A 288,358-nucleotide genomic window follows, 5' to 3' on the forward strand; every position below is an offset into this window, starting at 1 on the left:
AATTTAATATATTGGTTACATATATGATGAAGAATATCAAGAATTTTAAATTTTTAAATTTTTTAAGATTAAGATGAGAATCTATTTTTATTAATAATTTTTGACATGTTTAGAGAACTTGCTAGTAGTTAATTCCTTAAAATAACTCAAATAGTAATTTAGTTATTTAAGAATACTTTAATTTATGTTACTACACTAATTTTTATTTAATACTACTTTAATTATTTCTAATCTTAAATTAAAAAAAAAAATTATATAATAAATAATTTCTGAACTATAATGACAAGTACATTGTCACTATGTGGCTCTTGTTATGAATATGCAAATTGTGGTTCACTATAGGCTAACCATTGCACTTCCTTTTGATACAAGTACTAGTTGTACTCCTTCCCAAAAAAAAGCCACAACTAAAGATGCCCGTCAAATTTATTTGGCTTGCGTGGTTTTTCTAGGAGTGGAAGTGAAGTAATGGTGTTGTTGTCTCCGTACGGATGTTTGGCAAAAGTATTTGCTTACGTGGATGGCAGTTAGTTAAACATTTACACCGACAGTAAACCATAACGTTGAATCAGGAAAAAAGTAAAAAAAAGGCGGCTATTAAAATTGCTATTTTCTCGGATTTAAACCCGCGCGCGAGGGTTAGCAACGAAAATCTTACATCAGGAAAGCTGGCTTTCATCCTCAGATCTTAAAATTTTCCTTACGAAACGCCTCAAGACACTGAATTCTGGTGTATATTCCACGAGGTGATGGATTCTTGTGACAATTTCTCACAAATTGGGGTCAAAATCTTAAAGTAGGAGGACTGTTTGGTTTTTCATTTTGAAAAACTATGGATAGATTTAGAAAACAGGAGGTGGTGGGGAGCCTTCTGGTGGAAGACTTCGGGCAAAAGGTAGACCTCACGCGAAGAATTAGAGAAGTTTTAACGAATTATCCAGAGGGCACGACTGTTCTCAAGGAGATAATTCAGAATGCGGATGATGCTGGGGCCACCAAAGTGTGCTTTTGTCTGGATCGTCGAACGCACGGGACGCAGTCTTTGCTGTGCGAGCAGCTCAAGGAATGGCAGGGGCCTGCGCTTATGGCGTATAATAATTCGCAGTTTACTGAGCAGGATTTCGTGAGCATTTCGAGGATTGGGGACAGTCAGAAACGAGGGCAAGCTTGGAAGACCGGCCGTTTCGGGTAGTTGTCTTGAGCTCAGTTTGGCTTTGCAAATGAAACGTTTTGTTTTACGATGTTTGTGACTTTGCTCGAATGCAGAACTTGCTTAATCAGTTTTCCGCAGGTTATGAAGTGTAGATAATATAATAATTGCGTATTGTTTGGATGCCAAAATTTCGTATGTTGAGATACCAAGCATCGGCTATTTGTAATGTTTTATTTGTTTTAAAATTTCAGAGAGAAAATAAGCAATCGTTACTCCTATTCAACGCGAAACTTTTTAAATTCTGAGTAAAGTCTATATTTTTGTTTGAAGAAAGTCATATAACTGTGAGCTGCTTGAAGGAATTATCTTTTTCAAAAGAAATTTGCATGATTGCAACTTGTTTAAATTTAAAACTTTTAATATATAGACCAGGAATGAAAATAAGCAGCAAAAGATCAGAAAATAAACAATAAGACACAGTATTTGTCTTAGTAAAATACTTCAACTTTAAGGGAAAAAAACCAACCACACAAAAAAAAAATTCTTAAATAATAGAGGTCTGAGTGCATTGCTTCTAACTGAATATTGAAAACTCAACTCATTACATATATCAGAATTGATTCAATAGACTATTAATAGTTGCCGTGCATAAAAACCCATCTTAGCAAGCATCCCATCACACAGTACAATGACATATTATATATACAATGCCAAGGCTTTTAAAAACGTAGCTTATCAAGACTTGAATTGAGAGACTCTTCATATTATAACTGGAAGTCTCTTCATTTTTCAAACGCATTCCTCTTCCTATTTCCAAACACATGCCTCTTCATTCCTCTTCCTATTTCCAAACACACGCCTCTTCATATCTCTAAACGCATGTCTCTTGATACTTCCAAACACATGCTTCTTCATATTTCTAAATGCATATCTCTTCATATTTCAAACACAAGTATATGAAAGAGCACCATCACAGGTAATCGAGATATCTCTTGCAGCTACAACCATCAACACCCCATCTTAGCAAAGGGGACATCTTTTCTAATATTTATGTCTTGGAGTCTATTAACATGACACCCATAGTGGCTACATCCATTTGCAAGGAAACAAAAATTTATCATGCTATCTCTCAATGTGATAGCATCATGGATTCAGTCAACATGATGTTCACCATGGCTACTCCCATGTGTGAAAACACAAACTCTCATCACGGCTTCACTCAATGTGATGTCATCGTGTAGTCTGCAATGTGATGTTCACCATGGCTACTCCCATGTGTGAAAACACAAACTCTAATCATGGATTCACTCAATGTGATGTTGTCATGGAGTTTGTCAAAACGATGTACAATATGGCTGCTCCCATTAGTGGAAAGAGCAACAAGGTCTTTCACTTTGAATTTCTCCATCGCAGAGAAAAATGTATTACAAGGGCTTTCACCTCAAATTTATCCCTTTCAGAGGAAAATGCATTACAAGGAATTTCACGTGACATTTCTCCCCCTTAGAGAAAAAATCATTAAGCTTATAATAAGAACAAGTGAATGTTGAGACTCCTCAACAGATACAACCTCTTAGTAAGGGCAACATTCTTGCAGCAATTAATTATCACAATAAATTACAATTGACTCCAATGTTTGACCAAACAATGAGCTTTTGAGGCTACATTGCTTCTTGAGCTTGCTGATCCTCTACAAAGGACTTGACACTCTCCCTCTGCCACACAAGCTCCCTCTGGATCTTATTGAGCCTAAAGAAGTCCTCCCTATTCAGCTCATCAAGCTTTCCCTTTATGTAATAAATATTCTCTAGTCTCGACTTCATTGCTAGGGCATTGACCCTTTGATAGGCAACCTTGAATTCTCAAAATTTAACTCTGTTTGAATCCCATTTCTTCCTTTTAGGAGAAACTGAATACAAAGACAATCTCTATAGTTTTTTTTTCTCTTTAATGAAATTTTGTGCCATTAACTCAGTCCCATGGTTGCAAACAATGTCCTCATGTTTTATCATTCTATAACTTTCATGACTTTCTTATGAGATGCATAAAGCTCTTACTTTCTTGAATTCCTTATGTAATCTCTCATCATCCTTTTTCTTCTTGATCTATTTTGGAAGCATTTTACAGAGATTAATAATAAACTCAACCTATGTCCCCAAGAGAAATATATAGACTAATGGTAGAAACATACATGATTCACTATTCCCCATTTTATTGCATAAGTTAACTACATAAAATTCATGATCAATATTCAAAGATACAAACATAAAATACTTATCGCTTTATTGTTGATCGGTTTAGCAATGCTCTTTTAGATTTCAATTTTCATATCCCTTACAGTTCAGTGGACCTGAATGCTACAATGAAAAATGTCCATATCTTATCTTGGGATGTTACAAGATTCAAGAAGAGTTGGCAGATTTCTGGATTTCCGGATGATTGATTGATAGATTAACAGAGGAACAAATGTGTTCCTTATAAAGAATTACAAGGACGTTGTTTCTAAAATAAACAATGTAGACTGAAGACGGAATTAGAAACAAAACTAGAGACAGGATAGGAAACATTCCTATCTGGACTGAAGAAAAAAGAGACAAGATAGGAAACATTCCTATCTAGACTGAAAGACAGACTACAGACAAGTAGTTGACTATTATAGAAAGTATAAGATATTATCTTAATACCCTCCCTGGATCTACAAAATGTTGAAACCAAGAAGCTTTGCTAGAAGAGTGCTATGACTCAAAATAAGTTGCATTTACAAAACTTCGTTTTTGTGGAAACGGTAAAACCCAGAATCTCACACAACCTTGCGTATTACAGACAACTTGAAATGATTTTTGAGGAGAAAATCAACAAACCCATGAAAAACAGAAACAAATTCAAAAGGCGAAAAATGCAGCTTCGCCTTGATCAGGACTCGGAGAAGTCGGAGGCTGCGTAACACCCAAAACAAGTTGATCGGTGTTTCGATATTCGAAGATTGCGATGATGCGCTGCTTCCAGGTTCCATAATTGCGACCATTGAATTTGGAATTATGTTCGAGCAGAATATTTGTCAGAGATGCCATGGCACGTTTTTCAATGAAAAATTGTGAAAATCTGTGAAGGCACATTCTTCGAGGCAAACATATGAAAGACCCAGAAGAATCAGAGAATGACCCAGAAGAGAGCTCGAAAAACTCTGAAGGAATTTGCTGTCGTTTTCTAGATCCGCTGGCTCGAAAATTGAGGCACAAAAATCGAGGCACCTAGAAAAAATGGACAACCTAGTTGAGCTCTCGAAAAACCCACCAAGAATTAGCAAACAAAATATTTTTTCGACCCCAAAAATTAGGGTTTCGGAAAAAAATGGCCCTAGCTGAAAAAAGCTTGAAAAAACTTCAGATTTCTTGATGAAAAATGGCAGATTTTTCTTCAAGGATCGATGTGCATGGACGAATGGGGCTAGAGTGTGCTGAACAAACACAGGCAGATCCGAGTTCGGGAATTTCTCTAGGCCGAAAACCCTAAGCAGGTTTTAGAGAAATTCAACAAAAATAATTTTGAAAAAATTTAAACAAATAATTTCACGAAGAAATTATAAATTTTTTTGAAAAAATTTAAGTAATAGCTCTGATACCATGTTACAAGATTCAAGAAGAGTTGGCAGATTAACGGATTTCCGAATGATTGATTGATAGATTAACAGAGGAAAAAATGTGTTCCTTATAAAGAATTACAAGGACGTTGTTTCTAAAAGAAACAACGTAGACTGAAGACGGAATTAGAAACAAAACTAGAGACAAGATAGGAAACATTCCTATCTGGATTGAAGAAAAAAGAGACAGGATAGGAAACATTCCTATCTAGACTGAAAGACAGACTACAGACAAGTAGTTGACTATTATAGAAAGTATAAGATATTATCTTAATATGGGAATCATAGGACATACATCGTATACAAATGTAGAATATAATTCATCGGGTGATACGTAGACCAAATAGATTTGTATACATCAACTAATTACGTGCAAACATCAACAATCACTCAGACTGCCTACTCAAGCATACCCAAAAGCTCATATTTTGTGACAACAATAATGAAGTGGTATGCAATCACCACCTATTAGCGTTGTTTTCCCATGAAAAATGTCTCTTTTAGAAACTTCCAAGCACCAATGAATGACAACAAATTCTTTCTCATGAGGTGCGAAAGGGAGGTGAATTCTCTTATTCCAATCGCTACCATGCACAATAGTTACACCTCCTTTTACCAATAAATTGAGATTACCCAAAATAGGAGTGGCTCTTTGACATTTCTTGGCCATTTTCAAAACTTGATGGCTAATATTACTTATTGCCGTTGCTTAACCTGGCTTTGATATCTTGTTAATGTTTTAGACCGAGAATTGAAATAAGCAGCAAAACATCAGAAAATAAACAATAAGACACAATATTTATCCCGAGGGAACCCTCCAACTTGGGGGGGGAAAACCCAACCACACCAAAAATATCATTTTTATTAAATGCTTCCAATTGAATACTGCAAACTCTTTAATTTGTTAAATATATTAGAATTGACTCAATGGACTATCTATAGTTGTATATAATAACCCAACTCAACAAGCATCTTATCACAAAAAGCAATGATATATTATATATGCAATGCCTAGGCTTTTTAAAAATGTAACTTCTCAAGACTTGAATGAGAGGACTCTTTGTATTATAATTGAAAGTTTCTTCATTTTCCAAATGCACGTCTCTTCATATTTCCAAATGCACGTCTCTTAATATTTCCAAATGCACATCTCTTCATATTTCCAAATGCAAGTATATGAAAGAGCACCATCTCAAGTAATCAGGATATTTCTTGTAGCTACAAATTGTTGATGTTTGGTAGCTTTAGTTGGATGAATCCATGAGACTAAACTAAATATATATATTTATATATATAGTAAAATAATCAATTGTTTTATTAATTAAATCATAATGAATAGACACTGGGACATGTCTCTCCATGGCTCGTCCGCAATATAAATGAGAGAGAGATTGCTGCCCTTGGGAAACACATACCAAAAACAACCAGTGTATTGACATTTGCAACGATCCTCAAAGTTGAACATGGTATCAAAGCTAGATTGCAAATGAATAAAATGGAAATGCAAATACACCTCACAACTTACTATTCCAAATAGAGAGTACGACAGACCGCGAATTGAAGGATTGAAAGAGAAACCACAATGGTGGTAACGTCGCATCAATGGCATAATGAAGACAAATATCTTGTTGAACAAGAGTAACGAGCATAGGATAACGTATGCCACCAAATTCTAAACTAGACACTTTGTATAGCTTTGGCAAGTGCAAGAAAATAATGCAATGTAAAGGCAATATCAGCCTATGATAAGGAAAATAGAAGATATAAAAATTATATCCAATGCCAATAAGAAATGATCACTTTAAGGAGAGAATAATATATAAAGGGATATGCAAGTGTCACCCTATCCTACTTGAGTCCCATATGATAATCGCACATTGGTCATGGAAGCGATCAAGCGAAAGGAGGAAAAAAAATTAGTAAAAGGAAGTTTTGGTCAAATTAAGAAACCCATATAGGACGAAAGTATGCCAATGATAAAAGATTACGATTAATCATAGTGATCTACATGGTAGATGTAAGGAAAGAAGAAAGAATAGACAAGGATTCCACATTGGATATGAGGGACCTCTAAAGAAAAAGGAGGAAGAATATAAAACAAAGGAGCTCAAACTAGCCATCTATCGTGTAGTAGAGACATCCAGGCCTAACACATTCCTTATACTTATTTAATTGGCAAAAGCATAATGGGCAGAGCAGTCAACAATTGCCAACATTAACATCCGTTCACTATCCTTACACTAGATAGGAGAAACTCCATGTAGGTGGCAGGGTTTAGAAGGTTCAACTTTGCATTAAAAGACATTATAAAAAATTGAGTGGAAACTGCAAAATGAATGGAAAGTGCACGAACATTAAATCATCTAGTCAAATTAAAAGGGTGCAGTATCACATATTAACAAATACATTGTAATAGTTTAGCAATATCACCGAAGATATTATGATAATAGATAGTTTCTATTATTGTCTATTACTTTTTTTATGGTTATCCATTTGTAATCTATTGTAAATATTCGAATGTTTCTAATATTTAGTTAGTTAATTGATAGCTAGAATATAATGTTTCTATTTTTTATGATTGTTTCCTAAGGAAACATTGTCTATTCATTTGTAAGGGTATAATTATAAAGGTGCCTATATTATAAGTATATATGGTGAGATTGAAAAGATAAGAAGATAATTATTAGCATTGGAAAGATAAGATTGGTGGTCTTAGGGAAAGTACAAAGATTATTGAAAGGAAATAATAAATAATAGATAACCACCCCTTAACTAAAGAACAAATGTGAATGAGACATAATTATAATAGAGGAGGGGAAAAGGTTTACCCAATTGACAATAAAATCTAAGGAAAATTCGTCACTTTGTCATAACATACTATTACTGTAAAGGGAGAATGAATGAGGACTTAGGAATATAGAAAAAGCAATTAATTTTGTAAAGGGAAATTGAGCTTAGTGGAAGAAGTTGTTGGAAGGATGCAACATTTGACAATTTTAGATAAGTTTTTTTTCAAGAACAACTTCTATATAATGTATTCCTAATATAGTAAAACTCTCTTATTTGTATATCTATACGTACTATAAGAGCTTCTTGCCTTGATTGATATCAGATTCAAAGGGAGTCTGAAATCCATGTGTGTGACTTAATGATTTTGATGGGCCTACCCCTTGTGTACATCATGAGGAAGTGATGACTTCCAAATGATTATCACTTGTAAAAGTTATTGGAGGGTGACAATCTTTCAATGACTTAATCTTCTATTATGATAGACATCTTATGATGGTTGAAACAGATCATGATAAATTATATCTTACACGGTGGATTAAGTTCCTTAAATAGACCATGGCCTTCTATTGTGAGAGACATCTTATGATGGCTGAAACAGAGCCTGATAGATTAAGTTCCTTAAACAGACCATGAATGTTCCTATGGTAAGTATCACTGAGGATACATGTGCACATACCTTATGAACATTTTTTGACTACTTGGTGAATGTCACACAACTTGATGTTTAGGAGGTCAATGCTCAAGAGTACTTGGTGAATATCATGCGACTTGATGTTTAGGAGGCCATTACTCAAGAGTACTTGGTGAATATCTTGCAACTCGACATTCAAGAGGCCATTACTCAAAGAGTACTTGGTGTCACATGACTTGACATTCAGGAGGCCATTACTCTTGATATCATGAGATGATATCTAGATGGTGGTTATCTTCTGATCAATGATATTCTTAAAACTTGTCATTTGATTTTACATTGAGGTAATATCTTGTGTTTATCCTCCCTAACTTAGACAGAGTGTTGATGTTTGGTAGCTTTAGTTGGATAAACTCATGAGACTACATAAAAGACACACACACACACATCTGTGTATGTGTGTGTAGTTAAATAATCAATTGTTATATTAATTAAATAATAATGATTAGACATGTCCCATGAAGGTGCTAGAGTTTGTAATTGTGATATAGATCTTTATCTTTGGGCATTACCTTATGGTCACCTTTAGATGAAAAGGACATTTATGATAAGTTGTCATATTAAATATGATGACATGTGTCATTCAACATGCGTTAAGGCATGGAAATACGAAGAGTTGTATTTGAAAATAAAGAGTTATTGAAGAGACCTTTGGTTAGAATGTGAAGTGTCTTTCTTTGTGTTATATATATCAATTCAAGAGAAAGGCATTGTACATTTTTGAATTTTATTATCATTAAAATGATCTTTTGTCGTGTGGTTGGGTTTTCCCTTCATTCTAGAAGAGTTTTCCCAAGATAATCTTGTGCGTTTCTTGTATATTTTGATTATTCATTATGGCTGTTTATCATTGAGTTCTGGGCTCAATCCAACATGGTATCAGAGTCAGATTAGATAACAACAATAAAAAAATCTATTTTTTTTCACTAGTCTGTGCATTTTGTAAGCAATCTATAAGTTTTGATAGATTCAATCTTTCATATTTGAATGATATTCTTCTTTTTTTCTCCATTGTGTTTGGTCTATTCCACAGAGAAAGAGACATGCATATCATATGTTTTAGTGTCTTGAACATGCTAAAGCTAATAGTTGTGTCGACAACTTATCTTGAGGTTTTGGAGGTCTCTATTAATGATTATTCTTGGTCATCTGTCTATAATTCGATTTTGTTGTGGTCGATGCATTCTCTTAGTGTTTGTGATCATGAAGGATTCTTTATGCCTCCCATTATTTATCAGACTGTGCTCAAGAAGTTGCATGCAGTCAAATCTGATTGGGTGTTATGTTTCTCTTCACACATGGTTTGAGTCTTATTATACAAAGAGCGGATGAGGAGGTTCTCAGAGTTGGATCCTGCAGTTTCCAAAACAACGATAACTTTGTCGTCTTTATGTGTTTGGAAGTCTCTAGCGATACAAAGTAGAGATATTTGTTTAGCTATTGCAACATCAAAGGGAGAGATGGACATTTCTTAGAGTGACTTTGATCGCCTTCTCTTCTTTGAAGTAGTACAGAAGACTATAGAGTTAACCTTTGTCATAAATTCTCTCGATGCAAACCAAGTGATCGGGAAAGGATACAACAATTTGTATAAGTTGATAATGATTGCACCCTCAAATTTCTCTTAGGTTTCCTCGTCGTTTCTTATATTGCCATTTCAATCTTTTATCGTCAATAATATTTAGTGACATCTTGTCCTGTTAAACAGTCAAGATCGTGCAAGCCATCATCCTTGTAATGGCAAAAGGATACGAAAAGTATTTTTACGTGTGTAGTGTCCCCTTCTCTGCACTAGGCCTTTCGAGCGCCTTGTTGGTCTATCTTTCCATCTAGATAGGCTAACGATTTTAACTTAGAGGATGCCAACCAGTCATAGGAACTTTTTGGTTTCATTTGGGAAAATTAAGTTTGGGGAGCTTTTCTATAGTTAAGTCACTTTATCTTATAAAGTGGATTTATAAAGTTACTTTATGACTTAAAAGTCATTTAATAACAAAAGTAACTTAAGTGACTAAAAGATGAAAAAGACTTGATCCCACATTGCTTAGTTGTTTGCGCTCTCCCTTGTATTGAGGTTATAAAAGCAATAGGCTTTCTTGGGATTGGCACCATGAAATATAATTTTGTTCAAAAATGACATTGGTTGCTTAAATGTGACTAGTTGCTCTTAAGGACGAGGCCCCTTGAGGTAGTTTGAGAAGTTGGACATTGCCCCAACATCTCATCGGAGACTTCATTCATATTCAGGCGTGGAGTTTGCATGGTGATACATTGTTACTGCTGGATCCGCACCTAGAAGTAAGTTTGTCTAATGAGTATATACAATGGTGAGTTTTCTGATACTAGTTGGAGTCTGCATGATCAATCTGCAGTGTGTGGGTAGTAAGTCACAACAGTTAACAACGTAGTTGTGAAGGTTGTACTGTCAGTGTGGGCATCAAATGCATCGGTGCCAACTAGAGTCATGGAGTTTAGAGGTGTCGGGCATCCCATTTCCTCACCACAGAGAGAGATAAAGGTGTTCTTCTGTCACATGGGGACTTTGATATGCTGCAGGTAACATACCAGGAGTCACGGGTGTGATAGGCTCTAGTAGCAGTCGCGGGAGCATTGGTGGTCTTGACAACGGGTCTTCAAGAGTTCCTATCCGCTGAAGAGAAGGCCCAGCAAGCTACTTCAGTAATTTGATCATTGCTGGCAAACAAGAACTTTGTGGCACGTACACAACCCAACTGCGGTCGTGTAGACAGCTAACCCATTCACGCAACATCAGGTTCTATTGTTTATTTTATCTTGCATTTTGTTTACATAAGATGATATGTCTATTGTTCAGAATTTGAATATGAGTTTATGACATCTCCAAGTATTTGTTATCACAAGCCTACTATTGGATGAAAAACACGAAGGAATCGAGAACATGGTTTAATGCATTTTGGAGTATGTTGTGATTTATGAGTATTCACATTGTTACATGTTGTCATTGTCTTATTGTGGAAAAGTTAAAACGCTAGGATAGGATTATTGTCATCCCTTCCCACATTATATTGAGTTTGATTAGTTCATGCTATTGCTCCTAGGTTTTGGATTATTACAACTTGGAATATGTTACAAGCTAGAGTTGCCGTTGCACCAAAAGATCGACTTATCAATGCTCGATACACCACTAGACTTATAGAACACAGGAGGCGGTTAAACCATGTCACGAATCCCAAAGGTGAACGTCGTCGATTAGTCCAACAATTCCCCCCTTAGCGTTACTCGAGGAGATTCGAACCTGTGACCAAGCTCTGATACCACTTGTTACAAGCTAGAGTTGTCGTTGCACCAAAAGATTGATCTACTAATGCCCGATACAACCACTAGACTTTTAGAACATAGGAGGCGGTTAAGCCATACTACGAATCCCAAAGGGAAACACTGTTGGCTGGTCCAACAGAATACCCTTTCATCGAAGTTTAGTAGAGGAGCAATTTTAAGAGGAACCGTTGGGTGCAAATTTTTCATTTGGAACACGAGACTTTGATTTGGAGAGAGAAAATTATGAACATAGTTTTTGAGAAGTATTTCGGGTGTAGTTTCGGTTTTTTTGGGAAGTATCAATTTTGATTCAAAATGGTCTTTTTAATCCTGTCAATGCCATCAATTCTTGGAGGGCAAAATTATTCAATATTATTGTTTTATTCTATTTTTATCCTCTAAAGATCTTCTGCATCACGTCTTTCAATCTCATAAAGACTGATTGTGCCTCGAGCATGAGAAGTGGAAATGACTCTTTTATTATTGTTGTTGGTTCAGGCTCTGAATATTTTAGTCAACCCAAACTCTATAACCATTGAGACAAACAATGCATAACATTTTACATACTTGACAAAATGGCTTTGTATTTAAAATGCTAAGATCTCTGAAGATGGTGATTGGCCATGATTTTTTAAGAGGAAGTTTGCGTAGGGACAATTCATACAAAAAAAATATTGGGATGCTAGAATTTGTTCTAGGGGCAACTTTGGCCTTTCTTGATTGCCTCTCTCGGTGGCCATCAACAAGTTTCGAGACTTGGTTTTGATGGTGTTTTACGAGTAAGATTGAGAAGACTTTTTTGATGTTGCTCTCATGTCATGTTTGGAGTTCGTTGATTCATCTTGTGAAGGCATTGTATCTCTTTTGCAAGGGAGACCATTCATATATGCTACGATCAATTTTATGGATGATTACTGGCTGTGCTTTACATGGAAAGTCAGAGGAGGCTATTGAGCTTTTCTTGCAGCTTGAGATTTCCGGCATGATTCCCAATGATATCACACTTTTTTGTGTTCTTTCTAGTTGTAGCCATGGAGGCCTAGTGGATGAAGGTCAATGTTACTTTGATTCTATGACTTGAGACTATTGCATTTCGCCAAGGCTGAAGCATTATTCTTTCATAGTTGATTGTCTTGGTCACTTTGAGCAGTTGGAGGAGGCAAACAAGTTCATCAAACAAATACCAATGGAGCTGATTGCATCTTTGTGGGGTGCCTTGCTTGGTGTGTACAGAATGCATGACAATATGGAGTTAGGTCAGTTAGTTGCAATTTTTTTAATCTAAAATAGTTAGTTATGGTGTACTGTCGATAGTGATCAGTTATGATTTACTACTGTTCATGGTCCTGGGCACTTCACCTTCGACTTTCATAATATTATTTCCTTTTTTCTTATTCAGTTATAATTTAGTGACATGGACGTTAGCTGGTAAGTCTCAACAACGCATATTCTTTATGTTGAGGTTCAATAGGTTGTGCTTATTTGGGCAAATATGAACGATCTCTTGAAATTGTCATCTCCTGTAAACGCCTCCTCTATAAAGTATGAAGAAAGTTATTATAGTTTGTTCATGATTGGGCATGCAGAGAACTAGACAATATACGTTGAATTGAGTCTTCTATGTCTCTAACTATAGTGGCAACATCAGGTGGTAAGGAACAATTGTAAAAGTCCTGTCATTCTAATCTAGCAAGCCGTTGTCGGTTGTAGTGATGATTTAGTTGTGAAAGAGTTGGGTTGCTCGAGCAATATATTGTTGTAGGCGTCTGTGTGCCACAAACAAAGAAATAAGATTTGGATTGCAATAACAAATGCTTCCGACATTTCCGAAAATTCAATAAAGGAGTCAAGGTTTCCATAATTTGGCTCCTTAACGACTACGCAAGAAGTTTTTGGAATGAAGTTGACCATTTTTGGAGGAGCTTCATTAGTTCTCTATAATCATTCTTGATTTTATTTCCGTTGTGTGAAGAATCTTCTTGTCATGGCACTACAACATGACACGAGTAAAAGCAGAATATCCTTGCGTGATTGGGAAAAATTATGGAGGAAAGAGATTCTCAGGTGGATGTCGTGACAATCAGAAGGAGAGAGATGCATTTATGCATTCAAAAGTTTAGGAAATTGGAACTAGCTAAGGGTGATAAAGATCCTTTAGATCCTCCACCTTGTTATCGCATGTTTGTTCAGATGAGGAGGAACTTGGATTAATGTTTCATGCTATATTTTTATTTTTAATATTTTACTTATTTTTTGAAGCATCACGAAAGTCCTTCTGGAAGCAACCAACAAAGTAATGTTTTCAAGTGCTATCCACAAATTTGATTGGTTTTTGACACTCTTGATAAACATTGCTTACTCTAATTTCTCATGCCATTTATAAGATAGATCATATTTTCTCTCATCAAGTAGGCATTTGTTCAACAGGGATGTTCTATGTTTGTCAACAGTTGTGATGAAGCTATATGATTATGACTGTTGTCCAATGTTTTCCCTCCAGACATGCAATATTTTTTATTGATAGTTTGGTTCCTTTCTTTTCTATAGGATATTCGATTTATATTTTGTATGTCGAGACTTCAGTTAAGGTTATCTATTGCGTATCCCTATCTATTGCGTATGCCTTATTGATTTATATGTTCGTATTCCTCTATTTTGAATTGATATTATGCATGAACTTGCAATTTGTATCTAGGTTTTTCCAGACATCTTCATGATTTGGAGAATTGGTTGATATAAATTATCTTTGTATTCAGTTTTGATGAAATTCTGAGGATGTGTGACAGTTTTATCTCATTAAGAAATATATATTGAGTCTAATGAGTTTTTGAGATATAATTTCTTACAGTTGAGGTAAATTCTGAGATTGTATTTTGTTTTGAGTATTATATTAGGTGTGTTCATTGATTCTGATTCCCCTATCATGTATATGCTGACTTGACATTGTGCAAAAGCCTGTGATTTGACTGGCAGGCTATTCTGGAAGATGCCTATTCTCATTTTCCTTTATGGCAACATCTTTATTGAGTAACAAATTTTGTTCAACAAGTTCTATAATTATCATATCAATGCTGGTCTGCACTTATTCAATTTTTGTTCATATTTTATGTGTGTTGAGATTAGACTTCAAAGAGATAAGTATTCTATGATTTTTACATATAACTGGAAATAGAGTATATCTTTGCATTGATTTCTATGATAAGTGGATCTTATGAGTTGTTATAAATCTCTCTTGGTTACAAGATGTAATGGGATGGTGAGGGATTGTGCAATGTTGTTTGCAGTCTTGATACTAAATTAGTGGCACATTATCTTCATTAAAAGAGGAAGGTCATATGTAGAGAGAGACTATTTTGCTTTAGAGGGAGGTTACGTGATAGAGGGAGATGTCCAACCCTTTGCAAGCTTATGTGACGGTAAAACACTTGGAATCAACTACCTTGTTGTGGTGATTAAAGTTGTCCCTGCTGAGAGGTAGTCTACGTTAAGAGAAAATCTCATTGATTAATGCATTCTTCTCTAAGAGAAGTTTGAAGTGAAAGCCCTTGTTCCAGCCTCTGCAAGTAGGAATGGTGGGAATGTATTCTTCTTTGGGAGAAGTTTGAGGTGAAAGCCCTCGTTCCATCCTTTGCGAGTAGGTATGGTGGACCAGCCTCTGCGAATAGGCATGGTGGAAATACATTCTTCTTTGGGAGAAGTTTGATGTGAAAGCTTTGGTTCTACCCTCTACGAGGAGGTATTGTAGACCATCCTCTGCAAGTAGGCATGGTGGAAGTCATGTGTGTGACTCCATGACTCTAATTTTATGTGCTTATGAATTAACTATGATGAATAATGTTATTTTGAGATAACACGTGTTATGAATCAGCTTTGGTTGGAGCTATGTGTGCTTGCCTTACTAAAGATCTCTCTCTTGCTAAGAGGGAGTGTTAAAGATTGTAGTTGCGATAGAGATCTTTATCTCTGATTTTATGAAATAGAAATGTGTTTGTTATAACCGTTATAGTCATCTTCAATTGAAAGAGACATTTGTGATAAAATTTAAGATAATATTGTATAAAAAGACATGAGCCATACATCATGCAAAGAGGAATTCGTATGGAAATTTGAAGTGTTGGATATTTGAAAATATGAAGGGTCTTGTATTTAGAACTTGAATAGACCTTGTGTAAAATGAAGAGTCTAGATTCTATCTTTTTATGTGATTGCTTGGTGTATTGTAAGACAATCAAGTGAAAGCTTTGTACTCAAACATTTTCATTATCAATAAAAGAGATCTTTTGTTGTGTGGCTGGGTTTTTCCCTTCATTTTGGAAGGGTTTTCCAAGAGTAATTTTGTGTGTCTCTTGTATCTATTTTGGCTATTCTTTATTGTTGTTTATCATGGATAGCGAGTTATCCATCCCAAATTAGATGCTAGTGTTGTGTGTGGAATTGTAGAGTAGGGATAAGAACAAAGCTTATGATTATGCCACCGTGCTTGTAGAGAAATTACATGTAGCATTAAAGCTCTTGAAGGGGAATAATCATATTATTTACTTTTGATGCTATTCCACCTTGATGCACACATTGCTGTAGAATGGTCTCAAAGTTTGCAATGAAGCTCTTAAGGTTACCCCTATCGCTAGAAAGAATGTTCTTCCTGTCCAACAACGGACTTATTGTTGGGATTGTTGAAGGAGATTGTGTTATATGTTCTGGCATTAATGTTTTGTCATTGATGTCAACATATTTCTTTTCCTGATGGGGTTGACAATTTATTCTGTGGTGAGATTGGATTGATGTGTTTTTTGTATTGATAATTAGATGGTGCACTATTACACATGGTGACATGGATGTCTATAGAGGATCATTGTTGGTTCATAGAGGTTGATGTTATGGTTTGAGTGACCTATAGTGAGTTGTTTAGAAACTGGCTATTATTCTTTTTTGATTATTTTGGTAATGCGAGTGTTAATAGTATTTGGATTTGTATGGATTGGTTATGCAATATTTTTTGTTGCTTACTTGGTGGAGTGTTTAAGACTTGGATGTGTCCTCAATTGGACGAGTTCATGATTTAGAGACATGCAAGCTATTTTTCATTGATGATAGAGATTGCTAAAAGATTTTCATGATGAATAATCCAAAGTTGACCGTGGTTTATGAGGCAAGGACATTGTTGCTATTGCGGTATATCATGATGCTTGTTTATGTTTCTTAATGGTGTCCTGTTCTTGATTTGGGATCGTGTTGAGCTATGTGATCAGATTCAGAGGATTTTATGAAGGGTTGTCATGTCCCCTTTTCAAATAATTAAAAATAATAATCTTTGCTAAGGCAGGCAGGCCCAAAAAGGTGAAGTTTCAGCAAAAGGGGATAATCTTTGGAAGCGAATGGACTAATAAATGAAAATTATTATTAAAATATGTTTTATTAACCCCTCTTGGACGTGAGTTAGGGTTATGCCCTCTTTTAAGGGGTTTGGAGGCATTTTGGGCTCATTCCAGAACTTGATTTTTGCTCATTTCTTTGTTATTCTTCAGAGGCTGCCAAACCTATGGAGAAGGAGACCCAAGAACGAGAGTTTGCAGGTTTCCAAGGAGATCCAAGAATTAGAGTTTGCAGGTTTCCAGGAAGGCTAAGGACGGGAGTTTGAAGCCATTCCATGTGCATGCTCATACAGAGTTTGTCTTTGTGCTGAACAGTGCAGATTTGTGAGTTTTCGGGTGTGTTTTTGGTATGAGTTTGGTGTTTTCAGTTGAGTATTTCATATCAGTTTGGGTTGCTGCTGTATTTCAGACTTTAAGATGTTAAAATAGAGCTGAATATATGTATTGGGACGTGATTAAACTTCTGAGATAGATTATTAGTGTTTTTGTGGTGTTTTCGGGCATTTTTGTGTTAATTTCGGGAGCCCAATGAGCATAGTTTTTGTCCTACATTTGTGAGCTGTTGTGTAAAGGCTATACAGATCTGGAAATGTCATTTTGTAGGTTGTTATGCTGCTGAAATTCCTGTAAAAATGTCCACTTTCAAATTTATTAATAATAGGTGAAGCTGTGAAGCTTTTGGCACTATTTCTGGCATACCCGATTTGGGGTTTCTTGAGAAATTTGGTGGATCTTTGTAATATTGGTTGTTTGGTTTTAAAAATTTGATTTGAGGCTTGAAATATCATGTAAAATCAGTAAAGGGACATTTCAGTGATATCAGAGCCATGATCTTGCCAGCCTGAGGGTTTGTAGAAGTTTGCATGTCAGTTTTGACAACTACCCAAATCTTGCATGTCAATTTTGACAACTACCTAGATCTTGCATGTCAGTTTTGACAACTACCTAGATCTTGCATGTCATAATTTATGGTTGCATGTTGCTTCTAATCAGTTGCATGTCAAAATCTATGGTTGCATGCTACTTCTAATCATTTGCATGTCAGTTCTTGGTGAATTTGGTGGTTGCATGTTGCTTCTAATCAGCTGCATGTCGAAATCTATGGTTGCATGCTACTTCTAATCAATTGCATGTTAGTTCTTGGTGAATTTGGTGGTTGCATGTTGCTTCTAATCAGCTGCATGTCAAAATTTATGGTTGCATGCAACTAAGTGAAAGAGAAAAGAGATATTTACAGCGAGAAAAGAATAAAGAAATTTTGATCAAACCTCCAGTTGAAAGTAAAAGTACAAAATCCAAGGAAGGGAAAAGTATGGCTGATTTAGATGAGATGGCAAAGAAATTCTTCCAAGACATCCAAAATACTCAAAAGCAAACAGTGGATAGTTTGGCAGAAACTAGAGAGGCTTTGCGAATATTGACAAAAAAACTACAAGGAGTTGCATCTATTAATGAGAAAGGGAGCATTTCAAAAGAGCTAAGAAATTTGAAATCCACACCATCTAAATCAACCAAAACTATTTTTTTGCCTGCAGATGAGCCACCAGTACCAAATCCAGCCATTAATCCTGTGGAAGAGGTTACAGGTAACTTGATTACATTAAGAGCTACTTACAATGGCTTAGATGATGACTTTCGTAGTTCGGTTCCTTTTAGAGAATATGTGGATATGATGAACACTTTGATGCCCAAGAAAGAGTACAAAAGGGAGCATGACATAAGTGGAAGAGAGCTCAAAAATAAAATAAGCAAGTTTATAGCACCTACTTTTGATGGAACAAATAAAATTTCAGCTAGAGCATGGCTACAAAAATTACAGACCTTCTTCACACTTAACCCCATGAAGGAGAGTGATGCTGTTCAAATTGCAAGTCTACACTTGGAAGATGCAGCCTATGATTGGTGGTATCATGGAATGACTACTCAAGGTCATGATCAGGTAACTACATTTGATGATTTTAGTCAAAGAGTGATAGATAGATTTGACCTCAAGGATGATGATTATGAGGATGTTGTTGTTAATGATGGTGAGATACCTGGTGGAGATGAGCAGACATTGAGCATTCATGACTTTTCTGAGAGAGAGTACCAGGCACAGTTAGATGCTTCATCACATGAGGTTGAGGCTAGTAGTACTTCACATGATTTATCCCGCTAGCTGAAGGTGAGTGAAGACAGTATTGTGACTACATTATCTCATCATGACAGGTATGTGGAGTTAGTTGGTATTGGTCATATTACTCAAGTGAGGATTTTGCTTGAGTTACCAGCTAATTCTAGTTTACAGATATGGACTCGAGATTGTTATATTGGCATTTGGGATTCAGTTGACTGTAAATCTTTAACACTTTTTGGTAGCAGTGATTGTTTGGGTGCTATCATGGATTTGATTAGCAGATTGCACGGTGTTGTCTTTTCTTGTGCCAGGAGCTTATCCGATGTTGGTATTAGTTTTTATACACCGGTGTTGGGCTTTGTTCATATATCTAATCGACCATACTTGCTGGAATGTGTTGATGATCTTTCATATTTGGCAGTATGTACAGACGAGTCCCAGGATCATATTGGCATTGATGACATCCAGGAGGATGCAGTGGGCAGTTTTGAAGACTTAGTTTCCTTGGGTACAGAGGAGTTGGACAGTAGTGCTATAGTTTTTGATACTCCGTATGTTGATATGAGCTTTAGAGTTGATTCACAGGATATGGATGGTAATACTCTAGAGACTAGTAACTTTGAGGATACTCCTTTAGACAATGCATCAGAGGAGGTTTGTAGGAGACAGTCAAGCCAGTGCCATCATGTGTCTAATTAGTTGAGAGTTAGTGACCGAGACATTGCTATCACTTGCCATCATTTCGATGTTGCTCGTCAGTTGTTATCAGTTTATGGATGGGGTTCTCTTACTAGTGATGAGCAGGGAGGCAGTTATCTTTCCTTGACAGAGTTCCACTCTTTATGGGAGGCTATCCAGATTTTGAGACAGGGTTATATGCAGTTGGTAGCTGATAGAGATTATCTTATGGAGTGGGGCAGTACAGCATACGATGCATTGTTGGCCAAAGAAGATGAGGTGAGTGAGCTTACTCAGCAGCTTGAGGTGACTTCTGAGATTCTTGAGAGTACACAGTTGGCTTTCAATTTCATTTGGCTAAGGTGACCATGGAGTTAGAGCAACTACAGTCTTTACTAGATTCTGTACAGTCACAAGCGGTGGTGTCTGATGATCCGAGGATGTCCATGGTCGAGATTGTCAAAGATAGTGGAGATGGGGATGCATCCATCCTTGATACTAACATTGGCATATCGGGTTTGTCCCCACTAGAGTTAGGTTCAGTTGAGTTGGGTGCTACAGCAGATTGTTGTGGTATGCCTGACATGGTGGTGACCTCTAGTACTAATGGCACGGAGACTAGAGATGTTGTATCAAAGACCATGTGTGATGTTGGTGAGCTGTCAGTTGGCATGGTTCCTGCTAGTAATACTACTCCCTTGGTGATGTCTTCAGAGGTAGTAGTCAGTTCCAACTTGGTTAGTGATCGATTGCAGTTAGTTACATCTGGATTGCAGTCTGAGCCACTGACTGAGATTGGCGCATTCTATCGGCATTACATTGTGAGGTATGCTCATCAATTTACCTTTGATGACCATGTTGATGAGATGATGATACAGAGATGTACTTTGGTTCCTAGTGCTTATCATCAGTTATGGGATAGTTTGACACCTTGGGATGAGAGTCGTGATGGGCATGACATGGTGATAGGTTCTACAGTTTACAGCTTGATAATACATGACTTAGAGCAGGAGTTTTGGAGTGATGCTTCAGCGGGTGTTGTTATTGATTTTAGTCCTTTGGCTATGACATCTCCTGACTTAGCTGGTGATCAGTCACAATGGGTTGTATCACTTGTTCATGGTGAGCTGTTGACTGAGGTTGGTTTTCTTTATCAACATTATATTGTAGGGTATGTACATCAGTTAGCATTTGATCCTTGTGTTGAGGAGTTGATGGTAGGAAAATTTGGTTTGGGTTCCAATTCTTGCTGTTTATCTTGTGATGGCTTTTCACCATCAAGGGTGCATGGTAGTTATGGTTATGAGACAGTGGTCGGTGATCTACAGAGTTGTGTTGACTGTAGGCATTATATAGTGTGTGGATTCTCCATACTTGGTACAGTTTCATTCGGGAGCATTCACCATTGTTGCAGAGTTGGATCGTATATTCTGTATAGGCCAGTGGAATGCATTGATGGTATTTACTGCGTTGGTAGTCCACTTTACTTGGGTTTTGATATTCTAAGAGTTTGTGTCTCGTGGGTTTCTGACTGTGGAAGTTGTGATTTTGGAGTTTGGTTGAGCTATAATTGTCAGTTTGATTATGGATTCCTCTTGGTCATATTGCAGAGGATATTGCAGGAGCCTGTGTTAATTGGTAGTAGTATAGTTCATGACTACATTTGGGATCCAGGTGGATTGATTGGTTTATTGTTCAGCCATTGCTTGAGGACAAGCAATGTTTGGGAGGGGAGGACTTGTCATGTCCCCTTTTCAAATAATTAAAAATAATAATCTTTGCTAAGGCAGGCAGGCCCAAAAAGGTGAAGTTTCAGCAAAAGGGGATAATCTTTGGAAGCGAATGGACTAATAAATGAAAATTATTATTAAAATATGTTTTATTAACCCCTCTTGGACGTGAGTTAGGGTTATGCCCTCTTTTAAGGGGTTTGGAGGCATTTTGGGCTCATTCCAGAACTTGATTTTTGCTCATTTCTTTGTTATTCTTCAGAGGCTGCCAAACCTGTGGAGAAGGAGACCCAAGAACGGGAGTTTGCAGGTTTCCAGGAAGGCTAAGGACGGGAGTTTGAAGCCATTCCATGTGCATGCTCATACAGAGTTGCCTTTGTGCTGAACAGTGCAGATTTGTGGGTTTTTGGGTGTGTTTTTGGTATGAGTTTGGTGTTTTCAGTTGAGTGTTTCATATCAGTTTGGGTTGCTGCTGTATTTTAGACTTTAAGATGTTAAAATAGAACTGAATATATGTATTGGGACGTGATTAAACTTCTGAGATAGATTATTAGTGTTTTTGTGGTGTTTCCGAGCATTTTTGTGTTAATTTCGGGAGCCCGATGAGCATAGTTTTTGTTCTACATTTGTGAGCTGTTGTGTAAAGGCTATATAGATATGAAAATGTCATTTTGTAGGTCGTTATGTTGCTGAAATTCCTGTAAAAATGTCCACTTTCAGATTTATTAATAATAGGTGAAGCTGTGAAGCTTTTGGCACTATTTCTGGCATACCCGATTTGGGGTTTCTTGAGAAATTTGGTGGATCTTTGTAATATTGGTTGTTTGGTTTTAAAAATTTGATTTGAGGCTTGAAATATCATGTAAAATCAGTAAAGGGACATTTCAAGGGTGTTGATGTATTTTTAACTGACTTGGTTAGATAGCGTGTTGCATTGGATCTTGAGCATGATTGATGGATTGTGGCATGCTGGAGATTATTTGTTTGGGTTCTAGCTATGTCCTAATCGACATATCTTGGATGACATTGATTATTGTAATTTATTATTATGATTAAGGCTGACGTAATTTATGTTGATGTATTTTATAAAAAGATGAAATCATTTTTTAATTGTAAGTGATGGAACATTTGATGAGTGTATGAGATGCAAAGATGTTTGAGCACGTTATATCAGTGATTAGAAGAAGACTCGTGAGTGGAATCTATTGAGATAAAAAGTTGATGTACTTGATTGGAGTTGTATTGGTATATTAGAGATGCTATCAGCTAGTTCATAATTTAGTGGATTGTTATCCTTTCTAGGGTTGTTGCCTTTTTGTAGCTGAGCACTGAGCTTTAGGCAATGAGCTTGAATGCAATTGCATTCCCATTGTACCTTTAATAGGGTTTATGTGCTAGTACATTATCTAGTGGTGTCGATCTTCAATGTGGTTTTTCTTCTAATAGGGTTTCGATGTAAAAGAATCTGGTGTTATGTGTTATGGTATTGTTGTGTTTATGCCTTATTGTTTATCTTTCAGGTCTAAGTTGTTATGGTGGCGAATGGTTAAATATATCAAGCTATATCACACTACTGATTTACCCCACCTCTTAGTTGTGAGTGTTGGCTTGTTATTCCTAACAATTGATATCAAAGCCTGGTCCTCTTTTGAAAGCTTGACCTCTTGAGATCTGTGATGGCAATTTTTAGGAAGGATAGTCCAAACTTTGATGGATCCAATCATGGATTACGAAAAGGAATAATGATTACTCATTTGATATGCATGGGAATGGAATATTGGGAAGTTACAAAGAAATATTACAAGTCTCCTATTGATCAATCTAAAGCTAGTTCCTATGAGAAGAAGGAATTTGCAAATAACATGAGAGCCATTAAAGCACTGTACAATGTCATATTAGATCCTAAATATACTAATGTCATGAAATAAAAAACTACTCATGAGATATTGGCAAAATTGGAATCATTGCATTTAGGAGATACTTATGTGAAGCAAGAGAATCTGCAAAGTTTGAAAGGAAAGCTTGAACCATTGACGATAAGCAAAGATGAGAATATCAATAGCTATGTGCAGAAGGTAATAGAGCTTGCTTGTGGAATCATATGCATTGTTGGAACCATGGATGAAGATGAAGTAGTCTCAAAGACACTGAGATCCTTGTCGCTTGCTTATGACAACAGAGTTGTTGCAATTGAAGAAATCACAAGTATATCTAATTTGAGTAGAGTTCATTGGTTGGTAAGTTATCTACTTTTGAAATGACTAGATCTGGTAACAACTTGCCTAAAGTAGAATCTGCATTTAAAGCTACTATTTCAAAGGATAAGAAAAAGTATGATTGTGGTGAAATTCTTCTAAGCATGGATCTAGATATGCTAAGGACTTGGAAGTAGCTGCATTAGTACTTGGTATACCTGCTAAAGTAGCACCATATGCGGATGAAGAAGTTGGTAGTGGGTGCTACAAAGCTTTTGCAAGACAACTCCTAGATGATGACATCCACAGAAAAGTTAGGACTGAATTTGGTTTCAGGAGCAAACCTTAGTCCTCTTGCAATTAAGAACAATATGATACGGGAGCTATCACATGGTGGTACCTCTATGGTCAATTGTTGAAGCATCTAAAACCTCTTGTGATCAAAATCCTCTCTCAAGTAAGTTTTATTTGTCTTTAGCTTTTTTTTACCACATGTATTCTAAAATTCTTTAAATTGGTTTTCATTTTTATGTTTTAGCCTAATAATTAATATTGCAATTGTCAACATTATCAGGTTTCAGTTCTTCTACTGCCGAAAGGAATTGGAGTACATACTCCTTTATCTACTTAGTAAAGCGTAACTGGTTGGGCTCTAAAAAAGTTGAAGACTTGGTTTTCATTCGTACCAACTTGTGTCTTTTGTCATGTAAGGAGGATCACTACAAGGATGGGGCAGCCAAAATTGGATGCAACGATTCAAGATCTTACCACAATCATGGATGATGATGTTGATAACATCATGGCACATGGTGTCTCTAGCACAAGTGGAACCGTTTTTGACTCAAATGATCTTGAACTTGCAACAATTGAAGGGGATGATGTTGAGTTTTTTGCAAATCCATATGGTACGAATTCAGATTGATAAACATTAAATGATGAACTATATTTTGATTTTGTAGTTGTGATGATTTGCCAGATTGCATTGGAATCATGAAATAGATGTATGTGATATTCATATCATTGAAATGGTTTATATTTTAAAATCTTATTGAGTATTTGAATATGTTTTGGTGAAGTTACAAGCTATAAAATGTTTTAATTTTGTATATTTCTTTCAGTTCTTTGCATATACATAGTATAATGGTATATATATATATACACATACACACACATACATCCATACACATCCGCCTCCCCACCACCACCCCCACCCCTCCAAAATAAAAATCGCACATAGTGAAGAGTGATCAATTTTGAGTTGTGCAAAACATATTGTCTCTATCATTACTCCGATTTTTTAAGGGATCATATATGGCAATTGGGATGGATCTACGCTTGGAGAGGTGTATGAATGCATCGATTCTATGCTTGATTAGATGAGGGTTATTGTGCAAGAGAAGGACCCCACTTTGGCATTCTACATGAGCACATTTAGCCAATCATTTAGTGCAGATGGGACATGCTGAAGACGCCCTTGCACATGGCTGCTTATGGATTAAATCCGAATTGGTACATGCTTAGGCCTAGTAGAGTTACATTGCTTTATGATGATGAGGTGAAGGCAGAATTGTTCAAGTGCATTTATAGGATGTATAATGATCATACGACTGGCCAAATTCACATTGAGTGGATGGAATTTGCTACTTTAAAGGGTTATTCAGATTCGACAAAGATGGATATAAGAACTATGGCACAAGAGGGCTCAATTTTGTGGTGGAACTGTCATGGAGTGCAGAGAGCTAAGATTAGCACATAGCCATTCTTTCGTCTGCTGTCTCAGGTTTCTCATTCTTCAACTGTAGAGAGGAATCAGTCTACTATAGCTTCATCTACTCTCTTAAGAGGAACAAACCTACCTCTAGAAGAGTAGAGAACCTAGAGGCTGCACTTAGTGCCTTGCGTATCATTAACCACAAGACACCTGTGTATAAGGAGATCCCAACAATATGATGGGATCTAGAGCCAGAGGAGCAACAGATATTGATGAAGATGCAGATCCAGGGACTTCAGATGCAGGGCTGGTTGATGTTTGTTTGATGGATCTTGACTGCGAGGAGTCTAGCAGTTCCAATGACGAGGAGTTTGCCTTGAGGGATGATTAAAAGCCTCTCTCAACTACATTTTGACATTTTCTACTAGTTTTTAAATCATGCTACTCATTGTAATCATCTTTATAATATTTTTGATATAATTTCTTTCCGTTTTTCACTTTGGTTTTGACTCCATAAGCCCTTGTAACAAACACTGGCCATACTGTCTTGTTTTACAACTTGAGCAAATACTCAATTAGCAAAAGAAGACTTCCTTCTCATGTATTTAAGTTTTATGTTTTAGTATTAGGCTTAAGATTATCTGCTCTCTTGTTCTTAGTGTCAAAGATCAAGGGCCAGGTTGCATGGGTACACGTACCCCCTAGGACGCTTACCCGCATAACCAAGTACCAGATACACTTTTCCAAGTATTGGGAGTATCATAGCTAAGGACCTTGATTAAGATTTCTGATTTTTGTTACAGTTTTTTGTTTGCATATCAGCTTGCTGTTTATTAACCTTAGTTCAATACATAATCAGTATGAAACTTTGATATAATACTGATTAACAGTAAACTTTATCACTGTTCAAGTCAGAAGTTTATCATTTGTAATATGAAACTTTGATATAATACTGATTAACAGTAAACTTTATCACTGTTCAAGTCAGAAGTTTATCATTTGTAATATGTCATTGTTACATGGTTTATGATCTTCTCGTTCATGTTTGAAGTCTTCCTTCTCTGGTATGTATCTAAACATTTAGCATATATTATTATTACAAACATATTGCAGGTCTGAAACTGAAAACAATGCATTGCATCTGCAAACTTTATCACTGTTCTTGTTTAGAAAAACCATTCTTATGACTCAATTTTTTCGAAATTTCTATAAATATTAAATTATATTAAAAAAGTTTGGTGTAACCAAGTACTCCTGTCCCTATTTTGAAAAATAGCCGTACCAGTATCTGTACCTAAAGTACTGCCGCCCCCATGCAAACTTGATCAAGGGATAAAACCAAATATGCTTGTAATTGGACATCCAATTGGTTTGCATGGTTGAGAGCTCATGTGTTAACGATATCCATTTGAAAAGGAATTGGGATGACAAGGATATTTGAAAGGTACACCCACCTAGGTTTAGTAAGGCCTAAAGTGCAGAGGATTTTGAACAAAGTGGTTGACTGATAAAATCTTGTCAGGTTGGCCACCGACCCGAGGGCTTGTAAATTGAAATTGGCTAATTCATAGAGCTAGGTTGGACAATTGGAACAACCAACAGTAGGTTTGTTGTAATGACCCCCTATTTTTCCCAATGAAAGAGACTTGCAAACTACTACGTGATATCAATTAAATTGCTTAATAATCAACCTGGCATTTTATCAAACACTTGACAAACATACAGCAATATATGCAAACCTGAAACTTCTTATGCACATTCAACTGCCTTATGGGCTGCGATAATTATTCAGGTTTGTATTCAACAATTACAATGCTTAGTAATGAAAATATGATAGAAGAAACCTGGAATTGAATGTTGCAGGTGTAATGGTAGCCTTCCAAACTTATAATCAGCAGGAAAAACAAGTAAACTTCATACCAACATTGTTTTTGCACTATAGCAGTACTATTCGTGGAACTGTGGCATTTTTACTATTCACACGGTACTGTAGCAAAACACTATTCACACGGCACTGTAGCAAAATCACCATTCACGCGGTACTGTAGCAAAACAATATTCATAAACTTGCACTTTCAAACCCCTGTAAAATCTTCATGTGAAAGCACCCAATGAAGCCCAATGTGTTTCCTGAATGAAAACACCATTAATCCTCCTGACTGTGTCTTCCAACAGCGAAGAGAATGCTAGCAAAGAGGGATTCCGTCCTCCAAGCCCAATAATCAAATCTCTACGAAATCCAACAACTTAACATTAATCTCATCCCAGCATATCTCCAAAAGCTCTCTCAGCTTCTATTTATCTATTTTCCCAAGAGGTCTAATCATCTCACAGGCAATGTGGGATATTAGAGAACACATTTTATTTTTAATATTAAATTTCCCATATTAAGTTGCCCATGTACTTTTAATGAAAGGGAACATTTAATAATTAAACACTTAACTTAAAGTCCCACTTTATAATATAAAGTTAAATATTTAATTTAACTTTATAACTTAAACTTAATCAAAATCGTATCAATTAAACTCGGATTGGCCTGAAACTGGACATGCCTAGGCCAAATATCCCCCAGATCCCTCCTGAGTCCTGGTTAGCCTACGGGACCATGAAGAAATAGGCTAACGAAAAAACATGAATTAACCTGTTAGAAAGGGGACATTACATTTGTTTTTTACAGGCAAGGCTTAGGTTTGAGTCTTACTAAAGACAGACCCATTCTATAAATTGCTTGACATCTTTACGGATTGGCCCTTTCAGATCCTTGTCAATTATACGTGCTTGGTCCTTTCTTTTCAGTAAGTGTACTTGGATAACTGTCCAGCAACCTTTCTATCAGTAAAATAAAAAGATGCAATGAAGAGGCACATTTGAAAACTTGATCTTAGATCAATTAAAAACCAACCACACTGCAAGATAGAATGAGAGGCATATCCCTTACAAAGATGCAAGGGAGAGTGAACAGAAAGAAGAAAATAAACTCCATGGTGTCAAGGGGTGCAACTCGAGAGGATAAATTCTTTGAAGGAAGTAGTTTTGGGGCAGAGTCAGGCGATTGGATGCTGGGTTGGGGAATATTTAGGATGATATAAGGCATCTCTAAGAAAGATGAGAAAACTAGGAAAAAGTAATGTTTCTGGCTTCTGTGCAAAACCAGAGGTTCTAGACAGGTGGTAGTTTCATTGAATGATTTCAAACATAGAAGTGGCTTTGTATTTGCCTGTTGATGACAGTGGCAATTTTGCCATGCAACACAAAACGGCACATGGTGTACCAATTTCCTTAATTCTTTTGAATTTTAAAGTTCTGTTTGATTCTGAAACATGAATAGACTGTTGAAGTGAGAATTAACAATGGGAAGACATTTAATTGGAATTAGAACCGGATTGACCAAGTTTGTAGTTCCATTAGACTCTGTTAGATTTCCAGAATAGTGAGGTGTTAGGAGAGTTTGCAAGATATTTTAGAGAGTGAAGAAATTAGATTAAGACTGTTTGTATGCCCAGGGGGTCGAAGATTTGTATTGCCATTGGAGATATTGATCAAATCACTAATCTGGCTCACCTTTTTCTGGAGTTTTCTCATGGAATTTACTATCTCCAGGGTAAATCTATATTGGCTTTATTTGTGTGAATGTTTACTCTCTTTTCCTTGCATTATCTGAGCTAATATTACATAGAGATTTCCAGTCGTCAATTTTCTTTATTAAGATGTTATGTGTAATCTCCATCATAATTTGTGGATCAGAGGCAGGTTTCAGATCAAAAGGTGAGCCCATAAATTCAACTGTAATACCCAAGCAAAGTGGAAGTTGCTGTTGTCAACATAGTTTCTTCATTGTCAAGAGTTATTTAAATCACGATCTTAATTTTGTTAAATGTAACCACAAATAGATGAAGCCTGCAAATTTGATTGAGGCCACGACTGTGCCTTTATAATTTGCCACAGTAGTTAGAGAGGAGAACCACCCCATCAGTTTAAACTAGTATGGATGCTATAAACAAACATTGTTTAGATTAGTATTTTGCAAAAGGTCAAAATAATTGTAAATGCCAAAGAGAGTTCGTTACAAAAAAGTGTTTGAGCTTATGTATGATGAGACAACTGTAGGGAGGAATATAATCAGCCTACGTGTGATCTTGGTTAAAGAGGTAATACTTTTGGCAATGTAAAAGAGTAGCATTGTGCCTTACTGGTCGATGAAGAAAGAGAATAAATTCCAGACCACCTGTTTTGCCTGTGACGTCAATCAAATTCTTTTGACATTTGTCATCCCAGTAGTTTAATGGGAGCTGATGTTTTCATAACCTCATCTTGGATCTTACCTATTTTTGTGATGGTCACAATTTGAACTTATATCTAGATCTTATTATTCTGAGCGATTTTGACTCCATTTACCAAATTTTATGTATGGTTGTCATATATGTGCAATTTTCAATTTTCTCTACATCCTTGATCGTAGACCTCTGCAGCTGGGCTCCCTAGAGTAAGCAGAGAATTATTTCTTGTTTTATTCTTTGATTAGATAGAGATTGTGATGTAATGGAAAGGTTGCATAGATATGTATGCATACTAGGAAATTCAGTATTTAAGTTACTTTTGGTATCTCTGATATAAAAATCATGTTATACTGACAGATATTTGAACTTTGGATTTCAGGGTTGGGTTTAATTCTGTATATCACTTGACAGACTTGCCATCTTTTGTGAGTGGCAAATATGTGGTATTCTTTGACCCACAGGGAAAATATCTTCCAAATATTTCAGCAGCGAACCCAGGGAAGCGCATTGACTATGTTAGCTCTGCAGCTCTTTCATTGTACAAAGACCAGTTCTCCTCATATTGCACTTTCGACTGTGATATGAGAAATTCCTATTCAGGAACCCTTTTTCGTTTTCCTTTAAGAAATATGGAACAAGCAGAGGTTAGTAAACTTTCACGTCAATCTTACTCTGAAGAAGATATTCTGGCATTGTTTACTCAGCTGTATACAGAAGCAGTCTTTGCAATGCTTTTTCTGAAAAATATAACAACATTAGAGATGTATGTATGGAATACCTCAGCAGAAACACCAGAACGAATGTATTCTTGTTACTTGGAATCGCCTAATTCAGAGGTGGTTTGGCATCGCCAGGCATTGCTTAGGCTGTCAAATTTAAACAAAAAAGTAGGAAGTGAATTAGACACTTTCTCATTGGATTTTGTAAGGCAAACTTTTGATGCTACCCAAAGTGAACAAATTGTTGACTCTTTCATGATCGTACAGTCAATGGCATCTTCATCTAGTAAGATTGGTGCTCTGGCCAATAATGCTGCAAAGGAACATGATTTGCATCTCTTACCGTGGGCATCTGTAGCTGCCTGTATTTCTGGTAATGTGAGCAAGGTAATTGTGTTTTTCCTTTCTTCTTAATGATCAAATATTATTAACATGGTGTCTAGCATTATACTTGTTATTATATACTACCTCATTTGTTAAGCTATAAAAAAAGTACAAACTTTTGCTACCAAATTACACTTCTGCCTCCCTTTTGGTAGTTGCGCATATATTTGTTAGTCACTGATGTGATGTATGCTGTAGGAGTAGATTATGAGAATTGTGGAAACACATGGTTGAAATGGTCTAAACTAATCATTCTTTAGAGTGAGTAGACAAACTAATTTAACAATTATTTTCGTTGTATTTGTTTGTTGGCATGCTACACCTGTTGTATAATTAGCATGTCTATTTTCACTACTGGTGATTGGTTTTACAGTAAAAAGTGGACCATATTTTGGATGTGAGATTCTATTTCTTGTGCAATTTTTGTTGTAATGTTGGAAGTCTGAAATTGTGGAATATTTTTGGTTCTTGTTGGTGTAATTAAATATTACTAATTACACTTTACTTACGTTTACTTAGGATAATACATTTTCATATTAGTTGTTATGTAGATGCATAGGAGTTTACACTTTATTTGAGCACATGTTGTCTCACACCTATCTTTGCACTTACGTTTACTTAGGATAATACATTTTCATATTAGTTGTCATGTAGATGTATAGGAGTTTGCACTTTATTTGAGCACATGTTGTCTCACACCTATCTTTGCATGATACACCTTTGTGTTCTTATCTTCTCATTTGTGCACATACTTTCATGCACAATGGAGGATAATCCACCTTTGGTGGACATGTGCTTAGTTGTTATGCTTATCAATTAAGTAGATCCTAGTGATCTTGCATTGCCTCTATATTCAGGCACATCTACATGTATTGTATCTCATTACCCATTATTATTGATCATCAATGAATCAAGTCGTTTGAGGATCATATCATTTTGTCTCTTTTGTGCTATCAATTGAGCTTCTAGATCTTGGCATTTTCATTCTTTGCCTTATGCAAATTCTTACATGATATCAAAGCCAAAGGGGCATTCATTGGTTAGCTATTGGAGGGTGTGATTTGTCTCACATTTTGGAGGGCCACAATTTAGATCCAGGTATTAGCAGTTGTTGGGAGTGTCTAGAGCAAGATTTGACCTCGACATTGCGTTCGGGTGGCTGTTGACAAGAATTTTGGCTATAAGCCTATATTTGGTAAAAGTCGAAATGGACGCTAATTTTATTTGCAAATCGGAGTTGGAAACCCAATTTGTCAAATTGGGTAATTATTTTTATTAAGAATTTTAATTTTGGGCATTTTTGTTTTTCGGATCTGCAATTTAGTTGGTTTGTGGACATATTACTTCTATTTGAAAAATATTTGGTTCTGCAAGACTCTTTTGTGAAACTTGTTAGAAGAACACACACAGTACATTGTGTGAGACAAAGTCCTGAGCTCGAGAATGAGACAAGTGCAAATCGAGCCGAGCTATCTCGTGATTGTCATCTTTCTTGGATCACAGCCACCCACATCCAACATTAATGCACAAGCACACACAAGTTCATCATGCCTCTGTTGCACAATGAGAGATTGGGTGAATGCATGTTGGATCTCCCTTTAAGTAAATGGCATCAAACATTGTAGACAATTGACTCCAAACTGAAGGCAACACATTGAGCGACATCAACATCAGTAGTGGCCTACTAAGCATGAGCCAACAAAGTCTTTGATTTGCGTGAACTCTGAGCACTGTCAATCCCGTGGCGATAGTGAGCTCAACACACAGATGTTTACCGTACTGGATTAATTAAGCAACGCACACAAGGAATTGATACGAACACCGAACAACAAATAGCAGAATTATTATTATTATTCGCATATGCCAACAGTACATCATGCTTTTCTCCTATGATAATGATAAGATCAATACAATGCTTCTCGAAGGGGTTATAAATACTTTCCGATGAACCTTCCCGAAGGTATCCGTCGGCCAGATACATCATGTCCGCTACAAACTATTCACCGTCGGCTACATAACAAGAACTTTCCCGAAGGGACCTGTCGGCCGATACACAATTTCCTTTCCGAAGGGACCCGTCGGCCGATACACAATTTCTACCGACGACATCATTCCCCCCAAAAAAGAAAAGTCGTCTCCTGACGACTACAAAACAAAACTCAAACAACTAATACAACAATATTGATCTGCCATATTACTTTCACATTCATCCCGTTGCATCTATAGCCTTTGTTAACACAATACTGACTCTTCAAGCTGACCTTGATAGCCACCTGTGCTGCTTTCTCTGCTTCCAACTCCTCGGTACCCTGAGCCAAGTGTCGCTGCACTGCCTCCAACTGGATGATCAACTCCTCCCGAGCTCTCTACGCATCCACCAAGACAGCCTCACAGCCAATACCTGCTCCCACTGCCTCTGGTACACAGAAGGTCCATGCCTGCAGCAACTTCAATTCTTCTCAACTGGTCAGACTCCCACGATTGATATCCGCAACGACTGGGGGTCCAGGGGGCAACACCCTCGGCGGGGTCGAGGGGCAGCGCCCCTCGCCGCCAACACCAATTTAGCACTTTGAAACCCACACAAAATTGCATGGAACACACCATTTCTGTCATTTTCTGCCGATTCTACACTCTTTTTGGCAATCGCTTTCAGAATTCCCAACGGTTTGATTCCATGTTGGTCTGCCGTGAGCAACTGAAATGTAGGTGGCCACAGCGTCGGCTTTCCCAACTTCTTCCAAGTATCCTCTGGTAAGACATTCACGCCGGACCCTTCGTCAACAATTGTCTCTGTCAAAACATTTCCCAAAATCCCCATCTCGACGACCGTCGGATGCTGTCCGGAGGTGAGTGCCAGCAGCATTAGGTCTGTTGTCATCACTTCCCTACTATTCCTTCCTGTGTCCTCCGGTGCTTTCGAAAACGGTGTATGATTCAGAATAGCCGTTCGTAATTGGGGCATTGTGAGAAGGAGGTCACTTATCTTGACTGGTATCTCCGTTTGTAAGATCTGTCGTACAATGTTTTGTTCTGCGAAGTTCCTTGCCAAGGTGCCAGTGATATCCTTCAACTGAGATGTCCCCGCCGACGATGCCTTTGCAATGTCCGCCTGCGCTTCTCCCACTTTTCTCTTTTCCTCCACTTGCCTCCGTGTAATTGCCAGAACCTCCTCTACATCCGTGCCAACAGTGATCAAGTTTACTCCAGCCTTTGGACACTTGGAATCTTCGTGATCACCGGGTCCGCACCATCTGCATAATAATTTCGGTGTGTTTGCCGCTGTACAATCCCGTGCAAAATGACCCCACAAATTACATGCTCGGCATTGAACGATCGGCCGTCCGTTTGCATCATACTGGGTTCGACTTCGGCTTCCATTATTATTGTTATTATTTTGCCCTCTGTTATTATTCTTGTATCCTCCGGATGTAGCACCGACAGTATTCGCGTTTCCGCTACTACCCGACGGGGAAGCCTCCTGTGTGAGAAACACCTGCGGAGATCCTCTTGTCTTCATGTTAAAGGGGCAGTCCTTTGTCGAGTGTCCCATGATCTGACAGATGTCACAGAATTGGTTCTTCGGACACGATCCTTTAGTATGACCGTCGTTTTTACATTCCGTGCACCACAATTCACTGCCTTTTGGCTCCTTCTGCATGTTGTAAAACTCCATCATTCGAACCATATCCTTCTGTAAGGCACGAACTTTTTTGTTACTACCTTCGTCGTCGCTACTATCATCTCCGGCAAGCTCGTCGTCATCAGAATCAGAGGAGCTAGTTTTCTTCTTCTTTGTCTTCTGCGCACTTTCAAGGTCGAGGGCTCTGTTGTAAGCATCGGCATATGATGACGGTGGCACAATTTTCATTTTCCTCCGCAGTTTCGAGCATAGGCCGTCCACAAACCACCTTTTTTGCAATCCGTCTGCTGGCTTGCTTTCCATTTTGTTTATTAAGTCTTTCAATCTCCTGGCGTAGACACGAACAGTTTCGTGCTTCCCTTGCTTGGTGTTGAAAATTTCCGCTACAATTTCATTATCATCCCGCAAGAGTTTAAATTCCGCCAAGAACTCCTTTTTAATGTTATCCTATGTATCCAGCTTCTGCGGATCCATATCCGAAAATCAATCAATCGCGACACCCCGTAGGGTTGTCGAAAATTGCCTGGCCCATTCGTCGGCATCTGTGATTCCATTTGCCCGCCAGATTGTCTCACATGTCTTACAATGTCGGAGGGGGTCGGCTGTACCATCGCCTTCAAATTTCGGTAATTTTTCTTTGGGTCCCGCCATAACTTTGGAGGTTTGCACTCCTACAGTGGTCGGCACTCCCACACCGGCAGTCTGGACTCCCACACTGGCAGTCTGTACTCCCACACCGGTGGACTGGTCTCCCACACCGGAGGTTTGCACTCCCACACCGGTGGTCTGCACTCCTACACTGGAGGTGTCGACAGCTGTGAACCTTGGTGAAGACGAAGGATCCTCCGAAATTGTTTCCCACGGAAGTCTATCCTGGACGAAGAGGTCACTCCACGCTTGTGCTCCGTCGGCACTGCGAGCCGTGCGAGTTGATGCTCTCCCGTCTGAATTTTCTTCCCTCGGCGAACACAAATTCAAGAACTCCTCCTGTGCTTCTTCCACCAATTCCACCCGCTGCCGAGTCTCCTCCAACAATTCCTTCGCACTTCGGTTTCCGTCGGCAATCCTCTGAAATCTTCGTCGGCGTTCGGCTTGCTGTGCTAGAATTAAATTCTCTTGCGCAATACGGATTCCATCTTTTCCCTTCGCCTTATTCCGATCCTTGTTAAGCTGATTTGGCATTAATCTTCATTCTGTTAGAATCTGAAAAGATTAATAACCCAGAAAACTAGTGCAAAGAGTAAATATCTAAACTATGAATGCAAATGATACAAAATCAAAATAGCATCATAGAGTTAGTCTCCAAGAGAGTAATGCAAATGCTTGAAGCAAAATAGCATTAAGAGGATGCAAAAATAAGAGTTGCAAATACAAGCCAGGTAGCATGCTTATATAGGCTAGGAAGAGGGAGGAGGTGTCAACACCAACCAATGAGGAGCAACCATCTATCGGACTAAAGATAGCAAAGTATCTTCCCAAGATAGCTAATGGATGCTCACATGTAGGAAGGTGACACCTCACAACCATTCACCTAATAAGACATGCTTTATTAACCTAAGCGAGATTATTAAAAAGTGTAGGAAAAACCTAGCAAAAAAGGAAAAATAAAAAACTACACTAACACATTCCTCCCACCTTCCAGATTCATAAGGCAACAGCGCCAAATGTTTACCGTACTGGATTAATTAAGCAACGCACACAAGGAATCGATACGAACATCGAACAACAAATAGCAGAACTATTATTATTATTTGCATATGCCAACAACAGACATCGCAATGATAAGAATAGTGGGGTCAAAACTTCTAATTCGAGTTGTGCATCCTCTTGTAAACGTGGGCCATTCTTGGTGACTTAAGAAGACAATCAGTTTGCATTGGAACGTAGACCAACACCTTGACAGAGCATTACACGTGCTTTTCTTCCATGCCTGATCTGATCCCCCTCAATGTACACATAACCACATTGATAATTGGTGGTGGCCTTCAGTCCACGCGAGCACTGTTAGCTCCCCACATTGGAGCCCGATTTGACTCACAGGGGCAATTGATTACACATTCCTAGCAGCAGTTGATCCAACTCGAGTGACTTGACATTTCTCTAATAGTCAAAATTTTCATCGTGCCAACTTTCTTCTACATGGATCTGCACAAACCATCAGTCCTCTGTCGAGCAGTTCAAGCATAATTCGAACCATTTGCCGACATCATGGTCACAGTCATGCATCATTGCTTGGTAGTTTTTTTTTTTTTTTTTTGCATATTTTCATGACGTTGAAGTTGATGTTCATGTAAGTGTCATTTGACAGTTTTTATTTTGCTGTGATGGGACCCAAGCCATCAATTTTAGCTCTAGAGATTATCGATGTCAGCAAACATTTGAATTGTTACTCTATAATGTCCCCTTTTTTTGGGACATTATAATTCTGTGTTGCCAGCTCACTTTGCCTAGGTTTCGGGGGTGAAAATATTCTTTACGGGGTTCTGTTCGAGATTTGGCCTAGATGTTTCTGGTTCCAGATCCATCAGAGCAGTTTTGGCAGGTTGTCCAGATGCTTACTAGTTTTAGTAAGTAATCAGAGCTCAGTATTTTCGGTACCTCAGTACTGGGTTGGAAGCGTCTCGCCAAGAGCTTTCCAATGAGCTATTGCACATGCTTATCAAAGTTCATTTGGTCAGTTATTTTAATGGCTAATGACTATATGGTTTACTGATTAAGTGATTGTTAAAGTTCATTTAACTTGTCACTTTATTTAAGAAGGTACTATGTTCACTTAAGTGACTAAAGTAGAAAAAAGGTGCTTTATCCCACATTGCTTAAAAGAGTGTGCATCACATTGGGAAAAGTGATAAAGGTAGAACAAGCTCCACATGGGAAGTCATGAAGAGGATAATATTTATAAGCAAATATTAATCTGGGAGCTGGAAACAGTGACTGGTTATCTCTTCAAGGATGCAAACCCTTGAAGAAGCTTTGGGAGGTTGGACGCAAACCTAGCCTTCCTACAGGTTTAATTTATATTTCCAATCTGACTGTTTTATTGTTTATAAGATTGGATCATTTGGATAGTTGCATGTTATTGTATTGCTGTTGTATAATACAGTAATGCATTTGGTGGTTATTTGTGTTAGTTCTTGGCTTATATATGTACTTTCTGAATATTGGAGAAATAAAACAAAGTTTTCTGAGTTTCCTTGTATGCAAATCTGCAGGTTACAAATCAGTTAAGGTTTTGGAATTTGTATCAAATATTGGTGTACTATTCGAATTTAAATTTGTAAGTATATATCACGGGTTTTTTGGTAAAATATCCGGAGAGGGATATTGTAGTGGTATCAGAGCCACAAGACCTGCCATCTTGTGGGAAATAACAAAATTTTTGCAGACCATTTTTAAAGACAGCTGGTGTATCTCCTGAAGCTTTGTATTCAAAGCTGCTTCATGTTTTGAAGTTTGTATATCAATATATTTGCTTTGAAAATGGGATCTGGATGAAGGTTTTTGGAAAGTTAATGTGGCCAAAGTTATCAGAGGCAATTGTTACAAATTGTCTTGCCAAGGTTGTACCTGATGAAATTTCTGATGTTACAGAGTTCCAGAAGATGGTTCAGAAGTAATGGTAATGAAGTTAAGAACATTTGTGCAGGCTAATAATTTATAGTTTCACATCCACATTCTCGCAGTTCAGAGATACAGTAGTTCCTGTTGAGTATGAGAGCTGCAGCCTGTACGTAGTGACCAAGAGAATAACATAGAGTGGAGTTCGAATATTCTGGCAGAAGGTCATAGTTGCAGCCCACCGATGGAGCTTTCCACGACGACGTCCATTACACACCGTATATACCTTGACGGTACTGGGAGTTTGCAGGAGTGATTGTCTTCACGGGTCGGGCGTGTAATGCCTTATTCACCAATCGTGGAGGGTGCTGATTCCGCTAACAATAGCTAGTGACTTGGACAAGCCATGACAACATTTGGAAGCTTGTTTCCCTCCACCCTCAACAGCAAGGAATTGTAACGCAACACAGGATTAAGGGTCACGATAGAGTACAAGCAGTTTGGTACAACCTAGTTGGCGGTTAAGCAGTTTGGTACAACCTAGTTGGCGGTTATTGTACAGTTGGGTATTACTGGTGTCTGGGGTGTATACGAGTTTCCTGGATTAGCATATAGGGATTTCGGCATCCATTCATCAGTATTGTGGAAGGAAAGCATGCTGTATTCAGAGTGGAAGAAGCAGCCGTCGTGTAAGATAGGTATTCCCGTGTGAAGAGAGATCAGCGAGCAAGGAAAAGACACGATACAGAGATATTGGGAGACAACTGACGGATCATGGCCATACATTCGCATTAAGTATTGGACGGGTTCTCTTCCAGCCACAACACCATTGGCAATCAGTCAAAGACCTCTTTCTTCAAGTTACAAGAACAATGGGTGGAGGCAAGCTGTTTGTGTCTAACGTCCAGTTCTTTTCCATAAATACGGATCTGTTAAAACTCCTCCTTTCCTTGTAACAAACAGTGGTAGTCATTTTGGGTTTTATATGTAAGCAACAAATTTATCACAGCAATTCTGAATTCTAATACTTAGTCTTCATAATGTCTGCTAGTGGTCTGGTACAACTCCACGTGTCTGCTCTTTGGTTTATTGTCTGAAATCGTACTGTGTGATTATTTTGCTACTTTCATTTGTGTTCTGTGGCGTTTTATAGGGAGACTATGATTGAAGTTTATAGGTGCATGCAAAGAGCACAGTCTGATATTGGAGAAGAAGTTGTTCATCATTTTACATTGCCACCAGAAGATAAAGTAGCATTGCAACTTGCTGAGTGGGTTGACAGTGTTTTCACAAGGGCATCGGTGGAAGATGCTGTGTCTCGTGTAGCAGAAGAAATGCTAAGTTCAAAAGGTGGCCTTGATATTGCAACATTCCGTTCTCATTTAGGAACTCTAGCTACAGTTCTTCTCTGCATTGATGTAGCTGTAACTTCAGCCAGGTCTACAAATATGGCAACGCAGTTATTGGGTTAGGCTCGAACATTACTATCTGAAATCTCTATAGGGTGCAGTCAAGAGAAGGAATTTTCACTGGTTGTTGTGGATTCTAAAATATCTTAGGACACACATCAAAACCGGATTCATGAATAGCAGAGAGCTGGACAGCAGTATATATGTCTTTTTAAAAATACTGGTTATCTCCCAACTGTTTGATGAAATCCATGTCAGCTTTAGTCAATATCTATTATCGAACCAAGCAGAGAACATTTCAGCAGGTACGACTTCAGCTGGAGACACTGCTAGGAGCGAAGTCACGTCTTGCACAAGATTACCTTGGAGGGTATATGTTCTCAAGTAACAAATTTCAAGTCCATTACAGAGATGAAGATGGTGAATCTACATCCCGAGAATTCAAGTTCATGTCCGTGATATTGGTTGTGCCGTTGAAGTCAGCTTGGTGGTCTAAAACTTGTTGATAGAGGTGTGCTAATTGGGTGTTATCTTAATATTTTCAGAGGCACTACCTTTCAAAGCAACAGTTGTATCAAAAGGGCGTTCTTGTGGCAGCAAAAACCAAAACAATGAGGGTCCTGAATCAAATGGACTTCCAACTCGATATTAAAACTGAAGTAAGGAGACTGTACAATGATTATAACAAATTCCTATCAAAGCTTCAAAAATAATTACCTTTCACTGATTATGTGGACCTTCAGCTAGAGCTGCAAAACAAGACAGATACGATAAGGAACAAATGCTATGATTTAGCTTGGGATCTCCTTGCAGAGGACAGTTACAAAAATTTGCATAAGGAAGATATCAATCAAATTGATAATAGCACTAAGAAAGAAGAGCAACCTTCGCATGATAATATGCAAAATACTAATGATGGTACAAGTTTACTAACGGGTAATTGGGAGACAAAAGTATCTTGTGGAGCTATTTACACTAGTCCTTCTGATGAGCATGTTGATGGCCCATATAGAAGAGTTGACCAACCCGCCAACATTGGCAACTCCCCATCCTATTTAGACATGGAAAACTTCAACATCTTATTTGGTGACATGGAAATTAGCTTGGATTAATTTTATGGTGATAATAGGCTGAAAATAATGTCAAATGGTGAGGAGGAGCAAATGGACTGCAATGTTGGCAGGATGGATGATATAGCACGCGTTGAGTTAGAGGACATATTTGAAAATGTTGTTCCCCTAGTTGATGAAAAATCAGAAAATTCTATGGAGAGCAGCCCACTTGTGTTTGAAAGAGATGGTCAATAACCATTATCGCTCGACTTATTGGATATGCTTTTGGTCAAAGAGGACAAGATTGTTTAAGTGTTGACAAGAATGGATGATTCTTCCAAATTGGTTGAGGATCTCATGCGGAAAATTGTGATAGAAGAGAGACATGGTAGTGTATGTGGTATCACAAGTCCTCTCTTACATGCTATTTTTGAAACTATGAAAATGATAAAAAATGATTACTTGCAATTATTAATGGATAGAGATCTAGCCATAAAATTTGGAAAGGACAAGGATAATGAGGTGGATGAGTTATGCCTCCAATTGAGCTTAACGCATTACTCCATCCACAAAGCTAAAAATCAAACAAGTGGGGCAGCCACTCATGAAGAAGATAACCGGGCTTCAAGGGCACAAGAAATCACGCAAATCATTGAAAGAATTCATAAAGTGGGTAGATGTGAAGGCAAACAATGTGATTCAATCATGTGTTCCTTGTTTGAGAGTTTCTATGATTAGCAAGTTGATGAGTCTGAAAATTCTGATTTTTATGACAACAACTGTACATCTTCACATGAGCACATGGTTAGTGATACAACAAGTGAGGATAATTCAAAGATTTCAATTAATGGTGAATCATCTTCTTACAAAAAATTAGACATAAGCGAGAGTACTTATGGTGGGGTAGGAAGTTCAGATTTATCCTTAGCGTTCTCTGAGGGATTTTTGAACTTACCAGAGATTTATCACCCAGCTCTTACGAGATGGCCACGGCCTACTTGTTGATTGGTGATTTTTCTTGTTGGTACATCCCAACTATTAGTGATTTGCTTGTGTATGTTAGTAGTATATTCGCTGATTCTGTTTGGCCTTCAGGGGTCAACGAGTTATTTGCAGATGAGTGGGGAGAGCATATTGTTGGTAAACAGTTTTGTTCTTCTTTAATTATGACTCTTGAATGCCCAAATTAGGAACAATATTTGATTACAAACAGTTGAAAAGCCGTTTATAAGTAGATTGGCTTTTCTCCTATGTTACCCGGGGACGCGTTTCCACCCCTAAACCTGAAGTTTCGGAAACGGGGACAGTTTCGGGGATGGGGGGACGATAGGGGACGTTTCCCAGACGTCCCCACTTGGAGAAGAAAACAGGAAACGCGTCCCCGAAACTTCGAAAACGGTCATCGAGTTTCCGAACCACGTTGATCGTTTCGGGGACTGTTTTTCCGTTTCCAAACGTCCCGGGGACTGCATAAAAGGTTTCCTATTAAAATTTGTTAAACTCAAAAAAACCATTAAAAAAATGATTTTCCAGTCATCTGCAGGCCCGGACATGTAGAAGTCAATTTTTTTATAAAATATATTATAAAATGAATGATTAGAGGCAACTATCATACCATCTTTGTTTTCATTTTGAAGCTTAGGATGATAGTGATAGTGACTTTGATATGGATGATTAGGGGCAGCTGCCATAGTATCTTTTGTTTTCATTTTGACTTTGATGTTTCGGACTTGGAGTGTTCTGTCTTGACATTATAATATTATATGATCATTGATACACTATAGTTGGTACTTCAAAAGTTTATAACTATAAAGTTTGAGTCTTTATCTATTCAATGTTTCCGTTTTATTGAGAGTTGATGTTTTTCATTCTCTTATTTGACTCATTTCATTATGTGCTAATGGTATCTTAAGTACTTAAATGATGATTGAAAATGATGCTATTTAGAATTTTTTACGATGATTTGATTAGATGCTGATTGCTATGCTCTATGATCATTGATGAATCATTATTTGATGAATGAAATTGATAATTTTAAACTATGTTGCTATGATAAATGTAGAATTGATGAATATATTTGAAAATTCAGATATATATATATAGCCGTCCCCTGTTTCAGTGAAAAAAACCGTCCCGGAAACCCGTTTCCCCGTCCCTCCCCTCGTCTCGAAAACTTGGCGTAACATAGCTTTTCTCTGAATTGATAGGTACACCTCCCTATGGTAGATTTGCAATGAATTGTGTTTTGTTTCTAAAACTAAATGGGGGTATGTTCTTAACTTGAGAACAGAAGAGGTAAACCAAGCCAGACCTAAATAGAATCTAACTCAAGAAAAAAGGATTTATGAAGAATTGATTAAGCTTATGAACTCACACATCTTATGAACTTAATTTGAATCTGAACTAGGGTTAGCTTAAAGGGAAAAATGCTTGGAAGATCTCTCTTTAAACATGCGGTGACACTAACTATCACATTCATTCGCTGTTTGAAAGCAAAGGAGCGAAACTTTGTTCTTTCCTTGCCTCAATCTAGACAAAAGAGAAAGCATAAAACTATAACTAACAGAAATGGAACAAAAACTAATTGATACAAAAATACTATTAATTGTCTTTGCAACATCAAGTATTTCACACCAAAAATTTGTCGACCTTGTATTAATCTTTCAATTTCATACATATACAATTTTGAAATGGCCGTTACAATGGAAGTTCAATCGGTTCATCCTCTCAAAAATGACAAATGGCAAGGCACCAATTTGTCATATTACAATAATTACATAAGAAAGCAAAAAAGGGGTGCAAAATGTAAATCACTTCAACTTCCCTTTTTCTGCTTTTGATCTATAGGCCTTAGCGGCAACTATGACTGGGATGAGTTCCTCAAGCTTAGGCACGTGTATGTTAGTGTATCTCAAGAGCCATTTGGAATGTTCTCTGGCCAACTCCTTCACAGCATTCAATTGATTTGGTAGCTCCTCCATGGCCATGTGTATGCACCCGCTAAGTGTCTGGAGTTTAGCAACTCTGTTTTGACTATTAGAAGATACACCAGACAGACTCTCCAAGAATTTGGAGAAGTTCTCCTTCATGACATTTATCCCGATGAGTGCTTTTCCTTGGCCACTAGTTTGTGAATCTGTATGTAGCTCCATCATGAGTTCGAATCCTCTGTCTTGGGTCTTCTTCATTTTATTCTTTGTTTCTTTAAGCACTTTCTTTGCCAACAAGATCATTTTTGTCTTGAACTACATGCTCTAAAGCCACTCGAACAGAGGTTTGTCTCCCTTTGGCAAGATTTTTGCTTCAACAGCTTCTTTTGCCTTCATCTGAATGATCATCTTCAAAAGGGAGATGCAATCATTGCACTTTGTCCTTTCTCCGACCATAGTATTGCTATTTGATAAGATGTTATCCTTTGCTATTTCCAACCTTAGGATAACATTACCAATTTGTTCTATAATAGCAGTTCCTTCTAATTTGAGCTTCTCAATCCATTCCTTACCAGTCTGGCCAAAATGTCTATCTTCCTGAAGTTGCAAGATGAGGGCCTGAACCTCAGCAGCAGTAGGATTTTTGGTTACTGATACTCTAGAGATAGCTGCCAATGGAGTAACCAACTGTTTGATGAACCTATTCAATTCTTCTATCTTAGCCTTCATTCTAGTCTTTGACAACTTCAGACTTTCTAATTGTCCTTCAATCACCTCATTGGTTGACTTCCACAAGCCAACTTTTGTATCATGCCTGGCCTCTCCAAGGTCCACTAAGTGCAGAGTAAAATAATAAGCAGTCATATCTTCAATCCTTCCTCCTTTGTTGGGCTTGGCTATCTCCATTGTCAGGTGCCTTGTTTCTAGATCTTGCCCAAGTATAGAGAAGGTTTTTTGCTTCTTTATCTTGGTCAATGCAGATCTAGAACGAACTGCAAGGGATACAGTGTCTTTGGCGGAAGTGCTTTCATCTTTCCTTTTCCTCTTTCTTTCCAGAGTATCCTCCAACCAGGAATCAATACCTATCACTTTGGAGGCCGTCCCAAGTGATTCTATACTAAACATCTTCTTCTTAGCTGGAGTGATTGTCACAGTAGTTGAAGAGAAGGGATTCTACGGATCTCGAGAAATGAGCTTAGAAGAGCTCTGGCCTTTATTTGCTTTTAGAGTTTTCTTCGTTGCCTCATCAGACTCAGTAGATTCATTACTACTGCTCTTTCCATCTCCTAAATCTACTATCTGTATTGTAGAGCCACTTGGTTGCAGAAGTGTAGCACTTGCTGGCAGAACGAGGCTATGATGAGGAGAGGGAACCAGAGTAGCACGGGGAGAAGGAGCTGGAGAAACATGAGGAGATGGAACTGGTGTGACATGGGGGGATGGAACTGGGGCGGTAGCACTATCCTTTGGCTCTTCTGTCTTCTTTTCTTCAGCACCAATTTGGGTTCCAATGACTTGGAGGGAACCATCATGACAAGTCTTGGCAATGGGAATGTTCTTGTCTGGAGGTTGATCACCTCCTCCTAAAGGTTGGGTTGGTCCTTGAATAGTAGCTATTGTTACGCCTGGCATAGCACTCTGGGAGGAAGAAGGCGTTGCAGCTGCTGGAGAGGCTTGAGTGGCTACACCTTTACTTCGGCTCCTCTTGGTCATCCATTCAACCCACTTCCCAATTCTCTTGATGATCCTGGCCATCATAATATCTAAATCCTCCTCAGCATCTTCATAAGGCTTTGAATTGATAGGAATGCCCCATAACTTAGTTAAATATGTATTACTCTACATATTTTGTCCATCGTTCTCCAATCCTTCTACATTGAAGTTGATACCATATGTTTTAATTTGCTCCACTGTGAGCTTGGCGAAAGCACGATCTCTGCTTTCAAGTTCATCTTTACAGTCCGCCCAATAGTCTTCAACAGTGGTAATGTGTTTGATCACACTTGCAATCTGCAACACATCCCTCGCATATCCATTCGGGTCAAACATAGGTCTCACAACCTCATATGCCTCCAATTTGTATTTCATCTCGAACACCTTGAGCATATTCTTTGCATCGGAGCGGGACTCACAACTGTAAACTCCAACTCTCATAGGGAATTTATACCCTTTCTTCTTCAAGCTTCCGCTTAGCACATTCACTTGCACCGCCTGCCCTACGATCTCGATTAGCATGATCATGTCATTCGGGTACCTGGGCAGCCTCAAGGGGAATCCATCGAAAGCTGCAAGACGCAAATATGAGAAGGATGAGAACTGGATAAAATAGTGTTCTCGAACTGAGTAATAGCCGCCATTGCTTCCGGGCTGAACCTCCTCTCCGGGCATCCTTGGAGCTCCTTGCAAATTCTCATTGTAAAAATGTCATTAATCTTGACATATTCTGCATAACTGTTCTGCAATTGCAAACATGGATAGAATTCATAACATTTCACATCATCAGGAAAGTTTTCTATTCTTGGAAGGCCCGACCACAACTGTAGAGATGCTAGCATATAAATCAGAAAGGAAGACATATAAAAGGTGTTTTAAAACTTCGCGACGCTAAGAGCTCTGGATAGATGCTCACTTACCTCATGGGCCCAATCAATATATTGCGTATCTGAATAGATAATTTGTACTAGACAGAAATACTGTTCAACAAAATTGAGAGCCTCTACCTCACCTTTCAATCTATGCAGGAGAACCAAAATGTCTACAATCTCAGGCTTGAGATCAGTACCAAATAGAGTTTGGGAACCTTACTCTTGGTGTCTTGCGGCTTTTGGAACTAGGATCGCATGATTTCTTTCCTCCACACCATCTTCTTCAAAGAGAACTCAAAGACTGCTCCTCCTACTGTCAATTCCGAAAACTCCTCCTGTTCTGGGACTCAGAGGCAATTCACCACAGTTTGCCTATCAATGGAGATTAGAACTGTATGATCAGGTAGCAGAATTTGTCTGGTATCCGGATTGTAGTGATTTATGCATTCATAAATCAATTCTGGAGCTTGGACTACCACCGGGAAACCAGCTGCCTCCATTAGCCCACTTCCTCGGAGCTTCTCGGTTATAGGATGAATTGGCTTTGACCTCAACCTCCTTTGGAAATCTTGCATATCATAAAAGCAGAGTTTGGTATCTGTGAAGTTCTGCAATGTGGACTTAATCCCATTTAGCTCATCAAATCCTGCAAATCTGGTTGCCATTCTGTTTGAGAAAGAAGTAAATTGAAACTTTGAATTTGGATGAGGCACAAAGGCCTGAATTCGCAAGCACAAGAAATTTGAAAACGTTGTGCAATTTAATAGCTTAACAGTTCAAGAAAAAGTGGTAGTTTGAAAATTTGTTATGTTTCCCTCTATATAGAAATCCTAATTCATCCATTAATCTTCAGGATCCGCCCCACACAAATGAGTTAAAGGATAAATCCGTTGAATCAGTAAATGCAGGAGCCTCTAACGGACATTTCGGTGTCTTTTCACTATTTCCGTTGGCCCAACGGTAACGTTCCTTCCTGTCATATTTACCTTGCCGTTTTCCATTTAGTTTCGGAGAATTAAGAATAGAGTACTTCATAAGGAAATATCCACCTAGTCGGATTCTGCCCAGTATACCTTTCCAAGAGCGGTTAGATTGTTTCCATTAACATCTTGAGATGCCTCGTGTGTAATTCGTGAGCCCAATCTGTTTAAAAAGTTGATTTCTTTATGAATGCAGAAAATCGCCCTCTTGGGTTGAAAACCCGCAGAGGAGAAGGCGGTTTCCATTTTTCCGCCTAGGCTTTATTTACACTTTACTTTTTGAGTTAACATTTCTTCTGGGTTCGAAAAATCTCGAAAGGACTACGAAAGTCAAAGGGGGCCCACTTCCTTGTCTTTTCCCTTCACAATTGGCTTTGGCGGAAAATAGACTACATGGGTCGAAAGCTCGCCCAGGAGAAGTCGTTTTTGGGTTTTCTGCTAAGGATGATTTTGAGCATCATGATGAATCCCAAATGTTTCCCAAGGCAGAAAACTGTAATGAAAATGTGAATTCTCTATAAAGCAACTCATTATCTTCTTACGTCAATGCGTAAGCCTCATTTGTTAATCTTTGTGTGAAATCACCTTCATGGGTTGAAAACCCGTCGAGGAGAAGGCGATTTTCAATTTTTCGGAAACTTCATTCTTTCACAGGAAAAACATGATAAGCCATGAACAAATTCAGCTTTGTGAATAACTTTACGAATTGCAAGAATCTCCATCGAATTAGGTACTAAGCTACCCATTGACTCATGATATCAATGAAAACCCAACCGGCCATAAAAATGTGGGAGAAGGGAAAGGTGGAAAATGAAGACTCTTTTCACCTAAAGGGAAAAAGTAGACCCAGACATACCTAAACCAAGCTAAGACACAAAAATCTCCACTTTTGCAAAATGGATACAAGGTGAAAGTGGGGCAACACATACATTGCCCTACATACCACATGAGGTGTCTATATTTCTTATTCAATAGTAAACTAGAGACAGTGTTAGCATTCATAATGTTGGTGATTCACCAACCACTCTTTCCTTTACCCAGGATTATGTTGATTGGGTAATCAAGAATCTAGGTGTTAATAGTATCTTACAACTGGTGGATTATGCTATGTTGTTACACATTCACAGGATTATGATCTGTGTGTTTCAGCCTTTTGACATGTCAGAGTTCCAGAGACTAGGACTACTCCCTTTTCACTAAAGTGATATGGAGGTGGAGTCGTATTGGCTGGATCTATCATTATTATCGTAGTTATTGCAGGAGTGGTACAGTGGTATAGATATCATAGGAGTGGGTCAGTGGTATCTCAGTGAAAGCATGAGTTCTCACTTGGGATCCAGGGGGAGCATCCCTATGCATTGCCTTTTATAGGGGAGCTAGGAGGAGAGTTTGGTCGTTATTATCTTGGGGTGGATATTGGTATATTGCCGAGCTCCCATCATCACTTGACAGTAGAGACTCGTAGGGTCAGGAGTGAGGCATTTATTTTGACTGAGGGTAATGGCACATAGGGCAGCAACAAATGGTAGTTGGTGTCCCTTTATGGTGAGACTTGGGATCCTGACATTCAGTTATTTGGCACATTGATTCCTATTGTACTGTTTCACCATTCTGAGTTTGGGAAGATGCATGCTGGGTACATCGGCTGAGGAGTAGAACCTCATTCTCGAGGTGAGTATGGGATCCTGGCATTTGGTTTTTGCAAGTATGAGCAGATTGCTTGAGGGCAAGCAATCTTTGAGAAGGGGGGCTTTGTAATGTCCCCTTTTTCTGGGACATTATAATTCTGTGTTACCAGCTCACTTCGCCCAAGGTTTAAGGGCGAAAAGATTCTTTATGGGGTTTAGTTCAAATTTGGCCTAGACATTTCCAGTTGTAGACCCATCAGAGCAGTTTTGGCATGTTGTCTAGATGCTTACTATTTTTAGTAAGTAATCTCTAGCTCAGTATTTTCGGTACTTTAGTGCTGGGTTGGAAGTGTCTTGCCGAGAGCTTTCGAATGAGCTATTGCACATGCTTATCGGAGTTCATTTGGTCAGTTATTTTAATGGCTGATGACTATATGGTTTACTGACTAAGTGACTATTAAAGTTCATTTAACTTGTCATTTTATTTAAAAAGGTACTATGTTCACTTAAGTGACTAAAGGAAAATAGAGGTGCTTTATCCCACATTGCTTAAAAGAGCATGCATCACATTGGGAAAAGTGATAAAGGTACAACAAGCTCCACATGGGAAGTCATCAAGACGATAATATTTATAAAAAAATATTAATTTGGGATCTAGAAATAGTGATTGGTTATCTTTTCAAGGACACAAACCCTTGAAGAAGCTTTGGGAGGTTGGACGCAAACCTAGCCTTCTTACAAGTTTAATTTATATTTCCAATCTGACTGTTTTACTGTTTATAAGATTGGATTATTTGGATAGTTGCATGTTATTGTATTGCTGTTGTATAATACAGTAATGCATTTGGTGGTTATTTGTGTTAATTCCTAGTTTATATATGTACTTTTTGAATATTACAGAAATAAAACAAAGTTTTTTGAGTTTCCTTGTATGCAAATCTACGGGTTACAAATCGGTTAAGGTTGTGGAATTTGTATCAAATATTGGTTTACTATTCAGATTTAAATCTGCAAGTATATATTATGGGTTTTTTGGAAAAATATTCGGAAAGGGATATTACATACCCCCCTCACCATATTCAGTTTCAGTTAGTTTCTGAATTCATAGATCTTGGTGACTGTACTTGCATAATACTGGTTTTTACAACTTCAGAAGCTTCGTTCGGGCTCATACAGACACATTTTCGATTACAATTTTTTTAAAAGTGCATAATGTTTTGTCTACTTTCTAGATTTGGTATCAGTTTGGAGCAATTATAAGTGGGTATCGTACTTTCAACATTTGGAACCCGATTTGACTCACAGGGGCAATTGATTACACATTCCTAGCAGTAATTGATCCGACCCGAGCGACTCAACATTTCTCTAATAGTCAAATTTTTCATCATGCCAACTTTCTTCCACGCGGATTTGCACAAACCATGAACCCTCTGTCGAGCACTTCAAGCATAATTCGAACCATTTGTTGACATTGTGGTCACAGTCACGCATCATTGCCTGGTAGTTTTCTAAAAAAGATTTTTTATTTTTTGCATATTTTCATGATGTTAAAGTTGATGTTGATGTAAGCATCATCTGACGGTTTTTATTTTGCTGTGACGGGACCCAAGCTGTTAATTTTAGCTTAAGAGATTACCGAAGTCAGCAGACATTTGAATTGTTACCCGCCTCACCATATTTAGTTTCAGTTTGATAGTCCAACTTTGGGAGCCCATAACTCACTCATTTAGACTCCAAATTGAGCAAATTTTTTTTTGATTTTTGGCCTAGATTTCCTGAAAGTTTTAGTTAGTTTCAGGATTTAGCAAACAAATTTTGCAGAGTTCACAGATCTTGGTGATTGTACCTGCATGATATTGGTTTTTAAAACTTCAGAGGTTTCATTCAGGTTCATACGAACACATTTTCAACTGTAATTTTTTTGAAAGTGCATAATTTTTTGTCTACTTTCCAGATATGGTGTCACTTTGGAGCAATTATAAGTGGACATCGTACTTTTGACATCTGGTCATTTTTGGCACTTGTAATTGATTGGATCCTTGAGTGATTTGGTGTTTTCTTTTGTTGAGTCTACTATAGCTTCATATTTTCTATTGTAATGATCTAGATTAGATGTTCACTTTGGTCCATTTTGACAAGTGGCAATTGTACTCCTAGTAAGTATAAATTGCCAAACCATCTATTTTGGTGGGGTTCTTTGATTTATTGGATTTTGACGATGCAGTGGTTTAGTTTCCTTTAGGAGAGAAGTCCATCATGTGTAAATTAAATGAATATACCAATCATCCTATAATTATATTCTTTAGTGGGGATAATTATGCATCATGGGCAAAGTGCATCATCATATATTGTAGATGGCAAAAAATATTGCCTAACCTTTATAGACTTATTCCTAAGCCAAAGTCTAAGAATAAAAAGTTGTCTTGGAAGCAAAGGAATTTGGATATCATGGTCTTGATTGTTTATACCATGGGTCCTTACTATTTCGAAGTCGTGTTTATTCTTGACGATATTAATTTCCCATGTACATTTTGGACCCATTTGTAATGTCCCCTTTCTAGCATTCATAGCATGATGTCGTTAGCCTATTTCCCCACAGTCCCGTAGGCTAACTAGGACATTAAAGGGGCTTAGAGGCCATTTGGCCTAGACAGTTTCAGTTGCAGGTCTTTCTGAGGGGTTCTGAGGCAACTTTGGGCATACTTACTATTTATAGTGAGTCATCTTGGACATGGCCGGACATTCAGTCACAGTGGTATGTCGATGGTAATTGTTTAAAATCGACAGAAAGACTTATTTATCATTGATAAGATTTGTTATGCATTGATAAAGCCATTTTATAAAGTTAAATTTAAATATTTAACTTTATTAATGCATAGACTATAGTTTGTGGGAAATATTTAAATTAAAAGAGTTCCCTTTATTTTTATAACACATTGGAGACATAAGGTACATAAAGGGAGTTATGTTTTATCCCACATTGAGAAAACGAAGGATTGAGCTCTTGTGAGAACACTATAAAAGAAATGAAAGAGCTTTTTTTTTGTATGCTTGGATGAAGATTAATGTTATGTTGTTGGATATCTGATTATCGGGCTTGGAGGACGAAATCCCTCTTTGCTAGCATTCTCTTCGCTGTTGGAAGACACAGTCAGGAGGATCAAGGGTGTTTTCACTTCAGGAAACACACTGGGTTTCATTTGGGGCGTCGCATAAAGAAATTTACAAGGGTTTGCGATGCAGATCTGAAGTTAGTTATTGCTATAGTGCTGCATGAACAGTATTTTGCTACAATCGGCATAAACAGTATTTTTCTACAGTACGGCGTGAACAGTGTTGGTATCAAGTTTACTTGTTTTTCCGGCTAATTAGAAGTTTGGAGGGCTGCCGACTACATCTGCAAAATACTACGGCAACTAATTCTAGGTTTCTTCTGTCAAATTTTGATACTTTGCATAATAATTGTTGAATACAAGTCTGAATAGTTGTTGCAGCCTTTAAGGCAGCTGTAAGTGCACATCTACATTGATTGAAAGAGTTTCCAGATTTTTCATATATTGTTGAATGTGTGCCAAGTGTTTGTGAAAATGTTATGATGTGTATTATGCATTTTAATGTCACTTCATAGTTGTTCGTAAATCTACTCATTGGAAAGCAATTTATTGAGGAAATCAGCTTTATGAGTTTGCATACAAAGTGTTTGACAATATTCTTTAAGTTAAATTTCTACAAGTCAAAGTTCAAATCAGGGGAGGATATTACAGTGGTATCAGAGCTATAAGTCCTGCCATCTTGTGGAGGTCTTATAGGAAATTTGGAACTGGCGGATAGAGGGGAAAGTGTTTGATGAAATGTCAAAACACTAAAATCAGAGCATTTATGTTTGAGCATGCGACAGGGGCCTTATAATTTCCGCAATACCAGAGCAAGACAAAGTAGGAGTTCAGACCTGCAAAGCAAACAGTCTAGTTCATCCGTACAGGGGGGTATAGAATCTAGTCATACAGACATAGCGGAGGTATTCTTTGATGAAGACAGCAATATGGGTGACCGAGATGACAGGAATACAAGATTAGGTGGAGGCGGGAATGCCGGTCCAGAGCCTGGAGAGGAAAGATTCTTACAATTATTAGAGACCTTGGTACAGGGTCAGCGAATAGCAGAACAAAGGGCACAGGACCAGAATCAGAGATTGGATCTTATGATGCAGATGATGGCTCGTCAAATGGGGTTGAATGCTAACATGGGTGGAGGAAACAATCAGAATGGAAATGATCAGGATGGGACACATAATGGAGATGAACAAGTTGGGAACAATTTCGGTCATGCACCCCAGCGAGCTAGGACAGTGAGTTCAAGGCCCATGATTCCTACATTTTCTCCTAGAGCTCCAGAGCAGCTCGTACCAGAGCCCCAAATTACTGATATACAGGACCAATTGAGGAGAGATTGGGAAGCCGGAGGGCCAGATTTTACTGCTGCAATTACCTTTAGGGAGTATATGGATGTGCGGATGAAACATATGCCACGTGGACATGACAGGAACCAGAGCTATGAGCTACGGAAGAAAGTAGGGAGACTTGAGTTACCATATTATGATGGCTCAGGAAAGTCTACAGCAAGAGCTTGGGTTCAAAAGCTTGACACATACTTTCAATTGAACCCTATGCCCGAGGAAGAAGCTATTAAGTACGCAGCAATTCATCTGGATGGATTAGCACACGAGTGGTGGCATCATGGTATGGTCACTATGGGACATGCACACATTACCTCATATGTGGAGTTTACAGAGAGGCTGATTGAACGTTTTGATAGGAAGGATCCAGAACTCCATTTCAAGGAGTTAGCTCAGCTTAAACAGTGGGGATCATTGGAAACATACATTTCAAAGTTTCAGAAATTTGCAGTGTCAGTAACAGATGTATCTGAACGGAGGATACTAGTTCTATTTATGGATGGGTTAGCTGATCCGTTGAGAGGGTGGATTAAAGCTCTCAACCCTCCCACTTTGCAGAAAGCCATTAAGAAAGCTCGTGACATGAATTCCTCTTCATCTTCAAAAAATAAATTCCAGGCAAAGAGTTTCCCTTCAAGGAAAGATAAGGACAGGAAACCTTTTCATAAAGAGGTTCAGCCAGCTAAGGAGGAAAGTAAGAGGTTGGACAATGAGACACTTAATGATCTCAGGAAGAAGAAGCTAAGCAGATGGAGTACTTTTCAGCCGAAGAGTCTGTAGATGGAGATTCAGAGCAGTCATCCGAATCATATGGAGATGATGATAGTTCTTCACAGGAGGAAGCACGCGGTGATAGCACGATAGCTCAGTTGTCAAGTATACAGGAGGCCGTCACTTTCAGAGTTAGGGGAACCTTGGATGGACAAAGAGTTGTGGCACTCATTGATACAGGGGCGACACATAACTTCATTGATGAGAAGTTTGTGACACGCAGAGGGCTACATACAGAGGAGCATAGGGGATTTAAGGTGATGGTTGCCGATGGCTTCAAAATTGAATGCACCAAGAAAATCTCCAACTTGCAGCTTCGTTTGGGAGATTATGACATGACAGGAGATTTCTTTGTGGTCAACATTGGTGATCAGGATATGGTGCTTGGGATGAACTGGATGAAGTCTCTGGCAGAGTTTACATTTAACCTTGAGAAAATGGAAATGAGGTTTGAGGCAAATGGTAAGAAGATAGTGCTCAGAGGTTTGTCAGATGGGAGACTTCGAGTGGTGTCACTCAAGCAGATGTAGAGTTTCTTTAGACATGATCAGGTGCAGTGGGCAGCAGAGTTTAGAGTAATGCCTGAAATGACAGAGCAGCATAAACAAGAGTATCCACCTGATGTACAAAAAATAATAACCAAACATACTAAGGTGTTTGGTGAGATACCTCCAGGGAGACCCCCGGATAGGGGAATCGAGCATGTTATTGAATTAGAGGAAGGGGCTAAGCCAGTTATCATCACACCTTACCGCCATCCGAAGAGATGTAAGGATGAAATAGAAAAGGCAATTAAGGAGTTGATTGACATGGGGCACATACGACCAAGCAAAAGTCCTTTCGCTTCTTCAGTAGTATTGGTGAAGAAGAAGGACGGTACAATGAGGATGTGCATTGATTATAGGGAGCTAAACAAGAAGACAATCAAGAACCGATACCCTATCCCGCGCATCGATGAGCTTATTGATGAATTGCATGGTGCATGCTACTTCTCCAAGATTGATTTGAGATCCGGCTACCATCAGATACGAGTTAGAGAGGTGGATGTGGAGAAGACAGCTTTTAGATGCCACTATGGACATTTTGAGTTCTTAGTCATGCCCTTTGGGTTGACAAATGCCCCTGCCACTTTCCAGTCCTGTATGAATAGAGTGTTCAAAGATCAGTTGAGGAAGTTTGTGTTGATATTTTTTGATGATATACTGATATACAGCCGTACTTGGGAGGAACATTTGAAGCATATTGATACAGTGCTCAGTATTCTAGAGAGGGAGTCATTATATGCCAAGATGAGTAAATGTGAGTTTGGGATGACAGAGTTGCTCTATCTAGGGCATATTATTAGTGCAGGAAGTGTTCGGGTTGACCCAGACAAGATCAGGGCCATTTTGGATTGGCCACCACCGAGGAACACTTCACAACTCAAGGGATTTCTCGGGCTTTGTGGGTTCTAACGCAGATTTGTGAAGGGATTTTCACAGATAGCAGCACCACTTACAGATTTGACACGGAAAGATAGTTCAAGTGGTCAGAGAGGGCTCAGGATTGTTTTGACAGGTTTAAGGAGCTGATGAGTACATGTCCTGTTTTAGCCATTCCAGATTTCACCAGGCCCTTTGAGCTGCAGTGTGATGCTTCGGGAGAGGGCATAGGAGCTGTTCTCATGCAAGACAAACATCCCATCGCATATGAGAGTAGAAAATTACGAGGTGTGGAGAGAACCTACAGCATCTACGACAAAGAGATGCTAGCAATCATGCACACGCTAGCTAAGTTCAGGCAGTACTTAGTGGGAAGCCGGTTCACAGTAAAAGAAGATCATAATAGCTTGAAACATTTCCTTAGACAGAAGGACCTTAATGACAGGCAACAGAAATGGGTGAGTAAATTACAGGCCTATGATTTCGACATAGCCTATGTCAAAGGGAAGAAAAATATTGTTGCAGATGCTTTATCTAGAAGGCCTCATTTGCTTGCTGTTGGGATAGTCATGGATGATTGGAGAGAGATGATCTTGGCAGAATATGCTAAGGATAGTTGGGCATCTAGCATTATTGAGGGAGCTATTCAAGATAGTCGATACACTGTCGTAAATGATCTGATCATCTACAAGGAAAGGATTTATTTAGTACCTGGGTCTGCTATGAAGCAACAGATTTTGAGGGCATTTCATGATTCACCAATGGCAGGACATCCCGGATTCTTTAAGACATATCGGCAGGTGAGAGAGCGCTTCACTTGGAAAGGACTCAAATCAGAGGTGCTTCAGTTTGTGAGGGAATGCCCTGTGTGTCAGTAGAACAAACAGGAACATTCTTTTCCGGGTGGTTTACTACAGCCCCTACCCATACCAGAGAAGAAGTGGGAGAGCATTTCCATGGATTTTATCACAGGCCTCCCCAAGGCACAGGGTCGGGATTGTATCTTTGTTGTGGTAGACAGATTGACGAAATTTGCACATTTCTTTGCAATTTCGTCTACATATTCAGCAGCACAAACAGCAGAACTATTTTTTTGAGAGGTATTCAGACTACATGGGATACCACGGAGCATAGTCAGTGACAGAGACAACAGATTTATGAGCCACTTTTGGCAGGAGTTGTTCAGGTTATGTGGAACAGAGCTCACTCCGAGTACCAGCTACCACCCCCAAACTGATGGGCAGATAGAGATAGTGAACAAATGGGTTGAGGGGTACCTTCGAAACTACATTTTAGGAGAGCAGAAGGCTTGGGTGAAGTGGCTACATCTAGGGGAGTACTGCTATAATACCTCTTTCCACATGTCTATTCAAATGTCCCCTTTTATGGCACTGTACGGGTATGATGCTCCTAATTTTTTGGATTTGTTATTTGGGGACAGCAGGGTGCCTAAGGCCAAGGATACTTTGCAGGAGTGTCAAGACATTATGTGATCCTTGAAGGAAAATTTGCAAAAAGCACAAAATCAGCAGAAGCAATACGCTGATCAGCACAGGGTTGAGAGGTCTTTTGAGGTGGGAGATATGGTGTACCTCATGTTACAGCCGTATAGACAGTCCTCTCTCAAGAAGAGTGGAGCAGAGAAATTGAAACCACGCTACTATGGACCGTTCAAAGTAATCAGGAGAGTGGGCGAAGTAGCTTATGAGTTGGAGTTGCTTGCAGACAGTAAAGTGCATAATGTGTTCCATGTGTCACGCCTTAAGAAGGCATTAGGTCACAATGTGGTGCCTTCAGTAGTATTGCCACCTCTTGATGATGAAGGAAAGCTTATCTTGGTTCCCGAGGCCATACTTGACTCCAGGGAGAGGGTGCTTCGCAGGAGGACTATCAGAGAGTATCTAGTGAAGTGGAGGAACCTACCTGTCGAGGATGCTACTTGGGAAAATGAGCAGATATTGCAGCATCCAGAGCTGAAATTACTTGAGGACAAGCAATTTTGGGAAGGGCGGACTGTAATGTCCCCTTTCTAGCATTCATAGCATGATGTTGTCGTTAGCCTATTTCCCCACAGTCCCGTAGGCTAACTAGGACATTAAAGGGGCTTAGAGGCCATTTGGCCTAGACAGTTTCAGTTGCAGGTCTTTCTGAGGGGTTCTGAGGCAACTTTGGGCATACTTACTATTTATAGTGAGTCATTTTGGACATGGCCAGACATTCAGTCACAGTGGTATGTCGATGGTAATTGTTTAAAATCGACAGAAAGACTTATTTATCATTGGTAAGATTTGTTATGCATTGATAAAGCCATTTTATAAAGTTAAATTTAAATATTTAACTTTATTAATGCACAAACTATAGTTTGTGGGAAATATTTAAATTAAAAGAGTTCCCTTTATTTTTATAACACATTGGAGACATAAGGTACATAAAGGGAGTTATGTTTTATCCCACATTGAGAAAACGAAGGATTGAGCTCTTGTGAGAACACTATAAAAGAAATGGAAGAGCTTTTTTTTTGTATGCTTGGATGAAGATTAATGTTATGTTGCTGGATATTTGATTATCGGGCTTGGAGGAAGGAATCCCTCTTTGCTACCATTCTCTTCGCTGTTGGAAGACACAGTCAGGAGGATCAAGGGTGTTTTCACTTCAGGAAATACATTGGGTTTCATTTGGGGCGTCGCATAAAGAAATTTACAAGGGTTTGAGATGCAGATCTGAAGTTAGTTATTGCTATAGTGCCGCATGAACAGTATTTTGCTACAGTCGGCATAAACAGTATTTTTCTACAGTACGGCGTGAATAGTGTTGGTATCAAGTTTACTTGTTTTTTCGGCTAATTAGAAGTTTGGAGGGCTGCCGACTACATCTGCAAAATACTACGGCAACTAATTCCAGGTTTGTTCTGTCAAATTTTGATACTTTGCATAATAATTGTTGAATACAAGTCTGAATAGTTGTTGCAGCCTTTAAGGCAGCTGTAAGTGCACATCTACATTTAAAAATCACTCTTTATCAGCAGATTGAAAGAGTTTCCAGATTTTTCATATATTGTTGAATGTGTGCCAAGTGTTTGTGAAAATGTTATGATGTGTATTATGCATTTTAATGTCACTTCATAGTTGTTCGTAAATCTACTCATTGGAAAGCAATTTATTGAGGAAATCAGCTTTATGAGTTTGCATACAAAGTGTTTGACAATATTCCTTAAGTTAAATTTCTACAAGTCAAAGTTCAAATCAGGGGAGGATATTACACCATTATTTGGGAACATTTTGGAGATCCTCATGTTCCTTCATTGCCAGAAGATCCAGCTACAGATTGTCTCCTTCCACTTGGTGATGAAGATAATATTCCCTATGATGAGCACACCTTATCAACAATGACAACTTGTGCCTGTATTGAGAGTCTTGATGATCTAAAGTCCCTAGTTACAACTCCTACTTCTCCAATTGAGATCACATCTAGTGTTGTTCTTGATGATGCTTGCATTCACACGACCATGGATTCAGGTGATTCAGTGCAATAGGACATACCTTGTTTTCCAGTTATAGCTCCTTTGGATGACTTCTTGATAGACATTGTAGGTTTATTTATGGAGTCCTACATTGAGGATTTGGGAGACATCATTGGTGATATACATCTTCTCTTTGTTGAGGATGATTCTTCTTCAGTAGTTGTGTGGGAACACTTTGACCCTCATCATTCTTCACTTGGTCATTCCTTTGAGTTTGACATGATTGTGGATCCTTTGATACAATCGTTGAAGGAGGTCTCTTTCACTTCAGAGAAGACATTTCAGTCTTAGGAGATTGGTATACGCGAGCCTCAAACTTCACTTGAGATGTCACATTGCATGGTTGATCATACTCGTGTTGGAGGTTTCTATTTAGTTTCCTGAGACATCCTACATTTTGAGGGTTCTTCCTATTGATTGGGGAGGATTCTTTGATACACCTCTGACACCATTTCTTCCTCAAGGGAGGAACATCATTCATTTTGTAACCTCTAATGGAGGAGCTAATTATTTGTTACTTTTCTTGATGATTGTCCTCGCAAAGTGTGGATTTGTACGCTAATTAGAAAATTAGAAATATTTAGCAAATTTAAAGTTTTCAAAGCTATTGTGGAGAATTGAATTGGGCACAAATAAAGTGTTTAAAAATAGATAATAGAGGAGAGTTTTACTCTTTGGAGTTTGATAGTTATTGTGCAGAAAATGGAATACAACATATTGAAGCTGTTCCATTCACTGTAAGAACCCTGACTAGAACTGAGCCAATATTAAACCACAAATTTCAAATTCATAGCATAGGATTTCTGTCAAACATTTGTATGAGTATAGCATTCTGAAATATTCACTTATCTTTCAAATTCATTTTACCAAACACTTTGCATCCGGTCTTCTGGCAATGAGAAAATCTCTGTTCTAAAGTTGAAATTGAACATTTTTCTGTTACAGAACAGCAGAAGAAACAATAGCAACAAGTGCTACAAGTCTACAAAATACCTCCTCACTCAGTAAACATCTGTTCTGAATTCTTATGGTTTATATGTTTAGATTTTCTTTCATAATACACCACGGTATATCGTGCACAATTGTAGTATGTAGAGGAATTTTAACAAACAATTTGCGTGCAGTCTGGTATGAAGGCTGTGGTGTATCAATGTTGGGCACTGTACTCGTTCAGCAGTAAAAGGACCGTTCTGATAAATCTCTGATGGTAATGGTTACCTGCAGATTTTACCACTATCTTGGACTTCCCACAATACCACAGCTATAATAATGTATCAGACAAATATGCAAGGAGATTTAATGAATTGGTTATATTAATTAACATCCCAACCACAATAATCCATCTCCGTGTGGAATGACACAAAGAACTATCAAGTAAATTGAATAGTATTAATCAAGGCAGTTCTGATATTAAGATTCAGAATTCATAGAATGGTAACAACACAAATAATGGTGCACCTGGTAATGCCGTTAATGACTTCAGAGTTCATCGTGCTTAAGCCTTGCACTTATACTAGATTGCTACTACCACCTTTCCTTCGATGTTGAAAATTATAGCTGGTCCGATTTCTGTGGAACTGGTTCACGTGGCAGCTGGGTCAATGGATGGGTCTCCTTCTGTCCCAGACTCCCGATATCCAGTATCAACACTTCTGCCACATACAACGCACTCAGGCCCGTCAACTCCTTGTCACTCCAGCAGACACTGTGGTTCCTTCTACGGCCTGTCCGACTTTCACATGGTTTGCCTGCGGTAAAAACATGTGTATGCTGTTCCTCCTACACCACGTTAGGATACCTGACTTTCACATGGTTTGCCTGCGGTAAAAACGTGTGTATGCTGTTCCTCCTACACCACGTTAGGATACCTGCTACTCTGTCATCCCAACTTGGCCACTGCTGAGAATAAACTGGCCGCTAGCTGTAATATCCCTTTCCGGATATTTTCCCAAAACCCTTGATATTAAAAGTGCAGATTTAAAACCGTACAGTAAACCAATACTTGATACAATTTTCAAAACTTTAATAGATTTATAAACAGCAGATTTCAATACAAGAAAACTCAAAAAAGTTTGTATATTTCCTCCAATATTCAGAAATAGATATATGCACCAGGAATTAATAGAACAATCCGCCCAAAATATGTTACTGTATTATACAACAGCAATGCAATAACATGTAACAATCCAAGTAATCCAATCTTATACGCAGAAATAACAGTCAGATTGGAAATATAAATAAAACTGAAACAAGGCTAGGTTTGCGTCCAACTTCCAAAGTTTCTTCAAGGGTTTGCGTCTTAGAAGAAATAACTAGCAATTGTTTCCAGCTCCTAGATTTAATATTTGTTTTGAATATTATAATCTTCATATATTATCTCAAGTGGAGCTTGTTGTACGTTTATTGCTTTTCTCAATGAGATGCACGCTCATTCAAGCAATGTGGGATAAAACAACTTTTTTGTCCTTTAGTCACTTAAGTGAACATAGTACCTTTTTAAAATAAAGTAACAAGTTAAATGAACTTTAATAGTCACTTAGTTAGTAAACCATATAGTCATCAGGCATTAAAATAACTGACCAAATGAACTCTGATGATCATGTGCAATAGCTCGTTGGAAAGCTCTCGGTGAGACGCTTCCAACCCAGCACTGAGGTACCGAAAATACTGAGCTTTGATTACTTACTAAAAATAGTAAGCATCTGGACAACCTGCCAAAATTGCTTTGACGGGTCTGTAACTGGAAATGTCTAGTTCATATCTCGAACTAAACCTTGTAAAGAACCTTCTTGCCGCCGAAACCTAGGCGAAGTGAGCTGGCCACACAGAATTAAAATGTCCCAGAAAAAAGGGACATTACACTAGTTGAACCCAGTTCGATACCTATGAAATCACAAATTCATAGCCTTGTGCCAATGCTTACTTGAATACTGTCCACCATACAAAATCTCATCTTCAATATGCTGCGTTTGGAAATGGATGAGTCTTTGACGAGTTGCTGGGGCTACGTCCAGCTCCTCCACTACTAAGGAGTTTCGTCTTTAAGGCAGTTAGTCACATTAAAGCAATCAATTCTCGTAACAATATGTTAATATCTTTTCATGGTTTCAATCCCAATGTAGCTCCACGCTTTTATAACCTCGATATGAGGGAAGACACAAACAACTAGGCAATGTGGGATTAAAAGCCAATTTCGTCTTGTAGTCACTTAAGTTACTCTATGACTTTATTAAAATATTTAAATAAATCACTTAATCACTTGAACTTTAATATCTCTTGAAATACTTGTCTGATTGCCATGCCGTTTGAAATAGGGATCTCTCCTCATAATTCCCCATATGATCAAATACACTTTCTAAAAATAGAAAGGGTCCATCTCTATTACTCTTGATTTACTATACATAGTATGGCAAATGGAGTGCAAATGATATCGAACGAAGACCAAATCCATAAATTCTTGAATTTTGGAGATGAATCAATCCTCAGAAGACCCTCTAACCATCCTCATTAGCCTACGAGGATCCAATATTAGGCTAATCCCTGAAATTTTGATGCTGGCAACAAATGGGGACGTTGCAGTCTTCAAGAAAAAGGGTAGTTGAGACTCGAGATGTGTAATAGAACCTTAGAGAGGGCTCGGAGTATGCTCTCTAATGCAAGCTTGGATAAGTAATTTTTGCCAGACGTAGTTACCATGACAGTATAGGATCAATTGAGGGCCTACATTTCAATTGAACTTCGACATTTCTGAGGAGAAATTATTAGGGAAACAAATTTCTTTCAGTCATCTATGAGTTGTTGGCTGCAAAGCATTTGCTCATGTCCCTAAGGAGAAGCGAAGGAAATTGGATCCTAACTCAAGATGTACATTTGTTAGCTATGGAGAGTAGTATAGTTTTCAACTATGGGATCCAACTGCCAAGGAAATCATTCGTAGTAGGGATGCTGTATAATGTTTTCTAGCCTGCAAGCACAAGCAACACAATCAAATGAATATGCACACTAATCAGATTTTTCAAATCGGAATTTACAGAGGCAGGCTGGAGTTAATCTGCAGCAGTCTCCACATGACACAGTTGGAGGAAGAAATAATATTATTTGTATCCCTCCTGTGACACATTTTGAAGGTGAATTTGATCTCTTGCGTCTCCCACACTGCACAACCATGTCACAGAAAGAACTCCAAAATCCACAGAGGAGTGAAGGTTACAAATTGATGAATTGTTGTCTCTCCTTGGTTTGCTTCAGTCTACACACCCTGAGTTGTCTTTACCTTATTTGGTACACACTGCTGCACACGAGAACTGTGGTAAATCACATAGTGTTGGTCTTGGTTATCCCACAGAACTCCCTTTCCACTCTTCATGTTTGTCACAGGTTGCAAATGAAGAATCTTTCATGCGGTCTACACATCCACTGCAAGTTTTTGGCGGGGATGGGATTCATCCTCTGCAATAGGGAGCTAGTGATCATGCTATGCTGGAGAATGCTCATACTACGTGGACTCCACTTGACATTAACTTGCCATGACTTGCCATTCAACAATTTATTCCTTCACACCCCCATACAGATTTGTCACATCCTAAATAGGGGCCCGAATCTTTAAATCACACATAAGGTGTGATGTGGATTCCACACCATTCTTCTTTTGTCAAACACTGCCACCCTCTCCCAAATTTTCTTAGAACGCTGGATACTTTGCAGCATTCAAATTCTGCTTTGAAACTTGGTAATGTTGTAGTGCTTGGTAATTTCGAAGAAGGTGGATTTGGTTTGTAGAGTGTAAATAATTTTGGTGGTAGAATTCAGAGGAATGATATTGGCAATTTGCTGGGGGTGAGTAATGATGGGGATATTGGAATTAATTATTCCAGTAATGTTGCAAATAAAAGTGTTTTGCGGCTAGTTAAAACACAATGCCAAACTCCTCTGTTGAGGAGTTCCACTTGGGAGCATTCTTCTTCAAAATTCAACAATTATTAGCTGTTGATCTCCTATCAATTAGAGCTAGCTAGACAATGCAAAGTGGATGGATGCAGTGCAAGATTAAATGGATTCTCTTATAGCCAATCATACCTGGGACTTGGTAAAGCTTCCACCTAATTGAAGAGCCTTGAAAAATTATTGCGTGTATTGTTTGGAAGAGGAAGATGAAGGCAAGAAATGCTATTGGCCCAGATTGTTAGTGAATGGGTATGATCGGTAAAAGGGGATAGACATTAATGAGATATTCTAACTGATTGTGAAGACGACTACTATGAGTGCGGTTTTGGGTTTGGCAGTGCTATATGATCTTGAGTTACAAGAATTTCATGTGAAGATTTCATTTCTTCTTGGCGGCATTAAAGAGGAATGCATTTGCAAGAGCCCAAAGGTTTTGAGAAACAAGGACAAGAGCACTTGTATTGCAGGTTGAAGAGAAGTTTGTATGGGCTCAAACAAGTGCTATCTAAAATTTGACTTCATGACTGAGCAACATTTTACATGCTGTTAATATGATTTATTTTTTTACGAGGTGATGGGGAACAGTGAATTTGTTCTATTGCCGCTCTATGTTAACGATATGCCAGTAACCGACTCTAGCATGAGAGTCTTTTGTGAATTGAAGCAGCGCTTAGCTCACAACTTTGCATTGAAGGTCTTAAGGGCTGCGGAGATGATTCTTGTTAGGACCATAATCCGGGACAGGCAGAAGGGAGAATAAGATTGTCACAAGAGAAGTATACTGACAAGGTTTTGGATAAATTCAACATGAAGAGTGCTAAGCCTGTGAGCAATCCACTTGTTAATGATTCCCGTTTGTCATTGGCAATGTGTCCCAAGACGCAAGAAAAACAAGAAGAAATGGAAGGTATCCCATAGTCATCAGTTGTTGGAAGTCTCATATGCCATGGTTTGCACTCTTCTTGACATTGTTCTTGTAGTGGGAGTAGTGAGCAGATTCATGAGCAATCCAGGTCAAACTCATTAACATGCAGTGAAGTGGATTTTACAGTATTTGAAAGGTACATCAGATTATATTTTGTGTTCTGGTGGTAAAGATGCTTCACTGCAAGGTTTCGTTGACTATGGCATGGCTTGTGACGTGAACAAACGAAGATCAACAACAGGTCATGTTTTCACATTTGCTGAAGCAGCTATCAGTTGGGTTTCCAGATTGGAGCAAGTTGTTGCACTCTCCACTATTGAGGCTATATATATTGCTCTCACTGAAGGTGTAAAGGAAATGATATGGTAACAGCGGTTGTGGGGTGAGTTGGGCTTCAGACATGTTTTCAATTTGTTTTTAAATAACAACAATGCCATTCATCTGGCTAAGGATGCTGCATTTCACAATCATACCAAACATACTGAGGTGTTGTATCAGTTCATCCAGAGAGTGCTTGAAGAGGGCAAGCTGCAAGTTGAAAAGATAGACACTAAGGTAAAACTTGTTGATTAATTGACGAAGATAGTACCAAGGAAGTAGTTCAAGATTTGCAGAACTCTCAACATTGTCAAGATGTGACAAGAGGGCTGAAGTGGGGTAACATCTCTGAGATTTGCAGCAGTGCTTGGGTTTCAATTCATAGATTGCTGGATATGAAGTCGAATGGTCACTTATTTTTCTCTCCAACTATTTGGCTCTTGACATTCTTCTTTGAAAGCTTATCATTAGATATAGATAATGTAATCATGTTAATTGTCACTGGTTCCAGAAACTGCTGCTGTATACATGTACAAAAATAGAGCTAGAAATAACAGAATTTCCCGGCTTCAAAATGGACATAGCCATATTTGTGAACCACTATATATCTGTGCTTTGGTGTCTCGTTTGATTCTGTTTCAGAGTTTTTTATCTGCTCTTATTTTTTCAACATGCAGGGCTGAGGACCTTAGAGGGTTGGGTTATATGAAGTCATTTTCTCCCAAAACCTTTTTACACACATATAGTTTATCCATGCATGTAATATGCTCCATGCTCCTATTCCAACTCCAAATTGTGAAGTATTATGGAAGAATTTAAGATTCCTTATAAAATAAAGCAAACATTTTGATGCCTGTCCCTCTTGTAAGCTGTCGGTATTAATTCAAAACTATCACATCATCTATGACACTCTTAATTGGTATCATATTCTCTTGACTTATGATAAGTTAATAGTTGGCTTTATTGAATTTGTTAATGGTAAAATATGTTTTCTCTAACTTTGCTTCTTATTGAATACTTTTTTTTGGTTATGAAGCCAAGTCGACTATGAATATTAAGATCAGTTTTCCTTGATTGACCATGTGAAGACTACCCTTGCCATCTATCCTTGTTTTGCCTTTTTAATGCACCATTAAATCTGAGTTAGGCAAAGTCCTTTGGATGCAATCTTGAGCTATGGTGTATGTTTCTGTTATTGCCCTTGTGCTGTTGTATGGTGGTGAATTGAGCATCACGAATGTTGATCAAGTATGCTTTTTAGAATATATTCCTGGAACAGATAAGTCTAGATGAAGGTGACACTTTTTATCGGTATCAAATCTTCCTCCTTGCAACAGGCATATGGCTGACTTAATTGAGTTTGATAACTATATTTCTGTTTTCTCTAACTTAGCTTCAAAGTTGTATTGATTTTATTATTAATAATTTGCTTATTTAAAGGATTACCTATAACCTTTGAAACCTTTCTCTAGGAAGTTTTTAGTAGTGACACTTTCGCGTTGGACATTGTTTTAGGTTATGAAGCCATGATCCGCTATGAATATCATGATTAGTTTTACTTTTTCTTGGTCATAGGATACGACAACTATCATCTATTCTTATTTCCTTTTGAGACATCATTGGTACCAGTTTGGCAGAGTCATTTAAAGTGAGTCTCCAAGTATACATGTTTGTTGTGTTTTCCTAGTGCCATTCTAGGTGTTAGATTGAGAATCATGTGTGTTGAATAGGTATGGTTTTGGTATATGTATTCCTTCAATATAATTTCAAACATGTTCATTCCTTTGAAAGAAGCTTGGAAATTGTTCCTTCACTAAAAGTATACTGTGCACGGATGCTTTGTCATGTCATTTTGAACACTCTTGTCCATTGAAAGGATGGTAATGAAGTTGCTTATTTAGTATCAATTTCTAATTATAAGCTGATTATGTTAATGCCCAAACTTCATTAGTGTTTTCTTATAGGTGCAAATTAAGGGAAATATTTAATTTTTTCTGATTAGGAATTGCCTTTGTCTACCAGGATCTCATCTGCAGGGATGGACGTGCATTTTGCTTTCTTCCTTTACCAGTTAGAACAGGTTTGCCGGTACATGTAAATGGCTACTTTGAACTTTCATCCAATAGACGTGATATTTGGTATGGATCTGATATGGACAGAGGTGGGAAGCTACGGTCAGATTGGAATGTATGCCTTTTAGAGGAGGTTGTGGCTCCAGCTTTTAGTGAGTTGCTGATGAAAGCTTCAAAATCACTTGGTCCAAGCGAGCAATATTATTCACTGTGGCCTTGTGGTCTCTTTGAAGAGCCATGGGAAACACTGGTGAAGCAAATTTACAGAAATATTCAGGAATTTCCATCTGTGTATTCGAAAGTTGAAGGTGGAAAGTGGATCGTGCCAGCTGCTGCATTCCTTCATGATGAAGGGTTTTCAAAGTCTAAGGAACTTGTTGATGCTCTTATATTCTTAGGAATGCCTGTAGTAGAACTACCTAAGCCAGTTGTAGACATGGTTTTCTCTTATTGTGCTACTCTGCCAAAGATGGTTTGCCCTGCTACTGTGCGGAACATGTTGCGGAGTCTGACAAGGAAATCTCTGTTAGATAGGGGACAGTGCTTCTTGTTGTTGGAATACTGCCTGGACGATCTAGTTGATGATGAAGTTGGATATATGGCATCAGGTTTATCTCTTATTCCCCTAGCCAGTGGTAGATATGGAGTTTTCGAGGAAGGCATAAAAGCTAGACCTTATTTCGTCTGCAGTGACTCTGAGCACAAGCTTTTGGAGAGTCTTACTGATTGGCTGGTTGACAAGAATATCCCTGTAAAATTACATAATAGGCTTTCAGATATTGCACGGGCCTCAAAGACAAATGTAACTTTTTTGAATAGTACACATCTTGTTCACCTTTTGTCTCAGATTCTTCCCACTGATTGGAGATACAAGGAGATAGTTGAGTGGATGCCAGAAACTGATGAAAACCATCCAACCCAGACCTGGCTCATGCTTTTGTGGTGCTATCTTAAAGACCACTGTGAAGACATTTCAAATTTCTTGGACTGGCCTATTTTACCAACAACAACAGGATGTCTTTATAGAGCTTCCAAGAACTCAAAAATGATTAATGGTCAATTACTAACTGATTCAATAAAAAACATTCTGATAAAAGTGGGGTGTCAGATACTTAACCCAGATTTTGAAGTTGAACATCGTCAGCTGTCACTTTATGTTCATGATGCAAGTGCTGTGGGTATTTTGGATGCCATTTTTGAGGTAGCTTTGAGGCAAGAATCACACCTGGCTATGCTTTTTGAAAATATCACTGCCAATGAAAGGCGTGAACTCTGTAGATATTTCCTCAATCCCAAGTGGTATAGTGGAGGACAGATGACTGAATCTCATGTCCACATTTGCAAACATTTGCCTGTTTTTGAACTATACAATGATAATGTGAGTAATGAAACCTCCCTTTTCACTGATTTGGAGATGTCTCAAAAATTTTTGGGACCTCTTCATATGGACAGGCTTCTTTTAGGATCAGAGTTTCTTTACTGTTCATCTGGAAGTGAAGAAGAAGTACTGTTAAGTTATTATGGCATTCGAAGAATAGGAAGGGCATCATTCTATACACGTAGGGTGTTGAATCGTATAAGTGAGATTTCCCCACAGCTTCTTGAGGATGTTATGCTTTCAATTTTGTATGAACTTCCTCAGCTGTGTGCGGAAGATTCAACCATCAGAGAAATATTGAAGAACTTAGAATTTGTTCCCACTATTAGTGGCAGGCTAAGAAGCCCCAACAGCCTATATGATCCTCGAAATGAAGAACTCTATGACCTTCTAGACGATCATGATAGCTTTCCTTGTGGCAAGTTTAGAGAATCAGGAGCCCTAGATATGCTTCAAGGGTTGGAATTAAGAACTACGGTGTCTCCAGAAACTGTTTTACAGAGTGCTCGGCAGATTGAATCATTAGTGCATAACGATCCTGCAAAGGCGCACTCAAGGGGAGAAGTGCTTCTTTCTTATTTGGAGCTAAATGCAAATAAATGGCTACCTCAGAGTCCTGGTGAGGCAAACAAAACGGTCAATAAGATGCTGACAAAAATGGCTTCAGCATTTCATTTACAAGATTCTTGTTCATACATTGATTTGACAAAATTCTGGAATGATCTCACAATGATTTGCTGGTGCCCTGTGTTAGTAAATCCTCCGTATTCACTTTTGCCATGGCCTTCGGTTTCTACAACAGTAGCGCCTCCCAAGCTGGTTCGTTTGCCTACAGACATTTGGCTTGTTTCTGCCAGTCTTCGTATACTTGATGGGGAATGCCGCTCTAATACCTTATCACATTGTCTTGGATGGTCCTCTTCACCAGTAGGAAGCATTATTGCTGCTCAACTTCTTGAGCTTGGAAAAAATCATGAGATTGTAGCAGACCAGATATTTCGGCAGGAGTTAGCATTAGCTATGCCAAGATTGTACTCTCTTTTGACTGCCATGATTGGTACAGATGAAATGGATATTGTAAAAGCCATTTTAGAAGGCAGTCGATGGGTTTGGGTGGGTGATGGATTTGCAAAAGTTGATGAGGTGGTTCTGTATGGGCCTTTTCATTTAGCTCCATATGTGCGTGTTATTCCTGTTGATTTGGCCGTTTTTAAAGATCTTTTTATGGATCTAGGTGTGCGAGAATCTTTAAGTCCTAGAGATTTTGCTATGGTGCTTTCTCAAATGGCTGCAAATAAGAAAGGCAGTCCTTTGAATGCACACGAGCTTAGAGCAGCAACACTAATTGTGCAATATTTAGCTGATGCTAAGTTTCATGATAAACAAATAGCATGCTACATTCCTGATGTCTCATCTATTCTTATGCCTGTGACAGAACTTGCTTTCAATGATGCTCCTTGGTTATCTACCTCTAATGAATGGGTTAACTCAGGGAGCATATCGGCTGTGGCTTTGACATCAAAGAAAAAGGTTCCCAAATTTGTGCACGGCAACATTTCTAATGATGTTGCAGAGAGGCTTGGCGTCTATTCACTTCGTAGATTATTGCTTGCAGAGAGTGCTGATTCCATGAATTTGGGCCTGTATGGGGCAGCAGAGGCCTTTGGTCAACATGAGGCCTTAACAACTAGGTTGAAACATATAGTTGAAATGTATGCAGATGGTCCTGGAATTTTATTTGAACTTGTACAAAATGCAGATGATGCAGGAGCTACTGAAGTTTGCTTTCTTTTGGATAAAACTCAGTATGGGACTTCGTCCATTCTTTCTCCACAAATGGCAGATTGGCAGGGGCCGGCCTTGTACTGTTACAATAATTCTGTCTTTACAGCTCAAGATCTTTATGCCATTTCACGCATTGGGCAAGACAGTAAACTTGAAAAGCCATTTGCTATTGGAAGGTTTGGACTTGGGTTTAACTCTGTGTATCATTTTACAGACATTCCTGGATTTGTTTCCGGAGAAAATATTGTGATGTTTGATCCTCATGCCGGTTATCTTCCAGGAATTACTCCATCCCATCCTGGCTTGAGGATCAGTTTTGTTGGCAGAGATATATTGGAACAATTTCCTGATCAATTTTCTCCATATATGCACTTTGGTTGCGACTTACAAAATCCTTTCCCCGGCACTCTCTTTCGCTTTCCATTAAGAACTTCCAGCGTATCTGCTTGCAGCCAAATCAAGAAAGAAAGTTATAGACCTGAGGATGTTTTATCACTTTTCTCATCCTTTTACACAAATGCAGGTGAGGCCTTGCTCTTTTTGCGAAATGTAATGAACATTTCTGTCTATGTGAAGGACGGACCCAATCATGAAATGGTGCTCCTGCATCGTGTGTCTAGGCTTCCTGTTGAAGTATTGGACAACCAACCTAGTCCAGCAAATGTGATGTTAGATTTTATTTATGGTGATTGCAAGGCTGGCATGGACAAAGAAAAATTCTTTCAAAAGTTACAGAAAACACCAGAAACACAGTTGCCTTGGAGTTGTGCAAAAGTTATAATGACTTCAAGCGATACTACTGAAAAGACAGATCTGTGGATGGTGAGTGAATGTTTGGGGGGTGGACACGCTAAAGCTAAGTCTGTCTCTCCTGAAAACAGAGAGCGCAGTTTCATTCCATGGGCAGGTGTAGCTGCCAAGTTGCAGATAGGACTGGAGGAGAAGGTAACAGGTGAAGCAAATCTTGTGGACAATGCACTTGAGGGTCGTGCATTTTGCTTTTTACCTTTACCTGTCAACACAGGTCTTCCGGTTCATATCAATGGCTACTTTGAACTGTCGTCAAATCGTAGGGATATATGGTTTGGTGATGATATGGCAGGAGGGGGGAAGCTAAGGTCTGATTGGAATCTCTGTCTGCTGGAAGATGCTGCAGCTCCAGCATATGCACGGTTACTCGCCAATGCTGCTCGTGAAATTGGTCCATGTAGCACATATTATTTGTTTTGGCCAACTGCAACTACGAGAGAACCATGGGCATCTTTGATGAAGAAGGTTTATGTTAGCATCACTGATCTAGATGTTTGTGTCCTTTACACCAATGCTAGAGGTGGGCAGTGGATTTCTGCAAAACAAGCTGTTTTTCCTGATTATTCCTTTGCAGAGGCCATCGAACTTGGTAATGCATTAGCAGAGGCAGGTTTAACTTTGATAAATGCACCTAAATCAGTGGTGGATAGATTTAGGGAGTTCTGCCCGTCCTTGCGATATCTCACTCCACATTTGCTTCGAACTTTGTTAATTCGGCGCAAACGTGGTTTCAAACAGAGAGAAGCAATGCTTGTTACTTTGAAATATTGTCTGGATGATTGTGATGATCCTTTGATATCTGATAAATTGCACGGTTTACCCTTGCTCCCACTTGCTACAGGCTTATTCACCACATTTGCTAAATCTGGACAAGATGAAAATCTCTATGTGACCAGCCAAAACGAATATGATCTACTTAAAGATGCGGTGCCATATTTACTTATTGATCGCACCATTGATGCACGAATATTCAGCAAACTACAAAGAATTGCCTCCAGTGGTGGCACAAATCTTTGTTTACTTACATCATCCTTGTTGAATGAGCTTATGCCTAGAATTCTCCCTGTAGAGTGGGAGGGTAGGAAGTCTGTGTTATGGACTCCTGGCTATCAAGGGCAACCAAGCCTTGCATGGATGGGCCATCTTTGGACTTACTTTAAATCATCATGTCCAGACTTAACTGTCTTTTCAAAGTGGCCTCTTCTGCCAGCAAGGGATGGGCACCTTCTCCAACTTGTTAGGAATTCGAATGTGATCAAAGATGATGGATGGAGTGAGAATATGTGTTCCTTGTTGAAGAGAACTGGATGTTTCATGTTGAGGAGTGAACTACAAATAGATCATGCAGGGTTGGAAGACTATGTTCAAAATGCAACTGCGACAGGTGTCTTAAATGCCTTACTGGCATCAGCTGCTGGTATACCAAATTTAAAAGGACTCTTTACAAATGCATCAGAGGGGGAGCTACGTGAACTTCGGAGTTTTCTGTGTCAGTCAAAGTGGTTTTCCTTTGGCCAGGTCAATTCTCAGCAGATTGATATCATGAAGGCTCTCCCTATTTTTGAATCCCATGGAAGCAGACAATTTGTGAGCTTGACAGGATCAATCAAGTGGCTGAAGCCTAATGAAGTAGATGAGGAGTTGATAAATGATAGCTTTATCCGTACATCCTCAGAAATAGAAGATGTGATTCTCAGAGATTATCTAGGTATTCAAAGACCTTCAAAGAAGCAATTTTACAGGGAACACATGGTCAATACATTGTCCATGTTCACTTCACAGCCAGAAGTTATGATGAAGGTTATTCGAGACCTCAAGCTTTTAATTCGGGACGATTCTACTGTTGGGAAATCGATTTCTGATTTGCCTTTCATCTTGACTGGAGAAGGATCTTTGCAAAAGCCTGGAAGGTACTGCTCAACTGAGACTTTCCTCTGTAATATTTAATTTTCAGATTTTATTTGTATGGACATCAAAAACAAAAAAAGCAAGGTTTTGCGAGGAAAGAACTATTGTGCAATAGAATTGTACGTCGGTTGTGGAACTCAAAAGCACAATTTGGGAACTCTGAGAGAATGAAAACAATATAGGGTTTATTATGATTCTCTATTGCAATTTTTTGGTACGAATCATGATGTATTTTGTATTTTTTTATTAAATATTATGATTTTCCTTATGCACAGAAATTATCAATCCCTTTTGGAAATACTTTGATGGCACTGTTTACAGAGATTTACAATGTGGTAAACTTTTTAGATAACATTCTCTAGTCAGTCCTTGATGATATAGAAATTGGAGTCTCAGCTCTGATCAGTGAGACATGTTTTAAATTACAATAGGCGTCCATGGCTCATCCATCTAAATAATATTACACTGTGTGAGAATGGCAACCCATAGAAAACCAACATCTCACATCCCTCTAAATGTCTTATTCTTTTTGTTTGTCTAATTTTCTAAATTCTAAATATGAGCGTTTCTTAAACGAGATCCTTGCCTCACTCTTATTAAATATTTCTAATGTCTAAAACTAAAACTAGCTTTTCTTTGGATCAGATTTACAATATACTCTACTGATGTCAAATCTCATTTGTTATCATGCTTCAAGAAGATTTCTGAAATTTTCAAATATGATTTGTCCAGAAGTTTAGTGAAAATATCTGTGACCTTTCTTTGTAGGATTTTACACTTGATCAATTACCTTCTTTGGTACTGATATACCTACTTTGTGATATTTGACATCTGCATTTTGGGTTTCTTTTTCTATTTGCATTGCACAATCATTATTTACTAAGTCACAAGGTTTGAGTTGGAGTTTGAGTTCCGCGACAATAAAAGTCAAATAAAATTTGACAAGGAAAAAATATTCAAAAGAAATCTTTATTAAATTTACCTTATATAAATTTTTTTGATAGGTAACATTTTGATTTTTGTATTGATATTAAAAAGTGGAATTACATCAAATAGCCATATGCACTAGTTGGCCAATTTCATTACAAACACATATCTCTCCTACCCCACAGACATACATAATCTTTAAAACATAGTAACGGGCATTAACACCCTAACAGCAAAAAACAATAGTAGCCCAATCCCACAAAAACCACCAAAAAGGAGATGTTTAGGTGCCCATGGCAATGTTATCCACCACCTCCGCCAGCCACTTGTGATTAGTCCTTGAACCATCGAGCGGCCTCCTCCCTCTTTGGAATGGTCCGGTCATCCTGAACTAACCTTGGCCTTGGCTTCCAGAGCGGAATGGTACCTTGGTGACGCTTGCTGCCACTTGCTCCCGCCTCTTAAGTCAAGGAGATACCCACCCACATTACTTTAACTGTGGATTCTCCTGCTTCCTTCTGATTTTTCCTCACAATTTGGTGTCGTAGGGGCTGCTCTGGAGCAGTCACACTCTTGCGTGGCGTTGCTTTCATAAATCTCCTCCTTTCCTTAGCTGACACCCATATCTTCGTTTGCAGGAAATCCACAACCTTCTTCCATCCTTTCTCTGCCTTCGTAGCGTACACCCCTTTTGGGCTTGCCGATGTCCAGATGATAAGGGGTTGTACAAAAAGTCTCCCCTCCAATCAATCTCTATGGCTCCTATCCTATCTCCAAACCCACATCCAAAACAATTCGTTCCACAATATCCTCTAGCCCCTGCAACCATTGTGGGTCACCACATGTTGCCATGACCCTGCTAACTTCCTCCTTGGATTCACCCACTAGCAGTGCCAACGCCACAAAGAGTGAAGCCACATCCAAATTGGAGCATCTCTTCCAGTATGAGTCTAGGTACTCCACTCCATGCATCTACTGGATGCCCTCCAAGATTTCCGGGTCATCAAACATGAAGATGTTCTTCAAACACCTGACTGTAATCTTCCCTCCATAAGATTGCATCTGATTATTTGATTCAAGTGCAAAATTTGCTTCCATTTCCATCTCCCTACCAAAAACCCTATGAAGTGCCCTGCCTTTCCACCTTAAATTCACACACTTCGAACAATTTGGAAGCATCTCTTGCTCTTCATCCTGATGATGGATCACGTAGTGTGATTCGAAACGTTGATGGTAAAAATCTTAACACAATCGAATCCAGAAACATATCAGTACAATATAATGGATTGTGGAAATTTGTTCTCTTTAATTTGGAAGCAAACTGTATGCGGGGTGCCAATAAATAATTACAAGTTCTGACACGCGCTGGGGATTAAAATATCATGAATGCCGTCGGGGGAATGGATTCATGATTATAGTTGTTATCCCTAAAATAATCATCAAGAACGCTCTTTTGCCCTCATTGTATTTTCCACTCTTTAATTTAATTCGAGAAGTCTAAGGTCTTCATAAATTTCATTTTGAATCCCCAAAGCTGCATTCAAACCCATATTGCCCAGGTTGTCTGCCACCTTATTTGCTTCTCTGCATACATGGGAAACCTTAAAGTCTTCAAACTCCATTAACAGACCTCTAATCTGCTTGATGTGTTTGTCAAGATGCTTCGCTTCCAACTTCCCATTCTTAATTCCATTAGTGATTATCTTTGAATCCCCTTCAAGATGTACTCTTCGGATACCCAATTTAGCCCCTAAGACTAGAGCTTCTTTTGCCGCTACATATTCTGCCACATTATTTGTACCATCCATCAATTGTTTGGCCACGAAAGCAAGCATGTTGCCCTGATGATCTCTCACAACACAACCACAACCAGAGACCCCCGGATTTCCCCGAGCAGCCCCATCAAAGTTAATTTTTACCCATCCTTCCTCTGGTGGTAGCCAACACACCTTATCCCTTTTCAGTTTAGGATTAGCCCTTGCAAAACGGGCCTAGCGTATATAAATTAGATTTATACTATATATAATAAGTTAAATTATTAAAATATAATAATATTATATAAAATTTAAATAAGTTATAAAAAAGGCAATAATTATAGAATCAAATCTAAATGTTTATTAAATTTATAAATTGCTAATATCAAATAATATAACATTTCTTAATAAATTTTTGAATATTAAATTAAATAGTAAATCTTTATATTGTCAATAGATTAAATATTTTAGAATGTCAATAGTTAATTAATCAAATGTTAATATTTTAAGTTTATTATAAAATTATAACAGATAAAATCATATTAAATTTTAACTAATCTCAGTTTATATGTAATGACCCTCTCTATAAAGGCCACTGAAACCCTCAAACTGAACTTAGGAATTTTGTCAAACACTTGGCGTGTAACAGTAACAATATTCAGAATATGGTAATTTTCAGATTTGATACTTTCAGAATATAATCACAGAATTACAATATATATAAAGCCATTGAACTATATTTCAATTACAATGCCATAAATTCTGAAATTATTTTATTACCAATTCTGGTCTGATTATTACAATGACTGTATGACAGCAAATTTACCCAAAAATTGACATATATTTCAGAATGCAAGAACCTGGTTTGAAGAACTATGGAAGAACACCATGTTTTGCTGCAGATCGTTGATGAAGACCTCCAACCGCACCCCCAAACTATCCTCAATTTGCTGCTGCTGCCCAAACTAGCAGGGCCGTACCAGTACGGCTGCTGAAATAAAATAATATTAGGGTTTTGGGACCCCCAAATGCAAGGAAAATGGGCGCCTAGGGTTAGGTAGTAACCCTGTAAAACTATAAAAAATAACTCCAAGGGGTTGAGGAGATATGAGCAATTATGTGGTTCCGAACCCTGCTTTGCCAATTCTGAAAATGCACTTATTCTGTCTTCAAACTCTTGTCAAATGCTTCTCCAATGATAGGGCAGATCTGAAATCCTTATTCCAACCAAAAACAAACCCTAACAACGAATTCTCAATAAGCTCCAATGAGATGGCTGAATACCAACTCCAATTATGCAACAATTCAGGTGATATTTCACACCCTCAAAGTCGCCAATCCAAAGGAGTGATTCGTTCCCAAAGATCGAATAATTTGCAGATCCAAAGTCCACAAATGTCTTCACAATGAAGAAGTAGAAGAGTTCTCCAATCCAAGCATGTACAAATGAGAGGCCCAGCCCTCTATTTATTCACTTTTCTAAGAAGTTGCTAGAACTTCTAGAAACATCCTTTATAATTTCTCATTATAATGCACTTTTTATAATAAAGTAATTTTATAAAATAAAAAGTGCAACTCAAATTAAAATTATAACATGTGGGCCCCAATATCACATAATGATAAAATATAACCTCTTAACACTTCTTCAAGAGCAAGATATGACTATCTGATCCGCAGAATTGACTCTCTTTCCACACCATTTGCCTACGAGAGTCTGGAATAGGCAAATCCATGATCAATGCCATGTCGAACTAAAGAGGGGACATTACAGTCCGCCCCTCCTGAAATTGCTTGGCCTCAAGCAATCTCAACGCCGGGTGCTGCAAAATAGCCTCCCCCTCCCAAGTAGCATCCTCAACAGGTAAATCTTTCCACTTAACCAAGTATTCTCTGATCACCCTTCTATGAAGCTGCTTTTCTCTGCTCTCCAGGATGGATTCTGGTACTAAAATCAATTTTCCCTCATTGTCTAAAGGAGGTAATACTGCAGAAGGCACCACATTCTGACCCAACGCCTTCTTGAGGCGTGACACATGAAACACATTGTGCACTCTGCTGTCTGCGGGAAGCTCCAACTCATAAGCCACTTCACCAACTCGCCTGATAATCCTGAATGGTCCATAATAGCGTGGCTTAAGTTTCTCTGCCCCACTCTTCTTAAGAGTAGATTGCCTGTATGGCTGCAACATGAGGTAAACCATATCATCTACCTCAAAACTACGCTCAATTCTCTTCTGGTCTGCATACTGCTTCTGCTGGTTCTGAGCTCTTGCAATATTGTCTTTGAGGGTAGCAACTATATCCTTACTCTCCTGTAATAATTCACCTGCACTGGGTACCCAGCTGTCGCTCAACAATAAATCCAAGAAACTAGGTGCTTCATAACCGTAAAGTGCCATGAAGGGTGTCATCTGTATAGTCATATGATATGTAGTATTGTAACAATACTCGCAGAGATATATCCATCTGACCCAAGCTCGCTGCTGAGCTGCCACATAATTCCTTAAATACCCTTCCACCCATTTGTTCACAATTTCTGTCTGACCATCGGTTTGTGGGTGATAGCTAGTGCTGGGTGTAAGCTCCGTGCCACATAACCGGAATACCTCCTGCCAAAAGTGACTCATGAAACGGCTATCCCTATCACTCACAATGTTCTGAGGCAAGCCGTGCAATCTGAAAACCTCCCGAAAGAAAACCTCTGCCACCTGAGCTGCTGAATGTGCAGTGGTGATAGGAAAGAAATGAGCATATTTCGTTAATCTATCTACCACCACATAAATACAATCTCGTCCTTGTACCTTGGGCAAACCTTTGATAAAGTCCATGGAGATGCATTCCCACTTCCTGTCGGGAATCGGAAGTGGCTGTAGGAGCCCTGCCGGATAGCTGTGTTCTTGTTTGTTTTGCTGGCAAACAAGACACTCTCGAACATACTGCAAAATGTCAGCTTTCAGCCCTTTCCAAGTGAACCGCTCTCGAACTGACTTGTAAGTCTTGAAGTAGCCGGGATGGCCTGCTGTCGGTGAGTCGTGAAGTGCTCTCATAATCAGTTGCTTAACCTTCAATCCTGGGACTAGGTAAATCCTGTTCTTGTAAATGATCAAATCATCCACAAGTGTGTATCTGGTATCAATCACTGTTCCCTCTACTATATCGGAGGCCCATGTATCCCTGGCATACTCTGCTATAATCAAGTGTCGCCAATCCTCTGATATCTGAACCATAAGAGTGAGGTGTGGCCTTCGAGATAGAGCATCTGCAACAACATTCTGAGTTCCCTTGACATATGAGATGTCAAAATCATATGCCTGCAACTTACTTACCCACTTTTGTTGGCGATCATTCAGGTCTTGCTGTCCCAAGAAATGCCTCAGACTGTTATGATCAGTTTTAATACAAAACTTGCTACCCACAAGATATTGTCTGAATTTGGCCAAAGCATGCATGATGGCCAACATCTCCTTATCATATATACTGAATGAACGCTCAGGGCCTCTGAGCTTCCTGCTCTCATAAGCTATGGGGTGCTTATTCTGCATAAGTACAGCACCTACTCCCTCTCCAGATGCATCACATTGAAGCTCAAATGGCTTCGTGAAATCAGGTAATGCTAGAACTGGGCACGTAGTCATTATCTCCTTAAATCTCATAAAACAGTCCTGTGCCTTTTGAGTCCACACAAATTCCCCTTTTTTCAGTAAATCTGTCATGGGAGCTGCATGTCGTGAGTAGCCACTGACAAACCTGCGATAAAAACCACATAAACCAAGGAACCCCCTTAACTGTGTAAGGTTCTCTGGTGGAGGCCAATCAACAATAGCGCGAATCTTTTCAGGATCCATCCGCACTCCCTCTGCACTAATGATGTGTCCTAAATACAACAGCTCGGTCATCCCTAAGTCACATTTGGACTCCTTTGCATACAAGGACTCCTTCTGTAGAATGCTCAAAACCGTCTCCAAATGCTCTAGATGCTCCTGCCATGATCGGCTATAGATCAAAATGTCATCAAAAAACACCAGCACGAATTTCCTCAACTGATGGTGGAAAACTCTGTTCATAGTGGACTGGAAAGTGGCAGGTGCATTGGTCAGGCCGAAAGGCATGACTACAAACTCAAAGTGCCCACAATGACATCTGAAAGCAGTTTTCTCAATATCCTGTTCACGGACTTTGATTTGGTGATATCCTGATCTCAAATCAATTTTCGTGAAATAACAGGCCCCATGCAATTCATCTATCAACTCATCAATGCGAGGAATAGGATACCTGTTCTTAATGGTTCTCTTATTTAATGCCCTGTAATCAATACACATCCGAAGCGTTCCATCCTTCTTTTTTACCAAAACAACGGAAGATGCAAAAGGTGACTTACTAGGTCGGATGTGCCCCATAGCTAGCAACTCCTCAATGGTCCTTTCGATCTCATCCTTGAGTCGCTTTGGATGTCGATATGGTGTGATCATGATAGGTGTAGCACCTTCCTCCAGTTCAATAATATGCTCAATACCTCTGTCTGGTGGCCTGCCTGGTGGAATCTCACTGAATACCTTTTCGTACTTAATCCTCAACTTCTGAATATCAGGATGATATTCCACCTTATGTTGCTCCTCCTGTGTAGGTATCAAAGTACAAACTGCTGCCCACTCTATATCATTATGCCTAGTTAATCTTTCCAGCCGCCTAAATGAGATAGTCCTGATGTCTCCATTACGGATAGCCTTTAGCACATGAATCCTACCATTTATTTCAAATTGTATCTCCATATCCTCTAATCTCAGGGTAACCACCTTCAATGAATGTAGCCACTGCATTCCAAGTACTATGTCCATGTCACCCATGTTGACCACATGATAGTCCGCCTTAAACTCATAGTTGTTCAAGCGCAAAGGTAAGTCTCGTACCATCCTGTCACAACGAAGAGTGTATCCATCAGCTACCTTGACTCTTAGTCCCTCGAACTCCTCAGTAATGAGTCCACGCTTTTCTACGAATCATGCATCAATGAAATTATGCGTGGCACCTGTGTCCAACAATGTAATAACCTTCTGTCCAGCCAAGACTCCCCGAAGTCTGAAAGATCCCTCTCTCTGGATACTAGACAGTCGTGCTTCCTGTAAATGTAGCTCTGTTTCCTGCCTTTGCCCTGCACTGTCTATCTCCTGCTCTCCCTTTGCTTCATCAGGATCCTCATCATGATGTTCTGAACCATCTGAATCTGAGCCTTCGTAATAAGCCCACATTGCCCGGTTGGCCTTCCCTTTTGGCCTCATTGGACAGTCATGGCCGTACTCATACGGGCCTTTGCAATAGAAGCATAGCTTCTTCCTACGCAAGTCATTAAGTGTCTCCTTGTCCAGCCTCTTACTTTCTTCCTTAGGTAGCTGTGCCTCTCTATGAAAGGGTTTCCTGTCCTTATCTTTTCCTGAAGGGAAACTCTTTGCCTGAAATTTATTTTTAGAAGCTGAAGAGGAATCCATGTCACGAGCTTTCTTAATGGCTTCCTGCAAAGTGGGAGGGTTGAGAGCTTTAATCCACCCTCTCAACGGATCAACTAACCCATCCATAAATAAAACCAATAGCCTTCGTTCAGATACATCTGTTACTAACATTGCAAGTTTCTGAAACTCTGAAATGTATGTTTCCAATGAGCCCCACTGTTTAAGCTGGGCTAATTCCTTGAAATGGAGTTCTGGATCTTTCTTATCAAAACGTTCAATCAGTCTCTCCGTAAACTCCACATATGAGGTAATGTGTGCATGACCCATAGTGATCATACCATGATGCCACCATTCGTGTGCTAACCCATCCAGGTGAATTGCTGCATACTTAATAGCTTCTTCCTCAGACATAGGATTCAATTGAAAGTATGTGTCAAGCTTTTGAACCCAAGCTCTTGCTGTAGACTTCCCCGAGCCATCATAATATGGTAACTGTAGTTTTCCTACTTTCTTTCGTAGCTCATAGTTCTGAGTTCTGTCTTGTCCACGGGGCATATGCTTCATCCGCACATCCATATACTCTCTAAAGGTGATTGCAGCTGTAAAATCTGGTCCTCCTGCTTCCCAATCTCTCCTCAGCTGATCTTGTATGTCAGTGATCTGGGGTTCTGGTACCGGCTGCTCTGGAGCTCTAGGAAGGAACGTAGGAATCATAGGCCTCGAACTTACTGTCCGAGCTTGCTGGGGGGCATGACCGAAATTGTTCCCAATTTGTTCGCCTCCATTATGTCTCTCATCATGATTATTCCCATTCTGATTGTGACCATTCTGATTATTTCCTCCACCTATGTTAGCGTTCAACCCCATTTGTCGAGCCATCATCTGCATCATAAGCTCCATTCTCTGATTCTGTTCTTGTGCTCTTTGTTCGGCTAATCGCTGTCCCTGTGCCAGGGTGTCTAATAACTGTAAAAATCTTTCCTCTTGCGGATCTGGACCGGCATTCCCGCCTCTATCCATATTGTAGTCGTAGTCTTGATCAAAAAATACCTCCCCTGTGTCTGTATGACTGGATTCTATGTCCACCTGGATAGATGAGCTAGACTGTTCGCTCTGCAGGTCAGAAATCCTATCTTGTCTTGCTTTGGTATTGCGGAAATTATAAGGCCTTTGTCGCATGCTCTGATTTTAGTGTTTTGACATTTTGTCAAACACTTTCCCTCCTATCCAGCTGTTCCAAATTCCCTATAAGACCTCCACAGGATGGCAGGACTTATAGCTCTGATACCACTGTAATGACCCTCTCTATAAAGGCCACTGAAACCCTCAAACTGAACTTAGGAATTTTGTCAAACACTTGGCGTGTAACAGTAACAATATTCAGAATATGGTAATTTTCAGATTTGATACTTTCAGAATATAATCACAGAATTACAATATATATAAAGCCATTGAACTATATTTCAATTACAATGCCATAAATTCTGAAATTATTTTATTACCAATTCTGGTCTGATTATTACAATGACTGTATGACAGCAAATTTACCCAAAAATTGACATATATTTCAGAATGCAAGAACCTGGTTTGAAGAACTATGGAAGAACACCATGTTTTGCTGCAGATCGTTGATGAAGACCTCCAACCGCACCCCCAAACTATCCTCAATTTGCTGCTGCTGCCCAAACTAGCAGGGCCGTACCAGTACGGCTGCTGAAATAAAATAATATTAGGGTTTTGGGACCCCCAAATGCAAGGAAAATGGGCGCCTAGGGTTAGGTAGTAACCCTATAAAACCATAAAAAATAACTCCAAGGGGTTGAGGAGATATGAGCAATTATGTGGTTCCGAACCCTGCTTTGCCAATTCTGAAAATGCACTTATTCTGTCTTCAAACTCTTGTCAAATGCTTCTCCAATGATAGGGCAGATCTGAAATCCTTATTCCAACCAAAAACAAACCCTAACAACGAATTCTCAATAAGCTCCAATGAGATGGCTGAATACCAACTCCAATTATGCAACAATTCAGGTGATATTTCACACCCTCAAAGTCGCCAATCCAAAGGAGTGATTCGTTCCCAAAGATCGAATAATTTGCAGATCCAAAGTCCACAAATGTCTTCACAATGAAGAAGTAGAAGAGTTCTCCAATCCAAGCATGTACAAATGAGAGGCCCAGCCCTCTATTTATTCACTTTTCTAAGAAGTTGCTAGAACTTCTAGAAACATCCTTTATAATTTCTCATTATAATGCACTTTTTATAATAAAGTAATTTTATAAAATAAAAAGTGCAACTCAAATTAAAATTATAACATGTGGGCCCCAATATCACATAATGATAAAATATAATTTCTTAACACTTCTTCAAGAGCAAGATATGACTATCTGATCTGCAGAATTGACTCTCTTTCCACACCATTTGCCTACGAGAGTCTGGAATAGGCAAATCCATGATCAATGCCATGTCGAACTAAAGAGGGGACATTACATTATACACACACACACACACACACATATAAAATACTATTAATAAACTCTTAATAAAAACTGAAAATGCATGTATAAAATTTAACAACAGATGGAAGGAAAAAAATCGCAAAACGAAAGATGCATATAGCATGGAGTCACGCAAAAGTATTGGGATGGAGGAGGTTGCAAGTGGAGTACGAAATGGTAATGGTGTATTTGACTGCGCTATCTATTTGCCAAAGCCTTCTCTAGAAAACAATAATCAGCTGCTAGTACTTTTGGTGGCCATGGAATTGTTGAGAACATGATTTAGAGAGTTGATAATCATTAATTTTAATTTGAGATTTTTCTCAAATTATCTCAGGCACAGAAACCAGTTTCAGCAGTGAGAGACCTGCCCTAGGTGGAGGAAGAATCGCTCAGTTTTTTCATTTGGATTAGTAATGGAATTGTAGAAATCAGTTTGATTCAAAGACAAGGTACATTTTATTCAGAATAATATTTTAGAAATTGGTTAATGTTTTGAATGTTGGTTCCTACATGGGCATTTGGAGCACAGGCCAATAAACTCATTATTTTGGAAGCAGAATATAATAATACTATTCATAGAAGGGTGATGAGAGTATTTTATTGGCTGGCAAATTATATGTTTCTCAAAGTAAATACTTCTTAATTTCTGATGGTGGAATTGGAAATTCATACGGTATGTGTTATCGCTTGTTGAGCTACCAATATTCTGAATGGCATAAAACTATTAGAATAGTCCTTCGATAATTTGAAAAAGGCATAAAGTTTATCAGGCATTTATATTAATAAACTATAGGAACAAAAAAATTATTGAGCCCTTTACTTATTTGAAAGGATGGAATATTTGGAGAAATTGTGCACTATTGTTTTTGGTGTTAATCTCTTACAGGAGCTGAAGTTTATCTAAAGTTATGCATATTGATATGGAAACTTATTAAGCATATTAATGTGAGTTAGTCCTGAAGTATCAACGAGCTATTATTGGAATATCATTATATCCCAGGATGTAATGATTGATTTTTGCTAGCATTTATAACTTAGCTATTCATCATCACTGTGTAGTAGTGCATTCAATAATAATGGGAAGGGTTTATAGGCACAATTGATGCTGTGCGATTGTTAGAAAGTTATTTGTGGTGAATAGGGTATCAGGTTTCATGCTTGCTTGAGTATTGCGGAGAAGCCATTCCCGATAACTGGAATACATACCCATCACAATCTTATGGTTTGTAAAATGAACATGGCTCAATGAATGTGCGGTTAATATGTGATAAGACATTCTGTATGGTTCAATATTTCCATAGCATTCATATCTATATAGAGGGAAATGAAAAAGGTTTGTATGAAATATAACCTGTAAGACGGGTTTTACTATACGCACTCAGCAAGGTAATTATCAAGTTTTTCTGTACACACTATTGTGGTTGTGCTGTCTCTAGTATGTAATGATCCTAACCTGTTTCCCTGTGCCATTTGGGGATTATAAATATGAGCCAATTGTGAAGGAAAATGCATCCAATTGTTTATTTGCTTTTTGTTGGTTTGTGAGAATTTTTCTTGATTTGTGAAGTCAATTCACCTGCTAAGGTATAAGGGTTTGAAGATTGAGTTTCACCATTCCATTGTTGAGGTATAGTGGAATTAGCCAGCATTTCTAAGAATTTTGACGTATCTTCTATTTTTGTAACCTAAGTCACAAGGTTCAAGTTTGAGTTCAAGTTCGGCAATTGTAAATTTTGGAAAAACTTCGACATAGCCAAAAATTAAAAAAAATCGACATAAAATTCACTTAGATAAAATAATTTAAAAAAAAAAAAAAAAAATTGAAAAATAAAGAAATATTATATATATTATAGAACAATATTACAATTTAAGTATTATTAAAATCTTACTTTATATATGGATATATAATTTATTTGATTGGTACTATTAATATTAATTGATAAATTCATTATAATTTTATATTTAGCATTTTAAAATATTAAATTTATAAAATTGAATAGAAAATGAAATTAGAAAAACCCCGTCTATCGTTTCCAAGTCAATATATAAGATGTTATTTAAATATAAACTTTAGAAAGAAATTAATTGGAAATATTTTGAAGGGTCCGTTTACAAGAATGCAGTCGGAAGAGTAAAGTCTGGGCAATCCGGTCGTCCAACTAAAGTTTGAGCACAGGATTGGAGCATCACAACTGCATGTGTATTGTGCCTAAAACCACGTCGCAACTGCACCTACCTGTTTCGTGTCTGAAACTGCATTGCAGTGATAACCAAACTTCTGTTCATTGTGTCTTGTCTGCAATGATATCCAAATTGTCCATGCTATGAAGATGGGATTTTCTTTTTCAAACCTAAAAACAAAACCATACGAATTTATTGCCGAACAACAACGATTTTTAAGAATTTTTTTAAATTTGCCAAATTTTGAATCTCATGCCTGAAATTCGGCGAATCTTGTGATTAAGTCCATAACTGCTGTGGCTTAGAAGACAGATTTCTGGAGATACCATTTATATTACATCTGCAGTTGAGAAGTTCGATCAATTGGGATTCATTGTCAGAGATTGGTGTTTAATGACCAGTGGCAGCGTGGGTCTTGTCCTTGCCAACTGATCCTGTTTATATGCAGATTTCAGGCATCTAAATATTCTGATATTGGGAGAAAGCATTGTGTGTGCTGGGCATTCATGTTAGGTCTGCAAGTAGGTGTTTGTCATCTGCAAGTTGAACACCAACTCCCTTGCTAGTTGGCATTGAATAATTTTGCTGCTGGGCGCTGCTAAATTTCTTACCTGGTGTGTGCAATTCAGCTACTTGGTGTATCTAATACCTGCTATAAGGTGCCAATAGTAAATACACCTGCGATCATTCTTTGGAAGGCTGCGATCTTATTTGGGAGTCCTACATTTGTGCTTGGAGGCTTGCGTTTGCAATTGAGAGGTCTACAAAAGAGGTTGTATATCCTCACCTGGTGATGGAGGGCCTTGTATTCAGTTTGGCAGTTTGGCCGACAAGGGTGCTAGTAGTCCTGGGGGTTCAACGAAACAGGTTATAGAGATGGTGGCACAGGGTCTGAGGTTGATGGAGAGGTTTGAGACACATTCAAAGATCTTGTGCATAGTCAGCAAAGCACCGTGTTGCTGAGGTGCTGCAACAACTTTCTGACATGCTGCAGAGTATTGCACTTCCTAGTGATCGGAGTAGGGAGTGAGGTGCTTGTGATCTTTTAATAGTTCATATCGATCCCGAGCAAATGACAGGTACAATGATGGTGACAAAACAAGAGCAGAGGATTGGGGTAGGTTAGCTGACAAGTTTGATAGAACTAAAGATACTGACACATATGATAGGTTGTAGAGGCCCACCTTTCTGAGACTCGAGGCAGACTCGGTTAGTGTTGAGTCTGTGGCCACTTGTTTCACAGATGACGTGGTGGCACACTTAGTGGAGTGGGATGTTTTACTGCAAGCAATAAAACAAAATCTGAATTTTGATAGGTTCCTCACTCAGAATCAAGAACATTCTAGAGTGAGGCCGACACCTAAGAGATAGAGGCCTCAACAGATTGATCTGAGGAAGGTGGTTAGTAAGATGAGCATGGAGCACTTTGATGGCAACGTGAGAGTTACAACTCGAGCTTGGGTCCACAAGCTTGACACTTGGCATTGTGTCCAACGATTGAGGGGGACGCTATCAGGTTTGGAGTGTCACATCTGGATGAAGCTACCCTAGACTGGTGGCACCATGGGTTAGTATCCTTGTGATATGATCATATCACTTCCTATCAAGAGTTCGTGGATTGATTGATTGAGAGATTTGATAGGAAGGACCCAGAGGTGTAGTTAAGAGATTTGGCTCAACTGATGCAGTCTGGTAGCTTAGAGGTTTCATTACATTAGTAAGTTTTGAAGGCTCTCAGTTATGGTCTATGATATATATATTAGAGCACAAACAAGTGATGTTGTTCATGGAGGGATTTGTCGAGTCACATCGTGGATGGGTGAAGTCATTGGACCCACCTTCCTTATAGGAGGTGATGAGGAAAGAAAGGGATTTAGAGTCATCTTCTCGAAGCAAATCTGCTTCGAAGTCTTTTGTTCCTCCACCTGTTGATGAGGAACCCCTGCCAGTTGTTGAGGACAAAGGCATGACACCAAAGAAGATTGATGATACTTCTAGAGAGGACTTGAGGAGGAGAGAGCTTTGCTATTGGTGCAAGGTGCCTTTCTCTAAAGGTCATACTTGTGTTTTGAGGCTGAAGGGGGCAGCGAAGTGTGTCATGTGGGTTTTTACTTCTTGTCCTGCATTTTGTTACCACAAAATCTAGGTAACAGTGCAAAAATTTTTCAACTTTGTTTCGCATTTCTTTGAGATAGTTCATTATTTAATTGGATAACATTGATCAATCAATCAACTCTTATTGATATAATGAATCCTTTTACTGAAGGCTTTCATCAAGTCTTTTTAGATTTTCAGTTTGTTGAGCCTATGCTTGATTTTTGAAGCCTTCAACATCCTTTTTTACGTTTTTGAGTGTGTGGTTGTTAGCTTTTGGTCTTTTGGTTTCGCTCAAATCATTGCTTTTGGTTTTCCCTTTGATTCGGTCTATCTTAGGGCTTAATAGGAGTTGGCAATCAAAAGATATGATCATTTTAGTGCCCAAAAAGTGGACTCGCTAGTTGCAACTGCATCATTTAAAAAATCATGTTATATTTTAATGTTGACATTCACTTTTTGAAAAATATATCATAAAATCACTTTATGTTATGTTTTTAAGTTACTTTATCATTTAAATTTATCACTTAAAGTAACTATAGAGCACTTTATGTTATATTTTAAAGCTGAGTTGCTTTATAATTTTTCATTTAAGTGACTTTATTAATTGTATAGTTCGATTTATTTTTGAGTAACATTATGTTTTAATTATAAGTTAAATATTACTTTTTGAAATGATATTGTTAAGGAATGATAGATCAATGGTTGAGTTTTATCTTTCAATCAATCGCCAGATATTAATAGGTCTTGAATGCTTTAATTCTATTATTAATTGGCTGTAGAGATATAGATGTAAATTCTGATATCTTACTTGTGTTTGAATCCTCCAATGAACAATATTAATCCTTTTATTGACGACAGGTGAATATATATACTATATGTAGATCATTCATAATAACATGAGATGTATTTGATGTGTTTCCAAGCGATCATAGTATTTAACAGATATATGAATTGGAACAGTCATGAGACGAGACATCACTCTACATGCTCTTTGTGCACGTAGGGTCATGTCTCTTTGTGAGACGACTCTTAAAAATATTAGCTATCATATACTAACTCAACCAACACTTGGTGATTACATGCTTTGATGTCGCAATCATAATCAATGTCTAATATTTCATGAATATCTGACCAAGGATAACTTTGGTGGCTAATATTCACCAATTGGCTAATCTCACTCAATAGGGACCCCATATTTGGCTAATTTTTTTGCACTTTTGGGGTGTCCATGTCGCCTACACTTTACCAAAATTGGGTCCCATGCTTACACTAATTGACAATAATAATACAAAAATATTTATATTTCGTCAATGGAATCTAATATTTCTACGTAGTAGATTAAATATTTTTGCCTACATTTTTCAAGGATTGTCTTAATTGATGGTCATATTTACCAATATTTGGTAAAAAATTAAGTTACACTACATATTAAGTATTTAGAAAATACACGTGTCTCTAGTCTGAAGACTTTTCATGAAACTTTTTATCCTTTCTCACTTTGCTGTGAAATAGATTTGATTGGGGACACGTCTTTACTTTGGGAACTTCCTTTAAAACTTGTTATCATTTTACAAATGTGGCTTGAAATAGGATTCGGCCAATTGATTTAAGATCATCCAACGGTTAAAAATAATAGGGGTGCTTCCCCCAAACTAACATTAAATAATTTGGAGGGACACTGTAATGATAAAAGTGGGCTAAATTTAACCTTAAAGTTTGACAATTAATCAGGCTCCATATAATAATAATAATTGTAAAATCATTTTATCTAGGTATGTGTACTTTTTCTTACTATTTTCATCAATAATGAAAGATTTGCCAGAATTTTATAGAATTTTCATATGATTGAAAAACAATCGCCAATAAAATTAAAAATTTCCTACTTAAAAATAAAAATTCACCAATAGAAATATTATTTTTCCCCTGAACTAATGTTTAATTTGCCAAAAATTCATACTTTTTTCTAAAGGGGGGTTTCTTAAAGTTATCCCTGTATTTGACCTCAATCGGTGGATGGAAGATAACAATGTAACTCATGATAGTGAGGAGTAGATAGTTTGAATCACCATAGTATGATAATACTTCAGTCACATCCATAATCTATAAAAACTGTTATCACAGTATGATCGCTACATCATAACAAGGATTTGGACATATCAAATCATCTTGAATAGTCAAGTATAACACTCTCAATATGTATATGTTGTTTCATGTGAGCAATGATCAGAGATTAGATATCTGACAGATGCTACAAGTTCAACACTCCCTCTTAGTGAGGGAGGATATGACTATCTCACAAAATGATGATCTAGATTTTATCAATCTTAAGATTAAATGCTTATCAACACAAATATCCTAAAAGGATACTAGTTATCTGATATCCGACACATTCCGCGACAATAACTGGGTATAGTCTATCAGAAGTCCATCTTGATCTTAAGGCAATATTGAATCATGATCTCTGGCTCATTTCGGGACTAAGACAGTCTATAATGATTCTTTTCATTGTCATGAATTCTGGCACAGTCCAAAATAACAAGTTCTCATTGTCTAATTTTGACAATGGATCAAGCGCTCAAAGAACAACACAAGTACTACCATGATTTTCGGCTCATTTCGGGATAACAATAGAAGTTAATCATGATACTTTTGTTATCATATTATCCAACACATTCCTGGACAACAACTTAATGAAGTCTATGACAACAGGTCAATCTATTATTAAGGTCGTTACCTTTCAATAGAGACCTAATATCTCATAAAATGAAAGATCGTCATCTTTCATAAACAACCACATGTGCACAATAGTAACTCTTTAAATAACAATTATATATATATTACACAAATTTGAGAGATTATCTCAGGAGTTACAATTATAGTTTTGTCATACCAAGTTTTCCTCTGAAGTATTCCACTTTTAACTTGCAAGAGGTTTGGTGAATATGTTGGCAGACTGCTCTTTAGTGCTGATGTATTCCAACTTTATGACTCCTCTATCTACCATATCTCTGACGTAGTGGATTGGTATCTCTACATGCTTTGACTTTTTATGGATGACTGGATTCATTGAGAGTTTGATACAACTTTGATTATCATAATGTATAACTATAGGTTTTAGGGGTTCCCAAGTAACCCAACTAGTAACTTCCTTAGCCACACTACTTCTTGAGCTGTCATGGATGCGGCTATGTACTCTGCTTTGGTGGAGCTTAGAGAAATAGAAGATTGCTTCTTGCTAAACTAGGATATCAAAATAGAACCAAGACTAAAAGAACATCCTGTGGTACCCTTTCGAATAGTAGAATATCCGGCCCAATCAGACTTTGAATATCCATGAAGCTGTAACTCAACATTTTCATATTTTAGACCCAGTCCAATAGTGCCTCGCAAGTACCTCAAAATGTGTTTTGCTGTCATGAGGTGAATCTTCTTAGGTTTGTAGATAAACTGACTTAGTGCATTTTTGGCATAAAAAATATCAGGACGGGTGTTTACTAAATACATCAATGATCCAATTAACTGACTATAATATATAGGATCAATGGCCTCAGACTCATGTGCCTTAGTTTATGGAGATTTGTCTCCATACGTGTGGATTGTGATTTGCAGTCCATCATGCCAAATTTGTTCAATATGTTACTTCCCTTGGTGTAGGAAAATGTATTCTTCCTTTTGTCTCACTTATAATCCCAAGAAGTAGTGTAGAATACTTAAATCTTTCCTTTCGAATTCAGATATGAGGTCTTTCTTACATTTATCTATAAGATTGTCTTCGCTTGTTATTAGAAGATCATCAACATAGAGCACTAGTATTAACATGTCTCCCTCTGATTTCTTGAAGTATATGTTAGAATTTGCTTCATTTCTTGAGTACCCTAATTTGGTAAGGTAGTTATTATTCTCTCATACCATGCCCTAGGAGCTTGTTTAAAACTATAGAGAGCTTTCTTCAGTTTTCATACATGTGACTCTTTGTTATGAAGAACAAACCCTTCTGAATGTTCCAAGTATACTTCTTCATTAATGACTTCATTCAGGAATGTCGTCTTTACATCCATCTAATGTACCTTCCAACCTTTAGATGCAACTATTGCAAGTATGGTTGTGATAGATGTATAACGGGCAACCAGAGCAAATGTTTCATCATAATCGATCCCTTCCTTTTGTGAGAATCCTCTAGCCACAAATATGACTTTGTGTTTTCAAATACTGCCATTAGGTGCCTGGATTTTGAATAACAATCTTGAGGAGACAACAGATTTGTCTTTGGGTCTTGGCAAATATCCTAAACGTTGTTTTTTTAATATAGATTGATATTCCTCAATCATGACATCTTTCCAAGCTTGAGATTTTAGAGCTTCTTCAACATCAGAAGGTTCTGTCATAGTGGACTCATTTTGATGAGGAACATATAAAATGAATGATTTCTTGTCCTCTTGGTTTCTCTAAGCATTTCATTAGGGCCCAAGTTGTTTTCTTCAAACATTTTTCTTGCCCATAAGGGTCTTTTCTTATTGAGTGGATTTGGGTTATCCATAGGATTAGGTTTGTCTCTCCGTCGCTGAAGTTTGATAATCTTTGACAAAGTGCTGCTTCGTTTCTACCGCTCCCATATTATAGAATAAACATGTTTTGTCTACCCACTCTTCTTTTGGTACTTGCCATCTACTAGTTTCACTCTCCCTCTCAATATAGAACTTTCGTCATTCTCAAGAATGGAATCATTGTTAGGTTCTTCTATATCTTCAAAAGTTTTGTATACAGTAGCTTTGTCAAACTTGACTTCTCTACTGATTTCAATTGTCCTTGATCCTGGCACATATGCACGATAGCTTTGGAAGAATCACTATAGCCAACGAATATGCGTTTCTTTCCTGAGGGCTCTAGTTTAGTTCTTTTCTACTTAGGAATATTGATATATATAGGACAACCAAAGATTCATAAATGACTTAGATCAATTTTATTTCCTAAGAAGACCTCTTAAAGGGTTATGTTTTCTAGAATTGCATGAAGGCATCTGTTTTGAATATATACAACATTATTAAATCCTTCAGCCCAGAATGTTGTATGCAGATTTCGATCATGCATCACTGCCTTAGTTACTTCAATGATAGTTCTATTTTTTCTTTCTGCTACTCCATTCTGTTGAGGATTATATAGTACAGTATACTCCCTCTTAATCCCAACAAATATACAAAATTCTTTAAAGTTCTTGGAGATATATTATCCTCCATTATCAGATCTTAAATTTTTGATTGTCTTCCCAGTTTGGATTTCAACTAAAGCTTTAAATTCTTTAAATTTGGATAGAACCTCATTTGATTCTTTCAATTTGAGGAAATATATCCAGGTTGTCCTTGAACAGTCATCCACAAAGATGATGTAGTATGAATATCCTCCTAATGAAGGTATTGACATAGGTCCACATAGATCAGTATGAATGAGTTCAAGGATGTTCTTAGATTTATGTTCACTGGGATGAAACGGGGTTATGGGATTCTTTCCCAATGCACACCCTTTACATATTCCTTCATGTTTAGGTTTAAGATTAGGTAAGCATTTTACAATTTTCTCTATAGAGGGTAATGCTTTAAAATTTTGATGCCCTAGTCTTCTATGCCAAATCTCATTTGTCTTCCCAATTTCATGATTTAGGGCTAGATTTGTGGAATTACATAATTTGTATAGGCTCCCATCTCTAATTCCAATAGAAATAGCATTTTTAAGGTTTATTTTTTTGGCTAGCACAAAACTTTATTTTCTTGATAAGCAATTTGATATCCTTGATCTGCTAGACCAGATATAGAGATAAGGTTTCTTTTGACTCTAGGAACAAATAGGACACCTTTTAGGTGCAAGTTAACTTCGGTACTTAGTTGTACTGAACAAGAGCCAATTCCTTTCACAGGGTAAGTGGAGTTGTTGCCTAATGACACTTCTTCAGTTGAATATTCTTCAAGAGTCTCAAATTTATCTCTAAATCCAGTTATATGTCTAGAAGCTCCATTGCCAATTATCCAGGTGTTTTTATTGGTGTTTAACTCACTAGATAAGGCAAGGTAGGATAGTGAATATTTTTTTATCCTTGTCTTCTGTGTCCTTGACTTCAGCCATGTTGACATAATTTTTCTTCCTTTTTGGACAATACATGTGAGTATGCCCAAATTTGTCACATTTATAACATTGGAATTTTGACAGATCTCTTTTCTTATAGGTTTTCTTTCCTCTCGTCCTTTTGAATTTTCCCTTTTTATTGCTTGATTTTGTACGTAATACTAGAATCTCTTCATCCTTGTTAGAAATGATATCTCTTGAGATTAGTCGAGCCTCTTCTTGAGTACATTCATTTTTGAGTTGAGCAAATTTGGGTACAGAGGGATGGCTGATGCATTGAATAAATGATTCCCATGATATTGGTAGTCCTCTAAGGGCTGTTAAGGATAATTCGACATCGTCAACATTGTTTCCAGTGGTAGAGAGTTGATCTCTTAATTCAAAGATTTTTGGGTAGTAGGATGTGATTGTATCTCCTTTATCCATCTTGATGTTTAAGAAGAGTTGTTTTAATGTAAGCAATCTGCTTGCATTGCTTATCTCAAGTGTATCTTGAATGGTATTGAACACTTCATAAGCAATTGTTAGTTTTGCTATTGATGTAAGAATATGATCTATTAACTCCATCAATTATTAATTTCTTAGCTTTATTATTCCATCTTTTCCATGTTATTATATCTGATTCATCTTTAGGTATTTCTTTGTTTTCCTCTAAAAATGACTCCAATTCAAGTTCTTGAAGTATTTCTGTGATTCGAATTTTCCATGAGACAAAGTTAGAGGCGCCTTGCAGTCTATCCTCAGCTCTTATATTGTTTACCATTGTTGATATGATGAATAAAATATCAGTGATATTGAATCAGTCACATTCAATTTAATGCTTTTTCTATCAACTAGGCTCTGATACCATGTTAAGGAATGATAGATCAGTGGTAGAGTTTTATCTTTCAATTAGTCTCTAGATAATAATAGGTCTTGAATGCTTCAATTCTGTTATTAATTGACTGCAGAGTTATAGATGTAAATTCTGATATCTTACTTGTGCTTGAATCCTCCAATGAGCAATATTAATCTTTTTATTGATGGCAGGTGAATATATATACTATATGCATAATCACTGGTAATAACATGAGATGTATTTGATGTGTTTCTAAGCGATCATAGTATTTAACATATATATATGAATTGGAACAATCATGTCTCATGTAGAGACATGATTCTACGTGCCCTTTGGGCACGCAGGGTCATGTTTCTTTATGAGATGACTCTTAATAATATTAGTTAAAATATACTAACTCAACCAACACTCGGTGATTACATGCTTTGATGACCTGATCATAATTGGTGTCTAATATTTCATGAATACCTGACCTTAGCCGGTGTTTGAAAGATAACAATGTAACTCATGATAGTGAGGAGTAGACAGATCGAATCATCGCAGTATGATAATACTCAAGTCACATCCATAATCTATACAAACTGTTATCACAGTATGAGCGCTGCATCATAACAAGGATTTAGACACATGAAATCATCTTGAATAGTCAAGTATAACACTGTCAATATGTATATGTTGCTTCCTCTGAGCAATATTCAGATATTAGATATCTGACAGATGCTACAAGTTCAACAGATATTTGCTCATAATATGTTAATTCTATTATGCAAATATTTTTTTTGACCCAATTAAGTGACATTTCCTCAAAAATCAATTAGACAGGTTTTAATTGATCACTTAAGTTGTTCATTTACACGTCTTTCAACCCATTTACATGTATATATGCAAATGCCTCTAGAGACCACGATTTTGCACTGAAAAGGCATGTTAAAACACACTTTGAACATGTAAATGCATGCATTTTAAAATGTGCAATAGGTCTCCAAGTGTGCGATTTGCATCTTGGAGCCTTTTAAAGACTTGCAGTGACCCTCCAATAGTGCAATTTTGCACTATAGGCTTATTTTGACAAGTTTTTGAAACATGTAATCTCACTCCTAAAGTGCAATTTGCATCAAAGCATTCCAATACAAGTTTTAAAATATGCAAATACACTCCAAGAGTGCGATTTGCACTTAGAAGCCAAATGCATGTAATTTAAAACATGCAAATGCACTCCAAGAGTGTGATTTGCATGAAAGACTCCATTTGATGATATTTAAAATATGCAATCTCTATTATAGAGTGTGATTTGGTTTGGGAGACACATGGAAATGCAAGAATAGAACCCAATTTTGAAGGGTTTTGAAGATTGAAGGGCAAAACTCCATGTTCTTACTCCCCAAGAACACATTTTTCTTCAAAAATCCCAGATCTGCCCAAAATATGGCTTGAAATATGTAAGAACAAAGTCGTTTTTGTATCTTTTGGTATTGTCATGCCCTAGACATTGGTATCCAAGAAGGAATTGCTGCTTTTTATGGAGATTTGAAGCCACGTTTTCATCAAAAAAAAGTCCATTCTAGGTGGTTTTTGATGACATTTTTGTCCAAAGAAGAATTGTTTGGGTTTTTTAATCCATGTCATTGCCATTAATGATCACTTTTTTGCCTTTAAATGCCAAAAACGTTACATGCTACGGCTTAACGTTACATGCTATGGCTTTGTGAAATCACGTTGGTAAAAACGACTTCTACTTTGGTTTTGAGCAAAAAACGGTTTGATTCTTGGAGATCTTTGACCACGTTTTCTGACAAATCAATGACAAAACGCTCATTGATTTCTCATCAATCATCCATCACTTGCAAGGTTGAAAAAGTCAAGTTGTTTGTGAATTCAGATTTGGAGGAGACTTCAAACCTATCAATCTTCCCATTTTGTCTATTTGATTTCCAAGTAAGTAGACATTTTCAACTTTGCTCATTAATGCATGCTTATGTTGCTATTTTGCTGCATATTATGGCTTGTTTTTGCACATTTGTTCAAATATATGCCACGAAGAGTGCAAATTCTCTTTAAATAAGATGGAAACCTTCATTTCACATGCTTGGATTTTTCCCAAAATCCAAATTTGATTTGCATAAAAGGGCTACTTCCTTGTTGACATGTTTGAGTCTAAGACCAAAGGTATATGTTTGTTTTGTGCTTTTTTCGTTGGTTGTTTGGTTGCTTTTTCATTTTTCTTCTTTTTGAAGAAGTTGCAAGTTCTTTTCCAAGGACTTAAGTGCATTTCACTTCATTCCATTTTTCACCTTTTCATGCAAGTGCATCATTTCAGTCCACATCCACCATTACATGACAAGGCACATTGCATCCTTTCCTTTCATATGCAATTGCATTCCAAGAGCAGTTACATGTATCTCACTCTCCATTTGCATTTACATATTGTTGTCGGTAGAAATTGTGTATCAGCTGACAGGTCCCTTCGGGAAGGTTCTTGTTATGTAGTCGACGGGTCCCTTCGGGAAGGTTCTTGTTATGTAGCGACATGTTGTATTTGACTGACGGACTCATTCGGGATGGTTCTTCGAAAAGTATTTATACACCTGCTTGGGTCATTGTAAAGCATCTAATCATTAGATATCATGAAGCATAATATAATGTTCGGCATATGCGAATAAAGGAAGCGGTTCTGCTGTTCTCATCTTGTGTCTGTGTGCATCAATCAATTAATCTATGCGGTAAACATTTGGCGCCGTTGCCTGATGGACCTGGTACGACGACAAACGGATGAAGACTAAATGTCGAATTAGTTGAACAAGAATAAGAATAAGTTGAAGGAAAATGACGAATTACGCGCAGCACAGGAAAATTTAATTTTGGCACAACAGGCTGAATGCAAACGGAGATTTCAGCAAGTTCCCGACGGACACAGAAGCACTGAAAAATTGTTGGAAGAGACTCGACAGTGGCTCGATTTGGTGGAAGAAGCAAGGGAGGAGTTTCTGAACTTGTATACGCTGAGGGAAGCAAATCCAGACGGAAGGGGATCGACTCGCACGGTTCGAAGTGCCAAAGGAGGACGAGCGTGGAGTGAACTCTTCGTCCGAGATATACTTCCGGAACATAGAGCTTTAGTTGATGAAAACCCTTCACAAAATAGCGTGGGTGTCAAAAACAATGCGGTTGTTGAAAACAACGCAGGTGTCGGAAACGAGGGTGTTGAAAACAATGCGGGTGCCAGAAACAGCGTGGGTATTAGAAATAACACGGATGTTGGAAACAGCGTGGGTATTAGAAATAGCGCGGGTGTGCAGAACAACGCGGGTGTGAATAGTACAGGTATACAAAATACTGCGGGAGTGCAAAACAGCGCGGGCGTACAAAACAACACGGGAGTGCGAAACAACGCAGGTACACAACAAAACCCACAACATCTAGTAATAATGGCAGGACCAAAAGAAAAGTTGCCTAAATTTGATTGTAAAGGAACCGCTGATCCGATTCGACATTATAAAACATGTGAAACGATATGGAGGGCAAATGGCATAACAGATACAAATGAATGGGTCCGACAATTTTCGGCCACCCTACGGGGTGTTGCCATTGATTGGTTTACTGATACAAATCCACAAAAGTTGAACAATTGGGATAATATTAAGAAGGGATTTATTGCAGAATTTCAAATATTGGGCGACGATAATGAGATTGTAGCGGAGATATTCAATACTAAGCAGGGTAAGAATGAAACAATTTGAGGCTTCGCCAGGAAGTTGAAGGACCTGATCAATAAAATGGAGAATAAGCCGGCCACTGGGCTACAAAAGAGATGGTTCATTGAAAGCCTTCGCCCGAAGCTGCGAAAGATCATGAAGATTGTGCCACCATCGACATACATTGAAGCGTACAATTGGGCAATGAACCTCGAAAGTGACCAAAAGACAAAGAAGAAGAAGAAGAGCAGCTCGCCCGATTCAGATGACGATGCATCTATAGGAGAAGATAGCAGCGATGATGAGGGCAGTAGCAAGAAGGTTCGTGCCCTCTAGAAGGACATGATTCGGATGATGAAGGAGTTCATGAACATGAATAAGGAGACTAAGGGCAATGAGCTATGGTGCACGGAGTGCAAGAAAGAAAGCCATACGAAGGGATCTTGCCCGAAAGATCAATTTTGTGAGATTTGCTAGATTTTGGGACACTTGGTAAAGGAATGCCCTTTCAAACTGAAATCAAGAGCACCATAGCAAGTGTTCCTCACGCAGGAAGCGTCCGCATTAGTAGGGAGCGGGAACACCAATACGGAAGGTGTCACATCGGGTGGATACAGAAACAATTGACGTGGTCAAAACAACAACAATAGCGGCAACAACAATAATGGCAGAAGGAGTTGAATTTAGTTTGATGCGAATGGTCGGCTGATAGTTCAATGCTGCGCATGCAATCTGTGGGGTCACTTTGCTAGAGAGTGCACAACGGCGAACACACCGAAGTTGCTATGCCGATGGTGTGGACATGGCGATCATGACGATGCTAAGTGCCCGAAGTCTGGAGTAAACTTGATTACCGTCAGGATGGACGAGGAAGAAGTTTTGGCAATCACTTGGAAGCAGGCGAAGCTATACCCCAATCTGACGGAGGAAAAGAAGAGACTGGAGGAAGCACGGGCAGAGATCCAGAGAGCAATGTAGATAGAAATGACACACTTGAAGGACACGCCTGGTACCTCCATACAGAATTGTGCAGAATAGAACAACGTACGACAAATATTGCAAGCCGAGATACTCGTTAGGATAAATGATTTGTTGCTCACTATGCCTTAGCTCCGATCGACACTCACAAACATCGTTCCCACTGCTAAACTACTAGGAGAACATGGAAGGGAGCAGGAAAGTGGAGCAAGTACAGGGGACAAAAAGGAGAAGGAAAGTGGCACAAGTGTAGAAGATCCGATGCTGTTAGCCCTCTCATCCAGACGCCATCCAACAGTCGTCGAAATGGGAATTCTCAGGACTGTATTGACGGAAACGATTGTGGACGGAGGGTCTGGTGTCAATGTGTTGCTTGAAGACACTTGGAAAAGGTTGGGACAATCGACATAATGGCCGCCTATATTCCAGCTACCGTTAAGTTTATAACCTGATAATCACCAGGTTTGAAAGTGCAAATCGCACTATCTCTTCTATGTTCTAAGTATCTAAGAAAGGCTTTGTATTTATACTTATAAGTTTCTCCTCTAGGCGGCAACCTTCCAGATTTCTTAATATTAAACAAAAAAACTAACACAATGTGTTAATCATTAGTTAATGTTTGTTTATCTTGCAAATCGCCAGTTTTAGGAGGAGTTATGAAGCCGACCAAGGAAAGGGACATGCCCTTTGAGGGTGACGTCCTTTGGTCTATATATTTTGAGGGTTGTGAATGCAGTTTAGAAGACACACAAAAACAATAGTCTACTCTTCTAAGTATTCTACTTCTTACGATTTTATTCTGAGATTCTCCTCCACATTCAAAGGTTGTATTTTTCAGTATTGAATCCGCATATACATAACAACAAGTTCTTCTATACTCAGAATTCTTTGAAGACAATTCTCAGCATTGAAAGACTGGACTACAACTCTGATTTAGAAGCAAGGAATTAGCAGAAACTTTAACATGGTATCAGAGCCGAGTACCTTTGAGAAAAACCTTACCACTTAAAGGAAGATATCTGGGATTATAGAGAAGCATGATAAATTCAACACTTTATTATGCTATTACAGGAAACATTAACTACACTAAAGAGCCTAATTTCTTCGGACTAGCCAGTGGCGAGTGCATTGGGATGCGCACTTTTTGATCCCTCTATATTATGTTGGCAAGTTCTTTGTTTTGTTTGCATTATCATTTTGCAAGAGTGGTTTAGGGTAGTGGAGAGATGAAATAATCAAGCTATACAAACACAACCGTTCGGGTTGCCAATCACAGCTTTCCTAATAATTGCTCTGCCCTAGCCACATATCCCATATATACCCTAGAAAATGTTTATGTTGAGGACAATTACAATTATGACTGGCTAGATTTGGGATTTTCCTTTTCTGATAAATATAAACCAGGAAGCGTTCTAATTCGTAAGAAGGAACCTTCCTGCAGTAACATTCTCCAATGCATCAAGTGTTTGGAATGCAGAAGTAGATAAACTTTGCGTTACTTCCTTCTGAATTGTTCCCATCATGAAGCGATGAAAGTTGTGTAGATCGATAAAGTGTTATAATTCCGAGCAACATAAGTTACAACATAAGTGATGAAAAAAATAAAAATAAAATTAAAAAAATCTGAGGGAGCTCCTTCACACAGGATTCGATGTCAAATGCAATAAGAGCATTGGGTGACATCTTGTAAAGCCTCTGGGGGAATTTTTTATCTTCAGTCTATTGCACGCCGCTTGGAGGCATGCATTTGTGTAGACGGTCCCCACAAGTACAGCTGCTATTGCAGAAAAATACAAGACCACTCCCACAAAGAGACATGGTGGACTAGAATATGGCCTATGATCTAAAAATATATAGTAGCCGTACACTCTATATCTGATGTCGTCATTATATTCATCATTACCTTCGTTTAAGGAAGAATTAGTAGAAAGAAAAGAGAGTGTCAAGAGGAAAAGACATATGAGGGTATATGAATTCTCTTTATTCAGCACCTCCTTCAATGTGTGAAAGGAGTCATACTTCAATTGCAGCAGCCTTGAATCTATCCCAAGTGTGAATAATAATCAAAATAGTGGTTGTAGTTTCCAATACGACATCTGACATTCCTATTCTATCAAGCGATTTCTATTTGGAGGAAGCACATTAATATGGTGAATGCACATGGCGGCTTCATTCGTGTTAGATTTGTCTGTCATGAGGATTAGTGCTAAAGCAAAGAGTTAAGGAACTGTCGGTATCATTGTGCTAGCAGCTGGGTTAATGTGAGTAGATATTATTGAAACACACAGAAATAAAATTAAGTGCTATTACAAGTTGCAGACGTGACATAGAATGAGATCTTTAACATGGTTGCTGTGATTCATCTCTGCTAGTTGATATAGATAAGAGAAAGGTGGCAGCAATGATAAAGATTAATATTCAAAGGATAACTAGTGATTGGCACAAGCTGCGGACTACCTTTCAGAATCGATGATTTCCTCAGATTGAATTGTGATTGGTTGCGGGAAGCTTGTCAGCGATTGTACAGATTTCTGAGCATTATAAGCTTTCTATAATTATCCAGACCTGCATATAAGATGAGAGCAAGACATGGGCTCAAGATTCATCAATGAGGCTGCTTTTTTTCAAAAAGATATGGTGCATAGCATTAAGAATACACACCATCTGTAGAAATGACACCATCTTGTTATGTATGATGAGAGATTTATTGTCACAAATTAGTGAAAGACTATAGTTCCACTATGTTTACAACATGGAAACAGATAGTGATTTCCAGATAAGGTCATTATGATATGTGTTGTGCAATCTAATTTTGAGTCAATAGTGTTTGGTTGCTAAAACTTGAAAAGTTTTTGGCTGCTTGGACACGACAATATTTTGTGGGATTTTTGTCAGCTTGTTGTTCCATCTCCAAAACACATTACTCAAGGCATTTATGATCTTCCCTCAAGTCCAAGAGGGAGTGTTAATGATTGTGGACTTAGAAAAGATGCATTCTATATAACCTTATGACTATTCAGATTATTAGCATTGGTTCTCTTAGAAAGGAGGGAATAAAGTCACATCATGCTGTGACACTAAGATCATGGATATTAGCATAGTATGCCTTTCTAACAAAAGGAGAAGCTAAATGATATGCAATGGCGAAATTTGACCCAGAGGGAGTAGACCATGCTTTATTTATTCCCGAGTAATAAAGAATTTGTATCAAAAATCATAAGTATCATCTAATAAGAAGGTTATATGTTAGAGACAGTACTTAGAAGATCAAGTTGACTCCCTAGGATCTAGGTTATACAATCTCAGACTGAGTGTACCATTTCAAGATGGTGTATACTCATAAAGTACAAAAGCTTTCATCAAGGTTATGATGGAAAGATAAGTATCTATTGTACTTGAGCTTGTCTTTTACCTTATGTCTATAATATCTTTCATTTGTATTTTTTAAGAAGAGTATATGCCTTGATTTTGTTTTTTGAACAATGTTCTTGTAGGAAAGAAGTTTGGATTTAGAGGGAGTCCGACATCTCATCAAGGCAACCTTAAATAAGGAGCTTGGAAGATTTGATATCCAATATGAGTCTTAAAAATCTAAAGTGAGCAATCATCTGATGGGCCGACCTTTATAAACATCATGGTGTGGAAGAATTTCTCAGCAAACAGTCTTACAACATCAGTTTGCAGTAATAGAAAAGAATCTTCTAGCACGGATTTGATGTGATAGCAAATGATCTTATGGTGTTTTTTAAATCAGTAGAGGACTACTAACAAATCTTGAATAGATTCAAGATTGTGTTGTGAAAGAGACATTTCGATGTCTATGAATCACAACTTGGATAAAGGAAGAATTTAATTATTCTCTGGATTTTATCTTGAGTAAGGCATTCTAGTAATGGATTGCTAGTAGAGTCTAGATCTTGGACGAAATCAAGATCATGTTGTAACAGTGACATTTCTAAAACTCCTGACGTCACAACTTGGGTAAAGGGAGAATTTAATTATTCTCTAGTCTTTATCCTGAGTATTGCATGCAATACTGTTATCACAAGTTCAGGTAATACTTCATATCACTAGCCTTGTCAAACATCCTATGTTACAAGCCTAGGTGATTTGATAGTTTGTATTACGAACGATGCTTAGTGATTTGATCACAAGCTTAGGTGATAGCTTATATTACAAGATTTGTAATATGATGTGTTTTCAGATATCATTTGTATAATGATACATCATGCTTGAAATTCAGAAAGGTATAGAGCATATCTATGCTTAGTCATCTCTATTGATGTTGCTAGATATGTCTCTATCACTTCAGGTTAAGAGGGAGTGTTAATTCCTTGTAACTTTGACAAGACAAGTGTTCTGATTTTCAGATCAGTCTGATCTGGATGCATGAGTTCCCTTAAAGTATTGGTCAATAAAACATATTGTCCCCTCTAGACAGATTGGCATCTTCCTTGTGGCTTTTATAAGCCTTCTTATTTACTAGTGTGGTTAGTTAGTTACTAACCATTAGTAACTCTTGGAATGGACACCAATCTTAGGAAACAATTATGTTGTTAATTAGGCCAACCTAGAGAGGGACATGTCCATTCAATGGACTTGTTCATTCAATGAACATGCCCCTTGAGTTAGGTATAAGGGAGGGCTAGATCTAGATGAGTTTTAGATCATATTGTGACGTTGACATTGCTCATGGGTCACAAATTGGATAAAGGAAGAATTTTAGTATTCTTCGGGTTTATTCTATATTCTGGTAGATCTTAAATTCAGGATCTCGTTGTGATATAGAAATACTAGTTTCTATGAGTCACAACCTGTATCTTATCACTAGTAGCAGTGATTTGTCATATCACAAATTGAGTAATATGACATTGTGTTATGTGTTCTATGATATCACATACTAAGAAGATTCAAACAGATATAGAGTATTAATTCTTGTTTATCGATCTGTATTGATGTTGCTAGATATGATATCTCTCTGTATGATTATCAAGTTAAGAGGGAGTGTTAAGTTTATAACCTGATAATCACTAGGTCTGAAAGTGCAAATTGCACTATCTCTTCTATGTTCTAAGTATCTAAGAAAGGCTTTGTATTTATACTTATAAGTTTCTCCTCTGGGCGGTGACCTTCCAGATTTCTTAATATTAAACAAAGAAACTAACACAATGTATTAATCATTAGTTAATGTTTGTTTATCTTGCAAATCGCCAGTTTTAGGAGGAGTTATGCAGCCGACCAAGGAAAGGGACATGCCCTTTGAGGGTGACGTCCTTTGGTCTAGATATTTAGAGGGTTGTGAATGCAGTTTAGAAGACACACAAAAACAATAGTCTGCTCTTCTAAGTATTCTACTTCCTGTGATTTTATTCTGAGATTCTCCTCCACATTCAAAGGTTGTATTTTTCAGTATTGAATCCAAATATACATAACAGCAAAGTTCTTCTATACTCAAAATTCTTTGAAGACAATTCTCAGCATTGAAAGACTGGACTACAACTCTGATTTAGAAACAAGGAATTAGTAGAAACTTTAACAGTTGCTAACGGCCGATCAACATGGAATCAAGCCATTGGGAGTCCTGACAGCACAACCAGTGACAATTGGAACAAAACCATTCTTGTTGGATTTCGTCGTGATCCCACTGAAGCGGAGAGGATATGATGCCATTCTGGGCCGGGGGTCGCTGATACAAGACAAGGCGAAGCACGATTGGAAGAAAAATACTTTATCACTTGAAAGCAAAGGGCGAAAGTACGTCATCGATCTACACACTCAAATGGTCGAGGAAGAAGCTCCATCGTCAGATTTCGAAGAAGAAGAGGATGAAAGGAACCAGAATATGGAACCAGATCAGGAGGGAATCCTGCGGTTGGAAGGAGGATTGATAGACGATGATCTGGATTCGGTGAACAGTCTTTACCACTAGCAGATAGAGGACTACAAACTCTTTCCAAGCTGTAATATGTTAAGGGTCGACGAAGGTAAGAAAGAAGAAGGAAATGAATGTTCGAAGGAACACAAAGAAGCCGAAGAAGGAAATAAATGTTTGAAGCAACACAGAGAAGCCGAAGAAGGAAAGGCGGGTATGACTGAAGTTGAAGGAAAGAACATACAGTACGAACCCAAAAGGAGGAAAGATTCCATTGTACGATCGCGTAGAAAGGAAATGTTATGTTGAACCACAGATATAGCAGAAAGGTGCCGGCAACAAGGAAAACACATCATACGATCTACACAGGAAACAAAGAGGAAGTGTTTAATAAAAGTTGCAATAGTACGGAGTGGAGGTGTTATTGATGGCAAGAAGGGGCAGTTGACGGAGTTCATGATACCGAGCTTTGGGAACAAATTGGGCGATATGGAAAATCGGAGGAAGAGATCGTGTACCTTAAATAAACTAGATGAGCGACGACTGCAGGCACAATGGGTCACGGAAGTTACACAAAACGAGCGGAAGAGATGGCAGGAAAAGTTGAACTATGACGGACGGAATGAGATCAAACCAGGCAAGTTTCAAGTGAAATGGATCAGCGTGCCGTATCAGATTAGGGAAGTGGGTGACAATGGAGCAATGAAGTTATGGATGTTGGACGGAAAGGAAGTGGCCAACGCAGTGAATAGGTCGAAGATGAATGTTTACCATGAAATAAGTAACGCACCTGCGTGGACGAACAACTGAGAAAAGAACGATTGTTAAATATTGTATATATGTAAATATCGTATATATGTAAGCTAAGTAAGGACAGAAAAAGAAAAGTGGGAAAAAAAGAAAAGAAAGAAGAAGCACAGAAGGTCACCATACGGCTTTTCAATGCCCAGCCAACGTATGGATTCTTCAAGCTTGTCCACCATACGGAAATTGCTATGCAAAATTTGAAGATTGATGGATTTACCACTGTACGACTTTTGGAATTTAATTCAAAGTTAGCGTAGGGATTTTTAAAAGCTACTCACCTTTCAATCGTACGGATTTCGAGTTTACTTGCAATTTGGCAAGGCAAATATAACATGCGGATTGAAGACAACGTACGGATTTTTATGTCATTGATTTTGAAAACTTGCACCGTATGGATTTTGTAAGTCATCAATTTTGGAGATTACTGTACGGATTTTCCTTATTCATTTGAGGTACGGATTTTGAAGTCTTTAGATTGTGATGCTGTACGGATTCCATAAGTGTATGGAGGGTCCAGTTCACCGTACGGATTTATAAGATTCATCTTGGTTTACGGATTTTAACATTGGCATACGGATTTGAGAAGACTGTCTGTAATTTGCGAATTGCCGTACGACTTTTCTAGACAATGCATGGTGTACAGATTTTAAGGTCTTCATTAGATGCATCAAGGGGATATTGAGGCTGTATGGTTTGCATTGGTTATTAGGTTGCGAAGAGTGTCTTGAACAATGAATCACCATCCATTGCTGTACGGGTTCCCAGCATGAAATTGTAATTTGCCACTCACAGAGCACTTGGCGTACGGATTTGGTGACGGATTCCACAGGCATACAAAGCTTGGTGTACAGATTTCATGATATGCTTGAAGCATTGATGCCGTACGGATTTTGCATAATGTGGGGTACTGTTTTTGCATAATATGGTGCAAGGTTTTTGCATAATGTGGTGTATGGATTCTACAGGTTTGGGTGTACGGCTTCTGCATGTTATTGCATTCAGATTTTGAATGACATTACAGGTTATTGCATAAGGAATTGGCATACAAGGTTAAGGTTGTAACGTAACAGAGGGTGGCAAGAAGTTTTCCAAAAAAAAAAAAAAAAAAAAACCGTCGACAAATGAAGAATGCTTTGAATGAGTGACGGGTGATGCCAAAGGGAAGGGGATGCACCATCAGTTGCCAGAAGAGTGTGGAATCAGAAAAAAATGATAGAAATAGTGTGTTCCATGCATTTTTGTGTGAGTTTCGGAGTGTTAATTTGGTCGTGGCAGCAAGGGGCGCTGCCCCTCAACCCACCCTCAATCATTGCGGATATCAATCGTGGGAAGTGTGACCAGTTGATGAGACCTGGAGCTGCTGCAAACATAGTGTGCCAGAGGTGAAAAGATCTACGGAACAAGCATTTCGAGAGGGGTGTTACACTTGGAGTAGGTGTTGGCCATGAAGCTGTCTTGGTGGATGCAGGGAGAGCTCGAGAGGAGTTGATCATCCAGTTGAAGGCAGTTCAGCGACACTTGGCTCAGTGGACGCAGAGTTGGAAGCAGAGAAAGCAGCACGAGTGGCTATCAAGGGTAGTCAGCTTCAATGCAGCCGGTCTTCGCAGTCGGAGACACAACCTTCGAGTTCATGATGTATAAGTCCATGTTCTTTTTGCTTTATGAATAATGTAGTTAGTTGTTGGGTTTTTTGTTGTCTAGGCGTCGGGAGACGACTTTTCTTTTTGGGGGGGATGATGTCGTCGTTAGAAATTGTGTATCGGCTGACGGGTCCCTTCGGGAAGGTTCTTGTTATGTAGCGACATGTTGTATGTGGCCGATAGACTCCTTCAGGAAGGTTCTTGGGAAAGTATTTATACACCCTCGTGGGTCATTGTAAAGCATCTAATCATCAGATATCATGAAGCATAATGTAATGTTTGGCATATGCGAATAAAGGAAGCAGTTCTACTGTTCTCATCTATTGTCTGTGTGCATCAATCAATTAATCTATGCGGTAAACACATGTAACCTCACTTTCCATCTGTATTTACATGTAATCTCATCCTTCATATGTGTTTACACGTAATCTCATTTTTCAAATCTCATTGCATGATTACATCAAGTCCAGATTACATGTAAATCACTTTACATGTGATTACATCTAGAGAACTCAATTTTGGCTCTAAAGGTCACTTTTTAAAAGTCAAAAGTCATCATTTGCACACATTCCCATGTGCCTAGCCTTCATTTCTCAAAGCATTTACATAAGGACTCATCCTTTTCCCACATGCATTCATCTCCTAGAATCGCATTTCAGCCTTTGCATATGCATATCATTTCATTCATGGTCATTACAAAAGATCTTTGAGTATTTGATCCATACTCCAAGCACGTTGCCCTCCATAGATCCTTTGTTGCTGATCGAGAATCAACGTCTTTATGGAATCAATATCCTCTGCTGACGTGTTCACATTTTGGAATTTTCATGTTGCAACACAAGATATGCCCTCATAATCGAAATCCAAAGGAAAGGTGAAGTACCAATACGACAAAGATTAAGCTCATGCCATTGCATCTCAAGTTTTATCACCTTTAGATAATGTTTCTGACATAGAGATTGGACACGTTGACATGGCTGATTTCTTGCAAAGGATTGGAGCCCCTACGAATCGAGAGATGAGACGTCTTAAGAAGAGCAATATTCACTTGGTGTCTATTTTCCCTATGGTTGATTTGATTAAGGATGTGCAAAGCATTTCAGCCCTAAGTCGAAGACCATCAAAGATGCAGATGGGAAGGTTATCATTAGCCTTTATCCTAAGGTTATTGAACAAATCTTCAAGGTACCTTAGAGTGCAGAATGTGTGAATCTAATAGAAGAAATGTCATAGGAGATATGGAATGATATTAAAGAAACTTATCAAAAATATATAAATTCCTACTGGTTGGATTCTAAAAGAAACAATTTCTTAAGATGACCTAAAACCCTTCACAGATCTAGTTTTAAGCTAGGATGGAAAGACTTGATTACTCTCCTTAGCATAATATGTGGTTTCAAGGACTCCAATGATTTTGAGCCATGGATTTACAAATTCATCTTTTAGATCTTTGACAATGAAGAACCTATCTTTTGGGGTGAGCTTATTTGTACCGCTATATGTAAGTAATTGCTTAATGTGGGAACCTTAGTGCCATTTTACATGAACTCCTACTTGGTCTACATAGTTTCATCCATGGGATCTTTCTCGGGTCTTTTCACCAAAAGGAATTGGTTACAAGTTCCTATTTGAGACTACTATGATCAAGTCACCTTGGTGAACAACAAATATGACTATAGGAGAGTCCAAGATGTTTTTTTTGGATATTTCCGGCATTTGTTTGATAAAAAATTGCCAATCTAGTGAGTGTTTGATGAAGCTTGGAATAGGGTTAATCAATTTGGTGCTATCTTTTTGCAGTTTCCAACTTTCACTTATTTGAGAGTTGGCTATTTCAAAGGAGAACCATTTACTCTACCAAGATATGCTAAAGATAAGATCATACTGATGGAATTAGCCCCATAGCTTATGGAAGTACAGCCATATCAGAATACTCAACATAGGCCAAGATTTGGTATCACTATAGCCAAGCCCTTGGTAATTGGTCACTATATAATTCATCGAGTCTATAAGGCGCAGAATATGGAGGCAAACCTCCAGCTTATCACATTGAAGAATTTCAAGGCAAGGTATGATTTTGATTGTCAAGGAATGTCCTCAATGATCAAAAGAGCATTCACCCATGTACATGGCATAGAGGACAAATGGATTGACTTGCACACGGAGTTGGATATGACGAGGATGGATTATTGTAGACTCATTTTGCAGCAGATCATAGATCTTAACATGCTCAAACTCCCATCCAATCTCCATATTGAAGATGGTGCTAACAATCTTGATCCAAAATACCATTGCGCTGGTCTTGACAAGTATTGTCATTCTCCCATACAGTGGTAGGAGAAAGAAGGCGTAGCTATTTTTGATAGATATCAGTCTATCTTGGCAAATACCAATAAATGGCTAAAGAGCAAAGGTCTAAAGAAGGTGAATCCTAAGCTCGGGGTAGATTGTGGTAGTTTTGGACCACCTTGGAGGAAATCTCAGCTGGTAATTTCAAGCAGAGATGGTGCATCTTTCTCCATTTCAGCTAAATCCCTCGTTTAAATTGAAAGGTGGAAAGGGTTCCAAATCTTCTCCAGAGCCTTCACAAGCACCTATGCAAGCTCAAGAAACTTTTGAGGAGGAATCTTGAGAAGAACCTGATGAGGAGGATGAAGAAGGAGAGGTTAGCTCGGGGTAGATTGTGGTAGTTTTGGACCACTTGGAAGGAAATCTCAGCTGGAAATTTTAAGTAGAGATGGTGCATCTTCCTCCATTTCAGCTAAATCTCTCAAGTTTAAATTGAAAGGTGGAAAGGGGTCCAAATCTTCTCTAGAGCCTTCACAAGCACCTATGTAAGCTCAAGAACCTTTTGAGGAGGGATCTCGAGAAGAACCTGATGAGGGGGATGAAGAGGAAGAAGGAGAGGTTATGATCATATCTCCTCCACGACCAGTAAATCAGCAAGGTCCATCCATTTAGGAAACACCTTTTCTAGGTGTCATAGATGATGATGCAGATTCATTCTCCATTGTTTTCATATCTAGCATCCTTGCCTCAAAAGTAAATGCCTATCTCTTCAGTGGCTCTTATATTCACAGCTGAGTAGTGTGAGAATTTGGCGAATATGTTTGAAGATTTCCCTACCTTCACTGAAGGTCCAGTTTCCCAACTTGATATTTCAATAACTAGTCTTGAAGCATTCATGACAGAATCTTCGTATAAGGTACCACTCGGTGTAGCTGTACAAATTGAAGCATGCTTAGTAATCGCGAAAATACAATCAGGATCAATTTCAATGGTTGCTACTGTCCCTGATTCAACAGTTAAAGATTTTGGCTTGCCTGCATGATTGGGCAAGACCACCATGAAAAGAAGGAAGGTTGTGTTACCTCCAAATAATCTTCCTATCAAGAAAATCAAGTCCAAATATTTGAAAGATAAGATTGTTTCAAGGATCGTAGTTGATTCCAATAAGAGTAAGTTTGTAGAAGTTGTTGAGCCATTGTTGGACAAACCGGTTGAAGAACTTAACTGCTCAGATTACAAGTTCACCAAAATCAAACTTGGTAAGCAATCGCGGTTGGGTTGTCTACAAGATGCTCATGATGCACTTGCCAATCCATCAAAGAGCAATCATGAGTTATGGGCGAAGAAGAATCAACTTAAGTAGGATGTTGCTTGCCCAAATGAGGTTATTCGACAACAATCTTCACAACATGCAATCACTACATCTCAGACACCTCGAGAAAAGCTGATAATGGAAGTGGAAAAAACCTGGTTTGGAGAAGTTGTCTCTAAAGGAGTTTAGGCCATCACAGATGTGGTCAAAATCCTTGAACGTATCAGAGGTATTGAAGAGATGTTGTATGACTTGATTGCATCTCTGAATCAGGAAGCTAATATCATCAAGGATATTCTATGTGCTTGGGATGAAATCGACAATTCTGATTTGGACGGCTTGGTTGCATGTGATGTTGTCATATCTTGTGAAATGTTGTACAGTTGTCATAGACTCATGGGTTACAAGGAAGAGATGCTTCAAAAACTTGTAACAAAGTTGCAGGCAGTGTTAGAAGATTGTCAGTGAATTGAAACTGAGGTATTGTGCAACTTGGAACAAATGGGATGTCAAGTTCTTATTGAGCAGCCAACTTGGTCGCAATAGAGGAAATGACTTCAAAATATACAATTAGAGTTAATGCTGATCTAGATTCTGAAGATTTTGGGTCTCATACAATGAATAGGTTTTCTTTGTACAAATACTTAGCAAAGCACCTACAAGACTCCCTCGCGACAAATTGTAAAGTTGCAAAATCAGCATATGCAGACACAATTAGATTAAAAGCTATATCAAAGACAATGGAAATGTCAAATCTTCGTACAATGTGTGATGTCATCATCAAGTTTAAGGCACTTAAGAACAATCCTTAGAATTGTTTCACTTCTTTTTTTGTCTTCTTTCTTCTCTTTTTCATGTTTGTAGATTGGAGAGGATGTCTTGCATGAAATTGTGTAATTACATCATACGGTATGCATGTCCTTATGACATGTAATCCTATAATTTCTCTTGTTAGTTAGATTGGGTCAAAGTTGGTTGAGTTGCTCCCACTTTTCCCTCCTTTCTCTCAACTCCTTTGCCTATATAAAGGAGTGCCCCCTCACTATAAAAATCATCTTTTATTGTATGCAAGAGAGCTTTGGAGAAATTGTGCAAGCATATTTGATTGTCATACTATTTTGAAAGAAAAGTGAATACAAAGAAACAGTTGAAGCTGAACTTTGATTGAGTACAATTGTGACTTGTGCAAGTTGGAAGCTTTGACCATGATTTAAACAATGGGGGATATTTTATCAAATGGGTTGTTGGTATTTTGTGAAAATACTCAGCATCTAAGTTGATATTAAAATCTGGAATTTTCAGCTGTATATTCCCTATGTAATATCCAGATATTTGAGCTGAAATAATTATTTTAATATCTTCTATTTTTCTACTATATTGTTGTATCATTAATTGCAAAACCTCAAAAACAAAAAAAAGAAATCATTTCTTTGGCACATTGTTTGAGAGCCAATAGGGCTCATTACAGTGGTATCAAAGGTTGCTTACAAAGTGTTTAACGAAATGTCAAACAGCTGAGTTATAAAAGAATTTGGTGTTTGATGAAGTTATGACCAGTTGGGGTTATTACAAGATGCTTGTTGTTGTCAAAATGTAACTTCACTCAAGAAGCTTCACCACTGAACATTAATTAGAAGCTTCGATTAGATTCTTTCACTTGACTTGACTTAACTAATTATAAACGGCTCTTTCCAATGATAACTCAACTCTCAACTTAAGTGAAATTATAAAGTTAAACTATAACTTTATAATAAGCCATTTAATAAATTAATAATAATTTGGCCACTAATAATGTAATAACTTCCAAAATACTCATCATTTAAATATGTTGTTTGAAATAGGAGTTATACCTATTATTTCTCGATGTGACCAAATTCACTTTCCAAAAATAGAAAGGGTCCATCTCAATCAACACCAACTTACCACAAATAGTAAGTTCACAAAACTAAGCCCAAACGAAGTCCAATCTGAGCCAAACAAAGACCAACCTGTAGCTTATTGAATTGTGGAGAAGACAAGACCCTCCCAAGCCAAGCCACTGTCTCAAAAGGCCCTCTATTTACAATAATTAGCCGACAAGGATCACAGTAATAGGCTAATCACTGAAACTCTGATGCTGACAAAAAATGGGGACATTACACTCACTTCTTACAAAGCCAATTTGGTGCAAGTCACTGAAAAGTTGCGAACCATGCTCTAGCAGCTTGTTTTGATATGCGCAAATTCAGGCCTGTCATATTTGATTCAAAAGTTGGGTAAATTTTAGAAGGGTGTCAGGTAGGAGGTATTTTACATTTGTGGGTTTATCTTGAACCAATCTGAGTGAACCTAGACCAAATTTTTTATAAATTCATGTATTGTGTTGAATATAATATTGTTTATATTTTTCCTTTTAGCAAAAACTGTTTTCAAAATTTGTTTTATCTTTCCCTGATTTATGGATTTCTACATTTCATTTTTCCCTGCAAAATTTACTCTGGGCGAATTTTGGAAGGACTGCATCTGGACCACAGTTTTGGCCAGACCAGACCAGAACCCTGGGCTGCCAGGGAAGAATCGTGTAACTGAGTCTTCTTTCAATTCCCTTGATATGAATGTGGTAAAGCTACTTGTTAAGACCTCCTTCCACATGAGAGAGGAAAAATAAGGCTGATTATAATGTTTTGTTTGTAATATAACAAATGAATTAACATTATAAATTACTAGGAAGCAAATATATTTTGAGTGCTCTCCTTTACCCCTTGTGAATCTTCAGGTGCATTTCATTCATTCTTTTTAATAGCCAATAGATTTATGCTGGAATCTAGTATTGCACATTATTACGTTTTAAAACAGAAGAAATAAGGAAGAAATTGAGGTATGCTACTGATAAGGTTTTTGCTTTTGTAAAATCTTGTTATGTGTTTTTTTCAAACTGTCATACAATCAGAAGACTTTTTTCTAAAATTTCTTTCATGTACAAGCAGGTTGTATGATCCACGTGTTCCAGAGCTACTGCTGTTATTGCATGAAGATGCATTCTTTCCATCAAGAGAGTTTAAAGCTCCTGAAATCCTTGATTTTTTGGTTGAAATGGGATTGAAAAATTCTCTAGGTCAGAAGGGTTTACTGGATAGTGCAAGATCCATTGCAATGCTGTATGAAGCTGGAAAAGAATCCGAAGCATTCAAAATGGCTAAGAGATTACTGGCATTTATCAATAAAATGGATGTCAGAATAGTTTCAAGAGAACCGCCATGGATCCCAGGGCATGAAGATCACATCTATGATGATAAAAAGGATGAAATTTTCATAAAGCCCCCTAAAGAAGAGAGCTGTGAAACACATAATGATATTGGCAATCAAGCAGATGGTTTGGTTGCTGATGAATTAGAAGAAGAGTTCTGGATGGAACTAGCCAATACCTGTTGGTGCCCTGTTTATATTGATCCTCCAGTCCAGGGAATCCCTTGGCCCAAATCAATCAGAGGTTCACTGGCACCTCCAAAAGTGGTTAGACAAGAGCCTCAAATGTGGTTGGTATCATCAACCATGCGCATACTGGATGGTGAATGCCACTCATCAAATATACAACGCAGGCTTGGCTGGTTAGAACGGCCAAATGTAGGCGTACTGGCAGCTCAGTTGATTGAGCTATCCAAGACCTACAGTTCTGCAAAATCTGATTCTGATAGCAACAGAAGGGAATTCCTTGATGCAGTACTTCAAAGGGAGGTCCTGTCAATCTATTCACTTATGCAGGAATATGTGGCAACAGAAGATTTTGTATTATTACTATCCCTCCTCGAGGGAGTGCAATGGGTGTGGATTGGAGATAATTTTGTGTCTTCTAAGGAGCTAGCCTTTGACTCACCAGCAAAATTCGAGCCATATTTGTATGTTGTGCCATCCGAGTTGTCAGTTTTCAAAAATCTTCTTACTGCTTTGGGTGTACGGTTGACATTTGACGTTACGGATTATATACAAGTCTTACAACATTTAAATGAAGACATGAAAGGAAAAGCACTTTCATCAGAACAATTGAGTTTTGTTCTTCGGGTTCTTGAGGCAGTTGCAGATACTTTGGGAGAAAAATTGGCTTTTGATAGTTTTCAAGGTTCAATTTTGGTTCCGGATGCCTCTGGGATTCTAAGATCTGTAAGGGATCTTGTTTATAATGATGCTCCTTGGCTAGCTAGAACTAATATTGAAGTTCAAAATTATGTGCATTCCAGCATAACTAATGATTTGGCTGAAAGACTTGGGGCAAAGTCACTGCGAAATATATCTTTTATGGATCAGGAAATGACAAAAGACCTACCATGCATGGATCATATTAGAATAAGCGAGGTTCTCAAGAGATATGGAAGTTATGATCTTCTCTTGTTTGACCTTTTAGAGATAGCAGACAGATGTAAAGCAAGGAAAGTGCATTTTGTATATGATAAGCGGGACCATCCAAGGCAGTCTTTGCTTCAACCTAATCTAGGTTTGAATTGATTTATGTCAGTTTTCACTTTTAAGTTCAATAAAAGCTTTAAACTGAGTCGTATTTGCAGAGTCTTGTCTGAACTTCTGTTCTAAGAAGTTCAAATACTCTTTTGAATTTATTTCCTGGCATGTTGTTTAATGTCACAGAAGGTTGTGAAGGATTGCTAATACCAAGAAAAATTTCGTTGCTTTGTCTCCTCAATACACGACTCTGACTAATGCTTCTGATTGTTTGGGATGCTTTTCAGGAGAATTTCAAGGTCCTTCTTTAACAGTTGTACTTGAAGGGGCTGTGCTAAGCATGGAAGAAATATGCATTCTTCAACTTCATCCTCCATGGAATCTACGAGGGCGAGCTGTCAATTATGGGTCAGGATTGCTTAGTTGTTACCAACTCTGTGATGTTTCATTTATAGTATCTGGTGGATTTCTTTATTTATTTGATCCATTTGGCCTTGTTCTTTGTACATCTTTGAATCGTGGCGATTCTTTACCCTCAGAATTGGCAAGTGCAAGAATGTATTCTTTACAAGGTAAAAAATGCTAATCATCATTCCTTTAATCTACTTTTGTTATAAAGGGACATGACTAAATGTAGTTAATGGTTATATAAATTACCCCTTCCTATTAAATATGGCTAAAATGTGTTTTAATTTCTTCTAGTGTCATTCTGTTTCTGGCAGGATTCATTTTAGTTGATTGTCATGGGTTGCTTTAGTACGGTTGTTGGATGTATGTGATTGTTGAGACTAGTGGTGCTTGATGTATGATTTTATTTTTTCCTAGTACGGTATTTTAAAAAAATCTCTATGACAAATGTCGTTATAGTGGATGATGCCTGCATGTATTCCTGTCACCTGATTTGGGTATTTTGAGTGGGTACATTAAACCAGATTACACCACAGTTTTCACAATTGTTTAGAATACCATAGCAATTTTTGTATGCATCCTGTAGTTCACAGAAACACAGAAATTTACCAGTGGGTTTTACAAGTATTTAATCTTAACTAGAGCTTGCACCTAAAGAAGGTGCAATGGTTATGCCGTTATTCTATGATATGTTTTAGAAATTGTAGTAGTGAAGTAGAGATTAATTTTTTCTTAAGTTGCCAGTTCAGATTTTGGTTCAAAATTTGCTCAAACTTTTTTTGGGCTGGGTTTGGGTTCGTTTTGCGTTTGTCCATACAAGATTTAAAAAAAAAAAAATTCTATTTATATATATATATATATATATATATGTATGTAAACATATGCTGCAGCAAATAAGTTTATACACCACTATGCTAATGACTTAGAATAGGATGTCATTTTAGGTTGAACGAAACAAAAAAGCACTTTATTGAACCGCTAAAAAGTCAACTAAAAAGTTACCGTTTCCCAAATTTTCTGTAAAGTCATTGAAATTCTGCCCAGGCTCGTTTTACCCAAACCAAATTCGATCTAAATTCCCGCAAAGTCAACCTGGGTTTGAAATTACGAACCTGCACGGAATTTACCAGGAAAACAACGAATTTGACACGAATGTGAACCTACTACATATTTGGGTGAATCGAATTTCGAATTTAAGCTCTGGAGCAAATATGGTATGGAATAGTTAGTTTATTGACACTTTGTTTATTGGTATGGACACTTCACTTATTTTAATAGAAGTAGGTGGGAAGAAGCCAAGGTGACCACTAAACCAGTTTGTTGAAGTATACTTTTTAGTAACAGTATACTTACATGGCAATGACATGTTGAAGATGGTAGCTGCGATAGAGATCTTTATCTCTGGAAATATGAACCTTATTACCGTTATTGTTACGTTCAGCTGAAAAGGACACTAATGTTTTAAATTGTAATATTAAATGTAATGATACATGTCATTCACATGCATTGAAGCATGAATATTCGAAGAGTTATTATTAATTATAAGAGTTATGGGAATCTCAAGAGACCTTCAGTTATAATGTGAAGAGTCTCTCCTATTGTTATATATTCGCATCAAGCAAAAGATATTGTACACTTGAACATTTCATTATCAATAAAGATATTTTTGTGTTGTGTGAGTTTTCCCAGGATATTTTTGGTGTTTATTGGTTCTCTTTTTGCTCCTTATTGCTGTTTATCACCATTGATTTCTGGGCTAAAACTTAACATGGTATTAGAGCATGGTTTGATATCAGCATGAGGGAGTCTTCCTCTAATGATAGTTGTTCGAGCTATGGTTATGATCATACCTATTTTGAGTCTTATTATTATGGGTATTTGTTATGTTTAAAGTTTTCTATTTGCTATGATTTGCCTCTAGAATGTCTCAGTTTATTTCGCATGATCTCTGCATGATCAATTGTCTGTTACTTTGTTTTGGTGTTTTCAGTTGTGGTCTTCATCTCTCATTGGCATTGGCTCTCTCGTCAAGTTATTGAAAGTTATCATTAATCCACTTAGATTTATGTGGACCTATGTTTGTTCCTTCTCTTGGAGGATTCAGGTACTATATACTTTTTATATATGACTTCTCTAGGAAAACTGGTATTTACTTCTTAAAATGAAAAGAATTAGAAGAAATCTTTAAGAGATTTAAAGAATTCAAAACCTTAACTAAAAACTTATCAGGACACAAAATTAAGACTCTTAGGACTGATAATGGAGAGGAATGTACCTCAGATTTGTTTAAAGAATGTTGTAAAGAAACATGAATTAAGAGGGAGTATATCGTTCCTTATAATCCACAACAAAACAGAGTAGCAAAAAGGAAGAATAGAACAATTATAGAAGCTACAAGAACTATGATATTTGATCAAAATCTAGAATATTATCTTTGGGCAGAAGCTTCTTGTATTGTTGTCTATATTCAAAATAGAAGTCCTCACTCCTACTTTAGAGATAAAACTCCTAAAACGTCTTTGCTAACACTAAACATAATATAAGTCATCTTAGGATTTTTGGGTGCCCTAGTATATATAAATGTTCCAAAGGAAAAGAGAACTAAGTTAGAATCCTCCGGGAGGAAAGGTATTTTTGTTGGGTATAGTGAAACATCTAAAGCATATAGATTTTTCATATTTGGTCAGAAAAATATTGAACTTAGTAGGGATGTAATATTTGAAGAAAATTTAGCATTCAAAAGAGCCCTAAGTTTTGGAGATCCCTCTCCCTTACCTAGTTCTGAAAAAAATATTGAATGTGAGTTTCAGAGGGAGAACATTGAAGAAATTGAAGATGAAATTCAAAATTTCAATCTTGAGGAAACTCAAAATTCAAGAAAAGACCACTTTGGGCTATTAAGACAGTAGAGGAAGCACAAGACTTCGTTGCACCATCTGGAACCTTCAGAGAAAGCAAAAGACCCAAAAGATTTTCTAGTTGTGCAACAAACATGAGTGATTTGTCTAAATCAGAACCAACCAATGTTTCAGATGCTATTAAACATACAACTTGGAAGGATGTCACGAGGGAAGAATACCAATCCATTATGAAGAATGATGTTTGGGAAATTGTTCCAAGATTTGAAGGAAAATCTGTTGTTTTTTCTAAGTGGATATTTAAAATCAAGCATGCTGTTGACGGTAGCATTGAAAAATATAAAGCCAGATTTGTAGCCAAGGGATTCTCTTAGAAAGAAGGGATTGATTATGAAGAAACCTTTGCTCCTGTTGCCAGATACACCTCTGGAAGAGCAGTCTAGCTATTGCAGCATTGAAGGGATGGAAAGTACATTAGATGGATGTACAAACAACTTTTTTGAATGGAAAGATTACAAAAGAGGTATATTTGGAGCAACCTGAAGGATTTGAAACTGATAACCCTAAAGTTTTTGTTTGCAGGCTCAAGGAAGCTCTCTATGGGCTTAAACAGGTTCCAAAGGCATGGTATGAAAGAATTGATAAGTATCTCATTGGCTTAGGATTCTCCAAGAGTGAAGTTGATCTAAATCTATATTATAAAAGGGATAAAGATGATATGGTAATTTTGATATTGTATGTTGATGATTTACTAATAACAGGTGATGGTCATCTCATAGATCAATGCAAGAAAGATCTAATCAAAGATTTTGAGATGAAAGATTTAGGACTCCATTACTTCCTAGGATTGGAAGTATGGCAGAATTTTGACAGCATTATACTTAATCAAGAAAATTATACATTAGATATGTTGAAGAGATTTGGAATGTGGAACTGCAGGCTTGTGTCTTCTCCAATGGAGACTAATCTACATAAACTTAAGGAAGCAACAACAAAATCAACTTCCATAGATTGTACTCTTTACAGACAGATGATTGGGTCCCTTATATACTTGGTAAATACAAGACTTGATATTTCCTATGCTGTTAATGCCTTAAGTTAGTTTATGTGTGAGCCAAAGGAGATTCACCTAGTTGTAGTCAAACACATCATGAGATACTTACAAGGCACTCTTAACCTTGGGCTCAAGTATGAGAAAGTTGAATTGGAACTACATGGGTACACAGACTCAGATTGGGATGGAAGTGTTATTGAAAGGAAAAGCACTTCAGGATGCTATTTCAATTTAGGCTCAGTGATGATATCATGGATATGGAAAAAGCAGTCATCAGTAGCACAAAGTTCCACATAAGCCAAATAGATTGCAGCAACAATGGCCTCTCGGGAAGTAGTTTGGCTTAGAAAGTTACTAGTGGAACTATTTGGTCAAGCTATGAATCCTACGACTATTCATTGTGATAATTAGAGTTCCATCAATCTTTCTATGAATCTAGTTTTTCATGACAGGTCCAAGCATATTGAAATTCCTTACCATTATGTAAGAGATATGGTAGATAGGAATACTATAAAATTAGAATACATTTGCATTGCAGATCAAACAACAGATATTCTTACCAAACCTCTCTCTCAAGTGAAGATAGATCACTTTAGGAAAAGACTTGGTATGGTTAAATTGTAATACATTTATATTCTTTAAATTATTATTAAAATAAGTTTTTATTGTCAGGGTATTGACTCTTATGGGCTCCACCATTTGTATTCATTATCTAAGAGGTGACGATCTCTGAGATAATGAACACTTGTATAAAAGACATTATGAGAGATGACTATCTCTCAGCTAATGTGCTGAATAGTAGAGACCCACTATCAAATCTAGATGAGTTCAAGAACACATTGTGATGTATACATTGCTATGCCTATGAGTCACAATTTGGATAAAGGAAGAATTTTATTATTCTCCGGAGTTGATCCTGTGTTCTCGTAGATCTTAACTCAGGATCATGTTGTGATATAGGAGTGCCAGTACCTATGAGTCACAACTTGGATAAATGAAGAGTTTAATTATTCTCCGAATTTTATCCTGTATATTATATTTTTTGCAATGCTGTTATCACTAGTATTAGTTATAAGTCATATCACAGGTATAGTAATACTACATAGTATCATGTGTTCGATGATACCACATGCTAAGAAGATTCAGATAGATATAGAGTATCAATCTATGCTTATTCATCGTAATTGATGATGCTAGATATGTTATCTCTTAGTATGATTATCAAGTTAAGAGGGAGTGTTAAATCTATAAGTTCGATTTAATAATGATCTGATTGCACATGATCATACAGATCTATTTCTGCATGGAAGGCCTATAAATAATTGCTTCTTGTCTAAGGCATGATCGACGTCTCTCTTGGATGATGGCATTTAAGTTTGAGGTAAACTAATCATAGTTAGTTTGGATAACAAACATTTATTATCCCTCCTTGGTGCCGATTATGAGAAATCAGTTAAGGGCCAACCTAAATAGGGTCATGTCCCTTCAAGGGAAATGCCCTTTGGTTATTTTTTTATATGGGGTTTGGTTGTAGTTAAAGGACACACAAAAAGAACATAGTCTGCTCCTTTAAGCAAGTCTGCCCCATACGAATCCTTGTAGAGATAAAACATTTCAGAATAATAAATATATTATTGACATCTGTTCATACAAGTCTGAATTAAGGAAGATCATCTTCAGCAAGCATAGGAGAAGGTATAATCTCAGTTTGATCACACAGAATTTGCAGAAACTTTACAAAAATTGCTCGTTTCTATGGTGTTTTCATATTTGGGTTTGTAGACAATTTTTAGACCTTCAAACACTTAAAAATGTTCCTAGAATTGCACCAATAAGTCTTCAATGAGGATTGATTATCTTTGAGGAGCATAAAAAACTCAGAAATTTTCTCCAAATAATCAAACTTTATGGCGAGATTTCAGATTTTAGGTCGTCAGACAAATATACGGCCTCTTTGATGCTTGGAATTAGTCAAGGAATATGTGTTTCTACCTTGCCATTGACAAAAATCAAATCTGGAATGATTTGGGGCTTTATATATTTAATATGAATTTCTCAAAAAAAATTGTCCATGTAGAGGAAATTTCCAGACTTTGGTCTGAAAATACTCACCTATCAGCACTTGGATGTATCCTAATTGGTCTTCAATCTAAAGTTTTTGTCTCCCTTATAACCTGCAATCAGTTTTGGCATTACCTCTTGGGTAGAAAAACACAATAATTGTTTTACAAAATCGCAGCCCGTAGAGAAAATTTCAAACCTAAATCTGAATGCACTAGCATTGTGGGCAACTTACCTTAATTTTTCCCTCTTGTGAGTCAAGAAGAAAATCTGAGTTCACTCAACAAATGTTGATTCTTGTAGCTAGGTCGGATCCCTTCTTGGCTGACTAAGATAAAATGACGGTTGTGATATAACTGTTATTGTGTTTGATAACATAATAATTATATTGGTAATATAATAATTATATTGCAAGATATTATAATTATATTCTGTGGTAATATAATCATTATATTAATGTGAGAGGACATATTTATATTTTGTGATAATAATTATTGTATTATTATATAATAATATAATAATTATTATATGTATTTAGGCAGACCCTACCTTGTTATATTTAAGGGCCGGTGTTATCATTATCATATATAATTATTATTCAATATATTTATTCACAATTTTATGCATAATTGATTTGGGAAAATTCCATGCATTTTGTTCCATGATCTCGTTTACATTATGAATACACAAAGTGACAAATGGTTGGTAAGAGTCACCAACTTTCTATAATCTTCCAGCCATTTATGTCGGATAATTGACAGGAAACTTTAATTAAACTAATAGAATAATTTGCTAACTACACTCTTAAATACTTAAAATGTGTACAGTCCATAAATGTTGTAAGGAAATGATAAAAAAAATAGATATTAGAACTTAGTAATTTTTCTTTAATGGTCATATTTGTTTGTCTTTCGTTTATTAGGTAGTTTCTATTTTGGTCTGTAATTCATGATTGTTTCATAATAGAAGCATCGTCTTTGTAGATCTATACAAGCTTTCATCTCCTCTGTTTAATACAACATTGATCTGTCGTAACATTGAATCAGAGTGTGGCAATGGGGTTCCATAAAATTTGGTAAATTTTTAAGAAAAAATCAGGCCTTTTCTTATCTGGATTTTTCTTTCTTCAAAAACTTGTCTCTCAATTTTTAAAAATAAAAATCATTAGAGGTATTTATGAAAATTCAGTAGTTCTTCTTTCAGCCAAGGAAGAACCCCTAGTCCTTGCCTCGTTGTGTTGTGGCTCCTCGCTTCTTTTATTTCCTATTTGCTCTTTGCCTTGCACTGTTTGGTGCTCTTGTGGCTAGCTGTCTTTCTTGTACGTTTTTCAGTCCCATATACCCTTGGGTGGTCTTTTGCTGGACATTAATAAATTTATCTTATCTTCAAAGATTTTTGCTGAAAATCGAGAGTCTAGTCGAGGGTTTTGAATGTGGGGTTTCCTAGATTGAGCAAAAGTCTAATTTTGGAGGCTTCCACGAACTTGCATGTAAGTCGCATGTGCTTTTTTGTAAGTCATATGTTTGCATGTGTTGTTTTATCATGTGAATTCTTGTGTTTTGTGTTATGAAGGTTTCCTTGATGGGTTTTCATAATTTTTCCTGTAAAAAAATTCTAATGGGTTTTCATAATTATTCCGTGAGAAAAATTTATACTGGGTTTTCAGAATCTTTTGAGGGGTTCTCATAATTTTTTATGGGTTTTAATAATTTTGTCGCTTTAAAAAGTTTCTATTGGGTTTTTTGTAATTTTGCCCATAGATCGAGATCACACAAATAAATTGGCAATAAACTGGCTTGTCGCAAGAAGTTACAGCTCACAAGAAAACAGAATTGAGAAGTTTGAAACTTCTCGCCGAGAAGTTGGTGGTATATCGCTGAGAAGTTGCAAACTTCTCATGAGAACTTACTGTTCTCTCTTCCTGGATTTCCTACTCAATAGGTTTTTCATTTTGTTCACGAGTTGGAGGAGAAATTTCCATCTCCACTTTTGGTTTGTTTTCAGCAATTGATATTCTATTTTGATTCAAGAAATCAATCTCCTTTATGGATGAAGTGCAAGCTGAAGAATTTGCCTAATTTGATTTCTTTTTCTCGTTTACAAGCTTCTTTCTTCTTGATCTTGCTGAAGTTTTTTCTGTACCTATTTTTTTTAACTTTCAGCCTTCAGATTTCTCAACATTCTGGGTTGCTTCAATATCATTAGAATTATGAGCGTCCATGTTGCCCATCAAATAATAAGGCAACATTCTTTTCCATCAGTTTGTGAATTTTCTGATCTACGCACCAATTGGTATACTTGTAACTAGCTTCATTAATTTTGTCAAATCTGTAAGTTTCTGAACTAGACCAATCTATTGGAGGAATGTCTTCATCTTTCTGTTCTTCATAGTATCGATGGGTACAATCTCTATCATCTCATAGCTAGTCAAGTGTAGGGAAAAGTTCAGATGTCCTGATTATGTTTACAAATATTCTTTACCACATTGTCTTCGTCTCATATTCATCTTAGCTGAATTGGCCTAGAAGTCTTCAGTTACTACTTTGTGCTTGTATTCTTTCCTTTTACCTCACCAATTTGGTGATAGGGATCAAAGTTGGCATTGGATTTGCAAACATGAAAAGTTGGCTTTACAAGCCAATTTGATATTTGTAGTTTGCTTCAGAGTTTAGAGTCTTTGACTACATCAGTATTCCACATGAGGATGCGATTTTGTTACTTATTGCATTTATATATATCTTGATCAACTTGTTTGGTTTGTTTACTCATTTACTAACTCATTAGATGCATCTACTTATTGAATATTGCAAAATAATGCATTTTAAAAATAATTTTAGGTCATTTTAAAAATTCATGATATCTTCCCGAGAAGTTACCGATTTATCTCCGATATTTGCTAAGAAACTTTTTTTTTCCTCACCCATAAGTGGCAAAGAACAAGATTTTGAAATATGATTTTACCCTTGATTAAAAAATATTTTGGATTTATAATTGTTTCCTAAAAAATTAAGGGTTGGTTCATGTTAGGGAGGGCGCTGTGGTTGCAAGAAATGTTTTACTGTTTTTTCTTAAAAACGATGTTTTGTATGCTGATCCATGTCTTGGATTTTGTGCCAACTATTTGTTTGGGTTTTCGATTTTATCCTAAAAAATTGTTTCTGGATTTTGTAATTTGCAAAGTTTTGTGGGATTCCTTTGTGGTTCTTTACCATTTTTTCCGGAAAAAAACACCAATTATTTGTAGCCTGGGTTTGGCAAAATTTTCTTCAAAAATAGTGAGTTTTTGTAGTCTCTTTTGGGGCATTGTGTTGTTCTCTAAAAGTTTGGAGGGTTTTCTGATTTTTCATCAAAATCGTGGCAGTTACTCTTGATGTGTAGGGACACTCTATTATCTGACATCTGGTCGGACGTTTTGTGATGATTTTTGGTCAAAAGTTTTGCAGATCCTTGGGAAGGTTAGCGCAGACTCATCTTCATGGTAGAGTCAGTGGTAGGTTCTTGTTTGTTGTTGTAGAGCATTCTAAGGAAGGGGGCAACTTTCTCTATTTTTTCTAGACTGATCCTGGCTACTCTTGGTCATAAACATCTGCAAATCCAAGGATGAACAATTTATGACCACAAGACATGCACAATCTTCTATAGGGTAGTTAGATGATGACCATTAAGGGAGGGTATTAGAGTATTGCAATGCGTCTTATAATGGTCATCTTAGTCTTTAGTTTATTACGTAGTTTCAATTTTCTTTTCTAGTCCATGTTGTTTCATAATAAAAACATAGTCGTTGTAAATCTATATAAGGATCTTTTATCATGTAACGTGATATGAAACATTCCTTCTTATTTTGATGATAACAATATTTACACAATCAAATCTAGAAGCTTTCGTGAACATCCAAATGGATTGTGGAAATCTAATAGATTTGGGCTTTCATCTTCTCTGTAGTAGTTTGATACAACATTGATTCACTATAATGGATAAAAGTGTAATGATATTTTTCTTTTCTTTAAAAACATTGTAATTCGCAGGGAATCATTAAAACATGCAGGCATGATTATTTGTTGTTGGCAGCTTTATATCTTCATGATTTAAGTTTTGACATATTTCTCTTTCAAACATAGTTTTTGCACTTTTTTAAAAACAAACTGACCCTTATGCACTATAATTTCAGGGTAAAACTTATGTTTAGTTTTTAACTTTTTAAAAAATGTTTTCAGTGCCCTTTAACTTTTAGTGTATGTGGTGGTGTCTGAATACAAAATTGAACTCAAAGTGGTTATTGAGATGTGTAAATATATATATATATATATATATTTTGAAACGTGCATCTTAATCTTATATTATATCTCTTCAATCAATAAGAGTATATCGATCAGTAAAACAGATTGCAGCCAGCTATATTTGGAGTCTCCCTTAATGTAAAAGAGAGGTGGCGAATCAGGTTTGGATGTGATGTCTAGCGAAATACCTTTTTCAATGCTAACTCATTCTGGCTACTTGTGCTGCCAATTCTATTAAAAATAATATACTCTTGGTCAAACCCAAATTTTAGGGTCCATGAAAGGCAACTTTTCAAGTAAATTTTTGATAGTGTTCATCTGTCATCTAGGAATACATGCCTTTTCTAGTTCTTTCCCAGTTACGAGACTCCATTGTTTGTGAACTATTTCAGTGGATAGCTGACCACAAAGGAAATGCCTTTAATATATTTGTGATTTTTAATAAGGCTTCCAACATCTGTATGCTAATACTTATTCCGTGAAATAATGCTATTACTGTTGGAAATTTTTTCATTCGGTAGGTAGGACAACTGGACTTTTCCATTGCTAACCTTGGATACTGAGTATTTCAGCCACGTTTGGAATCAGATTGTAGCTTCCTATGTGAATCTCATTTAGAATCTAGGCTGAGTATGCTTGGAACAGCATTCAAAATCAAATATTATACATTTGTTTTAACCAAAAGCAGCAAAATATTGTCTTTCACTGGACTAGTATGTTTTTTGTGCGTCTAAGCTGATGCTTAATTTGGTGAGATGATTTAATGTAAGTTTCTTTATGAATGAATATATTTGGTGTATATGACATCAGCCAGAAATGGCTGATGATTTCAAATCCCTTTCATTTTTCACTGTTGTATGCACATTATTACTTCTTTCATTTAGTCTCTTCCAACTTATTGTCTAGGTTCTTATTTTAATTTGATATTTCAAGGGAAAAATCTATGCAATATCTTATATTAACTATAGAGTTTGGAAGTTTAATTTTTTGTTTTTCTTCATCGAGAGTTGTTTTTATTTCAGGTACAGATTTGCCTGAAAGGTTCCAAGATCAGTTTCGCCCACTTTCTTTTGGTGAAACCCTTTCATGTGAATCATCTGATTCCACAATTATTCGTATGCCATTGAAGTCTAAATTTGCGGACGAGAATGTGGAAAATGGTCCTCAAAGAATCAAGCATATATTTGATAAATTTAAAGCACATGCTTCTAGTGCATTGTTGTTTTTAAAATCAGTTGAACAGGTAACTGATCTTTGGAAAATGACATGGTACGCATATTTGTTTTTCCCTAGGTGATAAGATTGCTCAGCATTTTGTAACATAGTGGTCCAGAATACTTGAGTCAGTATGTGTCAGAAGTCATAATATTAAATATTGTTTTGTTCATTGTATTTTGGTTTGAGGAAACTGAAGAATACATATGGTCCCTTCAAATTGATCATATAATTATTAATATGTTTTTCTGATCCTCTGTTTACACACATAAAAATTAGAGTCAAGCGCCTCCAAATTGGAGGTCAAAAATCCCAGTGGATGGCACCCTAGTAGCAGGCAGCAAGATGACCAGAAATTAACTGATTAGAGTCAAGTGCCTCCAAATTGGAGGTCAAAAGTCCCAGTGGATGGCACCCTAGCAGCAGGCAGCAAGATGACCAGAAATTAAGTGTCATAAAATACACCTCTCAAAACATTAGCTCAGCTAAAAGTTGCTGAAAGGGTCATTTATATTACAAAATTCTAAAGAAAATGATGCAAAATTTCTATTAACAAAAAAATGATGGTGATCAAAACATAAGACTGGATGGCAGTTGGACCCTGATTACCATTTGATGAGTATCCAGGATACAACACTATGAATTGCTAGAAATTAAATATTTCATAAGAAGATGTAAATCATGGTAACAATTTTGTACAATGTGAGCTGCATTATTGAACTTGCTTTTAATTAAATATTAACTGTTTTAATATGCATGAGAAGAGAGTAGACAATTGAAATATTAATTAGGCCTTCCACATTGGACATGTAAATACATGTACAACAAAAAGAAGTGTAGGAGGGAGTTACACTCGTTGACTGATTAGTGATGGGTGTCATGATACATTGCAACGCATGTTTGTATGAAGATAATGATTTGAAAATGGAACACCTGAGTTTATGAAAGGATTATGAATGTACTTATGACAGGTGGAAGGAAAATCTTCTATTTTCAATGATACTAGCTTTCCACAAGTGTTTTTGGTTTCTATTGCGTAGGTGTTTTTGTATCAATGTTTTACACCACATTTTATGATCCATTATCAGGATTTTAGAGAGCTCAGGGAATAGAAAAATGAATTGGTGCAGATTTAGAATGACTAAAAACAGAGACAGGAAGGAGGGGGAGATGGGGGAAATGTTGCATGTGGAACAATGTACAAGCATGCATCATCAAGGAAATTTCAGAAAAGGAAACTATAAATCAAAAGAACAACTAATTTGAGACTAAAAACCACATAAACGAAACAATGTATCTATATTCTTATAATTACAAGTACAATTTGCAATTCAATATATAATATTTAAATATACTATACATTTAGTCTTTTAGATATGAACTAATTATACAATGAATTTACATATATAAGTAAGAAAGGAGTTTTGTATGATATAAATGTGGAATATTGTCATAGATTTATCGTTTAAATTTGTTCAGTTGCATATTGAGTAGTAAAAGTTTCAATAACATTTGCCAAAGACTTTATTTATGAAGGCTAAGAGAGTTATTTTTTGTCTTAATGTGTTATTCTAGCTTTATATCTTCCTTTTAGCGTTAAATCTATAGAGGTTTCACCAAAGTATATTTTTTCTGTCATTTCAGGTGTGTTTGTCATTATGTGAAGGTGGTCAAACCTGCCTATCCAGGGACTATGCTGTCTCTGTGGATCCCTCTGCTTCTACTCTGAGGAGTCCATTCCCTGAGAAAAAGTGGAGGAAATTCCAACTCTCAAATCTGTTCAGCAGCTCAAGTGTCACAACAAAATTCTATACGATAGATGTACGCATAATTGAAAATGGAAGTGAAATTGTTGACAGATGGGTTGTTGCCCTTACACTTGGCTCTGGGCAGACACGGAACATGGCTCTGGACAGGTATACTATGAGGCAAAAAGTGTGAAAAACACTTCTTAAAAGATGCTGGTTAGTGTATTTTATATGAAAGAAGCTTGAAATAACTTTCTGTACAAGTATAATTGTTTTTCGTTTCTGTTCAGTTCTATTCCTCATGTGCCCAATTTCAAGTCCTCCAATTTCTATCAAACTTGACCCTTGCTTCTTCTTTCTTTGGGTTTCAGTAAATATTTCTTTTCTAAAGTAGTTGTCCTGCCGAAATGCTAAATACTCCTCTATTCCTCATGTGCCCATCTCTTCCTATGCGATGTATGAAATTATCCCTTCACACACAATGGAAACTTCCTACATTAATACTTATATGTACAGTAGAATAACAGAAACTGCCCCGTTCTTCTTCATTGGCTATTCTTCTTGTCAAGCTGTCTCTTTTACACACATCCCTGAATGAGGAAAATTAAACTGTTATAAATATCTCCCATTCTCGTATTGCCGCATTTCGATTCATTTGGATTGTTTTTGGATGCATTTCCTTTCATTACGTCTTAATTTTGATCAATTTCTTTTTCTTTTGGCAATAATTCTTAATTTCTTGGTCCCTAAAGATGTTAGAAATAGGGGGTGTTTCACAAACTTTTGCCCAACTATGGATATTATTAACAATTTTTAAATTGGCATAGATGATCAAATTGAAACATAAACATAAGCATAACACAATGCAACTCACAACACCATTATTTGTTAAGTAGGGAAACCCTAGCCAAGGGAAAAGCCCAGTGGAGATGGTACCCTCAAAATGATGCACTAATCAAAAGTATCTTGTGAAAGATATTGATGCTGTCAGGAGTTTATTACATTCATATAGTGTAGCTGTCCTTGTTAAAAGCCTCAACCCTGTTAGGAGTTGTTATTACAATACAAAGAGTGTAAGAAGAGCCCACTACTCAAACATGCATATACAACTTTACAATGCTATCAATAGAGATAGATATAAAAACCCTATATAATGCTGATATCTTCAATATCTGATCTGCCTTTGTAGTTCTTTCTACAAAACTGTACACACAACTGTACTAATCTGATCGAGCATCAGATTCACATGTATACTGATCACATAAAGTGGACATACAAACATTATATCATTACAATACATGTAATGTCCCCTTTTTAGCATTCATAGCATGATGTTGTCGTTAGCCTATTTCCCCACTATCCCGTAGGCTAACCAGGACATTAAAGGGACTTAGAGGCCATTTGGCCTAGATAGTTTCAGTTGCAGGTCTTTTTGAGGGGTTTTGAGGCAACTTTGGGCATACTTACTATTTATAGTAAGTCATCTTGGATATGGTCGGACATCCAGTGGCAGCGGTATGTCGATGGTGATTGTTTAAAATCGGCAAGAAGAGTTGTTTATCATTGATAAGATTTGTTATGCATTGATAAAGCTATTTTTTAAAGTTAAATTTAAATATTTAACTTTATTAATGCATAGACTATAGTTTGTGGGAAATATTTAAATTAAAAGAGTCTCCTTTATTTTATAACACATTGGAGACATAAGTTACATAAAAGGGAGTGATGTTTTATCTCACATTGAGAAAACGAAGGATTGAGCCCTTGTGAGAACACTATAAAAGAAATGGAAGAGCTTCTTTTAGGCAGGCTTGGGAATATCAAAGAAATTGGAGAATTTTCTGGAGATTATATCTCAATATTTTGAAGGACGAAATCCCTTCAAGCTGGAAATCTTGACGCCATTGAAAGATATGGTCTTAAGATTCAACATGGTAGCAGTCTGAAAAAAGCAGATATGAAAAAGCAGCCCGAAAAAAGCGGAACTGAAAAAGCAGGCTAAAAAAGCGAGTACGAAAAAGCAGGTTGAAAAAGTAGTTCGAAAAAAACAAAGCAGAAGGGGCAGCATAGAAGGAAATTATTTCAGCCATCTACAACCAGGTTCTCTGTTAGTATTGTTTTTAGGGTGTTATAAGCTTTCAGCTGTAAGTGTGCATTATACCAGCATTATCATTTTGTAATCCATGTAAATGCCAAAGTCTTGGCCATATTTCATAAGCATTGTAATTTTCATTGCAATTAAGAAGATAATAGTTGCTGGTGTCATTTAAGCAATTTAATATCATTATTTATCAGCTAGTTAGTTTGCATACCAACTGTTTGTAAAAATGCCAGTTGGCTGTAGGTGTTCATTTCTCATGCTTAGATCATATATATGCACTGAGTATTGTCAAAATTAGTAGCACACTCATGTTAGGTCATTTGTGTAGTCCATTGTAGTCTTCTAGCACAAGAGTTTCATTGATGCAAATTGTAAAAAGGTCATTCGAAGCTAGCTAAAATACTATATCAGTCATACGTTCTTTGCATGTGAATTGTTTGATGAAATTCCTTGAGCTTTCATCAGCATTTTTGAGGGCAGATTTGAGGAGGGTTATTACAGTGGTATCAGAGCTATAAGTCCTGCCATCCTGTGGAGGTCTTATAGGGAATTTGGAATAGCCAGATAGAGAGAAAAATGTTTGACAAAATGAATGCCGGTCCAGATCAGGGAAAGGAAAGATTCTTACAATTACTAGACACCTTAGCACAGGGACAGCGATCAACAGAGCAAAGAGCACAGGAACAGAGTCAGAGATTTGAGCTTATGATGCAGATGATGGCTTGTCGAATGGGGTTGAATGCTAATGTGGGTGGAGGAAATAATCAGAATGGTAATAATCAGGATGGGGCACATAATGGAGGCGAACAAGTTGGGAACAATTTCGGTCATGCACCCCAGCAAACTAGGACAGTGAGTTCGCGGCCCATGATTCCCATATTTCCTCCTAGAGCTCCAGAGCAGCCCGTACCAGAGCCCCAGATCACTGATATACAAGACCAGCTGAGGAGAGATTGGGAAGCCGGAGGTCCAGATTTTATTGTTGCAATCACTTTTAGGTAGTATATAGATGTGCGGATGAAGCATATGCCACGTGGACATGACAGGAACCAGAGCTATGAGCTACAGAAGAAAGTAGGGAAACTTCAGTTACCATATTATGATGGCTCGGGAAAGTCTATAGCAAGAGCTTGGGTTCAAAAGCTTGACACATACTTTTAAATGAACCCTATGCCTGAGGAAGAAGCTATTAAGTATGCAGCAATTCACCTGGATGGGGTAGCACATGAGTGGTGGCATCATGGTATGGTCACTATGGGTCATGCACACATTACCTCATATGTGGAGTTTACGGAGAGACTGATTGAACGTTTTGAGAGGCCTAAGGATCGTACCTTCCCTATGACAGGCAAAAACTTGTATGAGGAGTTTAACAGACATGCTGATTCAATACAGGGAGACATTAGCACATCTTCAGGTAATGGTTTATCTGCATCATCTTCACAGGCAGAAGGGGTTTCAGATGTTGTGCAGGTTGAGCCAGTTGCATCAGAAGGTGATATCATAGGCACATCGGATTGCGTGATTGACACAAATAGTGATTCTAGTACAGTTGGGCTGGATGAAGTTACAACAGTTGAGGATACTGTCATGTTTGAGGATAGTACAGTTGATCAGAAAGTGAGCATTCAGGACTTTGCAGAAAATGAGTATCAAGCACAGTTGGATGTTTCTTCACATCAGATAGAGGCTAGTAGCTCTTCACTTGGTTTGGCAAGCCAGCTAAAGACAGGGGACAAGGATATTGTCGTGGCTTTATCTCATCATGACAGGATGCATGGATTGATTGAGAATCACATTTGGATGATTCAACTGCAGGAGAGACAGAAAGGAGTCACAACAGGTTCTTCTTGTGACGACTTACAGCAGATCAAGGAAGGCATGGAGGCAATGAACATAAGTTACATACACTTACTTTCAGATCGCGATCATCTCCTTAATCTTGCAGGGATCTATTTAGATGCATTGAAGAAGGAGGAGAAGGTTGATCGGCTTTCTCATGAGCTGGAGGATACTTGGAATTCCTTGGTGTGTATTCAGTTGGCTCTCCAGGATTCTGAGAGACATGTGGACGAGCTTTGTCTTGAGGTGAGCTCAGTTTGGGAGTTAGCGCATATAGCAAGGACTCAGTTTTCTTTTACAGTCAGGTCACATGTTGATGATTTCTCAGAGATGATAGAGTTTACAGGAGAGTCCCAAGATCTGAGTATTACAGATGATAGCTATTCTGAAGTTACTCCTTTGGACAGTGTACCAGGGATAGAGTATAGGAGTTCGACCAATCGGCACAATCATGTGTCTAGTCAGCTGAGAATTGGCAAGCGAGACATTGCTATTGCGTGCGAACATTTTGATGCTGCTTGCCAGTTGTTAGCAGTTTATGGATGGGGTTCTCCTACTAGTGATGAGCAGGGAGGCAGTTATCTTTCCTTCACAGAGATCCACTCTTTATGGGAGACTATTCGGATTCAGAGACAGAATTATATGCAGTTGGTAGCCGATAGAGATTATCTTACGGAGTGGGGGAGTATAGCATACGAAGCATTATTGGCCAAGGAAGATGAGGTGAGTGAGCTTACTCAGCAGCTCGAGGTGACTTCTGAGATTCTTGAGAGTACACAGGTGGCTTTCAAGGAGTCACAATTTCATTTGGCTAAGGTGGCCATGGAGTTAGAGCGATTGCAGTCTTTACCAGATTCTGTACAGTCACAAGCTATGGTGTCTGGTGATCCGAGGATGTCCGTGGTCGAGATTGTCAAAGATAGTGGAGATGGGAATGCATCCATCCTTGATACTAACATTGGCATATTGGGTTCGTTCCCACTAGAGTCAGGATCAGTTGAGTTGGGTGCTGCAGCAGATTGTTGTGGTATGCCTGACATGGTGGTGGCCTCTAGTATTGATGGCATGGAGACTAGAGATGTTGTATCAAAGATCATGTGTGATATTGGTGAGCCGGTAGTTGGCATGGTTCGTGCTAGTAATACTACTCCCTTGGTGATGTCTTCGGAGGTAGTAGTTAGTTCCAACATGGTTAATGACCGATTGCAGTCTGAGCCACTGACTAAGATTGGTGTATTCTATCGGCATTACACTGTGAGGTATGCTCATCAATTTACCTTTGATGACCATGTTGATGAGATGATGATACAGAGATGTACTTTGGTTCCTAGTGCTTGTCATCAGTTATGGGACGGTTTAACGCCTCGAGATGAGAGTTGTGATGGGCATGACATGGCGATAGGTTCTGCGGTTGACAGCTTGATAATACATGACTTAGAGTAGGAGTTTGGGAGTGATGCTTCAGCGGTTGTTATTGATTCTACGCCTTTGGCTAGGACATCTCCTGACTCAATTGGTGATCAGTCACAGTGGGTTGTATCACTTGTTCATGGTGAGCTGTTGACTGAGGTTGGTTCTTTTAATCAGCATTATACTGCAGGGTATGTACATCAGTTAGCATTTGATCCTTGTGTTGAGGAGTTGATGGCAGACAAATTTGGTTTGGGTTCCATTTCTTGCTGTTTATCTTGTGATGTCTTTTCACCATCAGCGGTGCATGGGAGTTATGGTTATGAGACAGTGGCCGGTGATTTGCAGAGTTGTGTTGACTGCAGGAGTTGTACAGTGAGTGGATTCTCCATACTTGGTGCAGTTTCATTCAGGAGCGTTCACCATTGTTGCAGAGTTGGATTATACATTTCGTATAGGCTAGTGGGATGCGTTGATGGTATTTACTGTGTTGGCAGCTTGATTTGTCCACTTTACTTGGGTTCTGATGTTCTAAGAGTTTGTGTCTTGTGGGTTTCTGACTGTGGCAGTTGTGAATTTTGGAGTTTGGTTGAGCTGTAATTGGCAATTTGATTATGGATTCCTCTTGGTTAATTTTCAGAGGTTGTTGCAGGAGCCTATATTGACTGACAGCAGTATAGTTCATGACTACATTTGGGATCCAGGTGGATTGATTGGGTTGTTGTTCGACCATTGCTTGGGGACAAGCAATTTTGGGAAGGGCGGACTGTAATGTCCCCTTTTTAGCATTCATAGCATAATGTTTTCGTTAGCCTATTTCCCCACTATACCGTAGGCTAACCAGGACATTAAAGGGACTTAGAGGCCATTTGGCCTAGATAGTTTCAGTTGCAGGTCTTTCTGAGGGGTTTTGAGGCAACTTTGGGCATACTATTTATAGTAAGTCATCTTGGATATGGTCGGACATCTAGTGGTAGCAGTATGTCGATGGTGATTGTTTAAAATCGGCAAGAAGACTTGTTTATCATTGATAAGATTTGTTATGCATTGATAAAGCTATTTTATAAAGTTAAATTTAAATATTTAACTTTATTAATGCATAGACTATAGTTTGTGGGAAATATTTAAATTAAAAGAGTCCCCTTTATTTTATAACACATTGGAGACATAAGTTACATAAAAGGGAGTGATGTTTTATCCCACATTGAGAAAACGAAGGATTGAGCCCTTGTGAGAACACTATAAAAGAAATGGAAGAGCTTCTTTTAGGCAGGCTTGGAAATATTAAAGAAATTGGAGAATTTTTTGGAGATTATATCTCAATAGTTTGAAGGACGAAATCCCTTCAAGCTGGAAATCTTGACGCCATTGAAAGATATGGTCTTAAGATTCAACATGGTAGTAGTTTGAAAAAAGCAGATACGAAAAAGCAGCCCGAAAAAAGCGGAACCGAAAAAGCAGGCGAAAAAAGCAATCCGTCAAAGTAGTTCAAAAAGCGGAACCGAAAAAGCAGGCTAAAAAAGCGGGTACGAAAAAGCAGGCTGAAAAAGCAGTTCGAAAAAAGCAAAGCAGAAGGGGCAGAATAGAAAGAAATTATTTCAGCCATCTACAACCAGGTTCTCTGTTAGTATTGTTTTTAGGGTGTTATAAGCTTTCAGCTGTAAGTGTGCATTATACAAGCATTATCATTTTGTAATCCATGTAAATGCCAAAGTCTTGGCCATATTTCATAAGCATTGTAATTTTCATTGCAATTAAGAAGATAATAGTTGCTGGTGTCATTTAAGCAATTTAATATCATTATTTATCAGCTAGTTAGTTTGCATACCAACTGTTTGTAAAAATGCCAGTTGGCTGTAGGTGTTCATTTCTCATGCTTAGATCATATATATGCACTGAATATTGTCAAAATTAGTAGCACACTCATGTTAGGTCATTTGTGTAGTCCATTGTAATCTTCTAGCACAAGATTTTCATTGATGGAAATTGTAAAAAGGTCATTTGAAGCTAGCTGAAATACTATATCAGTCATACGTCCCTTGCATGTGAATTGTTTGATGAAATTCCTTGAGCTTTCATCAGCATTTTTGAGGGCAGATTTGAGGAGGGTTATTACAATACAATGCCACAGTTCGCTTAAAAAAATGTTGTGCCTTTATATCAAAACTTTTCGTCCTGTTGGCCTTGCTGCTTGATACTTTTCTAAATTTTTTAAATAATCTTTTGCCATGTTAGGGTTAACATCTAGGATGTCGTCTGTACCTTGTCAAGCAATTGTTTTAGTAAACCAAAACAATTCCTTAACTAAAAAGCCATTATACCAAAGTTTTCTACGTTCTGTCCTGTTAAACTGGACTTAGTAAAACCGCCATAACTCCTTCCATATATAACAAAATCTTAAGCGCTTTTACCCATGTGTTATATGGAGTCTGTACTACCTTCTTGTAAGCATGCACATTCTCAAGTGCCTCCAATGAATTGCACTAAACAAAATAAGTTGACTATACACCATTCCCTTTACCAGAATTAGACAAATTTCTGAATATTATGTCTTCAGATTTCACCAAAGATTATACCATCTTGAAGTAGACTATATGTTGTCATAAACGACAACCCTAGTATATTACCTTAGCCAAATTGCGAACAATCTTCCCTTTTGACATTGATGACAACATATGGAAGAAAATTGGCTTAGTGTCAAAATTACAAAATTGCAAAATCTGTTAGTATACACATGGCCATCGAAATTCAAAATTTGTGGATCATTTTTATTAACCATTTTGTCTACTACATATAATGTACTCCTGCTAACTTATGTCTCCCGTTACAACATACATTGTGCTTACAATTTTTTCTGACAAAGGTGAGTCCAAAACTTATATACAAGTTAAAATTCTGAATCTACCTTGCTGCCTTCATGCTGACTGGATGCTCAAAAGTGTGATGCAATCTGCAAAGTTCTTCTTGTAACTGTTGAACTCTTTATCCCAGTTATCCTTTACTACATCTGCAATGCTGGTCAACGCATGTAGTCCATAAGTTGCAAGTTCAGTTGCATTCAAATTAGGATAGGTAAATTTTGCATATGAATCTTTTGCCTCTAAGCACGTGTCCAACTGCCTCTGAACTATATCAATCTTCAAAGTTAAGTTTTCCTTTAATAATGAACACAATTTCAATATTCTTTCCTTGTTTAGCTTCAGAGAAGGAGAGACAAGTTAACCAAAACTTTGCACTTGACTAGTTTCGCTCCTGTCTCGGGAGGGTGATTGCATGGGTCCCATAGGCTACTTTAGTCTCATGGACGTCATTAAAATTTATCATATCATATCATATCAGTCCTCAACTTATCATTGATTTTGCTAATATTCTCCTCAATCTCTGTGATTTTGGCTTTTGGATTCTTCAATTCATCGTCCACTTTCTCCAATTCTGCATGCTTGCTCTTGATTGATTGAGAGATATCTTGTGTGATTTCATGGGCCAAGACACATTGTCCATATAGTTCTTTTCCTTTAGAAATGTATCTGCTCAACTCCTTGATACAAATATCTAAGGCTATCAAGTCATTCCTGATATTGTCACACACTGTGCTAAACAAGTTAGTAACATGCTTTGCTTGAGCTTTCATGTTGGCTGCATCCAAAAGTGTGGTAAAGTGACTATCAAACGTCTCAGTCACTTTTTCTGCTCTTTTCTCTTAATCTTGTTCACTGACTTGAATTGGTATGGTACTCTGTAATTTATCTGTCACTTTTTCCAAGGTGCTTTGTGCTTGCTTGCTCAACCTATTTGATGTTTCTGCAATCTTTGATAATGAATAGTCTGTGGTCTGGACGTACTTTTCTGCATCCATATTCTCAGATATAAACCCAAGTGTATTGCTGGTCATACTGCTCAATAGTTTCTCAAATGATGATATAGAAGTGCTAGGTGTAGACTGACTATTCTTAGTCTTGTCCTCTTCTGCCTGTTCCTCTGACATCTTTTCTTCTGTTCCGTCTACTTGTGCTAATGAAACTGTAACTGTTTTGATCTTCTGCACAAAATTCTGCCATTGTGCCTGCTAATCAAAATGCGCGCTCACAAGAATAGGTGCTAATGATACAAGTTTAGGTGATTCCTGATTGTGCATGTAATAACCCCAACAGGTTATAACTGCCTCAATCACAAAAAATCTTTATACTTCAGTTGTTTGACATTTCGTCAAACACTTTGCAAGCAAGGGTCATCTGACTGATATAACTTTTCAGATTGCTGCAGTGGTTCTTGTTTGGATTTGCCTCAAAGAGAATGCTTAGAAAATTGTCTAAGCAATGACCTAACATAAATATGCAACTAATTTTGGCAATAGTGAATGCATATATGAGTTCTAATCATGAAAATGATCACCTACAGCCAACTGGTATTTTAACAAACAGTTGGTATGCAAACTAACTGGCTGATAAGAAATGATATATTAACGCTCAAAGACAACTATTAATGACTAGCAATTGTATCTCCTTGATTGAGAATGAGTATCCAATACAATATTCATACTCAGTTAGCCAAGACTCTTGGCATTTACAAAGATATCAAAATATGATGATGGCTGGTAAAGTAATATGCACCTACAGCTGCCAATGAAAACTGATGCAATACTAAATATCTATCTTCAATACTCCCCTACAGCAGTACGCTAATCACATGCATGATTAAATACAACTAAAGCCATGGATTGCTGATACCATTGTGAGAAATGCAACAATGAATGATGTATCTATTAATGAATGATAGGTCTGATATGAAATGTCAGTTACAACAGCACCTTATAGTGAAATGCAACTATGAAAATACACATCACACTTGGTATATGAAATCACCTTAGAGAATAGATGAATTGCAATACCATTGAACAGGAAATAACCTCCTCAAGTGCCCAAGTCGTGCCTCTCTAGCTGCCGCCCCTGTTTGAAGAAGATAATTTTTAATAAATTATTGGCTGCCTCTAAGTGCCAACACAAGCACCTAAAATGATCTCCACTTCTTTGTGAACCAAGTGCCACTTTTAGAGCATGAAGTCGATGGCTCTAGGAACCTCTATGAACAAAAACGTGGTATCCTTGTCTGCAGCAACTGAGACTGAAATCTGATAACAGGGGTATTGAAATGCCTCCAAATGCACTTTCCAATTACCACAGACCAACACAAGGCTTCTACAAATGGTGTACCCCAATGAAAGAAGAGAATCGATGCACATAAGGGCTTCAATGTATGAAATCGTTGGACTCAATACACTGCCATGAGAATCTAGATGGACTGAAATCTGAATCTGAGTATGCACAATGCAAATCAACCTCCAAGAATGAAGATTTAGACTACAAATTGTCTCCAGCAATGCTCCGAATCAAACCATACAAAAACTTGGCCAAAGGCCGCTAAGTGTCACCAATGAAGCTCCAATAGAAAGTCTGAAGTAACTTTCTCCCAGCTGCAATAATTCAAGTGATATTTCACACCCTCAAAATTGCGTACCAATTGAGAGTTTTTGTTCCCAATGGCCAAAGACAACTGCGGAAACCCTAGGCTCCACAACCATCAACAACAAACAACAACAACAACAAATCTGGATGATTAGAATGAAGCCCGGGGTGCCTATTTATTCTTTTTTTCTCCACTTTCTCCAGAAGCTTCTAGAACATTATTTTATTTTATCTATTAAGTGACTTTATAAAATATTTTATAATTCAAGTCACTTTATTAAATTAATTAAATATAAAGTTACCCTTTAATATTTATTTATTTGATAACTTTATAAATAATTAACTTAATACCACTTATTTATTTGATTAAAATAATTAATTAGTCATCCTCATAAAATATTCATTATTTTGGATAACCTAATTAATTAAATTAATTAAATCAAATTGCCTCCAAAATGGGGACATGATAGTGCACAACTCTTGTGTCAGTACTCTGCTCTGTATCCTGATTAGGATCATCACTAGAACATGATTCCACATTTCAATGACTAAATTGTAAACAATGTTGTATGGCTGATCCTTAAATGGATCTTCTGTTGCATCCATTGTGATCTTTGCTCCTGCAATAGTCATGGTGTCATCTATTTCATCAAATTGAACTGAAGTATCCATGGTGTCATCTTGTTATGTTTCTGCTGCTGGTGCTGTGGTATCAACTTCAAGTATACCATGCTCACTTAAAACTTGATATACTTTTTTTCAGTCTCTTACCTTATTTCTTCATACAATCCATCCATAATTCTTACAGCTCTCATCTTATCTCTCAAAAGTGGGTTTAGATTTTGTTTAATCTTTTCTAATTGCTCATCATTTTCTATTACACAATATTTATTGATACAGAGCTCTCTCAATGTTTTCTCTTCCTCTACTGCCCTCAATCTTGATTTGTTTAACCTTTCATACATTTCCTGAGGTAAACTTCCATGTAAACTGATTAGGGGTGTCTTAAACTTGATGATGTAGTTTATGACAGGTTCTTCTAGGTTTCTCTTTTGCGTAGCATCATAGTCGTCATAAAATTGTTTCAACTTAGTCATATTACCTTCAGTCATAATCAGTTCATTCATCTTACCTATTTTAGGCTTCCATTTCCCCTTTGTGCTGCTGCTGCTGCTTCGCTGTTGCTGCTGTGACTGACCTTGAGGTGTTGAGAGTTGTCCTCATCTTCTTGGTTGGAGTATCCTCTACTGATTTTTTCTTTCTTGTGTATGAGACCACCAACTTAGGCTTCTTTCTTGGTCCTGGTTCTGCTGACATCTCCTTTACTCTTTTTGATCTTTTAGGAGTTTCCTCCTCCGTTTCTTGCTTGACCTTGATCTCTGGTGCTTGCGCAACTGCTAGAAAAGACCTTATAGGTCTCCTTGTAGTAATAACAGGTGTAGTGGTCACCTCCTTCTCTACTGTAGTCCGAATAGGTTCCAAAGGTGTAATTCGAGTGGGTGCAACTGATGGTGTGCTAACTGCTGCAAGGGTGCTAGGTGACACTTCCATGGACAGTGGTTTGACTAATAAGATGTTGGATTGCCCACTAGCCTTCATCTCCGAGGCTGTTGCTTAGCCTCAACAAACTCATCTTTTGACATCTGTGTATCCTTAACTATTTTCTTCATCACACTATCAACCTTTTTCCTAGCTGCTTTAGTTATCTGTGACTGCTGTAGTCAGTGTCTCCTCAAATGTACCCCATTATCACATTTTTTATCTATATCAGATTCTAATATCTCCTTGGTAGAGCCATCTATCATCTCCTCAGTCACCTCATATTCTAATAACTCAACAAATATAACCCTAGGTTCTACAACCTCCATGCATGTTTTATTAGTTTTTATCATAAAACATATATCGTCCTTATACTTGTCCACAATAGATTTGGGAATCCTCATCCTCTTCCTCATCTCATCCTGAAATAACTTCATCATATTTGATATGCTGTTGGTTATACACTCTTCTGAAGACTTCTTGAAATAATTATTTAGCACCTCCATAGTCTGATCAGAATTCCATTCAGATGATGGCATGTTAGAAAAACTTTTCAAGTTCAAATCTGAAACTTGCATATTTGTTCTTCTTGATCCTTTCAAGGTTATCAAACAATTGTTGTTTCAGAATTTCACAAAGGTTTACTTCCACTCTATCCACACACATTCTGTAAGAAGCAAGAATAAATCCTGCTGATACCTCATTCTCTCTTGAACTGGAGTTCATCTTGTAAGCTAAAATTTTACATATGAACTTTACATCAATCTGCTCAATCCGACTCAAAATCATTCCTCTTCATTCCAATTGGTTTTAGTGTTCTATTGTACCAATTTCTTAACATTTTTCTCATTGATAGGAATTATGCCCTTGTTGCTCAATCCTATTACCTCATGGATTAGGTTAGTAGTAATTTTAACTAGTTTATTTACCGTACAAGGTAAACGGATATGTATCGCATTAAGAGACTAGAATGTAAACAAGATACTTTATTCATATAAGTGTTGATGCGAGTTTTGTGTCACTACATAACATATTAGTAATTGGATGCTTGATACAGAATATCAAATACACAATTCCTCTCTTGAAAAGTTATCTCTCATGGGACATGAGTATAACTCCAATGTTCCTTACACCGTTGGATACTCGCTCAGTTTTATCAATGTGATTTGCTGGTAATCACGTAGGCGGCCTTACGTTTTCCTGTTTGAGAAAAATCTGGATCTTGGTGAGAAAATGGAAATGGTGGTTCGGTGTGAATGCTAGATGATGTTGATGGCGCGATGATGGCAATGTAGGGTGAATGGCGATGGAAGGTGAGAATGCCGATGTTTTGGTTTACTTCTCTAACTAACCTCTTCTAAGCATGAAATTTGGCTGCTCAACTACTCCTACTCCTAAGAATGGAAGGTTAGCAGATGGACGGGATCGAATCTAATGAAGGCTAACCAGCGGCCCTACCTCCATAGATGCAACGCTTCAAAGGAAAGTAAACTAGATCACCACACAAAGCCTCCCAACCAGCAGCTAGGATGCTAGTGGCCTAGTGTTGACCCCTATCAAACATCTACCAAAGCTACCATGCAACAATCCATTTTATTTTACTCTTACTCTAACAACTTGAAATGAAATTGCTTCAACTTGAAAAGAAAATTTAACTATGTGGAAGTAGAAAACATGCAATAACACCCAATGTTCTTAGTCAACATGCAATGAAAAAGAGAGCACTTTGGTATTATTTTCGCAACAATTTCTCCAACCCCTCCCTTTACAAATGAGAGCCAATGGCCTTATATAGAGGTCCAAAATACAATGGACGGTAGAGATCAAAACAAGATCGACGATCCAGATTGGATCCAAAAACCCTAATTAGGGTTGCCACCCCATCGGCCAATGAGAAGATGCCACCTCATCAATGGACCAATGAAAAAAGTGCAAAAGTGGCAACCAATGAGAAGGCACCAAAATGGTGGCCGATCAGAAACAAACACTTGTCCTATTCTAGAAGAAAGAGAAAGTTGCCACTTGGGCTTACATAAGATGATCTTCTAATATGATTCTTCCTTTTTCTTTTGTTCTTCTAGCTAAGGCAATGAACTTAGCTAGCCTTTCGTTAACTTCTTCCATAGGAGGACAAGGTGTGTGCTTCGCTCGGAGTTCTGCTGACTTTGCCACGCTGTTTGCTGCTTGTAGTATCCTTTCGTGATCCTTCTCATATTCCTTTGCAAACCCAATAAAAGCATTGAGTGAGGAAAGGGTGTTCAGATGTTTCCTTTTGACGGCAGCCTTTCCTAACTCATCCAATCTCGATCCAAATCCTGTCTCATTGACATCCTCCTCTCTAATACCCTCAAAATCAAGTGCCACCCCAACGTCGCTCATCATGGTCGAAATGGAAGTGTCGACGCTTGGGCCGTGTTGTGCAATCTCATCATGAATTTCTTCAAGTGTTCTGAATCTGGTAGTCAATGCGACATACCAAGATTCAACTATGCTAAATCCTCTCTCATCAACCAATCGGGCTCTTTCCAAATATGCCTCCGGTAGCCTAATGAACGCCTGCAGCCTAGGAATAACCAAATCCTTGATGGGAAGAAAATTCTTCCATTCCTCTTCAAATAATCTGAATTTGTTTCTAACAGTCACCAATGACTGGAATGTTGAGATGAAGGAGGGCAAGAAGTTTCGCCCATCTTGGATTGTATCATAGATCCAACCCCTTACTTCATGTAACTGAGCTGATACCTCTTCTGAATTGCTCCCGCTGTCTTGAGGAAGGGCTGCCTGATGCAGCTGTTGGATTGGCTGGCAATCTTTCCAATATTTGTTTTCGGCCTCCAACTTTACTATCCTTTCGTTTGCCTTCCTCAATCTTTCTCTAATTGATGCTATGCCTTCCTGAACCTCCTCACATTCCATATCATCTGTATTTCTTCCCAAATTATGTTCTACTATTTCGTACTCCTGGGCTGCAATCTCATCCGCTGCCTTATTGACTGTTGGTATAGCAATCTGAACCCTTCGGTGACCATCACTGTTGCTTCTGATTACCCTTGCCACCGTATTTGCCATCTGTTTTTGGTTCTCGCTATCATCCTTTTCTATTAGTCCTTGGATATCATCAACTGCGTGAGCCATTACCACCTCGCCTCTCGACATAAGCATTTGCCTTAACCATAGTGGTGCAGTGCATCTCCCCAAATCCGGATTCGGTTCGACCAACAAAGCATCACCAACGGCCTTAGACGCCTGACTTATCTCTTCAATATCAATCGGCCCATCTTCTTCTCTACTAGTTTCTGCCATATTTCCTTGCTGGTTCTCCGAGAGAGGGGAGTACTCCGTACTTTCACTGTAGCCACTTGATTCCGAATCAGAGCTCACCTCCACTGCGGCCCCTTTATCACTCGAATTGACCTCTTGGCTTCTAGCCTTAGTTATACTCTCCCTTGACGGCGCTGCCCGCTGTCTCTTGGCTGGAGGTTCCGAACGTTCTTGGCTTTTCTCTACCTCCAAAGCCCTCTTCTTGCTATTTCTAACTGCCTCAGTTTGCCGGCCACTTCCTTCACCCTTCTGTTCGATTGATTCTACTAGACCTTCCTTCGGTTTCATCATCTCATAAGTAAGGAGAACCTTTTGTCTTTGTAGCTTCCTCAACTTGGCATTATACCACGACTCGGTATGCAAATCTACTGTCCTTGTGACTGCCTCCAAGGAAGGATCCTGATGATCGTCCCAATCCACTAGATTCAACTCTGTTCCAACTACTGTCTCATAGTCTTCTCTCAACACACTACGATCATCCTCCAATTGATCGGGAATATCAAGGCCTCTCCATCTGATGTCTCTCATCATGTTCACCGACAATCTCGAGAAAGCTAGCTTTCTCACGTGAAAATCATCCTTTGCATTGGCCCAAAAGTCCTCTATAGTGGGAACATGCTTAAATTCGCTTCCATGAGATGCCTTGATAAGACCAACAGGGTCGAATCCTTGCCTTGCTCTGTACCATCCTAGATGATACCACTCCAATTCCTTTTCCGCAGCCTCAAAGGCGGCCCGATTTGGGCAACTATCATTGCCAATTATAATTGAGAAGGAAACGCCTGTTTTCCCCTCATTCCTCATTACTCTATCATAGTGCTCAAGCTGCCTAGCCAATTCCATCAAAACTACCTTGTCGGGCGGGTATCTTGGAAGCCTCTTTGGACAAACTGTACTTCCTGCCACTCTAATGTATGTGAATTGCGGGAATTGGATGAACCAACTCCCAAACTTCTTAATCCTTGCTTCTGCTTCCGATGAAAGTCTCTTAGCAGGCGCCCCTTGTAATACCCTTACTGTCTTCATGGCGAATGCATCGCAAAACATCTTGTAATCCTTGTTATTGTGCAAATGAAGTTGCGGATAGCATTCATGCACCAAATATTGCCCTGGCCCATTACCAATCTCTCCTAAGGCCCTAAGTCCCGGACTCTCATACAATCTAGCAATTAAGTAAAACAGATAGGATCCCATGTAGAATTGCCTTTGGTTTTGAACTGTTCTAAGTTGCAACTCTAAATTTTCACTTATGATCCTAGCCCAATCAAATTTTCCTTTTCCCTTTTCAATTTCATCAATGAAGAAGTACATCCAGTTTTCGAATTGCATAGCTTGAGCTAGGCCCATGATCCGGCTGAGAAGAACAATGAGATCGCCATATTCCGGCTTGAAATCTGCCACTGTAAGCCTTGTTGATTTGTTAACTCCTTTCCTTCCTTCGTGTATCCAATTCCGCTTTAGATGTGAGAAGTAGGCCTCTTGGTTACCTTGAAATGATTTGGCCGCCTGATCCACCATTACAACTGTCATGCCCTTGCTCTGGGGAATATTAAATGTCTCTTCAATTGCTTGTTCGCCAATGTTGGCCAACACTCTCTTCCCTTCGCCAAAAATGATGGATTTACTGTCTAGATCAAATCTGGATGCACACTCCATAATCAATTCCGGACAAGGCAAAGTAGGAGGAAAAGCTGCTGCATGTACAATTCCGCTCTTGTATATCCTCTTTGCCAAGGGGGATTGTCCTTCCTTTAGTCTGTCCCTCATCCGTATCATGTCCACTGTAGCGATATTAGTATCGGTTATTTTCTTCATTTTCGAGAAGAAGGAAGTTTTGGGCGTCATATCCTCTTTGTCTTTCTTAGCGTTTGCCCGCTTGGGATTCTTACTTGCACTATCATCCTCCATGCTCATCGCCCTATTACGGGATGGTAGAGTGGTGGACCAAAAGGCAAGAAGAACCAAGTAGTGCAATTCTTAGAAAAGAGCGAAAGAATGGATGTCAGCTTAAGCACTCCTTGCAACTCTAGATGATGACTTTCACCTTAACTAATAATCTTACAGCAACTTTTCGGAACCCGGGATATGACATCAAAGAATTACAAATCCCTTTGCAAATTAGAAAACAAAGCCTCTAAGCTTATCCAACACTTGCCTTCTATGCAAAAATCAAACTTTCATATGTATCTCTTCTCCCAACAAAATTGCCCAAATCTGATATAAAAAATTGCAGCCCCTCTAGAAAATCAGAATTTTGTCTTCCACAAATTTCGGCCCCCACAAAATTCGGCTCCCACAAAATTCGGCTAAGCATGAAAAAAAATCTGCCCTTCCACAAAATTCGCCCAAGCAAAGAAGGAGCAAAATCTGTAAAACCTGCCACCTAGGGCACAAATCGCAGCTCACAAAGTGGAGCAAAAATCCCCAAAAATGCAAAAAATCTGGCCCTTAGACAAATCGCCCAACAATGGCAATGGAGAAATTGCCCAAAAATCGCCAAAAAACTGCCTTCCACCAATTTCGCCCAAGTCTGGAAATCTGCCCTTGCTTCAAATTCGCCCAAGCATGAGGAGCAAATGAATTGATGAAAATGAAATGGGAGGGGACTCCCTTTATAGCAGCTTTCACCTTCCTCCCAGGCTGGCCGACTTGGTCCTATAGAGGAAAAAAAACCAAAATTAAAGCTAAGTTAGTGGCCCACTTTAAATACTTTGCCAAAATTTTAATTTTCTAAAATGAAAACTGCACTTTTAATTTACTAATTAACCACAAATTGCAAAACGAAATTGAATGGTGCCTTGGGGATGCTAAAAATTTCTATTTAATGAGGGTTTGCTAATTAATACATCCTTGAAGTTGAATTTTGGCTAACCAAAAGCCATTTCTTAATATTAATTTACCAATTTCATTAAATACCAAAAGCTTTCAAGGCAAATTTAATCTATTAAAGCCAATTTTTTGCAATTTTCCTCTAAATCGATTTTGCTAAATAATTAAAATTTTATGACAAAAAATAAAATTGCCTCTAGAGTAAAAATCGATTTTGCAATTTAACTTCATCTTACAAAATTAAATTCTATTTCACCAAAAAAAATAAGATTTTCCAAGAACCTAAGTCTAACGAAAAATTTCCTTATTTGAAAATCATTCAAATTTACAATTAAATCCAAATTTTCAAAAGAAATCGTCTAAGTACAAAATTCACAATCTTATCCTGCCAAGTTGAAATCAATTTTGAACTTATTCGGCCTAAGGATAGAACTGATAGCTCTGGAAAATCAAGTTGAAACCGGGTGAAAAATACATCTAACCTTCTCCACTGGCCCTAAAGGCGATTAAAAAGGGGGTCCCCAAGATTTTGGGGCGATGTGTGAAAACCTCACAACAATAAGCAGATATGGAATTCCAATTACAATGATGATGATCCATAGATCCATTCAGATGATGTACATATACTTCTCGAAAGGGTGACTCAACCGTCACGCAACCTTTCGGGTACTAAATCATCGCGTCAGCTATAATATAGTTTTTATCGACAACATCATCCCCCCCAAAAGAAAAGTCGTCTCCGGACGACAAAATAGAGACAACTTCCTGCTAAGTACATCGAGACTCAAAAGAAACTAAGAAGAAGAGGGATGTCCCTTGTAGGGCTGGTGTGATAGACGTCCTCTCTGCCCTAAGCTCGCTCAATTGTGCCTGCAACTCGTGCGCCTACTGTGTTCGAGCGTTTAAATTCAGTTTGGCTTGCATTTGGAGTTCTAGTGCTCTCTTCATCATGTCGGCTATTTTTCGAAGCTCCACCTCCTTCGCATTTGACTCACTCTTCGCATCCCCTAGCTGAGATACAACTGCTGCCTTCTCAGCAATGAGTGTTGCTTGCTCCTTCTCCCAAGCTGCCTGCTGGGTGGCCACACTAGCTTCTACTGTGGCTAATCTGCTAGTTGTCTCCTCCCAAGCCCTTACTGTTGCTACCTGATCCGCCTCACTCCTACGTAGAGCATAGTACACCTCCCGATACACTTGTTGTAATGTTCCCATATTTGAACTATTATGATTCTCATATATATCTTTGATTTAGAGAGTCTTCCTATATTAAGATACTCTAAAAAATCTATAATGTGGTTGCAATGATATTATCACTCTTAGAATAATTTTTTTTGGTATATGATTTTGATTTTATGCATAGACTTCCCTATTTTTGAATTGTTGAATTTTAATTTATTTAATTGATACTATTGATGACTCTCTCATATCATTCACAAGTTCATGATAAAATCCACTTGAAATGGTCTTAGATAAATAAATATTCTTCACCACCCAAATGCTTTATGTGAGGTGGATTGTAATATCCCTTTCTGGATATTTTACCAAAAACTTGAGATATATGTACTCGCAGATTTAAATGCAAATAGTGAACCAATATCCAATATAAATTCTAGAATTTAAAACTATTTCTAATCAACAGGTTGACATACAATTAAACTCAAAAAAGCTTTGTTTATTCCTCCAATGTTTAGAAAATGCATATATAAACTAGGAGATAACTCAAATAACCATCAAATGCGTTACTGTATTTTACAACAACAATACAATAACACGCAAATATCCAAATGATCCAATCTTACAAACAGTGAAAACAGTCAGATTGGCAAATATAGATGAAACTTGTAAGAAAGCTAGGTTTGCGTCCAACCTCCAAAGCTTCTTCAAGGGTTTGCGTCCTCAAAGAAATAACCAACAACTATTTCCAACTTCTAGATTAATATTTGTTTTAAATATTATAATCTTCATATATCCTCTCATGTGGAATTTGTTGTACCTTTATTACTTTTCCCAAATGTGATGCATGCTCATTTAAGCAATGTGCGATAAAACACCTTTTTTGTCCTTTAGTCACTTAAGTGAACATAGTACCTTTTAAAAATAAAGTGACAAGTTAAATGAACTTTAATAGTCACTTAGTCAGTAAACCATATAGTCATCAGGCACTAAAACAATTGACCAAATGAACTCTGATAAGCAGGTGCAGTAGCTCGTTGGAAAGCTCTCAGTGAGACCCTTCCAACCCAGCACTAAGGTACCGAAAATACTGAGCTCTGATTACTTACTAAAAATAGTAAGCATTTGGATAACCTGCCAAAATTGCTCTAATGGGTCTGGAACTGGAAATGTCTAGGCCAAATTTCGAATTGAACCCCGTAAAGAACCTTTTTGTCCCTAAAACCTAGGCGAAGTGAGCTGGCCACACAGAATTATAATCTCCCAGAAAAAAGGGACATTACATGGATTTTGACATGACTAGGGTGAGTCTGAAGTTGTGAGGTCTTCCATTGTGTATTGATTTGTTTAATATTTGTTGATGTAAATAATCTTCCGATATGAGATGTAATGCCGACTATCGTCGGTAGATATTGTGTAGTCGACGGGTTGACATCGTTGGTAGATATTGTGTAGCCAACTGGTTGACGTCGTCGGTAGATATTGTGTAGCCGACGGGTTGATGTCATTGGTAATTGTTATGTAGCCGACGGGTTGATGTCGTCGGTAATTGTTATGTAGCCGACGAACCCCTTTGGGAAGGTTCCTCGGGAAGTATATGTAGACCATCCGAGATTATTGTAATCATCATTGGAAGTATTATGCAATTTCTTCAGCATATTTGCGAATAATAAAAGGAGTACTACTGTGTTACATGTCCTTGCCTATTGTCTGTATGCATTAATTTTACCCCATATGGTAAACATTTGGTGCCGTTGCCCAATGGACCTGGAACGAAAGCAGAGGAATGAAGACTAATGCCAAATCAGCTTAACAAGGATATAAATAAAATAAAAGAAAAAGATGGAATATGCACCACACAAGAAAATTTAATTTTGGCACAACAGGCCAACTGCAGATGGAGGTTTCAGTAGATTGCTGACGGACACCAAAGCACTGAGGAATTGTTGGATGAGACTCGACAGCGGTTGGATTTGGTGGAAGAAGCAAGGGAGAAATTTATGAACCTGTATACACCAAGGGAAGAGAATCCAGACGGAAGGGAATCAACTCACACGACTCGGAGTGCCAAGGGAGCGCGAGCATGGAGTGAACTCTTCGTCCGCGATACACTTTCGGAACGGACAATTTCGCCTAATGAAGACCTTTCTTCACCAAAGAACGCAACTATTGGAAATAAGACGACTATCCGAAACAACACCGGTGTTGGAGTGCAAAGCATTGGTGTCGGAGTGAGAGCGTCAGTGTCGGAGTGCAGAGCGTCGGTATCAGAGTGCAGAACAGTGCCGTTATTGCAGTGTAGAACAACATCGGTGTCGTAGTACTAAATAACTCCTGTACACAAAATCAAGTAATAATGGTAGGACCAAAGGAGAAGTTGCCAAAGTTTGATGGTGATGGAACGACCAATCTAATCAGACACTGTAAGACATGCGAAACAATTTGGACGACGAATGGCGTAATCGACACAGATGAATGGGTCCGGCAATTTTCAGCAATCCTAAGGGGTGTAGCAATTGATTGGTTTGTTGACGTCGATCCCCAAAAATTAACCACATGGGCGGGAGTTAAAAAGGAGTTTATCACCGAGCTTCAATTGCTGCAGGATGACAGTGAGATAGTAGCAGAGATCTACACCACAAAGCAAGGGAAAAGTGAAACTGTCCGTGTATATGCTAGAAAGCTAAAAGAATTAATAAATAAAATGGAAAATAAGGCGGCAGATGGGCTGAAAAAGCGATGGTTCATTAAAGGACTACGCCCGGAGTTAAGGAAGAAAATGAAGAATGTGCCACCATCATTATACACCGAAGCATACAATCGGGTGATGGACTTAGAGAGTGAACAAAAAAGGAAAAAGAAGAAAAGTAGCTCATCTGACTTAGATAACGTGTCTTTGGAAGAAGATAGTAGTGATGACGAAAAGGGCAACAAGAAGGTCTGAGCTCTCCAGAAAGATATGATTAGAATGATGAAGGAATTTAAGAATATGCAGAAAGAGATGAAGGGAAACAAGCTATGGTGCACAAAATGCAAGACAGAAGGTCACACGAAGGGATCCTGTCCGAAGAACTAGTTTTGTGAGATCTGCCAAATTATGGAACATTCCACAAAGGAATGCCCGTTCAATATGCAGACAAGAGGGCATCAACAAGTGCTCCTGACACAGGCAACTTCCATGTCAGGAGGGAACGAAAACACAAACATTGATGGTGCCACTTTGGGTGGGTACAAAAATAATACCAGAAGGCAAAACAACAGTACCAACAACAATACCAACAATAATAATGGGGGCCGTAGCCGAATTTAGTACGATGCGAATGACCGCCCGATGGTTCAATGCCGAGCATGCAATTTGTGGGGCCACTTTGTGCAGAACTATACAAATGTACCAAAGTTGTTATGCAGATGGTGTGGTCCTGGAGATCATGAAGATGCCAAGTGCTCGAAATTAGGAGTGAATTTGATCAGCATTGGTGCGGATGAAGAAGTCTTCGCAATCACTCGTAAACAAGCAAAACTGTACCCCGACCTAACAGAAGAAAAGAAGAGATTGGAAGAAGCACGGGCGGAAATTGAGAAAGCAACGCAGGTAGAGAAATCACAATTAAAGGACACTACTGGTACCTCAATGAGGAACTGCGTTGAGCAAAACATAATAAGGTAGGTGATGCAAATGGAAGTTCCGATCAAATTAAGTGACCTCACAATGGCCCAGTTACGGACGACCATTTTGACTGTTTTCGAAAGCGACGAAGGAAATAGGAAAGGACAGTAGTGGAACGACGACAATAGACCGAATGCTTCTGGCACTCACAACGAGAAGGCATCAAACAGTAGTCGAGATAGGCATTTTGGGAATTGTTCTGACAGACACAATTGTGGACGGAGGGTCAGGCGTGAATATGTTACTAGAAGATGTATGGAAAAAATTAGGACAACCTATGCTGTGGTCACCAACATTCCAGTTACTAACAGCGGACCAACATGGCATTAAACCTCTCGGCATCTTGATGGCACAACCAGTAACTATTGAAACACAACCATTCCTACTCGATTTCGTCGTCATCCTGTTGAAGAGGAGAGGATATCACGCTATTCTTGGATGGAGTTGGTTGGGACAAGCAAAAGTAAAACATGATTGGAAACGAAATACACTATCAATGGAGTGTGGAGGTAGAAGATTCATAATTGACTTGCACACACAAATGGTAGGTGAGGAGGTAGTGTCATCGGATTCCGAAGGCGAAGGTGGAGGGGATGACAAAGGGAAGAAGAGTATGGAACCTAATGAAGAGGGAGTATTGACACTGGAAAGAGGGTCGAATAAGGACAACCTAGATTGGTGAACGGACTATTTCATTAGCAGATGGAGGATTACAAACTCTTCTCGAGCTGCAACATGTTAGGCATTGAAGAAGAAAAAGGAAGAAATGAGTTCTTGGAGGAATATAGTGAACTAAAGGAAGGAGAAGCGTAGGTGGATGAAATACTAGCCCATACGTTCAGTGAAGATAAGCTGATAAAATATGAAGAGGCCATAGTACAAACCATGAACCTCGGAGATGATATTGAACCCAAAAACATACTAGTGGGAGAAGAGAGAGCTTTGACCCACGCGGAAAAGAGAAGAATACACCGTATGGTTGGAAATTTGTAGGAAGAGACCTGAAGGTGTACCATACGGCAAGCACAAGGCAAGGGAAAAATATCATTCAGACTAGAGGCTTCGTATGGACAAGGAGCTACCATCGTACGACCTTCTGGAAGAAGGCAAGGGAGTATGATACTGCCTAGACAAAGCAACCGTACGGATTTAGGAAAGGACCGTACGAACAAGCTAGGACATCGTATGGACAAGGAGCCACCACCGTACGACCATGTAAATGCCTATCATACGGACATGAGAAGTACTGTACGAACAAAGAGGTGTACCGTACGACAAACAGATGAAGGGGAAGCCATGTTTAAGCATTACATCGTACGACAGTCGTACGAGTACGGCTTACAGAAAGCAAAAAGGAGGGTACGTCGTATGACCCTCTAGTGCAGGGTATGTCATACGGACTTGGAGCATAGGGGAATAAATCAGGACACCCCGTACGGCCATGGCTGGGAAAGTTGTAGAAAAAGTAAGAGCATGATACGGCCATACGACTAGATTGCTTGGAGGTTGGGTGACTGTACGGTGAAAGAGAAAGATTGTATGACTTACTCGTATGGACATCGGTAGCAGAACCATACCGTACGGCAACAGCAGTTGGAGTGGGAAGGCCGTACAGTAGCAGGAAGACGGTATGGCTATGGTAGAAGCAATCCATTGTGTAGTTGTACATTGGCAACGAGGTTGTAACATAACAGAGAGAGACCACCATACAGATACAGAAGAAGGGTGATAAGAGGTTTTCTTAAAAAAAAAAAAAAAAAAAAATGATGACAGATTGAAACAGTTCAGAATGAATAACGCATGATGCCAAAGGGAAGGGAAAGACATAAACAAGTAGTAAAACATGAGCAGTTGCCAGAAAGAGTGTGGAATCGGAAGAAAAACACAAAAATGGTGTGTTCCATGGAGTTTTGTGCGGCTTTCAGAGTGTTATTTTGGTCGTGGCAGTGGGGCCGCTGCCCCTTGACCCCGCCTTGTGGAGCGCGCTTGGGGCTTTGCCCCAGGACCCCGTTGAGGTTGATGCCCCCTAGACCCCCAGTCGGTGCAGTTATCAGTCGTGGGAAGTATGACCAGTTGATGAGACCTGGAGTTGCTACAGGCATGGAGTGTCTGTGTACCAGAGGTAGAGAGTGTAAGGAAACTCAGGTGCGGAAACAACTTCCTACATTAATCTCTTAAGGAAAGTATGGTGCAAATCCTATTAAAATCTTTTACACTTACAGATTAAATATCATGTAAATAACAATATTTCAGCCAAGCAAGCATAAAGAAGATAGACAGAGAAAGAAACATATAACACAAAGATTTTTCGGTGGGGAAAAACCTTTCGGTAAAACAACCCCACCCCTTCAAAACCTGCACAATGTATTATCTTCAACACAAGGTTACAATACACTTTCAATGCAAGTTTAACAGCAACAATAGAAGACTCCAGCAACACCTTAGAACTTGCACACTCTCCTCTTCCTCTCTCTTGCATTTACAACATGCAATACTACTTTTATAAACATCTTAAGACCCAACAAAATGCCCACAAAGGAGTTGGGCATTTTTCATGGCTCAACCACCAAGAACCATGCACAATGCCACATGTACATGCAATACCAAGAAAAGGGCGTCCATCCCTTCAATAGGCAATGACAGCTTGTCATAGAATCTGCCAAAAATAGCGGTCACAAGAGAAGTGTAAGGGAATCCGTCATACCAACCTATTTTTGGCATATTCTCTTACACACACCAACCACTCATTCTTGGGCGCCCAAATAGGCCCCATGTCATAAGATGCTCTTACACCTGTCATAGCTCATTCCTTAAATAGCTCTTACGCGTCATAGAAATCCATCATAACCATTACAGCCATGATCTCCTTCACACACTTCAAGATGCCTACACATGTAAGTGATCAACATGCCAACTAGACATGTACACTCACATTTACATATTATTTGCTAAAATACATTTACAAAACAAATAATAATAAGAATAGGAATTATACATGGTTGAGACACCTTATTCCTAACAGAGAGAGCACTAGAGCAAGCCTTTCGAAAGGGGTGATACGTTTTGAAGCACTCGAAGTAGGTGTTGGATGTGAGGTTGTCTTGGCAGATGCATAGTGAGCTCGGGAGGAGCTGATCATCTAGTTGAAGGCAGTACTGCAACACTTGGCTCAGTGTACCTAGGAGTTAGAAGTGGAGAAAGCGACGTGGCTATCAAGGTCAGCTAAGGAAACAATATTGTGTTAGCAAAGGCTGCAGATGCAACGTATTTTGGAGACCAATTTGGTGTAGGCATGGGACGAATGTGAAAGTGGTGTGACGGAAACAGATTTATCTTGTTGTAGTTAGTCAGTTAATGTACTCTGTTTTGTTAATCTATCTTGGATATTTTGTAATTGTCGTCCAGAGATGACTTTTTTCTTTTGGGGGGGCGGGATGACATCGTCGGTAGATATTGTGTAGTTGACGAGTTGACATCGTCGGTAGATATTGTGTAGCCGATGGGTTGACATTGTCGGTAGATATTGTGTAGCCGACAGGTTGATGTCGTTAGTAATTGTTATGTACCCGACGGACCCCTTCGGGAAGTATATGTACACCATCCGAGATCATTGTAATCATCATTGGAAGCATTATGTAATCTCTTCAGCATATATGCGGATAATAAAAGGAGTACTGCTGTGTTACATGTCCTTGCCTATTCTCTATATGCATTAATTTATTTACCCCATACGGTAAACACCGACCACTAGAAATGGAGGAGTTTCTAAGTTATATTGAACCAATGGAGAAGATGTATTGATTCGTAGAAAGTTTACTGATCAAAATTATTGATCTATAAATCTTTAGATAGGGGTGCTAGAGCTGACTGAGGTTGATATTTGTTCAGTGCCTTTCTCCTTGTGATGACTTTTTAATGCATATCCTCAATTTCCAATCTTATTCACTGCCAAATGTTATTTTCAATCTCCCAAAATATCCACAATGACTGAACAATCCAATCAATTTTTATGTGGTTGATGTTTTTCCTTTCTTAATTGCTAATACTTGGAGACTTCAAGCCAATTACTTAGCTGGTGTTGAGTTCAATGTTATATGAAGTACTATTTCTGTACTGCGATCCCTTTATCCTTTCCTTCCTTGATTTATATTGTCTTCAGATGTAAAGAGAGTCCCAATTCTACTGAATGTATTTGTCATGTTACTATCTTCTTTTGCTGCTGATGGGATAGTGTATTCAACAATGCCAGGTATTGTGTTCTCTTCTTTGCTCATTATGCAGTCAAAGGTGGTGGTGGTTCAGAATAATTGTGATGGAGGCTAACATGAATATTCTTTGTTGAGATGGATGTTCCTTCTCTGGTGTACATAGCTTGATGCTCTTAGATACACCACTGATTATTCATCGGTGATAGGATTGGTCTTTGTCCAGGCTATTTGCTTCATACTTGATTGACTTGTTATTATAGTCTTGGTGCCATGTATTGTGTTATTCTTCCCCTTAGTCTTCCATGCAATTCCTCCCATTAATACTAAAAAGTATGAAGAGATACGTCTCTTCTAAGTTAATTGTAGTATAATAAGATTAATAGTATAAGAGTATACTAATATGGTTTGATTCATATAAATATTTTAATAATATTCATCATAAATAATTTATATTTATTTCTTATACTATTATTTATTATAAATCTCATTTAATTTATATATTCTTTCATTTAAGTTAATGTCATAAGAAAAATAAATTTTAGAATTATTATTATATCATTTTATTATTTTATGTGCTATCAATATTATAAACAATATAAAATTAACTTATATTATAATCTATTCATTATGTTATTCATTGATTAGTATTATGTATTGCAATATTTTGTTTCATAATCTATCTATATAATTTATTATTATTAATAATTATTATTACTTATATATATAATTTTATTATTTATTCTTATGTTTTGATTCTTATTATTCATTTAACTCATCTAGGAAGGGGACATTACACTATCTCTCACGTGAGCTGGTCAACTCTGCTCTCCACCACAGGCTCCTGAGTATTCCACTCTTGCCACATCTCTGGGGTCTCTATGTTTGGTCATCCTCTCCCCTCAAAACATCCCGAGAAGGCCGTTAGACAACCAACCCATACGAATGCTAAGACCTGCTCTAACTCTCGTACCACCTCCTCCAAAGCACATCTCTGTGTTGCGACTATTACTCGAGGACCTCAAGTCAACACATCAGCTATGTCTGTCTTGATATCCTCCTCCTTTATAGCTATCAAAGGGTCAGATGGTGTGGTGTGCATCATGGCCATCACTGCCTCTATTGCTTCTAACATCCTCTTCGTAGTACTCCCTATCGGAGGTGGGGTTGGTGGTGGCTCCACTGCGATGGTAGGATGACTCTCTGCTGGCGGGGCTAGAAGATCTATCACCACAGGTACTTCTCTCATGGGTGAGATAGTAACAAGTGTCGGTACTATCGGTCTAATGCTGAATCTCCTACCCAAGTACCCACTCAAGTCCTGTTCACTTAAGTCCTCGACTGCAGTATCCTCACTGGTGGCCAGTAATTCATTGTCTATCATGATCATTGCATCAGATCCTACTACCTCTAGTCTAACTTGTGGTGTTCTTAAGCTCTCAAGAATCTCCTATGCTAGTAACCCCATCGCTTCCTCTAGTAGGGTTGTCGTCGGTGATAGATGTGACTCTATCCCAACTATGGCCATGACCTCCAAAATGGTCGGAGTCTTTGCAGCTTGCTGAGCCGCTATTGTGACAGGGGTCATCACTACTGATTGCCTGAAGTGTCCAAATTAGTGTTATGAGACTCGAACTCGCCTTTGACTCGAAAAGTCAAAATTCGACTCGAACTTGGACTCGGCGACCGGATTCGGCAAGGACTTGGAAAATTGAAAAACTCATGAAATTCAAAGATTTTTAAGGGTTTTAAGATTGTTTCATGCATCTTTTAGTCAATTAACATCAAATACACAATAATTGAGATAAATAGAAGCTAATTAATACACACAATTTTGCATAGATCACATAAGTATAAAAGCAAATTTCTGAAGGAAAATACTGAATAACACAATATAAACTATAAATTTATAAAGTATAAACTTAAAGTAATAAACATAGTGTCACTCGAGTGTCAAAAACTCAAATGTCTACAATATTCATGGATTACGAAATCCATGGTATCAAATTCAAAAGTTGAAATGATATATCAAAATAACAACTAGAAGACTAAGGCTCATAGTAGTCTATGTCCTCCTACGAGTGTGCCTAAGATATGTCATGGAAGACTCTAGAGCCATCCTCTCTCCCTGTGTCTGAGGCTGAGCTTGAACCTCATCCTCATCGTCATCATCATCCTCATCCTCACTCACATAATCCTCGTCATCAGATTGGGATCCATCACTTCTAGCCTCAGGGTCCCGCACTTTGTCTCCTCGCGCTTTAGCCTCCTCAACTACCATCGCTACTGCCTCAGCCTCCTGATCCACCTGATCTACCCACTCCACATCTTCATCACTGAAGATAGGATCAGGCATTTCTGTGTTCCACTCTGCATGAGGATCAACATTCTCTAATACAATCGGTGATATATCGGTGCCAAGGATCTGTCTATGGCGAAGGCGAAGGTTGTAGTGAACAAAGACAAGATCATTTAATTTTTTCATTGCCAACCTATTGCGCTTCTTCGAGTGTATGTGCTTAAATAGACTCCAATTACGTTCGCATCTTGATGCACTAGATGGTTGGCTCAAGATGCGAATCGTAATCCTCTGTAAATTTGGCACCTTTGTGCCAAACATCTCCCACCATGCATCTGAAACAAGAAAATTTTGAATCATATCAATAACTTTGAATTTATCAAATTAAAATGGTAATAGAATTACTATTAAAAATTAGGATGTAGAATCAAAGATTTTTACCAGGCATCAATTTTGTCCTATTTTTCTTGCACAACTTCTGTGCAAATAAGTCTCCTTGAGCTTTCTTAAACAACTCAATCTCACGGACTATAATTGTTCCAACTGTTGAATTAGGTGACATTCTCTCTACAACATCGTAGAGGCCACTCCACACCTCATCGTCAACCTTGAAATGTGGGCTGAATTGGTATGCTAGATTAAGGAAGTAGGCCGTTGCATGTATAGGCCTGTGAAGTAGATTGTGCCAATGTCTATCAATGACATCCCCTATAGGCCCATACCTAACTCGATTCCCTACAAAATAAGAGCGAATGACCTCCTTCACCCTATCCATGCCCTCATAAATGTAGCCCATTAAGGGCTTCTCTCCATCAGCAGTTCGTAGGAGAACAATAAGCGGCTTTACAAACTACAATCATTATGAAAGTTGGAAGAGAAATAATTAGCTTGAAGTTTTCTCTTTAAAAAATGAACAATAATTTCATAAACAAAATAAAGTTGAAACTTGAAATGAGGACAAAAAGGAAAATCACCGTCACAATATTAGCGATCAGTGTCTAAAAAGAAGCCTCATCAAAAACATTATCAGCTGCAACAATCCCTGCAGTAGTCTTTGCATATGATGATGCAATCCACTCCTCACTAACAAACATGCGTCTCAAACCTTTCTTTGAATCAAGCGAAGATTTCAATGTGAGAAAATTGGTTGCAAATCTAGTGACCCCTGGACGAGATAACTCCTTTTGCTCATTGTGTTTCCTCATTAGGTTGATGACCCATGTATGATTATATATGAATTTGCATACACTCCTTCCTCGCTCTATAACTGTTTTTATCCAAGGGAGTTTACCAAGATCCTCTAACATGAAGTCAATGCAGTGAGCAACACAAGGGGTCCAAAATATGTGAGGGTGTCACTCCATAAGAAGCTTTCCTCTAGGAACATGATTTGCTGCATTATCTGTAACTATCTGCACTACATTCTCCTCACCCACGTCTTTTATCACTTTATCCATTATCTCACAAAGATATTTGGCATTCTTTGTTTTTCTTGAGGCATCGATTGATTTCAAAAAAACCGTGGCACCTGAAGAAAAAGAAACAAATTAGTATAATGATTAATGATGAGTCATAATTTATAAATTCATAATTTATAAACTTAATCACTTAAGTACAAGTTCTACTTCTAAATTTTTAATGTCTAAGACTCTAAATACAATTACGGTTTACCTGATGAGGAGACAAGAAAGTTGAGAAGTGTTCTACTCCTTCTATCAGTCCAACCATCAGTTATGATGGTGCAACCCTTCCTTTTCTACACCTCACGTTGCTCCTTAATTTCAACTTCTACATCAGCCACCCTTTGGTTTAAAATAGGGCCTCCTAGCTCTTCAACACTAGGGCCCGGACCACAAACAGCAATAGCACCGTTTCCAATTTGCCAATAAGGGGACCTAAAACAAATAGAATAAAATTTAAAATTAAACAAATTAGTATATTATAAATAAATTTGAAAACAAAGTACAAATTAAAATAAACAAAATAAGCATATTATTGTCTCTTGAAAGTTGAAACTTTGAAAGCAAGAGAAGACATTAATTTAAATTTAAATAAATAAGTACCTTGTTACATTGAATGAAATGTTGTTGTAGATGAAGAAGTCTCCAAGTGCCAATTTTGCATAATCATGTTTCTCCTTGTTCCAACCCATGCTCTCAAGCGATGGTGTGTACTTGGAGCCGTGTGTGGAGCAAACATGGAATCAGGTGTCGATCTTTGCTTACGAATGCGAGGCCCAATGGTCACACTCGTAGAAGCAGTGGCATCCGTAGGTGGAGTAGGGGATAATGGAGAGCGAAAACTAGAAGACCCCGCTTGGGCTAGTTGTGCCATTTCTTCATGTTGCTTCTTTTTCAATTCTTTTTTCTTCATTTTTTCTTCTAGACGCATAACATCTTGGGATACATCTTTGCATTTTTTAGCATCACGTCTAGTTATATTTGCTAGGTGATACTTCAATCTATTTATTCCTCTCCCATTATATACTACACCGCAATGCCAACATGAAACAACTCCCTTTTTGTGCCCCGGGATGGCATGTTTCCAAGCCCTATCCCTTGCTATTGCACTTGGGTCTGCATTAGGGTTAAATGGAGGCCTAGTTCCACTTCCCTCACCCGAAGACATTATGTCAAATTTCAATGTGTTTGCTGCTGGCCTGCTGCAATATGAATGTAAACAAAACGAGAAGTAAAAAATAGTAGATAATAGTAAACTAGTTATAGAGACCAAACAAATTTAAACAAAATGAGAAGTAAAAAATACGAATGTAAAAGTTTAAAACATATTACAAAACAACACAAAGAAATGCAACTTGTAGCTTACCTCTTCAAATTTGCACAAAGTCAAACAATGGAAACGCAAGTTTGTAGAAACTTTCTCCAAATGCTCCGTTAAGCTCTTCTCAATGCTTTAATGCAAGCTACAAAGATGCACAAACCATCAGCAACCAATAAGGGAGAGCCAACTGGTTTGCTGATTTCTATCTTCAAAACCCCAATATTCTTCTCTAACTCTTTACTCTCTCTTGTGAGCATAAGCAAATGGTGGAATGACCTTTTTAGGTCAATTACATGTTATAACAACCAAAAAAGACAACATAAAATAATGTTTTTAAATTTTTTTTTCCTTTTTATTTGTTGGCCACCGGCGAGAGTCCAGGGCTCGGGACTTGGTGAGTCTGGTGAGTCCTTGGACTTGGCAAGTCCAAGTGGACTCTGCTAGGACTCGACTGAGTCCGAGTCTAGAGGCAGATTGCCTTGGAAATGGCGACTCTGGCTCGGACTCGTTGAGTCCTTGTTAGACTTGTCGAGTCCCATTACACTGGTCCAAATCCTGGGATGTGTGCACTGTGCGTACCCATCGAAACCAAATGTGTTGTCACTGAAAGAGTAGGTCACATAAATAGTAATGGTGTTGCCCTAATAACTTCCAGCTCTTCGTCGTCCTCTTCCTCCTCTTCGTCGTCCCACTCTCATTAGAAGATGTCTCCTACTAACCACTCTCTGTATGTCTAGTGTACTCCCTGGGTTGCTTTTGTCGGACCATGGCCTTGCTGCTAAGTGTATCCAGGTCTCTCCACTGCATAATAAGGTGCTCACCTGGTGCGAGCGGCCTAGGCTTGGCATGTAGCCCGTCGAGAGGAATCATCTATGTTGTCACCTCCAGGAATAACCCAATCGTGTAGTGAGGCATGTAGAATGTCTTATGCTGAAGTGTCATGAACTCATACTTTCTTTTTACTAGTAGTGCAACTCAATTGTACATTCTTCCATTCAGGATCTTGTTCATCATCTCAACTTGTAGAAATGAGATATTGGATGCACGGCTTGATCCAGTGAGACGACTCTTGAGTATGTCCATGAGACAATGCCAGTGCCCTTCCTGAATGTTGGACTCCTTCAGTCCTCTACCCTTTGAAGTGTCCACGAGAGCTTCTTTTTTCATTTGCGACAGGTCACTGCGTACCAGCTGTATTAGCTATGCCTTCACCTCTCGATTTAACTTTTTTGGCTTGTTATCAATTTTCTTCCCTTCCTACGTATGGCCATGTATTCCAAATACTGGCATGAAATATGGTGCCCTGAATGAGATTAGTAGGTTGCACCCAAGGTAGGCGAATGAACTAGTTTGAGAGAATTGTAAGTCTCTATCATCGTGCATAGAAAGCCTTCGTAATCTCGAATGCAAAACACTAGCATTTGTATCACCCATTCCACTTGCGCCTTCTGAATGCTACTCTTCACCAGATGGTTCTTGAGTGTATCTTGCCACCATTTCCTGCATTCGGCTCCATTCAGGCCTTTGAAAGAGATATTCTGTGTTGTGAGGTGAGCGGGTGCAGCTATTGGTTGTGTTGCTTGTTTTATTTGTGCCTATGCTTGTGCCTCCTGGAACACACACACTTGAGGGCAAAGTCCTCACACTTTTGTTCATGTTTGTGTTGGTTACTGAATCTTCGTCTAACTTCTTCTTCCAAGCTCTCTTCCTGGTTGACTGCATAACAGGCAGCTCTTTTGTCCTTTTATGTGAAGAAAAAACGGTTTGGGTATTTTGCAATTTTCCTTGAAGGCAATGATGATACAATAGCTATACTTGACAAATTCACATTTGCATGATTAGTACTCAGCTCAAGATGATTCTTTCCATTCTTCATCTTCAAACTCATGATAGAATATGTATTGTGCATCCTTAAGTTGCCCTAGGTGCTCAAAACCATCTTTGAATGACTTATTTGCCTTATAAACATTATCAAATTCACTCATGATATCTGAGTCTCCTATAGTCTCAAACTTGCAGTGTATATATGCCCTAACATCCTCCATGAACAAAACTCCTTCTGGAATTCACAAAAATACCTTGGCAGGATCATCTTAATATAGGGTTTTTCTTAAATTTGTGTTTAGGCTTCTCCAAAATGTCATGAACCAATGAAGGATCCATTTCCACAATATTTAGTTTCAAATTTACTTTAGAAATTAACCTTCCAAATAGAAAATATCTCTAAAAGGATTCGACAGAATTTCGATCAAATCACCTTTGAAATGCTCTAAATCACCTTTTACTCTTGTTTTGAGTCACTCCAAGCTTCAACTAATCAAATGGTGTCTAAACAATCAAGTCTCAACCCTTAAATTCACCAAAAATCGTATCTGCATTAATTGTGCAAGTACGCACAATCAAGAAGTTGTTACTAAATCTAGTTGCCTTCAATTCTTTCGCAACCTCACATATCTTAATAGATTTTTTGTGCTCTTAAACACATCATCTTCATATTGATTCCAGGATACTACTAATTGCGTGAACTTAAATCTTCCAATTGGGGGTCTAATGTACATTTGATGTATTATCCCTTGTTTTTGTCTTTCAAAGTGATAGCTTAAGTTTATAAGGGGTTTTGAGCTACAATTACGGATTTCATCTTATTCTTTGATGTGTGTTTTGTCTTTTCAATCAGTACCTTAGTGCTTGTAGGTTTTTCTTGTCTAACAATTTTTTATTAAGACTTTCAATTTGCTTTCCTTTCACACTTTAATTCCTTCTTGCATTGTTGTAAATAGTTCTTCTAGGACTCATATTTTGTGATCTCATGTCAGGGGTTCTCATGTTGTTCATTCTGTAAAATCTTGCTGTATGTCCCAAATTGTTACAAATCTTACATGCTATAGTTCGGTTTCCATATCTAGGTCCAAATTGATTAGTTTGTAGTCTACAATCTCTAGCAATATGCCCAAAGTTGTTGCACTAATAAGATAACTCCATTTCTTGTGACATTTGTTTCTCCTAAAGGTTTACTAGCCCCAAGGTTAGTTCTTACATGCATATTATTATCAGATCTAGGTTGCCTACATTCATTAGATTTATGATCGTAAATGAAGCAATTATAACTATAACCAAAAAAGGGTCGGATGGTTATGAATAGAGTCAAATGTTAGTGAAACTCTAACTTGATATGAAAGAAGAGTCGCTACAAAGTATTTGCTCACCCAAACTAGGCAATGTATTGGGCATTCTTTGTTCAATGCAAAGAAGAAACCCATAGATTGCAGTCACATTCACATGCAAGCCCATTGTCTGTAAATTCTTGCCCAAAATTTACGCAAGGTGAATATTGAGTGCCTTCATTGATTAGACTTGGTTTCCATCTCCAACAACTAATAAAGGAAGCAAACACAACCCATATGTTGAATGAAACGAATCTCTTGATGTTGCCAAGGTTTCCATAATAATGTCGGCTTAATAAGTCTGGAATTATACAACTGTAGTTTCCATGCATGCCTAATTTTCAATCACCAACATTAGAAATTCTGGGCAATACATATTAAAATGTTAAGTAATAATAATAAAACATCTCAATTTAAAATATAAACTCCCCAAGTAGTCACAATATTAGATTTGATAATAGGACTTATCTACAAATTTGTCCAACAAGAGACTCAATATATGCCTCAAACCTTGCCAACTCAAGAAGAGGAATTTTTTTTATACAAGACAAGTTGCTTGAAGGATTGGTTGCAGATTTATTATTTCATGCAAATAATAATAGCCCAAAGAGAATGCCAAGGCGTTCAGAAAAGGAGTCCTGATGAAATAAACATCATTCTTTGAAACATTTAATTCTCCAAAAATATCAAGTATCACATCCAACAACACCTTTGGGAAGAAGTCCGTTGAATAATCAAAGCTCCACATTATACCCGTAAACAAATATGTTTGTCAATTTTGAGATCTAGAACGCTTGTGTCACCATATTTGAATTTCACATTAGTGTTAGGTCATTCGGGAAGCTACATGTAAAATTGCAATTGATGCTCTGAATGAAGAGCTCCGGCAACATATTTCTCCCATGTCTGGAAACCTTGACCTCTTCTTCCCCATCTTATCACCTTCTTTTGTCTTATCCTTGCCCTGTCCTCTAGCCATAAGGGCTTGGCTTTTCTTCGCCTTTTCACCTTCATTGAGATTCGCATTGGCGTGTAGTGTTTTGATCTGGCTAATTAAATCATCCCCATCAGAAGAAGACTTAACTCCATAGGGGTGTTGTTGATCTTCGTGATTGGTGATGGAACAGTTAGGGCAGAACCAATCCCCAACAAGAATAGTCATAGAAGTGGGATTCAAGAATATTGCATATGCCATGAGCTCACACAACTATTGCTCAACAACACATTTCAATTTGTTGAAGCACCTTGCACATCATACAAACCCCACCTCCATCACACAACAAATCTACCATTGAAACAACCCAAAATGAAAAATACCCAACAGGTCTCAAGAAAAGAACAAAATAAAAATAGAGTAAAATGAAGTACCAGGACGTTCTAGGCACGCTTAGAAATGAAGTGAAACATTGAGTGTCATTGAGGAATTTATAGACAGCGAAAGAATCTAGAGCAAGTCGAAGCCAAGGTCGCTATAGGGCTATGACAATTGTAATTAAGGAAAGGCAGGCTCATACCATGATTGAACTCAAACACTTCTAACAAGTAATTGGTCACGGGGACAATATAGTGACACAAGCCTCAAACTCTTGTGAAGCGCCTTCAAACCTAATGAATCTAAAATATCCATATGAAGCCTTGTTTTTATACCATGTTGATTTTTCACTAGAAATGAAATCACACAACACAATCAAAAAATAGAGAACACAACACATTAGATTGCCTTGTAAAACCCCTCCGACTTGAGGAGGAAACGCCCAACCAGAAAATTATTTCTTTAGTGATAAATAAGCAGGATTTTGATTTTACAATACACACAAAACTGTCTCTATAGATGAAAAGCACTAATAATTCAGTATTCATAGTCCATAATTGCTCCTTGAGACAATAAGAAAGCATAGCATATATGATCCTTGTAAAACAATAAGCAGCATGTCTAGATGCAATCACCCCAGCTAAAAACTCGAATATATTGGAAATGCGAAATGCCAAGAAGAAGAAAGAATATCACAATGCACACGAAGAGAGAAACTCTTAAGTGTCTTTGAAAGAGTTTTCTGTTACCAATGTAGTGGTGTCAAAACACATGGCTCTTTATTGACTTCAAGCGAATGAGAATATGAAAGAATAAAACCGCATTAATGTCTTGAACCAACAAGAGCACATGAAAGGATAATTTCTGTAATAGAGACGACTATCTTAGATATGGGAGAAATATATCTTCCAAAGCTAACTCTTCAACAATAAGAACAATGTCAACTTGGACTAGAAAGGCAACTCCAAAAAGCAGGAAGAAAAATAAATTAAATGTCTTAGTAACACCGCCTTGGGGGATAGGGGATATGATGGAATCGGGGGACAAGCTTTTGGGATGGGGGGTCAAAGGGGCCTTAATTTGGGGATGGTGGGGGGACGATGATGGGGGACAGAGGGGTTGTATATACTATACATATGGTACTTAAAATGCTAGTCATGAAAAGATGTATTGTAATATAAGATGTAAAGATGTAAAAGAGTAAATACTTGAACATTGCATTAAATTGGAACATTGAACATAACTAGTCAAATTAACAAATAGTCAACACCGGGACATTCGCCCATCTCAGCGGAGGTGGCAGAATTTGGTGGCTCTGCTGGGGATGGGGGGACGGAGTGCCCAAGTTCCCGGTGCGTCCCCGTCTCCGAGGTGTGGGGCAAAAGGCGGGGGGGACGCGTCCATGTTACTATGTGAGACATGGAAATATGGAATAAAGGGAAATAAAAAGGGAGAGGTAACTTGCACAGAATGTGGCAAATGGATGACAGGTAGAGTGAATAGATCAAAATATCACCTTGCCCAAATACTTGACAAAATGTGTAAGGTTGCCCCAAAACAAAACCTGAGAGTACTAGCACATGATGGCATTACTTGCTGAATATGAATTGTAGAAAGGAGGAAGGGAATAAACAGAAGACATGATAGCTGCAATGAATCCGAATAGGAGCAGAAGAAGCAGCATTGAATGATTCTGATGAAATGGAGGATGATGAAGACAAGGACTTTGATAAAGAAGAAGAACAAGAATTAACTCATTTAAATACCTCAACACCAACTAGTTCAAGGCCTGAAAAGTTGAGTTATATCAGGAGAGGGAAATGGAAGATGTAGTCTTTAGTTTACTGTTTTTGACATTTGGACATATCACTATATGTCATTTGTAAACATTTGTATACTTATGCTGCTGATATACATTTTAAAGTTTGAAGCTATGATGAAATTTCAAATATTGAGTGTTCGGGATTCATTTGACGTGTAATGTTTCAATTATGGCTCTTATGTTCTCTAAATGCATTAGTTTTGTTTTGTTTTCTTGTGTGTAAAACTATGGTTTTTTTCCTTTGTCGATTCCTTTCTGAGTCCTTTCTTGAGTGTTTTCCAAGTCCAAGTCAGAATCCAATTTTTCGGTCTGTTTACCAACTGTGGTTGAAAGCATGGTATTGGGAATAGCTTATGGGAGGTTAGGCAGTTCTAACTTTCTAAGTGATTGCCTGGAGTCTTAGGAGGGCCCAGGTAGGGCCTTTAGAAGTGTTTGGCCTTGGGTCTATTCAGTATTCTACATCAATGCGTGCTCTAGTTATCCTTTATCCTATTATTGATGAGAATAATTCCCTTCAACATTTTATGGTGTTACTTTCCTTCAAAACTGTAGGGGGTGTTTGGATTTGTCAGCCTCTTTGCCATGGTGGTAAATGACAATAATAATGAAATGGAATTCCATAAATCACCTAAAATGAACCACATTTAAGGAATGGATATCGTTTACTTTGATAAAAATAATTCGGGCTTTTTAAAGTTATGAATTACTGTTATGTTTTTATCATAAATTAAGTTGAAAATTGATATGATATATTTTGAAATAACTGGCATGAACATGAATTCTAAATATTATATGGGTAAGTTATTTTTCATTTTTAACTTTTCTTATTAGCTTCAAATGACAAAAAAACTATTTCCAGTATGTATTGAATCCCTTGAAAGGAAGAAACTTAACTAACAGGTTGCTTGAAAATCAGACTCTATCAAGTTCTGAACATGCTCTGAAATTTTTGCACTAAGTATTCTGTGAGGCCTTCAACCAGTACTTTATCCTTTAATGAATTACAGGAAATAATTTTGGGTAACAACATTCAATCTTATCATTGATGATATCAACTTTCGATTCTAATCCCTTGCATCATTTGGCATCAGTCTGGATAAGGGTATCTCGATTGGAGTCAGTGTAAAAAATTTCTTAAGGAATCAACTGCTCTATTTGCCACCACTTAACAATGAGTTGAGTAAGCCTTAATAATAGGAGTAAGCCTTAAAATGTTTGCTAATATTCAATTTTTGGAGCTTCTCTTTCTAATTGCGTTAAAAATCACCATCAGATATCCCTCTATCAGCAAATCTGTGATATTATTTATACTAGACAACTGAAGAGCAGACACCAATGCAGGGACCTCCACTTCATTGTTTATTCCATCTGATAGTTTCTTTGAAATGGTGCAAACCAATTCTTGTAACTATAATCTTATAATACATCCAGTCCTATGTTATCCAGAGTGACCTCTAGATGTGCCATCAAAATTGAAATTTAAAGCACTGTTGAGGGGAGGAATCCATTTGATCATCTTTCTTGTGGACTTGCTGGAATTCACTCTCCCAGCTCCATGGATAGCATTATAACATGTTCCTAATGTTTTAGGCATAAAGGATTTGTCACAATTTTTTGAACTTTTTATAAATAAATGTTTTTATTTTCTTAATATGGTAGTTGTGTGTCTTTTCAGTATTAAATCAGGCAATCTTGGTTCAATATTGTAAATTCATTCTGTTTTGGTTATATTTGTTTAAGTTTTTACTTCATTTCTTGGGTGAAAGCTGAATATTCATGATTTGTTACAAAGGACTGGAATGGGTTGTAAAGACTTCAACAGGTGGACTTGAATACTTTCTATGATGGCAGATAGCTCCAACACATGTAAAACTAGTGGGTATCAGATGTGAGCTAATGTTGAGCTTGAAAATACCTAAATGTGCTTATTTAGTTTTACTGCTTTCAAAGTTGCACAACTCAAACTTCACATCTTATTGGAAAGTGATGTAGGTTGAACCTCTATTCTCTGCAAACAAGTCTCAATAATTCTGTTTGACTTTTCTCAGCTATATACTCAATTCTAGGAAAGAAGAAAATATATCATACATTTCAAAATGAAAAAACAACAGTAATTACATGTACATAATCTCACGTGAAATCTAAATTCACTGAATCAGATTGTATATGTCTAGTCCAGAAAACACAAACAGCAGTACTAACTTATCCTTCATCAAGTCAAAAAAACCAGCAACTGATGGAAACAGAAGTCTCCAAAAACAGAGAGACCAGCACCCAATACCACCACCCTCTAGATGAACACCAAAATTTCCAAAGATAAGGAGTCACAAACAAAAACCAAAAATACGGAGTGCATGAATCAGCAGTTACATCCCACCGCCCACAAACAGCTGCAAAATGGTAAAATGGATGGGTAGTGGGAATCTACAATTTAAAAAGCTGTTACATTAGAAAGAAAGGAGCAAGAGTCAGCTGTATAAGAAGCAATACTTGATTTAACTTGCAACAGTAACACAGTGAAGAAAACATAGCCATATAACATGATCTGTTTTAGAAATTACAAGCTCATAAAGCATTTGAGCATTTCTTAATAATGCTATTAATGTGATTCCCTTTGGAGTAGAGAGTAGCCAATGTGCTAATGGTGTTGTTTCTCGGGCATTTTCTCCCCCAGGCACAACAGTGTGACTTGATCTTTGTGTATCAAAGGCATCCAGCCAGTTTCTCACCTGGTGTACTTTAGCTTGCTCACCTTTTGTTGTTTAGCTGAGAAACTCCAACACAATTACATGCATTAGATTTCCTAGATGCACCTTTTGTTGGTTAGCTGAGAAACTCCAACCTGGTTACATGTATTAGCTTTCCTTGATGCATTAGGCACTTTTTAGTCGTTCTACAGTATACCACTTATGCTTTTAATGGTTCCCCATATTGGAGAAGTGGATATCTATTTTATGCAACAATGCACGAACATTTGAATCTGTTTCCATACTAGACATGATACAAATTTAATGGTAGTCACCATTGCTAAATCGGTGATTGAGGAAATTTAACATAACTGTCTAATATCCTCATATTCTCGACTTGAATCTGTTGTCCAATCATTGGGATAGCATTTAGGTGTCTAGACATGCAACCAAATTTTGCCTTCTGGAATTTATTTTAATTGTTTTCTTTATTTTATGTTTAAAAGCTATGAATGGTTGCTTATTTCGTTTGTTACAGGAGGTTCATGTCTTACAACTTGGCTCCAATTGCTGGTGTGGCTGCAAACATTTCTCGGAATGGAAAGGCTCTTGGGGTTTGTTTAAGCAGTTGCATCTTATCTCCCCTTCCAGCAACTTGCATAATCGACTTGCCAGTGACAATCCTTGGATGTTTTCTTCTATATCTCAATGATGGGCGTTTTCTCTTTGAAAGTCAAGCTTCAAGAAACACTGTAGGAAATCGGCATGATATGAAAAGTCCACCCATTTCATCTTGGAATATGGAGTTGATGGCTTGTGCCCGTGATTCTTATGTTGAATTAATGTTGGAATTTCAGAGGCTTAAAAAGGATCCGTTAACTTCTCGTTTGGAGATATCTATTGCCCAAGGTGTCAGTGGGGTCCTTCAAAGCTCAGCTGATAGAGCTTATTTGTTTTGGCCAAGATCGAAACCCAAAATTTCATCTTCTAATCAGATGCAAACCAATGATGCTTCTATAAATTCTTTGACAGCCCCCAATCTAGAGTGGGAATGTATTGTGGAGAAAGTTATAAGACCTTTTTATTCACGTCTAGTTGAATTACCTGTTTGGCAACTCTATGGTGGTGCTGTAGTCAAAGCTGAAGAGGGCATGTTTCTTGCTACTCCTGGCTTTGAAATTGCAGATCATTCACCACCAGCGACAGTTTGCAGCTTCATCAAGGAACACTATCCCGTGTTTGCAGTACCATGGGAATTTGTCAGAGAAATTGAGGCCATTGGAATATCAGTGAAAGAAATAACACCTAAAATGGTGAGGGATCTACTGAAGGCTTCTCCAACATCCATCGTCCTTCGATCAGTTGAAACATATATTGATATTCTTGAGTATTGTTTTGCTGACCTTCGATATCAACAACAATCCATATCTGGTTCAATAAACCCGTCACCTGGTAATCATAATGTTTCATTTCAGGATAATGCTAATCGTGTCAATCTTCAGAGTATTGCTAATACAACTAGGAGTGGAGAATTTTATGATCCTGCAATCAACATAGCTACAGGCCAAAATTATCTACGCAATTCAAGGACAAATTTCCAAAGACTTCAGAACCCTTCAGCAGGGAGTTCATTGGATGCCGGAGGTGATCCACTAGAAATAATGACAAATTTTGGGAGGGCTTTACTTGATTTTGGAAGGGGTGTGGTTGAAGATTTTAGTAAGGTTGGGGGACCTTCAACTCAAGCTGATGGTGTTACTCAGAGTGGATATGGGAATATCACATCGCAGGATACATTTATAGTTGGCGAGATAAAAGGTTTACCATGTCCAACAGCAACAAAGCATTTATCACGAATAGGTTTAACTGAGCTGTGGATTGGAAACAAGGAGCAGCAAATGGTAATGCTACCTTTGGCTGTAAAATTCATTCATCTTCAATGCTTTGACAGGCCGTCTCTCACAGAATTGTTTGAGAACGGCACAGTTCAAAGGCTGCTAAGGTTGCAGCCATTTTCATCACAGCTGTTGTCAGCCCATCTAAAATCAGTTTTGTCAAAGCAGTGGGTTACCTATGTCAATGATATGGGGGATGCTCCCTGGGTTTCATGGGATTATGTTCCTGATTCTCTTATTAAAGGTCCATCCACTGATTGGCTTCGTTTATTTTGGAAGAATATTGGGAGTTCTGTGGATGAATTGAGACTCTTCTCTGATTGGCCCCTTATTCCTGCCATCGCATCCACTCCAGTATTATGTCGTGTGAGACAGCGTCATCTGGTTTTTATACCACCTGAAGTGGAGTGCTCTACAGCAGATACAAGTTCAAGTAGGACAGTGGAACATGCGGAGGTTGACAACAGTTCTTTCAGGGATTATGCTGATTTAGTCAATTCATGCATCAAATCATTTGAAGTAGTTGAGTCAAAACATTCATGGTTATTGCCATTATTGAATCGTTGTAATGTGCCTGTTTATGATAAGTGCTTCCTTGACTGTAATGCTCTGCAGTGCTGTCAACCTAGACCTGGCCAGACACTTGGGCAAGTTGTTATTTCAAAGCTATTGGCAGCTAAACAAGCTGGTTACTTCTCTTCAGAGGCAGTGTCTCTCTCTTCTAGTGACTGCGATTCACTGTTTTCACTTTTTGCCTCAGATTTCTCTCCATCTCCGTCCTTAATTCCTACTTATAGCACAGAAGAACTTGATATGTTGAGGTCTCTTGCCATCTATAGAACAGTTGTTGGAACATATACATCACTGAATAGACATGACACTTGTATAGTCTCTCCAGGTGCTTTTTTCCAGCCAGTTGATGAAAGGTGTCTCTGCTATTTCTCTGCTACAAGTGGTGGCTTGTTCTATCGTGTTCTTGGTGTATCAGAGTTGCAGAACCAGGAATTACTGGTAAAATTTGGCTTACCAGCATTTGAACAAAAGATTGAACGTGATCAGGAATGTATTTTAATCTACCTTTATCTCAATTGGGAAGACCTACAAATGGAAAATACTGTAATTGCTGCATTGAAAGAGACCAGGTTTGTAAAGAGTGGTGCGAATGAGGTAAATAGCGATTTGTTGAGACCTCGGGAGCTTCTAGATCCAGATGATTCTTTACTGAAATCTGTTTTTGCTGGGGATAGCTCAAAGTTTCCTGGTGGAAGGTTTGCAACAGATGGATGGCTTCGTATTTTACGCAAAGTAGGCTTACGAACAGCGTCAGAGCCAGAGATGTTGCTAGAGTGTGCACGGAAGGTTGAGATGCTTGCGAAGGAATCTACATTAGATATAGAAATCTCTGATTTTTTTGTTGCAGGGGATTCTTTGGTTAGAGATGAGCTTCCAACTGAGATTTGGTCTCTTGCTGGCACTGTAGTGGAAACTATTCTAAAACACTTTGTTGTTGTGTATGGAAGTAGTTTCTGTAATCCCCTCAGCCAAATTGCATTTGTACCTGCTGAAAAAGGCATGCCAAGCATTGGGGGAAGAAAAGGTGGAAAGAGAGTGCTTACATCATACAGTGAGGCAATTCTGCTGAAGGACTGGCCTTTAGCTTGGACGTGTGCACCCATTTTGGCAAGACAAAATTTCATTCCTCCCGAGTTTTCATGGGGGGCACTGCATCTGCGGAGTCCTCCACCATTCTTGACAGTTCTAAAACATCTGCAGGTAAACAGAAATTTGAATGTTTCTTTTAACAAATCTTAACTGAATTTGTTTGGGATTTCAATTTGGTAATGTGATATGGGAGGACATGATGTGATTAGCCAATCTACTGTTGCAGATTGTGGGGAAAAATGGTGGGGAAGAAATGCTCGCACGCTGGCCAACAGCTGCAGGAATGAAATCTGTAGAGGATGCCTTTAATGATGTTCTGAAGTACCTTTGTAATATCTGGGGGACACTCTCAAGTTCAGGTCAGCTATTAGTGCCTTCTTAATTTGCACAATGATTAATCCTTCTTTTGCCCAGTGGTTATGAGATTTTGACTAATGAAATTGAATTTCCTGCATTGGGTAGTCTGGTTGAGAGATTGATATATTTATATTTTATAATTTTATAATTTTTAATATTTATATATAATTTGAGGAAATGCTCTGTTTCTATATATCAAGGGCAGATCTCATGCTAGATTGACTGGGAAAATCTTTAAAATAAATATTTGGTAGAAGGTGCAAAAATTCATAATGCACTTAGATGTGTCTCTATTACCTATTAGAGGCTCTTATAATTTTCATTTTATATGGAATTGATGGAAATATTAAGTCACTTGTGTTTACTGAAACTGAAGTACCAATACAACCATTTATTGCATGAAATATGAATGCTAACCTATGATGTTGGTTTGGGTTCAAGCTCGGGTTCAAAGGATTGATTTGTTGGTATGGCAAACTTTTGAAATGGGGTTTGGGTTTGTTAGTACAAAATGTACATGCATATTTATGAAGCCTATGTAATGTTCCGTTCATGTTTGTAGGCAAAGGTTCCGGATTTGACAATTCCCTCAGTTAAATGTCAGTTTGTATAGCCTGCACAGTGGACATTAGAAGTCCGTACGGTGGACAAAAAAGGGGAACACTAGGGTGTGAAGAAATAGTCCGTACTGCTTGGATGTTGTACGGTGATGTGTCTCAGCTGTATGATGGAGGCAGTATTCTGTATGGTGGTTTGTGGGAGACATATGGTGATGTTGAAGTAGTCCGTACGGTGCAAGTAAGGAGGGACTCCAACAGAGAAGGTTGATCCGTATGGTGCAAATCCAATATTTGATGGAGGTTGTACGGTTAGCATGTATGAGTGAAGGGTGATGGGATGTAATAACTTTGCCAAGGTATTGCATGCATGCACCCAAGAAAGATAAATCGCTACAAATAACAATTATATTGTAGGCGATTGCACATAGAAAAATAACAATAGCACTTCAGATTTGCTTGGTACAGAATCACAGATGATAGATAAAATGTCAGTATAGATAATTACACATGAAATGTATATCCGTAGATGAAGATGGTTCTCTAGATGTTGCCAGACCCGAAGCAAAGTAGAACACATCAAAATAGGGTGAGGGTTAAATCCCACTGAAACTGGATTAGCCAAGTAGGGGAGATCTTTCACTTTCAAAATGACGAACAATGAAGAATCCCAACTAGAATTCACTATACAAGAAAAGAATCCAAATTTCATACCAATTACTACCCACATGCCGTGCTTAAATACCCTTTGGAGGAACTTCCTGAGGGTTTACAAATATAGCCGATGGCCACACCTACGGAAACAATTAAATAAAAAATTGGTCCAAGATATACTAAATCAATTGACCTATAAACAATGGTTTGATTAATCATTTATTTTATGATGGGAACATTATAGACTAGAAGCATGAGCTAATATTAGAATGTCACATAGTTTCATAAAAATATTTAAACAACAAAACACCACAAACTCGTAATCGTAGCATCATGAATCATGACAATACCATCACAACATCATATACTTCAAGTTCAAAATCAAAGATTCAAAACATTAAAATTAAATCATAATATCAAGTTCAAGTATCATTGTTTAAAGTTAAACAAATAGATTAAAAATTTAGTGATTTTCTTCTTCTTTATCATCATCTTCTCCTTCATCTACTTCATTTCCCTTTTTAAAGATTTTTCTCTTGTAAACATGTTTAAGGTAGTCTTAGGTGGTAGTAATTTTCAAGTCTTCGATTTTGAGAGAGTTTGAGCAATTTTGTCCAGTTGGAAAGTAATTTCTGTTTGGGGTGTGAGCAAGTGTTGAGCTAAGTTTGTTAGGAATATAGAATTGAAACGAAGTGATTTGTGAGGAAATGAGTTAGAATCATTAGGAAATTCTTGTTCCAGTTTTAATTTGGCCTTAGAAAGGTAGGATAGGTTGTGGGGGATAACACTACTGAAGGTATGTTGAGTTCTGAAACTTGGCTAAGTTTGGAATTATTTGAAAACCCCGAAAATCTAGAATCTGCATTTTAACTCCCATGAAGCTGAAACCTATCTCAAACATCGTGACACTATTTATAAAAATACAATTTGAAGTAGAAGAAAATTAAATGTGATATCTGTATAAATCCTCTTGCGCTTGACCTGCAAATGTTATATTTATTCAAATCCTCCTGCCCCTGAACTCAAAAAATGACTAGGTATGAAAACATGTTACAATGAGAAAAATCTTTTCAAGCAAATTGAAGGAGAAATCTTTATTAAATTTCCAAAATATTTGTGTTGGCCACTGTTTGTTATCGTCCGCAGGCCGAAATTTGCATCTAATTCGATTGGGGTAAATGTATATTGCATCTGGTACACTAGAGTTCGACCAACCTGTGGTCTAGTTTGAACTAGGCCTGTGTGCATTAGACCTTGTCTAGACTTAGGTGCGGACTGGATCAATACCACGGACGAGTTCAAACCATGGCTGGTTTGGGGGTGTTGGGTGATGCGACGCGCTCTCCTGCCCACAGGTGGTTAATTATGTGGTGTTCCATGTTCACTAACAGTCATGGCTTTTGGTGCAACGGCAAATGGGCCCTACAATTGGTATCAGAGCCTGGTTTTGGTTCAAATCTCCCTGGTGCTTTCCCAACCCGCGTAAGCACCTGGTATGCACGTCAAGGGGGAGATTGTTGGGTGATGCGACGCGCTCCCCTGCCCACAGGTGGTTAATTATGTGGTGTTCCATGTTCACTAACAGTCATGGCTTTTGGTGCAACGGCAAATGGGCCCAATAGGGGGCCCATTTGGACAAGTAGGACATCCTAGATAATTACTAATACTAGGAACAATTTCCCAAGAATATATCGACTGATGCCTTACTAATTATTTCAGAGGTATTGTCCAAGTACAAAAGCATAGGGAGTACCTTGTATAAATCAGGGGCCCTTCTCTCGTATGTATTAACATGACAGAAAATTATGTAGTTGAAGAGACGTGTCCTTAGTGTGGGAGATAATCAAGGTCATGTCTCCTGTGTTGTCGGTAAAAGTATACTACAATCGATGGGATTAGTTAGTGTCCAAAAGGTTTCGTGATGGTTGAGTCACCCCTTTGGGAGATATATGTACATCCTCTGAATTGAACTAGAAGTATTATTCTAATCATGATTATATACTCTGCTTATATGAATAAAGTATTATCTTGTTCTGTGTTACATTCTAGTCTCTTAATGTGATAACTATCCGTTTACCTTGTATGGTAAACATTTGGTGCCATTGCCTATTGAATCTGGTGCAAAAGATGTGTTCTGAAGATTAATGCTGAATTTGCTCAATAAAGATTGAAATAAAATAAAATAAAAGGATGATGTACGCACAACACGAGAAGCATTAATTCTCACACAACAGGTAGAATGAAGGCAAAAACTTCAATAGCTCGTTGATGGGCACCAAAGTGGTGAAGGAGCATGAACGGAGGGAGTTCATTCACCTGGCAGACCGAGGAATGCCGAGGACTCGCTTGAGGAGATGTGACAAAGATTGAATTTAGTGAAAGAGACAAGGGGGGAGTTCCTAAACTTGTATATGCCATGGGTAGAGAATCCAGACGGAAGAGAAGGAATCCGCACAGCGTGAGGTGTCGAAGGAAAACAAGCGTGGGGTGAACTCTTCGTTCTCGATACACTAGACGAATGGATACAAGTTGAGAATCAAAAAACTTCGCTTGTAGAAGACCTCTTCACACCATAGAGTAATGTGGTTATACAGAATAACATAGTTGTTTGGAGCAGCACGGTTGTGCAAAACGTGGGTACTCAAAACAATGTGGGTGCAAAGAACAACATGGGTGCGCAACGCAACACGAGTACACAACAAGTATAACAGATATAGAAGTTAACAATGGCAAGGCCAAAGGAACAACTACCAAAATTTAATGGCGATGGGATGATCGATCCGGTTCGACATTGCAAAATGTGTGTAATGATATGGGCTGCAAATGCATAACAGACCAAGATGATTGGATCCGATAGTTTCCGGCTACCTCACGAGGTGTAGCAATCGATTGGTTTTCAGACACTGACCCAAAGAAGCTAACTATAGGGGCAGATGTCAAGAAGGAATTTATAGCAGAGTTTCGACTACTCAGGGATGACAATGAGATCATAGCAGAAATTTATAGTACAAAATAGGGAAATAATGAAATAGTCCACTTTTACACAAGGAGACTGAAGGAGTTGGTAGGAAAGATGGAAAGCCCACTAGCGGACAGGTTGAAGTAAAGATGGTTTGTTGAAAGGCTATGACCAACACTACAGAGGAAGATGAAAATAGTACCCCCAACACTATACATTGAGGCATATAACCATGCAATGGACTTAGAAAGCGAACACAAAACTAGGAAAAAGAAGAAAGATAGATTGTTGGATTCGAAGACTCATCCTTCAAAAGCAACGATGAGGAATCAAATAAAAAGGTCCAAGCATTACAAAAGGATATGCTACGTATGATGAAAGAGTTTAAAAACATGAAATGAACCTTGGCCAAACTAGAGAAGGGGAACTATGGTGTACGAATTGCAAGGAGGGCCACACAAAGGGCTCTTGCCCTAAGAACCAATTTTGCAATATTTGCCTGATTGCGAGACATTCCACCAGAATGCCCATTCAATATAAAAACAAAGGGACACTAGCAAGTGCTACTAATGCAAGAAGTGTCCACGTTGGGAGTAGGAACAAATACAAACAATGACACAGCAACCTTAGGAGGGTATCAAAACAACAACCGACGCAGATGAGGTGGCAACAACAATAACAACAATAACGGGGGCCATAGCCGGATATAATACGATCTAACCCGATGACCAACGATACAATGCCATGCGTGCAACATGTGTGGCCACTTCGCCAGAGATTATACTACGAAGGGAACACCATAGCTGTTGTGTAGATGGTGTGGTCCTAGAGACCATAATTACTCAAAATGCCCTAAACCCAGGGTGAACCTGTTAACCATAGAAAGATGTGAGGAAGAGGCATTAGCAATCACTCAAGCACAAGCGAAGAAGGCAATATACCCAGATCTGGAAGAGGAAAAGAAAAGGATGCAATAGGGAAAAACGGAAATAGAAAAGAGATAGAGGCCGAAAAATCGCACATGAATGAAGTACTATCTTGTTTTGTGTTACAATCTAGTCTCTTAATGCGATAACTATCTGTTTACCCTGTACGGTAAACACTTGGCGCCGTTGCCTGTCAGCCAACTGGATGGTTCCGGCGGTGTTTCTGTAGCCGACGGAATGATTGTCGTCGGTGTTTTGTATTTTGTAGCCGATGGGTAAATAGTTTGTAGCGGACATAATGTTTGTGGTCGACGGACTCCTCCAGGAAGGTTTGGCGGATAGTATTTATATCTTGTCTGGGATCATTGTAAATCATCAATCATCTACTATTGCGAATATTATTCTGCTATTCTATTCCATTGTCTGTATGCATTGATTTCTTTACCACTACGGTAAACATTGCCTGTCGAACTTGGTGCAAAAGATGTGTTCAGAAGATTAATGCTGAATTTGCTCAATAAAGATCGAAATAAAATAAGACAAGGATGATGTACGCACAACATAGAAAGCATTAATTCTCACACAACAGGCAGAACGAAGGCAAAAATTTCAACAGCTTGTTGACGAGCACTGAAGTGGTGAAGGAGCACAGATTGAGGGAGTGCGTTCACCTAGCAGTCCTAGGAGTGTTGAGGACTTGCTTGAGGAGACGTGGCAAAGATTGAATTTAGTGAAGAGACAAGGGAGGAGTTCCTAAACTTGTATACGCCAAGGGTAGATAATCTGGACGGAAGAGAAAGAATCCGCACGGGTCAAGGTGTCGAAGGAGCATGAGCGTGGGGTGAACTCTTCTTTCCCTATACATCAGACGAACGGATACAAGATGAGAATCAAACAACTTTGCTTGTAGAAGACCTCTTCACACTATAGAGTAACGTGGTTGTCCGGAGTAGCATAGTTGTGCAGAACAATGCGGGTACACAAAACAATACAAGTACTCAAAACAATGCGGGTGCACAGAACGTGGGTACGCAATAAGTACAACAAATATAGAAGAAGTTAACAATGGCATGCCAAACGAAAAACTACCAAAATTTAATGGCGATGGGATGGTCGATCCAGTTTGACATTGCAAAACCTGTGAAACGATATGGATTGCGAATGGCGCAATGGACCAAGATAATTGGATCCGACATTTTCCAACTACCCTATGGGATGTAGCAATCGATTGGTTTTAGACACTGATCCGAAGAAGCTAACTATATGGCAGGCGTCAAATAATTTATAGCAAAGTTCTGACTACTCAGGGATGACAATGAGATTGAAGCAGAGATTTACAGTACAAAGTAGGGAAAGAATAAAATAGGATGGTTCGTTGAAGGGCTACGACCAACACTGTAGAGAAAGATGAAAATAGTACCCTTGACATCATACATTGAGGTATATAACCTCGCAATGGACTAAGAAAGCGAATGCAAAACTGACAAAAATAAGAAAGACAGATTGTTAGATTTGGAAGACTCATCCTTTGAAAGTAGCGATGAGGAATCGAGTAAAAAGGTCTGGATATTACAAAAGGATATGCTACGTATGATGGAAGTGCTTAAAAACATGAAAAAGAACCCTGGCCAAACTAGAGAAGGGGAACTATGGTGTACGAATTGTAAGGAGCGCCACACAAATGGCTCTTTCCCTAAGAACCAATTTTGCGATATCTGCCAAATTATAGGGCATTCCACCAAGGAATGCCCGTTCAATATGAAAACAAAGGGACACCAACAAGTGCTACTAATGCAAGAAGTGTCCACCTCATGAGTAGGAACAAATACAAACAATGACACGACAACCTCTGAGGGTATCAAAACAACAATCGATGCAGACGAGGTAACAACAATAATAACGACGAGGGCCGTAGTTGGATACAATACGATCCAATCGGAGGACCAATGATACAATGATGTGCTTGCAACTTGTTAGGCCACTTCGCTAGAGACTGTACTACGAAGGGAACACCACAACTGTTGTGCAGATGGTGTGGGCCTAGAGACCAAGATGACTCAAAATGCCCTAAACCTGGGGTGAACCTATTGACAATAGAAAGATGTGAGGAAGAGGCATTAGCAATCATTCAGGCATAAGCGAAGAAGGCAACATACCTAGATCCAAAAGAGGAAAAGAAAAGGATGCAACAGGCAAAAAATGGAAATAGAAAAAGAGATAAAGGCTGAAAAATCGCAAATGAAGGACATTGCTTGCACCTCAAGGAGGAACCAGGCAGAACAAAACATCATACGACAGGTAATACAAGCTGAGGTTCCCATGAAACTGAGCGACCTTTTTGAAATGCCTCAGTTACAGACTGTAATCCTAAACATGACACCATCCCTGAAGGCAGTGGAAGAGCTAGGGAAGAATACACAAGGTGGAAGCAGAATGATCACGGTAGACACAATGCTACTTGCGTTGAACACAAGAAGACACCTTGCAGTAGTTGAGATGGGTATTCTCAGGACTATCCTCACAGACACCATCATAGATGGAGGGTCGGGCGCAAATGTATTCCTTGAAGAAACATGGAAGAAGTTGGGACAATCTATGCTATGGCCGCCTACATTCCAACTGCTCATCGTCAATCAACACGGAATCAAACCTCTTGGAACTCTAATAATGCAACTCGTAACGATCAGGACATACCCCTTCTTATTCGACTTCGTGGTTATTCTGTTGAAAAGGAAAGGTTACAACGCCATCCTTGGAAGGGGCTAACTGGTGCAAGAAAAGGTGAAACATGATTGGAAAAAGAACACGCTATCCATGGAAAGAGGAGGTCGTAGGTTCATAATTGATCTACACACCCAGATGGTGGGAGAAGATGCGGCGTCTACAGATTCCGAAGGTGAAGAAGACAATGAAAGAAAGAAAAGAATGAAACCCAACGAAGAAGGAATCCTAGGAAGGAGGATCCGACGATGACGACTTGGACTCGATGAATGGCCTACTCCATTGGCAAATGGAGGACCATGAACTCTTTTGGAGCTGTCACATGTTAGGGGTTGAATAAGGAAGTAAGAGAGGAAAAGAATGAATTTCCAATGGAATACAGAGAAGTCAAAGAAGGAGAGGCGCAGAAACACTTGCACATACATTTTGCGAGAAGCCTATTAAATACGAAGAACCCACAGTGAAGACGAACTTAGGAGACAAGGCTAATCCAAAAAATATATTCGTGGCAGGCGACTAGAATTCAGTTTTGAAAGCAACAACATTTAAGATATTCATGGATTATAAGGATGTTTTCGTGTGGACATCCAAAGACCTGAGGGGGTACCACCAAAATTGTGTGTCCATCGCATCCCACTAATACAAGGAGCGATACCCGTATGGAAGCAACCATACAACATGAACAAAAAACTATGTCGCATGGGTCACGAATGAGATTAATCGAATGTTTGATGCAAGCATTATCTTTTGGGTACAAACAAGTGAGTGGGTATCCCCATTGTGATATCACTGAAAAAGGATACCACTCAAATAAGAATATACGTAGACTTTCGCTGTTTGAACACAGTAACAATTAAGGACCCATTCCAAATACCATTTACTGATAGTATTTTGGAGGACGTTGTGGGGCATGGAATATACTCATTGATGAATGGATTTTCCGGTTACGATCAAATATCCATCGTAGAGGAAGATAAGCTCAAAGCAACCTTTGTGGTAGAAGATGGAGTGTACGCTTACAATAGGATGCCGTTTGGTCTATGCAATGCCCCGACAACATTTCAAAGAATCGTTGTGCACATCTTCGACAAAATGTCAGTAGGAAACTTCAAAGCGTTTTTGGATGATTGGTCAGTTTTCAATGTGGATTACAAGCATCTTACCACACTCAAGGAATGAATGGAAAGATGTAGACGGGCACGACTAGCACTAAACCCTAAGAAGTGCAGATTTATGGTACCTTAGGGAAAACTGTTGGGACACATTGTGTGCAAGGCAGGATTAAAGATAGATCTGGACAAGGTTCGAGTGATTTTGGAAATGCCACCAACAACAAATGTGACTAAAGTAAAATCATTCCTAGTACACAGGGTATTATCGAAAGTATATTAAAAACTTTGCCAAAATATCTTACCCTCTCGACAAGCTAACTTACAAGGGAGAACCCTACAAATGGGAAACAGAGCAGGATGAAGCGTTTCAACGATTGAAAACATGTCTAGCCACAACACCTATTCTGGCATATTGAAATTGGGATAGGGTCTACATGTCAATGCGTCAAACTACGCAATCGGTGCAACTCTGGCACAAATAGGTGATCACGAATGGACCACCTGGTGTACTTCACAAGTAGACTGTTGTCAAAAGCAAAAAAGAATTATAGCATGACAGAGCGAGAGGCTCTAGGAATGGTGTACCATCTACAAAAGTTTAGACACTACTTGCTGGCAACCCCATTCGTGTTCTAAGTAGACCATCAGGCCTTACTACGACGAGATTTATCTACGAGTAGATCATTACGAGGTATGGAATCTTGATACAACTGACAAGCGACTATGGAGGACATTTTGTCAACCATGTCACTTGACTACTAACCACATAATTCAATAGCTGTCATTCCTTGTTGAGCTCGTACTACTCGAGAGCCAATGATAGGAGAAATCGACAAATAAAATCTCGATTCTAATAATTTACAAGTCTTGCACAGCTGAAGGTGAAGTTTGGGAGGAAAAGTTACCATCGACGGTATGGGCTTACAAAGTCACCATAGGACATACTCTATTTTAGCTAATGTATGGTTAGGAGGCTGTAGTATCAATAGAGTTCATGGTACCGAGTTTGCGAATAGCGATTAAAAACAAATTAGGAGACATGGAAAGTCTCAGGGAGAGGTCGTAACTTGAATAAGCTAGATGAATGAAGATTACAAGCACAATGTGCTATTGAGGTTTCATAGTGTAGGCACAAGGTTTGGCATGACAAGCACTTGAAACTGAACAGGTTCAAATGAGGCCAATTAGTATTAAAATATAACAGATGGAATGAGATCAAACTTGACAAATTCAAAGTAAAGTGGGTTGGATCATACAAGATTCGTGAGGTGGGCAATTACAAAGCAATCAAACTATGGACGTTGGACTGGAAGGAAGTGACCAATGTAGTAAATGGGTCGAAATTAAAAATCTATCATTAGTGGAATGGAAGCCAGGAAGATTATGTCACGAGAACAAATGATTAAAAATAAAAATAAAACAATAATAATAATAATATAAATAATATAATTTAAGTAAATAATAATTTAGTAATAAATTTTTAATAGTAGTAGTATGTGATTAACAATGATGATACGCATCGGGGGAATCATTGAGTTCATGTAATGTTAACATTAGTCGATGAAAAAATATTGATTTCACAAACCTCTTGAATGAATCGAAGTTAGTAACACACTGTACGACCCCTAAGAGCAAGTTAGGAAGGAACCGTATGGATCAGGCAACGCTACTGTATGGACATAGAGGTCAAAAACTTTAATTGGAATTTGGACATATAGTATGGTATGATCATATATAAAGGCACAAGTAGAAAGAACAACACTATCACCACACGACCAAGAGGAAGAGACCGTACGGATTTGTAAAGAAAAGCACAAAGATTGGTAGTGTATGGCTTGAGGGAAAAATAACAGTCAGGGCTAGCACTAGCATACGGTCTCGCCATCGAAGAAGGGAAAAGAACAAAGACTGTACGGTCACATGCACATTCGATGAACACCGTATGACCTTTCAAAGGGAGGTGAATGTGAACATTGTAAACCATACGACTTTTTGAAAGAGGTTGTGGAGGTGGGCACCATGCGGCCTGTCACAGTAGACACCGAACGACCACATTTTGAAAGAGACACTGTACGACCACATTCGGAAATAGACACCGTACGACCACATCCAGAAACAACATGAGGAGATAAACACAAAGTGCCAAAGCTATATTGTACGAAATAGGATGCCAGACTATTGTACGACCGTCCCAGTTGGATAAACATGATACTGTACGGCCTCTCAAAACAACAAAGTGGGAGTTAGAATATTGTACACCATATGGGCAAACATAAAAAATGAAGATACGTTCTCTAGTTACCATACGACTAGCAGCATAGGCAATTGTGGAATTGCATAAAAGACAAAGAACAATGTGAATCAAAATAGAAAGCAAATATTAGGAGAGACTTGAAGACTACTGCAAGAAGCCATGGATATATACATTGTATGGTTACTAAGTAGCTAGTAGCGGTCACACAAAGTAGAGATCGTATGGTATTTAAGAACACTAATAGGAAAAGGAAAGAGTGCGGTAGGATATCCGAAGGAGTTGTGAGAACATCCCAAAGTAAAAGCAACATCCCTAACCTTTTTTGGTGCACAAAAGGACAAAAAAGAAGACTATTATGCAGTCAATAGGGAAGAGAGCCAGAAGAAAAAAACTAGAAGACTCAGCTACCAGCACGAAGATGAATTGAAATGTGAAGACATTGTCTTCAGGTGTTTATGTTACAGGAGGTACAAGCACAATCACAAACAAAAAGAAGGGCAAATAGGCAACACAACTGGCGGTTGCACTGGTGCACCTCACACCACAAAACATTTCTTTCAAAGGCTAGAATGGAGTTGAATGTAGGAAATGGTGGTAGGATATGCCCGAGGACCATCCGGTGAAGAATAGTATCAAAAAGGCACAGGTGGAGTGAGCAATACGAATGCCGGTTTTTTGCAATTGTGATAATGAGGGCTTTTTGTGCACGATGGTAGAAACCTATGACCGGTTCTCTAGAACATGTTCATTCTCCTACCTCAGGTGTGACTTGATAATCTCATTCAAAGCACCGAACTTCATGTAGTTATTTGGAATACCAAACCATGCACAGGGAGGTAAGAAAATTGATAACAAGCCAAAGAAGTTAAGTCGAGAGGTGAAGGCATAGGTGATAGAGCTTGTATGTGGTGAGCTGTCATAGGCAAAAAATGAAGCCCTGATGGACACTTAAAAGGGTAGAGGACTGGAGAAGTCTAACATCCAGGAAGGACATTGGCATTGTCTCATGGACCTGGTAAAGAGTAGGCTCACGGGATCAAGTTGCGTGTATAATATCTCCTTTCCATAGGTAGCGATGATGAATGGGATCTTGAACAGGAGGGGTGTACAAATGAGCCGCATTACTAGCGAAACAAATGTATGAGTTCATGATGCTTCAGCATAGGATGTTCTACATGCCCCACTATGCTATTGGATTATTCTTGGATGCAATAACACAGATGATTCGTCTTGATAGGCTGGAGGTCAAGCTTGGCTTGCTCGCACTAGGTGAGCCACCCATCATGCACTAGAGACACTTAGACACACCAGGTGAGTAGAAGGCCATGGTTGGATAGAAGCGACCTAGATAGGAGTTGGACGCAGGTTCAGAGCATGGGAATACTAATAGCGATCAACAAGAGACATCATCTGACGATAGTGAGATTGAGGGAGAGGAAGAGGAAGAGGATGATGAAGAGACGGAAGTCATTATAGTGACATCGTTGCATTCCCACGGCCTGCCCCCTCGGCGACAACACATTTGGTCCCTATGAGTACGCACAATAAACACATTCCAGGATTTGGACAACTCAGACTGCTAGTAGTGATGATCCTTGTCACAGTAGTGGCTCAACTGGTTGCGGCGATCCCGACCATTTTGGAGGTCGTGGTTGTAGTTCAGACAGAGTCCCACCCATCACCACCTATAGCCTTGCCAGACGAGGTGGAGTTACCAACACAGGAGCTTCTTGAGAGTTCGGGGACATCATAGTTCGGACTGGAGGTAGTGGGATCCTATGTGGTGGTCGCTATAAATAATGCATTATTGGCTACCAGTGAGGGTATTGCAGCACAAAACTTGAGCGCATACTTGAGTAGGAGATTTAATATTAGACTAGTAACACCGACATCTAGCACTCTCTCACCTATGAGAGAAGTGTCTCAAGCGATGGATCAAGGCTAGAGGAAAGTCATCCTACTATTGCAATTGAGCTACCATTCCCACCTTTGACGGGAAGTACAACGGAGAGGATGTTAGAAGTAGTAGAGTCAGTGATAGCCACAGAGCACCCCACATTACTAGGACCCTCGATAGCTATAGGAGAGGATGTCGAGATGTACTTAGTGGATGCTCGTGCTCCCTCGGTACTCTGAGCCGTGCGAGTTGCTTCCCTTCTATTCGGACACTCTCCCCTTGCTTGATCGTTACTTTCCTTTGATTTTGAGGTACTTGTGTACTTGCACTGTTATGATCTCCCGTGCCGTTTTGAACTCCTGCGTTGCTTTGCACTCCTGCGCTGTTCTGTATAATAGTCTTGTTTCCAACAACTGCGTTGTTTGGTGAAAGGTCTTCAAGTGATGTTCTATTCTCTGCCTGTATCTATTTGTCCGGTGTATCGGGAACGAAGAGATCACTCCATGCTCGTGCTCCCTCGGCACTCTGAGCCGTGCGAGTTGCTTCCCTTCCATTCAGACACTCTCCCCTCGGTGTATACAAGTTAAGGAACTCTTCCCTTGTTTCTTTCACCAAATTTAAGCGTTGTCGAGTCTCCTCCAACAATTCCTCGGCACTCCTCAGCCTACTAGGTGAGTGCAATCCCTCTGTCTGTGCCTCTTCACCCCTTCGGTACCCCTCGACAATCTGCTGAAGTCTCTGCCTGTGCTCTGCTTGCTGTGCTAAAATTAAATTTTTTTGTGTTGTACGTAGTTCATCCTTATCTTTCACCTTGTTCCTATCATTGTTAAGCAAATTCGGCATTAATCTTCATATCATTCCTTCATTCTAGGTCCATCTGGCAACAACACCAAATGTTTACCGTACAGGGTAAAGAAACTTAACACATTTAGTATAACACGATTCAACGCAAAATAGATACTTTATTCATATATGCACTCAATGATTACAATCCGAATACAATGACTACAATGATCACAATGATGATTCCAAAGTCCATCTCGGATGTATACATATACCCTTCCGAAGGGGTGACTCAAGCGTCACGTGCCTGTTCGGATACTACTCTACCCATCGGTTACACTATACATTTTACCGACAACAGGTTTTGTCATTCATGCGGGTTGGTTGTCTAGCGGCCTTCTCAGTATGTTACAAGGCACGAGGATGGCCGAACATAGGGAGTCCAAAGATGCAGTAGGAGGAGCCTGTAGTAGAGAGCAAAGTTGAGTACCTGACGCGAGAGATAGTACAAGTGTATTGGGATGCGTACTATGCGCTATGAAGGAGTGAGGCAGATCAAGTAGCAGTAGCGAGGGCTCGGGAGGAGACAACTACTAGATTAGCTATAGTAGAAGCCAATTTGGTTGTGCAACAGTCAGCTTGGGAGAAAGAGCGGGCAACACTCATTGTTGAGAGGGATCAGAGAAGGCAACATTCGTATATTAGTTGGGGGACGTGAAGGGGGAGTCGAATGTCAAGGAGGTGGAGCTCCAGAACATAGCTAAGATGATGAAGAGAGCATTAGAACTTCAGATGCAAGCTAAGGTGGATTTGGATGCCCGGACGCAACAAGTACACAAGTTGGGCACCGCTGAATGAGTTACGGGCACAAATGACATCTATTACACCGACCCTACCAGGGACGCACCCCTTTTCTTCTTAGTTTTGTCTTGATGTACTTAGTAACTTATTTGTCTCTATTTTGTTATTCGGAGACGACTTTTCTTTTGGGCGGGATGATGTTGTCGATAAACTATACTATAGCCGACGGGATTAGTTAGTGTCGGAAAGGTTGCGTGATGGTTGAGTCACCCATTCGGGAGATATATGTACATCATCTGAATTGAACTATAAAGTATCATTGTACTCGTGATTGTATACTCTGCTTATATGAATAAAGTACTATCTTGTTCTGTGTTACATTTTAGTCTCTTAATGCGATAACTATTCATTTACATTGTACGGTAAACATCCTGATATCTCTTTGGCTTGTCTGCTAACTTTTATGCCCTTTCATGTTTGTATTTTGATTACAAAATTTTCTTAGTTTCTTTAGTTTTTTTTCCTAGTTAATTCCTTAGTCATCTACATCATAGCTTTTCTCAAAACTTGGACAGATCCAAATATATTTTAGCTGCTGTCATTCTAACTTTCATCTTCAACTGTCATTCTTGTCTTAGGAGAATATTTTGTCCACATACCATACCCATTGTTTGATTGTAGGCTTCTGCTTAGGAAAAGGGTGTTTTTTGTAGTGAAGAAATTATACATTCAATTAACTATCTCTTGTATAGGCCATTAGTTGGTTTCTTTTCTAATTAAGTAAGAGTTCCTTGAGCCTATGTTTTAGAATTCCCTTGTTGGCCTTGCTTCATTTTATAAGTTTCCTATGTTGTTTCATCGAAATCCTACTGTAGCTTGAATTGCTCTTCTAAAGCTTTTGTCATTTTTCCTAGGTAGTTTTAGAAATCAATTTGATTACTATGTAACACATTATTTTTTTACTCAATCGTTGGAATGTATCAAAGCTAGTGTACATTGTCATCTTGGTTGTTTGTTGCCAATATTGTTTCATAGGTTTTGCAATGCTTCAATGGATCCTTCGTTCTGCTACCAGTAAATAGTAGTAATTTATGCCTCTTGACATTAGGGCTTGATGGTGGAGTCTCCATATATTTCTTCCAATGCAACCTATAAGCATTGAACTTGCTTACCAAAGAGATTTGACGTAGACACTTTGTTACCTCTCGCATTCTTGGCCACACAGGAATCCCTAACTCACTTTTTAGGTTTTGTGTTTTGCACATTTGTATTGGTTTCAATTGTAATGTCCCCATTTTTAGTAGGTTCCTACAGTTGGCTAGGACAGTTCACCATCACAACCCTCATGAGTTGAGAGTGGGATTTGAGGGTCTCAGTTGTGTGGTTATAAGCTTTTCAACAACCTACGGTGTGCTTTGGCTCTATTTGAGGGACTTACTATTTATAGTAAGTTTAATTGTTGGTTCGGATGAGCTCAATTGAGTTAGAGGAATTGGTTGATGCTCTCAGTTTTTATTTTGGGCATCCGGTTTGGGCTTCAAGAATCTTGGAGGGTGCGTCTATTTACAATAAGTCACCTTTTCAAGTTCATTCATTGTCTTTCATCATCAGGATCACTTTGGTGTTGTTGTCAGATTTTGATTCTGATGCTTCTTCAGTTGTTTTCACAAGATGGGTGAATTATTATTATTATTCATCTAAATATGCTAAGGTTGCTATTTTTGTTGGTCACCTCAGTATCATAGCTCATTGGAATCGGGACAAAAGGTTTTGAATTGTGGGAACCAAAAACAATGGCCTTGCATGTCAGAATATTAAATTATGGTGGAAAAGGTCATTTTTTGGAGCCAAAGGCAATTAATAATTTATATTAATGGCACTTTATTATATTTTACTGTTGTGTAGAGGAAGCTTCTTAAGTGGAGTTCTTTTGGAAAACTGGCGCCATTTGGAGATTATAAATATGACGATATTTGATTAGAAAAGCATCCGATTATTTGATTATCTTATTTTTCTTTGTTGTCTTTGTGACGTTTTTGAAGTCTGATTTTTCTGTGCCCTTGCTAAAGTATAAGGGTTTGTTCTTGAGAAGTTCATTGTAATTCACAACTGAGGTATTGTGAATTAGTTTTCTGAGAATTGGTTTTTATCTCCATTTTTGTATGCACTGTGGTTGGGAGATACTTTGGTGTTGGGAATTCGTGATTTGGCGTCTTCTTATACTGTTATTACTGTTGCTGATAAGCGGTTGGGTGCTGGTTAATTTGGAGTTCGTTGAGCACCCATTTATATTTGCTGCTATGCGTTATTTTCTATCTGCTCTTTGGGAGCAGTGTTTTACATATCTGCAGTTGCATTTATTTGCTGGAGAATTTCTTTTGCTGTTTATAGACTTCATTTCAAAGGGTTTCAAGGCATGTCTTACCTAGAAGTTCATGGATTGTAACTTTTAATTTTTCTGGGTATTGTTGATTTAAATAATAGGGGATATTTTATCAACTGGGTTGTTGGTATTTTGTGAAAATACTCAGTATCTAAGTTGATATTAAAATCTGGAATTTTCAGCTGTATATTCCCTATGTAATTTCCAAATATTTGAGCTGAAATAATTATTGTAATATCTTCTATTTTTCTACTATATTGTTGTATCATAAATTGCAAAACTTCACAAACAAACAAATAGAAATCATTTCATTGGCACAGATTGTTTGAGAACCAGTAGGGCTTATTACAATGGTATCAAATCTTGCTTGCAAAGTGTTTGACGAAATGTCAAACAACTGAAATATAAAAGAATTTGGTGTTTGATGAAGTTATAACTGGTTGGGGTTATTACAATTTCTAGTTATTGACTTTTTGGACTCTGTTTACCGCCTACAGGTAAAGTGAGTTGATGCATACTACTGATAGAAGAAATATAACATAAATAAGTGCAATGTAATATAAGAGAACTGCCATTTCTTCCATTAATGTCAATCAAAGTTTACATCTGATTATGATTTCCACACACAGTGACTGTGACAAATGTGGACAATGATACACCAGTTATAATCTCTTCCATCGAGAGAGTGTAGATATAAACCATGTGAATCTTTGTGGCCATAACTACCTACCCCTCAGCCATAGTAATGGCTGATGACATAGTTAATAACATATTAGATGACAACTATCATTATACCCAACAACAGACTGTTTACCTCAATTAACACCCCTCAGATGCCTCAAAAGTTGTTCTTGTATGTTTTGTTTTCCTTGTCTGTGATGAAATCTTTAGATTCTATTCGCAATATCCTATTGCCTCCTTAAGAAGATCAGGCCACACGGAATGGAATAGCATTGGCAAAGAAGACTTTTTCAATGGCATCATCTGAATCATGATATCATCATTCAGCTGCACATTGAAGAAGAACTGCCAAAAAAATTGTAGTTTAACAGGGGTGGCATACTACAACTTACTACAAATAAATGTTGTCCAAACTTTTGGAAAACACCCAAAAGGCACAACACACTATGAGAAGTATTTCTGCCAATATGACACCAACTGAACAGCCAAACTGCTATGAGACCAAAAAACTGAAACCCAAGCTCTCCAAGAACATAGGAACACTCACCACATGCCTGAGAACTTATGGAAATCCCCCAAAACTGGCCAGTGCTCACAGAACAAGATGGTGTAAAACTGGGGATATAACATGCTCTTCCATGTAATAAAATTCAAAGCCATATTGACCTCTTGGTACACAAGTATTGTAGAAGAATATATTTTGCTTGAACTGGCAGGCCTGATGTTAAAATATATTTTTAAATGTAGAGACCTATGTATTTGATGTAGTAATAGGATTGCATATGGTCATGTGATCTACACAATTGTGATACGTGTGCTATACATGTCCTTGCATCGCTTACACCATAAGCAGCATCCCATCTCATAAATACTGCTCAATAAACACTTTCGATGTAATTATCAATATATACAAATATAACAGAGGATACTTATCAAATTCTTGTGAAAAAGAGAATATGCTGTGTTTTTTTTTTAACATTGATGCTGATGCAAAAACTTTCAGTATGCTATTGCTCCATGTTGATAATTTTATGAGATACGTAATGTTTCATTTGTTCTGTGCAGATATATTAGAGCTTAAGAAAGTGCCATTTATACCAATTGCAAATGGCACACGGCTTGTTACAGCAAGTTCTCTTTTTGTGAGGCTTGGAGTTAACTTAGCACCCCTTGCATTTGAACTTCCAAGCTTATATCTTCCGTATGTTGGGATTTTAAGGGATATTGGATTGCAGGAAGCTCCAACATTTGCCAGTGCAAGGGTCCTGCTGGTAAATATCCAGCAGGAAAGTGGTTATCAGCATCTCAATCCTAATGAGCTTCGAGCAGTCTTACATCTATTACAGTTCATATGCGAGGAAGGGAAGAGATCCAAAGTCGATGGTGGTGACCTCTTATTTCCAGATCATGATTCAGTTGTCCCTGATGAAGGATGCAGGTTGGTGCATGCTAGAGTTTGTGTTTATGTTGATGCTCATGGATCCTGTCTTTTAGGTGAAATTGATACATCCAGGTTACGATTTGTAAACCCACAACTGTCCGAAGATCTTTGCATGCAACTTGGAGTGAAAAAACTCTCGGATGTTGTTGTAGAGGTAAGATCTGATACACCTGCTTTTGTTGGATCACAGAATCATTTCTATTTCATAAAGAAGAATGCCACAGCTAAATGAACTTAATGTAGTTTAACCTTTATACATGAATGATGTTACATAATTGCGTTTTTGTGCAGGAACTTGACCAGCAACAGCCTTTAGCAACACTAGAAGCATTAGGTTCACTTTCTTTGAAAACAGTTACTACCAAGATTCTCAGTCCATCATTCCTTACTGCAGTTTGGATGGTTATTCATAACTTTAAGGAACATATCCCATCTCTTAGACATTTAACCCAGGACGAAGTCAAGAAAGTCCTGGGATCTGCTTCTGAAAAGTTACGTTTTGTACATTCTATTTATACTTGCTTTGTAATGCTTCCATCCTCAGTTGATATAACTCTAAATGTTTCCTCAAACATAAAACAATCTCTCTTTGGAGAGAAGGGAGATCGATTAGGGCACCGAGTCCTCCAATTTGTGGACCGACCCAAGCAGGTCATATTGGTAGCAGAGCCGCCTGATGTGGTTGCCGTTTCAGATATACTAGCAGCTGTTGTAAGCAGACTCTTAGATTCCCCCATGTGCTTACCAATCAGTGCATTATTTAATGTGCCTATTGGCTCAGAAGTGAGAGCTTTGGATCTTCTTCGGTTAGCTTCTCATAGAAGAAATGGGGGTAATTTCAGAAGTTCTGTACACCAAGGTGGGCAGCCAGGTCAAGAACTGATCCCAGCAGATGCCATGCAAGTGCAGTTTCATCCCTTGAGACCATTTTATGCAGGGGAGATCATAGCATGGCGTTCAGATAGTGAAGGAGGAGTACAGCTGAAGTATGGAAAAGTGCCAGAGGATGTTCGGCCATCAGCTGGTCAAGCTATGTATAGACTGCTTGTAGAAATTGCTCCAGGGGAATTTGACCAACTTCTGTCATCTAATGTTCTTTCATTTAAAAGTATGCTAGCAGGAAGTTCTAGTAGGGCTATTGAAAATAATGAAGCTGCCTTCAGAGCTGGCAGCCAGCATGTAGAGAATATTCAAGAACCCAGAAAGCCTAACACCCCAATTATCAAGTTTACTCAGAATAAGGTAAGCTGTCTCCTTGAGAGCTACATTCCCCTCGTCATACTAGTTTTTTAATTATAGATGTATATAATGCATGCTAAGATTTTTTAATGTTGACTAGGAAAAACATGCTCGTATTGCAAGAAAGGTGTCTTCATCAGAAATTGTGCATGCTGTCTCTGATATGCTTTCTGCAGCTGGGATCCCCATGGGTCTTGAGAAGCAGTTGCTACTGCAGCAGACACTAACCCTAAAGGAAGAGCTAACATCATCTCAGACAGCCCTTGTAGTGGAGCAGGTTAGTTATCTGACTCTCTTAAATAATTATACATTTAGAGTTGAGTAATGAAATCTGATGCTATACCTTATTAATTTGAGAGTGTAGAGTTAGCATAGTGAAAAAGAAATAATGTGGCTAGATGTTTGTTCTCTGCCTTTAGTATTGGACCTTGCGATCTTTGAGATGGAAAAGCATACTGGAAGCTGCCATTTAAATTGGACGTTGAACTACTTTAAAAATTCTAGGATCTTCTTTAGAAATGTAGACATTACAAGCACAATTGAATACAAAATGATTTTGCTACATATGCTTAATTTTTTTACTGTTGGGAATGGTATAATAGTTAAAGTTATTAATGTATGACATGTTGCTGTAGATGGTTATTATCGCTGTTCTTGCCAGTTATGCAACTGTACAATGTCAGCTTCTACAGGCAGTTATTTCAACTGTTTCAGTTTCTCCTCCTTTATATTCCTCTTGTTCTGAAAAAAGAAGATATACCAAAACATTTGCATTGATCTCCTTCATTTGGTATCAGATAGCAAACCACCTGTGAGAGAGAACACAAACAGATAAAATTTCTAGTGCTGCAGATGAGATGATAGATGCCCTATGTCTAAACGATGGGATACAATACTGTGCATACTGCATAATCCTTTTGTAGTATTTTGATGAATATATTGGCTGCCATGGGGTGAATGGCAGAAGAAATATGCCACCGTATCAATCATCATCACAGAGACTCTCAACTATGACTTTAATTCAACATCTTTCTTCGACTTCTACTTCGAGATGGACCTCATCTTTGGATATGCGTTATTGAAGTTTCTTCAGTGACCTCTCTCAGTCTTTATGTTTTCTCCCGTTGCTCTATAATTCTCAATGATCATCATATCTCTTGTTCTTGAACATGTTGTGGTTTCTTCCCACCACTATTAGGGTCCAAAGGCATAGATACCTTGTGTTGAACCCAATTTCAAAAAATCAGTGACACCAAATGTTTACTTTTCTTTTTGATGGATCTAAATGACATAATGAATAGATGAAGTTGTAAAATATATCTTGATTCACACATGAATTTAATAGAGAAATAGGCCGAAAATGATTAGCCAAGGATCAAAATACTTTTTGTGACTGTGTAAAGTTTATTTAAAGAGTTCAACAGTTCCCAAGCAAATTATAACTTTCCACTTAACTTCTACGACTGCTCAAAAGTTGACAAGCGAATTGATACATGATTGTATACAACCATATCAACCAATCATAATAAAGATATTGTATGCTGACTCGGCATATTGAAATGTTTTGTGTACAACTACTGGGTCAAACTTCAAGCATACGAATTCTTCACCATTCAATGAGTCAACATTTGCATAGTCGGTATTTTGATTTATCTTATGCCCACACAACTAGATTTGTGTTTTGCTGCCTGCTATATTACTTTCTTTCTATCATAACACTGTGGTCTACTGGAAAGAAACAAGACAGTCCTCCAAGTCAAAGGTACCCTTGACTCTGGCATCTTAAATCAATGGTCTTTACAGTTCATTCTGTAAGGCTATTCATTATGGTTCTTGTTGACACTTAATTTTTTTGCAAATTAATTTATGTTCCTTGTGGAAAATTTCATAAGTTTTTCTCTGTGAGAATAGTTACTGGTGGTGTTTGTGTGCAGGGTAAGAGGATTGACAGGTGAACCTGGGAAATAACATTTGAAATTGTCCAAAGGATGACAAAAGGATTTACAAAGTAGCTCTGGTAGTCAGTGATCCATTTGGTCCATTGTCATTATCTTCTCAAGCAAAGGAAATCCAAATCAGTATCATCGAGATAACATTGGCTTATAGCTAGTGAAGACAACATTGGTGAGAAGACTATCGGAATAGCCTTACCTAATGAAATAAGTTCAAAAGAAATGAAATGTATCAATATATGTCTCAGCAATAATGCCATCGGCTAAGGAGCAATGACTCCTATAAGTGAATTTGGCTATACCGATACACGATGAATGCATCGGAGTATCCTCTGACAACATGGTCTATTAGAGTAGCACATGACATCGAAGCAGTAAACAATATGTTATACCGATTCTTGATGGAATTATTGGGTAAGCATTACTAATAAACATGATCAAGTGAAGTCATAACATTATCGAGGAAGGTCATATTGATAAAACTATTGGTGTAAGGACAAGCAATTAGTATGAGTGATTTTAAGTAATTAGTATGAGTGATTTTAAGTCATACTGATGCCCGATGGACCTATTCGTATGCGTGTTACCGATAAGACTCATTGGAGTAATATGTAAAATCGGTTAAGTGAAATATATATTATATCGATCCCCCATGGAGATATTGCTATAACGTATGGTGATAAACTTACGATCATAGTAACTAAAGCAATCAAGGAAGCTTGAAAAGTGTTAGCCCAATTGCCGATGAGAGGATCGGTGTATCTTATGCCGACTATAGCAATAACAAAGGATAACGGCAAAAGGGGTATCAAGATATTTTGATACTCGGTAAGGTATCGAGATTACATATGCCGAACATGAAGGACATATGAAGTGATCATAATGTCATAGGCTGATGGTGCAAGATATGTAAGTGACAAGGAGACATCAGGAAGAGATATGCCGATGAAAATCTTATCAATGGGCAAGAAATGATCAGATTAAGTCCAAAACAAATATTCTGACCTTGATGAACATATTGGTGTTGCCTATACCGATAATGGAAGAGATAAGCACACTATCAAAGTAAGAAGGCTAGGGTTATACCAATGGCACCACAAGCAAAACACTCATCGAAATAGCTTGAAGCGATAAGGGCCCATTGCCAAATCATTTCAAATTTTCAGGACTGCCATTAAATGTGTATATTGGGTAAATTTAAGACAATGCGGAGGGGATCATTACAACAATTTTGCGATTAAATCGAGTAATGCAACTGTGAAGAGATCTTGGATAGAACAAAATTGTAGAGAAGAAAGGAAATTACAAAAAAATGGAGCCATCTGCATCATCCAAGAAGAGGAAAACCACAAAGAACACAAAAAAAGGGAAGAAGCAAAAAATCCTCCCAAAATGTTAAACCAAGACTTGGTCGATCGGATGCAGCTTCCAGAGGCAGGGTTGAGACATTCAAAGTAAAATTTCTTTGACAGAGACAAATTAGAGGACAAATTCAAGGATGCGGGTGATGTATGGACAAGGATTAGGGGCTATGAGCTATTTCTATTTCATTACTTGTGAAGAGATAAGAAAATCCCTTTGTGTAACCCCTTGGAAATGAATTTGGGTAGGTTGATTGTTCCAAATGTGTGTTTGTAAATGTCAAAATGTTAGAATTGCTGGTTGAGAACTATAAGCTAGAAGAAAGATGTATCTATGATAGGGTTGGGGAAGTGTTCATGAAGGTTTTTGTAGAGGCCATTGAAGACATTTTTAGCCCGAATTTTGGGTTTTCAAAGAAGCTTCCTTTCACTGAGCTACAAGATAAATATTTTAGAACTGATACCACTTATAATGCACAAAAGGGAGCCAGATGCCCTGACTAAGGAAGATGGGCCTCCATTCAACATCGGTTTATTCAAACCTTACTTTGAAATCACATACTTGTCATGTGGGAAACTGAGAGGAATTGAAGCCCCAAATTTGATGAATGAGGGTCCTATGGTATTAGTTGCAGATATACAAATGTTTGAGCCTAGGCCTTATGACTATGCAACATATATTGCATAGAATATTCATGATTATTTCATTAACTTTAAAGACAATGAGAATTCTGTTTTCAAGTATTACTCATTACTAATGCATATGGTACTCTTCTATGGGCAGTGGAAGGGGATTCAGCCAGAACAATTAAAATTAAATTTACAAAACAAGGATGGAGAAAATCAGCCATTACAGCTTTGGACTTCAATTTGGGATTCAAGGTATAAACTCTCAGATTATGTATAGTTTGAAGAGCTGATTGTCAAGCCTCTGTACCATATATTTAATTTTCCAGTTCGCTAGTCTTTCAAAAGAGATTAAGAGATTTTTGAGACCTAAGGACTTTGGTCTGAAGGAGGTTGTTGACCACAATTGGGGTGATTGGTATGTGTATAATGAATTTACATGTTTTAAAGTTTATGTTTTAGAAGATGCATCGTATAGATTACCAAAATTTGTTCCAAACATAATTACATATTTGGAAATTGTTAGGCAAATGAGTATTTCAAGCAATAAGCACTTTGGAGGCAGTGTACGCAAGTAAACTTTTCTTCCAGGGACTCTTATTTTTGGAATTTTTACTATTGTTTCATCTAGAGCATATCAAGTGATTGATAAGAAATTGCAAGAGGGATTTCGTATGTTGCACCATACTGCGAGGAAGAATTATGATCCCAAGGGATATATTTGTGCATGTAGAAAGATGCAACATCGAGGAGATTACCCCCATATAGCTATTGAGATAGAAGATTTATTCAGAAATTTGGAGGATGATGAAGCCTAGAGGGTAATTGATGAATATAATATGAAATTAATAGTGAAATAGCAGAAGCTAGCACAATTTGTTGTAGAAGAACATGACTCGGGGGAGGAAATTGTAAATGACACAATTTCAAGATATTGTGTTGTTGAGCCACAAGAGGAAGAGCTTGATAAAGATGAGACAATTGTCAGTAAATTGGGGCATTCATCAAGATACCAAGTTGGATGACTACAATTCACTTGTTTCTGATTATATATTTATTAAGTCCAAAGAATTTGCTACCTTTTAATATAATTTTTAGAGGGAAGAGGCTCAAAGAATCTATTCCAACAACCCCTGATAATGAAGAGGCATTGTTATTGAAGCTCCGGGAAGATATAAGTGCGGAAATGGAGGTAACGACTCCTAAAAGAGAAAAACAATAGTTAGCAGAAGATGATGTCATTTTGTTTCTAGGATAGGACTTGAGTGCTTCATTTATTTTTGATAGTATGCTTAGATCTGAGAATAAAGATTTCAAGTTGGATATACAAGGGGTGATTGATATTTTTATTGGGTCAAGAATTGTTGAAGAGGAGCTAACCATGTTGTTGTGGCTATGTATTCCCCACATAAGAGGCCACAAATTATTAACGTTGATAAGGTATTTCACCATATGATGACATTGAAAGTTGGGGAGACTAATCCCATTACCACTACAAAGGCTGGTGTTGATATGTCAAAGATTGAATGAAGCACACATTATGAGGGTGGTAAGAGAAAGGGACCAGTATAAGGCAATGTATGAGGAATGTTTCAAAAGGCGTGGACAGCCTATTCCAATGTTCCAACCCCGGACAATGCAAAATTGAAAGGAAATGTGATAAGCTACGGGAGGAGAATAAATGGTTGTCAAAGCAAATGCAATTAGTTCGAGTTGATACTACCAATTTCCTGTTAACAAATAGATTTGAAAAATTAAAAGCTTTTTTGGACTCATTTTGTGAGTCATACTGAAGGAATTATGATAATAACTTAAATGATCAACTGAAGCAAAGGTTGGAAATGAAGTTGAATGACAGTGTGGATACTGATATAGGTCAATCTGAAATGATAAAAAGTACAATTAATGCTCATGGAGAGCTTGGAAAAGAATTGAAGATTGAATTTGAAGGGTTTATGGGACCAATTAAGTAGGGAATCCCACCATTGATGAGAAAAGTGTTGTTTTCCTGAGGATTGTTGCAAACGTAATAGCACATCCTTCTTGGTATGTATTTTCCAAATAACAATGATCTCTTGTTTTTATTGAGAATAAGCCATCAAGATATGTGTCCCTTCATAAGACAGGTGATCTGTGTATGATTCATTTGCTAGTCCCTTCCGTTCCTTTCGCCTAGTCTGTTTATCATTTGGATGAATAAACTCTCCTTTATTTTTGGTCTTTTGATGCAGTTGTTTTTGTGTATGTTTTGGGTTTATCAGCATTGGATATGGATGTGCTGTTGGCAGAGTCAATTGACAAACATACTTTAGCTTTTGATGACCTTGTTGTTTTGGTAATTTACTGCATGATGTGAAGTAGTTTCATAGAAGAATTTGTTTAATATTGTGCGTGGGTGCGCATATAGACATCCAAAAAATCAATTAAATAAATTGCGCATCAGTGCATTTGATTCCCGCATGTGCATCCACATTGACAAGTTAGCTCATATTACAATCACAGATCTGAAGTGCGATCCATTCTTAATCCTATTTTCCTTCCTTCCAATGATTGAATGAATTAATGTGGGTATGATAGTATGACGCTTAAAAGATTGATGTTTGAATGATGAACTGATTGATTTGATGGACATTTGATGATTGATTTCCAATGCCAAGATGTGAATTGTGCATGTTTGTGCACTTCGTTGAATTGCTTTTTGCAAAATGGTAGATTGTTTGATTCAACCTTTGTTGAGTATTGGGATGATCTCTCCTTGAGATTTGAGTCACACCTTGTACAAGCTAGAGTTGTCGTTGGACCAAAAGATCGAACTGTGAATGCCCAATGCAACTACTAGACTTATAGAACATATGCGGTGATTAAGCCATGTCACAAATCCCAAAGGGCCAAAGGGGAACGTTGGTGGTAAGTCCAATAATCGTCCCCCCAGTGTTACCCAAGGAGATTCAAACCTGTGACCAAGCTCTGATACCACTTGTTATAAGCTAAAGTTGTCATTGCATCAAAAGATCAACTTGTTAATGCCCGATACAGCCACTAGACTTATAGAACATATGAGGCAGTAAGCCATGTCATGAATCCTGAAGGGGAATGTTGGTGGTTAGTCCAACACACCTTTCATAAGATTTGAGTCGCCACTTTTCATTGCTGCCTTTGAGAATAATATATTATTTTCCCAGTTGATACTCCTTTTTGATTCCATGTTTTTCTTCAATGAAGTTCAATCTAGGGAGTCACACCCTTTCATTTGTTAATGCCTTTATGAAAGGGTCACATTGACAACTGCTGCCCCTTTCATTTCCTATCTCTCACTTTCCAAATCTGTCTTTACTACTTTTCAAATGTCTCCCATTTAAGATCTGCATATCTTCTTCTTCTAGATTTACATATCTTATTTTCTTCTTTCCATCTCAATTCTTATTTCAGATCCCTCCTTATGACTCTGCTCATTTGTTAATGCCTTTATGAAAGGGTCACATTGACAACTGCTGCCCCTTTCATTTCCTATCTCTCACTTTCCAAATCTGTCTTTACTACTTTTCAAATGTCTTCCATTTAAGATCTGCATATCTTCTTCTAGATTTACATATCTTATTTTCTTCTTTCCATCTCAATTCTTATTTCAGATCCCTCCTTATGACACTGCTCAGAATCTGCTCTAGATCTTCTCTACTCTTCTTTTCTCCCATTTCATTTGATCCTTCTCTTATGCGTCTTCCCATTTGAGGGAGAAGTCATGCTTCTTCATCATGTGTGCCTTTTGTCAAGGGTCACGATCCTTCATAACTGTCCCCCTTTTGAAGATTCACAACCCTTATAATCAGAACCCTGTCATAATTACAACCCTTCCAAAAGTCATCCCTTTACCTTTTTCGAAGTCACTTCCTTATTTCCTTTCCTTTGTTTTCCATTAATCCTTCTTTGATTCTTATGCTCTACTCTTTCTTCCTCCTCCTCTTTTCCCTCAAATTAAGTTCTCCCTCTTATATCTCTCCTTTGAGGTAGACAACTTTTCCATTCATGCCTTTGTCCATTTGTTTAACTCAATTAAATTTTAACTATTTTTAATATTACCCTTTTATATTTTTAATTTAATTAATATTGATTATTAATTAATCCTGTTTCATGAGGGGATAAACATGCTGCTGTTGCATTTGTCCAAGACATGTCTGTTATAAAAGGTAAGAGTTTTTTTATATAAAACCCCAAAAAATAATAAGTTTGCAGTCATTAATCCGTGAGATGATCATGAACTAAATTTCAAGTACCAGCAGTGAGATGCTTCAAGTAGCGAAGGGTTTTCATGCAGCAAGAACTGGGGGTTTGAGTTTTTCTTGCATCAACAGGTCTGGGTGTGGAGTTTTAAGAAACAAAAATGAGAGGAAGGATTCTTTAAGCTCTTTGATCTGTGTTTAAGCAAAACCTTTTTGAAATATATTTCTGAACTATCTCCCTGACAGTTGCACAAGCTTTCTCCTCTCTTTGTTGTGACGTTTACCCTGTTATCAATTTAATCTGATTATTGAAACTACAAAAGAGTCTTTTTTCAAATGTCGTAACCCTGGCCAGATTTTAACTCAACAACTCCAATTTTAAAGTTAAAAATTAGTTGTTTGACATTTCATCAAACACTTGGCTAGCAATTTCTATTATAACTGTTTGTTCTCTTTTTTAATATGTATGATTTTGCAAACTAAATACATTCAAATCTATATTTTGGAACTGAATGCTAAACCACAGACTTCACCAAATAAGATTAAATGGCAACTGATTTCTTTAATTAATTTCACAATCACAATGTAACAAGTTTAGAACCTGAGTTTGCAATGGCAATACAGTGTTTCACCGTACAGTTACAAATAAACTTTAATTCTGTAACTATTCTTTGATCATCCAAATGCTCAAGTAAATACAACTTCATATGAAAGCCCCAGTATGGTTTTACTTACAGCAGATCACCCATGCTCAAAAACAGGGTGTTTTTCCAACCAAAACGCAGACCCTAGCAGGATAAAGTCACCCACGAATTTGCAGTAGTCTGGGGCACCAAATCGGATAGCAAATCACAGACAAACACAGGGGTATCTCTGCCCTGCAGCAAGGACTAAACATCTCCAGTTGGCATTATTAAACAAGAAGCCTGATAGAAAATGTGACCTCCTACTGTGCAGGCTGAACTCTTCCAATAGATGCCCAGTCTGACAGCAACTTAGGCGCTCAATTGCAGCATTTTAACACCAAACTTCCACAGTAATAACCGCCCAGAAATCAGTATTTCAGATGCTCACAAATCAGTGGCCAGGTGCCCAAATAAGCAGATATAATTTGTCAGAAAATGCAATGACGAACGTTCAGCAATGTAGGCTTTTTCTCACCAATTTGCGGATTGAAACCGTGCCCAGCAGCAGAGATGATTGGCGTGCATAAATTTTTTTCTCAATCACCAAATATTCAAATGTACAAACTATGTCTCTCAGCAACAGCCAATACCGTAGGAAGACTCCCCTAGTTTTCAAACTTACAATTCTCAAAATTGAACTCACTGCGATTCTCAGCCAAATCTTCTTCCAAAGCAACAATAGTACAGAAATGGAAGATGCAAATAAATTCTCTTCTCAGCCACAGTAGATACAGTAGAGAAGTAATTACAATTTTGTTATACTTCAACAGCAAACTTGCTAAGACACTACTCAGAAATCAGACCCTTATACCTCAGCAAGGGCATGAAAAATCAGACCTTTAGGAATGTCACAAAGACAACAAAAACAAATTAATATTCAAACATGCTTTTCTCAAAAAATGGGCTTGTATTTATAACTTCCAAATTCCCTTTTTTTGCCAAAAATGTAACTTCACTCAAGAAGCTTCACCACACAATATTAATTAGAAGCTTCCTCTAGATTCTCTCATTTGACTTAACTAATTAATAAATGACACTTTCCAATGATAACTCAACTCTCAACTTGAGTGAAATTATAAAGTTAAATTATAACTTTATAATAAACCATTTAACAATTAATAATAATTTGGCCACTAAAAATATAATAACTCTCAAAATACTCATCATTCGAATATGTCGTCTGAAATAGGAGTCATACCTATTATTTCTCCTTGTGACCAAATGCACTTTCCAAAAATAGAAAGGGTTCATCTCAGTCAACACCAACTTACCACAAATAGTAAGTACACAAAACTAAGCCCAAACGAAGTTTGATCTGAGCCAAACAAAGACCAACTTGTAGCTTACTGAAATATAGAGAAGATAAGACCCTCCTAAGCCAAGCCATTGCCACAGAAGACCCTCTATCCACAATAATTAGCCTACGAGGATCACCGTAATAGGTTAATCCTTAAAACTTTGATGCCGATGAAATTGGGGACATTACAGTCCTCCTTCCCCTAGATTGCTTGTCCTCAAGCAATCCGGCAATTCAATGAACTCCAACCTCAACCTAGATCCCAAATGAAGTACATGACATCCTTGCAACATTGAACCAACTTCATGCCAATATCATCAGGTCCATCAACATCTCTTGCAATATAGCACCCAACACTTGTGCTGATGATGTGAAAGTCAGGACATCACCAGAAGATAACTCTATAGGAGATCTCAGCATACTCTTCTTCCCTATAGCCACCCATATAATATATATTGGATTGGAATTGTGATCATCACCAACAATCCTAGAAAAAGACGTAGCTATAGGAGAACCATATGCACTCATGCGAACTGTACCTGTAATTACATCCTCATTAGAAACTGTGGCTACAAGAATATCACTAATTATGGCTATAAAAAACTGAACCGCGGCTATAGATGGTGAAAATTGAGTCCAACTCCTCTCTAGTGGGTGATAAACATCAATCTCAAATAGCGGATTGTCATAAGATAATGTTGCATCCATGTCAAATATAGGATTGTCCACAAAGTGTACCTCATCATCATTGACATGTGTACTATCATTAGGGTACACATCTACAACCACTGCATCCATACTGCTAAACTCCTTGTTGGATGGCTCAACCGACACAGAAGTGGTTGCTGATATAACAGTATCCTCGCATGCTCCTACTTCCACTACTGTTGCATTGCCATCAAATACATGATCCTGGGAATTCATGCCAACAATTGCATCATCTGACTCAACCTGACATGGATTCTCATCACATTCCACCACAATTGTGCCCCACTCATGCGATGTCTCATAAGAAATGTCTCACACATCTGTAGCCGCAACTATATCATCACATTTCACTCTTCGAAAAAGTGATATCAGGCTCTACTCAAATCTCGGATTTGAAATCAGCTGGGTCATGTGTTTGTGATTTTGATTCAGCTCATTCACTAACACATCCAATTGTTTCACAATACTCTGTATCTCAGATTCTCCATCCCTAGGGAAAGAAGTATGCCCTTTGCGGGTATAATGAATACCAAACCCCCTGTCACCATCCATAATGCTAAAAACCGAATCTCCAAAAAAAAGCACCAATCAAAGTGAGCCCAATTCTTGTAGGCTGGCAAGAAACTGCTCTGATACCACTGTAGTAACCTGGCCAGATTATAACTCAACAACTCCAATTTTAAAGTTAAAATCAGTTGTTTGACATTTCGTCAAACACTTGGCTAGCAAGTTCTATTATAATTGTTTGTTCTCTTTTTTAATATGTATGATTTTGCAAACTAAATACATTCAAATCTAAATTCCGGAACTGAATGCTAAACCACAGACTTTACCAAATAAGATTGAATATCCTCAAGCTCAACCATAGCCTCAGCCTCAGCCTCAGTCTTTGAGTATCTAGTTTGCCTTCTAGAAAGGCATCTAAGGTAGGTCCTAGAGGACTATTGAGCCATAGCCCTCGCATGTAAGATGGGCTCACGGGCTAATGAACAACATCACTAGGGCCCATGTTTGTGAGGAGTGTTGCTATTGACTCCTTAATGCTCTCAATGCAATTTTATGGCCTCCCCAAATGGACTTTTAATCTCTTTGGTGCTCTTCCTTCTTGCTGGTTGCAAACTTGTGGTTTTCCTTTTCTCTTCTTCTCTCTCACTTTCCCTCTCTTTTACTCATGCTAAACAATTAGAAGGCCCTTTAGGGTTGAAACAAAGAGGAAAAGCAAAAAAAATAATTTAAAAAGCATGTGTTTTTATTAAAAAAATGTCTTCACTTTTGGCTGCCTGCATGGCCGAATCATGCGATTCATGACAAAAAATCGGTGATTCGAGTCACTGGCCCCAAAAAAAATCGCCTTGCATGAATTGAATCGCCAAATCGGCAATTTTGGTGATTTTAGGGCAATTCTCGGAACTATGTCGAGTACTACTAGTGAAGCTTGGTCCTGGTATTTTACGATTTGGGTATGGCTTGGGAACCTTCTATATGCTTTGGGGTTTGTTGCAATCTTACGAACCTAGACATTCAAGGAGTCCCTAAGGTCCATATCCAAGCAAATAAAATACCAAAATATGCATCACTTTTAAATTCTCACCAAATCTCTATATGACTATATGACACAGGAAGGGATGAATAACTAGGGCCAAAGGAACATTCAGCTATCCAAACCACCTTGCAAGAGTTAACACAGCAAAAACACAACACACAGAACAACTAAAGGAGGAAGAAGAGAAAACACTTATTGATTTATCAAATAATCAGCACACATGCCTAGCTGTAAGGCCTTCTGGGTTACAACCAAATAGAAAATATATTCAAGATCAAAGATCTAACATCACATTTACAGCTCCAGATACATATGCAACAAACTTTCCAAACTTTCGCGTTCTGCTCCAGAATCCCTCAAAATTGCCCTAACTCTAAGCCTAAACACTCTATATATACTTGCAAAAACAACTTACAGATCATTCTAGAACATTACATAAGAGGAAGGCCGACCCAACAATGGTCTGGGCACATCCCAAGAAAAGATTTTAACATAAGTGTCGCGATCGAAATAAATTCTTCAAGTCGGCTCGCAAAAATCACATCCAAATGTTGACACTCGGCATAAACAGGAAAACTCGGCACATGAAGTGTCACTCGACATACACTAGGTAACTCAACACATGAAGAGTCACTCGGCATATAGTGGGTAACTCGGCACATGAAAGAACACTCAGTCAACACTAGATTGCTACAGTAACTTGGCATCCACTAGAGCTACAATAACTCGGCATCCACTAGAGCTACAGTAACTCGGCATCCATTAGAGCTACAGTAACTCGGCATTCACTAGAGCTATAGTAACTCGGCATCCACATGCAGAATGAACAAAAATGAGCAGGATAACAAGGCAACCTAGGATGCTCCTGCATCAGACAACTAGGGTTGAAAGAAATGATTCTTCAGAATCATTGAGATGTCACAATCTGAGTTGAATCCAACTCAGATTGAGAAATCCATGAAGCATCTTCAATAGGTATGTTCTTCCACTTCACCAAATATTCATAGTAATCTTTTTCTCTTGTGCTCTTGCCAACTCTCTAATCCAATATCTGTTCAACCTCTTCAATCTGCTTCTTAGGATAATCTTATGATACAACTTCTTTATCATCTAACTCATGATACTTATACAAATCAACAATATTGAATATAGGAGATATATCCATGTCATCAGGTAATTCTACTTCATAAGCATTACCACTGTCAAACTTTTTCAAGATCTTACAAAGTCCAAATTTCTTCATCTTCAACTTACTGTATGTTCCAACAAGAAATCTTCCTTTCTTTAAATGAACTATCACCTCATCACCAAATTCAAAATCATGATGTCTTCTAGACTTATCAACATTCTTCTTATACTTCTGATTACTTTGTTCCAACCTCAACTTCACTTCCTTATGCAAAGATTCCATAAAATCAGCAAATTCTTATCTTGCAATGCTTCTGTTTTCTTCACCAGCAACATCTCTTAAATCTGATATACCTCCAGGCTGCATTCCAGTAACAATTTCAAAAGGTGTTTTCCTTGTACTCCTATTCACAAAATTGTTATATGCAAATTCAGCTTGTGCCAACACTACTTCCCAATTACTTGGCTTATCTCCAACTAAACATCTCAGCAAATTACTTAAGCTTCTATTCACAATCTCTGTCTGTCCATCTGTCTATGGATGGAATGTAGAACTAAACTTCAACTCAGTACCTATCTTCTTCCACAAAGTTTTAAAAAAATAACCAACAAACTTACTATCTCTATCAAAAATAATACTTCTTGGTAATCCATGCAATCTCACAATCTCTTTAAAGAAAAGTTCAGCAACATACTCAACATCTGATGTCTTCTTACATGTTATGAAATGAGCTATCTTAGAAAATCTGTCCACTACAACAAATATGGAATCATACCCCTTCACTGTTTTAGGTAATCCAAGAACAAAATCCATATTGATGTCACTCCAAGGTTTCTCAGAAATAGTAATAGGTGTATACAAACCAATGTTCTGACACACTCCTTTTGCAACATGACAAACTTCACAACTCTTTACAAATTTCTAAACATCCTTATACATTTGTGGTCAATAGTACTTCTCTTTTAGCAAACTCAATGTCTTATCAATTCCAAAATGTCCAGCCAATCCACCACTATGCTTTTCCTTAATCAGATTCAACCTCATAGAACTTCTAGGAATACACAACTAAATACCTTTGAACAACATACCTTCTTGGATGAAATATTCATCACACTTACTCATATGATTTGTCAAAATTGGTGCTTTGCACTCTCTCCACGCCTTAGAAAAATCAGGATCAGCATCATACAACTCTTTCATTTCATCAAAACCAAGAACTTCAACCTTCATTTTAGTCAACAAAGAATGTCTTCTACTCAATGCATCAACAACTCTGTTAGTAACTCCACTCTTATGCTTAATGACAAATGTGAAACTCTGCAAGTACTCAACTCACTTCATATGCCTCTGATTCAATTTATGTTGACTTCCCAAGTACTGTAAAGCTTTATGATCAGTATACAACACAAACTCTTTAGAAATCAAATAATGTCTCCACTTCTTCAAGTCTTGAACAATAGCATAAAATTCTTGATCATACATAGAACATTTCCTTTTAGTATCATTCAAGTTTTCACTAAAGAAAGCTTGACTTAATAGAGCTCCTATTGCATTACCACGTGCATCACATTCATCTTGAAATACTATGTTGAAATTAGGCAAAGCTAATACAGGTAATTTAACAACCTTTTGTTTCAAAGTTGCAAGACTCTTATCAGCTCCATGTGTCCAGTTGAATTCCTTTTTTATCTCCCCTCATTGTCTCAATCATAGCATTACAAACAGAACTAAAGTTCCTTATAAACTTCTATAAAATCTAGCCAAACCATGAAATGATCTTACTTCACCCACATTCTTAGGTGTAGGCCATTCCAAAAGTGCTTTCACCTTCTCAGGATCCATCTTCAAACCATCAGCTGAAATCACAAATCCCAAGTACACAATCTCCTCTTGCATAAAAGAACACTTTTTCAGATTAATTAACAACTTCTCCTCTTTCAATATCTGCAATACTTGTCAAACATGCTCAAGAGGTTCTTCCTTAGTCTTACTGAATATCCTAATGTCATCCAAATAAACAATCACAAACTTATCCAGAAATCTTTTTAGAATTTTATTCATCAATCTCATGAAAGTACTAGGTGCATTAATCAAAGCAAAAGGCATAACCAACCATTCATACAAACCATCTTTTGTCTTGAAAGTAGTCTTCCATTCATCACCTTCTCTAATTTTGATATGATGATAGCCACTCTTCAAATCAATCTTTGTAAAATATTTTGTTTCACTGAAAATATCCATTATGTCATCCATCCTCGGCATAGGAAACCTATATTTCACTGTGATCTTGTTAATAGCTCTAGAATTAGTACACATTTTCCATTCTCCATTCTTTTTAGGTGCTAATACTATTAAGATAATATCTTATACTTTCTATAATAGTCAACTACTTGTCTGTAGTCCATCTTTCAGTCTAGATAGGAATGTTTCTTATCCCGTCTCTTTTTTCTTCAGTCCAGATAGGAATGTTTCCTATCCTGTCTCTAGTTTTGTTTCTAATTCCGTCTTTAGTCTACGTTGTTTCTAAAAGAAACAACGTCCTTGTAATTCTTTATAAGGAACACATTTGTTCCTCTGTTTATCAATGAATCATCCGAAAATCCGTTAATCTGCCAACTCTTCTTGAATCTTGTAACATGGTATCAGAGCTATTACTTAAATTTTTTTGTGAAATTATTTGTTTACATTTTTTCAAAATTATTTCTGTTGAATTTCTCTAAAACCCGCTTAGGGTTTTCGGCCTAGAGAAATTCCTGAACTTGGGTCTGCCTGTGTTTGTTCAGCACACTCTAGCCCCATTCGTCCATGCACATCAATCCTTGAAGAAAAATCTGCCATTTTTTATCAAAAAATCTGAAGTTTTTTCAAGCTTTCTTCAGCTAGGGCCGTTTCTTTTCGAAACCCTAATTTTTGGAGTCGGAAAAATATTTTGTTTGCAGATTCTTGGTGGGTTTTTCGAGAGCTCAACTGGGTTGTCTGTTTTTTCTGGGTGCCTCGATTTTTGAGCCAGCGGATCCAGAAAACAATAGCAGATTCCTTTTGGGTTTTTCGAGCTCTCTTTTGGGTCATTCTCTGATTCTTCTGGGTCTTTCGTATTTTTGCCTCGAAGAACGTGCCTTCACAGATTTTCACAGTTTTTCATTGAAAAACGTGCCATGGCATCTCTGACAAATATTTTGCTCAAACATAATTCCAAATTCAATGGTCGCAATTATGGAACCTGGAAGCAGCTCATCATCGCAATCTTCAAATATCAAAACATTGATCAACTTGTTCTGGGTGTTACGCAGCGTCCGACTTCTCCGGGTCCTGATCAAGATACATGGGATCTGAACAATCGAGAGGCAGTAATGCTTCTCAAACTATCCGTAGTTGATGACCAGATTTCTCAGATTCCATCCGGCAAGACAGCTGCCGAAATCTGGACACATCTAAAAAGTCTTCATGAGACTTCCGACAAGAGCAGAGCCTTTTGAATCTGTTTCTGTTTTTATGGGTTTGTTGATTTTCTCTTAAAAAATCATTTCAAGTTGTCTGTAATACGCAAGGTTGCGTGAGATTTTGGGTTTTACCGTTTTTTCCACAAAAACGAAGTTTTGTAATTGCAACTTATTTTGAGTCATAGCACTCTTCTGGCAAAGCTTCTTGGTTTCAACATTCTGTAGATCCAGGGAGGGTCTCAATTATCCCAGAATGTTCCGACATTCGTACGTTGACCATTAAGGGAGGGTATTAAGATAATATCTTATACTTTCTATAATAGTCAACTACTTGTCTGTAGTCCATCTTTCAGTCTAGATAGGAATGTTTCCTATCCCATCTCTTTTTTTTCAGTCCAGATAGGAATGTTTCCTATCTTGTCTCTAGTTTTGTTTTTAATTTCATCTTCAGTCTATGTTGTTTCTTTTAGAAACAACGTCCTTGTAATTCTTTATAAGGAACACATTTGTTCCTTTGTTTATCAATGAATCATCCGAAAATCCGTTAATCTGCCAACTCTTCTTGAATCTTGTAACAAATACAACAGGTAGAACACATGGACTCAAGCTTTCTTTGATCAAACCTTTTTGCAACAACTCATGCACTTGTCTATTAAGTTCTTTATTCTCTGTGGGTTTCAATCTATACGGTGCTTTGTTTGGCAAACTAGCTCCAAGAATCAGATCCATACAATGACTTATACTTCTCATTGGAGGTAAACCATCAGGTATATCCTCTGCAACAATCTCTTTATACTTATTCAACAATTCTGCAATTTCTTCTGGTACTCAGTCAATACTATTTGTCACTCGGTCACCACTGATTGACACTTGGTTAACACTGTTTTCTGGCACTTGGTTACCATTGACACAACTCGGTTTCTTTGGAATTATAGAAAAACAAATTTGTTTCTTTTTCATTTCCTTTTCAAATTGTTTCCCATTAACCATGAAAATTTGTACAACAATACAATTAACCTCATCTAGACTTTCAATTAAATGCAACAATATTTGTTTCTTCCCATTCACCTGAAGAGTATATTGATTCAATCTTCTATCATGCATAGCATATTTGTCATATTGCCAAGGTCTACTCAATAGAATATGACAACAATCCATAGGCATAATATCACACAAAACTTCATCAAAGTAATGTCCAATCTTGACCTTCACAAAGCATTGCTCACTTACTAATATCTTATGCTCATCTTTGATCCATGAAACATGATCGGGTTTAGGATGCTTCAGCCTCTGCAATTGCAACTTTGTAATCAACTCTTTTGATGCCAAATTTGTAGAACTTCCACTGTCAATGATCACTTTGCAGCATTTTCTAGCCATCTTACATTTTGTCTTGAAAAGACTTCTCCTTAAAACAGGTTCCTCATCACTTCCTTTATTACATAAGTTTCTTCTCACCATCAGATTTTCTCGAGCCTCAGGTCCACTTGGCGAACCCTTATCATCTCCTTGAATCACAACATTTCTTTTACTTTGCCCACTTTCAGAGGATCTACATTCAAAAGCTCTATGTCCCTCTTTACCACATCTGAAACAATTAAAACCACCTCTAGAATAAGAATTACCTCTTCCTCAGTAAGAATTACCACTTTTCCATTCGGTCTTGCCTTTGTCATCATTTTTCCACTCAGATTTGCCTTTATCCTGTACAAAATTGTCAGATCTGCCACGTTCAACATAAGATCTACCTCTGCCTCTCTGGAATCTACCACCTCTACCTTTTTGTCTTTGTTCATGCTTCTTTTCAAGATCTCCTTAGCCTTCAAGGCATATTGGTACGCTTCTTCCACATTTCCCAACTTCACAAAACTTATCTCATCTTGTATTCCAGATCTCAATCCATTTATGTACCTTGCAATTTTTTCAACATCATCATGAGAACATCCATTAGAGCTACAGTAACTCGGCATCAACATGCAGAATGAACAAAAATGAGCAAGATAACAAGGCAACTCAGGATGCTTCCGCATCACTACAACAAGAAATCCTCTGTATTAAGCCTTTAAATATTTAGAAGCAAAATATAAAATACCCAACACTATGTATGATGCTTTTGCTGAAGAAATAATGAATATTAAATTTATAACTTTCAATTGTAATTTGAATTGTCGTTGTGTAATAAAATTTTGAAGCTTGAGTATTTTCATTTTTGCAAATTATAAATACAATATTGTTGAGTTGCAGGACGTGCATCATATCCTAGGCTATGGATGTTCAACAACACATCCATCATGCATCCTTGATTCCCTAGGCTAGGATGTGCAGTTGGATGCACTTGGGCACATTTGTTGCCCAGCCACTTAATGTAATTAAAAAAACATTAAAAAAGAAGTTTTTGGCTAAAAACCTTAAAACAACCCTTCATAAGGCTAGTTAACCTAAGAACATATCATTTTGTTTGTTCTTATGCTCTCAATTCATCTTGTCTCCATTTTAGCATTTTGGAAGGCTAGTGGTGTTTTTCGAGGCGATCATTCATGGACCTAAAATGGTTCTTAATGAAGCCATAAAATTATGTGTCATGGAGTTCTATATGGGGGCACTATGCTCAGATCCTAGACTCCCATTTGATATTTGAAGTACATTACAACATCGAGCTTGCATGGTATGTGTACTTGATGATGTTATTTTATCTTTAAGGTTTATTCAATTGGCATTTAATATTTATCTTTGAACAATTACAACATTAAGTTTGCACAATATGTGTATTTGATGATGTTATTGTGTTTTTAAGGTTTATTCAATTGGCACTTAATATGTATCTAACATTTGACATTGATCCATAATGAAGTGTCATACTATTCTAATGATTTAGTTTTGCAATTCTCTATATTTCTTCAATTGTTTTGTACACACACACACACACACACACGTACCCAAGCCCTATAATAATTTTTGCACTTATACATGTACCGGATTCTCATACCCGTATCCAAACTGGTTACTAAAGATATATGAGATATTTTATTTAGAATTTTATTGGAAATTATGAATTTATGAGTATGCCTTATTAAGAAAAAATCTGAGTCAGATATTTGAACCCACATATCTCTGTGTAACACTGTAACCATACCTGTACCTAAGGGGAAAAAACAATTGTCGTACCTGTGTACCTTTATCCTATATCTGCAGCCAAACCGGCAACTGAGATCATTGTCTATATCCTATCTGGGTCCTTGGGTGCATCTTCATGTAGCTTTAGGCCTGTGGTTGGTCACTTTATCAAAATCAAATTCCCAGCTCTCAAGAGAATGTAGACGTGGAATTCAACTTTTAAAACAGTGATGACATTTTTGATACCATGTGATTTCAGAGTTGTTTTGCTTTCATTATAAAATATATCTGTAAAGATTTTTTTGATATAGTAATGGTGGTTTATATTAATCTCTTATAATGAAAAATCTCCTCTACATCAAAAAATTTGTGTTAATATATGTCGTGTCATTTACATATAAGTATGTAATTTTTTTTCAAGTTCTATACACTTCTCTATCCATCTTTGAGGCCTTCAAAATTATGTGTCCATATCTGGCACCATATCTGTATCCGCACACCTCTGTAAAAAGGTGTGGAAAGTATTGTGTTTTGGAAAGAAACAACAAAATTGGATCAAAGGCTTTGGGAGCAAATTTATTCTCTGATTATGGCAACATGGCTATCTTCTGGATCCTTCTGTATTAATAATTCATCTAGAATAGTCCAAAAAAGATCTATCTGGTTCTGGATAGGAACATTTTGCACTCATAGACTCTCCATCTCCAATAAATGTGCAGGATTGGGTTGGCTGCTTTTTTGCTGTTGAAAATGCTTAGTTTATTCTGGTTTTGTTTGTTGTGGGATATTGTGAGCTTCTATTGAATCTTTATGTCCAGTATCTATAGGGCGGGTTGACAGTTTGAAACCTGATACTTAGAAATGTTCCCTCTTTTTGATTCAGCAAAACATTAGGGTACATAACTTTGTGTTTTCCATTTTATCATTTTAATACGAAGGGAATTGCATGCTTATCATGCTTATCTTTCTAGGCAGTAATATCTGCTTTGCCTGAAAGTAGTTCTTTTAGATAAAAAATTATGTGCAATTATGTTTACTTCTTTGTTCATTATTTGCATTCTTTTGTCAAGAAAAACTTGTGATGGTGTATGATGACAAGTGTCTAGTAAAGTTGTTAAGACTTAAAATTATTATTTTTTTGTGCTTCAGGAAAGAGCAGATTCAGCTGTTAAAGAAGCAGAAACAGCAAAGACAGCTTGGTCGTGTAGGGTTTGCCTAAATTCAGAAGTTGATACCATGCTTACTCCCTGTGGTCATGTATTATGCCAAAGATGTTGTTCTGCTGTAGTACGATGTCCATTTTGCCGTCGCCAAGTATCAAAAGCTCTGAGGATGTATCGGCCTTAGTGCAGATTCAACTTTGCTTGTATATGTATAGAGTTCAAGTACCTCATCATTCTTTCGGATTTTGTATATACAGCTAACAGGACAAACAAATAGCTACCTAGAAATTGCTGCATATTTTTTATAGCAGCAATTTGAGATTGGAAGTGCATGGTTGCTGCATATGCTTTTGAGTGTGTGTGTGTGTGTACAAAAGTTTTATTTCTATTTTTGAGAATGCCAGTCATTGATCTTGGCTTTCAACTAAGCAATTAATCAATCATTTAAACTCTGATGGTATAGGGGCTTTGGTTGCCCATACACATTCTTTTCCAGTTTCAGCCTTGTCACTCGAAGGGGATGGGACAGCTCAACCCCATTGATATACAAAATGTTCTCGTGTAAACACTATCTTGATTACTTTCTCAAGAAAGGAGGTGCTCTTCCAACCCAATAGATCAGTTGCGTTGGGAATGGTGGCTTTCCGATGGTAAATGGCTTCAGCATATTTAATGTTTTTGAGCACTGGAAACCAGAATGTATGCTGCCACAGACATTGTTACAAGGCTGATTCCGGTTGTAACAAATATATTATATCTTAACTGTGAACAAAATAATTAAGTTTTAAATTTTTTTTTCTTTTCTGAATCAAATTTATTATTTTCTGTAAAATTTGTTTCTATGCTCACCTACGAAATCAATAATTCTTTATGGAATAATATAAGATTATAAGATTCACGAGATGACATGTTATGATTAGAAGGAAGCATTTAACATCTTTACACAGAAAAATGCATTGAAGGTACAATAGATAGATTCTAATCTTTATGCCTCTTGTATCTGGCCGTTTTACATTGAGGGCAGACCTGGTTGCCCTCTCTCCGCTCGTACTCGTAGAATGGCCAGCAGATTGGAAAGAACAGTCATTACAGACAACAAAAAGCTCTCCTGCTATCTTACAAATCTCATCGCTACAAATTTGACATATGGTGCAAAGGCTTCAACTGCAAAACAAGCAGCAAAGTTATTGTGTCAATTCAATGGGGCAGTATACTTCAAGGAAAATAGTTATCTGCCCCTAATTGATGTTATGGAATGCCTTATCACCTAAATCAATGTAAGTGATTCTTAAAGTAGTATGCCTGAATGATATGTGTGGTTCCGGATAGGATTTCAATTACTTGCTCAGTACCTTTAGACTTTGAGTTCTGAAATGATGCTCTTTAAGAAAATCATCTGAGCTAATCACAAGGAAATAATTTTACGGTGAAAACATACAATTCTTCATCAAACTATAGGAAGATGAAAGTATCAAAGCATGCCATGACAATGATAAAGATATTCTGTGCATTAGCTTCCCCAGTACCGTAAGACTAAGATTTCAATACTCGATCCTTCAATTCAATCTAATCTCGGTAGACAAAGCAATGGACCAAGTCAAATGGTAATAGAATTTGTCACAATATAACATGCCTAGAGCGATTGAATCAAGTTTGAAACCTTATAAACGACAGGTTATCAATGCTGGTGTATATAATCAATAAAATATCAAGAACCTCTGTGATATCGACACGCTGAGTACAAACCAAATGACTATGCTACTGAAAGGCACTCAATTACTAGTGGTTCCAGGGGGGCAATCGACATATCTTTCTTACTTCCCATCAGTTTTCAATTATATTATAGTACCCAGTCACCTCCATGAAGACCTGGCGCCAATGACTTCTGTTGGTTGCAGAAGTGTGGATGATCGTCAGAATTTTATACAGAACTCAAAAGATTCATAAAGTGCTATACTCTTGGCCTAGATTTTGCCTTTTGGATTCATAGCTGCCGGTAAGCAGGCCTATCAACAAGCCTAACCATAATATGAAATACCACCCTAAGACAACTGTAATGCCCTGTCGAGGAATCCTGGACACAAGGACTAAACTCACATTAAAACATTTTCCAGACACTGGTTCCCTCAAGGTGTAATTAGATGAGAGAGTTGTAGTTATACATGCATGCTTTGTGCATGGTGAGAAGTGTATTTCTTTCTCTGTATGGAGATGTTGGTATGTGATCAACCACTCATCATTTCTGTGGTGATGCTTTTTTGGATACCTGGACTGTGGTGCTTGATGTAGACATAATTGGCAAATTGAATCTGTGCTTGATTTGGTGCTCTGAGTCATGTTTTCTACATGATTGTTCTCTTTGATCTCATTTTTACATGTCACTAATGTGATAACAGATTTGCATGTTGTAATGATTAGATCTACAAGTTTTGCATTCAGGTGGGTAGGCCACCCATTTAATTGCAGTAGGATAACTTAGATGTGGATTCAGTGTTGATGCAGACTTGTTAGTTGGCCTTGTTAAGCCAAGAGACTTTCTACTGTGACATCATTCATGGTTGTAAACTTTTCAGCTTTTTAAAAAAATTGACGGTCATTTTAGTGTCATATATGCTGATGTGATAGATAAATCATAATAAGTGTTCAATTATTTTTGTAACAGAAACCATAAATTTTATCTTTGAGAATTTATGCTCACGGGGATTATAGCTAACATAAATGTACGCATCACAATTCACTGATGGATTTATTAATTGTCGTTGTCATACTACTGTAGCAGATCATGGGTAATAGAGATGGGCCCAGAAACGGATATTGTATTGTCCGAACATATTAGTATTAATTAGTATTAGATATGTAGGAACATCTCTTTTATAAAGTGCTAACAAATTATGAAATGAACGAACCATAATGTAACTGACCTTTAGTGGGTAATAAAGAGCATGCATTCTATATTATGATGTGGCTTAACGTCTCTGACTGTGAATATGTTTTTTTTTTAGAACATCTTTTAATATTTGGGGGTTAAGCTTTGATTCATTGTTATAAATACGATGGTCTTCGCCTTGTTTCTACGAGTTTTCACCTTAACCATTGCTGTGAGATAGAAGGCACCTCAGATTACAAGAAGAACAATTAGCTGTACATTGGCAAGCAAAATTTTGCAGTGCCGGAGAAGAGCTTTGGCCATCATCAGAATTACACATTTCTTTTGCTCCCCTTATATTTTGGTTGCGAATAGATTTCGGTTGTTTTCATTTTGCTGGACTGATTGCATGTTGGATCCTTCATTCTCCATCCGGATCTGGTTGCAGTATGTTTCTTTGTGTTCGCTTATTGTTTCCTTCACTCATGAGGTTTCAGGTCATATTTAAAATTGTAAGAACATGTTTTTTTTTGGTCTTCAACGGGCTATCACTTACCAGAGCCCTATGGATTTTGCATAAACCCCTGTATACAAACCCATGTCAACACTGGCAAGCGTTCTTTTGTTCCAAACTTTTGTTGTCTGTGTGTTCATCGATTTTTTTACCGTGTTCATCGAAACCTTGTTGTTTGTGTGTTCATTGAAACTTTGTCACTTTATCATTTAGATCATATTAGGGAAATACTCAGGCAAATAAGCAAGTACTAACACCAGTGCCAAGACTTCTATGCTTGAGTAATGCATCTTCTATTCGTTGAGGTTTAACAAATTAGTGGGCAATCTGAAGGAGATAAATAAGAAAACTTTTTTCAGGATAGTAGGAGTTTCCCCTAGCTCTAATCAACTTCTTACTTGAGTAGGAGTTGTAAAGATCGATCAAAGAATATGTGAACAATTCTATCTGATATTTCATGGATTAAATATCAAGATCCCAGAGATAGTTCTTGAGTAGAAATGAGACGTGCTTATAGATTTAAAAGAGGAAATACCTCTTGATATCAAAGATTCCTACAAAGATTCATACCATTTATTTATATTTTTCAAAAATCATGATCCTTCTGCTCATCTGTCAATTAATTTACAGTCACTTTGATGTAAACCAGTGTAAATTTGATGGAGTGTGATTCGTTTCGGTTGTAATAGTTCGATTAATATTTTATTATATTGGTTGTTAAGACTTGATTGGTATGCCATTATACATCTTGGAATTAAAACCTGTTTATTGTATAGATTAATTATGGCACACAGATAATGAACACGAACAACAGTACTCCTTTATTCGCATATGCCAACAAATTACATAACTGGTGATAAGACGATTTACAAAGTACCTAGATGGGGTATAAATATTTTTCGTCGAACCTTCTCGAAGGGGTCTGTCGGCTACAAAATAATCCTAATCTACCCGTCGGCCCATCGGCTACAAAATCTTTATCGACGACAATAACTTGTCGGATACAAAATACAAAATCTGCCGACTACATCATCCCCCCCCAAAAAGAAAAGTTCTCTCTTGACGACTAACAAAATAGGGGACAACCACATACAGTAAAAAAAAGAAACACTAAAGAGAAGGTGGTGCCCCTGAAGAATGCTGCTGCCCACACAACTCGTAACCCTGCTCTGTCCAGATGCTCAAATTCTTCTCTATTCGTGAATTAACTTCGACAGCCTCCTTCAGGAGAAGTGTCGCATTCATAGCCTGCTTCCTTGCTACCTGCAATTCCTGTTCTGCTTCATCCTTATCCTGCAATAATGCTGCCCTTTCAGCTACCCAAGCTGCTTGCTGAGTGGCCAAATCCGCTGCTAACTTCTTGCGGGCCTCCCTCTCAACTGCCAGAGATCTCTTGGCTGCAATCCTGTCGGTTGCCCTGTTCGCCTCTGCACGCCTGCGAGCATAATAAACCTCCTTATACAGTCCCACAATCTCATGTGCCAGCTTCATCAGCAGAGTGTCGCTCGGTCTAATCTCTGGCTCAGTGGCCTAGTCTGCCAACATCTCCGGTGTCTCAACTGCTGGCCAACCTCTCTCCTCAAAACATGAATTGAACCGTTGCGAACAGATCCCCCTGATGTAAGCTTGAACCAAATGCCACTCCCTCCATCGAGTCATAGCCTGCAATGCGACATCGTGTCCCTTCTTTAGCGTAGCCTTCATAGCCTTGAGGTAGTCTCTGCACCTGTCCTCATCCGACCCATAATCCTCCTTTGCAAAGCTCTCCAATGACCATTCGACATCACTATTCTGTTCCTCATCTACGGGGACCATGCTCACATCTGGTGCAGTGTCCTCTGTTATTGGCGCAACCTCGGCCTGTGGCACCCCCACCTCTTGAGGCTCTGGTACGGTAGCTGATACTCCTAGGTGCACGGGGAATTGGATGGACGGACCAACCTCGGCAGTGATAAGTCGGAACTGCTGTCTCAAGAAGGCATTGGCTCTATCCATCACCTCCGGCTGCTCTAACTGTGCGGACTCCATGCCCTCCTACTGTGCTGGCTGGGCTGACTATACTGGCTCGATAGATGCTAACAAGGAAGATGAAACGATGATGACTACATCACAATCAATCACCTCCAAGCAAACTTGGGGCTCAAGCTTCAGTGCTGGTAATTCGACACTTTGCGAGGTTGGCTCCACTGGAACATCTGCTATGGCCGCGAAAAAAGTCTCCTGGAGGGGTTGCTAGTGTAATGATAGCTGTCGTCAGTGGGACACGCTCCGCTACTGCCTGAGGGACATCTGCTACAGCCGGCGGGGTCATCACAACCGGTGCATGACGTTGATCAAAAGGGGAATGTGTGACGTGGGAGCGGACAAGTGTGCCGAAGTTGACAACTGCGGCGGGGTGAAAAATGTGGGCTCACTATCTGTTGGTTTGCTGCCAACGTCTGCGGAAGTACTCTCTTCCTCATACCCCACCCTGTTGCTTTTCGAAGTCTCCTCCCGTCCACTGTCAATGTCCCCGTGCGCTGCCTGCAATCCCCGAAATACCTTTTTTGTCCCGCGGCTATCCCACCTGTGTCTAAATGTCTCCAATAAGATACCAGAGGTTCTCCCTGTGCTAACTTCCCCCGAGGTGGCGCTTCAAAATCATCCATGAGTATCTAATTAACCGCTGCCTCCAGAAACAAGCCGATCGCATGATATGGCATAAAGAATGCGCGGTGTTGAAACATCATGAATTCGTCCATCCTATCGGCAAGGACCGAGGCCCAATCATACACCGTACCCTGCATGATGCCATTCATGAATACAAGTTGTGGCAATGCAATATCTGAAGCTCGAGTCGCGCCTGTCAACCTACTCTTGATCACATCAATAATGCACCTCCAGTGACCCTCCCGAATGAAATCTTTGCAGAGCCCTCTGCATTTCGACCCCTTAACCATTGAATCCACCTCCTTGGATGAAAGACTGCGGCCCACTAGCCGTATCCAATGTTCCTTCCGTTCCTGAGAGAGCTTGTGATTCTTAATTTCCACTTTCTTACCACTGGGGCCAGGGATGCCAAAAACCCTAGTGAAATCCCTTGGTTTAAATGACACCATCATCTGATGCTTTTTGTACATAAATGTATTTATTCTGCTTTGCCAACTATATGTCTTTATCATAGTTCGCAAAATTGATTCAAATAATTGGATGGAGAAAATTGGAAGCTGGATGACCCAATGTACCTGTGCCCGTATCAGAATCTGCTTAATCTGGTTTGCCTCTGGGGTCTCCTTCCACCATTTTCGGCATTCACTGCCATTAAGTCCCTCAAACTGAATGGTGAGATGAGTGAGTTCTTCTTCGACCTTTTGTTTCTTACTACTGGAACTTGAAGGGCCTGCAACTCGAATCCCAGATGCCAAAATCCTTGCATTCTTTTCCATATTAGTCGCCAGTTGACTCTTCCATTGCTTCCGTTTGCCTGTCGATTCCATGCAAAAATGGCGTCTTCTTCCTTATATAATATATAGTTCCCCCTTACTCAAGTAGGGCAAAGAAATGAAGTGCCCGCTAAATTACCATCTGTGAAAAAACTGTCCACACAATCCCTTCTGTGGGAGAGAAAGGCTAGCCGCGGGAGAGCTGGAATAGAAGATGTTCCTTGATCAGAAGATTATAATACTTTTCAGCCCACGAAATTTGTCGGCACCAACTATGAGCACTTTGATTTGATCGAAACCCCTTCTCCTTGTAGCTAATACAGGCGAGAAATCGATAATGAACAAATACCGCTTCGTTGGAGAACAAGGAAGAGAATATACCAAACATCAGCAGCATCAAAGGGGGCCATTGTTCCCCTAAGTTGGGAATAGAGGCAACAGTTCTCAATTCCTATCGATGGAGAAAAGTATAATAGTTTCAGTGGTCCAAATAAGTATCAAAGAATACATATTAGCCAAGAGCTGAGTGAGGCTATTGCACTGCGTTAGATAGGGAAGTCGCCATCTCATCCAAAACCTTCAAATGTAGCCACTAATGGGTACCTGTGACCTCGGAGAAATAGTGTCCCAACAACCAATTCGGATGCAAAGCATTTACAGTGTTTTCATGGAAAAGAGAAGCCCGCGCGATCGCCAACAAAGACAACCCTTCCACGGAGGGCAATGCAAAACCTTGAGCAAGAATTTAAATGCTTGCTACCAGCAAATAAGAGGGGTTCGCAGACAACTCTACACGGAGAGGAAGGTCAAATGAGAAGAAGATTCCTCAGCTAGATGAAAAACAAACACTCCACGAGAATGCAGAAAAATGCTGAATTCGCAATGGAAAGATTTGAGTTCAAAGGATGTTAAATCTGCGAAAAAACCCCCGCGGACAGGTTGCCCGCGGACAGGTGCCCGTGGAGCACTCAACAAGTTTTTTTTAATCCTTTTTTTAAAAAAATAATTTAAAAATAACATAGCACCTCAATTTGGTGTCGAAGCACCACTGTAGTCTAATGAAAACGATGACGAAGGATTCATGTGGGCATTCAGCGACGGCGACGACGACGACGACATCTTTCTAGCTTGGTATATTTTCAATTTGGATCCGTTGACTGCCTGAGGCACCTCTTGCCCGTCCAAGGTCGATAGTTTGATTGCGCCATTGTCTTTGACCTCTCGGATCTGGTATGGTCCGACCCATTTAATTTTGAACTTTCTCGGTTTGATTTCATTGCGACCGTCGTTCTCAACACCAACTGCCTCAGCTGGAACCTGCTGAGTTTCAGATGCTTATCATGCCAAATCTTGCGTCTATTCTATGTCACTTCCGTCGCCCACTGTGCCAACAATCGCTTCTCTAGTTTGTTCAAATTACACAGCTGCTCCCTTAAGCTTTCGACATCACCTAGCTTGTTTTCCAGTGCTATTCGCAAGCTCGAAATCATGAATTCTGCTAGTACTACTGCCTCCTGTCCAAATATCAATTGGAATGGTGTGTGCCTTGTCGTCACTTTGTACGCCATGCGGTAAGCCCAAAGGGCGGCGAGTAATTTTTCCTCCCAATCTGCACCTTCAACCGCACAGGATTTGTAGATGATTGATGCCAGGATTTTATTTGTAGCCTCGGCCTATCCGTTTGCTCTTGGATAGTACAGACTCGATAATGAATGGTAGATCTTGATTTCGGTGGTGAGCAGTTGGATGACATGATTTACAAAATGTCCACCCCTATCACTTGTTAACTGTAATGGAATTCCATACCTGGTAATGATTTTCTCATAAATAAACTTTGTTGTGCTAACGGTCGAGTTGTCTGGTAATGCGCGTGCCTTCGCCTACTTGGTCAGGTACTCCGTTGCGACAATGATGTACCGGCATCGCCTCGCCTTGCTGACCTTCAGGGGTCCAATGAAATCCAATCCCCATCGCTCAAAGAGTTCCTGTGCGTGGGAGGGGTTAAGTGGCATGAAGTCTCGCTTAAGCGGCTTCCAAGCCCGTTGGCAAGTGTCACATCCTTCGACCCATTCCTGCGCATTGTTATACACCATTGGCCACCAGAGTCCTGCGAGCAATATCTTTCGGGCAGTGGTGTTGGGTCCCATGTGTCCTCCCGCGAGACCCTCATGTGCTTCTTTTAACATCTGCAGTATCTCCTCTTCTAACACACACCGCCGAAGAATATGATCCGGTCCCTTTTTCTAGAGCAATCCGTTGATCAACTAAAAAGTATGGCTCCTGATTATCAACTTGCGCCTTTCATTTGTTGGCATCTCACTAGGAAACTGTCCTGTTGACAGGTATTCTCCAATACTCCTGTACCAGTCTGGCAGTACTGCAATCTGAAATAGCTGTGCATCAGGAAAGTCATCATTCACCCCCTCTGCCGGTTCTCCTATTTTGATCTACAACAGGTGGTCGACGCTGACATGTTTCTTCCCCGGCCGAACAATGATTTTGAAAGTAAACTCCTGCAATAGAAGTAGCCATCTGCTGATTCTCCTTTGAATGACAGGTTTATTAATCATGTACAATAGAGCTTGGTGATCAACATAGAATATGAACGGTGTGGCGAGCAAGTAATGATGGAACTTTTGCATGGCGTAGACCATTCCTAGTGCTTCCCATTTGGTTGTATTGTAGTTCTGCTCCGCTTTTGATAACAATCGATTGGCAAAGTATATTGGATGATCTAACCCGTGGTTGCCCGTCTGCGCCAGGGTTGCTTTGATCGCATAATTTGAGGTGTCAACATGCACATGAAATTCCTTATTCCAGTCCGGATATGCTAAGATGGGTGCAGTAGCCAGTCGTACTTTCAACCCTTCAAACGCCTCATCCTGTTCTCTGTCCCATCTGAATGATTCTCCTTTGCAAGTTAACCTGTCCAGCGGGTATGACACCTTGGCAATTTTTTATATAAATCTCCTGTAATAGCCTATATGTCCGAGAAAAGACTTTACCTGCATCACATTAGTAGATGGCTGCATTTCCAGGATGACTCTCACTTTGTCTGGGTCAGTCTTCAATCCTTCCTTATAGACAATGTGTCCAAGCAGTCTTCCCTGCGGAACCATGAATCTGCACTTCTTGGGGTTCAACGCCAACTGCACCCTGCAACATCTCTTCATACATTTATCGAGTGCTACCAGGTGTCTGTCTTTCGCGCTAAACACCGACCAATCGTCGAGGAACGCTTTGAAGTTTCCCACAGACATCTTGTCAAAGATGTGCAGTATAATTTGCTGAAAGGTTGTCAGCGCGTTGCACAATCCAAATGGCATCTGATTGTATGCATAGACTCTATCTTCGATGACAAATGTAGTTTTTAATTTGTCCTCCTCCGCTATAGAGATCTGATTATATCTGGAGAACCCGTCCATAAAGGAGTAAATTTTATGTCCGGCGACCTCCATAATACTATCTGTAAACGAAATAAAAAAGAGATCCTTGACCGTGATTGCAATTAGACATTGGAAATCCACGCATATCCGGATCTGGGTGGTGTTTTTCTTAAGTGAGATAACTATAGGCGACACCCATTCACTTGTCTGCACCTTGAAAATAATTTCGGCCTCCAACATCCTGTTAATTTCCTCCGTGACCTGTGCTGCGTAGTTCTTGTTCATTCTGTAGGGTCGCCTACGTATAGGTACCGCTCCTTTGATTAGTGGAATGCGGTGCACACACAACTCCGGTGGTACACCCTTCAGGTCCTTGTATGTCCATGCAAATATATCGTTGTATTCTAGAAATATCTTGAATGTTGCCGCTTTGAGTACCGGATCCCAATTATTTCCTACCAGAATGTTCTTCGGTGCTGCTTCATCCCCCAAATTCATTGCTTGTAGTGTAGCTTCATTATACTTGATTGTCTCCCCCTTACTGAATGCATGGGCGGGTGTAACATCCAACGGTGCATGCCCCTCGTTTACCTCAGTGAACTCCTTTGAAAATTCATCCCCCCTCGGACCTTCCTCAATTGTCAATACATTGCAACTCTGGAATAGTTCGTAATCCTCTATTTTCTAGTGGTAGAGACCGTTGACTGAATCCAAGTCATCATCTATTGATCCTTCGTCCAATCGCAATACTCCCTCCCGATCTGGTTCCATAGGTTGTCTTCCTTCATCCTCCTCTCCCTCAGAATCTAATGACAGGGCCTCTTCCCTTACCATTTGAGTGTGCAGATCAATAACAAATCGCCGGCCTTTACTTTCGAGTGACAAGGTGTTCTTCTTCCAATCATGTCTTACTCTAGTTTGAATAAGCCATCTGCGGCCAAGGATAGCATCATATCCTTTTCTCTTCAACAGAATCATGACAAAGTCCAACAAGAACGACTGTGTGCCAATCGTCACCGGCTGTGCCATGAGTACACCCAAAGGTTTAATGCCATCCTGGTCCAGTGTGAGGAATTGAAATGTCGGGGGCCACAATGTCGGCTGCCCCAGCTTCTTCCAGGGCTCCTCTGATAAGACATTTATGCCGGACCCTCTGTCGACTATTGTGTTTGTGAGAACATGTTTGAAGATCCCCATCTCGACAACCATGGGATACCAACTAGATGTGAGGGCTAGCAACATTTGGTCTTCTCTGCCTGCAACAATTTCTTTCCCTCTACTTTGTTCTCTAGGTATCCTCGGAGCTGGCGCAATATTTGTGAAAGTGGATCGGAGCTGGGGCATTGTAAGAAGCAAATCATTTATCTTGACAGGTATCTCCGTTTGCAAAATTTTTTGTGCAATGTTTTGTTACACGGAATTCCTTGCCGAAGTGCTAGTGGTGTCCCTCAACTGAGATGTTTTTGCCTACGATGCCTTTTCAATCTCCGCCCGTGCTTCCCCAAATTTCCTCTTTTCTTCCGCCGGGTTCGGGTACTCTTTTGCTTGCCTTCGTGTAATCGCCAACACCTCTTCTTCAGTTGTCCTGATAGTGATCAAGTTGACTCCAGATTTTGGACATTTGTCATCGTCGTGGTCACCAGGTCTGCACCATCTACATAATAGTTGAGGGGTATTTGCAGTTGGACATTCCTGGGCAAAGTGCCCCCACAAGTTACATGCGCGACATTGTATGATCGATCGTTCGTTCACATCATACTAGATTCTGCTTCTGTTGGTATTATTAGTTATTGTTTGCATTGTTATTATTATTCTGCCAACGTCTATTATTCCTATATCCTTCCGACGTAGCACTAACATTATTGGTATTTCCGCTACCACTTGATGGAGACACCTCCTGTGTAAGAAGTACCTGCGAAGATCCTCTAGTCTTCATGTTAAAGGGACATTCCTTTGTTGAATGGCCCATGATCTAACAAATATCACATAATTGGTTCTTTGGGCAGGATCCTTTAGTATGACCGTCAGTCTTACACTCCGTGCACCACAGCTCACTGCCCTTCGTCTCCTTCTGCATATTTTTAAATTCCTTCATCATGCGGATCATGTCTTTTTGTAGGGCGCGAACCTTCTTGCCACTGCCTTCATTATCGCTGCTATCTTCTTCGGAAGGCTCGTTGCTATCAGAATCACATGCGCTAGTCTTCTTCTTCTTCTTTTTCTTCTGCTCACTTTCGAGGTTCAATGCTCTGTTATAAGCTTTCGTGTATGACGACGGCGGCACAATTTTCATTTTCTTCTGCAAGTTTGGGCGTAGACCTTCCACGAACCATCTTTTATGAAGTCCGTCTACCGGCTTATTTTCCATTTTGTTTATCAAGTCTTTTAATTTCCTGGCATAGACACAGACGGTTTCATTCTTCCCCTGCTTAGTATTGAAGATCTCTGCTACAATTTCATTATCATCGCGCAACAGCTGAAATTCTACGAGAAACTCCTTTTTAATGTTATTCCGACTGTCTAGCTTCTGCGGATCTGTACTAGTAAACTAGTCAATTGCCACTCCTCGTAGGGTGGCCGAAAATTGCCTCATCCAATCGTCTTCATCAGTTATGCCATTTTCCCTCCAGATCGTTTCACATGTTTTGCAGTGTCGAATGGGATCGGCTGTACCATTGCCATCGAACTTCGGCAATTTTTCTTTTAGTCTTGCCATCACAATTAGTTTTTGTAAACAAGTGTTGCTTGGTCTTGCAACATTGGCGTTGTTCACTCCTACACCGTTGGTTTGCACTCCCGCACTGGTGGACTGGTCTCCCACACCAGCGGATTGTTCTCCTACAGGGGCGGTTCACACTCCCACACCGACGAACTGTTCTCCCACACCAACAGACTGTACTTCGACACCGATAGACTGTTCTCCCTCACCGATGGTCTGCACTCCCACACCGGCGGTCTGCAATCCCACGGTCTTAGCAGTTGCGAATGTTGGTGAAGAAGGATCTTCTGAAGTTGTCCCCTGCGGAAGTGTATTCCGGACGAAGAATTCACTCCACGCTCGTGCTCGCTCGACACTCCGAGCCGTGCGAGTTGATGCTCTTCCGTTTGAATTCTCTTCCCTCGGTGAACACAAATTCAAAAACTCCTCCTGTGCTTCTTCCACCAATTCCACTCGTTGCCGAGTTTTCTCCAACAATTCTTCCGTGCTTCGGTTTCCTTCGGCGATCTTCTGGAATCTCCTTCGGCATTCGGCTCGCTGTGCCAAAATTAATTTTTCTTGCGCAATACGGATTCCATCTTTTCCCTTGACCTTATTTCGATCCTTGTTAAGCTGATTTGGCATTAATCTTCATTCCTTCCACCTTCCAGGTTCATAGGGCAATGGCGCCAAATGTTTACCGCATAGATTAATTATGGCACATAGATAATGAACATGAACATCAATACTCCTTTATTCGCATATGCCAACAAATTACATAACTGGTGATAAGATGATTTACAAAAGTACCCAGATGGGGTATAAATACTTTCCGTCGAACCTTCCCAAAGGGGTCTGTCGGCTACAAAACAATCCTAATCTACCCGTCGACCCGTTGGCTACAAAATCTTTACCGACGACAATACCTTGTCGGCTACAAAATACAAAATCTGTTGACTACAAAACTTGGTGTGGTTGAGGAATTGTAGGATTATGACCCTAGAGAGGATTTAGAGACCAACTTAAAAAGGACTAAATCCCTTCTTAGAAAAGGTCAAATCTATAAATTTTAGGGTAGAGAATTAGACCGCGAATGACCTAGCCCAATGAGGAAGACCGACGATCTAAATGTTTTATCAATCTAATTAAATCAGAATATAAGAGAATTTATAGAGGTAAAAGATACACACCAATGAGAACAAGAAAGCTCTTGCAAAATGTTTAGAGATTATACTCCAAAAATGTTTCTACTAAAGATGATTTGAAATTGGATAAAAATATTCTATTGTAGAAAATAATGATACAATTACACCTCTAGACAATAGAAAAACTCCTAGATTGTGGATTGTTCAACTCTTATTTGATCACATCAATACAAAAATGACATGTAGATGTTCTCTAGAAAAACTCCTAGATTGTGGATTGTTCAACTCTTATTTGATCACATCAATACAAAAATGACATGTAGATGTTCTCTTAAAGCAAACGATTCTACAAACTGTGTGAAAGGCTTTGCTAGCTTGTTTAGAGAGAACATAATATTTATATTAATGTTCTAAACAACATGAAAAATCACCAAATAATCAAATTTTATAGGACAAAAAAATGTTACAATTAAAAGTTTGATATCTTTTTTATATAGTTCTATTACATTCATATCATGTGAAATATACAGAGACAAAAATATATTCACTTAATTCAACCTCCAATGAAAATAAAAACCATATAAATCACTCTTGAAGTCCTAGAGTATTGCATTGGCAAAACAATTAGGTTTCCATGCTACTTGTGAGTGAAAAGAATTTGAAATAATATTTTCAATTATACATGAGGGGCTTATTTTAGTTTTGTATTGTAGATAATTTATTATTAAGTAATTTTAATCAATAAAATAAATCTTATATCGCATGTTTTTCAACTATTGTATAGTGGTAATCAATCATTTTGAAAAACATATAGTTTGTGTGAGGGCTCCTCAATCAACAACTTTCCAATTAGATATATCTTTTGAGGCATATTTGATGATCATATTTCATCCTATTGCATACTTTGTAACCATGGACAAACAATAGGAATTCAAAATTTGTGGTAAAAAAGGAATATGTTAACCACCTAAGTCAATCTTCATTGAAGTCTTACAAATTTCTTCTATTTATCAATGAAATATGATAGAATTCATGTTACATAAACCTTCTTCGATTTGAACACATTAGCCTTTTGAGATGCATCATAGATTACCTAAGCCTTCATATGGTTACTAATTGATAATCATTTTCTGTTAAATAATTATATTTATAATTTTGTTGTTTTTATAAATGCACAATTTTTTCTAAAATATTTTTTAAGAATTATTTTTCTATTCTTTTTATTTTCAATGAGAACTTTAGTGATTTATGATTTTTTTGTGTGATTTTCTAAATTTCTTAGTTTTCTAAGTGGTTGACATATAATACTGAGTAGTTAAAAAAAAAAACTAATATTGAATACTTTTTATGATTATAATGAAAGTGTTATGTCTTTATAGATTAAACAAACTTTCTTAATTGTTTTTAGTATTAAAAAATACATAAAATTTTCTAAAATATTTTTAAAAAATTTATATTTCTATTTATTTTCTGATTTATGAATTTTCTTTTTTGATTTTGTAAATTTCTAAGTTTTCTAAGTGGTTGAAGTCTAATATTGAGTAGTTAAAAAAAATCTAATATTGAATAATTTTTATGATTATAATGGAAGTGTTTTGTCTTTAGATTTGAATTAGAGTTTTATTTATATCATTTTTATATGAATTGTATTTAATATCTTTTAATTACTAATTTGAAATTGTATTTTTGTTTGTAATCATAGATATGGCATGAAAAAATAATTGTATATTTTCCTTTATATAGTTATTTTTAGTAAAATAATGATGTAAGTTGAGATTGCTTTTGTTAAAAAAATTTGTGAATAATATGTATTTATTTAAATAAAAATTAAATATTTTGCTTTATCTATATAATTATTTTTTATGTTTTCCAAAGATAATTTTGTATTACTATAAATAATTTTAAAAAATAAATCTCATTGTGTTTAATGTTTGTTAATGTTAGTACATTGATTATTATTTTATTTATGTTATGATAATGTAGGCATGGACTCTACCAACAATTCATGTGATTAACTAAATGTTGTAAGAAATATAATTGTTGCAAAAATCATTCCTATTGTAGCATTGTATTCTTATGGGAGTGTATGGACAATCAAGGCTAGAGTTACTACAAAGACTCATCTTCGCTAGTTCAACAATGCAAGAACAGATGAAAAAGTTTTTAGTTTTGATTTGGTTGATTTTGATGATGGAAAAATAAGAGTTCATGTTTCAATGCTGTTGCAGATAAATTTTATGATTGCATAGAAATTGAGAAAATGTTTATAATCTCAAGAGGGAGCCTTAAACTTGCACAAATTTTTTAAAACCATTTGAAGAATGATTGGGAAATTCTACTACAAAGTAATCCCATATTTGAGTTGTGTTTGGAGGAAGAGATTTTTTTGCCTAAACAAAATTTCAATTTTATATCAATAAGTGAAATTAATGTCATGGAAAGCAATTCTACAGTTGATAATATTATTGGTGTTATTTTCACAATTGGTCCAACAAATTTAATATTAAAAAAGAATGTCACACAAACTCAAAAAACTCTTCAATTGAAAGAGAGGTAAAGTTTCATAGTGGAGTTCACAATGTGGGGTGACTTTTGCATTTAAGAAGGCCAACAACCCCAAAACCTATGTGACTTAGAAAGTTTTCCTATTCTTGCTATAAAGGATGGACACATAAGTGATTTTGGAGAAAAATCTATAGGGACAATTAGCACAAAGGGAAAGATCTTTTGCTTCCCCTTCTATTATAAAGCAATTTGTTGGACAAGCTAAGATGTTAAAAACTGTGGCACACATTAATGATTGTGGACTTGGTCAATCTAATGCACCTTGTTAGGGTGTAATAAAAGCTACCCTATTTTTTATAAAGCTGGATAATTTTTATTATACAATTTGCCCCTTAAAATTTGAAGATGTGCAATGCAAAAATAAGGTGATCAATGATGGAAATGGTAATTGGTATTGTCAAAGATCTGTCAAGAGTCTTTATGAATGTGATTACTATTAAGTTGTCGTTTTGCACGATGCTGAACAACGGGAATCCTTTCAAATTCCTCTCTTGAAAAGCTAACCAAGGATCAACTCCAAGGTTCTGGTTGATCTTGTGACCTACTAAAATCCACTCAGTTGAAGATAAATGTGTATGTTCATGAGGAGGCCTTTACTGGTTCGAACCAATTTCAGATAAGATGTTTGATTTGTTGTTGTTTGACAAAGCAATAAAAAAAAAGATATATTTTTGGCATTTTCCATTTTATGATGAATGCAATTTATCGATGCAACTATATGAATTCCTATTTTAACCAAGTGTTAGAAAAGAAAATAACAAAGATAGGGTAACGAGAGATTAAAGAAAATAACTTAAAAGGGAAATTCCCAACTGACATAAACCACGGTAACAACATATCTACAAGTTAAATCGTCAAAAGCATCGGGTAGGAAACTAATGAAAATAGGAGTAGCGCTTCCTTAATTCCATTGATATAATTGTCGATGGGAACACAATAATAAATTAAAAAATATTTCACTCCTCATCAAACTGCAAGGCCACAGAAAGTGCACTCAAATGAGACAAGAAACTATGCAAGAACAATAGGTGATCCTTTCTCCAATTTGTTATGTGAACATAATTTGTTAACATGTGACAAACACTAGAACTAAAAGATCACACAATCATAACAACACAATAAAACCATTCTCTCCATTATTATTCATGAACATGCATTCACAAAAATAACACGTTCCAACAAGAATAACTAAACTTAGAATGAGAGCACCAATAGCATATATTATTGCATCAAAATAGGGCTTGGAGTACATATTACATCCCTGTATTTATAAGAAATTGTCTTCTCTTTTTGTGTTGAGAGTGAGAGCTCTTAAAATGAAAACATATGCTCAAAACCAATAAAACAAATCTAATTATATATAGACCGAATCTCTAAATGGTGTTTAGTAGGTCTTCACCCTTGTTTGTATCAATTAATGGGTGTATGAGCCTTTACATGACTTAAAAATAAATAAATAAAATGAGAAGATAAGAAGATTTAAGCCATGAGATGATCTGGGAGTTTTTGAGAGCTCTAAAAATGGAAGCTCGTCCTTTTCTAAGCATTTCTGGGAGCCGAACTACTGTCAAAATGCATTTCCAGTGCATGGAATTCTCTAAAATAGCAACCGGTAGCTAACTGTCGGTGCACTACTTCTTTTTCAAAACTGTCAGTGCAACTTTGAGAAAAGTGCACCTGCGCACCTTGATGACAAGTTCAAAAAATGCAAAATTTTCCTAAGTGTCAAAATTGAATTTTCAGCATTTGGGTTTTCTTCCCCTTTATACCAAAATGATGTTTAGATGTTTGCTCTTGAATTTCTCTATTATCTCCGTTACTTGGCAAGCTTTTGGAAAATCCAAAACTCCATACCTATCCTTTACTAATTGTCGGTAATTGCTGACCTCTATCTGAGTTGCCGCAAAATCCTCCAATTTAGTGTCTAGCTCCAACAATACCTCTTCAATCTTGAATGCTTGCCTAATATCTTCATCTGATGAAGAACTTTTAAAGGTTCCTCAGAATTGTTGGACCATTGATTGCACTGTGTTGAGCTTGGTCTTCCACTCATCTTCAAAAATCTCAAGGAAAGCAGCGTTGTAGTACCATTCTGCTTCCAAAAATTTGTCTTGAGTTTGGTCCCTTATCTTCTGAATATATGCATGCAGTCCTTCCCTGACTTTATTTACAACATATATATTTTTGATCCAATCATCGATCTTATCAAGCTCTTTGGTAGTGAACACTTCCATGAGTGTACAATACCTTTGGCCCTTTATTGATTGGAGCACCTATAGGTCTTTAGCCCAAGTATGTACTTCATCCATCAATCCAAAATTCTAGTTCACTATGGATACTAGCTTATTCACACTTAACTGAATATGGTGTAACAGGTTCAAATTCCCCTATATTATTTGTACACCCTTTTCCTCAAAATTGTCATGCCATTGCTAATATGCTCCCAAAAATGAATCCAATTGTACAATCCCTTTTTCTTTTCTCTCTAGTGCCACAACAAGAGTGATCTTTGGATTATCTAGGTCTATCGAGCCCACAACTCCTTGCAAAAATCCTCTTAGAAGCTCATTATATTTCCTCAACATAATCAACTCGGACTCATCTCGATCCATGTGTCTAAACACTTGTTTAATCCCCGTAGTGATCATCACTTTTGTATTGTATACCGTGAGTTTTTCCAAGACAATCGATAGTCTTTTGGAGTCATTTGTTCAGCATCAGCATGCAAAGAAGGAATGGCTATGTGCACAAGCAAGTCCTGATCTTGGTTCTTCATAATGAAGGCTAGTGTTTGTGCATCACTCATGGGTGGTTTAGGCATCTTGATGGCTATTACCAACTCTCTCATTCCCTCCTCAGCAGTTAGATCCAAGTGTTTCTTTTGCAGAAACATAACCTCCCTCTTCAACCAAGCTAATGTGGTACCCATTGGAGATAAGTACTTGACTGAAGAGGTGGTTTCTATTGTAGGCCTCTTCCCCTTGTCAATCCTCTTTGGAGTCTTCTCCCTTGGAGAATGATCAATAGTTGGAGTCTCTGTATCTACTTGGGCCAAGGTCCTAGCCTTTGTATTGTGAGGAGATTTTTGAGGCTCTTCATGTATTTGCCCCTCCTCCAATACTTCATTGGCTTGCAGTTGTTGGGGCTCTTCCTCTATTGTTTGTTCTTTTGATTCTGTAAGGAGAGGAAGTGATGTTATTGAACCTTTGTCCAGGAATGAAAAATCTTGAGATGGTGGTTGTGGGATACTAGAGGTCCTTGAGGTAGATGTGACAATTGATTCTAGTCCTCTCCTAGGGATTCATTCGTGGGCGTGTCTCTTATATTTTCATCCACCATCTTAGTTCCTACTAGCATGAAGTCAAAATTAGAGAGGTCAAAGATATCTATTTCTTGACCCTCCATGTCATCTATCCACTGTTGTTGCTTATCCTCTGAGGTACAAAATTGAATAGGTTCTTTTGGAATAGATGGAGGAGTTGTAGTTGAGCTTCTTCTTCTCTCCTCTTCCATATCCCTAGCTGAGCGAGTCCTTTGACTCAAGGGGACATATTCAATCTGCTCATCCTCTTCTTCTTTAGCTTCAGCTTCAGGAATTGTCTAAGGAACTTGAGGAATCATAGTAGTTTTCTTCTTTAACTTTCTCCTCCTTGTACTTGCCACTTGTGTTTCAATTCTTACTCTTTTAGGTGCTAAGGGGGAGACTTCTTTCTCTGTAGCTACTACTGGCACTACTTGTTCTTCCTCTTCCTATTCATGTACCTGTTCTTGCTGCGAATGCACTTGCTTAGTTTCTTGGACTTGAGCTACTAAGTCAGCTAGGGGCTCTACTTGTTCAAGATGTATCTATTCTTATTGAGGTGCTTGTGCAGGAGCCATTTGCTTCTTTCCCTTTGCCGGAGCTCTCTTCCTTTTTACTCCCCTATCAGTGTCAAAATACTCAACCTCCCACTCATGTTGATGCACCATTTCCGACCTTGCTGGGGATTGAGCCGAGAAGGTTGGTACTATGAATTTTGCACCTTTAGCCTTCATAGGGCATGTTGTGGCTTGAAAGGAACAACCTAAGAAATAGGATCAAGTCTAAAATGTTTCTTGGTCCATTCCTTTGTTAATTGGACTATATGGCAAGCTCTATGATTGATAGTTGTCTTCTCATCCCTTCTAATCTCTGCATTCATTATAGGTCTATCATAGATTTTATCCTTATTATACAGTGGGTCCAACACATCCTTAGTATCCTTCACAAAAGCCTTTAATGAGATCTTTATTTTGAGTTCCTTCTCTGCCAGATATAGAATCATCCTACAATAATCCCTTATCCAAATATCATAGTTGTCAATTGCATTCATCCAATAACTCTCCAATGCATCTTTATGCACAAATTGCTTCCTTGCCAAGTGCTACACCATCCCTATATTGTCTAAGTAGGGGCGAGGGGAGTTGTACTCTTCCAGTGGATACTGATCCCACTCCGAATAAGTAGCAATATCTTGCTTTTGTTTAACTTCACAATGACCAATTGTCATGGGCCATACCTATGTCTTCTTATGTTGTTTTCTCACTCTGTCATATACAGATGTGAGTTGTCATGCAATCTCTAACAAAATGAGTCTATCAGATGGATACTTAGGGAGCTTCTTTAGGTTCTCTGATTTTTTGGCAACCCTTAGGTAGGTGAATGTTTTGAATTGGATGTAGTATGCGCCGACTTTGGTGATCGTGGTTGCTATTTCTACTGACATCCTTTTAACATAATTACCTTCAATGAATTGGATAATTGCAAATATGAAACCATCATTTACTACCCAGTATTCTATGATTTGCTCTGAGAGTTTCTTCTTTAATAGTTGAGGGTACACTACATAAGGCCTAGCGTGAGCATCTTGCACGATTCCCTTCTTATAATGTCTTGGATAGTCTATCATTCTAGCCACCACTAAGTACATGAAATATGATGTCATGTAGAATTTTGGATCAGCTTTAACAACAACCAATTGCTCATCTAGGTTATTGCTTAAAGTGATGGCCCAGTCAATTGGCATTCTTGCCATCCTGATTGTTTCTATGAAGTCAACCATCCAAATGTGAAGATGTCCAGCAATAGGGAGTCCCATTTCTCTACTCAAAAACATAATTATGTAGCCAATATCATCCTTCATATATCCTCGTGTCATATCTACTTTACTGACTTTGCGACCTACTGGTGTTCTATCAATCAAGAAGGATGATTGGATTATCTCTCTAGCTTCTTTTTCATTCTTCTGATACCATCTCTCAGCTCCTTCATATGTGATTTTCAAATATTGACCTACCCTTGGGAGATGGAATACCTTCTCAATGATCTAAGGTCAGAGGTTGAGAACTATTTCTTTTGTGACACTCTTGACGACCTTTTCTTTGGACACATAATGTTCTGACAAGGTCATTATCAACTTAGAGGATTGTACTAAAGTTAGGTGTGAGGCTATGTTGACTAAGCTTGAACACATAGGTACGGATACCATGGCAGACCTTTCCTTGGGCTTAGTATAAATGGTGAGGAATGTGTTCTAGTCAATATGTTCAAGCTTGGTATCTATGATCTCTGCATGCCCGGCTTGAAATTGGGATTTCCTCGATGCATCTTAGTATTTGAAAATAGTGGGTTTGGGAGCTATCTTTTTCGCCATTGAAGAGGATGATGATGCCATCTTATCTGCACAAGAGATGAGACATTAGTTCGAAAAGTTAAAGTTAGACCTAAAAAAAATCCAATTGATCCTAAATGGTCCCTAATTGAGCATTTGAGCATAGTTGCACACTTGCACATGGTTGCACCTTGGTGAGGTGCACACATGTGCACCTTGATGAGGTGCGCATGTGTGCACCCTAATATACTCTATCTTTGGAAGGCATAAAAGGTGCGCATGTGCACACCTTATTGTGACTTAGCTTAACTTGTTAGGGTTTATGTTTGACGTCTTGGGGTGAAAGAAGGTGTGCAAATTCGCACCTTGAGGAGGTGTGCATGTGTGCACCTTTTGGTCTTTTCTAACCTTGGTTGTTTGTAATGAGTGTAGATGTGGAGGTTGGGAGCACATGTTAAAGGGGTACGAAGGTGCGAGAGTTAGTTGAGCACGAACGAGAATGAAGTAAAGGAAGGGCATCTGGGGTTTATATAGACCTTGAGCCTAGGTGCACACCTCCATAGATGAACACCTTTGGGAGGTGTTCACATGTGCAAGTGCACATCTTCAGAAGGAGATGAGTGCACACTTGCGCATTGAGCGCACCTGGGCACCTCTATAAGGTGCACATGTACACTAGTGCACACTTCTGCACTAACTAACACCAAATGTTCATTTTTCTCTTGCTCAGGTCCTCTAAACTTCCCCAGTTAGAGATTGAGGCTTGACCCAGACTCCTGGGGGAGTCTAGAAATGACCTATCTGGGAGACAAAAATTTACTAAGGGGTCCAATGGAGCATGCATTGTGAAACCACAATAATTACATATGCATGCTTCAATGTATAGTGCAAGATCACATACCTTTCACTTGGGTAACTATTTTTAGGAAAGTGACAGAAGAGAGTATGGGTGTTACAACAAAGGAATTAAAATTATTGAAGGATGAAGAACAAGATGATGTCAAACTAGGAAAAATTATATGGAAACTCATTTTCAATAAATTTACACGAAAAGTTAACATGAAAGAAGAGACTTACAATGATACAAAGTGTGAAGTGTACTATAATAAAAGTAGAAAAGTTTGACTATGCATTTGAAAGAAAAGTACTATTAGATTTAATTGTTGAGTTCTAGGTTCTACTCTATTTATTTTCTTCTAGCTAAAAATATTTTAAAATATTTCAAACAAAATACTTGGATATGTGCAAGGTAACCCATCCGAATTTTGAGTAGTAGAGTCTTCCTATCATACAATTTAAATGTTGGATCTTATGCATTTGCTGTATATTGTAGATATAAATGTGTATAATTGAAAGATTTAGTAACATTATTTTTTGTTAATTTATAACTTTCTTAATACATAATTTGATGAACTATTTATATTTATGAACTTTAGATATCTTGAAATTAGACATCTCTCAACTTAATTCACAATTTTTTAAAATTAAATTTTAGGTATGCTAGTCTATTGTCAATTACATGCACTAGCATGGTCATTTTGGGATGAGAGGATGAATGATATGTGAATACTTGGATAGCGGGTTATGGTGTCCTATAGCATGGTGAATTTGCTTAGTTTGGAAATTTTGGTTTCACTCCATTTGATGTGCAATCCTGGATGGTTTTTAGATTTGGGAGATGGTGTGTCATATACTTGGATAGCTCAGTATCATGATTTTATGAGAGCTTTAACGGTGACGGTGCATTCATGGATGATATTTTTTAGTGTTGCAAGTGTTTGAGGATGCCTTAGATCATGTTGTAGAAGGCTCTTTCTAATTTGTTGGTTCACTAGTTGGAGATGGTACCTTCATGTGATTGGAAATGTTGACATCTTTGGGATTCAAAGGATCCTTGGGAGAGGTTTGGTTTATTATTTCATTTGATATGTTATCATGATGACTTTTATGTCATGGTTATCTCTTGATTAGTGATTTAGAGTTGTGACATGATATGGTTATTTGGTATGATTACATATAGCATGTTATCTCTTTGGAGGAGATGGTTTAGATCATGTTGTCATATTTATGTTCTCGGTTCCATTGTTGGACCTTTCACACTGATCTTGATTTATTTTTTTGGTATTGAGTACTTTGATTATTCGCTTGATAAGTCGTGATAGTGCTATGTTGCATTGGATTTGGCATTGATTGATTGATTATAGTTGTTCATGGATACTCTTAATATGAAACATATTGTTGCGATGTTTTTTGGTAAACATATTCGTCAGCTGAAAAATATGTGGTTTTGCCCAATGAAATGTGTGTGACAAATCAGTTTCTCCAAAAATTGGATAAGCCCTTGGTATACAACCTTTCTCTGCATTAAGAGGGGCAACTCCCTCGTAAGATATAAGTTTTGATTTTTCAAAAAAATATATATTCAAACTCTGAAAGATAGAAAGAAGGTTACTAATGATGAATCCACCAAACAACGTCAAATATTTCCTAGATTAACTTAAACCACTAATAAGAAAAATCAAGAGCTAGACATGAAGATTATCATTAGCACAATGATGACTCAATAATAGTTGAACATTTGCATAGTACAAGGAAAATACCCATTATAAAAGGAATAAACACTTCAATAGTTCAGATTTGTAGAAAGAGAACCCAAAATTTGTTTCCTTTTATTTCCTTATACCAAGAACATAAGATAAACCACTGATTACAAGGATAAGATCTGCAAATACTTTCCAAAAATTTCCCCTCTACTAAAACTCCAACATAAGTGTTCTATAATTCACGAAAGTCCAAAAAGTCCTTTTATAGATCAAATTGATCCCTTATATAGACTTGAGGTAAAAAATTACCCCTTTTGTGGTTATAACTAACCTTGCTAAAAATTAACCTGTACAAGGAGAACATCTAAAAACATGACTCAAGTCAAAATTTATCAAAAATGCATGAAATATACATCTCTTGAAGAGTCCCTTGGAGGTAGCTAACTTTAAATGAGGTTCATTAAACTCTTAATTTTTAACCTCAAGTGTTGAGCAAAGAGGTTAAGATTTGTCTTCAAAACATGCATTTTGGGTCATATGCTCAACCTTTTTAGTATTTGGAGGTAAAGGTTTGGGGTTCAAAATGTGCATTTGAAATCATTTTCTTAACTCTTTTTCTTGGGTCTGGAGGTTAAGATTTCGAATGGAAATACACGTTTTGAACATCATTTCTCAACCTCTTAAAGTTTTAAAGGTTAATGTTGCAATAGAAAACACATGTTTTGAAATCTTTTATTAACCTGCAATAATTTGAGACTTAGGTGTCAGATTTTGGAAACACAAAGTGTTGGGTGGAGCTGGTGACAAGCTGAAAGCATCAAGATCACAAAATTATTAAGAATGCAATAAATTAAATATTCGTTTAAAGATTAAATATGGGCACACTTGAATTCTTTTTGACTGAAGCCGATGAAAATTTTGCAATTTTGGCAGATACAAGAACTTGGGAAAAAATTGGCTCTAACTAGGGACAAGGATTGTGAGGGACACAAAATGAACCAAGAGGTAGGAGAAGACAATTCTTTATCAAGGGATATTGAGTCACCCAAAAGGAAACAACAAAGGGGACTAACTTGAGAAACTGGAGGCAAGCCAAAAATGTGGCCAATATGACAAAAAATTCCAACTAGAACATGTACATGGTGGGAAACCCCTACCTCTAGTGACTCAAAAATGATAATGCAAATATATGTACTAGTTGGCAAAAGTAGGAATCCATGTGAAAAATAACTGAACACTTGATCAATACTTGTAAGTTTAATAGTTTTACCAAATAGTCACATATGACACTACTACATTTGGACCAAAATTGTGACAATAGGTTGTCACAATTGTGACGTCGAACCAAATCCCTAGCAACAAGACCATGAATTGGCTCTTGTCAGATGGGTGTTAGACTTTTCCTATCACAAATTTTGATGGGGAGGTGATCCATCATAATAGCAATGACTAACACTACAGTTTAAGCTTCCAGTCAGTCATCACACTTGTGACGTCAATGTGACAATTGTGTTGTAGAAGCAATGTTCACTGTTGGAATTGACTGTCGTAATTGCGACACTATTGCGATGGCTATACTATGCAATTGTGACAACTAGTCAGATTATTAAAAAAAAAAAATTCTTTTAGCACATCTCAAAGAATTCTTCATATGACACATATTTTGTTCTTTATTTCAACACATATTGTGGCCTTTATTTCAACACATATTGTGGCCTCTATTTCAGCCAAAATGCCTCGTATCTAATTTTTGTTGCAAAACACCAACATGGTTAAAAGAATTGCTACCTATGGGATGCCTAATTTGTAGTTTATGTGAATCACCCAAACAAATTAATATACAAGAAAAAATTAATATCATTTTACTTTAAATTAAAATTGTTTAAACATTAAAATTATTTTGGACAACAAGAAAGAAAAACATATTTTTTCTTACAGAAGGTGAAATTTGGCATAGGATTGAGATATCTTAGCCAAGTATAGGAAGCAAAAATGAGAAAGTTTGGTAAAGGTGATTGAGATGATTCAATACTTAATTTTGCATGAGCTCAGTGATAGAGATGCTAGATTCATCTACAAGTTATTTAGCATATAAATGAAATAGAAAATGTAGCTATGCCAACTTTCATGTCAACTGACATACCCATGAAAGATTACAAGCTTAATGAAGCAAAAAAATTGTAGATCAAAGAATGGATTGAAATGTGGTATACCAAGAAATTTAAATCTTACCAGTTCAAAACTATTTGGGACAAGCTTATTTTACAACTTACACCCCGTGAATTTGGAATATTTAAAAAATACCAACTTGTTGGATCCACTAAATAGATAGAAGCCTCAATACATTTTTTCTGTCAAATTGCATACAATCTAAAGATATCTATAATAATTAGCATATAAAATAAAAGGGTGAGACTTGGCAAGGTTAGTGGTTAACCATCTTGAATCTTCAAAAATACACAATTTGCAAGAGGGAGACAAATGAGAACTAAAATCAAGGTTGTAAAAAATGCATGTCAAACAGAGTATCAAAGACAATGGAAGTAGAGATCTCCATGTACATACTTCAAGAATTTCCCAAAGAGAGAGTTTTGCATAAAGAAAATCAATTGATATTTCACTAAACTTAAATTTTATGATTGGTTCATGTGCATTTGGCACAGGATATAGCTCTATCACTTCTAGCATCTCTGGTAACAGTGCAAGGAGCTCAATAAAGAAATCCTCCTGCATTCCCATTATAGGACATGAAGGTTTTAACCTGTGACTGACAAAGCATAGCCAAACAGATTAACTCTAAATAACTAACTTTGTGACTTACATCTTGGGTTGCATGACGAGGCCCAACACAAAGTGTAACAATGTCTGCGCCAAGTCCATGAACCTGTATATAACAAGAAGTGTTAAATAAATATAAAAGGCCTTTTTTGAGATTTTACAAGAGAGAATGATATCTATAATAGAAGACAAAGTTACACAAAATAGATTTCTTGCTAAAAAAACATGCAACATCTTTAGTAGAGTTTGATGTTTAATAGTTTTTAAGATCACAGTTTCAAATCAATTTAAACATTATTTGTGGGACTTCAATTTTTAATGCATGTAGAATAAAAATAGTATCTAAAAATGTTGTACACTATGACATAAATAGTGCAAAGAAAAATCTACTACATTAGACTAAATGCGACTCCAGAACGCAAATTTCACTATGCAATTTGAAACTTTAAAATCTTACATTTGATGGTGATCCTGGATCTTGATTGCAATGAATGTTGAATACAATTTTAATATTCAAGTACTATTTTATCAAATCTATTTTATTATCATTTATCAAATCTATTTTATTATCATTTATGATTAAGACCATAATTTGTAGGGCTAAGCATAAATCTCATAAACAAAAAAAATATTGAAGGTCGTCAACATTAAGTAATTTAAATATAAGTCTATTACTAATTGACCTTAGATGATTTATATAATGTTCTAACCTCTGGGCTATTCTAGAGGTGTGTGGTATTTGTGATGGTTTACAGAAGTATTTTCATGGTAGAGTTATATCTACCTAAGATCGACTACCGGTCAGAAGCACTTTATTCATCATCTTTTCAAGCTATAAGAGCACTTTGTATCTAAATCTTGTAAATTCTTGTACAGGTGGATCTACCTTCTAAATTCTATAATTTGTATATAAGGGTATGCCCCTTATTCTTATGTAATTTTTAAGGACGAAATGTCCCAGGCAAGACTGGAGGTTTTCTTCCCCGTTCTTTCCTACTAGTGCCCGTTTGAATGGAGGACATGTAAAATTTTGATATTTGATTAATAAAAATATACCCAGGCTTCGGCCGTTTATCGATCAAAAAAAAAAAAAAAAAACATTAAGTAATTTGATTAAATTGTTTTAACTTTCAATATTAAAAGAACAACAACAAAAACCCTCACCTTCAATCTCATTAGTATGAGCTTATGCATTATCTTAGGAGATGCTCCTCTTTGTAATTATTTTTAAATATATAGAAGGATGCTATCTTTGGAGCTTCCTTCATACGAAAAGAAATGAATGACTAACAAGCATAGAGAAGGAATTTAACTTACACCAATCTGGTAAGACCCAAATGTAATTTTTTTTTTGCAGTAGCTTAATGTAAAAGCTTCTTATTAAAGCCTTTCACCGTGCATATCTTCTTCACCCATTTCTTAGCAACCTAAAAATTTCATAATAAGCAATAAAAATGAAGGCACAAATTCTGAAATAACCCATGAATCCTATTAAAAAATCCAACTTACCTCATCTAATCGACCAAGTACTTCTTCTTGATGAATAAAATCTTCTTGAATTTCATGCAAACCAACATTGACAAGGAACTGTAGAAGTTGATGAAAGCCAACTTCATAGTTTGCCAAGAACCGAAGAAGGAAAGGTAGGGCTTGGAGAATCTCAATGGAGTGAGAGAAATTATATTCCAACAATGAAAAAGAAATTTTTGTGTAAAAATAAAATGGGAGAGCCTATTTATAAAGGCCTCTAGGAGGCGTCTAGAACAAGCTAGAAAGCGCTAGGAGATAAGTGTGATAACAGATGTGTCAATAGCCACATGATATTCCAAATGAATATTTTGCACTCCATTTCTAAGGTTTAGTAGAACAATAACTACAACAAAGCTTATATTTTAAATAACCGACCTAGGCATAATATTCATGGTAAATTTATTTACAAACCTTCTCAAGCTCAACAGTTTTGGTAGTATCCAGCTTAGTAGGGCCTTCAAGAGATATTGGCTTCGTCACTCCCAAGTATTGAGCTCTTCTCCGTGTCATTGTTTGAACAGGGCTTGCCATCGACCTTACAATAATTTATCTTTGAACTTTTATTTGGCTATACATTTTTCAATTTACCATTTTTATTTAATAAACTATTGAAAAACTAATCTATGATAAAATCTAAGACATGAACAATTGCAATAGTCACTTTCATTATTTCGGCTAATATAATCATCTCTCTTAATGTAAACAATTCTTTGATATATCTAGAAATCCATCCAATCAACATAACAAAGTGATTCTATGATGTCTGAATTTTACAATAATAGACAGTTCCAAGAACACCATTGAGTAAAAGGGCATATGAAACTAGTGTTACAATATAGGGAACATACATAAGAGTGACCATGGAACAAACTACCACATTAGTGTGACTACATCTAAAAAATGTTTTACAAAGATTGAGAGGCAAAAAAAAATGAATATATTACAATAGAATATAGAATTTATATCCATAATCAAATAAAGATCCTTCAATTAGACCAAAAAAATGAGCACATATAAAGTGGGGGAATGCCTTACTTGAAGCAACTATTACTTCATGCTTGCATGAAAGCACATCAACTTGCAAAAAACAACATGAAGATAGATTCACACACTTAGTTGTCATGCAATCATAGGTTAATGTTGAGCTTCACTTGGTTTTGAGAATAGTTTAATATTCTCTACTAATTAGGGTCAACCATGTGAAGGTGGAAGCTCATTGGACTCCACCCCCCTTAACATCTAAATTCCTAGTCAACATATACAATCTTTAAGAAAGGATCAATCTTTGAAGTACTTGGAGGTTGGGCTACTCTTAGGGGAAGTCCATCTTTGTTTCTCGTGAGCAATTCATCACAATTCTTTAGTGTTCCCGTACATTTAAGATGGGTACATCTAGGAATATCCTCATCGCCTCTTGCATAAAATGAATCCAATATTACAAAATGCCCCCTAAGAAATAATAGTTGAAGTGAAATAAACACATGAAAAATGAGAGAGAAAAGGAGGAATATACTTACCAATAGGTGTTCCCATCACATATGTGGCCATGCTATGTGTTGAGTGATTTTTACTAATTTATTAGTTGGATTCTAGAATATTTATGTAGCTAGATCAATAAGCACCTTAAAAAAGATCACTTTATATATATAGATACATACATACATAGAAACACACACACATGTGTGCATGTATGTATATATACACATACATATGTCATATACATATACATATGTATACATACATACATACATACATACATACATAGAGATCACAAGGGCACGGCAACAAAATGCAGAGATCACAAGGGCATGACAATGAAATAGAGCGATCATAAGGGCACAACAATGAAATCCTAGATCTCCACTGATATCCACCAACATTCAAATCTCTCAATCCTCATTCAGAGCTCTCCACCCTCTTTCATGCGTAGCTCTCCACAATCGATCAAAACAAATGGGGAATGATTAATGTCGTATTTTCTTTTTGTTTGTCTATAAACCATAATCCACATTCCACAAGATCTCTTTGCATATATACATATGTACATACATAGACACACACATATTTGAGTGTATGTATGTATATATATACATATATATATATATACATCTACATATGGTATATGTACATACATACATATATATATATATATATAAATACATAAATGCATACATACATACATACATATACACATATATATACATACATACACACACACACACATACATACATACATACATACATACATACATACATACATATATATATCTACATATGCAATTTTATCACCTTGGAAGACTATATTTGATCTTGCTAGCTAGGAACAATTGATTGTTCATTTTATTGTACCTAATCTGATGATAGTTCTACAAGAATTTGTAATCAATCCAACTAATAAACAACTGGACCAATTTAAATAGGTTATGGCTTGTTTCTTTCTAAAAATATATTCCAGTGATATGTTTTTGTAAAATTTCTTGCGAACTTTTCCCTTTTTTCTTGGTATGCATTATTTTTGTGTAGGATCTTGATCAATCTTGAAAACTTGAATGCTGAAATGAAAGTTATCGAGGATCAAAAACATATGTCAGAGTTACAACACAAATTGATGTTAATTTTTAGATATGGTATTGAGAAGTTTGATCAAAATTTAAGGCACAGGAGAGAGAGAGAGTCTATGGAAATATACCAGAAGGAGAAGGAACAACTTTAGAAAGAGACTAGATGGAAGAACAACAACTAGAAAGCATAGAGGCTGATAGAATCTAGGAAATTATTGCTATAGGTACTATGACATTGGAATCACTTGCAATTTACAATCCAAATATTGGGAGGACTACAAGTTGTGCAATTTGTCATGTATTGCACCTGCATTTTCTTCGCCATTTCTTATAAGAGTGTTTCAAGGTTGGGAACCACTTTGACATCCTTTGCATGGTTTCGAGGTAATTTCATTGTGGAAAAGGCTTCTGCAAGGGAATGAGCCTCATGATTATGGCATTTACATAGAAGTAGAACTTGCTTTTTCAATTCCTTACACTCAATTCTTCATTGAAGTTATTCTTTCAATAGTAAGAATAGCTGCTACAAATTCCTAGGAGCCAAGAGACCTTGAACCTATGCTACTTTTTCTAGAGACATAGGAGAAGTTACTATGATCTTCAATAATTCATAATATTTTGGATCATATAGTGATGCCCAAATTAACAAAAATAGTAGATACTTGGGATCCTTGTAGGGAAATTATGCCAATACATGCACGGTTACATCATTAGCTTCCATTCTTGGGCCAATATATGGAGCCTTTATATCCAACCATTCATTGTAAGTTGAGGGATGTGCTTCATGTCTGGCATGCAAGTGATGCATCCGTATATGAAATTTTATCACCTTGGAAAATTATATTTGATCCTGCTAGTTAGGACCAATTGATTATCCATTTTATCATACCTAATCTACTGACAATTCTATAGGAATTTGTAATCAACCCATCTAATTAGAAACTAGAGCAATTTAACTAGTTTATGGCTTGGGGATGTGCTATTTCCATTTATCATATGGTTACAATGTTGGGGGCAACATTTTTTCCAAAGTGGCAATAGGTTTTGTATCATTAGCTTTGCTCAAGTCCTGTATTAATGAAGTAACATAATGGTTTTTAGGGTGGAAAGGATTGTTTTGCCTTGAGATTCTTGCTAATGAGAGGATAAGAAGTCAACTAAATGTAGCTCTTGTAATGATGAATCAATCTGTAGAGAGTACAAATGTGGAACAACCTATGGCTAGAGAGAATGCAAGCTATATTAGGGTGATAGAGCAACAATTAGAAACAAAAACTTATGCTTAACAATAAGACTCAACTTCCATGGGTAGTTGGATTCACCTAAATAATTCCATGGGTGCACCTTAGTTGAGTTTGAAGGAAGTGATTAAAACATATGTATAAGAACATGACATCCAATTTTTCCCTAAAGTGGGATGCACACATGATGGTCTTTAGGTTTATGGATTTGGAACTATTAGTAACTATCTACATTCTATAGAACAACAAGTGCTTGCACAATATTGAGATAGATGGGTGATTTCATCATTGGAGCAACTAGTTGAGATGCACCATAATCAAACTAGAGGAAATCATTGATAAAACAAACATATAATGGAGATGAAACTTGGAAACTTGAATGCTCAAATGAAATATATTGAGGATCAAACACCTATGCCATAGTTACAACACAATGCAAAGTTGATTTTAGATATGGTAGAGGCAAATATTAGGAAGTTTGATCAAAATTTATGGCACGGGAGAGAATCTGTGGCAATATACCAGATGGAGAAGGAGCGGCTTTAGAAAGAGACTGCATTGATAGAAACAACAACTAGTGATCAAAACACAATCTAGGAAGATGCAAAAGATGTTGGCATGTGAAAAAAATTTTGAAATACCTAAATTTATTTTTTCAGTATTTTCTATGTTCTAGTATTTTTCATTTTTGGAGGCCTTCGGGGTATGGTTACATCCTTGGATTCCATTTTTGGTCTAGTGTATGGATCCTTTATATCCAACCATTCCTTATAAGATGGGGATTCCTCTTCATGCCTGGCATGCAAGTGATGCATCTGCATATGCAATTTTATCACATTGGAAAACTATATTTGATCCTGCAAGCTGGGAACAACTAATTTTTCATTTTATTATACCTAATCTAATGATAGTTCTACAAGAATTTTTAATCAACCTAGGTAATTAGAAACTAGACCAATTTAACTGGGTTAGGGCTTGTTTCTTTCTAAAAAATATTTTCTCTGATATGTTTTTGTAAAATTTCTTGCGAACTCTGCCCATTTTTCTTGGTCTGCATTATTTGTGTACAAGATTTTGAGGTAAGTCACTTAGGATGGGTTGAGTGAGTTTTATTATTTAGATTCTAGAATATGTATGCAGCTGGATCAATTTTTCTATTGTGCTAAGATGTAATAAGCACCTTAAAAAATATCTCTGTATCTGTACATACATAGATACATAGACACACACATATGTGTGTGTATGTATGTATACATATAAATACATATACATAAAGAGAAGCTTCTCTATATATACATACATACATAGACACACACATATTTGTGTGTGTGTGTGTGTGTGTGTGTGTGTGTGTGTGTGTGTGTGTGTGTGTGTGTGTGTGTGTATGTGTGTGTGTGTGTATAAAGAGAAGCTCCTCTAATCACCTACTAGGGTAAATATAAAGAGATACATGTTTAGAAAGAAGAAAAAAGAACATTTACATAGGTACCTCTTCTCCCCTTGAAGAAAATCACAGAGCAAGGGCACATAGATCAAAAGGGCACATCACAACAACAAAATCATAGAGAAAGGGCATGAAGATCAGAAGGGCACAAAACATAAATGAAACGGTAGAGTAAGGGCATGGAGATCACAAGGGCACAACAACAAAATGTAGAGTTCACAAGCAAGGGCATGTCAATGAAATGCAATAATCACAAGGGTAGGGAAACGAAATCCTAGATCCCTACTAATCTCCACCAAGGACATGACAATGAAATGTAGAGATCACAAGGGAATGAAAATGAAATCTCCACCAATGTTCAGAGCTCAGAGATCTCCACCCTCTTTCACATGTAGCTCTCCATAATTGATCAAAAAAAATGGGGAAAGATATATGTCATTTTGTTTTTTTTATACTCATGTGGGCATCACAATTGTGACACCAACATCAATATTGCAATGATGTCAGGGACAATTGCAAAAAAAAAAAATGAAAATCAACACAAATTACCTTGCAGTCTCAAATTGCCATTGCAATTTGACCTCAAATATTGTAGTGTGAGATATGAAACATTTTTTAGCATTGGACCAAACAACCATATCTCATCATAGATTTGTAAGCCTTTCTAAATCACATTGGTATCCTCCTGCATACCATTGCTCATAGCATTGGCAGAATCTCTAGACATTCCAAAATCCTCTTTGAAGATCCACTAGATAGCTTATATTCAAAAACCTCAAACCACAATTGGACAACCTTGACATAGCTTGCGATAAGAAGAAATTTGCACCAACTCAAAAATTGGATGCAATCTTTAAATTTCAACTTCTTTGGAACCACAAATAGCAACACCTTCCTCAACTTCATGGGAATCTGTTTCATTTGGCTCCTTCATTAGATCAATATTTCAAGACACCAAATATTGATATAAAACTTTAGGGGCTTTTAAAAACATGTCTTCAAAATAGAAGGCTTCAAACATTAGACAATTATTTTTCTCTTTTCTTGATGCTTCCTCATTGTAATTTCCATTGGTGAACTTAAATGCTTCAAATTCAGGTTTTGTGCACACAAAAGAGTGAGAAATGGATGTTTCATCTTCTCTTAATTTATGTTTCATCTTCTCTTACTTGAATTTGATCTTTAATTTCCATTTCTATAGCACCAATCATCAAATTCTCATTAATATTTTCCTTCTCTTGTTTCATTGTCTCTTCTTCATGACATTCTTTAGAAATTGGAAGGCTTCATATTCTTCTTGCATGTAACCTTGAGAAGGATTACTTGAAAACTCATTGTCTTTCTCTTGAAGATGACCTACTACCCTTGTGATGATCATGTCACTTAAGGTTGTTTCTTCATCAGTGGTAGTGGTAGAAGATTGTGCAATAGATTATAAAGAATTGACTTCACCAATAGAGTCATCATCATTAATGATTAGTGATGAATGAATAGGAAGGTCTTCTCCATAGAGGAAGTCATCATATGGTGAAGCATTGAGGCACCAACTAGGAATAAATCCAGCATGAAATTCACCTTGATCCACATTTCCCTCATCTTCAATCATATGGTGTTCTCTTGCTTGAGAAACATTTGATATTTCTTTTTCAATCTCATTAGGATCTTGAGATGATTGAATACTTTCTCTTGGGATTCAAAATTTTCATGATGATGTCCATATACATTAGCTAACCCTTCATTATCCATAGATTCCTTTTTTTGACCATCTTCTTTATTAGACATAGCACCCTTTTCTTATTTCATGCATACAGATTTTGACAAATCCTTTCTAACGTTTTGATCGGGAAACCCTTTGTTATAAAGAAAATAAATTCTTACACTAGTCTTTTTCTCAAGTTCTTGTAGTGTTTGAAGTAAAGAATGATGTACTTTTTAGGATCCAAGCATGCATTTCCATAGAAGCTTTTAGGATCACTATAACTCTGATTTTTTTGAGTGGTAGGTGTAGGCATTGTGATACTTTCTTGACCACCATTATGCAACCTTGATTTACATGAATCATTTTTGTGGTCAAAGTCTTCTTTATAATCACATGTGGAACTTCTTTTTGACAATGATTTTGGCTTGCAAGAGAAAAATGATTAGCATTACCATCTTCTTCATTGATCTTTTGAAGAGTTTCAAGAAAATATGGGTGGATCTTTTCTAGATCAAGTCAGAAGCCACCATAAAAATTCTTCAAAAATTTGACTGGTATGGGTTCATCAGGATCTTGCTTCTTTTGCCACACAAAGTACTCATCATCACTATTAATATCGATATCACTACCACTTTCAACTTTTCCTTTGTACAAGCCATGATTCTAAATTCACACCTTCAGGTAGAGTTTCCAATATTAAATCTTTTAAATAGAGTTGCCAATCTTCATTCCAAGGAAGGTACCTTTTATCAACTATCTTACTGATTATTTTTTAGTTGACCTTGGATGTGACCAAGATATTTCCCGTTCCTTCTTGGGATAAAAACTATTCTTTCAATAATCACAACATTTTTACCAGTAGGAGCTCTTTGCAAGATTTCCCCAAATTCTTCTTCTTTTAGAAATTGATTCACCTTATGATATTAATGAGCACTGCATCTACACCTACAAGATAGAGTGTTAAAATTCTTCTTGTGTGTCTTGGAAACCAAGATTGAAATGGAGAACTAGAAACAAATTCTTATGTGGTGACACCATCTTGCTTCATCACAAGCGACTACTTAATATTTCTTGTTTGAGTCCCCGGTAGAGTCACCAAAAATATGTCAGTAAACAAATTTGTCACTTGAAAAATATATGGTTTTTCCCAATGGAATGCGTGTGGAAAATCAATTTCTTTAATAGTTGGATAGGCCCTTTGTATGTACAACCTTCCTCTACGTTAAGAGGGACAAGTCCCTCATAAGACATAAGTTTTGATTTTTCAACAAAAATGTATTCAAACTTTGAAAGATAGAAAGAAAGATACTGATGATGAATTCACCAAATGATGTCAAAGATTTCCTAGATTAACTTAAACTGCTAATAAAAAAAATCAAGACCTACACTTGAAGGCTATCATTAGCAAAGAATCAACACTTCAATTGTTTAGATTTCTAGAAAAAGAACCCAAAATGTGTTTCCTTTTATTTCCTTATACCCAGAACATAAGAGAAATTTCTAATTACAAGGAAAAGATCTATAAATACTTTCCAAAAATTTCCTTTCTACCAAAAACTCCAACGTAAGTGTTCTCTAATTCACCAAAGTCCAAAATGTCCATTTACAAAGAAAAATGATCCCGTATATAGACTTGAGGTCAAAAACTACCCCTGATGTGGTTAATAACTACCTACCAATCACATATTTTTGGTGAGGTTAATTGACCTTGCTAAAATTAACCTATACAAGGAGAACATCTAAAAACATGTTTTAGGGCCAAAATTCAATATCAATAACACCTAAATATTTGTATAATACCATGAAAACACCCATTACAAAAAGAATCAACACTTCAATAGTTTAGATTTGTAGAAAGAGAACCCAAAATGTGTTTCCTTTTATTTCCTTATACCAAGAACATAAGAGAAATTTCTAATTACAAGGACAAGATCTGTAAATACTTTCCAAAAATTGCCTTTCTACCAAAAACTCCAACATAAGTGTTCTCTAATTCACCAAAGTCCAAAAAGTCCTTTTACAAAGAAAAACGATCCCTTATATAGACTTGAGGTCAAAAACTACCCCTTATGTGGTTAATAACTACCTATCAATCACATATTTTTGGTGAGGTCAATTAACCTTGCTAAAATTAACCTATACAAGAAGAACATCTAAAAACATGTTTTAAGCCAAAATTTATCGAAAATGCATGAAATATACATCTCTTGAAGAGTCCCCCAGAGGTAGCTAAATTTAAATGAGGTTCATTAACCTCTTAATTTTTAACCTCAAGTATTGAGCAAAGAGGTTATGATTTGTCTTCAAAACACATGTTTTGGGTCTTATGCTTAACCTTTTTAGTTTTTGGAGGCTAAAGTTTGGGGTTCAAACACGTGTTTGAGATACTTTTCTTGACTCTTTTTCTTGGGTGGGGAGGTTAAGATTTCAAATGGAAATACACATTTTGAACCTAATTTCTCAATCTCTTAAAGTTTTAAAGGTTAATGTTGCAATTGAAAACATGTGTTTTGAAACCTTTTATTAACTTGCCATAATTTGAGACTCAAGTGTCAAGCTTTGGAAATTCAAAGTGCTGAGTAGAGTTGAAGACAAGTTAGAAGTATTAAGATCACAAAATTATTAAGAATGAAATAAATCACATATTAGTTTAAAGAATTAAATTTTGGCACATTTGAACTCTTTTTGACTCAAGATGATGAAATTTTTGGGATTTTGGCAGGCACAAGAACTGAGGAAACAAATGTATACTCTCGATGAGATTTCAACATAAAGTTTTAGGAGTCTACACCTTGATTTGATGTGAGTCTGAAAGATACCTATGAAGAAATTTTTCTTTGATAAGTTACAATGACTTGCATATCTTGGAGGAGCATTTTTTGTCCTCTCTCTTGGTCTACTTGATAATTTATCACTTGAGAGGTATTTCCCAATGTTACTTTTAGGTGTTTTATGTTTTCTTCCATATTATGGATCTTGAGTTGTAGTTAGATGGTTCTGGAGGATTCATTATGAGAGATGGATAGCATGGTTATCTCTTTGAGGTGTATTTTCTTTTATGATGATAGCAAGAGATGGTAGTGGGATGATATCCTAAAATAGGAAATGAAGTAGCTTGATCTTCTTTGTAGAGAGGCTTACATCCATGTAGATTCATGATATCATGCAATGTTTGATCTTTTACGGTTGAAGAGTTCTGACTATTTTTGTGGCTTCTCTCTTGGGATTTTGAAGATCATACTTGACATATCTGACATTTAGAGGTTTTTGTGGAAGGACATGCTACATGCTTATGATTTGCAGGTTCTCTCTTTGGTCTTGAATATCTTCTTGGATGTTTGGGTTCACATCACATTTTCTTTTAAATCTTAGTTGGAACTATGATGATCACTCTTTTTTGGTCATGTTTTATCACTTGTATTTCATTTATTTTTGGTAATGACATAGTGGTTCCTTTATCTACTTTTCTATGTTGGATGAGGAGAACATGTGAGAGTTGTGGAGACTGGATGAGAGATGTTTTTTGCAACAATATTTCTATAGGATTTTTCATATATTTGTGGATGGTCCTTGGTACTACATGGTTATAGTTTATCTATGTTTTTATTGGTAGACTTGAAATGCCTTTGATCTTTCAAATTTGATATTAGCCATATAGTGCGAGTTCTTGTATATGTTTGGTCTTGATTGACTAGTTTGCATGGTGAGGTTGAGGTTGCAGTCTATGGGTTAGCTATGTTGTTTGCATGAGTTTGTTGATGTTGGATACCTTTGAGGTATGGGTGATTGGATGGGTTAGCATTTTTTTGTAGATGTTAGTTTTAATCTTGTGGATTTATCAGTTAGATTGGAGTAATCAGTTTAGTTGTTGTTCTGGGTGATGTTTTATCTTGTTTTTTGGAGGATTACTTCCTAGTTGTGTTGGGTTAAGACAATGATGTTTTTGATGCTTCTCTATAGCTCATGAGTGCAATAGAGTGATGGCTATATTATATAAACTTTTTTATCACTAGTCTTAAACTTTTTTTGTTCGAATAGGTGTCTAGTTTGAGTATGAGAGAATGTGCTAAAATTTATGTGGTTTCATGGATGATTGTGTTCATATAGTTTCACTAGTTTGACTCATGTAAGATCTTTGTGAAGTGGAAGATTGTTGGGATAAGGTGACTCATACCTTATCACATTTTATTGATTTTTTATTTATGCATTTTTAGAAAGATGCTAAATGAGATCAAATCTTCCACACGGATAGACTTGGAAATTTTATTTTATTTTTTGGATTTTTCTCTTGCCTTTGTTTTTTATGCAAGAGTTGTGCACAAAGGAAGATTCTAATTAAGTCATAAGTAAATTGAATATAGACACTTTAGAAATTTTTTCCTTTTACATGAAAACTCTATAAATATAATGTGTTCCTAAATAAAGAGAGATGAGGAGTTCATTGCATAAGGTTATGCTACCAAATTTTCTCTAGGATGGAGCAAGATGTAAATCTACATATACAAGCTAAAAATGTACTGTAACTTGTTGTTGACTAATACATTAGCTTGATGTTTTGGAGAGTAGGGTTTTTACCTAAAAAGGTTTGCCCCACATATATTTGTGTTTTCTATCATGTCTCATTCTTTTAGTTTTATGATTGTAGAATATTAAATTTTTTTATGTTGTACTACCACTATAATTTGTTCGATTTTAAATTGCAATCACTTTCCTTTAAGGTTTTAATTATGGGAAAGAAACTATGCCTATTTTTGCTTTTATGGCATAGTGGTATGTACTTGTATTTTCTTAATAGAAGCTATTGAAGTGATCATTGGTTATTAGATGACATACTAATCTTAGATAGCTTTTTGGAATGCCCTCATTTCCCTTCATATATAAGTATTATTATATTCACCATTATTTCCATAGTGAACTAACTCATAATGTTTTTTCTCAAATATAAAAAGACATTCAAGTTTTCTTTTGTAGAAATCCATCCTTAAATTGTAACTTCATTTTGCTTATCAATTAAATCAAACTATTAAAAAAGATAGTCATGATATTAAGATCATTTTTTTTCCCCCATAGATTTCAAATGACATAATGAAATAATACTCTTTCTGTAAAATAAGATGTTTATCATGATCTATCAAGTCAAAGTTTTTAACATTATAAAATACTCAATGAATTGTTTGTCATTGCTTGACCTTAATAATCTCAATAATATTATATATAAACACAAATATGTTACCTATCCTTAATAAAATATAATTCTTGTTCTAACAAGGAAATTGAATCCTTAATCAAGTCGATTGATTAATATTTAAGCAAACTTATATGCATACTTGGAAATCTTATTATATTGATAAGTTTCACGAGGTTAATTAAGGTATAAACCAACTTTCTTAATGTAAACAATTTAACTAAATTATTCAACTTAATTACAATTCTAAATACATAAACAACATAGCTATATAGAAAACACACATTTCAAGATAAAAGAAACATAAAGATTGACAATTATGCACATGTAGAAAGACACCAAACTTCTATTATAATGAATTGCCATAGAATCAAAAAGTAGAAACCATAAAATCATGAGGAAAACACATTTATCTAAGTTTTGTTAGTCATGGGATATATAAAGCACAAAACAAGACTCTAGACATGGAAAGAAACATAATAGTGTTGCCAGATGTAGAATACAATTAAGAAGGTCTATAGAGACCAAAGATGCAAAATTTAGGGAGAAGTAATGGTTAAATTAGATGTTAAATACTACATGGGAAGATGTAACTACATATGCCCAAGAATATAACTCCTAAATATCAAACTAGAGATCACATTTTCCTTAAGCAAGACTTTAAAATATAACTAATACAATATCTCAATAAAGTTCATTTTTGCACTTCCGTTGAAACCCTAGTGTAGATTGCCTTACACTCACTGATTTATCTACACACTTAGCCCAAACTGTGGCCCTGGTGCAAAATGCCTTACAGTCGGTGATCTTTTTACACACTCAATAACTCTTGCTCTGATACCACTTGTTGAAGGGTGCTCCCCTTAATACCACAACACACAATAGAAACTGAGAAATAACACAATTTGAGAGAATAAAATATGGGTTTCTTATTATCGCTACAAATGAGGAATTACAAAATTACAATATGCAAACCCACATAAGGGCCTTTCTTACAATAGTCTACATGATAGAGTTGCAACTATTACCCAGAACTTCCCTAGACAATCTAAATGTCTTCCTTATATAGATATTTTTCACCATCTAGGAAGGTTTTAGACACTAAGCCCTAACCCTTGAGGCCAACCAACCTCATATTATATCATTTTATTACACTTTATTACATAGAATCAACTCAAAAAAATTACAAATTACATTTTTGGATGGGTCCACTTTTGGTGACCACAACTAGCAAATCATTGACCCGATGGGCTATTATAACCCCAATTCTAGAATCCTCAACTAAAGTTCTGTAGTGACCGCTTGTGCAAGCGTTTGTTAGCCAAAGTTTTACCTCATTTCAAAGCCATTTAGGTCTTCATCGTTGGACTTGAAATTTGGATAGCTGAAATTCATACCAAAATTCTGTAATTTTATTGGACTAATACAAATGTTATGATGATAAAACTCATTTGGAAGATTGATATGTCTAAGAAGAACCTCCACATATGAGATTAAAACAATCTGAGCACATAATACAAACTTACTACAATTAGAAAGCTCCCAAAAATAGAAACTCTACATAGGAGTAACCCTCATTGAAAGCACAAAACTAGAAATAGAAATATCTTTTGGGTGATGAAAGATTTCCCTTACACCTAGGATGCTCTTGCATCAAATTTGTATGAACTTTGTAACAAGGAGTAGAGTGTATGTCCCTTGTTAAAGTGATTACAATTTCCTTAACTAGACCAATGACTTTGGATCTTGCATGCATCCAAAATATAATTTACATAATGATGCATCTCCAAGTGGAGACAAACCAACATGGTATATTTTAATGGCTAATATTTTCCAATTGGCCAAATTTAGAAAATTCTAGCTAATAATTTATTCTTAAAAATATTTAAAATTGCCACATTTTTATAAAATTTAGTTCTTAAAATATTTAAATAATGTAAAATTCACCAATTAAATAATAGAATTTATTTTATTTTTCAAACTAATGTAAGATTCACCAATACATACATACATACATACATACATACATACATACATACATATATATATATATATATTTCTGGAGGAGGGTTGCTTAAAGTTTACCCTACAAACTAGGGAAAATGAAGCACATGAAAAATGAAAGAGAAGAAAGGGATCGACTATTTATGGGTTAGTATGATCATATGATAAATCATGTATATAAGAAATTATTGCAAAATGAACTTGTATCACCCTCCAAAACTAGCCAAACTATGATCATAATGGAAGATCATATAAGAGATATGAACAAAAGTATTTTGGGTAATCATTGTGAAGACCAAAAAGAATAGATGTTAACCATATTAAATCAAACCCAATCAAATAAACAAAGACACATTTACAAAAAAAGTACATGCACAACATAACATGTATACAACATGTAGAAGAAATGAGATACTAATAGAGGAATGTTGGTTGATCACTTTATCACCTTGCACTAGTGAAGCAAAAAGGGTCATCTAAACAAATCTATAAAAAACTTATGCAACACATCATATGGGAAGAGCATCACAAATAGGAAAACACATAAAACAATTCATTATGCATGAGGAGATAGTCAAGCATATCACTTGCCCCCCATCTCATTCCTTACTATTTAGAGAAGGTGGGAAACACAAAAGGTGCAAAACATTGGTCAAGGCAGATGGAGCCATCATAAGTTCTAAATAGGGACCATATACTAATGATGAGTCACTTTTTTTATTACTAGGATCTAGGGATAAATTTATGATTATATAATACACAATTCATTATTTATTTTAATAAGCTAATACATATCATCAGAATTAATAGCATAAATAAGTTTATTTTGCATTATAAATATTATTATCATCATCAATATCATCCTTTTCATTTAAATTGATCCAATAAGGAATTTCATATGAATATAAAAATCATATCATTTATTCAAATTGATTTTATTTAGATTAACTCCCTCCTTTAGGATATGCATAGGTTTGTCAAACAAAATCAAAGAATTTGGAAGGGTTCTTAGGGGAGGAAATTTGTTGGGAGGAAATTTGACATGACCTAGCACAATTTCTATGATGGTGGTCATGATACCATCAATTGAATTTGGCTTTCTTTGAGGTTTGTAGTAGTTTAAGATTAATCAATGTTGGCCCCTTTTGGAAGAATGGAAGTGTATGCCTAAAATGTGAGCACACTTCTATGAGTCATTATATCCAAGATTGCTCAAGAATGAGGTCTTGAATGGCAGTTCATAGCTCTTTATTCATGGAGTGCAAGGGTTTGTAATGGAGGCCCTCAGTTTGACCTAGTCTGTGCCCATGCAAGTACACCATAAAATGAGAGATTCAAAGATTAAAATATGTGTGCAAATGAAGATGCAAGCTAATGTAAATGATAACAATACAAAGAAATGCAAGAAAGGAAATCTAATCTATGAAAGGAAATGAAAATGCAAGATTAATCTATGAAATAAAATATGGATCTAAGCTAATATGAAAATGCAAGGATGGATCATGATGATGGAAGCCATGGATGCATGAGAGAAGAAGACAAGAAGATACAAGTTCTCCAAAAAAATATTTAATGCTCAAAATCCTCCAAATAATTGCTCTCCAAATCTGTAGCATAACAATAGCATAATTGTGGATGTCAAAAATGAGGAGAGGGCTCTCCCTTATAAAGAAGAATGGACAATTAAGATTAAGAGGCAATAAGATTTAATCAAGGATGGAGAAAGAATGATTCGTGTCAGACAAAATTCCACCAATGAGAAAAGAGGAGGAAAATTAAATGGAATCCTACTTAGAAATATGTGCATTTAAGTGTAGAGGAAAAAAGAATTTATTTCATTTTTATTTATTTTATTTCCTTTTTCAAGTGGGAATTTATTTAATTAAAAGGGAGAAAGTTCTTTTAATTAAATAGGAAATATTTAATTAAATTAAAAGAGGGGTTTTTATCTTAATTAATTAAATGTGGATTAATTATTTAATTAAAAAGAGAGGTTTTCTTTTAATTAAATAAGACTTAAGATAAAATGATCGAACCTTAGGAAATGTTGAAATAATTGAATTAATTACAATTTGATCAAAAAAATTGATTTGAATTGATTTAATAAAATATTGCAAACCATTGATTCAGGAAATTTGATAAATTGAATAAAGGGGGCCCATAGTCTAGGCAACCATTTTAGGTTGCATACATTTAACCCTCTTTGACTGATGTGTGATTGATTTGGGAACACATGTAGTCAAAGAAAGAAATTGAAGTGTGAGATCAATTTGGGATCACAAAACAACCTAGATGTGTGGTCAATTCAAGAACACATTAGGACAAAGAATACAACTTTTTGATAACAGCAAATTGAAAAATTTGATCAAATTAAACTAAAGATAAGTTTCTTGATATAATATGAAAAATACAAAGATTGCAAAACCAAGGTAGATCAAAAAGCATGAAATATTATGCCCCAAAGTTGAATTAGAAGAAAAGAAGTGGGGTGAAAGTGAATAGAAGGTATACATTTGGAAGATATGGAAAGAAACAAAAAGAAGAAAATAAATTTTTTTGTAAGAAATAGAATGTCCCAAAATCAATCAACTATTTCAGATAGGAATTTTGATTGAGATCACAAAAGAAGATAAGGAAATGAAGATCAAAACATGACCACAGATGATTAAAAGTCCATAAGAAAGATGAAGGGAAAACCCTTTCAAACTCATAATGCAGCCTAAAAATGCAAACTAACATGAAGTCTAATAATGCAAGCTACATGAAAATGCAAAGGTGTTGTTGGTGTTTGAAAATGCTGGAGGGTTTTCAATTATCCCCATGAGAAGATGACACATCTAGGGGTAGCTAACTCCCATTTTCAACATGCCATTTCAAATACCGGGCCAAATATAAGGCTAGACCCTTCTTCTTCTTCTTCAAGCTCTACAAAACCTAGGCAGGTGGACCTGAGATTCAATTGATACTGTACCAGTGCAAAAACATATCCTTGAATCTATTAAGCAGATACAAACCCTTATTTCTCATAGTAACTCATGAAATGACACAGATCTACAGTAGCTAAATGAAAATCTAGAATATTCACAAGCTGAGTGAGGGTTAAACATTTAGGTCCTTTAACATAAAATGTAAAGATGATTTTGATTTTGATTTTATGTGGGTGGGGGAAAGTGGATGAAAACCATGCATGGACAACAACTTAATGAACCTATATTTGATCAGTGCCTGATCCATTGGGAAAATTCATGAATCTCCCTCATGCATTTCGATATATGATACTTATTCATATATTTAGATATGTGATCTATCCATTAACCTTGCAAATAGACATCAATGTTCATTTCAAATCTCATTCTTACCTGATATCCTCCTCAATAAATCTGCAACCCTATTGAATCTCTGAAGCATTTACACAATTCCTTGAATCATCAACAACAATCAAACAACATACTGCCTTAAGGGACTGCAAAAATGACCTAGGCTCTTTGTTCAAAGATCATAAAACATCACAGATCAACTGAGAATGGAGACAAGATTTAAAGTAAAACTAAACCCTTGTTGTTCTTTGTATTTATTTCCTTGAAATAATACATGAAAATGCATGAAATTAACTCACAAATCACCTAATAAACTAGAGTGTATAATAACATATGCTATCATACATGAGAGAAAATGGGAGGAATGAGAAATTGATGGGATGGGAAGGGAGTATCATAGCCAAAGAAAAGCTTCATGGTCTGGAACCAGCACATCCCAGATCTTCCATTCAGAATTCATCAAATCCAAGGCTAGTTCTACTAACTATCTTCATTCCAAAGAAAGCTTTCCAAAATTCTAACAACTAAAATTAAAGAAAGAAAGGAAGATATAGTAAGAAATGAATTCCCGAATCTGTTATGCAACTGCCATCTGTCCACTTGAAATTCAATCTCTGGCAATTGAAAAACCTCTTTCTTCTTTCCTCCCATCTTGATCTGATTCTGTTTTCATCATTTCTTGTAACAAACTTGAAAATATCTTTTCCTAATGATGAAATCCCTTTACTTTCCAAAATATTTGATTTGCTCACTGAAATGTTGGTGAAATCTCAATTTTTACTAAATGAATGTGATCAGAAATTGACCCAAACTGAATCTTTACTGCCTTTTAACCATACTCAAGTCATCACCTTGTTAGAAATCAGTTTTGAACTTTGATTATCAGAATACAGTTACAATTTGAGTACCTGGTAGAAAACCTCCTTTTGCTCAAACAGACGGATTCCTGTGTAGAAACTGACCTCATATTCAAAAATTTTAGATCTTCCCAATTCTGGCGGTACATTGGAGTGCATATCTAACCTTCTGAAAATGCCCAGAATCTTAATTTGAAAAATGCCCCCTTTGGTATAAAAATCATGTTTGCACATTTGATTTTTTAAATTTGTTGAAAAATTTAAAAAAAATCTAAAGTTGGAACTTTAGAAGAAATTCCTATTTGAATTTCATTGACGTGCAAATCATTTTTTGAAATAATAATTTAAAATTATTATTTTTGCATTTTAAAATTTTCCCTCTATGCTTCTCTAGGCCCACTGGGTGCCACCCGGGCTGCCACGTGGTGGCCCCTGATTAGCTGTCTGGCTACTTCATCACTGCCCACCTCATCATGCTGATGGAGTCACCATGTCATCTCCAATTGGGACCTTTTCCACACGAGCTACCACGTGGCACTATTCTACTGGCTGCTTGATTGCTTATCCACCCATCACATCAATGCCACTTCACCACTACTTCGGGCCCCGCTGCCATGTGGCAATAGCCCACTTTCCTAGATTATTTATCTAGTGCACAACTTATTAATGTGGGATAGCGAGCATGGTCAATTTGTACATGTGGCATCATGTCGTGTGATCTTCATTCTGAGTACCATGTCACCATTGATGCATTTTTGTTTAAAATTTTTTTTTCTACGTCACGTTGACATCCATCAGAGCACGATACCCGCTGCATAAGCTAGAAGCTTATAAAAGTCTCTGTCTAGTTGACGCTCTCAATCCATGTGCAATTGCAATTAAAAACATATAGAGCCACTCTCACAAGACATGTGGGATATGTGTGAAATCACTATTTCCTGCAAATTTAATCTCTGACTTTGTGTTCCTCTGAACATGAGGCTCCCCTGCATAAAAAAACATGGATCTCCCTCAGACTGCAGCAGACATTCATCATTCTCTTTGCATGAGCTGACTGTTAAAAGTTGTGGCATTTCTTTTGCTAACTGCCTTTTCTTTACACATCGGCTTCATTTTCATTGACTATGCTTTGAATACTTCATAGCGCCTCCCTCTTCTTTGGATGGCTTTTTTCTCTATTTTATGGCAATTTGGCCTCTAGCGTTGACTCTCTTTTTTATGCTACAAATTCTCCAAACTGCAGCTTCAAGTGTCTATTGGCTTTGATGGCAGATTTCTCCTCTGTTTGCAAGTTGCCTGTTAACTGCACCTGCTCATCACAATACTAACATCTCCCTGCTCTTTTGAAAATGTGAGACTTCCTCTTTTGCAAGGCGTATTCCCTTAAATGCTCGGCTTATGCTCAAAACTGTGGACATTTGATTATTTTTATTGAGGGCTGCACATCCCCTGCCCTTGACCTGCGCTGATCTCTTTTTGGCATCTCTTTTTGCATGGAACATGTTCTAGATAACCTTGCAGGCATTTGAAAGCTCCCACCAATGCAACTCTTCCTTGCTTGCAGTGGCTTGAGAGTTCCATTTTTCTATTGCACGAGCTCTTGATTGGTTGTGGAAACTTCTTTTTTAATGGCAGTTTCTTCTCTATTTGGTGATTCCTGCGGGCTTTTATATTGCATGGAGATTCTTCATGATGCTGTGGCTATTTTTGTTTGTTTCCCATAGTTTCTTCATTGCGTGGTGCCTTTCACTTGTATTTGGGCATTCTTTACTGGCGCTACTTATTCTTAGACGTCTTTGCCTTGTTGCCCTGCTCACATGGGGTCTCCATCCTTTTAACTACGTGAGGTCTTTTGCTATAATCATCAATTTAAATAAAAGGCGCCTCCCCTGTCTTTGTTCATATGTCTTCCCTTCAAACACGACATCTTTTTTCTTCATTAATGCTAGAAATTCTTCCCCATGCAACATGTGCTTTCCATTAGAAAATGTAAAATTCTCACTTTGCAATTGTACAAACATAAACTAGCCTAACATCATCCCAGAGTATCTTATGGACAATAAATGTTGCCACCGTCTTTGAGAGTTCACTTCCCATCTCTATTGTCGACCAAAATAGTAGAATTATCTCCGTAGAAAGTAGAAAAATTGATAACATCGGTGTCATCCACCTCTAGTATCAGAATGAGAGGCTACACACTGAAGAAGTGTTAATGTATTACAAACATGATTTGATGCACTTGCTATTCGAGTAGGTGATGATAACATTGGGTAAGTAGATACAATTTCTTGCAATAAAGTCACAATGTTATCAAGAAGAATACCAACACATTGGAGCAAGATCTTGAAAGAGCTCACGTTTCACATCCCCTTTTAAAAACTTCAAGTTGCACAGAACCTCAATCAATCTAATGGAATCAGTTGGACCCCAAAGTGGGTCCAGCTAAATTTTGTTTTGTTTTTGGACAACTGATACTCCAAACTGACCCATCAACCTCTTCGAACTAACTGGAACCTAATTTGATCACTGAATCAACATTGAAAACTTATTTTAAGTCACTTTTGTACCACTATGAAATCTCTATCTGGAGGCCTATTGCCTGGCTTTAAAAACTGACCTAGACAACTGGTTGAGCTCTGAAACTTCAGATCTCTGTTCTCTCTGACATGTTCAACATGCCTTCCAGATCTCATTGCATGAGGACAATAGGGTGAAAAGATATTGACCTCCGAAGTTGCCAACTTAAATTCACCTGCAGATAAACATGTTAGAAAATTGGAAAGTGCGTTTGGAAATGGCCTAGAAAATTGGACATATGAGCACTTGGGGATCTGGAAACTGGGGCACTGGTTCTCTATCATGAGGACATTATGGATGTACAATTTGGGCTCATAAAAGATAACAGGATGCATATGGCGATCAATTAAAGTGAGCTACTCAGAATTACTAACTGGAAACATTGACAAGATAACAATTTTTGCAAATGGAAATGACCTGGAAAAGTGTGTAGATGGATTCGTCATGACTTACAAACTAGCACACTTAAATTATTTTTAGATTAAAATATAGGGGAACAAACCATTTAGTCCTACCAATCACAGGTATAAAGATATGACATCTCGAACAGGGGTTCCAATCAATCTGCAAATAATGACAATAGTGAAAAGATAAAAATTCCATTTGGAATCACGTTTGAAAATTGATCAAACGGATTCGTCATAGGCTGAAACTTGAAACATAACAAGTCTTTGACCTCTAAAATATGATGTAAAAAGAATTTTAGTATTTCAATCAACTGGTCAAATGTTATTACAAGTCAAACAGGGCTTCCCAGAAATGTGTACAATGTGCATCAGCACGAAAACATTAAATGACCAACTTTGAGGGATTCAAAACCTAATCAAATGAACTCAAAATGACTCAAAATATGAAACATAGGTTTTTAGGTATGGATATTACATACTCCCAAAGTAGCAAGTTATGACACATTTCTGGGTGCAAGATATTCAGGTTCAAACACAGCCTCTTGTCACTGTTTGACACTTAGGTGAAAATGCAAATTAGACATTGGCTCAAAATAGGACTTCGCCAAATAGCTCAGAATATCAATTTATCATTACAAAATAGGTAGACAGGGTAAATGAAGGGTGTTAGAAATATTAAACACCATTTATGCATTATCTCAACAACGGGGTACATAGGCTTCACAAAGCATTTATAGGCCTGATTTTCTCAAAATTTTCGAAAAGTGACTAAAAATGAAGCATGCAATTTTTAGTCCCAATAGGTGTACTTAAAATAGAGCAACGGTAACATAGGATTTTATGTTCATCATTCAGTAGAGAATGTAAAAGAACTTATTTCGATCATAGAGTCATTATTAACGAACATTAGAAAATCATACAATCATCACTAATTACAAGTGCAACTATGAGGATATTAATGTGATTGATATTGGATTGGAATGTAGAAAGACTATAACATAAGCATCAAAGACATAGGGTCAAGATGACTACAATGTTAGCTACCCAATTTAATGTAGCAAAACCATTCTTGCATCAAGGCATAGACGCCAGTATGGCCATAAGAATAGTTGTGCAAAAGCAATCAAGGATGATGCCTCAAATCTCCTAAGTGTTTCAAGGGGACAACAAGAGACACTCTAGAGTTTCAAGACACCCACAAGTAAAAAACAAATAAAAACATGCCCCATGCCCTAAGTCCTCTATCTATGCATCCCGGAGAGACTTATCAGACAAGGACACTCAACAAAAATAAAAAATAGTCAGCACACAAAGAAAAGATTATGACATAGGTCAACCATTAAGTGTTTGTGTTTAAAAATTTAAGTGTGTTAACTAATATTGAGTTTCGAGGATAAGGAGAAAATGCTTGCAAGTAGGTAAGATCACATGACAAAACTAGGTAAGACCAAATTGGTAAGTGTTGAAACAACACTTGATGTCAGGGGTTGTATTGAAAAATACAGTTGGGGTGGTGTTGAAAAACACCATTTGTGAGGTGTCCAAAAGAATAATGTAGCCCAGAGACCAAAGCTAACACAATTATGCTCCCTAGACAAAGACCAATTCCAAACTAAGGAAACAAGGACAAGGCATGATGGAGAGAGGCTAAGTATCGAAGACACATTCTAAGAAACATGGGTGCAAAGGCCTCAAATAGTGCCTATTTCTAGGTTTTCACCACTTGGATTATTACTATTATTATTTGGAATGTATAATTTTTTTGGAGATACATCAAAGCACTTATTACTAAGAGGATCATTTTTTTAGGACATTTTCCAATTTTTAAAATTTTGATAGTATTTTTTTGTTTGAATTTTTGAAATATATCATTTTTTGTATTTTTTGAAGATCAATAAATATGTACAAAGATGCCCCCAGACAGAATAGGCATAATGGATAGAACTTCTTTAGATGCAAGACCTTGATAGGATCAGGGAGCTACTCTTCCTCTGCTATAGACAATAAATAACCACCAAACCCAAAAGTTGCTATAATAATGTAAGGTCCAATCCAATTAGGTTCAAATTTACCCTTTTGATCTTTGTTTAGTTTATTCTTAGGATTTTCACGTAGGACAAGATCTCCCACCTAGAATGTTGGAATTACAATATGAAAGGTGAACTTCTAGTGGGGGGGGGTGTGAATTAGTAGTTTAAACTTTGACTAGTAAAACTTTCACCACACATCCATCTCATGCATTCAATAGATAAATTGAAATATCATGTAAAGCATGTACATCTAAAACATGTAATCAAGTAAACATTCACACAAATATGACATCATATATGATTACCCAACAACTCTGCAAGTGAGAAGGTAAAACAGGAGTGGGGATGAAACCCACAAATCTTCACCACTACAGTAATAAAGTGTATCCAATGAAGGTTACAATGTTTTGATCATGAGACATGATCTACCCTTTGACAGGTCTGTCTTATTAAAAGCTTACAAAGACTATTAGGTCTCACCCTGTTAAAGGATTTCAACACCCTGTTAGAAGTGTGCATTGCTAAAGGACTTTAACTCATAATTAAGTAAGCACCCTATTAAAGGATTTCAATACAACATGTTATGACTACTCTTTTAAGAGATTTGACTGATTCACCTATTAGAATGATTCAACAATGATCTTGTGGTTAGCACTTGATTTCTTGATGATAGATCATCTCTAAACTAATGTCTTCTCGATCCTTCTTGATTAGATGTCTCTCTATTGTATGCTCTTCCCTTCCTCTATTCTCCTCTAATTGATTCTACAATGCAATCTTAGATCATAACTCCTTAGCCACCATGAATGCTCTTTTTGCACATGCAAACTTCTCTATACTCTCCTTCAACACTCAAGATAGTTTAAGGTTTTTCTTCCTTAAGAGGACTTAGGTGACTTAGGGTTAGGTATGAATTAACAGCTATGATTCATCCATTTTTTTGCTTAAACCTTCCCTTTGTCTAATTGGTTGCATGTAATTTCATTGGGAATCCAACGTAAGGTTCATCCTTATTTCCAAAATATCGTAATTCATCCTTAAGTTGACTCAAAAATGGTTTACATAGTCATTTGTGCCATTACAAACAAATATAAAAAAATTGTCTCACTTAGCATTTGAAGTCTTTGATGCTTATTATATACTAATTTCTATATTGAGACTTGACATCTATATCACTCAGCATGCACTACTTTCTTGGCTCTTGAATCACTTGGCATACACTGTCTTCTCAACATTTGAGTTACTTGATACATGAGTGGCTTGACACTCACTGTTGACTCTGCATGCTCTATAATATACATCTTGTGCTCGACATGTACTACTTGTTTGGCATGAACTAAGCAAATAGCTTAAGTGTGTAGACACTCATTTGTCAAAACCAATATGAAATCAACAATCTCCCCCTTTGACATTAGTTTCAAAAAGACTTGGTCATGCATTAATATCTTTACCTTATGAGCATAACATATCTCTAACTTAGTTCAAAATTTCAAAATTTTGTAACAACTTGTATACCTCAAAATTTGATAAGTCCCCCTGAGTTGATAAGTTTGTTCTATATTCAAAATTCTATACTCTTGTTGAGTAAGTGTGTCTCAATTGATATTCTTTGACTTCATGCTATTTCTCTTCTTGCCCCCCCTTTCTTATTTTGTCTGTTACTCTATCCCTTTTCTTACTCTTTCTCTAATGCTTCATTGTCTCCTCTTTATCTCTATTTCTCCCCCTTTATTACTCTCTCACTTTTCTTACTCTCCCCCTTTTTGACACTTATATCAATGGGATATAAACTGATAGTGTATTTTTCTAGAAAAGATTTATGGACATCTAGGATTATCTTGAGAGTTGTATCCCATTTTTTACATGCTACATCCAAAGACTTGTTTTGGATGACTATATTGGCAGCAATGTCGACTAGGCCATCTAATGTTGAAAGATTTGGGTCTTTCTTCATAAAGGTTTTAGCATAACCTAGTTCCTTGTGTAAAATTTCCATTTAGGGGGTCAATGTTTTCTAGATGCTAATCAGTTTGGCCCTTATATTGGCCTCATCTACTGACAATGCAAGTAACTAAATATGGGTTTGTAGCAATGTTCTGAAGTGCTTTTCACTTTGAGCTAGTGTCATTGGTAGTTTTGCACTTGATGTACTAATCTGACTTTCAAGCTCAAAATGTGACTTCTAGTCTCTTGTGCCAAGAGCATTGGATTGCACAAACTTGTGTACAATGAGAAGATATTCTCAAGTAGCTTCTTCACACTTTCTACTTTAGTTGCCAATGCAAATTGTGTTAGTGCTATGCCACCTGATATCTTTTCATTTACTTTGCTTTGAAATTTCTTTTCTAACCATTCTAACAATTTGAAATTTGTTTCTAGGTCTACACCACTAACCTTTTCCATTATGTTTTTTAGTTGTTCAATCAGTGGCTTGGTCTCATTTGGAGTTGGTAGACTAAATGCATCTAACAAGATGTCTTTGATATCCTACAGTGTCTGCTTCTTCCTGTGCTCCCTTCTAAGCATTTCCTAATGCTTCTTCTATACTAGGGCTTGCTAAAGTATGCTCATCTATTCTATAGTCATTGTATCATAATCATACTTTGGTAGAATGATTTCTTCATCAAGGTTAACATCTCCATATTGGATCACTTCTCCATCCTTTGATGAACTCGGGCTTGGCACTGAGATCTATAATGGTGATGCATCTATGCTCAACTTTTGAAGAGTATGACTTGGAAGAGTTCCAGATACTGGTAAGGTTACCAGGGCTGAATTTTTTTTTGCTCCTTCAGCTATGGTGTCATCTCTATCTCTCAGTCTTGTCCTTGAATTCCATAATGAATTGTGATGCACCTTCTTCTTGTGTTGTAGGTGCAGCTAAGATTATGTAATCTGTTCCACTCTATTCTTCTGTAGTGGCTGGAGTTTCCACTATGTCCATTGCAATTGTATCAACCTTTTTAGATGTAGTTTTTGATATGTTGTCTAAATTTTGTACATGAGTAACTTGAGGGGTGATAGTAGGTGGTTCTTGTGTATTCACCTCTTCCTTGGTTGTTTTAGTCATTGATTTTTGCAATTCATCCACACTCACCAATACAGGATTATCACAAGGTTTTTCCTATAATGTGGATTGATCAAGTATCTTCTTGAGATCTTCCTATGTAAGGGGATTGATGTTCTAAGATGTGACACCAAAAAAATCCTTTACTATTACTATTTCATTATTATCACCTGTTACATGTTAGGGGTTGACATTAGGCAATTGTGTGTACTGCACACTCTATTCTTCTTGTTGCTCTACTTTAGTTGTTGCCTTCTCATCTATGTGCATTTAATTTCCTCCCTCAATAGTGTCATCATTTTTATCATCTTCTTCATTTTCCTTGACCTTTAAGGGTTCTTGCTCACCTTCCTTGATTGTAGTCAACCCATATGTAAGCTTCCACATCTGTGTGGACTTCTTAGCAACATCTTCAATATTGTTTTGCAAAATGCTAAAGGCCCCATATTTAGGTGTAAACCTAACTGCATATTTCTTCATAGTCTTAGCAATTTTTGCCTTACTGAGTTTAGGCATCACTTGTGCAAGAGATGTCTCTCTAATCTGTCTCTTCAAGTTTGGACAATAGTGCCATTTATGCTCAACTCTATCATATAAGCTTTCAGGCATTGAGTTGGCAATCTCTAGTGGGGTAGTCTTGAATTTTGCAATCATGGAATATATAGTCTCCTTCACTTGATTCTTCTCTACTTTACCAAGATTATCAAATTCTACATGAGAGAATCCTGATAAATTTGCACTATTCTTAACATTTTCACATAGATTCTCTAGATCTAATAGAGTATTAAGACTCACCACTTTGAATTGGGTATTATCATCTGATTTAGTTTTCTCTTCATTTGATTTAGCTTGTGCAACATATTTCCTCCTAGGTCTTTTATGTAGTTGACCTTCTTGCTCTACTGGTTTTATCTTCTCTTTAGCTTTTTGTGTAGTCACATGTGCACTATCCCTTGTAGTAGGTGTAGTTGGTTTGGGTTGACTTTTCTTGGCTACCTTCTTGGCTTTTATCACTAGTTCGATCTTATCCTTCCTCTTTTTTTTTTTTGTGGGAGTAGGTGCTTCCTCAACTTCTTCTCCCTTAGCACCTTCAACAACTTTAGTCTCCTCTTCCTACTAGTATTCTCCCATTCCTTGAGTAAGTGCAAGTGGTGCTTGTGCCTAGGTGTGTTCTTCCTCTTCATCCCCCTCTTCTGCTTATTCCTCCTGCTCAAAACCTTCACCAAATTTATCTTTTAATTGCTTCACCAACTTATCCTTTTTCTTAATAACTGAGGCAATCTTTAGTTCCATTGTGATTTTGAACTTTTCCATTTCATAGTTCCCAAATGCCTTATCATTTTTACCCACCTCTTCTACAAGTAATGTAGTAATAGTTACAAAGGCTTCATCCACATCTATTTCATATCCAAGTGGCCTCAACCATCTCATCCTTGGTGTAGCAACTTGAAAAAATGTATTGTCAACATCCACTAGAAAATATACATCATCATAATGCTTTTCTACTAGAGATACTAGTATTCTCAATCTCTTCTTCATTGATTTCTTGAAGTCCTCAAAGTAACCTATCATCACAAATTCAAAATTCTCACCCAATTGTTCAATGTATTCACCAATCTATATTGCTATTGACCTATTTTTTTTCCAACCAACTGTGCCAAAAGTAGGAAAAGTGTTTTGAACATAAAAGAATATGCATATCAGAATAGAACCAAATTTTCATTGTGCACTCTTAGTCCTTCTTATTGCTCCTAGGTTCTCCATCAATTGTTGTAGTTGTAGCTCTACAAGATTATATGTGTGATCTTTCTTAACATTTTTATAACCCACATCCATTTCTATATAGGTCACACTATTTAATCTACTAGACTAGTAAAATTTGTGTGAAATAACCCTAAAAAAACTCTATCAAAGGATCAATAATTGTGCCAATTATCATGCCTCTCTTGTTCCACACGGATCCATTATTCTTCTCAATAACCTCTTTTGAGTCATTCCTAAATGTCTCAGGCCAATCTAGGGTTGGATAACTAGTAACCCTATGGATTATCCTTTTAGTCATTTTGATAGGTCCATTATCCAACCATAGTGAACTATCATGAATCCTACTAAGCACTATCCTAATCCATTCTATTTTAAACACATTTAGGAAATCTAGGGCTCATGTTAACCCTTTCTTCTCTAAAATTTTGGATTCTTCTTTTAGTACACCATTATCACAGAGTCTGTCATTTGCTCTCCTAATCTCCATATCACCAATGCTACCAATTTTGCAATTATATCATTTCCTAACATCTTGCACCATTAAAACATTTGGTGGTATCATGGATAACACATTAGAGGGGTCTTTCTTATAAGAAATTTCTAGTATGGCCTTGAATATAGGTTGCTTAAATTCATTACTAACTAGCTAAACATTCAAAACCTCCTTACCCTCTACATTCTTTGAACTAGATGCCATTGTGCAAAACTAGGGTTTATGAAAATATAAATAGTGTAGCTTAGCTCTTGATAAATACCTTGTAAGATCTAACATAATGATGTAGAATCATTGTTCAAGTCTTCTGTAATCACTTTGAATAAGTTTTTTGATTGCCTCTTGCTCTCCTTGCTCTTTCTCAATTTTGAAATGATGAAAAATGAATCAAAATTTGATAAAATACTCTTTGAAACTCTCCAATTAATGTTGAGTGCTTAGATAGTTGTAAGCTCGGCATAAACCAATTTTAGGTTTACTTAACATCCATTATGAGCTCGACATCAACTAGTTAGTTTATTAGCTCAACATCTTCTAGCATTTTACTCAGCATCCATTTAATGCTCGACAACAACATGAAAAACTTAAAGATTTTACTTGGATTCCTAATGATATCTTGCATCTTCATTCATGCTAATGTAATATTTTTAGTACTAAATCCTTTGGAACTGATGAATGATATAACCTTTAAATATTAGTTCCACATACCTCTTGATTGCTTAGTTTGATGAGGTGTGATCACCTAACCCATTAGATGAAATGATCCCTTCTCCATTTGATGTACTAAAATCATATTTCTTCTTCCATGTCTTACTCATATTATTTCTGACATTTTCAAGATCCGCCTTGCCTTTGCATTTGTCAAATTCACAAGTTAGTGCCTTTGACCTTGTTGGGCAATACCTACTGATGTGACCAGTCTTCAAACAACTAAAACATGTTATTTGACTCAACCACCTCTTGTAGTCACCTATGAAGTGTATCCTAATATAATTCTTAGGAATATGTCCATATTCTTGACAATAATGATAGCTATGTCTTGTATTATAACCCCAGTTATAAAAGTTGCCATTGTTCCTTACCTTTGTTTACCTATTTGATGACCACATGGGTTTGGATCTACACTCAAAGCTCTATTTCCATACTTCTAATAGTTATAAAAATATCCTTTAAATATTTGTGTGTGCATGGTCTTGGTTCTACATTCATGTGCCTGATGACCTTGTTTGTTGCACTTATGACAGTAAACCATGTCCTTATGCTTGACATTTTAATTTGTAGTCTTGCTCTTGTACACATTAGTAGTATGTCCTTTCTTACCACAATTATGACAAGTAGGTTTGGAATCCTTAACTTTTTCATTCCTTTCTTTAGCACTCTTGGATGACTCTCCTTCTTTAGTGCTTGTGTATCCCAATCCAGATGTGTCATTATTGGATCTAGGGGATCTCCATAGTTGCTCAAATAATTTGATGGCTTCACTAGGATTATTGAAACTTTTAGCAAAATCCTTTTCCCTTTTTAGATCACTTTGCAATTTTTCATTCTTCTACTTCAATGTTGTTATCTCAATGTCCTTGAAATTCAATTCATAATTGGCATTCATCATTTGACTTAGAGTATCCAATTGCATGTTGGAGATCTTGGTTAGCTCCATTGACTTCTCTTCTATTCCGTTGGTCAAAATTATTTTATCATCTTCAATCATGACCTTGCTTTCCATAGCTTTCTTCTTTTGTTTAGTCACCTCACATAGTAGTATGGCTTGTGATTCTTCCTATAACTTGAGATTTCTAATTTCTTTTATTTGGGCTCTATTCTTTTCCATTATATTTGCAATTGCTACATCAAATTCATTGGAGTCTCCATCAACAAATAGCTTAGTAGTGTATATCTCTTTGTATTGTGTGTCATTCTCTTCAATAGCAATTTCCTTCTCTTCAAGGATTTCTTTAGTTCTTATCTTTCTTCATTCAATTGATGTAGAATGAGTTGTATTTAAATTCTGTAATTCTCAATAATCTTTCCCAACTTGTAGACTTCCATTTCCAAGATCTTTCCTCAAGGCTGCAAAGCTTCTCTTTTAGAGAACAAGGCTCTAATACCAATTTTTGGAATTACAATAGGAAAGGTAAACTTCTAAGAGGGGGGTGAATCAATAATTTAAACTTTGACCAATAAAACTTTCACCACACATCCCTCTCATGCATTCAATAGATAAACTGAAATATCATGTAAAACATGTACATCTAAAACACGTAATCAAGTAAACATTGACACAAATATGACACTAGATATGATTACCCAAAAACCCTCCAAGTGAGAAGGTAAAACTAGTGTGGGGATAACACCCAAAAATCTTCACTACTACAGTAATAAAGTGTATCCAATGAAGGTTACAATGTTTTGATCATGAGACATGATCTATCTTATGAAAGGTCCACCCTGTTAAAGGCTTACAAAGACTATTAGGTCTCACCCTGTTAAAGTATTTCAACATCCTGTTAAAAGTGTGCCTTGCTAAAGGACCTTAAGTCACAATTAAGTAATAATCCTATTAAAGGATTTCAATAAAGCCTGTTAGGACTACTTTGTTAAGAGATTTGATTGATTCACCTAATAGAATGATTCAACAATGATCCTCAGTTAGCACTTGGTTGCCTAATGAGAGATCATCTCTAAATTGATGTTGTCTTGATCCTTCTTGATCAAATGTCTCTTTTTTGTATGCTCTTCCCTTCCTCTATTCTCCTCTAACTGATTTTACAATGCAATCTTAGATCATAACTCCTTAGCCATCATTATAGCTTTGTTTGTGCATGCAAACTTCTCTATACTCTCCTTGAACACTCTAGATAGTTTAGAGTTTGTGCTCCTTAAGAAAACTTAGGTGACTTAGGGTTATGTATGAATCAACAACTATGATTATCCATTTTTCTAATTGGTTGCATATAATTTCATTGGGAATCCAACATAAGATTCATCCTTATCTCCAAAATATCATAATTCATCCTTAAGTCAGCTCAAAAATGGGTTGCATAGTTAATTGTTCAATTACAAACAACTATAACAAAACTGTCTCACTCAAAATTTGAAGTCTTTGATGTTCAACATATACTAATTTCTATACTGAGACTCAAAATCTATATCACTCAACATGCACTGCTTTCTCAACTCCTGAATCACTTGGCATACACTGTCTACTTGGCACTTGAGTAACTTGGCACATGAGTTTCTCGACACTCACTTTTGAATCAACATACTCTATAATATACATGTTGTGCTTGGCATGTTACTACTTGTTCAGCATGAACTAAGTAAATAACTTAAGTGTGTAGACACTCATTTGTCAAAATCAATATGAGATCAACATTGGAATTCTCTGGGGTGAACCTTTTTGTTGAATGCTTTTGACATGCACTTTTGATAGACCCTCATATGGTCAAATGATGCTTTCCATTTCTCATCTAGAGTTTCTAGCTCTTGAAGTCTCATGGCGTGGTAGTCTTCATCTATAACTAGACCTTTGAGGGAAACTTTGAGTGAAGGAATCTCAACTTCTAAAGGTAACACTGCTTCAACACCATATGTAAGGGAAAAAGGAGTAGCCCTAGTAGGAGTACAAATACTCATTCTATAGGCCCACAAAGCCAAATTTATTTGTAAGTGCCAATCTCTACTATTTTTATGAACTTTTCTATGTAGGATTTTGAGAACGATTTTATTTGATGTTTTTTCTTGACCATTTCCTTGAAGGAAGTAAATGGCAGACCAATGTTGTTTTATCTTGAATTTCTTACAGAGTTGTTTAAGGTCCTTATTTTTAAACTGGCCTCTGTTGTCAATGATAATCTCAGAAGGAACTCCATATCTTTAGATAATATGATTTAGAATAAATAGCAAAATTGTATTGCCCAAGGAAAAAGAAAGTGGGATAACTTCTAGACATTTAGTGAAGTAATCAGTAGTAGTGATAGTAAACTTGTGTCCACATGATGAGTTGGGATGAATCAGCCCAACAAGATCAAAGGTCCAACACTAAAATGACCAATGAGAGATAGAAGGAATGAGTTCCTTGCCCAAAGCATGTATAAGGTTACCATGTTTTTGACACTTTTTACATGACTTTGCAAAAGCTATTGCATCAATTTGCATCATGGGCCAATAGTACCCCACCCTAAGCAACATTTGAGCCATGGAAAGACCATTGGAATGTTCCCTATAGCTTCCCTCATGGATTTCAACTAACAATTGAATGGATTCTTCCTTTTCTAAGCATCTAAGAAGTGTTCCATCTAGACTCCTCCTATACAAATTACCAAAGATAAAGGGAATGGCAAGAGGCATTTCAAATAAGGTTTTTGCATTCTGATCGATTAAAGGTTTTAGATATAATTCCATCATGAAGGTATGAATAAATGGCACCATAATAGGATGAATCATGACCAAAAAGGGTAAAAATAACATGACTTTCTTGGGAATCATAGATAAGGTGATGTAGCTCTTCCACTAGGAATTCAAATCTTGATTCATGTTGCTCTAATTGAAGAAGTGAAGAAAGTGTAGCCATAGAATTAGCTACTTTATTTTCTACTCCAAGGATTTTTTGGAATGAGACAAACGTGAAGTAGCATCTTAAGGAATCAACCATTTTCTTGTAAGGTACCAATTTCTCATTTTTTGTTAAATAATCATCATTGACTTGGTTGATTATCAGTTGTGAATCCCCATAGATGTTTAACTCTATAATTCTCCATTGTATAGCCATCTTAAGTCCATTTGTTAAAGCTTCATGCTTAGCAATGTTATTTGTAAATGGAAATAATAACTTGTAAGATTTAGGAATTGTGTACCCACAAGGAGAAATAAACAACACACCAACTTTGGAACCATTTTGCATAAAGGATCCATCAAAGAACATCTTCCATGTTATTTTAGTCATATACATGAGATGCTCATCTAGGAAATCAACCTGAATAGGTGCATCATCTTGCAGTGGAAAATTAGCCAATTGATATGTTATGGCTTGCCCTTTGATTGCTTTATGCTCAACGTACTCTATGTCAAACTCTGAAAGGATCATCATCCATTTAGCAAGTATACCCATGAGGGTAGCCTTACCTAGTAAATACTTAGGTGGATCAATTTTTTATATGAGGTATATAGTGTGTGCAAGCATATAATGTTGTAACTTTTGGGAAGCAAACACAACTATGAGGCAAGCTTTCTCAATACTGGTGTAATTAACCTCATATGAAACAAGAGTATGACTAATGTAGTATATTGCTCTTTCTTTCCCATGTTCATCCAGTTGAGCTAATAATGCCCCCAAGGAAGACTTTGTTGCTGAAATGTATAGAATAAGTGGTTTCCCTAGGATTGGATGCATTAAAATAGGAGGATTTTCCAAGTATTTCTTGATTTGATCCATGCTCTTTTGATCTATGTAATAAACCTCCTTATAGATTGAAGACACCCTTGAAGACTCCCCATTTGACTAATATTTTTAGGAGGTGGGATATCTATAATTTCTTTAACTTTTTTAGGGTCCACCTCTATTCCTTTTGCTGAAATAATGAATCCTAGTAATTCTCTAGAGGTGACTCCAAATGTACACTTTGTAGGATTTAACCTTAGTTGAAATTGTTCCATGCAATCTAGAATGACTTCTAAATCATCTAAGTGTGTATCTTTTTTCTTATACTTAGCCAAGGTGTCATCCACATAGTCTTCCATGTTTTTATGCATCATATCATGAAAAATAGTTGTCATAGCTCATTGATAGGTGGATCCTACATTTTTTAATCCAAAAGGCATAACATTTCAACAATAGGTACCCTATGCACATGTGAATGTAGTCTTTTCTTGATCTTTAAGAGCTATCATAATTTGATTATATCTAGAAAAACCATCCATTAAGGAATAAATCTCATAACCCACAGTCATATCCACTATCATGCCTATATTAGGAAGTAAAAAATCATCCTTTAGGCATGCTCTATTAACATCTTTAAAATCTGTGCAAAATTGAATAGTTTTCTCATGTTTCCAAACTAGTACAATGTTTGATATCCATTCAACATATTCAATAGCTCTTATGAATTTTTCACCAAGGAGTTTCTCTAATTCTGCCTTGACTAGGAGAGCTGCGTGAGGATGCATCTTTCTCAATTTCTACTTAACTAGTTTAACACCTGGAGCTATGGATAAGTGATACATAATAATATCAGTGTCCAACCCTTGCATATTTCAATAAGTCCATGTAAAATTTATCTTCTTTTCTCATAAGAACTTAGTGCAGGCTTCTTTTTCTTGTGCTAACAAAGACTGAGCCAAACGTACAATTTGTGGAGCTTCATTTGTACCCAAATTGATTACTTGTGTTGGTTCAATAAGCACTAAAGATCTATCTTGAAAATAAATAGGGAGATGATCAAGTACCTCATCCTCAAGTGCCTTAGAGAGGTTTTCACCCTCAAATATGTTCTTTATTTTTACTTCTTTTGGTTCTGACACCGCCACATCGTGGTTTCTGCCATCAAAACTCCTATTATTTTTCTTTTCTTTTCTTTTTATTTTGTAACTAAGGTACTTGAAGTCTGGCTCTATCATGTTTGTATCCAATTCACGGATGGAAGATACTATGGGTTCAATGGCATTCAAATAGTAGGCTATCTCATAATCATTTTGAAACATTAAAAGATTAGGTTCATGATTGCATTTGGACCAATCAATCAAATTAGGATGAATAATGGGTGAATCAATGACTAGTTCAAGGTTATAAATATGAATGATATCTTTGGTGACCAAAGAGTTAGAGTCCATCAAGTAACTTCCTAAAATAACCAATTCAATATTCATCCTAACAAGTGAAGAATCATCCACTAAGGTAACATGTGAGTTCAAATCATCTAATCCTACACATGAATCATCAACTAACTTAGGTTGAGAACTCTATGTATGGACAACATCAATAACCATATCAACTGTAGAAGGCTTTGAGAGAGAGTCCCATTCATACTCATTGGAATTTGTTTTTGAATCTCGACTAGGATGCTTACACCATGAAGGCTTGGGATGCTTGGATGTGAAAGCCTCCATATCATCAAGGGTCACATTCTCTTGTTCTAAATTTGCAATTGTCTCATGAGATAATGGACTATCTAAATCTCCCCAAAGGATATTAGTAGAAGGGATCCAATCTTCACACATATCTTGTTGATTTTCCAAATTAGGTATTTACTCTTGTTCTTCTTCACTATCCAACTTATCAAGCATAGGATCAACATTCTTATTGCAATTTGCATATCCCAGACCAAACAACTTCTTAGACTTGTGTCTAAAAAGACCATGATCAAGGGGTTTGGCTCTAGCATCCAATCTATTACTAAGAGGGCCATGTCTAGGATAGTCCATCTTCTTGAAAAAAGTATACCCTCTTCCATAAGCTTTAGGAGAGGGAGTGAAGTTCTCATTGTGCATATACTTATCTTCTCCATTAATCCAATCTCTAACAACCACATCTTCTTTTTCATCTTGAATAGGCACTGACAACTTTAAAAATGTGTCAAATAATTTCATAGTTGAAGAGGAATTCTTCATCTCTTGTGAAGGTTTACCATAAGACCTAGGTGAAATTGGTAATGCTACGAGGGAGTTGAGTTGATGTCCCCCCATGCCAAGGTCTATGAATTTGAACTTGTCTTTACATTCAACTAAAGTTTCATCAAAATCATCTACTTCTCTATTGAGGGGAACATGAGTACTTGCTGAAATCAAGTTAATAGACAAAGTACTACCCCCAGGTATAAAAATCTCTATTCTATTGTAAGGGAACATAACACACGGATGATAGGTAGATGAAACTACTTGCATATCATGAATCCATGGTCTACCAAGTAAAATATTGTATGCAAGGGGTCTAACATCAACTCTTTGGAATAAAATATCTTTTTCAATAGGACCAATCCTAACAAGAAGGACATCTAACCCCTTTAAACTTCTCTCTACCTCATCATAGGCTTTGATAGTAATCTTCCTTTTGGTTTCAATAACATGTTTAGAATAACCTAATGTCTTTAGAATTACTCAAAGAAACAAATATTAAGCCTAGCACCCCCATCTATCAAAATGTTCCTAACATGGGTTCTATGGATCATGACCTCAATATGAAGGGAAAGATTGTGAGGATGGCTCAAATATTTATCATCTTCCTTCGAAAAGGAAAGATAATGAGGGCTAGCAATATGATTAACCATGTTTTGGAATTGATCAACATCTAAATTGTTGGGGACATTCACCATGCACAAAGCATCCTCAAGGACTTGTTTGTGTCTCAAAGACAACTCTAAAAGCTCAAAGATCAAAATTTGAGCAGGGGTTCTTTGTAATTGATCAACAAGATTATAATTTAACCTAGGATTAACCACTAGTTTTGAAGGAACATACTTGGATTGCACTTTTTTTCACTTACTTGGTTTGAACTAGGTCCTTTGACAACAAGGGGACCTTGGCTTTGCATAGCAACATTTGGTAAGAAACTTTCTTAGGTTTACTTGACTGGTTTGAATTGGGTCCTCTAATGACAAGGGGACCTTGAGATGATTCTCTAGAGTGAACACCCCTTAGCACCAAAACAAGTTTTTCACCAAGGATAAGGGAGCTCAAATTTAAATCATAACCATTGAGATCTTTATCTTCCATCATGTTGACACTTTCTTTTATAACCTCAAGCATATTGACAACATTTTATGCATTTTCATAAGTGTAATTGATTACAACCTTGCCATTCTTAGGTTGGGAAGCTTCCTCATTCTCATACTTGGGCAAAGGCTCTTTGAACATTGTGTGATTAGAATTAGTATTAAATCCATCTATTTCAAGTTTTCCATTCTCAATGAGATCTTGAATAATATGATTATATCTCCCACAATTTTCAATATCATGTCTAATGCCATTGTGAAGTTTTCAATAGGCCTTCTCATCCCACCACCATGGCTTAACTTCAGGTGTGCAAAACTTTACAACATCATAAGGGTGCATGAGATTATGAGAAAGGAGCTTCATGAATATCTCTTCATATGACTCACCCAATTGTGTAAAGTTACATTTCTCCTTTAGGCCTTTCTTGATATCTTGGCTTGTTACTTTGTTGGTTGGTAGTAGCCAAATGGAGAACAACATGGCCTTTAGGCTTAGAGGAATCCACAACTCCATAAATAACCACTTGTTTGTTCTTATTCCAACATGTGTTCTTTCCTTTATCCTTGTTATTATTGTTGTTATTTTTACCATTGTTGTTGTTGTTTCCATTTTTTGTCAAAATACCTTGCTCTCTAAAAAAATCCTCAATTCTAAATGCGGCTTCAACCATGGTATCAAAGGACTCAAAAACCATCTTTTTAACTTCATATTTCATCTCAAGAACCATGTTTATAATGAGGATTTCAATCTTTTCCTTCTCAGGAATAGTCCTAGAATAGGGAGAGCACTATCATCTCCATCTTTGCAAGAAAGTAACAAAGGATTTTCCTTGATTTTTCTTTGTGTGATAGAAGTCCAATAGTGAGACAGATCCTGAAAGATTGTATGCAAAGTGTTGAACAAATCTTTGAATTAACTCATGGAATGTCTTAATAGGAGGAGTTGTATTGGTAAACCATTCCATTTCTTGACCCTTAAGACTCCTTGGAAATAATCTCATAAGGTATGAGTCCTCATGATGAAACTCAAAAATTATAGTATAGAACTGATGCACATGATCATTTGGATCCCCATTTCCATCATATTTTTCATATTGGGGATCTCAATTTTCCTAGGAAAATATTTCATGTCAATACTCTTATCAAAAGGATTAGGACAAATTGAATCAAGTGAAAAAAGAACTCTTGGGTGTCGATATTTGCTTTAGTTATTTCTTTAATTGGTCAATTTCTTCTTTCATAGAGGGATCATGCTCTTGAATCTTTTTGTATACATCAATGTTGTAAGGGACCTTAGCACCCTTGTTGATTAAATGTTGAAACAATGCATCTCTGTTTTGTTCCATATATGCTTCCATATGTTGCTAAAAATGTGGGTCTTGTTGCATAGCCATGAAATCATAAGACTTATGGTCAAAGTTTGAGCTACCACCTCCATATTGTGCACCATGATGAGCATGTTGTGGAGGTTGTATTGAAAGTCTAGGAGGTGTTGGTCTCCTATAATCATCATGTCTTGAAGCTCTCCTTCCTCTAGGACTAGGAGATGGCGAAGGTGTTCTCCAATGTTTTCCATTTTGTGGAGTCCCAGGAGGAATGAGTGGAGGAGAGTTGTTTCCACCACCAATGTGCACATTTTTGAATTTATTGTCAAGTTGTGGATCCACAAGAAGATCTTGTGCTTCTTTATAGGCTTTCCTTTCTATCTCAATCATAAATTTCATTTCTTCCTCTAGGCATCTAAATTGTTCTTCCCTTTCAACTTGTTCCTCTTCACTATCTAAAATAGTTACCAGTAAATGTTGCATTCACATGAGCACTAGAAGGCTCACTAATTTGATCATCATATTGGGATTTCTCTTCTTTATAGGTATAATGTGTTACCTTTCTCAGTCCTTTGGTGTGCATCCAAATATCTATCCTCAGTATGGGGTGAGGTTGGTCTATTTTCACAAGTGGGACCACCACTCAAAAGGTCAACATAGTATTTACCACTTCAATTATTCTTTTATGGAGCCACTATAAAATTCATATACATATTAAAGTGAGGTGATGCCAAGGGTGTACTAAACTCAATAAGGTCACTACTAGGGTCAAACAAAGCTTCTAGAATATTCTCAAGCAATTGAACAAACAAAAGTTCTTTTCTCTTACGTCTTTGACAAATTTGAACTAAAGGTAATTTTTAAAATATGACTTGAGGTCACTTTCTTTGATCTACTTGATATTTGTTATAATCAGCATGAAATAAAAGGCACTAGGTGATAAGATAACCCTAAGAAATGTTGGTACCAAACTAGGATAGTAAAAACACTCACTTGTCCAAAAGAGATGTGATAAGATAAAATTTTGCAATAGGCATAAACCAACACTGCCACAGAGGTACTCACAAATTTGGGTGAATACCCTAGCATATATGGACTAGGAGGATGATTTACCCAAATTATAAATAATTAAAATTGATTTTTTATGAAAGTGGATGGACAAGAGATTACTAAGACTCTTCATGCATAATATCAAAGAATCCAAAGGTATATCTTCCTCAACAAGGACATTCTCTAACTCACTGACTCCAAACAAGGTCACTTGTGAAATCAAAGATCACTAATTTGAGGGGTCAAATCACAATAACCTAAGGTGAAAACAAGCTTCTAACAATGGGATAAGTAGCCTTATATGAACTGGATCAACCTAGGGAGACTAGAAATAATAGGATAGAAAAGTAGTTTGATCATAAAGTCTCAACTCAGGAACTTAGTTTTTATTTATTTTAAACATCCAACTAGGTGTGATAAATTTTGAACCATGAACTAGGAACACAAGACAACAATTAGATATTTCAATTAAACATCTTCAAACAATGAGCAAGGGATAAAGCAACCTTGCACATGAACAAGAATAGTGTCCTAGTATCAGTCTAATCCCTAGAACCACTATTGTGTATGTTCTCAAAATGTTTTTCAATCATGCACATAGTCCTTAAAAAATAAATTTGGTAGGACTATGGTTCTTAGTAATGTTCAACTCTACAACTTTTACAATCTAGAGTGGGTGAAATCCAATCTTGGTGCACCAGGGTTTTGACATATTTTGAGAATTTAATCAATCGGAGATTTTGAGGAGATCCGACAACCCAACAAAATACTACACCCATGAGGATTTCCTCTACAAGAACATTTATATAGTGGTTGCTACTACGACATCAAAAATGGATATTACCACTTGAGGTTTCATCCACATGGCTGACCCAATAAAAGGAATGTCCACCAGGATTAATCCCCTCCAATCAAGGAAGACTTGCAAAGTTGTACCACATGGGGACTTGGTTTGGTTTCAAGGGTTCCAAGTTTTTGATGTGCCCAAAAGGGAACAAGGCATACTCCTATAGCCTCTTCACCTTATCCAAGCATAGAAAACAAAATTCTTTAACACGTTGATTTGAAATCACCTTACCAAATGTTTGGAAAAGCCAACAACAAAAACCACCAATCTCAAAAGAGAAAGTGTCAATGGATGTTGAGGACAAATGCAAGTGGAATAGTGAGATAATAACAAATATCCTTCCCTACCTACAAGAGAATCTATCGTTGAGAAGAGCTTCACATGTAAGGCAAGCAAATGAAGCACATTCCTTTAAGAACTCTACAAATAGTTTTCATTGGGCCTAATTACTATGTGAAACACATATGCATGAAAGTAAATCTAGATCCAATTTTAGAGCACCAAATGAAGTGTGAATCTATGAAAGTATGTAAAAGCACTCAAGCCAAACACATAAGAGGGTTCATTTCATTTTCAAATCCAAATATTATAGAGATACAACAAAATATCTATTAATCCTTGCAATGCATTTTTTTTCATTGTACCTTTCATTTATGCTTGAATGCTTGCTCGCAATGAACAAAGCAATAAGAAAAACAAGCAAACACAAGATATGCAGTATATATCCAACTTATGTAAAACTAGGGTTACATCTCAAAATCTAATTTTTAAGAGTGATAATAACTAGAAAATAATCCAAATGAAAGCTTGCATCATGCATTGATCCATGTGAAAATTAAATGCAAGCTATTCATTAAATGCCCTTTTTAATATTGATTTTTGACCTAGTCAACAAGATTGGACATATAGCCTTAATATGATCTCTAAAATCAAAATACAAAGAACTAAACCTATTTAGAATTCAAAGACCTTTCCAAAAATGTAAACTTTTTTGAAAAAAATTGCTAATTCACACCCTAAAATGATTTTTCATGAAAAATTAAGAAAAAATTATTAAAAAATAGAAAATACTTCAGAAAAATCTAAAAATTTCACTAAAGCTTCTCTGATATTTTGCCAACTCGTAAAGCAAAATTTAGACCAAAACACCAAGCCATTTGGAAGATATGATTAAATCTTCAAGATCTAAGGTTTTTTGTCTCCAAACAAATCCATATAAGGGGGTTAGTGTTGGAATTATTTTAGAATAACTGGAGGGGGGGCGGGGGGGGGGGGGGCATGGGGGTGAATTAGTTATTCAAGGTCAAAATGTACAAATAAAACTTCTCACAATTTAGTGAACCCATAAAACATTCTTAACCATGCATGGATTCATTGTGTGTTAACTAAAACTGATATGTTATTGTCAAATCAACTTACAAAAATGTAAAGCATGAAACATAACACATTCATCAGCACATTTGACACCATGATTTAATGTGGAAACCCAATTTGGGAAAAACCACTAGTAACATGCTATTCCTTTTTCACTCTTCTAAAGTGATGCCCTGTTAAAGGCTAACCCTATTAAAGGTTACTATACAAAATGTTAAATGTGACCCAGTTAGGGGACTTCAGTCAGCCTATAAAAAGTGAGCCTTGTTAGAGGACTTTGAGCCATTCACTTGGAATACCACCCTGTTAAAGGATTTTTCAATGAATGTTAAGTCAACCTTACTCTAGAGGATTTACCCTAGGCTGATACAATTGTTAAAAAGTAATAGTAGGGCTTTGATCTAATACAACTTACAACCTTACTTACATATTATAGACCACTGTTCAATCCTCAACTCTACTTAGCTTCCAATGTTTGTAGCTCTAAAAACTTGTTCACCCTTCAAGCATTCATCCTCTTTAAGCCTTCTTGCTTAGTATTCAATTGTAGACTTCTTCAATTGGGTCACTTGATGAAACAAAACCCCTTTGCTTCTCCTTATTAGATTTTTGTATAAGACTCTCTAACTCTTTGCTTCATGACCATAAACTCTTACATATAGGAAATTAGAACATTTTCCTACTCATTATCCATCATCAAAATTAGGGTTTTTGATGGATTAGGTAGGTTACAATGTATCAACCCCATATCTTGTCGTTTCTAAAAACTTCTATTATAATCCATTTAAATTCACCTCCAAAATGGTTTACATAAGATTC

General features: G+C 37.4%; 1 protein-coding gene across 2 annotated transcripts; it reads left to right on the forward strand.

Moving 5' to 3' along the window:
* The first annotated feature begins 610 nt into the window (after nt 1–610).
* On the forward strand, nt 611–217,317 carry LOC149554023 (Zinc finger, C3HC4 type (RING finger) family protein). 2 transcript variants are annotated; one of them, XM_089789352.1, is made up of 14 exons: nt 611–1,188; nt 30,030–30,294; nt 30,637–30,756; nt 66,916–72,848; nt 114,260–115,761; nt 116,012–116,296; nt 127,405–127,625; nt 129,242–129,513; nt 171,498–174,627; nt 174,743–174,875; nt 193,667–194,196; nt 194,334–195,284; nt 195,382–195,558; nt 216,505–217,317. In XM_089789352.1, the coding sequence occupies exons 1-14, from the start codon at nt 833–835 to the stop codon at nt 216,700–216,702; spliced, it is 14,073 nt and encodes a 4,690-aa protein (XP_089645478.1). In that variant the 5' UTR covers nt 611–832; the 3' UTR covers nt 216,703–217,317. The 2 variants fall into 2 exon arrangements, with proteins under 2 accessions (XP_089645478.1, XP_089645477.1); XM_089789351.1 differs by having other exon boundaries at nt 30,030–30,756.
* Nucleotides 217,318–288,358: the final 71,041 nt, after the last annotated feature.

This window comes from Cupressus sempervirens, chromosome 6, assembly GCF_028749045.1.
Source record: "Cupressus sempervirens isolate cs-2001-9-10 chromosome 6, ASM2874904v1, whole genome shotgun sequence".
Taxonomy (NCBI): Eukaryota; Viridiplantae; Streptophyta; class Pinopsida; order Cupressales; family Cupressaceae; genus Cupressus; species Cupressus sempervirens.

Coding starts and splice junctions, on each gene's coding strand:
- LOC149554023 (XM_089789351.1), top strand. CDS start 833: ATGGATAGATTTAGAAAACAGGAGGTGGTGGGGAGCCTTCTGGTGGAA. Junction 129,514..171,497: donor CGGAACATGGCTCTGGACAG/GTATACTATGAG, acceptor CGTTTGTTACAG/GAGGTTCATGTCTTACAACT. Junction 195,559..216,504: donor CAGCCCTTGTAGTGGAGCAG/GTTAGTTATCTG, acceptor TTTGTGCTTCAG/GAAAGAGCAGATTCAGCTGT.